Consider the following 243167-nt stretch of genomic DNA (forward strand, 5'->3'; position numbering starts at 1 on the left):
TTTGTTTAGTTTGTATGCTTTGGTTGGCTCCTTTCAGGGGGTAAGCACAGATTTTACCCAAAGATTCTTCTTGTTTCTGCACTTTTTCAAAAGAGTAACGCTACTCTCGGGGCACTCAAGGTTCCACTGAGATTTGAACTCGGATTGCTGGATTCAAAGTGCGCAAACCATTACACCATTGAACCGCAGAATGCTCCCTAGACGGATAACGGTGATCCAAAGCTACAAGTCTTAACATCAATCATCCCTTGCCACAAAAATGGGAAACAAGGATTGCAAACAGTGCAAACAATCTTGAAAAAAGCGAGCCAGCAACTTTCGAAAGTTCAGCCCCTGTCCAATCAACTGTGTTTAATGGCGAGCGAGGGCATCAATCGTTCTACCTTTGAGCTAAATCCCCTGTACCAATGTAGCTATAAAAAAACTGGAAGTCTCTCAATCAATCGACTCTCGCCAATTTATTGCGCACTCAATATACTGCAGTTGATCTGGATGTTGAGGAAAAATTGCAAGATAATGTTATTTGACATAATGCCGATGTATTTGCTTACTTTTTCAAGCACACTTGGCAATTGAACCTCGTTCAGCAGTGCCTTTCATCAGATAGTAAAGCGAGCAGACTTTCCATTGTAAAAAACAACCATGTACTCTCACCATTAGCGACCTTTGAATCCCCTTGCAAATTATGCCTAGAAGTCCAATGCGCTATCCATTGCGCCACAGAGCCCATACATCCTTCCATGATGCTCATTTCCACAAACGCAAAACACGGTATTCATCCAAAATGGGTCTACATCAGTCATTCCTTGCCAACAAACTGAGAATCAAAAAGTGAAAAGAGTGCAGTTAATCTGTGTGTGCAGGGATACTTTTCCATCTCTTATTCCAATTTGTAACAGCAGCGCATTTTCTGTCGTTGTAAATAATTTGCATGCTTGAATGGACAACTGAGTAGTAGTAGGTTTGAGATGGGCCGGTATTTATTTAGCACTGTGGCATCAAGACTGCTCTTCTTTAAGAGAGGCTTAATGACTGCAGTTTTAAGGCTCTTGGGAAAATTCCAGATCCAAGCAACATGTTGACTTTTTCATTGATTGGAGCCAACAGACTGCTCACCATAGACTTTAAAAATCTAGTAGGCAATGCATAAAGGCAGCATGTAGTGGAACTCAGACTTGTGGTGATCTCTTGGAAAGTTTTGTCAGCCACAAATGCAAAATGGGTTAACTCCAGTTGTCTAGTTGGCTGCGTGCTTGTTATCTGCAAATAATGGTATTATTAATGTTCTGAAATGAGTCTTGCAAAGAACACTGCAAACTCATTGCACCTGGAGAAATACAGAAACCATCAGACAAAGTAACATTTACCACACTGTAATTTGAAATATTAACCCGCTTTGTCATTAGCAGGTCCAGAGTGTGCCATTTGCCCTCTGTGGGGCCACTCAGGTGCTGAGTAAGACCAAAGCTTCTGATGACAGCGCCAAGCTCTTTAGAAGAAGACGAGGTTGAGCGGGGCGTGAAGGAAGGAAGGAACAGTCACTCACGTACGGGAAACTCCTACCAAGCAGTGGCCAGCCTATAGCACACTGGGATTCTGTGGTAATTGAACCAAGTTTAGCAGTTCCTTTCATCAGTTAATAACACAAGCAGGCTTTCCTATTTACCAATGTAGATAACAGGGGTTACAACAGTGACTCTGGTGGGTCTCGAACTCACAGCCTTTGAATGCCTTTGCAACTTTTGTCTGATTCCCCTTTTTCACAAAAGCAAAACAGTCATCCGAAAACAGTCTACATCAATCAATCCTTACCATCAAACTGAGAAACAAGGAGTGAAAAGAGTGCATTTACTCTGTTTATTCAGGGATACTTTTCAATCTCTAATTGCAAAATGTAAAAGAGCTCTTTCGGGTGATAAGTTTTTCTGTACATGTAAACAACTGATTTGCTTGAAAGGCTATCATGAAGGCACTGCTGGGATTTGAACCCAGGATGTCCTGTTTACTAGACAGCCACAGCGCCTCTTAAATGCTACTCCACCTGTTTCAGCTAGATATTCAGTGACCAATGTTACCTCGTAGATTTCGCCTTTTTGAGGTGCGTGCAATTTGTGGTGTGCTGCATGGTCTGGAGCTGGAGGTTTGGGAGTTTTTTGGAGTTTTTAATCGTTATTTTGATCATTTTCATTTACTTTTTTCAGTTTTTTTGTTTGTTCCCCTCCCAGTAAACTTACTGGGAGGTGGATTTTTTGTTTTTTTGTGAGCATGGCTCAAAGGACGGACAACACGGCATCGGACACTGGAATGGACACGACAAAGGCAAGACAAAGTTTGAAAGAATCTGTAAATAATAGAAAGAACAAAGAAAGAAGGATGAAATTTATGAAAGAACTCACTGTGGTATTGGAACTAACGGAGGGAGCACAAATCACGCCACTAGCTTTTTTGAAATCAACTCAGGAGGTGTGCGGCTCCATAGTAGCGTGCAGACTCATCTCAAAGGACAAATATGAAGTAACCGTCAGTACCACCAAAGCGAAGGAGCGGCTCCTGGATGGGTACTGCATTGGAGGAGTCAGGGTTCACGCCCGTGACATCTCGGTTGATGAGCTGGTCATGTCCTTCATGGGGCTGCCGGCTTATATCGAGGACGAGGAGATCCTGGCCAAGCTCTACGCCTGGGGGGTCTCTGCGGTCTCCGAGGTGAGGAGGAGAATGTGGCCGGGGACGAACATGGCGGACGGCACCAGGTTTGTACGGGTAAGGTTCACGGACACGGTGCAGTCCTTACCGTATTCTGTCAGGTTTGACACCGCGGGGGGCCCCGAGTACTTCAGGGTAATACACGACAGGCAGGTGCGGGTGTGTAGGGGGTGTCTCCAGCCTGGCCATATTCTGAGGGAGTGCCCTGACTTTCTGTGCCGCAACTGCGGGAGCCAGGGGCATTACGCGCGCGAGTGTGTCGCGCAGTGGGCCCCGAAGTGCAGAGAGTGCCGCATGTTCCGCCACTTATGTCCGTGTGGTGCGGGTGACAGAGAGGAGGACAGAGGGGAGGACAGAGGGGAGGACAGGGAGGACGCCATTGGAGGAGAGAGCAGTGACGTGGCCCAGAACGTGCCCGCAACTGCTCTCTCCGAAGTAGAGGAGGTTTTGGAGGAGGAGGCTGTGGAGGAGTCAGGGGAGCCAGAGGTGTTCGGCTCCTCTTGCTCCTCTGACTCCTCAGACGAGGAGGCGCCCGTCGCACTGGAGATGGTGCTCGGCTCAGCGCTGGCGTCTGGGAAGGTGGGAGCAGGACAAACTGCTCCTCCTGACCAGAGGGAAGGGACTCGTGAGGGTCCAACTCCTAAGCCCGTGGAGGCAGAGGCTGAACCCGGGAGGAGGATGGGTGCGGGACAGGCCCCGCATCTTACCTCCAAAGGGGGGGACATCACCACAGGGCTGGGTGATGATCCCAAGCTCCAGTCGGACGGTGGTAAGAGGGGACAGGTGGAGAAGAAGGAAAAGAAAGGGACAAGACGCAGGAAGCAGGTGGCAGGAGATGGAGAGGGCGCTGCTGCTCAGAGCGGCTCCACCTCCTCCGCCTCCTCCATTCCAGCCACATCAAAAGCGCCAGCAGAAAGCTCCATCAACCCACCATCCTCCACACGCAGCTCTGCCCCACGAGGTGAGCTTGAGACTGTTTTTAATGATGACTTCATGGATTTCTCCACCCGTGAAGTCAGAAAAAGAGTGTGGGAGTCAGATGCGACGGGCGCCAAAAAGAAGTCGAAATAAAAGATGGGTTGTATCCTCCAAAGTCTCCTCTTAATGGCGTTCTCCTTGTCCTCTTGGAACGCAGGCGGCCTGCGGAGCCCAGTGCGGATGCAGAGCGCGTTACACTTTTCCAAGTGGGACGTGCTCTGCATCCAAGAAACGCATTGGGATGTCAGCCACGCGCAACGAGTGCGGAACGTGGGAGTAGGCTCTGTATTTTGGGCCCTGGGCACGGCGTGCTCGCGCGATGTGGCCACGGTGGTGAGGCCTGGTGTCTTAGGCCAACCCACCCTGGTACACGCCGACCCAGAGGGCTCCTTCCTGGTCCTGGACTTCACGGACACAGTGAAGTTCAGACTAATTAATATCTACGCCCCGAACGATGATGGTCTGAGGAGGCAATTCTTCAAAAAAATATTTCGCTTTGCAAACGACAATACAATCATAATCGGTGACTTTAATACAACACTTTGCAAGACAGACATCGGCATTAACAACTCTTTTAAAAACAGCACTGCCAGGACAGCCCTGTTGGAAGAAGCCGCCAGCAGGAACCTGACGGAGGTGTGGCGGTTCGTCCACCCCTTCCTGAAGGATTTCTCCAGGTGGCAGGGCGTCCTGAAGCAGTCCCGCATTGACCTCTGTTTTGCCTCCTCAGACCTGGCACAGAGAGTCAGTGGTGCTTCCTACAAGTGGTCAGGCTTGAGTGATCACTCCACTTTAGATATTTATTTTGGGTTAGTTTCATCACCGAGGAATGGAGGACTGTGGGTCCTAAACAGCTCCATCCTCGGTGATGAAACTTTTTGTAGGAAAATGGACTTTTTGTTTGATGTATTTGACATGGAGCTGGAGCTGATCGACAGCGTGGTCGATTGGTGGCCGACGGCAAAAACACGCATTAAAAAGCTCTGTGTCAATTACAGCAAACACAAGGCGTGGCTGTCGACCAGGAGGGAGACCGCTCTCCGCCAGCGCCTGCAGGTCCTGGACCAGGGCGCAGCTTCCACCACTGGCCCTGTGGATCCAGAGTACCTGGTGGTGCGCGCTGAGCTGGAGCAGCTGGAGGTAAGTAGGTGTCAGGGTGCAATTTTGAGGGCAAAAGCCAGACACACAGTCGAAGGAGAACGCTCGACAGCGTTCTTCTTCGGCTGTGAGAAGGCTACACAGGGAAAGATGCACATAGATAAGTTGATAGAGAAGACAGGTAAGATTGTTTCCGAGGTAAGTGAGGTTTTAGAGACAGCGCAGGATTTCTATAGTAGGCTTTTTAGTTCAGACGGAGTGGCAGAGCAGGCTTTAGACCAGGCTGTAGGTGCTCTGGAGCGCAAACTGAGCAGGGAGGATAGGGAGCTGTGCGACGCGCCTCTGTCTCTCATGGAGATAGAGGCTGCAGTCAAGAGTTTAAATACAGGAAAAAGCCCCGGAGAGGACGGACTAACCTGTGAGTTTTTCAAGCGTTTCGCTTCCAGGTTAGCTCCGATCCTACTCCTATTATATCAGGATTTTGAGAGTGAGTGTAGAGTTGGCGATGGTTTTGCGATGAGTGTCGTCACTCTGCTTTTTAAGAAGGGCGACAGGAGCAGCCTCGCCAACTACAGGCCCATTAGCCTTTTGAACGTAGTCTATAAAATTTTAGCAAAGGTATTAGCAGGTAGGTTAAAGCGTGTGATTGGATCCATCATACACCCCTCGCAGGCCTACAGCGTCCCCGGGAGGGACATCTCAGACATAGTTTTGTCTCTGAGATATCTCCTTCGGCAGATGCACGCGACCGGTGGTATTCACGTTAGTGTAGACTTTAACAAGGCGTTCGACAGAGTTGAGCATTCGTTCCTCTGGACTGTATTAGGTAAGTTAGGTTTCGGCGAACGGTTTGTTAATTGGCTACAGCTCATCTATTCCTTTGCGGTCAGTAAGGTCAAAGTCAACGGGTTTCTAATTGACTCTTTCCCCTTAAAAAGATCAGTCAGGCAGGGCTGTCCCCTCTCGTCGCTCCTCTACAGCATCGCCGCTGAGCCTTTGGCGGCCATGTTGCGGGCGGACGCGGCGGTGAGGGGACTGACCACGCCTGCGGGTAGGGAAGTCAAAATTTTTCAGTACGCAGATGACACGAATCTGATCCTCCGAGACGTGGAGAGCCTGAACGCCTCTCTCCACGTGCTCAATGTTTATGGCCTCGCTTCAGGGGCCAAAATAAATTTCGATAAAACCACGGTTAAATTTTGCGGCAGCGTCACGCCTGTTCCTCTCCCTGTCCAGCTCCGGGAGGCCGGGGACTCCTACAAGGTCCTCGGCGTCCCCCTGGGCAGAGACGAGGAGGCGTGTCGTACTGCACTTTGGTCGCCTTTGTGCGAGAAAATTACAGCGCGCTTGAATTTTTGGAGACGTCGTAATCTGACATTAAAAGGTAAAGTCTTAGTTGTAAATTCTTTGTGCATGTCCATGTTGAACCATGCACTCTCCGTGTACGGCCTGCCGGGGGTCTATGCTAACAAATTAAGGTTAGTGATAAACCACTTTTTGTGGAATCGTGAGAGGGGCTTTATTGCACATAAGGTTATGATAGGTGAGTACGATCAGGGAGGTTTAAAGTTAGCAGATTTAGAGTTAAGGAAGAAGGCCTTCCGGCTGAAAACAATTCGGAAATTTCTAGACGTTGAGGTAGATGCTCCATGGAAAGATTATATAGGTGAGTTTGTTAATAGTCTAGGTAAGTTTGGTGTTTATAATTTGTGTTTGTTGCCCCCTGTTTCGGTCCTGGAAGGCCTCCCCCCCTTCGAGAGGGAACTCTTGGAGGCGTGGAGGACTTTCAGGCCCCTGACTGTGGCGGTTCCAGACAGCGGTGAGGGTCTCGCGCACATGCCCCTCCGTCATAACCCTGACTTGCTCTCCGCTCCCCCCGGGAAGCGTGAGTGCATGATCAGTGGGGCGATGGAGGAGGCTGGGCTGGAATATGTAGGTAAGGTATTTGACGTGAAAGGTAATTTTAGTGTAGATTATATAGGGAAGTGTTTTAGGTTAGCAGGTAAAGTGTTTAGGAAAAAGTATATTAGTGGTATGGTAAGTATTTTTAACAGGAATCTGGTCAGGCATTGGGGAAGCACTTTGGGCCAAATGGGGAGCACGACAGGTAAGTTGAATTTTAATGTATTTGTTAGCACGGGGAGGTTTAGGATTTTCACAGACCTACCCACCCGCATCCTGTATCAGTTGTTGTTGCCGGGAGTGCTCAGGCGTCCCGCCTCGGAACACAAATGGTCATTAACATTCCCCGCACGCACCATTGCAACCATCTGGGCCAACATCTATAATTGGTACACCCCACATAACGTAGGTCATTTTGACTTCAGATTTAGACACAGGATCGTCTTTACATCCGCAGCACTGCACGCATTTCTTCCCGACAGCTACGCTGCGGACTGCCCCGTGTGCCACGGACCCCCCGAGACCCTGGAGCACATGCTGTACACCTGCCCGGCCGTCCGCCCGTTCTGGTCCCGACTGCAGGACCTCCTCGCTCGGAGGCTGTCCTGGAGGCTCCCACTGCCGGCGGCCCTAGGAGGGGACGACCAGGAGCCCTGGCTCCTCCTCTTTGGTCCCGGACAGAGTCGCTCTGTAGCCAACACCCATCTCGCCCGACTAACCCTCTCCATAGCCGGTACACATTATATCTCAACAGGAACATCCATCTCCGTGACAATAAAACAGCAGAACCCTGGCCCATCTTCAAAGGACTCTTGGCCGCACACCTCCGACACCTCCACATGGCAGCAGAGCACCGGTTCATCACCCACCTCGTCCCCCACAACACCCTGATCCACCTCACACCCTCTGGAAACCTGGACATCATCTTCTGACCCCGGCATAACCCCCCCAACCACGGCATCAACCCCAACCACGGCATCACCCCCCATCACTGAAGAATGTTTGGAGAATGATTGTGTGTTTGATTTTCTGTAATTTTTTGTCTCGTCTCCCCCTGCCCTTGTGTATCCCATTCCCCTGCCCTTGTGTGTCATGTCTGTCTGTACATTCATGTAAATATATGTAAATACTTGTTTTGATGTTTTTGATAATAAAAGATAAAAAAAAAAAAAAAAAAAAAAAAACAGTAAACATCCAGGGACGGGACATTGAGAGAATGGACTCATACAAGTACCTGGGTGTTGATCTGAACCACAAACTGGACTGGACTCATAACACAGACGCACTGTACAGGAAGAGACAGAGTCGGCTCTACCTCCTGAGGAGACTCAGGTCTTTTGGAGTGACAGGGCCACTCCTGAAGACCTTCTACGACTCTGTGGTGGCATCAGCCCTCCTGTACGGTGTGGCCTGCTGGAGCAGCAGCATCACAGAGAGGGAGAGGAAGAGGCTGGACAAAGTCATCAAGAAGTCCAGCTCCGTCCTGGGCTGTGCTCTGGACTCGGTGCAGGAGGTGGGGGACATGAGGGTCCTGGCTAGATTCACATCTATGCTGGACCATGAGTGTCATCCCCTGCAGGACACTATGTCCGCTCTGGAGAGCAGCTTCAGTGAGAGACTAATCCACCCTCGCTGTGTGAGGGAAAGGTTTCGTAGGTCTTTCCTTCCTGCTTCTGTCAGACTTTATAACAAACACTGTTAGTCCTGAACACTCGCAATACTGACCTAACCTAATACTGATGTGCAATTCCGTCATATGTGCAATTGCTGTTGGAATCCATGTGCAATTCATGTGCAATTACTGTGAAATTCATGTGCAATCTATGTGCCGTCATGACACATATTCATGTGCAATTACTGTTGTGATCACATGCAATGGTATTTATGTATTTATCTTATTATCTTATCTTATCTTATCTTATCTTATCTTCTTTACCATTAAATTAGCTCTTACCTTCTCAAATCATTCCCATATGGTCTAGCGGTTAGGATTCCTGGCTCTCATCCAGGTGGCCCGGGTTCAACTCGCGGCTTACATTATGTACAAGACTCACTGTGGTTACAATTATATTCAAGCTGGACGGAGGTGAAGAGAGGCATAGAAACATGGCATCAATTAGGGCGCAGCATGCGGAAGTTTGTAATTAACCTTTAGCTTTTCTATGCATCTATAGACTAGCAGGTTTGTTGGTGTTTCTTTTTGGAGCATTTCTAGACAAAGTGGGTCAGCGGTAGAGCGCATACTTTGCTTCATTTGGGATCAGTCATGTTTTCCAGCAATTCTTGACTGGACAAGCATATCTTGATTTTTTTATTGGTCTCAAGCTTTCACTGTAATTTTCCAAAGATGCAGTATTGTGGTGGCCAGGTGGTCAAGCTGATGGGCAAAAAATCCATTGGCATTGCTTCATATTTCTTAGAACCCTGCTGGAAACATACCTTTCTCTTCCCCCTGACCAGCAAAGGATGCCACCTGCTTAACAGTGCTTGATTTGTAAATATATAGGTACAGGAACACTTGTGGACTGGGTGATCAGGCCAAAAAAGTTACTGTAACACACAAAAAGTGACGCACATGTAAGTAAAGTAACAATGGGACAAAGTTTTGTGTCACAACCAGTCAAATTGGAATAAACAAAAAAAAAATGAAGAATTGAATTGCCTATCTGGTCACTGTTTCTGTTGATTCTATTCTATCTGTTCTGTTTTTGTCCATCTATCCGTCTATCATTTTAAGGCATTGATAAGGAAGGGGATGTAGCTCAGTGGTAGAGCGCATGCTTAGCATGTATGAGGTCTTGGGTTCAATCCCCAGCAGGTGACACTGTAGTCTTTGCTAATGGCCAGATTACACTGCAGTGAATTTTAGAGACCTTCACTTAAATATTTCAAATCAGCACATGTGGTGATTCAGTGCAAGCTCCCAGTCCCGCATTACCTTTGAACCTTGTAGCACTTATAAAATTCAAACAATATTATTTCATCCATCCACACTACCTGCAGGAAGGTGAGACAAAGTGGCCCATTCAGGTGGCCTGGGTTCAACTCCTGGCATGGGAACATCGTGGTCAGCCTTTTGGAAGACTTGAATCCACAGTATGAATAAGACACGCTGTGGGTTGTTAAGAGAGACATTGAAAAATCCCATCCATTTAGGATGCAGCGTGCAATATGCAGTAATCAACCTTTAGCTGTTCCATGCAACGTAGCAGCGGTTGTACTTGAAAGCATCCCTTCACAGGGACTGGAACTTAAATCTAGCTCCTTAGAGCACTCAGCCAGATTTTCTGGAGCGGGACAACACAAACTCAGAGCTGCTTGATAGTGCTTCCTACCCCATTAAAAAAAACTGTATTAAAAACCAAGACCTGGCTCTATTTGGCTGAACCAAAAGAAAGATACAAATCCCGAGCTATGTGCTTCTCTCCATGACATGCAGAACCAAGCACATTTAGATATTAAAAATGCTTGCTTAAAAGCTGGTGACCCAACTATGCACTGTTCTTTAACCTCTCAAACATCAATGAGGCTTATGTTACAATTCAATCTGTTACACTTGATCTTTATATTTCTCATATGGTCTAGGGGTTAGAATTTCTAGTTCTCGCCGAGGCAGCCTGGGCGACATTCCCAACTTCCAGTATGGGTATGTCTCGCCAAACCTGAGCTTAGAATGTTTAGTAAAACATGCTGTCTCCATGAATTCATGGAGAGTTAAATCTGGTAATGTAATTGCGCTAGTTTCAGAAAATAATGTGGATAATTTCCGCTTTCTTAAACACAGTTCAAATGTGTATTGTTGTTGTGGCCGAGAGGTTAAGGCGATGGACTTGAAATCCATTGGGGTTTCCCCGCGCAGGTTCGAGTCCTGTCAGCAACGTGTGTTTAGCAGCACAGATTTTGAGGTTTCGTTCTATTCTATAAACCAGCATGTTTGCTGATGTTTAATTTCGGAGCCTCACTTCAGAACGAGGGCATGTATGAAATCCTTGTTTCAATCCCCTGCATCTCCATTCAATATGTTGATGGCACAAAGTGAAAAGTGTTGACTCCAGGTCTCGCTTGGACAATAATCATGACAGACAAGAGATGGTTATGTAGCTCAGTGTTAGAGCACAGTCTTTCGTAGCAAGATCCCAGTTCCACATTCCTTTAAAATTAGATTTCATATTTTGAAGCAATTTGAGTCTATTAGACGTATACAGCCCCATGGGCATTACGCACTGGCCTCTTGAACCAGGGACTGTGGGTTTGAGTCCCATGATCATAACCATTCAGCAGAGTGGCGCAGCGGAAGCGTGCTGGGCCCATAACCCAGAGGTCGATGGATCGATACCATCCTCTGCTAGAATGTTTTTACTTGCATTATTGCCATTGTCAATCCAAATTAACCAAGCTAGTCAGTAATGTGTTGGATGATGGAAGCCGATCTTCAGCGCAAGCTCCCAGTTCCACATTTGCTTTGAATCTAGCAGCACATTTCTTTTATCCATCCTACATTGTTATTTCTTTTTTGGGGAAAAGGATAGCTGAGTAGTGAAAGAAGATGTAGGTCAAAAAAGACCCATGATTAGACATTTTGAAGCAATTTGAGTCTATTATGGGTACATAACCCCATAAGCAATATGCACAGGATACTAGCCTCCAAAATCCGGGATTGTGGATTTCAGGTCCATGGTCTAATAGGCTGAGCCACAAGGAAAATACTAATCACTAGACTTGTTGCACGTGGAATGGGCTTATATCTATTACATACAGAACTGTTCCTTAACTCTCAAGCATCAATGAGGCCTTCTTTATACGTCATAAGGCGCTGGTGCAGCTAGCAGCCCGGTGTAAACGCTCTCTCTTTTTTCTCACACTTATTGTGCTTCATCTCCTATATTTTGTAAATATAGTTAGTACATTTTTTCTATTTTACTGTACGATAGGGACACGCGCTGGAATCGTTTTTAATTCAACTGTTTTTGACTTTTTTCGGCTGGATTTGAGCGTTTTTCATCCGAGCTAGCCCCCCCGCGCCCTCCGGCCGCCGCCAAAGTACGGCGTGTTGTCGGTACACGCTTATATACACGTTTATATGAAAGAGGAACTTCATGAACGATCGGGACACGCACTGGAATCGCTTTAAAATAACTTGTTTTGACTTTATTCGGCTGGATTGAGTGTTTTCGTCGTGTCGTGGCGATGTGTCTTGGCTCTGAGTCCCCCGGCTCCGGCCCCGCCCCCCGGCCGGCGCCGTACCGCGTTTACACAAAGGAGGAACTAATGAAACTGCGGAGAACAGTCGTCTTACCCGGAGATCGTCACGTTATCCCGGCGGACATCCTAAGGAAAACGCAACGAAGCAGACAGGCTGGACGTAAACTCAGAGAGAAGAGAGGGACAAACAGGAAGTCGGTTCCCGCCGTAGTCATGGGTAACGTGAGGTCCCTTCAAAATAAAATGACGGAAATAGCGAGCCTCATGCGGTCCCAGAGGATTTACAGTTTGTGAGAGCACGGGATTGTGTGTCTGACACTCGGACCTGCAGTGTGGGGGCGCCCCAGGGCACTGTCCTCGCGCCCTTTCTCTTCACCCTTTACACTGCAGACTTCAGACATGACACGGACAGCTGTGTCCTGCAGAAGTTCTCTGATGACTCTGCCATTATCGGACTCATCACGGACGAAGATGACGCGGAGTACAGAGGACTGGCGCAGGACTTTGTGGACTGGTGTCAGCGGAACCACCTCATCAACGCGGGGAAGACCAAGGAAATGGTGGTGGATTTCCGCAGACGCCACCCCACTGCCCCCTTACCAGTGAACATCCAGGGACGGGACATTGAGAGAATGGACTCATACAAGTACCTGGGTGTTGATCTGAACCACAAACTGGACTGGACTCATAACACAGACGCACTGTACAGGAAGAGCCAGAGTCGGCTCTACCTCCTGAGGAGACTCAGGTCTTTTGGAGTGACAGGGCCACTCCTGAAGACCTTCTACGACTCTGTGGTGGCATCAGCCCTCCTGTACGGTGTGGCCTGCTGGAGCAGCAGCATCACAGAGAGGGAGCGGAAGAGACTGGACAAAGTCATCGAGAAGTCCAGCTCCGTCCTGGGCTGTGCTCTGGACTCGGTGCAGGAGGTGGGGGACACGAGGGTCCTGGCTAGATTCACATCTATGCTGGACCATGAGTGTCATCCCCTGCAGGACACTATGTCAACTCTGGAGAGCAGCTTCAGTGAGAGACTAATCCACCCTCGCTGTGTGAGGGAAAGGTTTCGTAGGTCTTTCCTTCCTGCTGCTGTCAGACTTTATAACAAACACTGTTAGTCCTGAACACTCGCAATACTGACCTAACCTAATACTGATGTGCAATTCCGTCATATGTGCAATTGCTGTTGGAATCCATGTGCAATTCATGTGCAATTACTGTGAAATTCATGTGCAATCTATGTGCCGTCATGACACATATTCATGTGCAATTACTGTTGTGATCACATGCAATGGTATTTATGTATTTATCTTATTATCTTATCTTATCTCATCTCATCTCATCTCATCTCATCTTATCTTATCTTATCTTTTTTACCATTAAATTAGCTCTTACCTTCTCAAATCCTTCCCATATGGTCTAGCGGTTAGGATTCCTGGCTCTCATTCAGGTGGCCCGGGTTCAACTCCCGGTATGGGAATATCTGGTCTGTCCTTCTGGAATACTTGTAGCCACATTATGTACAAGACTCACCGTGGTTACGAGTACTTTCAAGCTGAACGGAGGTGAAGAGAGGCATAGAAACTTGGCATCAATTTGAGCGCAGCATGCGGAAGTTTGTAATCAACCTTCAGCTTTTCTATGCATCTATAGACTAGCAGGTTGGTTGGTGTTTCTTTTTGGAGCATTTCTAGACAAAGTGGGTCAGCGGTAGAGCGCATACTTTACTTCATTTGGGATCAGTCATGTTTTCCAGCAATTCTTGACTGGACAAGCATATCTTGATTTTTTTATTGGTCTAAAGCTTTCACTGTAATTTTCCAAAGATGCAGTATTGTGGTGGCCAGGTGGTCAAGCTGATGGGCAAAAAATCCATTGGCATTGCTTCATATTTCTTAGAACCCTGCTGGAAACATACCTTTCTCTTCCCCCTGACCAGCAAAGGATGCCACCTGCTTAACAGTGCTTGATTTGTAAATATATAGGTACAGGAACACTTGTGGACTGGGTGATCAGGCCAAAAAAGTTACTGTAACACACAAAAAGTGACGCACATGTAAGTAAAGTAACAATGGGACAAACCTTTGTGTCACAACCAGTCAAATTGGAATAAACAAAAAAAAATGAAGAATTGAATTGCCTATCTGGTCACTGTTTCTGTTGATTCTATTCTATCTGTTCTGTTTTTGTCCATTCTATCATTTTAAGGCATTGATAAGGAAGGGGGTGTAGCTCAGTGGTAGAGCGAATGCTTAGCATGTACGAGGTCTTGGGTTCAATCCCCAGCATCTCCAGGTGACACTGTAGTCTTTGCTAATGGCCAGATTACACTGCAGTGAATTTTAGAGACCTTCACTTAAATATTTCAAATCAGCACATGTGGTGATTCAGTGCAAGCTCCCAGTCCCGCATTACCTTTGAACCTTGTAGCACTTATAAAATTCAAACAATATTATTTCATCCATCCACACTACCTGCAGGAAGGTGAGACAAAGTGGCCCATTCAGGTGGCCTGGGTTCAACTCCTGGCATGGGAACATTGTGGTCAGCCTTTTGGAAGACTTGAATCCACAGTATGAATAAGACACGCTGTGGGTTGTTAAGAGAGACATTGAAAAATCCCATCCATTTAGGATGCAGTGTGCAATATGCAGTAATCAACCTTTAGCTGTTCCATGCAACGTAGCAGCGGTTGTACTTGAAAGCATCCCTTCACAGGGACTGGAACTTAAATCTAGCTCCTTAGAGCACTCAGCCAGATTTTCTGGGGCGGGACAACACAAACTCAGAGCTGCTTGATAGTGCTTCCTACCCCATTAAAAAAAAACTGTATTAAAAATCAAGACCTGGCTCTATTTGGCTGAACCAAAAGAAAGATACAAATCCCGAGCTATGTGCTTCTCTCCATGACATGCAGAACCAAGCACATTTAGATATTAAAAATGCTTGCTTAAAAGCTGGTGACCCAACTATGCACTGTTCTTTAACCTCTCAAACATCAATGAGGCTTATGTTACAATTCAATCTGTTACACTTGATCTTTATATTTCTCATATGGTCTAGGGGTTAGAATTTCTAGTTCTCGCCGAGGCAGCCTGGGCGACATTCCCAACTTCCAGTATGGGTATGTCTCGCCAAACCTGAGCTTAGAATGTTTAGTAAAACATGCTGTCTCCATGAATTCATGGAGAGTTAAATCTGGTAATGTAATTGCGCTAGTTTCAGAAAATAATGTGGATAATTTCCGCTTTCTTAAACACAGTTCAAATGTGTATTGTTGTTGTGGCCGAGAGGTTAAGGCGATGGACTTGAAATCCATTGGGGTTTCCCCGCGCAGGTTCGAGTCCTGTCAGCAACGTGTGTTTAGCAGCACAGATTTTGAGGTTCTATTCTATAAACCAGCATGTTTGCTGATGTTTAATTTCGGAGCCTTTCTTTCAGAACGAGGGCATTTATGAAATCCTTGTTTCAATCCCCTGCATCTCCATTCAATATGTTGATGGCACAAAGTGAAAAGTGTTGACTCCAGGTCTCGCTTGGACAATAATCATGACAGACAAGAGATGGTTATGTAGCTCAGTGTTAGAGCACAGTCTTTCGTAGCAAGATCCCAGTTCCACATTCCTTTAAAATTAGATTTCATATTTTGAAGCGATTTGAGTCTATTAGACGTATACAGCCCCATGGGCATTACGCACTGGCCTCTTGTACCAGGGATTGTGGGTTTGAGTCCCATGATCATAACCATTCAGCAGAGTGGCGCAGCGGAAGCGTGCTGGGCCCATAACCCAGAGGTCGATGGATCGAAACCATCCTCTGCTAGAATGTTTTTTCTTGCATTATTGCCATTGTCAATCCAAATTAACCAAGCTAGTCAGTAATGTGTTGGATGATGGAAGCCGATCTTCAGCGCAAGCTCCCAGTTCCACATTTGCTTTGAATCTAGCAGCACATTTCTTTTATCCATCCTACATTGTTATTTCTTTTTTGGGGAAAAGGATAGCTGAGTAGTGAAAGAAGATGTAGGTCAAAAAAGACCCATGATTAGACATTTTGAAGCAATTTGAGTCTATTATGGGTACATAACCCCATAAGCAATATGCACAGGATACTAGCCTCCAAAATCCGGGATTGTGGATTTCAGGTCCATGGTCTAATAGGCTGAGCCACAAGGAAAATACTAATCACTAGACTTGTTGCACGTGGAATGGGCTTATATCTATTACATACAGAACTGTTCCTTAACTCTCAAGCATCAATGAGGCCTTCTTTATACGCCATAAGGCGCTGGTACAGCTAGCAGCCCGGTGTAAACGCTCTCTCTTTTTTCTCACACTTATTGTGCTTCATCTCCTATATTTTGTAAATATAGTTAGTACATTTTTTCTATTTTACTGTACGATAGGGACACGCGCTGGAATCGTTTTTAATTCAACTGTTTTTGACTTTTTTCAGCTGGATTTGAGCGTTTTTCGTCGTGTTGTTGTGATGTGAGCTAGCTCCGAGCTAGCCCCCCCGCGCCCTCCGGCCGCCGCCAAAGTACGGCGTGTTGTCGGTACACGCTTATATACACGTTTATATGAAAGAGGAACTTCATGAACGATCGGGACACGCACTGGAATCGCTTTAAAATAACTTGTTTTGACTTTATTCGGCTGGATTGAGTGTTTTCGTCGTGTCTTGGCTCTGAGTCCCCCGGCTCCGGCCCCGCCCCCCGGCCGGCGCCGTACCGCGTTTACACAAAGGAGGAACTAATGAAACTGCGGAGAACAGTCGTCTTACCCGGAGATCGTCACGTTATCCCGGCGGACATCCTAAGGAAAACGCAACGAAGCAGACAGGCTGGACGTAAACTCAGAGAGAAGAGAGGGACAAACAGGAAGTCGGTTCCCGCCGTAGTCATGGGTAACGTGAGGTCCCTTCAAAATAAAATGACGGAAATAGCGAGCCTCATGCGGTCCCAGAGGATTTACAGTTTGTGAGAGCACGGGATTGTGTGTCTGACACTCGGACCTGCAGTGTGGGGGCGCCCCAGGGCACTGTCCTCGCGCCCTTTCTCTTCACCCTTTACACTGCAGACTTCAGACATGACACGGACAGCTGTGTCCTGCAGAAGTTCTCTGATGACTCTGCCATCATCGGACTCATCACGGACGAAGATGACGCAGAGTACAGAGGACTGGCGCAGGACTTTGAGGACTGGTCTCAGCGGAACCACCTCATCAAAGCGGGGAAGACCAAGGAAATGGTGGTGGATTTCCGCAGACGCCACCCCACTGCCCCCTTACCAGTGAACATCCAGGGACGGGACATTGAGAGAATGGACTCATACAAGTACCTGGGTGTTGATCTGAACCACAAACTGGACTGGACTCATAACACAGACGCACTGTACAGGAAGAGCCAGAGTCGGCTCTACCTCCTGAGGAGACTCAGGTCTTTTGGAGTGACAGGGCCACTCCTGAAGACCTTCTACGACTCTGTGGTGGCATCAGCCCTCCTGTACGGTGTGGCCTGCTGGAGCAGCAGCATCACAGAGAGGGAGAGGAAGAGACTGGACAAAGTCATCGAGAAGTCCAGCTCCGTCCTGGGCTGTGCTCTGGACTCGGTGCAGGAGGTGGGGGACACGAGGGTCCTGGCTAGATTCACATCTATGCTGGACCATGAGTGTCATCCCCTGCAGGACACTATGTCAACTCTGGAGAGCAGCTTCAGTGAGAGACTAATCCACCCTCGCTGTGTGAGGGAAAGGTTTCGTAGGTCTTTCCTTCCTGCTGCTGTCAGACTTTATAACAAACACTGTTAGTCCTGAACACTCGCAATACTGACCTAACCTAATACTGATGTGCAATTCCGTCATATGTGCAATTGCTGTTGGAATCCATGTGCAATTCATGTGCAATTACTGTGAAATTCATGTGCAATCTATGTGCCGTCATGACACATATTCATGTGCAATTACTGTTGTGATCACATGCAATGGTATTTATGTATTTATCTTATTATCTTATCTTATCTCATCTCATCTCATCTCATCTCATCTTATCTTATCTTATCTTTTTTACCATTAAATTAGCTCTTACCTTCTCAAATCCTTCCCATATGGTCTAGCGGTTAGGATTCCTGGCTCTCATTCAGGTGGCCCGGGTTCAACTCCCGGTATGGGAATATCTGGTCTGTCCTTCTGGAATACTTGTAGCCACATTATGTACAAGACTCACCGTGGTTACGAGTACTTTCAAGCTGAACGGAGGTGAAGAGAGGCATAGAAACTTGGCATCAATTTGAGCGCAGCATGCGGAAGTTTGTAATCAACCTTCAGCTTTTCTATGCATCTATAGACTAGCAGGTTGGTTGGTGTTTCTTTTTGGAGCATTTCTAGACAAAGTGGGTCAGCGGTAGAGCGCATACTTTACTTCATTTGGGATCAGTCATGTTTTCCAGCAATTCTTGACTGGACAAGCATATCTTGATTTTTTTATTGGTCTAAAGCTTTCACTGTAATTTTCCAAAGATGCAGTATTGTGGTGGCCAGGTGGTCAAGCTGATGGGCAAAAAATCCATTGGCATTGCTTCATATTTCTTAGAACCCTGCTGGAAACATACCTTTCTCTTCCCCCTGACCAGCAAAGGATGCCACCTGCTTAACAGTGCTTGATTTGTAAATATATAGGTACAGGAACACTTGTGGACTGGGTGATCAGGCCAAAAAAGTTACTGTAACACACAAAAAGTGACGCACATGTAAGTAAAGTAACAATGGGACAAACCTTTGTGTCACAACCAGTCAAATTGGAATAAACAAAAAAAAATGAAGAATTGAATTGCCTATCTGGTCACTGTTTCTGTTGATTCTATTCTATCTGTTCTGTTTTTGTCCATTCTATCATTTTAAGGCATTGATAAGGAAGGGGGTGTAGCTCAGTGGTAGAGCGAATGCTTAGCATGTACGAGGTCTTGGGTTCAATCCCCAGCATCTCCAGGTGACACTGTAGTCTTTGCTAATGGCCAGATTACACTGCAGTGAATTTTAGAGACCTTCACTTAAATATTTCAAATCAGCACATGTGGTGATTCAGTGCAAGCTCCCAGTCCCGCATTACCTTTGAACCTTGTAGCACTTATAAAATTCAAACAATATTATTTCATCCATCCACACTACCTGCAGGAAGGTGAGACAAAGTGGCCCATTCAGGTGGCCTGGGTTCAACTCCTGGCATGGGAACATTGTGGTCAGCCTTTTGGAAGACTTGAATCCACAGTATGAATAAGACACGCTGTGGGTTGTTAAGAGAGACATTGAAAAATCCCATCCATTTAGGATGCAGTGTGCAATATGCAGTAATCAACCTTTAGCTGTTCCATGCAACGTAGCAGCGGTTGTACTTGAAAGCATCCCTTCACAGGGACTGGAACTTAAATCTAGCTCCTTAGAGCACTCAGCCAGATTTTCTGGGGCGGGACAACACAAACTCAGAGCTGCTTGATAGTGCTTCCTACCCCATTAAAAAAAAACTGTATTAAAAATCAAGACCTGGCTCTATTTGGCTGAACCAAAAGAAAGATACAAATCCCGAGCTATGTGCTTCTCTCCATGACATGCAGAACCAAGCACATTTAGATATTAAAAATGCTTGCTTAAAAGCTGGTGACCCAACTATGCACTGTTCTTTAACCTCTCAAACATCAATGAGGCTTATGTTACAATTCAATCTGTTACACTTGATCTTTATATTTCTCATATGGTCTAGGGGTTAGAATTTCTAGTTCTCGCCGAGGCAGCCTGGGCGACATTCCCAACTTCCAGTATGGGTATGTCTCGCCAAACCTGAGCTTAGAATGTTTAGTAAAACATGCTGTCTCCATGAATTCATGGAGAGTTAAATCTGGTAATGTAATTGCGCTAGTTTCAGAAAATAATGTGGATAATTTCCGCTTTCTTAAACACAGTTCAAATGTGTATTGTTGTTGTGGCCGAGAGGTTAAGGCGATGGACTTGAAATCCATTGGGGTTTCCCCGCGCAGGTTCGAGTCCTGTCAGCAACGTGTGTTTAGCAGCACAGATTTTGAGGTTCTATTCTATAAACCAGCATGTTTGCTGATGTTTAATTTCGGAGCCTTTCTTTCAGAACGAGGGCATTTATGAAATCCTTGTTTCAATCCCCTGCATCTCCATTCAATATGTTGATGGCACAAAGTGAAAAGTGTTGACTCCAGGTCTCGCTTGGACAATAATCATGACAGACAAGAGATGGTTATGTAGCTCAGTGTTAGAGCACAGTCTTTCGTAGCAAGATCCCAGTTCCACATTCCTTTAAAATTAGATTTCATATTTTGAAGCGATTTGAGTCTATTAGACGTATACAGCCCCATGGGCATTACGCACTGGCCTCTTGTACCAGGGATTGTGGGTTTGAGTCCCATGATCATAACCATTCAGCAGAGTGGCGCAGCGGAAGCGTGCTGGGCCCATAACCCAGAGGTCGATGGATCGAAACCATCCTCTGCTAGAATGTTTTTTCTTGCATTATTGCCATTGTCAATCCAAATTAACCAAGCTAGTCAGTAATGTGTTGGATGATGGAAGCCGATCTTCAGCGCAAGCTCCCAGTTCCACATTTGCTTTGAATCTAGCAGCACATTTCTTTTATCCATCCTACATTGTTATTTCTTTTTTGGGGAAAAGGATAGCTGAGTAGTGAAAGAAGATGTAGGTCAAAAAAGACCCATGATTAGACATTTTGAAGCAATTTGAGTCTATTATGGGTACATAACCCCATAAGCAATATGCACAGGATACTAGCCTCCAAAATCCGGGATTGTGGATTTCAGGTCCATGGTCTAATAGGCTGAGCCACAAGGAAAATACTAATCACTAGACTTGTTGCACGTGGAATGGGCTTATATCTATTACATACAGAACTGTTCCTTAACTCTCAAGCATCAATGAGGCCTTCTTTATACGCCATAAGGCGCTGGTACAGCTAGCAGCCCGGTGTAAACGCTCTCTCTTTTTTCTCACACTTATTGTGCTTCATCTCCTATATTTTGTAAATATAGTTAGTACATTTTTTCTATTTTACTGTACGATAGGGACACGCGCTGGAATCGTTTTTAATTCAACTGTTTTTGACTTTTTTCAGCTGGATTTGAGCGTTTTTCGTCGTGTTGTTGTGATGTGAGCTAGCTCCGAGCTAGCCCCCCCGCGCCCTCCGGCCGCCGCCAAAGTACGGCGTGTTGTCGGTACACGCTTATATACACGTTTATATGAAAGAGGAACTTCATGAACGATCGGGACACGCACTGGAATCGCTTTAAAATAACTTGTTTTGACTTTATTCGGCTGGATTGAGTGTTTTCGTCGTGTCTTGGCTCTGAGTCCCCCGGCTCCGGCCCCGCCCCCCGGCCGGCGCCGTACCGCGTTTACACAAAGGAGGAACTAATGAAACTGCGGAGAACAGTCGTCTTACCCGGAGATCGTCACGTTATCCCGGCGGACATCCTAAGGAAAACGCAACGAAGCAGACAGGCTGGACGTAAACTCAGAGAGAAGAGAGGGACAAACAGGAAGTCGGTTCCCGCCGTAGTCATGGGTAACGTGAGGTCCCTTCAAAATAAAATGACGGAAATAGCGAGCCTCATGCGGTCCCAGAGGATTTACAGTTTGTGAGAGCACGGGATTGTGTGTCTGACACTCGGACCTGCAGTGTGGGGGCGCCCCAGGGCACTGTCCTCGCGCCCTTTCTCTTCACCCTTTACACTGCAGACTTCAGACATGACACGGACAGCTGTGTCCTGCAGAAGTTCTCTGATGACTCTGCCATCATCGGACTCATCACGGACGAAGATGACGCAGAGTACAGAGGACTGGCGCAGGACTTTGAGGACTGGTCTCAGCGGAACCACCTCATCAAAGCGGGGAAGACCAAGGAAATGGTGGTGGATTTCCGCAGACGCCACCCCACTGCCCCCTTACCAGTGAACATCCAGGGACGGGACATTGAGAGAATGGACTCATACAAGTACCTGGGTGTTGATCTGAACCACAAACTGGACTGGACTCATAACACAGACGCACTGTACAGGAAGAGACAGAGTCGGCTCTACCTCCTGAGGAGACTCAGGTCTTTTGGAGTGACAGGGCCACTCCTGAAGACCTTCTACGACTCTGTGGTGGCATCAGCCCTCCTGTACGGTGTGGCCTGCTGGAGCAGCAGCATCACAGAGAGGGAGAGGAAGAGGCTGGACAAAGTCATCGAGAAGTCCAGCTCCGTCCTGGGCTGTGCTCTGGACTCGGTGCAGGAGGTGGGGGACATGAGGGTCCTGGCTAGATTCACATCTATGCTGGACCATGAGTGTCATCCCCTGCAGGACACTATGTCCGCTCTGGAGAGCAGCTTCAGTGAGAGACTAATCCACCCTCGCTGTGTGAGGGAAAGGTTTCGTAGGTCTTTCCTTCCTGCTGCTGTCAGACTTTATAACAAACACTGTTAGTCCTGAACACTCGCAATACTGACCTAACCTAATACTGATGTGCAATTCCGTCATATGTGCAATTGCTGTTGGAATCCATGTGCAATTCATGTGCAATTACTGTGAAATTCATGTGCAATCTATGTGCCTTCATGACACATATTCATGTGCAATTACTGTTGTGATCACATGCAATGGTATTTATGTATTTATCTTATTATCTTATCTCATCTCATCTTATCTTATCTTATCTTTTTTACCATTAAATTAGCTCTTACCTTCTCAAATCCTTCCCATATGGTCTAGCGGTTAGGATTCCTGGCTCTCATTCAGGTGGCCCGGGTTCAACTCCAGGTATGGGAATATCTGGTCTGTCCTTCTGGAATACTTGTAGCCACATTATGTACAAGACTCACCGTGGTTACGAGTACATTCAAGCTAGACGGAGGTGAAGAGAGGCATAGAAACTTGGCATCAATTTGGGCGCAGCATGCGGAAGTTTGTAATCAACCTTCAGCTTTTCTATGCATCTATAGACTAGCAGGTTGGTTGGTGTCCCTCTAATTGCAATAAGAAATGAAGAAAAACTCTGGATTCAGAGCGCTAACCGCTATACCGTTGAACCACACCTTTCTACAGGATGTCCTGTTTTGAAAATAAGTATGACATTTGATCATTGGGCTATATCAAAGAGAGCAGCATTGAAGTAGGCAAACTTCTGCTTCATGGTTTCATTGTGTGGTGGTCATCACATCTGCCCTACACGCAGAAGGTCTTGGGTACAACATTCAGCGAAACCAAACATGTTACCAAACATGTTCATGCGAACAATGTTCCAACGAAAGCTTGCTGTTTATGTTTTATAGATCCTTTCCAGGCCATTTATGTCCTGATCTCGCAAAATATCCAATCGACCCAGCATTCCTATTCATTGTATTTTTGAGCAAAGACTAACATTCAGGTACACATGCCGAAACCCGGGATTGAACCAGGAATAACGTAGCGAGAAAATGAACTAGTTCTGTGTGTCCTTTTTTCTTTTCTTTTGATTAAACATAAAACAATACAGGACACGACCAGGGAGCAAAAATCGTAATTAAAAGAACTTAATAGTTACATAAAACATATCATAACATGACATAACATAAAAACAAAATCACATTTAAATGAAAATAGGGGGCCTACTTGGTCCAAGTCAATCAAATTAGTGCTTATCCAAATTAAGCCTGAATGTCACTGTTTTCCATTCATCCAATGTCTAATGTCTGTTACTATGTCAGTCAAGTCTTTGATCGTTGGCGTGGTTGGTGTCGAGCATTTCTTTGTGATGGCCTTTTTCTCTACAGCCAAAAGTATGTTCCAAGGGTATCCATTTATTGTGTCCATGGCAGGAGTGTTGAGGCCCAAGTACATAGTTTTAAATTTGAGTGGGATGGCAAAGTGTGATAAAATGTGAATATATGATTGTATTTCTGTGATGTATTTTATCTGCATAATAGTGATATATTATCTGCATCATTAGTTTAAGAGAAGAACGGGTGTGTGAGAAACTGGATTTGTGAAGGGGTCGTAAAGATGGCCAAAGGATGTTTACCCGAGGGGGGGTGATAACCCAGAGGAGTCTGGGTAATGTTTACCCAAGGCTTGATCTCTACGGAAAAATACCAAGTGCCTTGATGTGAGGCTGACCAATGAGAAATGTGACCCGCCTATTCCAGAATATCTAATAAAACCAACCAGCATGGGAAATAACAGGGTGAGACGCGGGGGTGAGACACAGGAGGATCACGTAAGCTGCTTACAACAGCTTGCGTGATCAGTCCCCGCGTTTTCTCCCATGCATGCCATACAAATGTCTGATCTTTCTGTGTCGTTTCATATTCTAAGTTGAATTGTGTTCTCTATGTGTTAAGGAATAGCATCGGGTGTATGTCTCATTTCTTGACATTTTCTGGTCCTATCGAGCCGGATGACAAGCAGCCCCTTCGCGGAGATTGACGGGTGAATCGGTGAAGTCTGTGCACAGCTGAAAGAAGTCCACTTTTCCCGTGGCCGCCCATCGCACCTCATTCTCCGCCAGGAGAGCGCGTCGTTTCGAAGCAGCAGGAGAACACAGGCGACAAAGAAGGTCAGACAAAATTTTGTGTGTGAAAAAGAGTTAGCCATAAAACGTTTTTATGCATTAGTTTGATATTTACTGGAAAAATATTGTAGGCTTATGGACGAGATAAGTTTCTCACATAAAGCAAGGCAGTTAGGTATTACTGAGGAAATACCCAGTTTCAAATTACTGAGGAAATACGCAGTTTAGGTATTACTGAGGAAATACCCAGTTTAATATTACTGAGGAAATATGTGTGAATGTAAGCGCTGTGCACGAGCGAAGTAAGTAAGAGAGAAGTGTGAATGTGTGAATGAGGATTAATAAGTGATTAACTAACGAGTGTGAGAATCACAATTAATCAAGGGTCACAAGGCGTTATTCTGAGAGATCTAAAATTTGCAGTCACGGGTGAATCTTAAACACCACGTTTATGTCCGGAGGAATCTAATAAGGAATTTTCTCTAGAAGCTTGACATTAACCGTGACTGTAAAGCAAGTAGCATTTCTGTCAGACGACCGAGACCACATAATGCCAGAATTATCACCCCAAACTGTAAAAAGACAAAGGAAAAGTTATAGAGGATTTTGGAGGGAGACTTCCAGCGTGCTCAGATGACGTGGCAGAGAGGGGGAGATAAGGGGGGTCAACAAGACAGGAGAATGGGGAGAAAGCACTCAGAGGACGCTCTGAATGAATGAATTAGGAACTAAACTCAGCTGTTTTAAATTTTAGTCTGTAGAACAAATTTAAGGGTTTTGTTTGATTGACAACAATCAATTATAAAGATTTCATTAAACTTGATAAGAGATGAAGATGAATTCAGATTTTTATAGATGGCCAATATTTTGGGGAATGTGATCACAGACAGGACACTTCCTGTCCCCGACATAGATGACAAAAGTTGTGTTTTTACGGTATCGTGTTTTTTTGAGTGCACAGAACAAACCTACGTTTTGTTTTGTTTTATTTTTGGATTTGACAAAAAATATTTTTTGGACTTAATGCATGACTAGATCAAAGTACAGGACGAAAAGACAGAAGTGTTTTTAAATTTAGAATCAAATGCAGGCACAGGCCTGGTGTGATAATGTGGGTAAATTAATGACTACTGATGTTTTTGGACAGTAGAATGGGCAGTAAGTAAAGTGAAAAGTTATATCAGTAACTTATTTATTTGTATTATCATGAGGAAACCTCGTATTGCGATGTAGACGTAAGTGAGGGAATAAGTTAAATAGTGACGTGCCAATGTCCTCCTTGGAAAGACATGAATGGGTCATTAACTAAAGACAACAGGACACCAAGTCATAAAGATAGTCAGAGATAAGGGGCTATTGACTGGCAAAGAATCTGGAGAGGACTCAGGATGGAGCAGATGTCGTTATCTTTACGTATCACAGTGACAATTAACAGCAACTCCACCTCAGGGGGGGTTGACGTGATGGGTAATAGGAAAAGTTAAAATTAACAGGGAAAGAATTTGACATTCTAAAGTAAATACCTGAAGGATTGTTGAGATTCAATCAAGAATTGAATAGATTTAAATAAGACAATATCATCTAAATTTAGACGCTATAGAAGTTATGAAAACCAGTGATAATAGGACTTAAACATTATAGGACTCAGGACGGAGGCAAGAGATGGTTAGACTGATAAAATGACGTGCCTTATGGATAAGGGGAAGGTTTAGAATCATTTTGATTGTTAATACACATATAGACTTGCTAGAACAAACTAATACACAATGTTTGTAAAGCACCACATGAGCAGGTGTGAGAGATTGAGTTTGAATCTCACCTGAAGCACATATAAAAGATTAGCACATATTACATTAGATGTGTGACTTTATGCAGGCCACACAAACAGAGGAGATGTGAAATTATTAATTATGTGAAGAATTCTAAGTTGTGAACTGACCCTTATGGCCAGCTCAACGGGGGAATTATTGAGATAATTATTATTGTTTGATGTATTTGTAGTTGTATTGCACATACACACACACATACATACATACGCGCGCACACGTGGACAACCAAACATTTAGAGTTTGAAACTTTTAGAGTTTGAAACAAATGGTGGTAAAACAGATTTACAAGTTACAGATCGCAGAGGCAGTGTCGGATTACAGACACACAGGGTGGGGGCCCAGCGCCGTGGAAGGGGGGCTCAGCCAGGGATGTGACCACTGAACTGTGAAAAGTCAAGAGGTGACATTGCGGAGTGGAGTGACAGACGCAATTCCATCTCTTCCTTGATTACATCCTGGATTAGTGAACGTTGTAAACTATCTGGATTATTGAATTTTGGTTAAATGTAGAAGTTTGAGAAATGGGCAAAGCCATATCTCAAAAAGGAGGGCTATTGTACGTGTAAACAAATATTCCGAATCAAAAATTACTAAAAAAAAAATTGTAAACAAGAAAACTGAAATACACTGAATTGTCGAAAAGACTTTATCACCGCAGAGAACGTGTTGGAGATGTGGTGTTTACAGAAACGAGCCAAGTGGACGAGCAAGGTGGACGGAGCCACATCGTGTCGTCCTCACACCGACCATTGGAGGGACGAGAACATGGGTGCTCTCATGGGAAAGTGAGAGAAATGTCTGGACAACACAGCGGCAGATCCTTAACATCGCAGACGCAGGACTTTGTTTGTATTCTTCGTTTCTGTATGCAGAGACGACAGACAGATTCGTGTAGGCAAAGTACTATACTCTGCTACGATGAACGAGAGCCAGAGGCTACGGTGCGCAGAGTACCATACTCTGTGAAAAAGAATCAACGAGTTATCATCATCAAGTGATGACGGTAATATGGGTGCTGAACACCTGTATTATGCACCGGACAATCGGGACAATCGGGACAATCGATCAACATACACAACTGTGTATACCGGGAAATGAAACATACACAGACCTGGAATAGAGGGAAGCAAATAAGTGATCAACTTGAAAGGTTATGAAATGCATGATGTGTAATAATGTACAATGTATAATTGACATGACAGAGGCTGAAGAAACACAATGGCATATTATACAGCCACTGTTGTTTGCACGAACAGAGTGTATTTTTTATCTGCTACAACATAACTACATGTAATGTTAATGAGATTATGAATTGAGATGGGAAATGTACCAGTTCATATGTGTCATAGGTGTGACCGAAGCGAGCAGCGGGAGGAGGTCTCTTAAGAAACCAAGCAAGGACGTATGGTGATGTGGGGACACTTGTGGGACGTTGTGCCTATGTATCGCTTTTGTGATCAGCATCACCCAGAACCATACCGCAGGGTCAAGGGCGAGAGGTTAGTGGACAATCTGGTCCCAGTAGCACCTGATACTACGTATTTGATTCTATTGGGGTGTCCAGAGAGGTCCCTGACGAGTCAAAGTGACTGACCAGAGAGCAGCGGGTTTAAGGGCTTTCCGCTTGTACTTCTATATTTCCCATCACACCGCACAAAATATAGACAAGATAAATTGTCTGTTTGTCAAATTACAGAGATTGACCAATCTGACTCAAAATTTAGGACAGTAATGCTGTAGAAATGTTGTGGGCCGAGAGAAAAGAAGTGTGTTCAATGTTGAGAAATGTGCATAGACTTTTTGAGTGTAAAAGTGTCATTTTAACACCTATATGAAAGACATGTTGAAAACTGAAAAGAGTAATGTGTTTGGCATATGAGACAGTAGACTAATGCTTTGATAAACAGGAGGGAAATGTGATAAAATGTGAATATATGATTATATTTCTGTGATGTATTTTATCTGCATAATAGTGATATATTATCTGCATCATTAGTCTAAGAGAAGAACGGGTGTGTGACAAACTGGATTTGTGAAGGGGTCGTAAAGATGGCCAAAGGATGTTTACCAGAGGGGGGGTGATAACCCAGAGGAGTCTGGGTAATGTTTACCCAAGGCTTGATCTCTACGGAAAAATACCAAGTGCCTTGATGTGAAGCTGACCAATGAGAAATGTGACCCGCCTATTCCAGAATATCTAATAAAACCAACCAGCATGGGAAATAACAGGGTGAGACGCGGGGGTGAGACGCAGGAGGATCACGTAAGCTGCTTACAACAGCTTGCGTGATCAGTCCCCGCGTTTTCTCCCATGCATGCCATACAAATGTCTGATCTTTCTGTGTCGTTTCATATTCTAAGTTGAATTGTGTTCTCTATGTGTTAAGGAATAGCATCGGGTGTATGTCTCATTTCTTGACACAAAGTCAAAAACAGTCTGCAGTGCCCTGTGAATTTCAGTCCATTATTTTTGAGCAACAGCACAGCCCCAAAACACCTGATAGTGGTTTGCCTGCTGGGTTCTCCAGCAGTTAGCATTTCCTTGTGAATAATGGGCACTTTGACATGGTGTGGTGAAAAAAACATATTTTTCCCCTTCAGGCATGTGATTTTGTGGTCTTCCTTAGGGCTGTTCCTACATTTCCACACTCTTGGTCAGACAAAACCAGGTTAACTTCTCGTTCCCATTGGTTTAGAATATACTTAGCAGAACGTTGTCCAGATTACCAATGCATTGAGATCATTTAGAAATGATTCCCCTCGCAAGTTCTGATTGATTGGTTTCAACAAAGATTACTGTCAGAGGATTATAGTGGTCATTTCTTTGTTTAATTTCTTGCTTATAATAAGTCCTATAAAAGTCCTGTCTCTCCAAGTCAAAGGATTCCTTCAACACATCAATGCTTTTCATTTGATTTTCTTTTGCAATGCGGTGAAACGTTTACGCCTTTTGTAATCCAGGCGTTGAATCATAAGCTTGGTCATAAGAAAACCAGCTCCAGATTTTAACAGCTTTGTTTAGTTTGTATGCTTTGGTTGGCTCCTTTCAGGGGGTAAGCACAGATTTTACCCAAAGATTCTTCTTGTTTCTGCACTTTTTCAAAAGAGTAACGCTGCTCTCGGGGCACTCAAGGTTCCACCGAGATTTGAACTCGGATCGCTGGATTCAGAGTCCAGAGTGCTAACCATTACACCATGGAACCGCAGACTGGTCATTGGAAGGATAACTTTCATCCAAATCTATAAGTCTTTACATCAATCATCCCTTGCCAAAAAAATGAGAAACAAGGAGTGCAAACAGTGCAAATAATCTTGATGTGCAGCAATACTTTTCCCTCTCTTAATGCAAAGTGTAGCAGCAGTAAACTTGAGGGGGAAAGGTATGGGTTTGAGGGCTCTTCTTGTGGGCTTTTCTGTCCTTGTAAATATTTTTCATAGACAAAAGAGTAGGCATTTCCTGTTTACTAAACAGGCCCTTTGACCAAGGAAGCCGCAGCGCCATAATGATTTCCTGGTTTCCTTACATAATTAGATACAGTGGTTACTTCTGTGATTGTATTTCTTGCTTGCTCTGGCAAGGTGCGCAGTCGTCCCTGGGTGGGCTCTAACCACCAACCTTTCGGTTAACAGCCGAACGCGCTAGCCGATTGCGCCACAGAGATGCATATCCATAAAAGACTTGTCCCTCTAATTGCAATAAGAAATGAAGAAAAACTCTGGATTCAGAGCGCTAACCGCTATACCGTTGAACCACACCTTTCTACAGGATGTCCTGTTTTGAAAATAAGTATGACATTTGATCATTGGGCTATATCAAAGAGAGCAGCATTGAAGTAGGCAAACTTCTGCTTCATGGTTTCATTGTGTGGTGGTCATCACATCTGCCCTACACGCAGAAGGTCTTGGGTACAACATTCAGCGAAACCAAACATGTTACCAAACATGTTCATGCTAACAATGTTCCAACGAAAGCATGCTGTTTATGTTTTATAGATCCTTTCCAGGCCATTTATGTCCTGATCTCGCAAAATATCCAATAGACCCAGCATTCCTATTCATTGTATTTTTGAGCAAAGACTAACATTCAGGTACACCTGCCGAAACCCCGGATTGAACCAGGGACCTTTAGATATTCAGTCTAACGCTCTCCCAACTGAGCTATTTCGGCTACTTTATCGAATAAATTAGGCAAGGGAGGGAAACGTGTGGCATAACGTAGCGAGAAAATGAACTATTTCTGTGTGTCCTTTTTTCTTTTCTTTTGATTAAACATAAAACAATACAGGACACGACCAGGGAGCAAAAATTGTAATTAAAAGAACTTAATAGTTACATAAAACATAACATAACATAACATAACATAACATAAAATAAAAACAAAATCACCTTTAAATGAAAATAGGGGCCCACTTGGTCCAAGTCAATAAAATTAGTGCTTATCCAAATTAAGCCTGAATGTCACTGTTTTCCATTCATCCAATGTCTAATGTCTGTTACTATGTCAGTCAAGTCTTTGATCGTTGGCGTGGTTGGTGTCGAGCATTTCTTTGTGATGGCCTTTTTCTCTACAGCCAAAAGTATGTTCCAAGGGTATCCATTTATTGTGTCCATGGCAGGAGTGTTGAGGCCCAAGTACATAGTTTTAAATTTGAGTGGGATGGCAAAGTCAAAAACAGTCTGCAGTGCCCTGTGAATTTCAGTCCATTATTTTTGAGCAACAGCACAGCCCCAAAACACCTGATAGTGGTTTGCCTGCTGGGTTCTCCAGCAGTTAGCATTTCCTTGAGAATAATGGGCACTTTGACATGGTGTGGTGAAAAAAACATATTTTTCCCCTTCAGGCATGTGATTTTGTGGTCTTCCTCAGGGCTGTTCCTACATTTCCACACTCTTGGTCAGACAAAACCAGGTTAAGCCTTTAGGCGCCAGAGATTATGGATGAAATAAATGTATAAATAAAAAACTTCCTGAGATACAGAGAACTGAAGCCGGGGCACAGCTCTGGGTCGGCAGTGCCCCTGGAGGCCCGTAGAAGCTCCACACTCCAGTTGATTCTTGGATAAAGTGCACCCAGCCGGTCTCGAACTCGCGTGAGGCGGAGCAGGGTTCACACACCCCGCACACGGCCAGACTTTGCCCGGCCAGGGAGCACCTTCTGCGGGTCGGAGGCTCCGGGTCGGAGCCCCTGGAGCCTGGAGCCCTCACTGGGCCCCGAACTCGGCTGCCGGAGGCAGTGCAGTGCCTCATGGATAAAGGTGCACCCAGCCGGTCTCGAACTCGCGTGAGGCGGAGCAGGGTTCACCACCCCGCACACGGCCAGACTTTGCCCGGCCAGGGAGCACCTTCTGCGGGTCGGAGGCTCCGGGTCGGAGCCCCTGGAGCCTGGAGCCCTCACTGGGCCCCGAACTCGGCTGCCGGAGGCAGTGCAGTGCCTCATGGATAAAGGTGCACCCAGCCGGTCTCGAACTCGCGTGAGGCGGAGCAGGGTTCACCCACCCCGCACACGGCCAGACTTTGCCCGGGGAAGGGCCACTCTGGCTGGGCATGGCCTCCACTGAGCACCCCCTGGAGCCCCCGGAGCACCTCCAGAGCCACCCCCCACTCTCCCCAGATTCTGCCCGGGGAAGGGCCACTCTGGCTGGGCATGGCCTCCACTGAGCACCCCCTGGAGCCCCCGGAGCACCTCCAGAGCCACCCCCCACTCTCCCCAGACTCTGCCCGGGGAAGGGCCACTCTGGCTGGGCATGGCCTCCGCCGAGCACCCCCTGGAACCCCTGGAGCCCCTCCAGAGCCACCCCCCACTCCTCCAGACTCACCCCGGGGAAGGGCCACTCTGGCTGGGCATGGCCCCCACTGAGCACCCCCTGGAACCCCTGGAGCCCCCGGAGCACCTCCAGAGCCACCCCCCACTCTCCCCAGATTCTGCCCGGGGAAGGGCCACTCTGGCTGGGCATGGCCTCCACTGAGCACCCCCTGGAGCCCCCGGAGCACCTCCAGAGCCACCCCCCACTCTCCCCAGACTCTGCCCGGGGAAGGGCCACTCTGGCTGGGCATGGCCTCCGCCGAGCACCCCCTGGAAACCCTGGAGCCCCTCCAGAGCCACCCCCCACTCCTTCAGACTCACCCCGGGGAAGGGCCACTCTGGCTGGGCATGGCCCCCACTGAGCACCCCCTGGAACCCCTGGAGCCCCCGGAGCACCTCCAGAGCCACCCCCCACTCTCCCCAGATTCTGCCCGGGGAAGGGCCACTCTGGCTGGGCATGGCCTCCGCCGAGCACCCCCTGGAACCCCTGGAGCCCCTCCAGAGCCACCCCCCACTCCTCCAGACTCACCCCGGGGAAGGGCCACTCTGGCTGGGCATGGCCTCCGCCGAGCACCCCCTGGAACCCCTGGAGCCCCTCCAGAGCCACCCCCCACTCCTCCAGACTCACCCAGGGGAAGGGCCACTCTGGCTGGGCATGGCCTCCGCCGAGCACCCCCTGGAACCCCTGGAGCCCCTCCAGAGCCACCCCGCATTCCCCCAAACTCAGTCTGGGGACGGGCCACTCGGGCTGGGCATGGCCTCCGCCGAGCACCCCCCTGGAACCCCTGGAGCCCCTCCAGAGCCACCCCGCATTCCCCCAAACTCAGTCTGGGGACGGGCCACTCGGGCTGGGCATGGCCTCCGCCGAGCACCCCCTGGAACCCCTGGAGCCCCTCCAGAGCCACCCCCCACTCCTCCAGACTCACCCCGGGGAAGGGCCACTCTGGCTGGGCATGGCCCCCACTGAGCACCCCCTGGAACCCTTGGAGCCCCCGGAGCACCTCCAGAGCCACCCCCCACTCTCCCCAGATTCTGCCCGGGGAAGGGCCACTCTGGCTGGGCATGGCCTCCGCCGAGCACCCCCTGGAACCCCTGGAGCCCCTCCAGAGCCACCCCGCATTCCCCCAAACTCAGTCTGGGGACGGGCCACTCTTCCCCGGGTTGCAGGCTCTGGGACTCCGGGGATGACCACCGGGGACCAGGCCCTCCCTTCGAACCCGGGGACCCACACTTAAGCACCCCCACACGGGCTACACACCCTTGGTTCAGCCCCCTGGAGGTCCGTGCCCTTGGTACTATACCATGGAAGTCCGTGCCCTTGGTACTCTGACTGGAGTACCAAGGGAACGGCCCAGCACTCACCACAGAGGCTCGCGCCGGCCCCGGCCCACCTTTCGTCCCCGGGTACCCACACTTAAGCACCCCCACACGAGCTACACACCCTTGGTGCAGCCCCCTGGAAGTCCGTGCCCTTGGTACTCTGAGCCACTTTAAAAGATAAAAAGCACCAGGACCCCAAGGCCCTGGCTCCCCTGTCCCCTACACCACACTTGGAGGCAGGGCCCTTGCCCTCCACTGGCTGCCCCCGCGCCCAATGTACTCCATAACCGAAGAAGAGAGGGGGGACCCGGAGGCCGGCCTACTAGGGTAACAGGTTTAATTTAGAGCCGGGGCTCTGGACCACAAATGCCTACAACCCCGCAGTGCGCAGGAGCCTTCGAAGCTGGATGAAACCAGAACGGGGCCCTACGATGGCGGTGACCAGCCACAGTTGATAGCAAAGTGAGCCCTGGACAGGCGCTGCATTTGACAAACTCAGAGACGAGGAAGGGACCGGAGTCGGACCAAATATATCATCTGGCGCTGTGTCCAGCGTGAGGGTGAGCCAGCGCAAATCAGGACCACAAATGCCTACAACCCCGCAGTGCGCAGGAGCCTTCGAAGCTGGATGAAACCAGAACGGGGCCCTACGATGGCGGTGACCAGCCACAGTTGATAGCAAAGTGAGCCCTGGACAGGCGCTGCATTTGACAAACTCAGAGACGAGGAAGGGACCGGAGTCGGACCAAATATATCATCTGGCGCTGTGTCCAGCGTGAGGGTGAGCCAGCGCAAATCAGGACCACAAATGCCTACAACCCCGCAGTGCGCAGGAGCCTTCGAAGCTGGATGAAACCAGAACGGGGCCCTACGATGGCGGTGACCAGCCACAGTTGATAGCAAAGTGAGCCCTGGACAGGCGCTGCATTTGACAAACTCAGAGACGAGGAAGGGACCGGAGTCGGACCAAAAGTATGCGCCGGCCCTGCCCCCCGCCCCGCGCAGAGCCATCGGACACGTTGAGGCTGAAGGGGACTGGCGCAGAGCCCTTGGGCCCAGGGGCAAAGCGCAGCCATCATCCTTCAAGCCGCGCCTCCTGCTGCGCGGGGGTGAGTGACAATGGGCCCGGACTGTGTTCCCACCGGACGCGTTGAGGCTGAAGGGGACTGGCTCAGAGCACCTGGCACAGGGGCTAAGCACAGCCATCATCCTTCAAGCCGCGCGTCCTTCAGTGCGGGGGTGAGTGACGGTCCCATCTCCGGAGACAAGGGGCCAGGCGCGGGGGAAGCCAGTCAGACTGACGCCCCGCGCCTGGTGGGACCTCTGTCTCGGCCTCGCTTCCAACGTGTCCGGCGTGAGGTTAGCCGGAGCAAACCACAGCCGCAAAATGTAAACAAAACCGCAGTGCGCAGGAGCCTTCGAAGCTGGATAAAACCAGAATGGGGCCCTACGATGGCGGGTCATGTGTGCCCGTCGACCAAGCTCCTTGTCTGGTATACATAGAACCATGATTTGTACCATTTTCATGGTTGATTCATGCTCACGCGAGTTCGAGACCGGCTGGGTGCACTTTTATCCATGAGGCACTGCACTGCCTCCGGCAGCCGAGTTCGGGGCCCGGTGAGGGCTCCAGGCTCCAGGGGCTCCGACCCGGAGCCTCCGACCCGCAGAAGGTGCTCCCTGGCCGGGCAAAGTCTGGCCGTGTGCGGGGTGGATGGCCCTGGGTCTGGGCGAAGCTAAGATCACGGAGCGGGTCACCTCCGCGTACAGCCCGTGGTCAGCGTGACACTGTGCTCTGCCCCGAGCAATCAGAGCAAACAGCAAGCTTCTGGAAGTGCCCGCGAGTCTGGTAAAATCAAGCCGAAAATAGACCCTCTCATGCCCGGTCTGAGCGGCGCTTAGAGCGCGGAGGAGCGCGGAGCGCGGGGCTCCATTCAGAGGCTCCGTGATCCGCCTTACAACCAGCTCTCACCTCCACGTACAGCCCGTGGTCAGCGTGACACTGTGCTCTGCCCCGAGCAATCAGAGCAAACAGCAAGCTTCTGGAAGTGCCCGCGAGTCTGGTAAAATCAAGCCGAAAATAGACCCTCTCATGCCCGGTCTGAGCGGCGCTTAGAGCGCGGAGGAGCGCGGAGCGCGGGGCTCCATTCAGAGGCTCCGTGATCCGACGCTCACCTCCGCACCTCCGAACCATGACTTGAGATTACGGCTGTGAAGGAGCCTTGGAAGCTGGATAAAACCAGAACGGGGCCCATCGATCGCGGTTCTCGTGTGTCCGTCAAACGAGCTCCTCCCCCGGTAGCCGCACAACCAGGAAATGTACCTGTTTCGATTGCGAAAAACGTCATTCTCAAAAACCGCCCGCCCGTCCCTCCCAGCATTACCATTTTGCACATCCCGCGTGAGAGCAGCGTAGGAATTTCTCGGGAGCAGCGTGATTTAGCCCGGGACTCTTGAGCTGAACGCTTATTTCCACGAGCCCAAAAAATGACTAAGTCCAACGGTATATAGTGTACTATTGCCGAAAAACGACAGAGTCGCTCGGGTATAGTGTACTATTGCCGAAAAATGACAGAGTCTTTTCAGGTATAGTGTACTATTTCGGTTTTTACTCTAAGTCCCTCAGGGGCATATGGTGCTATACTATGATGGTCAGATCACCTCCAGGCCCCAGGGGAGTGCTTTTCTGGGGGCAAACAGTGCACTGATGATGGGGGATTATTTCATTTTGCTCATTTTGGTGTTTTTTCACATTTTAACCCATTTTCACCCCTTTTGCTCACAACTTCATACTACGGCCCGGAAAAACGACAGAGTCCCTCGGGTATAGTGTACTATTGCCGAAAAACGACAGAGTCTTTTCAGGCATAGTGTACTATTTCGGTTTTTACTCTAAGTCCCTCAGGGGCATATGGTGCTATACTCTGATGGTCAGATCACCTCCAGGCCCCAGGGGAGTGCTTTTCTGGGGGCAAACAGTGCACTGATGATGGGGGATTATTTCATTTTGCTCATTTTGGTGTTTTTTCACATTTTAACCCATTTTCACCCCTTTTGCTCACAACTTCATACTACGGCCCGGAAAAACGACAGAGTCGCTCGGGTATAGTGTACTATTGCCGAAAAATGACAGAGTCTTTTCAGGTATAGTGTACTATTTCGGTTTTTACTCTAAGTCCCTCAGGGGCATATGGTGCTATACTATGATGGTCAGATCACCTCCAGGCCCCAGGGGAGTGCTTTTCTGGGGGCAAACAGTGCACTGATGATGGGGGATTATTTCATTTTGCTCATTTTGGTGTTTTTTCACATTTTAACCCATTTTCACCCCTTTTGCTCACAACTTCATACTACGGCCCGGAAAAACGACAGAGTCGCTTGGGTATAGTGTACTATTGCCGAAAAATGACAGAGTCTTTTCAGGTATAGTGTACTATTTCGGTTTTTACTCTAAGTCCCTCAGGGGCATATGGTGCTATACTCTGATGGTCAGATCACCTCCAGGCCCCAGGGGAGTGCTTTTCTGGGGGCAAACAGTGCACTGATGATGGGGGATTATTTCATTTTGCTCATTTTGGTGTTTTTTCACATTTTAACCCATTTTCACCCCTTTTGCTCACAACTTCATACTACGGCCCGGAAAAACGACAGTCGCTCGGGTATAGTGTACTATTGCCGAAAAATGACAGAGTCTTTTCAGGTATAGTGTACTATTTCGGTTTTTACTCTAAGTCCCTCAGGGGCATATGGTGCTATACTATGATGGTCAGATCACCTCCAGGCCCCAGGGGAGTGCTTTTCTGGGGGCAAACAGTGCACTGATGATGGGGGATTATTTCATTTTGCTCATTTTGGTGTTTTTTCACATTTTAACCCATTTTCACCCCTTTTGCTCACAACTTCATACTACGGCCCGGAAAAACGACAGAGTCGCTTGGGTATAGTGTACTATTGCCGAAAAATGACAGAGTCTTTTCAGGTATAGTGTACTATTTCGGTTTTTACTCTAAGTCCCTCAGGGGCATATGGTGCTATACTCTGATGGTCAGATCACCTCCAGGCCCCAGGGGAGTGCTTTTCTGGGGGCAAACAGTGCACTGATGATGGGGGATTATTTCATTTTGCTCATTTTGGTGTTTTTTCACATTTTAACCCATTTTCACCCCTTTTGCTCACAACTTCATACTACGGCCCGGAAAAACGACAGTCGCTCGGGTATAGTGTACTATTGCCGAAAAATGACAGAGTCTTTTCAGGTATAGTGTACTATTTCGGTTTTTACTCTAAGTCCCTCAGGGGCATATGGTGCTATACTATGATGGTCAGATCACCTCCAGGCCCCAGGGGAGTGCTTTTCTGGGGGCAAACAGTGCACTGATGATGGGGGATTATTTCATTTTGCTCATTTTGGTGTTTTTTCACATTTTAACCCATTTTCACCCCTTTTGCTCACAACTTCATACTACGGCCCGGAAAAACGACAGTCGCTCGGGTATAGTGTACTATTGCCGAAAAATGACAGAGTCTTTTCAGGTATAGTGTACTATTTCGGTTTTTACTCTAAGTCCCTCAGGGGCATATGGTGCTATACTATGATGGTCAGATCACCTCCAGGCCCCAGGGGAGTGCTTTTCTGGGGGCAAACAGTGCACTGATGATGGGGGATTATTTCATTTTGCTCATTTTGGTGTTTTTTCACATTTTAACCCATTTTCACCCCTTTTGCTCACAACTTCATACTACGGCCCGGAAAAACGACAGAGTCGCTCGGGTATAGTGTACTATTGCCGAAAAATGACAGAGTCTTTTCAGGTATAGTGTACTATTTCGGTTTTTACTCTAAGTCCCTCAGGGGCATATGGTGCTATACTATGATGGTCAGATCACCTCCAGGCCCCAGGGGAGTGCTTTTCTGGGGGCAAACAGTGCACTGATGATGGGGGATTATTTCATTTGGCTCATTTTGGTGTTTTTTCACATTTTAACCCATTTTCACCCCTTTTGCTCACAACTTCATACTACGGCCCGGAAAAACGACAGAGTCGCTAGGGTATAGTGTACTATTGCCGAAAAATGACAGAGTCTTTTCAGGTATAGTGTACTATTTCGGTTTTTACTCTAAGTCCCTCAGGGGCATATGGTGCTATACTATGATGGTCAGATCACCTCCAGGCCCCAGGGGAGTGCTTTTCTGGGGGCAAACAGTGCACTGATGATGGGGGATTATTTCATTTTGCTCATTTTGGTGTTTTTTCACATTTTAACCCATTTTCACCCCTTTTGCTCACAACTTCATACTACGGCCCGGAAAAACGACAGAGTCGCTCGGGTATAGTGTACTATTGCCGAAAAATGACAGAGTCTTTTCAGGTATAGTGTACTATTTCGGTTTTTACTCTAAGTCCCTCAGGGGCATATGGTGCTATACTATGATGGTCAGATCACCTCCAGGCCCCAGGGGAGTGCTTTTCTGGGGGCAAACAGTGCACTGATGATGGGGGATTATTTCATTTTGCTCATTTTGGTGTTTTTTCACATTTTAACCCATTTTCACCCCTTTTGCTCACAACTTCATACTACGGCCCGGAAAAACGACAGAGTCGCTCGGGTATAGTGTACTATTGCCGAAAAATGACAGAGTCTTTTCAGGTATAGTGTACTATTTTGGTTTTTACTCTAAGTCCCTCAGGGGCATATGGTGCTATACTATGATGGTCAGATCACCTCCAGGCCCCAGGGGAGTGCTTTTCTAGGGGCAAACAGTGCACTGATGATGGGGGATTATTTCATTTGGCTCATTTTGGTGTTTTTTCACATTTTAACCCATTTTCACCCCTTTTGCTCACAACTTCATACTACGGCCCGGAAAAACGACAGAGTCGCTCGGGTATAGTGTACTATTGCCGAAAAATGACAGAGTCTTTTCAGGTATAGTGTACTATTTCGGTTTTTACTCTAAGTCCCTCAGGGGCATATGGTGCTATACTATGATGGTCAGATCACCTCCAGGCACCAGGGGAGTGCTTTTCTGGGGGCAAACAGTGCACTGATGATGGGGGATTATTTCATTTGGCTCATTTTGGTGTTTTTTCACATTTTAACCCATTTTCACCCCTTTTGCTCACAACTTCATACTACGGCCCGGAAAAACGACAGAGTCGCTCGGGTATAGTGTACTATTGCCGAAAAATGACAGAGTCTTTTCAGGTATAGTGTACTATTTCGGTTTTTACTCTAAGTCCCTCAGGGGCATATGGTGCTATACTATGATGGTCAGATCACCTCCAGGCCCCAGGGGAGTGCTTTTCTGGGGGCAAACAGTGCACTGATGATGGGGGATTATTTCATTTTGCTCATTTTGGTGTTTTTTCACATTTTAACCCATTTTCACCCCTTTTGCTCACAACTTCATACTACGGCCCGGAAAAACGACAGAGTCGCTCGGGTATAGTGTACTATTGCCGAAAAATGACAGAGTCCCTCGGGTATAGTGTACTATTGCCGAAAAACGACAGAGTCCCTCGGGTATAGTGTACTATTGCCGAAAAACGACAGAGTCCCTCGGGTATAGTGTACTATTGCCGAAAAACGACAGAGTCCCTCGGGTATAGTGTACTATTGGCTGGAAGCTCGGTTTTTTTTCTAAGTCCAGCAGGGGTATATGGTACTATATTCTGGTGGTCAGATCACCTCCAGGCCCCAGGGGAGTGCTTTTCTGGGGGCAAACAGTGCACTGATGATGGGGGATTATTTCATTTTGCTCATTTTGGTGTTTTTTCACATTTTAACCCATTTTCACCCCTTTTGCTCACATCTTCAAACTCGGGCCCTGATTACAAGTTCTGACCAAATGATGACAAACACGGTATTTATTATGTATTTTTTTCATTTTTTTTATTTTTCCAACTTATACATCCATCATTGGTGCCAGGCAGGTTGTGGAGAAAGCAGTGAAGAAAGGAGAGAGCCATCACAGAAAAGATGTCCATCCAGGGTCAAGGTACCCTGCACTTTTACATATCCAAATGACAGCATTTAAAGTTTTTTAGCGTATGGTATCTCTCGTTGCATGGAACCGCACAAACGCCACACTGACGGCACCTGTACTTTGTTTGCCGCCTGCCTTTGGTACGAGAGCGGTCAGAGCACACGGCGCAGTCTGGACGTCCCTCTGCTTGACAAAGCCAATGACGCTCTGTGAGTCTCTGTGGCATTTCACCCTCCGGTCTTGAGCGCCTTTCTTGTTTTTTGGAGTGATCAGCCAGTAATGCATCAATAATGTTCTGAATGTAAACCTTTAAAGGTTTGTGTGGGCCTGGAGTGGATTTGGTGTATATGATGTGTGAGTTGACAATACTTATGCTTATAATGGCATTGAATATGCGATGATACCATTTCCGGGACCTGTGTGGAAAGAGGTATGTCTTCATCCTCTGGTCAGCAGTGTCCACTCCACCCATGTAGGCGTTGTACTGGTCGACACATACAGGTCTTTTGATGTCACGGAAGCCAGTGTCATCTGTCTTGGATCGGATCCTCCTCTGAACACAATCATTTCCATAGACTGTGGACAACATGGTGAGACGTTTAGTATCGTGCCAAGCACAAGCCAGGAGTTTTCCCTTTCTGCAAAAAACTGGGTCATCTCCTTTTTTCAGCTGTAAGACACTTTTACCAAGGCATTTTGGCATCCCCAACCTGGTAATCCTTACCGTCCCACACAGTCCAGTTTCCAAATCTGCTAATTCATTTGCAATTACAGGCGAGGTATAGTAACTGTCCATGTAAATCTCGTGTCCTTTGCCCGTAAAGGGAGAAACCAACTCACGGACAACTGCGTGTGTTGCACTGATGTTGCTTGCATTATTTTTGTACTGTCCAGTGTGCATTGACCAGCGCAAAACATACCCTGAACAGCTTTCACTCAGGGCATACACTCTATAGCCATATTTGTCAGGTTTATTCGGAGGGTAACATTTTAGTGAAGATCTCCCCTTGAAAGCTATTGTCATTTCATCTAAAGAAAGCTCCTTGATTGGACTGTAAACTGCTGCAAATTTGGGAATAATCAAATCTATTATTGGGCGGACTTTGAACAGTTTATCGTGCCCGGGCTCGCCTGTTCTCACATAATCATTATTGTTGACAAAATGAAAGAACGAAAGAATGATTTCAAATCTGTTTCTTGACATTACATTTCCAAATCCAGGCGTTTGTGTAAGCCAAAATGTTCCCCAGTAATCCTCGATTTCAGGTTTCTCAACAAGGCCCATGGAGAGATGCAAAGCGAAGAAAGCTTTCATTTCGGTGACTGATACATCATACCACTCAAGAAATCTTGAATGTGGCTTCAGAATCATAGGTGCCATACACTGATGTGCATATCTATTTGTCTCATCAGTAATGAAAGTCCAAAACTGATCGGTCAGAAAGAGTGACAGAATATCAAATGGATTAGCATCCGTCAGATCCATCTCTCCTGTGTAGCCAACTGGGTCTTCAAAAGGTTTGATCCATGCCTCAAATACCTCGACCTCTCTCAGCATGTCCCAGCTCTCATCCACCGGGCAAGTTTTACTGCAGCCACTGGTTCCACTGGTTCCTCACCTCCGTCTGTCCTTTGCACCTGTCCGTTGTTTCGAAGTCCCTTCATCTCCACTTGGAAATCCATCGTCACTCTCGGGGAGATAATACCCTTCAGAGTCAGAATCTGCTGTAAATTGCATGCCACGTGAACTTCCTCCAGCCATTTTTTTCCTTACCGGATCTGCCCTGGATCATACCTGGCTAATAAAGGGAAGTTGCACCGAACCGACCAATGACTGAAGTGATTCATTTTCTACTATTATTTCATTAATTTCCTTGTACGGTAAAGTTGCATTTCTGCGACTTTGGCGCTTAAAGGGTTAACTAAACAGGCCCTTTGACCAAGGAAGCCCCAGCGCCGTAATGATTTCCTGGTTTCCATACATAATTATACAACATAATCCATACAACAGTGGTTACTTCTGGGATTGTATCTCTTGCTTGCTCTGGCAAGGTGAGCAGTCGTCCCTGGGTGGGCTCAAACCACCAACCTTTCGCCTATCAGCAGAACGCGCTAGCCGATTGCGCCACAGAGGCGAGAATCTTAACATACCCATGAAAGGGTTACCCCTCTAATTGCAATTAGAAATGAAGAAAAACTCTGGATTCAGAGCGCTAACCGCTATACCGTTGAACCACACCTTTCTACAGGATGTCCTGTTTTGAAAATAAGTATGACATTTGATCATTGGGCTATATCAAAGAGAGCAGCATTGAAGTAGGCAAACTTCTGCTTCATGGTTTCATTGTGTGGTGGTCATCACATCTGCCCTACACGCAGAAGGTCTTGGGTACAACATTCAGCAAAACCAAACATGTTCCCAAACATGTTCATGCTAACAATGTTCCAACGAAAGCTTGCTGTTTATGTTTTATAGATCCTTTCCAGGCCATTTATGTCCTGATCTCGCAAAATATCCAATAGACCCAGCATTCCTATTCATTGTATTTTTGAGCAAAGACTAACATTCAGGTACACATGCCGAACCCAGGATTGAACCAGGAATAACGTAGCGAGAAAATGAACTAGTTCTGTGTGTCCTTTTTTCTTTTCTTTTGATTAAACATAAAACAATACAGGACACGACCAGGGAGCAAAAATCGTAATTAAAGAACTTAATAGTTACATAAAACATAACATAACATAAAATAAAAACAAAATCACATTTAAATGAAAATAAGGGTCCTACTTGGTCCAAGTCAATCAAATTAGTGCTTATCCAAGTTAAGCCTGAATGTCACTGTTTTCCATTCATCCAATGTCTAATGTCTGTTACTATGTCAGTCAAGTCTTTGATCGTTGGCGTGGTTGGTGTCGAGCATTTCTTTGTGATGGCCTTTTTCTCTACAGCCAAAAGTATGTTCCAAGGGTATCCATTTATTGTGTCCATGGCAGGAGTGTTGAGGCCCAAGTACATAGTTTTAAATTTGAGTGGGATGGAAAAGTCAAAAACAGTCTGCAGTGCCCTGTGAATTTCAGTCCATTATTTTTTAGCAACAGCACAGCCCCAACACACCTGATAGTGGTTTGCCTGCTGGGTTCTCCAGCAGTTAGCATTTCCTTGTGAATAATGGGCACTTTGACATGGTGTGGTGAAAAAAACATATTTTTCCCCTTCAGGCATGTGATTTTGTGGTCTTCCTCAGGGCTGTTCCTACATTTCCACACTCTTGGTCAGACAAAACCAGGTTAACTTCTCGTTCCCATTGGTTTAGAATATACTTAGCAGAACGTTGTCCAGATTACCAATGCATTGAGATCATTTAGAAATGATTCCCCTCGCAAGTTCTGATTGATTGGTTTCAACAAAGATTACTGTCAGAGGATTATAGTGGTCGTTTCTTTGTTTCATTTCTTGCTTATAATAAGTCCTATAAAAGTCCTGTCTCTCCAAGTCAAAGGATTCCTTCAACACATCAATGCTTTTCATTTGAGTTTCTTTTGCAATGCGGTGAAACGTTTACGCCTTTTGTAATCCAGGCGTTGAATCATAAGCTTGGTCATAAGAAAACCAGCTCCAGATTTTAACAGCTTTGTTTAGTTTGTATGCTTTGGTTGGCTCCTTTCAGGGGGTAATCACAGATTTTACCCAAAGATTCTTCTTGTTTCTGCACTTTTTCAAAAGAGTAGCGCTGCTCTCTGGGCACTCAAGGTTCCACTGAGATTTGAACTCGGATCGCTGGATTCAAAGTCCAGAGTGCTAACCATTACACCATGGAACCGCAGACTCCTCCTTGGAAGGATAACGGTCATCCAAAGCTACAAGTCTTACATCAATCATCCCTTGCCAAAAAAATGAGAAACAAGGAGTGAAAACAGTGCAAATAATCTTGATGTGCAGCAATACTTTTCCCTCTCTTAATGCAAAGTGTAGCAGCAGTAAACTTGAGGGAGAAAGGTATGGGTTTGAGGGCTCTTCTTGTGTGCTTCTCTGTCCTTGTAAATATTTTTCATAGACAAAAAGTAGGCATTTCCTGTTTAATAAACAGGCCCTTTGACCAAGGAAGCCGCAGCGCCATAACGATTTCCTGGTTTCCTTACATAATTACATACAGTGGTTACTTCTGGGATTGTATTTCTTGCTTGCTCTGGCAAGGTGAGCAGTCGTCCCTGGATGGGCTCGAACTACCAACCTTTCGGTTAACAGCCGAACGCGCTAGCCGATTGCGCCACAGAGACGAGAATCTAGGCATGTCCATAAAAGACTTGTGCATCTAATTGCAATAAGAAATGAAGAAAAACTCTGGATTCAGAGCGCTAACGGCTATACCGTTGAACCACACCTTTCTACCGGATGTCCTGTTTTGAAAATAAGTATGACATTTGATCATTGGGCTATATCAAAGAGAGCAGCATTGAAGTAGGCAAACTTCTGCTTCATGGTTTCATTGTGTGGTGGTCATCACATCTGCCCTACACGCAGAAGGTCTTGGGTACAACATTCAGCGAAACCAAACATGTTACCAAACATGTTCATGCTAACAATGTTCCAATGAAAGCATGCTGTTTATGTTTTATAGATCCTTTCCAGGCCATTTATGTCCTGATCTCGCAAAATATCCAATAGACCCAGCATTCCTATTCATTGTATTTTTGAGCAAAGACTAACATTCAGGTACACCTGCCGAAACCCGGGATTGAACCAGGGACCTTTAGATATTCAGTCTAACGCTCTCCCAACTGAGCTATTTCGGCTACTTTATCGAATAAATTAGGCAAGGGAGGGAAACGTGTGGCATAACGTAGCGAGAAAATGAACTATTTCTGTGTGTCCTTTTTTCTTTTCTTTCGATTAAACACTCTACACTCTTGGTCAGACAAAACCAGGTTCACTTCTCGTACCCATTGGTTTATCTTCTTTACCATGAAATCAACTCTTACCTTCTCAAAGCCTTCCCATATGGTCTAGCGGTTAGGATTCCTGGCTCTCATCCAGGGGCCAGCCGTGGATAGTGGGCATAGAGCGCCAGCCAATCAGAATGAGCCTGTGTGCCATGTGCCACTGTGATGAAGGCCAACCAATCAGAATGCAGAGATTCGTGTTCGTTCACAAATTCATCTCAAGAAACCAGAGTTCAATTCCTGCTGTGCCCAGAAGAAGAGGAACGTTTCAAAGGATCAAAACTTTAAATGTACAAAGTTTATGAGTTCAAACATTAAATGTATAAAGTTTATGAGTTGGTGTGTCAGTTTGCACTTGTTAAAAGGTCAGATCATGAGAAGGACTCACATGCAGCTGCTGGTACTGATTTGCAATTTTAATAAAATCACAAATTGATCACAAATAGTGATTTCTGCTTCACCTTAAGAGATTTACCCACGTCACACCTTCTGCATAAATAAACTTGGAGTGGGTCAGAAAACTCCAGGTGTTTAGTCCGCAGGGGTCAGAGGTCACACTATCACATCTCTAACACTGCAGCACTGAACTGTACTATTGTGTTCAGTTTATGTTCTGCAGAGAAATAAAACATTGACTCATATTGTTAATGATATGATATCTCAATCATTTAAATAATATTGTTGTATTGTTATATTGGAAAGAAAACACAAAAAAACATGTACTTTTAAGAATATTTATTGACAGGGAAAATACCAGAAATATTAAGTTTAATTTATTTACACTTCAGACAGCATTCATTACTTGACAGTAGTATTTACATTAAATATACAGATATATAGAGTCCAGGGAAGTATGTGTGGATGTGAGGACTGTGCGGGGCCTGCTTCAGCACCAGTTTGCAGAACCTGCACGTTCTCCCTGGGGCAGAACCTTCACGTTCTCCCTGGGGCAGAACCTGCACGTTCTCCCTGGGGCAGGTGACTCCTCTCTCTTCCTCTTCTGTTGCTTCCTTTCCTCCTCTCTCTGTCTTGTGGCCTCCAGCTCCCTCTGGAAGAACTCTGTGTCCACAATGTCCTTAAAGGTGGTGTTTCTTCAGGGCTGCTGCTCAGGGCGTCCTGAGAAAGAGACGGTGATGGTCAGAGCTGTAGGAGACGAGGTGATGGTCGTGGTGACGACAGTTGTCGTGGTGACGACAGGCAGAGTTGTGGTGTTGCCAGAGTGTCTGTGTTTGCTCCAGCTTTTTCGGGCTGATGTTGAGTGAAGATGATGCATTTAATAATTTGATGTGATGATGATGTAATGACAAATATGTAGTTTTGTGGTCGGGTGTAGCGCGCTGTTGGCTGATTGGCTCAGGGGCAGTGGAGGGGGAGGCGGCCTGTTGTGACGACTGCGGCTGAAGCTTCACTGGAGGAGGAACTACAGAACAAAACAGATGAATGTTTTAGTGATAAGCAACACGTGTGCACATGAAATACAACACATGACACACATTTAGAACCACTGCACTGGCTGTGAAACTACAGTCAGCATGAAGTATTCATCTGTTCACTCTGTGATGGTTTGACTGAGACAGACACAGACACACATGGAGCATGAAGCATTCATCTGTTCACTCTGTGATGGTTTGACTGAGACAGACACAGACACACATGGAGCATGAAGCATTCATCTGTTCACTCTGTGATGGTTTGACTGAGACAGACACAGACACACATGGAGCATGAAGCATTCATCTGTTCACTCTGTGATGGTTTGACTGAGACAGACACAGACACACATGGAGCATGAAGCATTCATCTGTTCACTCTGTGATGGTTTGACTGAGACAGACACAGACACACATGGAGCTCACTCACTTTGGGTTGTCTCTTCTCCAGGAGCATCAGATGCAGAATGTGTGGGACGAGCTGCATCTGAAACAACCAAAACACCACAATATAGGTTTATGTTTGTTTAGATTATTCTATTAAAATGTCAGACCTGGAGCTGAAGTACTTCCAGACTCGGGCAGAACAAACCTCAGCTCCTGTGGAAGTGGCACTGGAGGCTTAAGGGGCAGCACATCTGCAGCAGCTGAAGAGAGGAAAGAAATATATGATACGTTTGATCAACTTTGATCTTACAGTGAATAAGCAACAAGTAAAAGCTCTTACATCCTGTGGTTCCTCCAGAACAGTTGCTGTAAGAGAAGAAGAAGAATAATGAGTCATATTTAGCTGTTAGTAACAACGCACACTTACATTTGACCTGTTGTTTATATCATAAGTAAGTTTATATTGCTGTTTTATTTAGCAATGTTAGTGTGAATGAGCAGAAGAAGCTCTCACTCATTCATATTGAACACCAGATAATATGACTTACTCTCATCACAGATGCATGAATTCAGAGCAGGACCTGAACAGGGTCAGGAACAACTGAACTCATGCACAGGACAGAACGTGTCCCAAAGTGTCTTTCATGGCAGGACATCTGTGTGTGAACTTCTGTAAACCTGAGGATGATGGAGCTCAGCAGCGACTGGACACGGCTGGAATAAAAGACAAACCTTTTTAACACATGATAAATCCAAAATGGAGCTTAAGCGTTACAGACACATTACACACATCCACGTGTTGTTTGGACGGAGATGCTGAGCATTGTCCTCTCCAGCGCGTCCTCTTCAGCCACTACTAAAGGAAAAGACATGAAATGAAACAGAAGTGACTGCTCCTCTACACGGTGTGACTCTGTGTGACTCCACACAAACCAAGAACACACGATTTATGTAGTTATACTCACCCAAGGGCTCACGAGGAGAGCTGGTGGGGACACGAGTGGGTGGAAAAGAGGACAGGGCAGAGGAGGACAGGAGAGAGGAGGACAGGACAGAGGAGGACAGGGCAGAGGAGGACAGGACAGAGGAGGACAGGGCAGAGGAGGACAGGACAGAGGAGGACAGGGCAGAGGAGGACAGGACAGAGGAGTACGGGGCAGAGGAGGACGGGGCAGAGGACAGGACAGAGGAGGATGGGGCAGAGGAGGACAGGAGGAATTGTTGAGTCATTCATATGGATTTTGGCTCTTGTTTATAGTCTGTTGCTAGGTAACAGTTGTGGAATGTCCTCCACATTAACATGAAGTGAAGGCATTTCCCCATTGTGGGACAAAGTCTCTCTTACTTGTGATGAATTGTTGAAGCTACAACTACTTTTATGCACAATAAGAGACAACACAACACACAGATCACGTAATATTGCACCTTATATAAAACTGCACAACTGCAAACCTTTAAATGTAATAAAGTTTAACTTCACAGGGCTGAATATCACACAAAACTGACAGAAAAGTCGCGTTTAGTTGTTCAACAGAGACATGGAAGTAGCAGTGACTTTATGTGACTAAAAACACAGTTTCAAAAGTGCAAAACACAAGACGAACTTTACCTGAAAACGTCTTCAAATGCCCGTTATAAATGCCACAAAATACGAGTGTTCTGGGGCAGTAAAATGTCCATAAGAAGGTGAAAACAGGAGCAGATCTAGTGCTAAACTTGTCCAGGTCGCACTGAATGAATGACGTCACTCTGCATTCAAACATGGCGCGCTCTCGCCACAGCGCCGCCGCTGGCCAAAAGTATATTACATCCGTAGTGGTTTAACACTACCATAGGAAATGAATGGGATTCTGTTTAGGGCTGTTTAGCTAAAGAATCCAGGTGGCCCGGGTTCAACTCCCGGTATGGGAATATCTAGTCTGTCCTGCTGGAACACTTGTAGCTGCATTATGTACAAGACTCGCTGTGGTTACGAGTACATTCAAGCTGGACGGAGGTGAAGAGAGGCATAGAAACATGGTATCGATTTGGGCGCAGCATGTGAAAATTTGTAATCAACCTTTAGCTTTTCTATGCATCTATAGACTAGCAGGTTGGTTGGTGTTTCTTTTTGGAGCATTTCTCTTAGACAATTGCCAGATTACACTGCAGTGAATTTTAGAGACCTTCACTGAAATATTTCAAATCAGCACATGTGGTGATTCAGTGCAAGCTCCCAGTCCCGCATTACCTTTGAACCTTGCAGCACTTATAAAATTCAAACAATATTATTTCATCCATCCACACTACCTGCAGGAAGGTGAGACAAAGTGGCCCATTCAGGCAGCCTGGGCGACATTCCCAACTTCCAGTATAGGTATGTCTCGCCAAACCTGAGCTTAGAATGCTTAGTAAAACATGCTGTCTCCATGAATTCATGGAGAGTTAAATCTGGTAATGTAATTGCGCTAGTTTCAGAAAATAATGTGGGTAATTTCCACTTTCTTAAACACAGTTTAAAGGTGTATTGTTGTTGTGGCCGAGAGGTTAAGGCGATGGACTTGAAATCCATTGGGTTCGATTCCTGTCAGCAACGTGTGTTTAGCAGCACAGATTTTGAGATTGCGTTCTATTCTATAAACCAGCATTTTTGGTGATGTTTAATTTCGGAGCCATTCTTTCAGAACGAGGGCATGTATGAAATCCTTGTTTCAATCCCCTGCATCTCCATTCAATATTCTGTTGATGGCACAAAGTGAAAAGTGTTGACTCCAGGTCTTGCTTGGAAAATAATCATGACAGGCAAGAGATGGTTATGTAGCTCAGTGTTAGAGCACAGTCTTTCGTAGCAAGATCCCAGTTCCACATTCCTTTAAAATTAGATTTCATATTTTGAAGCAATTTGAGTCTATTAGACGTATACAGCCCCATGGGCATTACGCACTGGCCTCTTGAACCGGGATTGTGGGTTTGAGTCCCATGATCATAGCCATTCAGCAGAGTGGCGCAGCGGTAGCGTGCTGGGCCCATAACCCAGAGGTCGATGGATCGAAACCATCCTCTGCTAGATTTTTTTTTACTTGCATTATTGCGATTGTCAATCCAAATGAACCAAGCTAGTCAGTAATGTGTTGGATGATGGAAGCCGATCTTCAGCGCAAGCTCCCAGTTCCACATTTGCTTTGAATCTAGCAGCACATTTCTTTTTCCATCCTATATTGTTATTTCTTTTTTGGGGAAAAGGATAGCTGAGTAGTGAAAGAAGATGTAGGTCAAAAAAGACCCATGAATAGACATTTTGAAGCAATTTGAGTCTATTATGGGTACATAACCCCATAAGCAATATGCACAGGATACTAGCCTCCAAAATCCGGGATTGTGGATTTCAGGTCCATGGTCTAATAGGCTGAGCCACAAGGAAAATACTAATCCCTAGACTTGTTGCACGTGGAATGGGCTTATATCTATTACATACAGAACTGTTCCTTAACTCTCAAGCATCAATGAGGCCTTCTTTATACGTCATAAGGCGCTGGTACAGCTAGCAGCCCGGTGTAAACGCTCTCTCTTTTTTCTCACACTTATTGTGCTTTATCTCCTATATTTTGTAAATATAGTTAGTATATTTTTTCTATTTTACTGTAGGATAGGGACACGCGCTGGAATCATTTTTAATTCAACTGTTTTTGACTTTATTCGGCTGGATTGAGTGTTTTCGTCGTGTCGTGGCGATGTGTCTTGGCTCTGAGTCGGCGCCGTACCGCGCTTACACAAAGGAGGAACTAATGAAACTGCGGAGAACAGTCGTCTTACCCGGAGATCTTCACGTTATCCCGGCGGACATCATAAGGAAAACGCAACGAAGCAGACGGGCTGGACGTAAACTCCGAGAGAAGAGAGGGACAAACAGGAAGTCGGTTCCCGCCGTAGTCATGGGTAACGTGAGGTCCCTTCAAAATAAAATGACGGAAATAGCGAGCCTCATGCGGTCCCAGAGGATTTATAGGGACAGCAGTGTCTTGATTTTCACAGAGACCTGGTTAACAGCAGAAATGCCAGACTCTATTGTAGGTTTGGACAATTTTCATCTGCTGCGGGCGGACAGAACGAGAGAATGCGGGAAGAAAAGATATATTATCTGCCCCGGGAGTTCTCACATGTGATTTTGATCGCAGTCTATGTGGCCCCGTCTGCCAATGCTGAATATGCTTGTGAAGCACTGCTCTCCTGCACTTGTAGGCTGCAAACACAGCACCCACAGGCTCTCTCCCTCGTCTCTGGTGACTTTAACCACGCTTCTCCCTCTTCTGTTCTACCAACATACACCCAGTATGTTACCTGCCCCACCAGAAACAATAGAACATTGGACTTGTTTTTTGCCAACACCAAGGAGGCTTATTCCTCTTTCCCCCTCCCTCCCCTGGGCAGCTCGGACCACAACCTTGTACATCTGGGGCCTGTGTATGAACCCATCGTGCCCATGTGGGACAATAAAGGAATATCTTATCTTATCTGATCTGATCTGATCTGATCTGATCTTATCTTATCTTATTGATTGTTTTTGTCCATTCTATCATTTTAGAGCTCATGCTTGGCATGTATGAGGTCCTGGGTTCAATTCCCAGCATCTCCAACCAGCACTCACCTCCGCGTACAGCCCGTTGTCAGCCTGGAAGTGCCCCGGAGTCTGGTAAAATCAAGCCGAAAATAGACCCTCTCATGCCGGGTCTGGGCGGCGCTAAGAGCGGGAGGAGTGCGGGGCTCATTCAGAGGCTCCATGATCCGCCTTACAACCAGCTCTCACCTCCACGTACAGCCCGTGGTCAGCGTGACACTGTGCTCTGCCCCGAGCAATCAGAGCAAACAGCAAGCTTCTGGAAGTGCCCGCGAGTCTGGTAAAATCAAGCCGAAAATAGACCCTCTCATGCCCGGTCTGAGCGGCGCTTAGAGCGCGGAGGAGCGCGGAGCGCGGGGCTCCATTCAGAGGCTCCGTGATCCGACGCTCACCTCCGCACCTCCGAACCATGACTTGAGATTACGGCTGTGAAGGAGCCTTGGAAGCTGGATAAAACCAGAACGGGGCCCATCGATCGCGGTTCTCGTGTGGCCGTCAAACGAGCTCCTCCCCCGGTAGCCGCACAACCAGGAAATGTACCTGTTTCGATTGCGAAAAACGTCATTCTCAAAAACCGCCCGCCCGTCCCTCCCAGCATTACCATTTTGCACATCCCGCGTGAGAGCAGCGTAGGAATTTCTCGGGAGCAGCGTGATTTAGCCCGGGACTCTTGAGCTGAACGCTTATTTCCACGAGCCCAAAAAACGACTAAGTCCAATGGTATATAGTGTACTATTGCCGAAAAACGACAGAGTCTTTAGGTATAGTGTACTATTTCGGTTTTTACTCTAAGTCCCTCAGGGGCATATGGTGCTATACTATGATGGTCAGATCACCTCCAGGCCCCAGGGGAGTGCTTTTCTGGGGGCAAACAGTGCACTGATAATGGGGGATTATTTCATTTGGCTCATTTTGGTGTTTTTTCACATTTTAACCCATTTTCACCCCTTTTGCTCACAACTTCATACTACGGCCCGGAAAAACGACAGAGTCGCTCGGGTATAGTGTACTATTGCCGAAAAATGACAGAGTCTTTTCAGGTATAGTGTACTATTTCGGTTTTTACTCTAAGTCCCTCAGGGGCATATGGTGCTATACTATGATGGTCAGATCACCTCCAGGCCCCAGGGGAGTGCTTTTCTGGGGGCAAACAGTGCACTGATGATGGGGGATTATTTCATTTGGCTCATTTTGGTGTTTTTTCACATTTTAACCCATTTTCACCCCTTTTGCTCACAACTTCATACTACGGCCCGGAAAAACGACAGAGTCGCTCGGATATAGTGTACTATTGCCGAAAAATGACAGAGTCTTTTCAGGTATAGTGTACTATTTCGGTTTTTACTCTAAGTCCCTCAGGGGCATATGGTGCTATACTATGATGGTCAGATCACCTCCAGGCCCCAGGGGAGTGCTTTTCTGGGGGCAAACAGTGCACTGATGATGGGGGATTATTTCATTTGGCTCATTTTGGTGTTTTTTCACATTTTAACCCATTTTCACCCCTTTTGCTCACAACTTCATACTACGGCCCGGAAAAACGACAGAGTCGCTTGGGTATAGTGTACTATTGCCGAAAAATGACAGAGTCTTTTCAGGTATAGTGTACTATTTCGGTTTTTACTCTAAGTCCCTCAGGGGCATATGGTGCTATACTCTGATGGTCAGATCACCTCCAGGCCCCAGGGGAGTGCTTTTCTGGGGGCAAACAGTGCACTGATGATGGGGGATTATTTCATTTTGCTCATTTTGGTGTTTTTTCACATTTTAACCCATTTTCACCCCTTTTGCTCACAACTTCATACTACGGCCCGGAAAAACGACAGTCGCTCGGGTATAGTGTACTATTGCCGAAAAATGACAGAGTCTTTTCAGGTATAGTGTACTATTTCGGTTTTTACTCTAAGTCCCTCAGGGGCATATGGTGCTATACTATGATGGTCAGATCACCTCCAGGCCCCAGGGGAGTGCTTTTCTGGGGGCAAACAGTGCACTGATGATGGGGGATTATTTCATTTTGCTCATTTTGGTGTTTTTTCACATTTTAACCCATTTTCACCCCTTTTGCTCACAACTTCATACTACGGCCCGGAAAAACGACAGTCGCTCGGGTATAGTGTACTATTGCCGAAAAATGACAGAGTCTTTTCAGGTATAGTGTACTATTTCGGTTTTTACTCTAAGTCCCTCAGGGGCATATGGTGCTATACTATGATGGTCAGATCACCTCCAGGCCCCAGGGGAGTGCTTTTCTGGGGGCAAACAGTGCACTGATGATGGGGGATTATTTCATTTTGCTCATTTTGGTGTTTTTTCACATTTTAACCCATTTTCACCCCTTTTGCTCACAACTTCATACTACGGCCCGGAAAAACGACAGAGTCGCTCGGGTATAGTGTACTATTGCCGAAAAATGACAGAGTCTTTTCAGGTATAGTGTACTATTTCGGTTTTTACTCTAAGTCCCTCAGGGGCATATGGTGCTATACTATGATGGTCAGATCACCTCCAGGCCCCAGGGGAGTGCTTTTCTGGGGGCAAACAGTGCACTGATGATGGGGGATTATTTCATTTGGCTCATTTTGGTGTTTTTTCACATTTTAACCCATTTTCACCCCTTTTGCTCACAACTTCATACTACGGCCCGGAAAAACGACAGAGTCGCTCGGGTATAGTGTACTATTGCCGAAAAATGACAGAGTCTTTTCAGGTATAGTGTACTATTTCGGTTTTTACTCTAAGTCCCTCAGGGGCATATGGTGCTATACTATGATGGTCAGATCACCTCCAGGCCCCAGGGGAGTGCTTTTCTGGGGGCAAACAGTGCACTGATGATGGGGGATTATTTCATTTTGCTCATTTTGGTGTTTTTTCACATTTTAACCCATTTTCACCCCTTTTGCTCACAACTTCATACTACGGCCCGGAAAAACGACAGAGTCGCTCGGGTATAGTGTACTATTGCCGAAAAATGACAGAGTCTTTTCAGGTATAGTGTACTATTTCGGTTTTTACTCTAAGTCCCTCAGGGGCATATGGTGCTATACTATGATGGTCAGATCACCTCCAGGCCCCAGGGGAGTGCTTTTCTGGGGGCAAACAGTGCACTGATGATGGGGGATTATTTCATTTTGCTCATTTTGGTGTTTTTTCACATTTTAACCCATTTTCACCCCTTTTGCTCACAACTTCATACTACGGCCCGGAAAAACGACAGAGTCGCTCGGGTATAGTGTACTATTGCCGAAAAATGACAGAGTCTTTTCAGGTATAGTGTACTATTTTGGTTTTTACTCTAAGTCCCTCAGGGGCATATGGTGCTATACTATGATGGTCAGATCACCTCCAGGCCCCAGGGGAGTGCTTTTCTAGGGGCAAACAGTGCACTGATGATGGGGGATTATTTCATTTGGCTCATTTTGGTGTTTTTTCACATTTTAACCCATTTTCACCCCTTTTGCTCACAACTTCATACTACGGCCCGGAAAAACGACAGAGTCGCTCGGGTATAGTGTACTATTGCCGAAAAATGACAGAGTCTTTTCAGGTATAGTGTACTATTTCGGTTTTTACTCTAAGTCCCTCAGGGGCATATGGTGCTATACTATGATGGTCAGATCACCTCCAGGCACCAGGGGAGTGCTTTTCTGGGGGCAAACAGTGCACTGATGATGGGGGATTATTTCATTTGGCTCATTTTGGTGTTTTTTCACATTTTAACCCATTTTCACCCCTTTTGCTCACAACTTCATACTACGGCCCGGAAAAACGACAGAGTCGCTCGGGTATAGTGTACTATTGCCGAAAAATGACAGAGTCTTTTCAGGTATAGTGTACTATTTCGGTTTTTACTCTAAGTCCCTCAGGGGCATATGGTGCTATACTATGATGGTCAGATCACCTCCAGGCCCCAGGGGAGTGCTTTTCTGGGGGCAAACAGTGCACTGATGATGGGGGATTATTTCATTTTGCTCATTTTGGTGTTTTTTCACATTTTAACCCATTTTCACCCCTTTTGCTCACAACTTCATACTACGGCCCGGAAAAACGACAGAGTCGCTCGGGTATAGTGTACTATTGCCGAAAAATGACAGAGTCCCTCGGGTATAGTGTACTATTGCCGAAAAACGACAGAGTCCCTCGGGTATAGTGTACTATTGCCGAAAAACGACAGAGTCCCTCGGGTATAGTGTACTATTGCCGAAAAACGACAGAGTCCCTCGGGTATAGTGTACTATTGGCTGGAAGCTCGGTTTTTTTTCTAAGTCCAGCAGGGGTATATGGTACTATATTCTGGTGGTCAGATCACCTCCAGGCCCCAGGGGAGTGCTTTTCTGGGGGCAAACAGTGCACTGATGATGGGGGATTATTTCATTTTGCTCATTTTGGTGTTTTTTCACATTTTAACCCATTTTCACCCCTTTTGCTCACATCTTCAAACTCGGGCCCTGATTACAAGTTCTGACCAAATGATGACAAACACGGTATTTATTATGTATTTTTTTCATTTTTTTTATTTTTCCAACTTATACATCCATCATTGGTGCCAGGCAGGTTGTGGAGAAAGCAGTGAAGAAAGGAGAGAGCCATCACAGAAAAGATGTCCATCCAGGGTCAAGGTACCCTGCACTTTTACATATCCAAATGACAGCATTTAAAGTTTTTTAGCGTATGGTATCTCTCGTTGCATGGAACCGCACAAACGCCACACTGACGGCACCTGTACTTTGTTTGCCGCCTGCCTTTGGTACGAGAGCGGTCAGAGCACACGGCGCAGTCTGGACGTCCCTCTGCTTGACAAAGCCAATGACGCTCTGTGAGTCTCTGTGGCATTTCACCCTCCGGTCTTGAGCGCCTTTCTTGTTTTTTGGAGTGATCAGCCAGTAATGCATCAATAATGTTCTGAATGTAAACCTTTAAAGGTTTGTGTGGGCCTGGAGTGGATTTGGTGTATATGATGTGTGAGTTGACAATACTTATGCTTATAATGGCATTGAATATGCGATGATACCATTTCCGGGACCTGTGTGGAAAGAGGTATGTCTTCATCCTCTGGTCAGCAGTGTCCACTCCACCCATGTAGGCGTTGTACTGGTCGACACATACAGGTCTTTTGATGTCACGGAAGCCAGTGTCATCTGTCTTGGATCGGATCCTCCTCTGAACACAATCATTTCCATAGACTGTGGACAACATGGTGAGACGTTTAGTATCGTGCCAAGCACAAGCCAGGAGTTTTCCCTTTCTGCAAAAAACTGGGTCATCTCCTTTTTTCAGCTGTAAGACACTTTTACCAAGGCATTTTGGCATCCCCAACCTGGTAATCCTTACCGTCCCACACAGTCCAGTTTCCAAATCTGCTAATTCATTTGCAATTACAGGCGAGGTATAGTAACTGTCCATGTAAATCTCGTGTCCTTTGCCCGTAAAGGGAGAAACCAACTCACGGACAACTGCGTGTGTTGCACTGATGTTGCTTGCATTATTTTTGTACTGTCCAGTGTGCATTGACCAGCGCAAAACATACCCTGAACAGCTTTCACTCAGGGCATACACTCTATAGCCATATTTGTCAGGTTTATTCGGAGGGTAACATTTTAGTGAAGATCTCCCCTTGAAAGCTATTGTCATTTCATCTAAAGAAAGCTCCTTGATTGGACTGTAAACTGCTGCAAATTTGGGAATAATCAAATCTATTATTGGGCGGACTTTGAACAGTTTATCGTGCCCGGGCTCGCCTGTTCTCACATAATCATTATTGTTGACAAAATGAAAGAACGAAAGAATGATTTCAAATCTGTTTCTTGACATTACATTTCCAAATCCAGGCGTTTGTGTAAGCCAAAATGTTCCCCAGTAATCCTCGATTTCAGGTTTCTCAACAAGGCCCATGGAGAGATGCAAAGCGAAGAAAGCTTTCATTTCGGTGACTGATACATGATACCACTCAAGAAATCTTGAATGTGGCTTCAGAATCATAGGTGCCATACACGGATGTGCATATCTATTTGTCTCATCAGTAATGAAAGTCCAAAACTGATCGGTCAGAAAGAGTGACAGAATATCAAATGGATTAGCATCCGTCAGATCCATCTCTCCTGTGTAGCCAACTGGGTCTTCAAAAGGTTTGATCCATGCCTCAAATACCTCGACCTCTCTCAGCATGTCCCAGCTCTCATCCACCGGGCAAGTTTTACTACAGCCACTGGTTCCACTGGTTCCTTGCCTCCGTCTGTCCTTTGCACCTGTCCGTTGTTTCGAAGTCCCTTCATCTCCACTTGGAAATCCATCGTCACTCTCGGGGAGATAATACCCTTCAGAGTCAGAATCTGCTGTAAATTGCATGCCACGTGTACTTCCTCCGGCCATTTTTTTCCTTACCGGATCTGCCCTAGATCATACCTGGCTAATAAGAGGAAGTTGCACCGAACCGACCAATGACTGAAGTGATTCATTTTCTACTATTATTTCATAAATTTCCTTGTACGGTAAAGTCGCATTTCTGCGACTTTGGCGCTTAAAGGGTTTTAATTAAACCAACTTTTAATAACTCCTGCCGACTTGTTGACAGAATTTGGGGTGGAATGACGCAACAATCTTCACATTGTCCCCCTATGTAAAAAACACCCTTGAACGTGTGTTTTAAATCATATCAGATTGATAACCAACCCACAGCAAAGTTACCTAGAGAGATTGTGCACACGCATTTCCATTGGCATCCAGCAAATATCAAATGCTTGGGGTGTATAAGTAGGTTCCTGTTTAAGACATGAACCCACCAGCTGTCCTTACCAAAATAACTCATTTGGCAGAGCGATAGACTGAAGATCTAGAAGTCCCTGGTTCATCCCCAGATTTCTGCATGAGAACATAGAAAGCGCATTTCTTTAAACCTTGTTGAAAGAATTAGAGGACTGAATGAAAGATACAAGATGATAGGTACGCTGTAGCTATTGAACACAATATGAGCTCAACAGATGAAGCTTTTGTTTCAGTATGCAAGAGGGGAACAGTAAAGTCATGGAGCTTTAAAGCACCAACAGCATGCTCAAAGTCAATGAGAGTTTGCATGAAACACACAGCTGGTTTCACTGGGGATCGAACCCAGGACCTTCTGCGTGTAAAGCAGATGTGATGACCTCTACACAATGAAACCACAGAGCATGTGCCTGCATCCTACATGGCTGCTCTCTTTGATTTGCCCTGTTGAGTAAATCTACTATTTGTTTTGCAAGTCTTTTGTGTAACTGTCTTTCACATAGCTCAAATTGGAGCTACATTATAAAGGTGCAGAACTACACGAACATTGATCAAGACTAGGTAATCAGGATCTACTTTTATTTATTAGCCAAAATATGAAAATCATAAGCCATTTTACAAATAATTGCACTATTAAATGCACACAGACATAGCACATGAGGGCAAGGGTAGACACGACTTGGATCAAAATGTTACCTTAGCAAAAAGTAGCTGTATAGAAATGAACTCTGGCAAAAATGATCAGAATGAAAAATACTCACACACAAAGAAAGTACCCATACAAAAATATTCAATTCAAGTGGGAGCGAAGCTAAAACTACAATCCAACTATGAAGCACTTTCTGTGAATTGCAGACAGACAGTGGCTCTGGTTGAGGTCTAATTGGAAATAAAACTTGGAACAAGAGTCATGATTGCTGCAGTACAATTCCTATTTTTGACAAGACAAACCAAATGAGGAACATGAAGAAGCACAAGTGGTGACAATAAAATGGTTCATTTATTTGCCTGCACTGACAACGCAATGGATCCTCTTCACGTGTCTTCATGGCTGCCTCTGGGCTGTTGTGCTGGCTAAGGTGAGTGAATGGCCAATGTATGTACTGTATGCCATTGCCATATGATGCGTCCATCAGTCGGTAGAGCATCAGACTTTTAATCTGAGGGTCCAGGGTTCAAGTCCCTGTTCAGGTGACTCTTCATGTGTGGTTGAAGAACTGTAAAATTTGATGTGGAAAAAAGGTCTTTCCAAGTTTCTTTACAAATGCTTATCTTGTATATCTCCCAAGATTTTTAGTCTCTTTACAGTTATTAAACCAACTTTTAATAACTCCTGCCGAATATTAACCCGCTTTGTCATTAGCAGGTCCAGAGTGTGCCCTTTGCCCTCTGTGGGGCCACTCAGGTGCTGAGTAAGACCAAAGCTTCTGAGGACAGCGCCAAACTCTTTAGAAGAAGACGAGGTTGAGCGGGGCGTGAAGGAAGGAAGGAACAGTCACACACGTACGGGAAACTCCTACCAAGCAGTGGCCAGCCTATAGCACACTGGGATTCTGTGGTAATTGAACCAAGTTTAGCAGTTCCTTTCATCAGTTAATAACACAAGCAGGCTTTCCTATTTACCAATGTAGATAACAGGGGTTAGAACAGTGACTCTGGTGGGTCTTGAACTCACAGCCTTTGAATGCCTTTGCAACTTTTGTCTGATTCCCCTTTTTCACGAAAGCAGAACAGTCATCCGAAAACGGTCTACATCAATCAATCAATCAATCAATCAATCATTCAATCAATCCTTACCATCAAACTGAGAAACAAGGAGTGAAAAGAATGCATTTACTCTGTTTATTCAGGGATACTTTTCAATCTCTAATTGCAAAATGTAAGAGCTCTTTCGGGTGATAAGGTTTTCTGTACATGTAAACAACTGATTTGCTTGAAAGGCTATCATTAACGCACTGCTGGGATTTGAACCCTGGATCTCCTGTTTACTAGACAGGCACTTTGACCATCTAAGCCACAGAGCCTCTTAAATGCTACTTTAACCTGTTTCACCAAGATATTCAGTGACCAATGTTACCTCATAGATTTTGCCTGCGATAGCTCTTTCAATCTTCCCTGGGTGGGCTCGAACCACCAACCTCCAGGTTAACAGCAGAGCGCGCTGGCCAATTGCGCCACAGAGACAAACAGCCCGCCCAATTAAATATTTGTGACTCGACAAGCCGCAATATCTTTTTTTTTAAAGCGAGCCAGCAACATTCGAAAGTTCAGCCCCTGTCCAATCAACTGTGTTTAATGGAGAACGAGGGCATCAATCTTTCTACCTTTGAGCTAAATCCCCTGTACCAATGTAGCTATAAAAAAACTGGAAGTCTTTCAATCAATCGACTCTCGCCAATTTATTGCGCACTCAATATACTGCAGTTAATCTGGATATTGAGGAAAAATTGCAAGATAATGTTATTTGACATAATGCCGATGTATTTGCTTACTTTTTCAAGCACCCTTGGCAATTGAACCTCGTTCAGCAGTGCCTTTCATCAGATAGTAAAGCGAGCAGATTTTCCATTGTAAAAAACTAATATGTTCTCTCACCATTAGCGACTCTGGTGGGACTCAAACCCACAACCTTTAAATGCCCTTGCAAATTATGCCTAGAAGTCCAATGCGCTATCCATTGCGCCACAGAGTCCATACATCCTTCCATGGTGCGTTTCCATAAACGCAAAACACGTTTTTCATCCAAAATGAGTCCACATCAGTCATTCCTTGCCAACAAACTGAGAATCAAAAAGTGAAAAGAGTGCAGTTAATCTGTGTGTGCAGGGATACTTTTCCATCTTATTCCAATTTGTAACAGCAGCGCATTTTCTGTCATTGTAAATAATTTGCATACTTGAATGGACAACTGAGTAGTAGTAGGTTTGAGATGGGCCGGTAATTATTTAGCACTGTGGCATCAAGACTGCTCTTCTTTAAGAGAGGCTTAATGACTGCAGTTTTAAGGATCTTGGGAAAATTCCAGATCCAAGCAACATGTTGACTTTTTGATTGATTGGAGCCAACAGACTGCTCACCATAGACTTTAAAAATCTAGTAGGCAATGCATAAAGGCAGCATGTAGTGGAACTCAGACTTGTGGTGATCTCTTGGAAAGTTTTGTCAGCCACAAATGCAAAATGGGTTAACTCCAGTTGTCTAGCTGGCTGCGTGCTTGTTATCTGCAAATAATGGTATTTTTAATGTTCTGAACTGAGTCTTGCAAAGAAGACTGCAAACTCATTGCACCTGGAGAAATACAGAAACCATCAGACAAAGTAACATTTACCACACTGTAATTTGAAATATTAACCCGCTTTGTCATTAGCAGGTCCAGAGTGTGCCCTTTGCTCTTGGTGGGGCCACTCAGGTGCTGAGTAAGACCAAAGCTTCTGATGACAGCGCCAAACTCTTTAGAAGAAGACGAGGTTGAGCGGGGCGTGAAGGAAGCAAGGAACAGTCACTCACGTACGGGAAACTCCTACCAAGCAGTGGCCAGCCTATAGCACACTGGGATTCTGTGGTAATTGAACCAAGTTTAGCAGTTCCTTTCATCAGTTAACCCTTTAGGCGCCAGAGATTATGGATGAAATAAATGTATAAATAAAAAACTTCCTGAGATACAGAGAACTGAAGCCGGGGCACAGCTCTGGGTCGGCAGTGCCCCTGGAGGCCCGTAGAAGCTCCACACTCCAGTTGATTCTTGGATAAAAGGGCACCCAGCCGGTCTCGAACTCGCGTGAGGCGGAGCAGGGATCATCCACCCCGCACACGGCCAGACTTTGCCCGGCCAGGGAGCACCTTCTGCGGGTCGGAGGCTCCGGGTCGGAGCCCCTGGAGCCTGGAGCCCTCACCGGGCCCCGAACTCGGCTGCCGGAGGCAGTGCAGTGCCTCATGGATAAAAGGGCACCCAGCCGGTCTCGAACTCGCGTGAGGCGGAGCAGGGATCATCCACCCCGCACACGGCCAGACTTTGCCCGGCCAGGGAGCACCTTCTGCGGGTCGGAGGCTCCGGGTCGGAGCCCCTGGAGCCTGGAGCCCTCACCGGGCCCCGAACTCGGCTGCCGGAGGCAGTGCAGTGCCTCATGGATAAAAGGGCACCCAGCCGGTCTCGAACTCGCGTGAGGCGGAGCAGGGATCATCCACCCCGCACACGGCCAGACTTTGCCCGGCCAGGGAGCACCTTCTGCGGGTCGGAGGCTCCGGGTCGGAGCCCCTGGAGCCTGGAGCCCTCACCGGGCCCCGAACTCGGCTGCCGGAGGCAGTGCAGTGCCTAATGGATAAAAGGGCACCCAGCCGGTCTCGAACTCGCGTGAGGCGGAGCAGGGATCATCCACCCCGCACACGGCCAGACTTTGCCCGGCCAGGGAGCACCTTCTGCGGGTCGGAGGCTCCGGGTCGGAGCACCTGGAGCCTGGAGCCCTCACCGGGCCCCGAACTCGGCTGCCGGAGGCAGTGCAGTGCCTCATGGATAAAAGGGCACCCAGCCGGTCTCGAACTCGCGTGAGGCGGAGCAGGGATCATCCACCCCGCACACGGCCAGACTTTGCCCGGCCAGAGAGCACCTTCTGCGGGTCGGAGGCTCCGGGTCGGAGCCCCTGGAGCCTGGAGCCCTCACCGGGCCCCGAACTCGGCTGCCGGAGGCAGTGCAGTGCCTCATGGATAAAAGGGCACCCAGCCGGTCTCGAACTCGCGTGAGGCGGAGCAGGGATCATCCACCCCGCACACGGCCAGACTTTGCCCGGCCAGGGAGCACCTTCTGCGGGTCGGAGGCTCCGGGTCGGAGCCCCTGGAGTCTGGAGCCCTCACCGGGCCCCGAACTCGGCTGCCGGAGGCAGTGCAGTGCCTCATGGATAAAAGGGCACCCAGCCGGTCTCGAACTCGCGTGAGGCGGAGCAGGGATCATCCACCCCGCACACGGCCAGACTTTGCCCGGGGAAGGGCCACTCTGGCTGGGCTTGGCCCCCACTGAGCACCCCCTGGAACCCTTGGAGCCCCCGGAGCACCTCCAGAGCCACCCCCCACTCCTCCAGACTCTGCCCGGGGAAGGGCCACTCTGGCTGGGCATGGCCTCCACTGAGCACCCCCTGGAGCCCCCGGAGCACCTCCAGAGCCACCCCCCACTCTCCCCAGACTATGCCCGGGGAAGGGCCACTCTGGCTGGGCATGGCCTCCGCCGAGCACCCCCTGGAACCCCTGGAGCTCCTCCAGAGCCACCCCCCACTCCTCCAGACTCACCCCGGGGAAGGGCCACTCTGGCTGGGCATGGCCTCCACTGAGCACCCCCTGGAGCCCCCGGAGCACCTCCAGAGCCACCCCCCACTCTCCCCAGATTCTGCCCGGGGAAGGGCCACTCTGGCTGGGCATGGCCTCCGCTGAGCACCCCCTGGAGCCCCCGGAGCACCTCCAGAGCCACCCCCCACTCTCCCCAGACTCACCCCGGGGAAGGGCCACTCTGGCTGGGCATGGCCTCCGCTGAGCACCCCCTGGAACCCCTGGAGCCCCTGGAGCCCCCGGAGCACCTCCAGAGCCACCCCCCACTCCTCCAGACTCTGCCCGGGGAAGGGACACTCTGGCTGGGCATGGCCTCCACTGAGCACCCCCTGGAGCCCCCGGAGCACCTCCAGAGCCACCCCCCACTCTCCCCAGACTATGCCCGGGGAAGGGCCACTCTGGCTGGGCATGGCCTCCGCCGCGCACCCCCTGGAGCCCCCGGAGCACCTCCAGAGCCACCCCCCACTCCTCCAGACTCTGCCCAAAGAAGGGACACTCTGGCTGGGCATGGCCTCCACTGAGCACCCCCTGGAGCCCCCGGAGCACCTCCAGAGCCACCCCCCACTCTCCCCAGACTATGCCCGGGGAAGGGCCACTCTGGCTGGGCATGGCCTCCGCCGAGCACCCCCTGGAACCCCTCCAGAGCCACCCCCCACTCCTCCAGACTTTGCCCGGGGAAGGGCCACTCTGGCTGGGCATGGCCCCCACTGAGCACCCCCTGGAACCCCTGGAGCCCCCGGAGCACCTCCAGAGCCACCCCCCACTCCTCCAGACTCTGCCCGGGGAAGGGCCACTCTGGCTGGGCATGGCCTCCACTGAGCACCCCCTGGAGCCCCCGGAGCACCTCCAGAGCCACCCCCCACTCTCCCCAGACTATGCCCGGGGAAGGGCCACTCTGGCTGGGCATGGCCTCCACTGAGCACCCCCTGGAGCCCCCGGAGCACCTCCAGAGCCACCCCCCACTCTCCCCAGACTATGCCCGGGGAAGGGCCACTCTGGCTGGGCATGGCCTCCGCCGAGCACCCCCTGGAACCCCTGGAGCCCCTCCAGAGCCACCCCCCACTCCTCCAGACTCACCCCGGGGAAGGGCCACTCTGGCTGGGCATGGCCTCCACTGAGCACCCCCTGGAGCCCCCGGAGCACCTCCAGAGCCACCCCCCACTCTCCCCAGACTATGCGCGGGGAAGGGCCACTCTGGCTGGGCATGGCCTCCGCCGAGCACCCCCTGGAACCCCTGGAGCTCCTCCAGAGCCACCCCCCACTCTCCCCAGACTCACCCCGGGGAAGGGCCACTCTGGCTGGGCATGGTCTCCACCAAGCACCCCCTGGAGCCCCCGGAGCACCTCCAGAGCCACCCCCCACTCCTCCAGACTCACCCCGGGGAAGGGACACTCTGGCTGGGCATGGCCTCCGCCGAGCACCCCCTGGAGCCCCCGGAGCACCCCCAGAGCCACCCCCCACTCTCCCCAGACTCACCCCGGGGAAGGGACACTCTGGCTGGGCATGGCCTCCACTGAGCACCCCCTGGAACCCCTGGAGCTCCTCCAGAGCCACCCCCCACTCCTCCAAACTCACCCCGGGGAAGGGCCACTCTGGCTGGGCATGGCCTCCACTGAGCACCCCCTGGAGCCCCCGGAGCACCTCCAGAGCCACCCCCCACTCTCCCCAGACTCACCCCGGGGAAGGGCCACTCTGGCTGGGCATGGCCTCCGCTGAGCACCCCCTGGAGCCCCTGGAGCCCCCGGAGACCCTCCAGAGCCACCCCCCACTCCTCCAGACTCACCCCGGGGAAGGGACACTCTGGCTGGGCATGGCCTCCGCCGAGCAGCCCCTGGAGCCCCCGGAGACCCTCCAGAGCCACCCCCCACTCTCCCCAGACTCACCCCGGGGAAGGTCCACTCTGGCTGGGCATGGCCTCCGCCGAGCACCCCCTGGAGCCCCCGGAGCACCCCCAGAGCCACCCCCCCCACTCTCCCCAGACTCTGCCCGGGGAAGGGCCACTCTGGCTGGGCATGGCCTCCACCAAGCACCCCCTGGAGCCCCCCGGAGCACCTCCAGAGCCACCCCCCACTCCTCCAGACTCACCCCGGGGAAGGGACACTCTGGCTGGGCATGGCCTCCACTGAGCACCCCCTGGAGCCCCCGGAGCACCTCCAGAGCCACCCCCCACTCTCCCCAGACTATGCCCGGGGAAGGGCCACTCTGGCTGGGCATGGCCTCCGCCGAGCACCCCCTGGAGCCCCCGGAGCACCTCCACAGCCACCCCCCACTCCTCCAGACTCTGCCCGGGGAAGGGACACTCTGGCTGGGCATGGCCTCCACTGAGCACCCCCTGGAGCCCCCGGAGCACCTCCAAAGCCACCCCCCACTCTCCCCAGACTATGCCCGGGGAAGGGCCACTCTGGCTGGGCATGGCCTCCACTGAGCACCCCCTGGAGCCCCCGGAGCACCTCCAGAGCCACCCCCCACTCTCCCCAGACTATGCCCGGGGAAGGGCCACTCTGGCTGGGCATGGCCTCCGCCGAGCACCCCCTGGAACCCCTGGAGCTCCTCCAGAGCCACCCCCCACTCCTCCAGACTCACCCCGGGGAAGGGCCACTCTGGCTGGGCATGGCCTCCACTGAGCACCCCCTGGAGCCCCCGGAGCACCTCCAGAGCCACCCCCTTCACTCTCCCCAGACTATGCCCGGGGAAGGGCCACTCTGGCTGGGCATGGCCTCCGCCGAGCACCCCCTTGATCCCCTCCAGAGCCACCCCCCACTCCTCCAGACTTTGCCCGGGGAAGGGCCACTCTGGCTGGGCATGGCCCCCACTGAGCACCCCCTGGAACCCCTGGAGCCCCCGGAGCACCTCCAGAGCCACCCCCCACTCCTCCAGACTCTGCCCGGGGAAGGGCAACTCTGGCTGGGCATGGCCTCCACTGAGCACCCCCTGGAGCCCCCGGAGCACCTCCAGAGCCACCCCCCACTCTCCCCAGACTATGCCCGGGGAAGGGCCACTCTGGCTGGGCATGGCCTCCACTGAGCACCCCCTGGAGCCCCCGGAGCACCTCCAGAGCCACCCCCCACTCTCCCCAGACTATGCCCGGGGAAGGGCCACTCTGGCTGGGCATGGCCTCCGCCGAGCACCCCCTGGAACCCCTGGAGCCCCTCCAAAGCCACCCCCCACTCCTCCAGACTCACCCCGGGGAAGGGCCACTCTGGCTGGGCATGGCCTCCACTGAGCACCCCCTGGAGCCCCCGGAGCACCTCCAGAGCCACCCCCCACTCTCCCCAGACTATGCCCGGGGAAGGGCCACTCTGGCTGTGCATGGCCTCCGCCGAGCACCCCCTGGAACCCCTGGAGCTCCTCCAGAGCCACCCCCCACTCTCCCCAGACTCACCCCGGGGAAGGGCCACTCTGGCTGGGCATGGTCTCCACCAAGCACCCCCTGGAGCCCCCGGAGCACCTCCAGAGCCACCCCCCACTCCTCCAGACTCACCGCGGGGAAGGGACACTCTGGCTGGGCATGGCCTCCGCCGAGCACCCCCTGGAGCCCCCGGAGCACCCCCAGAGCCACCCCCCACTCTCCCCAGACTCACCCCGGGGAAGGGACACTCTGGCTGGGCATGGCCTCCACTGAGCACCCCCTGGAACCCCTGGAGCCCCGGGAGCACCTCCAGAGCCACCCCCCACTCTCCCCAGACTCTGCCCGGGGAAGGGCCACTCTGGCTGGGCATGGCCTCCGCCGAGCACCCCCTGGAACCCCCGGAGCACCTCCAGAGCCACCCCCCACTCCTCCAGACTCACCCCGGGGAAGGGCAACTCTGGCTGGGCATGGCCCCCACTGAGCACCCCCTGGAACCCCTGGAGCCCCTGGAGCACCTCCAGGGCCACCCCCCCACTCCACCAGACTCAGCCCCGACCCGGGCACACTCTTCCCCGGGTCCTGGGCTCCGGGACTCCGGGGATGACCACCGGGGACCAGGCTCTCCCTCCGAACCCGGGGACCCACCCTTAAGCACCCCCTCGCGGGCTAAACCCCTTAGGGGCAGCCGCCTGGAAGCCCGTGCCCTTGGTACTCTGACATGGAAGCCCGTGCCCTTGGTACTCTTAACCACACTTTGAAATTTTTCGAGTATAGTGTACTATTTCGGTTTTTACTCTAAGTCCCTCAGGGGCATAGTGTACTATACTATGATGGTCAGATCACCTCCAGGCCCCAGGGGAGTGCTTTTCTGGGGTCAAACAGTGCACTGATGATGGGGGATTATTTCATTTTGCTCATTTTGGTGTTTTTTCACATTTTAATCTATTTTCACCCCTTTTGCTCACAACTTCATACTACGGCCCGGAAAAACGACAGAGTCCCTCGGGTATAGTGTACTATTGCCGAAAAATGACAGAGTCTTTTCGGGAATAGTGTACTATTTCGGTTTTTACTCTAAGTCCCTCAGGGGCATATGGTGCTATACTCTGAAGGTCAGATCACCTCCAGGCCCCAGGGGAGTGCTTTTCTGGGGTCAAACAGTGCACTGATGATGGGGGATTATTTCATTTAGCTCATTTTGGTGTTTTTTCACATTTTAACCCATTTTCACCCCTTTTGCTCACAACTTCATACTACGGCCCGGGAAAACGACAGAGTCGATGGGCATAGTGTACTATTGCCGAAAAACGACAGAGTCCCTCGGGTATAGTGTACTATTGCCGAAAAACGACAGAGTCCCTCGGGTATAGTGTACTATTGCCGAAAAACGACAGAGTCCCTCGGGTATAGTGTACTATTGCCGAAAAACGACAGAGTCCCTCGGGTATAGTGTACTATTGGCTGGAAGCTCGGTTTTTTTTCTAAGTCCAGCAGGGGTATATGGTACTATATTCTGGTGGTCAGATCACCTCCAGGCCCCAGGGGAGTGCTTTTCTGGGGGCAAACTGTGCACTGATGATGGGGGATTATTTCATTTTGCTCATTTTGGTGTTTTTTCACATTTTAACCCATTTTCACCCCTTTTGCTCACATCTTCAAACTCGGGCCCTGATTACAAGTTCTGACCAAATGATGACAAACACGGTATTTATTATGTATTTTTTTCATTTTTTTTATTTTTCCAACTTATACATCCATCATTGGTGCCAGGCAGGTTGTGGAGAAAGCAGTGAAGAAAGGAGAGAGCCATCACAGAAAAGATGTCCATCCAGGGTCAAGGTACCCTGCACTTTTACATATCCAAATGACAGCATTTAAAGTTTTTTAGCGTATGGTATCTCTCGTTGCATGGAACCGCACAGAGGCCAACGCCACACTGACGGCACCTGTACTTTGTTTGCCGCCTGCCTTTGGTACGAGAGCGGTCAGAGCACACGGCGCAGTCTGGACGTCCCTCTGCTTGACAAAGCCAATGACGCTCTGTGAGTCTCTGTGGCATTTCACCCTCCGGTCTTGAGCGCCTTTCTTGTTTTTTGGAGTGATCAGCCAGTAATGCATCAATAATGTTCTGAATGTAAACCTTTAAAGGTTTGTGTGGGCCTGGAGTGGATTTGGTGTATATGATGTGTGAGTTGACAATACTTATGCTTATAATGGCATTGAATATGCGATGATACCATTTCCGGGACCTGTGTGGAAAGAGGTATGTCTTCATCCTCTGGTCAGCAGTGTCCACTCCACCCATGTAGGCGTTGTACTGGTCGACACATACAGGTCTTTTGATGTCACGGAAGCCAGTGTCATCTGTCTTGGATCGGATCCTCCTCTGAACACAATCATTTCCATGGACTGTGGACAACATGGTGAGACGTTTAGTATCGTGCCAAGCACAAGCCAGGAGTTTTCCCTTTCTGCAAAAAACTGGGTCATCTCCTTTTTTCAGCTGTAAGACACTTTTACCAAGGCATTTTGGCATCCCCAACCTGGTAATCCTTACCGTCCCACACAGTCCAGTTTCCAAATCTGCTAATTCATTTGCAATTACAGGCGAGGTATAGTAACTGTCCATGTAAATCTCGTGTCCTTTGCCCGTAAAGGGAGAAACCAACTCACGGACAACTGCGTGTGTTGCACTGATGTTGCTTGCATTATTTTTGTACTGTCCAGTGTGCATTGACCAGCGCAAAACATACCCTGAACAGCTTTCACTCAGGGCATACACTCTATAGCCATATTTGTCAGGTTTATTCGGAGAGTAACATTTTAGTGAAGATCTCCCCTTGAAAGCTATTGTCATTTCATCTAAAGAAAGCTCCTTGATTGGACTGTAAACTGCTGCAAATTTGGGAATAATCAAATCTATTATTGGGCGGACTTTGAACAGTTTATCGTGCCCGGGCTCGCCTGTTCTCACATAATCATTATTGTTGACAAAATGAAAGAACGAAAGAATGATTTCAAATCTGTTTCTTGACATTACATTTCCAAATCCAGGCGTTTGTGTAAGCCAAAATGTTCCCCAGTAATCCTCGATTTCAGGTTTCTCAACAAGGCCCATGGAGAGATGCAAAGCGAAGAAAGCTTTCATTTCGGTGACTGATACATCATACCACTCAAGAAATCTTGAATGTGGCTTCAGAATCATAGGTGCCATACACTGATGTGCATATCTATTTGTCTCATCAGTAATGAAAGTCCAAAACTGATCGGTCAGAAAGAGTGACAGAATATCAAATGGATTAGCATCCGTCAGATCCATCTCTCCTGTGTAGCCAACTGGGTCTTCAAAAGGTTTGATCCATGCCTCAAATACCTCGACCTCTCTCAGCATGTCCCAGCTCTCATCCACCGGGCAAGTTTTACTACAGCCACTGGTTCCACTGGTTCCTTGCCTCCGTCTGTCCTTTGCACCTGTCCGTTGTTTCGAAGTCCCTTCATCTCCACTTGGAAATCCATCGTCACTCTCGGGGAGATAATACCCTTCAGAGTCAGAATCTGCTGTAAATTGCATGCCACGTGTACTTCCTCCAGCCACTTTTTTCCTTACCGGATCTGCCCTGGATCATACCTGGCTAATAAGAGGAAGTTGCACCGAACCGACCAATGACTGAAGTTATTCATTTTCTACTATTATTTCATAAATTTCCTTGTACGGTAAAGTCGCATTTCTGCGACTTTGGCGCTTAAAGGGTTAGTTTGTGTGAACTGTGAGTATACAGAATCAGATCCGTTATTACAGTAGCACAAATGACCGTACCTATACTTTGGTAAAAAAACACATCAAACTGCTGTCTCTTTTTAAAGGAGTTTGATGTGGTTGTTGTTACATCAAACTACTGCGTCCTTTAAAAGTCCACATCAAGCTAATGCTTTTTTTTAAAGTCCATTGCAATTGAGATGTCAGTCGAGAGCCGTAACAGCAGTAGTGCATCCAAGAAAGCTGTGTATTGAATGGATATAGAACCTTTAGTGAAGCAGGAGCCAACAGGCTATTCACATCCTTGTGTAGGGTCTCAAACTACAGGTATTCAGTTTACGATTAAGGAAGATTTCTTAGCAGAAACGAGACAAGACGGGGCACCAGGGTAAAACCCAAAAAGCTAAGATACGGTCCTTAATCACGCTCGTTAAAAGGTTTGAAGGGTGTTTCACGATTCAGGGACTTACGCATAGTCTAATCAAACAAACAATAGTCAATAACTCTTTCGTGTAGTTTATTTATCAAAAGGGCAATCAAAAAGGGCACCGGAGCAGAAATGCGCACAGGTAAATCACAGGTGATGTTATATCAGATTTAACAGCAGATTTCATGCAGATAATGTTAAACCAGGGTTTTGCCTTTGATAATCAAACGTGTCTATGCTAATCTATATCAAAAAGAGGGAAAGTGAGAAGCTAAGGGAGGAGGAACAGCTGAGTTCTACCCAAATCCCGCCACAAAAGAACCGCACACTGAAGTCGGCTTACGATTTTGTAGAACTCGGTCCGGCTGGTCCTTGTCCGCGGACGAGATCCGTGGCGAGGCAGCGGCGTGGAGCGGTGTGGCGGGCGAAGGCAGTGGCGTGCCGCGATATCCGTGATGCGGGGCGGCAGCGGTGGCGCGAGGCGGCGCGAGGAGCGGTGTGGCGGGCGAAGGCAGTGGCGTGCCGCGATGTCCGTGACGCGGGGCGGCAGCGGTGGCGCGAGGTGGCGCGTGGCGATGTCCGGGAGTTCCTTAGCGGTAGAACGCTTTAGCTGCGTGTTAGCTCCTCACGCGGCCTTTACTCAGATGAGAACGTAGCGCTGATCCACGTAAACGGCGTAGATTACTTAAAAAATAGTAGAAGCGAAGTAGAAAAGAAAGTCTCTGTCAGGTTTAGCGCTTAAGCTTAGTTCCAGGTGTTTCCAGGTGTTTTCAGAGTTCAGGGGGGCGATGAGGCTGGCCTAGTCTTGTCGACCCACGTGGCGGACGCTTTGTTGAGACAAAGGAAAAGTAAACAGGCTCGTCCGTGGAGACGGCTTCAAAGAGATAGACAAAGGCTTGAACAAAAAAAAAGGAAGAAGAGAGCAAGAAGAGAAGAGAGGAGAAGAGAGCGTTCCAAGCTCGGAGGGTCTTTTTGTCACCTAGTGCCGCAGGGCACGCTGGGAGCGAAAGGGGCGGGCGCTACTGCGACGACACGTTAAACACTTTTGGCAGTTTGTGCACATTATTCCTTGAGGTAGATACATTTTACATCTTCTTTCACCTGTGATGGGCACTCGAGTTAAAGCATTGGGAATATAAAACCTTAAACAGTGGAAAAATACGTAACACAAGGTGAAACATGAGGTGTACGGAGTTGATTCGGACAAACATTCATGGCATAATCACATAAAACATAGTTTTCATCGGGGCGTCCTCCTGTAAGACTGTGGGGGAGAAGGTCTGTTATCGCCAAAGTCACAGCGGCTCCCTGCGGTGAGGGAGAGAGGGAGAAAGAAAACCCCCCAATGTTCAAAGAGAGTTTTTCTGTTATCTGGCCGTGGAATATCCATCTCCATTCCCCTACACTTGCAATGAGGTCAAATATAGGACAAACCCATTGTCAGGAGTGGGATTAGAACCCATTCCTCCACTTGTAGACCAAATTTGCTTACGCTTAGGTAGGAGTTTACCTTGACCCTGACACCTTGGACATTTCAGCGATGCTGACATTGAGCTCTCTTATCTCGAAGATAACGTTCCAAAAATCAGTACAAAGTAAATGCTTTGGCAACCTTACACTAGATGAAGTCTTTCCAATTATGTACAGTCCATATAAAGAGATGACTTTAACAGGTGATGAGAATTGAGTGAAATAGTTCAAATCTCATTGTTACAGAGGGTTTAATTCTTCTTCTTTCGGTTCCAACAGAAGAAAATTTATGACCAAGATTTCACGGGTTGTAATGGCGAGCAGTCCATAAAGCTTAAAATTAACTCCGCCCAACGTGGGGCTCGAACCCACGACCCTGAGATTAAGAGTCTCATGCTCTACCGACTGAGCTAGCCAGGCTGGCTGTCCAAAAGGCAAAAAAAGGTCATAATGAAAACCCAGAATTTTTCAGTACTAAGTGGTAAATTAATCTGTCACTTTAATTTCTCAGTGAGTGGTCACAATTACAGTATAAGACATATGATACAGTTCACTCTGAATGTACTCAATGCTTTGACAGTACAGCATCTACGTAGTAGATTGGCCATCACATCACAATTCATCATTGGAAGTAACACTTCATTTGAAATCTTAAGCCAATACGAAAATTTTTCATCCATTGTCACACATATGTACTTGTAAATTAGGGTGTAAAAATGGCTTCCTTTCCAAAGGAAATATTTTTTTTTTTGTCAGGAGTGGGATTTGAACCCACGCCTCCATTCAGAGACCAGAATCCCCTGTGGCGAGGAAGGAGTTTACCTTGAGTCTGGCGCCTTAGACCGCTCGGCCATCCTGACACTTTATTTATGTGAACTGTGAGTATACAGAATCAGATCCGTTATTACAGTAGCACAAATGACCGTACCTATACTTTGGTAAAAAAACACATCAAACTGCTGTCTCTTTTTAAAGGAGTTTGATGTGGTTGTTGTCACATCAAACTACTGCGTCCTTTAAAAGTCCACATCAAGCTAATGCTTCGTTTTAAAGTCTATTGCAATTGAGATGTCAGTCGAGAGCCGTAACAGCAGTAGTGCATCCAAGAAAGCTGTGTATTGAATGGATATAGAACCTTTAGTGAAGCAGGAGCCAACAGGCTATTCACATCCTTGTGTAGGGTCTCAAACTACAGGTATTCAGTTTACGATTAAGGAAGATTTCTTAGCAGAAACGAGACAAGACGGGGCACCAGGGTAAAACCCAAAAAGCTAAGATACGGTCCTTAATCGCGCTCGTTAAAAGGTCTGAAGGGTGTTTCACGATTCAGGGACTTACGCATAGTCTAATCAAACAAACAATAGTCAATAACTCTTTCGTGTAGTTTATTTATCAAAAGGGCAATCAAAAAGGGCACCGGAGCAGAAATGCGCACAGGTAAATCACAGGTGATGTTATATCAGATTTAACAGCAGATTTCATGCAGATAATGTTAAACCAGGGTTTTGCCTTTGATAATCAAACGTGTCTATGCTAATCTATATCAAAAAGAGGGAAAGTGAGAAGCTAAGGGAGGAGGAACAGCTGAGTTCTACCCAAATCACGCCACAAAAGAACCGCACACTGAAGTCGGCTTACGATTTTGTAGAACTCGGTCCGGCTGGTCCTTGTCCGCGGACGAGATCCGTGGCGAGGCAGCGGCGTGGAGCGGTGTGGCGGGCGAAGGCAGTGGCGTGCCGCGATATCCGTGACGCGGGGCGGCAGCGGTGGCGCGAGGCGGCGCGTGGAGCGGTGTGGCGGGCGAAGGCAGTGGCGTGCCGCGATGTCCGTGACGCGGGGCGGCAGCGGTGGCGCGAGGTGGCGCGTGGCGATGTCCGGGAGTTCCTTAGCGGTAGAACGCTTTAGCTGCGTGTTAGCTCCTCACGCGGCCTTTACTCAGATGAGAACGTAGCGCTGATCCACGTAAACGGCGTAGATTACTTCAAAAATAGTAGAAGCGAAGTAGAAAAGAAAGTCTCTGTCCGGTTTAGCGCTTAAGCTTAGTTCCAGGTGTTTCCAGGTGTTTTCAGAGTTCAGGGGGGCGATGAGGCTGGCCTAGTCTTGTCGACCCACGTGGCGGACGCTTTGTTGAGACAAAGGAAAAGTAAACAGGCTCGTCCGTGGAGACGGCTTCAAAGAGATAGACAAAGGCTTGAACAAAAAAAAAGGAAGAAGAGAGCAAGAAGAGAAGAGAGGAGAAGAGAGCGTTCCAAGCTCGGAGCGTCTTTTTGTCACCTAGCGCCGCAGGGCACGCTGGGAGCGAAAGGGGCGGGCGCTACTGCGACGACACGTTAAACACTTTTGGCAGTTTGTGCACATTATTCCTTGAGGTAGATACATTTTACATCTTCTTTCACCTGTGATGGGCACTCGAGTTAAAGCATTGGGAATATAAAACCTTAAACAGTGGAAAAATACGTAACACAAGGTGAAACATGAGGTGTACGGAGTTGATTCGGACAAACATTCATGGCATAATCACATAAAACATAGTTTTCATCGGGGCGTCCTCCTGTAAGACTGTGGGGGAGAAGGTCTGTTATCGCCAAAGTCACAGCGGCTCCCTGCGGTGAGGGAGAGAGGGAGAAAGAAAACCCCCCAATGTTCAAAGAGAGATTTTCTGTTATCTGGCCGTGGAATGTCCATCTCCATTCCCCTACACTTGCAATGAGGTCAAATATAGGACAAACCCATTGTCAGGAGTGGGATTAGAACCCATTCCTCCACTTGTAGACCAAATTTGCTTACGCTTAGGTAGGAGTTTACCTTGACCCTGACACCTTGGACATTTCAGCGATGCTGACATTGAGCTCCCTTATCTCGAAGATAACGTTCCAAAAATCAGTACAAAGTAAATGCTTTGGCAACCTTACACTAGATGAAGTCTTTCCATTTATGTAGAGTACATATAAAGAGATGACTTTAACAGGTGATGAGAATTGAGTGAAATAGTTGCAATCTCATTGTTACAGAGGGTTTAATTCTTCTTCTTTCGGTTCAAACAGAAGAAAATTTATGACCAAGATTTCAAGGGTTGTAATGGCAAGCAGTCCACTTTTTGATTCTCAGTTTGTTGGCAAGGAATGACTGATGTGGACCCATTTTGGATGAAAACCGTGTTTTGCGTTTGTGGAAATGAGCATCATGGAAGGATGTATGGGCTCTGTGGCGCAATGAGTCGCTAATGGTGAGAGAACATATTTGTTTTTTACAATGGAAAGTCTGCTCGCTTTACTATCTGATGAAAGGCACTGCTGAACGAGGTTCAATTGCCAAGTGTGCTTGAAAAAGTAAGCAAATACATCGGCATTATGTCAAATAACATTATCTTGCAATTTTTCCTCAATATCCAGATTAACTGCAGTATATTGAGTGCGCAATAAATTGGCGAGAGTCGATTGATTGAAAAACTTCCAGTTTTTTTATAGCTACATTGGTACAGGGGATTTAGCTTAAAGGTAGAAAGATTGATGCCCTCGCTCTCCATTAAACACAGTTGATTGGACAGGGGCTGAACTTTCGAATGTTGCTGGCTCGCTTTAAAAAAAAAAAAAGATATTGCGGCTTGTAGAGTCGCAATTATTATACCATGTGGGCTGTATGACTCTGTGGCGCAATTGGGCAGCGCGCTCTGCTGTTAACCGGGAGGTTGGTGGTTCGAGCCCACCCAGGGACGATTGCAAGAGCAATTGCAGGCAAAGTCTACGAGGTGAAATTGGTCAATGAATATCGACTAACAGGTTCGAGTAGCATTTTTGAAACGCAGGGTAAACTCCCAATGGATATGGAGTCCGTCGCCTTAACCGCTCGGCCACAACGATACGCTGATACACCGCCCCCTGTAAGTATTATCATTAGTAAGCCATGCCACCTCCCCGGCTTGACCTGCAGGTGTCGCAATTGCGCACGCGCCCGTTTTACTCTCTCTCTCTTTCTCTCTCTCTTTCTCTCTCTCTCTTTCTCTCTCTCTCTCTCTCTCTCTTTCTCTTTCTCTCTCTTTCACTCTACTTCTTCATCGTAAGGACATAATTTTTTTTTTTTTTTTTCATCCTTATTATTTAAAATAAAATAAAAATTGACACAATAGCATTTAAAAAAATATCTATATATTATTTTTCTCTTTTCGGCGTTGTCGCATTCTTTATTCAAAATAGTAGCGTGGCGGCGGCGGCGACCGACCGACCGACCGACACCCCTTTTACAAGCGAGCAACGCCATTATAGGCTTTCACCAGGATGGCCGAGCGGTTAAGGCTTCGGACTCAAGATCCGACGGGCGGTGGCCCTCGTGGGTTCGGATCCCATTCCTGGTATAAGCTTCTTGGACAAATATAAAAAATAAAAAAAACACAACACAGGAAATTTTTGGCGGCGGCAAGGCAACGGCGGCAACGGCAGCGATCGTAAGGTCGACAGATACTTAGGTCCGAGCGCAGCGCGGGCAGTAGCTGGGGGCGCACTCGCCACACACGTGTACGAGGCACCCTCGGTACACGTTCGTCGTTTTAGTGTCCTTGCTCCTGGGGCATATTCGGCACCACTTCCTCTTCGCGGGTACAGCAGCGGGTTCTCTTCCTCCTCCTCCTCCCCCCCTCTCTCCCCTCTCCTCTCCCCTCTCTTCTCCCCTCTCCCGAGATGTCCCCGATGACGCCAGGTCATCCCCCCCCTCCCCCTCCCCCTCCCTTCCTCCTCCCTCCCGCGTATACGAGGCGCGACGAGCGCGCTCCCCAGCTGCTCCATGAACAGCCTGCGTCTGTGGCGTTTGCCGACCATCCACATCAGGTTCAGCTCCCGCCACAGGACGAAAGCATTGTACGCGGACACGTCGATCATGTTGTGGAACAGGACGAGGGCCCACCGGCAGGTTTTCCTCCTGCAGCTGTAGGTACCTGTCACCTTGTCCAGGTTGTCCACGCCTCCCTTGGTGCGATTGTAATGCAGCACGGCCGCCGGTTTGCTCGGAGGAGGAGGCTCGCCGCCGCCGCGATTGCCGTCTCCGTAGGTGGCGCCGCACCGTGGTGAGGATCTGCAAGTTCTTGCTCTTCTTCGCCAGGTAGGAGACCAAGGCGACCGAGGGGACTCCGTTCGTTGCCGTAGCCGTTGGAAGAGGTCCCCGGCGCGGTCTCGCCCAACGTGAACACGAGACGGAAGACGCGATCGCCCTGCGCTTCGTGTCGACCAGTTCCCGCGGGAACTCGCTCCTGTTGGCGCGCAGCGTCCCCAGCAGGGTGAGGCCGTCCCTCTCGAAGAATAGCCTGCGGGCGAGCTCGTACGAGGTGAAGAAGTTGTCGCACGTGACGTTGCGCCCCCCCCGGCCCCCCTTCCCAGTCCCTCGGTGAGATCGAGCACGACCCGCGTGGCCAGGTTCTTCTCCGGAGGCGCGCGCTTATCGGATTTCCCGGTGTAGACCTGCATCTTCCAGGCGTAACTGGACAGCGAGTCGCACGCGACCCACAGCTTGATTCCGTACTTCGCCGGCTTTGAGGGAAGGGGCAGCGACCTGTCAAAGAAGAAAGAAGAACGAAGAAAGAAGAAGAAAGAAGAAGGAAGAAGAAGAAGAAGAAGAAGAAGAAGAAGAAGAAGAAGAAGAAGAAGAAGAAGAAGAAGAAGAAGAAGAAGAAGAAGAAGAAGGGGAAAAAAAATAAAAAAAAATAATGAAGGAAAAACAAGAACACAAGAACAACAAATATTATTTAATTTGAATTTACTTTTCATGATTTATTGATTTATTAATTTATTAATTTATTAATTTATTGATTTATTGATTTATTGATTTATTGATTTATTGATTATTATTATTTTCTCTTTTTTTTTCTCCATTTGTTTAAATAAAAAAAATCACCTCTAAACGAAACCAGCCTCTCGTCTACGGTGACCTTGGATCCCGGATTGTACATGAGCGGCAGTCGCTTGCACCACAAGTCCCACAGCTCCCTGATGGGCGCCAACTTGTCTACTCCTACTTCTCCTCCTCCTCGCCTTGCCTCTCAAGCGACGGCTTGGAGGTCCACGAGATTTCCCCGCGTTTAGAGAGCATAAGGTGTTCGTCGTCGCCGCCGCCGCCGCCGCCTTCTTCTTCTTCTTCTTCTTCTTCTTCTTCTTCTTCTTCTTCTTCTTCTTCTTCCCCTCGCAAGTTCTGATTGATTGGCTTCAACAAAGATTACTGTCAGAGGATTATAGTGGTCATTTCTTTGTTTCATTTCTTGCTTATAATAAGTCCTATAAAAGTCCTGTCTCTCCAAGTCAAAGGATTCCTTCAACACATCAATGCTTTTCATTTGAGTTTCTTTTGCAATGCGGTGAAACGTTTACGCCTTTTGTAATCCAGGCGTTGAATCATAAGCTTGGTCATAAGAAAACCAGCTCCAGATTTTAACAGCTTTGTTTAGTTTGTATGCTTTGGTTGGCTCCTTTCAGGGGGTAAGCACAGATTTTACCCAAAGATTCTTCATGTTTCTGCACTTTTTCAAAAGAGTAACGCTACTCTCGGGGCACTCAAGGTTCCACTGAGATTTGAACTCGGATCGCTGGATTCAAAGTGTGCTAACCATTACACCATGGAACCGCAAAATGCTCCCTGGACGGATAACGGTGATCCAAAGCTACAAGTCTTTACATCAATCATCCCTTGCCAAAAAAATGAGAAACAAGGAGTGCAAACAGTGCAAACAATCTTGATGTGCAGCAATACTTTTCCCTCTCTTAATGCAAAGTGTAGCAGCAGTAAACTTGAGGGAGAAAGGTATGGGTTTGAGGGCTCTTCTTGTGGGCTTTACTCTCCTTGTAAATATTTTTCATAGACAAAAGAGTAGGCATTTCCTGTTTACTAAACAGGCCCTTTGACCAAGGAAGCCCCAGCGCCGTAATGATTTCCTGGTTTCCTTACATAATTACATACAGTGGTTACTTCTGGGATTGTATTTCTTGCTTGCTCTGGCAAGGTGAGCAGTCGTCCCTGGGTGGGCTCGAACCACCAACTTTTCGCCTACCAGCAGAACGCGCTAGCCGATTGCGCCACAGAGGCGAGAATCTTGACATACCCATAAAAGGTTTAACCCTCTAATTGCAATTAAAAATGAAGAAAAACTCTGGATTCAGAGCGCTAGCCGCTATACCGTTGAACCACACCTTTCTACAGGATGTCCTGTTTTGAAAATAAGTATGACATTTGATCATTGGGCTATATCAAAGAGAGCAGCATTGAAGTAGGCAAACTTCTGCTTCATGGTTTCATTGTGTGGTGGTCATCACATCTGCCCTACACGCAGAAGGTCTTGGGTACAACATTCAGCGAAACCAAACATGTTACCAAACATGTTCATGCTAACAATGTTCCAATGAAAGCTTGCTGTTTATGTTTTATAGATCCTTTCCATGCCATTTATGTCCTGATCTCGCAAAATATCCAATAGACCCAGCATTCCTATTCATTGTATTTTTGAGCAAAGACTAACATTCAGGTACACATGCCCAAACCCGGGATTGAACCAGGGACCTTTAGATCTTCAGTCTAACGCTCTCCCAACTATTTCGGCTACTTTTTCAAAAATTTAGGCAAGGGAGCGAAACGTGTGGCATAACGTAGCGAGAAAATGAACTAGTTCTGTGTGTCCTTTTTTCTTTTCTTTTGATTAAAAATAAAAACAATACAGGACACGACCAGGGAGCAAAAATCGAAATAAAAAGAACATAAATAGCACTAAACATAAAATAAAAACAAAATCACATTTAAATGAAAATAGGGGTCCTACTTGGTCCAAAGTCGATCAAATTAGTGCTTATCCAAATTAAGCCTGAATGTCACTGTTTTCCATTCATCCAATGTCTAATGTCTGTTACTATGTCAGTCAAGTCTTTGATCGTTGGCGTGGTTGGTGTCGAGCATTTCTTTGTGATGGCCTTTTTCTCTACAGCCAAAAGTATGTTCCAAGGGTATCCATTTATTGTGTCCATGGCAGGAGTGTTGAGGCCCAAGTACATAGTTTTTAATTTGAGTGGGATGGAAAAGTCAAAAACAGTCTGCAGTGCCCTTTGAATTTCAGTCCATTATTTTTGAGCAACAGCACAGCCCCAAAACACCTGATAGTGGTTTGCCTGCTGGGTTCTCCAGCAGTTAGCATTTCCTTGTGAATAATGGACACTTTGACATGGTGTGGTGAAAAAAACATATTTTTCCCCTTCAGGCATGTGATTTTGTGGTCTTCCTCAGGGCTGTTCCTACATTTCCACACTCTTGGTCAGACAAAACCAGGTTAACTTCTCGTTCCCATTGGTTTAGAATATACTCAGCAGAACGTTGTCCAGATTACCAATGCATTGAGATCATTTAGAAATGATTCCCCTCGCAAGTTCTGATTGATTGGTTTCAACAAAGATTACTGTCAGAGGATTATAGTGGTCATTTCTTTGTTTCATTTCTTGCTTATAATAAGTCCTATAAAAGTCCTGTCTCTCCAAGTCAAAGGATTCCTTCAACACATCAATGCTTTTCATTTGATTTTCTTTTGCAATGCGGTGAAACGTTTACGCCTTTTGTAATCCAGGCGTTGAATCATAAGCTTGGTCATAAGAAAACCAGCTCCAGATTTTAACAGCTTTGTTTAGTTTGTATGCTTTGGTTGGCTCCTTTCAGGGGGTAAGCACAGATTTTACCCAAAGATTCTTCATGTTTCTGCACTTTTTCAAAAGAGTAACGCTACTCTCGGGGCACTCAAGGTTCCACTGAGATTTGAACTCGGATTGCTGGATTCAAAGTGCGCAAACCATTACACCATTGAACCGCAGAATGCTCCCTAGACGGATAACGGTGATCCAAAGCTACAAGTCTTAACATCAATCATCCCTTGCCACAAAAATGGGAAACAAGGATTGCAAACAGTGCAAACAATCTTGAAAAAAGCGAGCCAGCAACTTTCGAAAGTTCAGCCCCTGTCCAATCAACTGTGTTTAATGGCGAGCGAGGGCATCAATCGTTCTACCTTTGAGCTAAATCCCCTGTACCAATGTAGCTATAAAAAAACTGGAAGTCTCTCAATCAATCGACTCTCGCCAATTTATTGCGCACTCAATATACTGCAGTTGATCTGGATGTTGAGGAAAAATTGCAAGATAATGTTATTTGACATAATGCCGATGTATTTGCTTACTTTTTCAAGCACACTTGGCAATTGAACCTCGTTCAGCAGTGCCTTTCATCAGATAGTAAAGCGAGCAGACTTTCCATTGTAAAAAACAACCATGTACTCTCACCATTAGCGACCTTTGAATCCCCTTGCAAATTATGCCTAGAAGTCCAATGCGCTATCCATTGCGCCACAGAGCCCATACATCCTTCCATGATGCTCATTTCCACAAACGCAAAACACGGTATTCATCCAAAATGGGTCTACATCAGTCATTCCTTGCCAACAAACTGAGAATCAAAAAGTGAAAAGAGTGCAGTTAATCTGTGTGTGCAGGGATACTTTTCCATCTCTTATTCCAATTTGTAACAGCAGCGCATTTTCTGTCGTTGTAAATAATTTGCATGCTTGAATGGACAACTGAGTAGTAGTAGGTTTGAGATGGGCCGGTATTTATTTAGCACTGTGGCATCAAGACTGCTCTTCTTTAAGAGAGGCTTAATGACTGCAGTTTTAAGGCTCTTGGGAAAATTCCAGATCCAAGCAACATGTTGACTTTTTCATTGATTGGAGCCAACAGACCGCTCACCATAGACTTTAAAAATCTAGTAGGCAATGCATAAAGGCAGCATGTAGTGGAACTCAGACTTGTGGTGATCTCTTGGAAAGTTTTGTCAGCCACAAATGCAAAATGGGTTAACTCCAGTTGTCTAGTTGGCTGCGTGCTTGTTATCTGCAAATAATGGTATTATTAATGTTCTGAAATGAGTCTTGCAAAGAACACTGCAAACTCATTGCACCTGGAGAAATACAGAAACCATCAGACAAAGTAACATTTACCACACTGTAATTTGAAATATTAACCCGCTTTGTCATTAGCAGGTCCAGAGTGTGCCATTTGCCCTCTGTGGGGCCACTCAGGTGCTGAGTAAGACCAAAGCTTCTGATGACAGCGCCAAGCTCTTTAGAAGAAGACGAGGTTGAGCGGGGCGTGAAGGAAGGAAGGAACAGTCACTCACGTACGGGAAACTCCTACCAAGCAGTGGCCAGCCTATAGCACACTGGGATTCTGTGGTAATTGAACCAAGTTTAGCAGTTCCTTTCATCAGTTAATAACACAAGCAGGCTTTCCTATTTACCAATGTAGATAACAGGGGTTACAACAGTGACTCTGGTGGGTCTCGAACTCACAGCCTTTGAATGCCTTTGCAACTTTTGTCTGATTCCCCTTTTTCACAAAAGCAAAACAGTCATCCGAAAACAGTCTACATCAATCAATCCTTACCATCAAACTGAGAAACAAGGAGTGAAAAGAGTGCATTTACTCTGTTTATTCAGGGATACTTTTCAATCTCTAATTGCAAAATGTAAAAGAGCTCTTTCGGGTGATAAGTTTTTCTGTACATGTAAACAACTGATTTGCTTGAAAGGCTATCATGAAGGCACTGCTGGGATTTGAACCCAGGATGTCCTGTTTACTAGACAGCCACAGCGCCTCTTAAATGCTACTCCACCTGTTTCAGCTAGATATTCAGTGACCAATGTTACCTCGTAGATTTCGCCTTTTTGAGGTGCGTGCAATTTGTGGTGTGCTGCATGGTCTGGAGCTGGAGGTTTGGGAGTTTTTTGGAGTTTTTAATCGTTATTTTGATCATTTTCATTTACTTTTTTCAGTTTTTTTGTTTGTTCCCCTCCCAGTAAACTTACTGGGAGGTGGATTTTTTGTTTTTTTGTGAGCATGGCTCAAAGGACGGACAACACGGCATCGGACACTGGAATGGACACGACAAAGGCAAGACAAAGTTTGAAAGAATCAGTAAATAATAGAAAGAACAAAGAAAGAAGGATGACATTTATGAAAGAACTCACTGTGGTATTGGAACTAACGGAGGGAGCACAAATCACGCCACTAGCTTTTTTGAAATCAACTCAGGAGGTGTGCGGCTCCATAGTAGCGTGCAGACTCATCTCAAAGGACAAATATGAAGTAACCGTCAGTACCACCAAAGCGAAGGAGCGGCTCCTGGATGGGTACTGCATTGGAGGAGTCAGGGTTCACGCCCGTGACATCTCGGTTGATGAGCTGGTCATGTCCTTCATGGGGCTGCCGGCTTATATCGAGGACGAGGAGATCCTGGCCAAGCTCTACGCCTGGGGGGTCTCTGCGGTCTCCGAGGTGAGGAGGAGAATGTGGCCGGGGACGAACATGGCGGACGGCACCAGGTTTGTACGGGTAAGGTTCACGGACACGGTGCAGTCCTTACCGTATTCTGTCAGGTTTGACACCGCGGGGGGCCCCGAGTACTTCAGGGTAATACACGACAGGCAGGTGCGGGTGTGTAGGGGGTGTCTCCAGCCTGGCCATATTCTGAGGGAGTGCCCTGACTTTCTGTGCCGCAACTGCGGGAGCCAGGGGCATTACGCGCGCGAGTGTGTCGCGCAGTGGGCCCCGAAGTGCAGAGAGTGCCGCATGTTCCGCCACTTATGTCCGTGTGGTGCGGGTGACAGAGAGGAGGACAGAGGGGAGGACAGAGGGGAGGACAGGGAGGACGCCATTGGAGGAGAGAGCAGTGACGTGGCCCAGAACGTGCCCGCAACTGCTCTCTCCGAAGTAGAGGAGGTTTTGGAGGAGGAGGCTGTGGAGGAGTCAGGGGAGCCAGAGGTGTTCGGCTCCTCTTGCTCCTCTGACTCCTCAGACGAGGAGGCGCCCGTCGCACTGGAGATGGTGCTCGGCTCAGCGCTGGCGTCTGGGAAGGTGGGAGCAGGACAAACTGCTCCTCCTGACCAGAGGGAAGGGACTCGTGAGGGTCCAACTCCTAAGCCCGTGGAGGCAGAGGCTGAACCCGGGAGGAGGATGGGTGCGGGACAGGCCCCGCATCTTACCTCCAAAGGGGGGGACATCACCACAGGGCTGGGTGATGATCCCAAGCTCCAGTCGGACGGTGGTAAGAGGGGACAGGTGGAGAAGAAGGAAAAGAAAGGGACAAGACGCAGGAAGCAGGTGGCAGGAGATGGAGAGGGCGCTGCTGCTCAGAGCGGCTCCACCTCCTCCGCCTCCTCCATTCCAGCCACATCAAAAGCGCCAGCAGAAAGCTCCATCAACCCACCATCCTCCACACGCAGCTCTGCCCCACGAGGTGAGCTTGAGACTGTTTTTAATGATGACTTCATGGATTTCTCCACCCGTGAAGTCAGAAAAAGAGTGTGGGAGTCAGATGCGACGGGCGCCAAAAAGAAGTCGAAATAAAAGATGGGTTGTATCCTCCAAAGTCTCCTCTTAATGGCGTTCTCCTTGTCCTCTTGGAACGCAGGCGGCCTGCGGAGCCCAGTGCGGATGCAGAGCGCGTTACACTTTTCCAAGTGGGACGTGCTCTGCATCCAAGAAACGCATTGGGATGTCAGCCACGCGCAACGAGTGCGGAACGTGGGAGTAGGCTCTGTATTTTGGGCCCTGGGCACGGCGTGCTCGCGCGATGTGGCCACGGTGGTGAGGCCTGGTGTCTTAGGCCAACCCACCCTGGTACACGCCGACCCAGAGGGCTCCTTCCTGGTCCTGGACTTCACGGACACAGTGAAGTTCAGACTAATTAATATCTACGCCCCGAACGATGATGGTCTGAGGAGGCAATTCTTCAAAAAAATATTTCGCTTTGCAAACGACAATACAATCATAATCGGTGACTTTAATACAACACTTTGCAAGACAGACATCGGCATTAACAACTCTTTTAAAAACAGCACTGCCAGGACAGCCCTGTTGGAAGAAGCCGCCAGCAGGAACCTGACGGAGGTGTGGCGGTTCGTCCACCCCTTCCTGAAGGATTTCTCCAGGTGGCAGGGCGTCCTGAAGCAGTCCCGCATTGACCTCTGTTTTGCCTCCTCAGACCTGGCACAGAGAGTCAGTGGTGCTTCCTACAAGTGGTCAGGCTTGAGTGATCACTCCACTTTAGATATTTATTTTGGGTTAGTTTCATCACCGAGGAATGGAGGACTGTGGGTCCTAAACAGCTCCATCCTCGGTGATGAAACTTTTTGTAGGAAAATGGACTTTTTGTTTGATGTATTTGACATGGAGCTGGAGCTGATCGACAGCGTGGTCGATTGGTGGCCGACGGCAAAAACACGCATTAAAAAGCTCTGTGTCAATTACAGCAAACACAAGGCGTGGCTGTCGACCAGGAGGGAGACCGCTCTCCGCCAGCGCCTGCAGGTCCTGGACCAGGGCGCAGCTTCCACCACTGGCCCTGTGGATCCAGAGTACCTGGTGGTGCGCGCTGAGCTGGAGCAGCTGGAGGTAAGTAGGTGTCAGGGTGCAATTTTGAGGGCAAAAGCCAGACACACAGTCGAAGGAGAACGCTCAACAGCGTTCTTCTTCGGCTGTGAGAAGGCTACACAGGGAAAGATGCACATAGATAAGTTGATAGAGAAGACAGGTAAGATTGTTTCCGAGGTAAGTGAGGTTTTAGAGACAGCGCAGGATTTCTATAGTAGGCTTTTTAGTTCAGACGGAGTGGCAGAGCAGGCTTTAGACCAGGCTGTAGGTGCTCTGGAGCGCAAACTGAGCAGGGAGGATAGGGAGCTGTGCGACGCGCCTCTGTCTCTCATGGAGATAGAGGCTGCAGTCAAGAGTTTAAATACAGGAAAAAGCCCCGGAGAGGACGGACTAACCTGTGAGTTTTTCAAGCGTTTCGCTTCCAGGTTAGCTCCGATCCTACTCCTATTATATCAGGATTTTGAGAGTGAGTGTAGAGTTGGCGATGGTTTTGCGATGAGTGTCGTCACTCTGCTTTTTAAGAAGGGCGACAGGAGCAGCCTCGCCAACTACAGGCCCATTAGCCTTTTGAACGTAGTCTATAAAATTTTAGCAAAGGTATTAGCAGGTAGGTTAAAGCGTGTGATTGGATCCATCATACACCCCTCGCAGGCCTACAGCGTCCCCGGGAGGGACATCTCAGACATAGTTTTGTCTCTGAGATATCTCCTTCGGCAGATGCACGCGACCGGTGGTATTCACGTTAGTGTAGACTTTGACAAGGCGTTCGACAGAGTTGAGCATTCGTTCCTCTGGACTGTATTAGGTAAGTTAGGTTTCGGCGAACGGTTTGTTAATTGGCTACAGCTCATCTATTCCTTTGCGGTCAGTAAGGTCAAAGTCAACGGGTTTCTAATTGACTCTTTCCCCTTAAAAAGATCAGTCAGGCAGGGCTGTCCCCTCTCGTCGCTCCTCTACAGCATCGCCGCTGAGCCTTTGGCGGCCATGTTGCGGGCGGACGCGGCGGTGAGGGGACTGACCACGCCTGCGGGTAGGGAAGTCAAAATTTTTCAGTACGCAGATGACACGAATCTGATCCTCCGAGACGTGGAGAGCCTGAACGCCTCTCTCCACGTGCTCAATGTTTATGGCCTCGCTTCAGGGGCCAAAATAAATTTCGATAAAACCACGGTTAAATTTTGCGGCAGCGTCACGCCTGTTCCTCTCCCTGTCCAGCTCCGGGAGGCCGGGGACTCCTACAAGGTCCTCGGCGTCCCCCTGGGCAGAGACGAGGAGGCGTGTCGTACTGCACTTTGGTCGCCTTTGTGCGAGAAAATTACAGCGCGCTTGAATTTTTGGAGACGTCGTAATCTGACATTAAAAGGTAAAGTCTTAGTTGTAAATTCTTTGTGCATGTCCATGTTGAACCATGCACTCTCCGTGTACGGCCTGCCGGGGGTCTATGCTAACAAATTAAGGTTAGTGATAAACCACTTTTTGTGGAATCGTGAGAGGGGCTTTATTGCACATAAGGTTATGATAGGTGAGTACGATCAGGGAGGTTTAAAGTTAGCAGATTTAGAGTTAAGGAAGAAGGCCTTCCGGCTGAAAACAATTCGGAAATTTCTAGACGTTGAGGTAGATGCTCCATGGAAGGATTATATAGGTGAGTTTGTTAATAGTCTAGGTAAGTTTGGTGTTTATAATTTGTGTTTGTTGCCCCCTGTTTCGGTCCTGGAAGGCCTCCCCCCCTTCGAGAGGGAAATCTTGGAGGCGTGGAGGACTTTCAGGCCCCTGACTGTGGCGGTTCCAGACAGCGGTGAGGGTCTCGCGCACATGCCCCTCCGTCATAACCCTGACTTGCTCTCCGCTCCCCCCGGGAAGCGTGAGTGCATGATCAGTGGGGCGATGGAGGAGGCTGGGCTGGAATATGTAGGTAAGGTATTTGACGTGAAAGGTAATTTTAGTGTAGATTATATAGGGAAGTGTTTTAGGTTAGCAGGTAAAGTGTTTAGGAAAAAGTATATTAGTGGTATGGTAAGTATTTTTAACAGGAATCTGGTCAGGCATTGGGGAAGCACTTTGGGCCAAATGGGGAGCACGACAGGTAAGTTGAATTTTAATGTATTTGTTAGCACGGGGAGGTTTAGGATTTTCACAGACCTACCCACCCGCATCCTGTATCAGTTGTTGTTGCCGGGAGTGCTCAGGCGTCCCGCCTCGGAACACAAATGGTCATTAACATTCCCCGCACGCACCATTGCAACCATCTGGGCCAACATCTATAATTGGTACACCCCACATAACGTAGGTCATTTTGACTTCAGATTTAGACACAGGATCGTCTTTACATCCGCAGCACTGCACGCATTTCTTCCCGACAGCTACGCTGCGGACTGCCCCGTGTGCCACGGACCCCCCGAGACCCTGGAGCACATGCTGTACACCTGCCCGGCCGTCCGCCCGTTCTGGTCCCGACTGCAGGACCTCCTCGCTCGGAGGCTGTCCTGGAGGCTCCCACTGCCGGCGGCCCTAGGAGGGGACGACCAGGAGCCCTGGCTCCTCCTCTTTGGTCCCGGACAGAGTCGCTCTGTAGCCAACACCCATCTCGCCCGACTAACCCTCTCCATAGCCGGTACACATTATATCTCAACAGGAACATCCATCTCCGTGACAATAAAACAGCAGAACCCTGGCCCATCTTCAAAGGACTCTTGGCCGCACACCTCCGACACCTCCACATGGCAGCAGAGCACCGGTTCATCACCCACCTCGTCCCCCACAACACCCTGATCCACCTCACACCCTCTGGAAACCTGGACATCATCTTCTGACCCCGGCATAACCCCCCCAACCACGGCATCAACCCCAACCACGGCATCACCCCCCATCACTGAAGAATGTTTGGAGAATGATTGTGTGTTTGATTTTCTGTAATTTTTTGTCTCGTCTCCCCCTGCCCTTGTGTATCCCATTCCCCTGCCCTTGTGTGTCATGTCTGTCTGTACATTCATGTAAATATATGTAAATACTTGTTTTGATGTTTTTGATAATAAAAGATTAAAAAAAAAAAAAAAAAAAAAAACAGTAAACATCCAGGGACGGGACATTGAGAGAATGGACTCATACAAGTACCTGGGTGTTGATCTGAACCACAAACTGGACTGGACTCATAACACAGACGCACTGTACAGGAAGAGACAGAGTCGGCTCTACCTCCTGAGGAGACTCAGGTCTTTTGGAGTGACAGGGCCACTCCTGAAGACCTTCTACGACTCTGTGGTGGCATCAGCCCTCCTGTACGGTGTGGCCTGCTGGAGCAGCAGCATCACAGAGAGGGAGAGGAAGAGGCTGGACAAAGTCATCAAGAAGTCCAGCTCCGTCCTGGGCTGTGCTCTGGACTCGGTGCAGGAGGTGGGGGACATGAGGGTCCTGGCTAGATTCACATCTATGCTGGACCATGAGTGTCATCCCCTGCAGGACACTATGTCCGCTCTGGAGAGCAGCTTCAGTGAGAGACTAATCCACCCTCGCTGTGTGAGGGAAAGGTTTCGTAGGTCTTTCCTTCCTGCTTCTGTCAGACTTTATAACAAACACTGTTAGTCCTGAACACTCGCAATACTGACCTAACCTAATACTGATGTGCAATTCCGTCATATGTGCAATTGCTGTTGGAATCCATGTGCAATTCATGTGCAATTACTGTGAAATTTATGTGCAATCTATGTGCCGTCATGACACATATTCATGTGCAATTACTGTTGTGATCACATGCAATGGTATTTATGTATTTATCTTATTATCTTATCTTATCTTATCTTATCTTATCTTATCTTCTTTACCATTAAATTAGCTCTTACCTTCTCAAATCATTCCCATATGGTCTAGCGGTTAGGATTCCTGGCTCTCATCCAGGTGGCCCGGGTTCAACTCCCGGCTTACATTATGTACAAGACTCACTGTGGTTACAATTACATTCAAGCTGGACGGAGGTGAAGAGAGGCATAGAAACATGGCATCAATTAGGGCGCAGCATGCGGAAGTTTGTAATTAACCTTTAGCTTTTCTATGCATCTATAGACTAGCAGGTTGGTTGGTGTTTCTTTTTGGAGCATTTCTAGACAAAGTGGGTCAGCGGTAGAGCGCATACTTTGCTTCATTTGGGATCAGTCATGTTTTCCAGCAATTCTTGACTGGACAAGCATATCTTGATTTTTTTATTGGTCTCAAGCTTTCACTGTAATTTTCCAAAGATGCAGTATTGTGGTGGCCAGGTGGTCAAGCTGATGGGCAAAAAATCCATTGGCATTGCTTCATATTTCTTAGAACCCTGCTGGAAACATACCTTTCTCTTCCCCCTGACCAGCAAAGGATGCCACATGCTTAACAGTGCTTGATTTGTAAATATATAGGTACAGGAACACTTGTGGACTGGGTGATCAGGCCAAAAAAGTTACTGTAACACACAAAAAGTGACGCACATGTAAGTAAAGTAACAATGGGACAAACCTTTGTGTCACAACCAGTCAAATTGGAATAAACAAAAAAAAATGAAGAATTGAATTGCCTATCTGGTCACTGTTTCTGTTGATTCTATTCTATCTGTTCTGTTTTTGTCCATCTATCCGTCTATCATTTTAGGGCATTGATAAGGAAGGGGATGTAGCTCAGTGGTAGAGCGCATGCTTAGCATGTATGAGGTCTTGGGTTCAATCCCCAGCAGGTGACACTGTAGTCTTTGCTAATGGCCAGATTACACTGCAGTGAATTTTAGAGACCTTCACTTAAATATTTCAAATCAGCACATGTGGTGATTCAGTGCAAGCTCCCAGTCCCGCATTACCTTTGAACCTTGTAGCACTTATAAAATTCAAACAATATTATTTCATCCATCCACACTACCTGCAGGAAGGTGAGACAAAGTGGCCCATTCAGGTGGCCTGGGTTCAACTCCTGGCATGGGAACATTGTGGTCAGCCTTTTGGAAGACTTGAATCCACAGTATGAATAAGACACGCTGTGGGTTGTTAAGAGAGACATTGAAAAATCCCATCCATTTAGGATGCAGTGTGCAATATGCAGTAATCAACCTTTAGCTGTTCCATGCAACGTAGCAGCGGTTGTACTTGAAAGCATCCCTTCACAGGGACTGGAACTTAAATCTAGCTCCTTAGAGCACTCAGCCAGATTTTCTGGGGCGGGACAACACAAACTCAGAGCTGCTTGATAGTGCTTCCTACCCCATTAAAAAAAAACTGTATTAAAAATCAAGACCTGGCTCTATTTGGCTGAACCAAAAGAAAGATACAAATCCCGAGCTATGTGCTTCTCTCCATGACATGCAGAACCAAGCACATTTAGATATTAAAAATGCTTGCTTAAAAGCTGGTGACCCAACTATGCACTGTTCTTTAACCTCTCAAACATCAATGAGGCTTATGTTACAATTCAATCTGTTACACTTGATCTTTATATTTCTCATATGGTCTAGGGGTTAGAATTTCTAGTTCTCGCCGAGGCAGCCTGGGCAACATTCCCAACTTCCAGTATGGGTATGTCTCGCCAAACCTGAGCTTAGAATGTTTAGTAAAACATGCTGTCTCCATGAATTCATGGAGAGTTAAATCTGGTAATGTAATTGCGCTAGTTTCAGAAAATAATGTGGATAATTTCCACTTTCTTAAACACAGTTTTGATGTATATTGTTGTTGTGGCCGAGAGGTTAAGACGATGGACTTGAAATCCATTGGGGTTTCCCCGCGCAGGTTCGAGTCCTGTCAGCAACGTGTGTTTAGCAGCACAGATTTTGAGGTTCTATTCTATAAACCAGCATGTTTGCTGATGTTTAATTTCGGAGCCTTTCTTTCAGAACGAGGGCATTTATGAAATCCTTGTTTCAATCCCCTGCATCTCCATTCAATATGTTGATGGCACAAAGTGAAAAGTGTTGACTCCAGGTCTCGCTTGGACAATAATCATGACAGACAAGAGATGGTTATGTAGCTCAGTGTTAGAGCACAGTCTTTCGTAGCAAGATCCCAGTTCCACATTCCTTTAAAATTAGATTTCATATTTTGAAGCGATTTGAGTCTATTAGACGTATACAGCCCCATGGGCATTACGCACTGGCCTCTTGAACCAGGGATTGTGGGTTTGAGTCCCATGATCATAACCATTCAGCAGAGTGGCGCAGCGGAAGCGTGCTGGGCCCATAACCCAGAGGTCGATGGATCGAAACCATCCTCTGCTAGAATGTTTTTTCTTGCATTATTGCCATTGTCAATCCAAATTAACCAAGCTAGTCAGTAATGTGTTGGATGATGGAAGCCGATCTTCAGCGCAAGCTCCCAGTTCCACATTTGCTTTGAATCTAGCAGCACATTTCTTTTATCCATCCTACATTGTTATTTCTTTTTTGGGGAAAAGGATAGCTGAGTAGTGAAAGAAGATGTAGGTCAAAAAAGACCCATGATTAGACATTTTGAAGCAATTTGAGTCTATTATGGGTACATAACCCCATAAGCAATATGCACAGGATACTAGCCTCCAAAATCCGGGATTGTGGATTTCAGGTCCATGGTCTAATAGGCTGAGCCACAAGGAAAATACTAATCACTAGACTTGTTGCACGTGGAATGGGCTTATATCTATTACATACAGAACTGTTCCTTAACTCTCAAGCATCAATGAGGCCTTCTTTATACGCCATAAGGCGCTGGTACAGCTAGCAGCCCGGTGTAAACGCTCTCTCTTTTTTCTCACACTTATTGTGCTTCATCTCCTATATTTTGTAAATATAGTTAGTACATTTTTTCTATTTTACTGTACGATAGGGACACGCGCTGGAATCGTTTTTAATTCAACTGTTTTTGACTTTTTTCAGCTGGATTTGAGCGTTTTTCGTCGTGTTGTTGTGATGTGAGCTAGCTCCGAGCTAGCCCCCCCGCGCCCTCCGGCCGCCGCCAAAGTACGGCGTGTTGTCGGTACACGCTTATATACACGTTTATATGAAAGAGGAACTTCATGAACGATCGGGACACGCACTGGAATCGCTTTAAAATAACTTGTTTTGACTTTATTCGGCTGGATTGAGTGTTTTCGTCGTGTCTTGGCTCTGAGTCCCCCGGCTCCGGCCCCGCCCCCCGGCCGGCGCCGTACCGCGTTTACACAAAGGAGGAACTAATGAAACTGCGGAGAACAGTCGTCTTACCCGGAGATCGTCACGTTATCCCGGCGGACATCCTAAGGAAAACGCAACGAAGCAGACAGGCTGGACGTAAACTCAGAGAGAAGAGAGGGACAAACAGGAAGTCGGTTCCCGCCGTAGTCATGGGTAACGTGAGGTCCCTTCAAAATAAAATGACGGAAATAGCGAGCCTCATGCGGTCCCAGAGGATTTACAGTTTGTGAGAGCACGGGATTGTGTGTCTGACACTCGGACCTGCAGTGTGGGGGCGCCCCAGGGCACTGTCCTCGCGCCCTTTCTCTTCACCCTTTACACTGCAGACTTCAGACATGACACGGACAGCTGTGTCCTGCAGAAGTTCTCTGATGACTCTGCCATCATCGGACTCATCACGGACGAAGATGACGCAGAGTACAGAGGACTGGCGCAGGACTTTGAGGACTGGTGTCAGCGGAACCACCTCATCAAAGCGGGGAAGACCAAGGAAATGGTGGTGGATTTCCGCAGACGCCACCCCACTGCCCCCTTACCAGTGAACATCCAGGGACGGGACATTGAGAGAATGGACTCATACAAGTACCTGGGTGTTGATCTGAACCACAAACTGGACTGGACTCATAACACAGACGCACTGTACAGGAAGAGACAGAGTCGGCTCTACCTCCTGAGGAGACTCAGGTCTTTTGGAGTGACAGGGCCACTCCTGAAGACCTTCTACGACTCTGTGGTGGCATCAGCCCTCCTGTACGGTGTGGCCTGCTGGAGCAGCAGCATCACAGAGAGGGAGAGGAAGAGGCTGGACAAAGTCATCGAGAAGTCCAGCTCCGTCCTGGGCTGTGCTCTGGACTCGGTGCAGGAGGTGGGGGACATGAGGGTCCTGGCTAGATTCACATCTATGCTGGACCATGAGTGTCATCCCCTGCAGGACACTATGTCCGCTCTGGAGAGCAGCTTCAGTGAGAGACTAATCCACCCTCGCTGTGTGAGGGAAAGGTTTCGTAGGTCTTTCCTTCCTGCTGCTGTCAGACTTTATAACAAACACTGTTAGTCCTGAACACTCGCAATACTGACCTAACCTAATACTGATGTGCAATTCCGTCATATGTGCAATTGCTGTTGGAATCCATGTGCAATTCATGTGCAATTACTGTGAAATTCATGTGCAATCTATGTGCCTTCATGACACATATTCATGTGCAATTACTGTTGTGATCACATGCAATGGTATTTATGTATTTATCTTATTATCTTATCTCATCTCATCTTATCTTATCTTATCTTTTTTACCATTAAATTAGCTCTTACCTTCTCAAATCCTTCCCATATGGTCTAGCGGTTAGGATTCCTGGCTCTCATTCAGGTGGCCCGGGTTCAACTCCAGGTATGGGAATATCTGGTCTGTCCTTCTGGAATACTTGTAGCCACATTATGTACAAGACTCACCGTGGTTACGAGTACATTCAAGCTAGACGGAGGTGAAGAGAGGCATAGAAACTTGGCATCAATTTGGGCGCAGCATGCGGAAGTTTGTAATCAACCTTCAGCTTTTCTATGCATCTATAGACTAGCAGGTTGGTTGGTGTCCCTCTAATTGCAATAAGAAATGAAGAAAAACTCTGGATTCAGAGCGCTAACCGCTATACCGTTGAACCACACCTTTCTACAGGATGTCCTGTTTTGAAAATAAGTATGACATTTGATCATTGGGCTATATCAAAGAGAGCAGCATTGAAGTAGGCAAACTTCTGCTTCATGGTTTCATTGTGTGGTGGTCATCACATCTGCCCTACACGCAGAAGGTCTTGGGTACAACATTCAGCGAAACCAAACATGTTACCAAACATGTTCATGCGAACAATGTTCCAACGAAAGCTTGCTGTTTATGTTTTATAGATCCTTTCCAGGCCATTTATGTCCTGATCTCGCAAAATATCCAATCGACCCAGCATTCCTATTCATTGTATTTTTGAGCAAAGACTAACATTCAGGTACACATGCCGAAACCCGGGATTGAACCAGGAATAACGTAGCGAGAAAATGAACTAGTTCTGTGTGTCCTTTTTTCTTTTCTTTTGATTAAACATAAAACAATACAGGACACGACCAGGGAGCAAAAATCGTAATTAAAAGAACTTAATAGTTACATAAAACATATCATAACATGACATAACATAAAAACAAAATCACATTTAAATGAAAATAGGGGGCCTACTTGGTCCAAGTCAATCAAATTAGTGCTTATCCAAATTAAGCCTGAATGTCACTGTTTTCCATTCATCCAATGTCTAATGTCTGTTACTATGTCAGTCAAGTCTTTGATCGTTGGCGTGGTTGGTGTCGAGCATTTCTTTGTGATGGCCTTTTTCTCTACAGCCAAAAGTATGTTCCAAGGGTATCCATTTATTGTGTCCATGGCAGGAGTGTTGAGGCCCAAGTACATAGTTTTAAATTTGAGTGGGATGGCAAAGTGTGATAAAATGTGAATATATGATTGTATTTCTGTGATGTATTTTATCTGCATAATAGTGATATATTATCTGCATCATTAGTCTAAGAGAAGAACGGGTGTGTGAGAAACTGGATTTGTGAAGGGGTCGTAAAGATGGCCAAAGGATGTTTACCCGAGGGGGGGTGATAACCCAGAGGAGTCTGGGTAATGTTTACCCAAGGCTTGATCTCTACGGAAAAATACCAAGTGCCTTGATGTGAGGCTGACCAATGAGAAATGTGACCCGCCTATTCCAGAATATCTAATAAAACCAACCAGCATGGGAAATAACAGGGTGAGACGCGGGGGTGAGACACAGGAGGATCACGTAAGCTGCTTACAACAGCTTGCGTGATCAGTCCCCGCGTTTTCTCCCATGCATGCCATACAAATGTCTGATCTTTCTGTGTCGTTTCATATTCTAAGTTGAATTGTGTTCTCTATGTGTTAAGGAATAGCATCGGGTGTATGTCTCATTTCTTGACATTTTCTGGTCCTATCGAGCCGGATGACAAGCAGCCCCTTCGCGGAGATTGACGGGTGAATCGGTGAAGTCTGTGCACAGCTGAAAGAAGTCCACTTTTCCCGTGGCCGCCCATCGCACCTCATTCTCCGCCAGGAGAGCGCGTCGTTTCGAAGCAGCAGGAGAACACAGGCGACAAAGAAGGTCAGACAAAATTTTGTGTGTGAAAAAGAGTTAGCCATAAAACGTTTTTATGCATTAGTTTGATATTTACTGGAAAAATATTGTAGGCTTATGGACGAGATAAGTTTCTCACATAAAGCAAGGCAGTTAGGTATTACTGAGGAAATACCCAGTTTCAAATTACTGAGGAAATACGCAGTTTAGGTATTACTGAGGAAATACCCAGTTTAATATTACTGAGGAAATATGTGTGAATGTAAGCGCTGTGCACGAGCGAAGTAAGTAAGAGAGAAGTGTGAATGTGTGAATGAGGATTAATAAGTGATTAACTAACGAGTGTGAGAATCACAATTAATCAAGGGTCACAAGGCGTTATTCTGAGAGATCTAAAATTTGCAGTCACGGGTGAATCTTAAACACCACGTTTATGTCCGGAGGAATCTAATAAGGAATTTTCTCTAGAAGCTTGACATTAACCGTGACTGTAAAGCAAGTAGCATTTCTCTCAGACGACCGAGACCACATAATGCCAGAATTATCACCCCAAACTGTAAAAAGACAAAGGAAAAGTTATAGAGGATTTTGGAGGGAGACTTCCAGCGTGCTCAGATGACGTGGCAGAGAGGGGGAGATAAGGGGGGTCAACAAGACAGGAGAATGGGGAGAAAGCACTCAGAGGACGCTCTGAATGAATGAATTAGGAACTAAACTCAGCTGTTTTAAATTTTAGTCTGTAGAACAAATTTAAGGGTTTTGTTTGATTGACAACAATCAATTATAAAGATTTCATTAAACTTGATAAGAGATGAAGATGAATTCAGATTTTTATAGATGGCCAATATTTTGGGGAATGTGATCACAGACAGGACACTTCCTGTCCCCGACATAGATGACAAAAGTTGTGTTTTTACGGTATCGTGTTTTTTTGAGTGCACAGAACAAACCTACGTTTTGTTTTGTTTTATTTTTGGATTTGACAAAAAATATTTTTTGGACTTAATGCATGACTAGATCAAAGTACAGGACGAAAAGACAGAAGTGTTTTTAAATTTAGAATCAAATGCAGGCACAGGCCTGGTGTGATAATGTGGGTAAATTAATGACTACTGATGTTTTTGGACAGTAGAATGGGCAGTAAGTAAAGTGAAAAGTTATATCAGTAACTTATTTATTTGTATTATCATGAGGAAACCTCGTATTGCGATGTAGACGTAAGTGAGGGAATAAGTTAAATAGTGACGTGCCAATGTCCTCCTTGGAAAGACATGAATGGGTCATTAACTAAAGACAACAGGACACCAAGTCATAAAGATAGTCAGAGATAAGGGGCTATTGACTGGCAAAGAATCTGGAGAGGACTCAGGATGGAGCAGATGTCGTTATCTTTACGTATCACAGTGACAATTAACAGCAACTCCACCTCAGGGGGGGTTGACGTGATGGGTAATAGGAAAAGTTAAAATTAACAGGGAAAGAATTTGACATTCTAAAGTAAATACCTGAAGGATTGTTGAGATTCAATCAAGAATTGAATAGATTTAAATAAGACAATATCATCTAAATTTAGACGCTATAGAAGTTATGAAAACCAGTGATAATAGGACTTAAACATTATAGGACTCAGGACGGAGGCAAGAGATGGTTAGACTGATAAAATGACGTGCCTTATGGATAAGGGGAAGGTTTAGAATCATTTTGATTGTTAATACACATATAGACTTGCTAGAACAAACTAATACACAATGTTTGTAAAGCACCACATGAGCAGGTGTGAGAGATTGAGTTTGAATCTCACCTGAAGCACATATAAAAGATTAGCACATATTACATTAGATGTGTGACTTTATGCAGGCCACACAAACAGAGGAGATGTGAAATTATTAATTATGTGAAGAATTCTAAGTTGTGAACTGACCCTTATGGCCAGCTCAACGGGGGAATTATTGAGATAATTATTATTGTTTGATGTATTTGTAGTTGTATTGCACATACACACACACATACATACATACGCGCGCACACGTGGACAACCAAACATTTAGAGTTTGAAACTTTTAGAGTTTGAAACAAATGGTGGTAAAACAGATTTACAAGTTACAGATCGCAGAGGCAGTGTCGGATTACAGACACACAGGGTGGGGGCCCAGCGCCGTGGAAGGGGGGCTCAGCCAGGGATGTGACCACTGAACTGTGAAAAGTCAAGAGGTGACATTGCGGAGTGGAGTGACAGACGCAATTCCATCTCTTCCTTGATTACATCCTGGATTAGTGAACGTTGTAAACTATCTGGATTATTGAATTTTGGTTAAATGTAGAAGTTTGAGAAATGGGCAAAGCCATATCTCAAAAAGGAGGGCTATTGTACGTGTAAACAAATATTCCGAATCAAAAATTACTAAAAAAAAAATTGTAAACAAGAAAACTGAAATACACTGAATTGTCGAAAAGACTTTATCACCGCAGAGAACGTGTTGGAGATGTGGTGTTTACAGAAACGAGCCAAGTGGACGAGCAAGGTGGACGGAGCCACATCGTGTCGTCCTCACACCGACCATTGGAGGGACGAGAACATGGGTGCTCTCATGGGAAAGTGAGAGAAATGTCTGGACAACACAGCGGCAGATCCTTAACATCGCAGACGCAGGACTTTGTTTGTATTCTTCGTTTCTGTATGCAGAGACGACAGACAGATTCGTGTAGGCAAAGTACTATACTCTGCTACGATGAACGAGAGCCAGAGGCTACGGTGCGCAGAGTACCATACTCTGTGAAAAAGAATCAACGAGTTATCATCATCAAGTGATGACGGTAATATGGGTGCTGAACACCTGTATTATGCACCGGACAATCGGGACAATCGGGACAATCGATCAACATACACAACTGTGTATACCGGGAAATGAAACATACACAGACCTGGAATAGAGGGAAGCAAATAAGTGATCAACTTGAAAGGTTATGAAATGCATGATGTGTAATAATGTACAATGTATAATTGACATGACAGAGGCTGAAGAAACACAATGGCATATTATACAGCCACTGTTGTTTGCACGAACAGAGTGTATTTTTTATCTGCTACAACATAACTACATGTAATGTTAATGAGATTATGAATTGAGATGGGAAATGTACCAGTTCATATGTGTCATAGGTGTGACCGAAGCGAGCAGCGGGAGGAGGTCTCTTAAGAAACCAAGCAAGGACGTATGGTGATGTGGGGACACTTGTGGGACGTTGTGCCTATGTATCGCTTTTGTGATCAGCATCACCCAGAACCATACCGCAGGGTCAAGGGCGAGAGGTTAGTGGACAATCTGGTCCCAGTAGCACCTGATACTACGTATTTGATTCTATTGGGGTGTCCAGAGAGGTCCCTGACGAGTCAAAGTGACTGACCAGAGAGCAGCGGGTTTAAGGGCTTTCCGCTTGTACTTCTATATTTCCCATCACACCGCACAAAATATAGACAAGATAAATTGTCTGTTTGTCAAATTACAGAGATTGACCAATCTGACTCAAAATTTAGGACAGTAATGCTGTAGAAATGTTGTGGGCCGAGAGAAAAGAAGTGTGTTCAATGTTGAGAAATGTGCATAGACTTTTTGAGTGTAAAAGTGTCATTTTAACACCTATATGAAAGACATGTTGAAAACTGAAAAGAGTAATGTGTTTGGCATATGAGACAGTAGACTAATGCTTTGATAAACAGGAGGGAAATGTGATAAAATGTGAATATATGATTATATTTCTGTGATGTATTTTATCTGCATAATAGTGATATATTATCTGCATCATTAGTCTAAGAGAAGAACGGGTGTGTGACAAACTGGATTTGTGAAGGGGTCGTAAAGATGGCCAAAGGATGTTTACCAGAGGGGGGGTGATAACCCAGAGGAGTCTGGGTAATGTTTACCCAAGGCTTGATCTCTACGGAAAAATACCAAGTGCCTTGATGTGAAGCTGACCAATGAGAAATGTGACCCGCCTATTCCAGAATATCTAATAAAACCAACCAGCATGGGAAATAACAGGGTGAGACGCGGGGGTGAGACGCAGGAGGATCACGTAAGCTGCTTACAACAGCTTGCGTGATCAGTCCCCGCGTTTTCTCCCATGCATGCCATACAAATGTCTGATCTTTCTGTGTCGTTTCATATTCTAAGTTGAATTGTGTTCTCTATGTGTTAAGGAATAGCATCGGGTGTATGTCTCATTTCTTGACACAAAGTCAAAAACAGTCTGCAGTGCCCTGTGAATTTCAGTCCATTATTTTTGAGCAACAGCACAGCCCCAAAACACCTGATAGTGGTTTGCCTGCTGGGTTCTCCAGCAGTTAGCATTTCCTTGTGAATAATGGGCACTTTGACATGGTGTGGTGAAAAAACATATTTTTCCCCTTCAGGCATGTGATTTTGTGGTCTTCCTTAGGGCTGTTCCTACATTTCCACACTCTTGGTCAGACAAAACCAGGTTAACTTCTCGTTCCCATTGGTTTAGAATATACTTAGCAGAACGTTGTCCAGATTACCAATGCATTGAGATCATTTAGAAATGATTCCCCTCGCAAGTTCTGATTGATTGGTTTCAACAAAGATTACTGTCAGAGGATTATAGTGGTCATTTCTTTGTTTCATTTCTTGCTTATAATAAGTCCTATAAAAGTCCTGTCTCTCCAAGTCAAAGGATTCCTTCAACACATCAATGCTTTTCATTTGAGTTTCTTTTGCAATGCGGTGAAACGTTTACGCCTTTTGTAATCCAGGCGTTGAATCATAAGCTTGGTCATAAGAAAACCAACACCAGATTTTAACAGCTTTGTTTAGTTTGTATGCTTTGGTTGGCTCCTTTCAGGGGGTAAGCACAGATTTTACCCAAAGATTCTTCTTGTTTCTGCACTTTTTCAAAAGAGTAACGCTGCTCTCGGGGCACTCAAGGTTCCACCGAGATTTGAACTCGGATCGCTGGATTCAGAGTCCAGAGTGCTAACCATTACACCATGGAACCGCAGACTGGTCATTGGAAGGATAACTTTCATCCAAATCTATAAGTCTTTACATCAATCATCCCTTGCCAAAAAAATGAGAAACAAGGAGTGCAAACAGTGCAAATAATCTTGATGTGCAGCAATACTTTTCCCTCTCTTAATGCAAAGTGTAGCAGCAGTAAACTTGAGGGGGAAAGGTATGGGTTTGAGGGCTCTTCTTGTGGGCTTTTCTGTCCTTGTAAATATTTTTCATAGACAAAAGAGTAGGCATTTCCTGTTTACTAAACAGGCCCTTTGACCAAGGAAGCCGCAGCGCCATAATGATTTCCTGGTTTCCTTACATAATTAGATACAGTGGTTACTTCTGTGATTGTATTTCTTGCTTGCTCTGGCAAGGTGCGCAGTCGTCCCTGGGTGGGCTCCAACCACCAACCTTTCGGTTAACAGCCGAACGCGCTAGCCGATTGCGCCACAGAGATGCATATCCATAAAAGACTTGTCCCTCTAATTGCAATAAGAAATGAAGAAAAACTCTGGATTCAGAGCGCTAACGGCTATACCGTTGAACCACACCTTTCTACCGGATGTCCTGTTTTGAAAATAAGTATGACATTTGATCATTGGGCTATATCAAAGAGAGCAGCATTGAAGTAGGCAAACTTCTGCTTCATGGTTTCATTGTGTGGTGGTCATCACATCTGCCCTACACGCAGAAGGTCTTGGGTACAACATTCAGCAAAACCAAACATGTTACCAAACATGTTCATGCTAACAATGTTCCAACGAAAGCTTGCTGTTTATGTTTTATAGATCCTTTCCAGGCCATTTATGTCCTGATCTCGCAAAATATCCAATAGACCCAGCATTCCTATTCATTGTATTTTTGAGCAAAGACTAACATTCAGGTACACATGCCGAACCCAGGATTGAACCAGGAATAACGTAGCGAGAAAATGAACTAGTTCTGTGTGTCCTTTTTTCTTTTCTTTTGATTAAACATAAAACAATACAGGACACGACCAGGGAGCAAAAATCGTAATTAAAGAACTTAATAGTTACATAAAACATAACATAACATAAAATAAAAACAAAATCACATTTAAATGAAAATAAGGGTCCTACTTGGTCCAAGTCAATCAAATTAGTGCTTATCCAAGTTAAGCCTGAATGTCACTGTTTTCCATTCATCCAATGTCTAATGTCTGTTACTATGTCAGTCAAGTCTTTGATCGTTGGCGTGGTTGGTGTCGAGCATTTCTTTGTGATGGCCTTTTTCTCTACAGCCAAAAGTATGTTCCAAGGGTATCCATTTATTGTGTCCATGGCAGGAGTGTTGAGGCCCAAGTACATAGTTTTAAATTTGAGTGGGATGGAAAAGTCAAAAACAGTCTGCAGTGCCCTGTGAATTTCAGTCCATTAGTTTTTAGCAACAGCACAGCCCCAACACACCTGATAGTGGTTTGCCTGCTGGGTTCTCCAGCAGTTAGCATTTCCTTGTGAATAATGGGCACTTTGACATGGTGTGGTGAAAAAAACATATTTTTCCCCTTCAGGCATGTGATTTTGTGGTCTTCCTCAGGGCTGTTCCTACATTTCCACACTCTTGGTCAGACAAAACCAGGTTAACTTCTCGTTCCCATTGGTTTAGAATATACTTAGCAGAACGTTGTCCAGATTACCAATGCATTGAGATCATTTAGAAATGATTCCCCTCGCAAGTTCTGATTGATTGCTTTCAACAAAGATTACTGTCAGAGGATTATAGTGGTCGTTTCTTTGTTTCATTTCTTGCTTATAATAAGTCCTATAAAAGTCCTGTCTCTCCAAGTCAAAGGATTCCTTCAACACATCAATGCTTTTCATTTGATTTTCTTTTGCAATGCGGTGAAACGTTTACGCCTTTTGTAATCCAGGCGTTGAATCATAAGTTTGGTCATAAGAAAACCAGCTCCAGATTTTAACAGCTTTGTTTAGTTTGTATGCTTTGGTTGGCTCCTTTCAGGGGGTAAGCACAGATTTTACCCAAAGATTCTTCTTGTTTCTGCACTTTTTCAAAAGAGTAGCGCTGCTCTCGGGGTACTCAAGGTTCCACCGAGATTTGAACTCAGATCGCTGGATTCAGAGTCCAGAGTGCTAACCATTACACCATGGAACCGCAGACTCCTCCTTGGAAGGATAACGGTCATCCAAAGCTACAAGTCTTACATCAATCATCCCTTGCCAAAAAAATGAGAAACAAGGAGTGAAAACAGTGCAAATAATCTTGATGTGCAGCAATACTTTTCCCTCTCTTGATGCAAAGTGTAGCAGCAGTAAACTTGAGGGAGAAAGGTATGGGTTTGAGGGCTCTTCTTGTGGGCTTTTCTGTCCTTGTAAATATTTTTCATAGACAAAAGAGTAGGCATTTCCTGTTTAATAAACAGGCCCTTTGACCAAGGAAGCCGCAGCGCCATAACGATTTCCTGGTTTCCTTACATAATTACATACAGTGGTTACTTCTGGGATTATATTTCTTGCTTGCTCTGGCAAGGTGAGCAGTCGTCCCTGGGTGGGCTTGAACCACCAACCTTTCGGTTAACAGCCGAACGCGCTAGCCGATTGCGCCACAGAGACGAGAATCTAGGCATATCCATAAAAGACTTGTGCATCTAATTGAAATAAGAAATGAAGAAAAACTCTGGATTCAGAGCGCTAACGGCTATACCGTTGAACCACACCTTTCTACAGGATGTCCTGTTTTGAAAATAAGTATGACATTTGATCATTGGGCTATATCAAAGAGAGCAGCATTGAAGTAGGCAAACTTCTGCTTCATGGTTTCATTGTGTGGTGGTCATCACATCTGCCCTACACGCAGAAGGTCTTGGGTACAACATTCAGCGAAACCAAACATGTTACCAAACATGTTCATGCTAACAATGTTCCAACGAAAGCTTGCTGTTTATGTTTTATAGATCCTTTCCAGGCCATTTATGTCCTGATCTCGCAAAATATCCAATAGACCCAGCATTCCTATTCATTGTATTTTTGAGCAAAGACTAACATTCATGTACACCTGCCGAAACCCAGGATTGAACCAGGAATAACGTAGCGAGAAAATGAACTAGTTCTGTGTTTCCTTTTTTCTTTTCTTTTGATTAAACATAAAACAATACAGGACACGACCAGGGAGCAAAAATCGTAATTAAAATAACTTAATAGTTACATAAAACATAACATAACATAAAATAAAATAAAAACAAAATCACATTTAAATGAAAATAAGGGTCCTACTTGGTCCAAGTCAATCAAATTAGTGCTTATCCAAATTAAGCCTGAATGTCACTGTTTTCCATTCATCCAATGTCTAATGTCTGTTACTATGTCAGTCAAGTCTTTGATCTTTGGCGTGGTTGGTGTCGAGCATTTCTTTGTGATGGCCTTTTTCTCTACAGCCAAAAGTATGTTCCAAGGGTATCCATTTATTGTGTCCATGGCAGGAGTGTTGAGGCCCAAGTACATAGTTTTAAATTTGAGTGGGATGGAAAAGTCAAAAACAGTCTGCAGTGCCCTGTGAATTTCAGTCCATTATTTTTGAGCAACAGCACAGCCCCAAAACACCTGATAGTGGTTTGCCTGCTGGGTTCTCCAGCAGTTAGCATTTCCTTGTGAATAATGGGCACTTTGACATGGTGTGGTGAAAAAAACATATTTTTCCCCTTCAGGCATGTGATTTTGTGGTCTTCCTCAGGGCTGTTCCTACATTTCCACACTCTTGGTCAGACAAAACCAGGTTCACTTCTCGTTCCCATTGGTTTAGAATATACTTAGCAGAACGTTGTCCAGATTACCAATGCATTGAGATCATTTAGAAATGATTCCCCTCGCAAGTTCTGATTGATTGGTTTCAACAAAGATTACTGTCAGAGGATTATAGTGGTCGTTTCTTTGTTTCATTTCTTGCTTATAATAAGTCCTATAAAAGTCCTGTCTCTCCAAGTCAAAGGATTCCTTCAACACATCAATGCTTTTCATTTGATTTTCTTTTGCAATGCAGTGAAACGTTTAAGCCTTTTGTAATCCAGGCGTTGAATCATAAGCTTGGTCATAAGAAAACCAGCTCCAGATTTTAACAGCTTTGTTTAGTTTGTATGCTTTGGTTGGCTCCTTTCAGGGGGTAAGCACAGATTTTACCCAAAGATTCTTCTTGTTTCTGCACTTTTTCAAAAGAGTAGCGCTGCTCTCGGGGCACTCAAGGTTCCACCGAGATTTAAACTCGGATCGCTGGATTCAGAGTCCAGAGTGCTAACCATTACACCATGGAACCGGAGGCTCCTCCTTGGAGTCTTTACATCAATCATCCCTTGCCTAAAAAATGAGAAACAAGGAGTGCAAACAGTGCAAATAATCTTGATGTGCAGCAATACTTTTCCCTCTCTTAATGCAAAGTGTAGCAGCAGTAAACTTGAGGGAGAAAGGTATGGGTTTGAGGGCTCTTCTTGTGGGCTTTTCTGTCCTTGTAAATATTTTTCATAGACAAAAGAGTAGGCATTTCCTGTTTACTAAACAGGCCCTTTGACCAAGGAAGCCGCAGCGCCATAACGATTTCCTGATTTCCTTATATAATTACATACAGTGATTACTTCTGGGATTGTATTTCTTGCTTGCTCTGGCAAGGTGAGCAGTCATCCCTGGGTGGGCTCGAACCACGAACCTTTCGGTTAACAGCCGTACGCGCTAGCCGATTGCGCCACAGAGACGAGAATCTAGGTGTATCCATAAAAGACTTGTGCCTCTAATTGCAATAAGAAATGAAGAAAAACTCTGGATTCAGAGCGCTAACCGCTATACCGTTGAACCACACCTTTCTACAGGATATCCTGTTTTGAAAATAAGTATGACATTTGATCATTGGGCTATATCAAAGAGAGCAGCATTGAAGTAGGCAAACTTCTGCTTCATGGTTTCATTGTGTGGTGGTCATCACATCTGCCCTACACGCAGAAGGTCTTGGGTACAACATTCAGCAAAACCAAACATGTTACCAAACATGTTCATGCTAACAATGTTCCAACGAAAGCATGCTGTTTATGTTTTATAGATCCTTTCCAGGCCATTTATGTCCTGATCTCGCAAAATATCCAATAGACCCAGCATTCCTATTCATTGTATTTTTGAGCAAAGACTAACATTCAGGTACACCTGCCGAAACCCGGGATTGAACCAGGGACCTTTAGATATTCAGTCTAACGCTCTCCCAACTGAGCTATTTCGGCTACTTTATCGAATAAATTAGGCAAGGGAGGGAAACGTGTGGCATAACGTAGCGAGAAAATGAACTATTTCTGTGTGTCCTTTTTTCTTTTCTTTCGATTAAACACTCTACACTCTTGGTCAGACAAAACCAGGTTCACTTCTCGTTCCCATTGGTTTATCTTCTTTACCATGAAATCAACTCTTACCCTCTCAAAGCCTTCCCATATGGTCTAGCGGTTAGGATTCCTGGCTCTCATCCAGGGGCCAGCCGTGGATAGTGGGCATAGAGCGCCAGCCAATCAGAATGAGCCTGTGTGCCATGTGCCACTGTGATGAAGGCCAACCAATCAGAATGCAGAGATTCGTGTTCGTTCACAAATTCATCTCAAGAAACCAGAGTTCAATTCCTGCTGTGCCCAGAAGAAGAGGAACGTTTCAAAGGATCAAAACTTTAAATGTACAAAGTTTATGAGTTCAAACATTAAATGTATAAAGTTTATGAGTTGGTGTGTCAGTTTGCACTTGTTAAAAGGTCAGATCATGAGAAGGACTCACATGCAGCTGCTGGTACTGATTTGCAATTTTAATAAAATCACAAATTGATCACAAATAGTGATTTCTGCTTCACCTTAAGAGATTTACCCACGTCACACCTTCTGCATAAATAAACTTGGAGTGGGTCAGAAAACTCCAGGTGTTTAGTCCGCAGGGGTCAGAGGTCACACTATCACATCTCTAACACTGCAGCACTGAACTGTACTATTGTGTTCAGTTTATGTTCTGCAGAGAAATAAAACATTGACTCATATTGTTAATGATATGATATCTCAATCATTTAAATAATATTGTTGTATTGTTAGATTGGAAAGAAAACACAAAAAAACATGTACTTTTAAGAATATTTATTGACAGGGAAAATACCAGAAATATTAAGTTTAATTTATTTACACTTCAGACAGCATTCATTACTTGACAGTAGTATTTACATTAAATATACAGATATATAGAGTCCAGGGAAGTATGTGTGGATGTGAGGACTGTGCAGGGCCTGCTTCAGCACCAGTTTGCAGAACCTGCACGTTCTCCCTGGGGCAGAACCTTCACGTTCTCCCTGGGGCAGAACCTGCACGTTCTCCCTGGGGCAGGTGACTCCTCTCTCTTCCTCTTCTGTTGCTTCCTTTCCTCCTCTCTCTGTCTTGTGGCCTCCAGCTCCCTCTGGAAGAACTCTGTGTCCACAATGTCCTTAAAGGTGGTGTTTCTTCAGGGCTGCTGCTCAGGGCGTCCTGAGAAAGAGACGGTGATGGTCAGAGCTGTAGGAGACGAGGTGATGGTCGTGGTGACGACAGTTGTCGTGGTGACGACAGGCAGAGTTGTGGTGCTGCCAGAGTGTCTGTGTTTGCTCCAGCTTTTTCGGGCTGATGTTGAGTGAAGATGATGCATTTAATAATTTGATGTGATGATGATGTAATGACAAATATGTAGTTTTGTGGTCGGGTGTAGCGCGCTGTTGGCTGATTGGCTCAGGGGCAGTGGAGGGGGAGGCGGCCTGTTGTGACGACTGCGGCTGAAGCTTCACTGGAGGAGGAACTACAGAACAAAACAGATGAATGTTTTAGTGATAAGCAACACGTGTGCACATGAAATACAACACATGACACACATTTAGAACCACTGCACTGGCTGTGAAACTACAGTCAGCATGAAGTATTCATCTGTTCACTCTGTGATGGTTTGACTGAGACAGACACAGACACACATGGAGCATGAAGCATTCATCTGTTCACTCTGTGATGGTTTGACTGAGACAGACACAGACACACATGGAGCTCACTCACTTTGGGTTGTCTCTTCTCCAGGAGCATCAGATGCAGAATGTGTGGGACGAGCTGCATCTGAAACAACCAAAACACCACAATATAGGTTTATGTTTGTTTAGATTATTCTATTAAAATGTCAGACCTGGAGCTGAAGTACTTCCAGACTCGGGCAGAACAAACCTCAGCTCCTGTGGAAGTGGCACTGGAGGCTTAAGGGGCAGCACATCTGCAGCAGCTGAAGAGAGGAAAGAAATATATGATACGTTTGATCAACTTTGATCTTACAGTGAATAAGCAACAAGTAAAAGCTCTTACATCCTGTGGTTCCTCCAGAACAGTTGCTGTAAGAGAAGAAGAAGAATAATGAGTCATATTTAGCTGTTAGTAACAACGCACACTTACATTTGACCTGTTGTTTATATCATAAGTAAGTTTATATTGCTGTTTTATTTAGCAATGTTAGTGTGAATGAGCAGAAGAAGCTCTCACTCATTCATATTGAACACCAGATAATATGACTTACTCTCATCACAGATGCATGAATTCAGAGCAGGACCTGAACAGGGTCAGGAACAACTGAACTCATGCACAGGACAGAACGTGTCCCAAAGTGTCTTTCATGGCAGGACATCTGTGTGTGAACTTCTGTAAACCTGAGGATGATGGAGCTCAGCAGCGACTGGACACGGCTGGAATAAAAGACAAACCTTTTTAACACATGATAAATCCAAAATGGAGCTTAAGCGTTACAGACACATTACACACATCCACGTGTTGTTTGGACGGAGATGCTGAGCATTGTCCTCTCCAGCGCGTCCTCTTCAGCCACTACTAAAGGAAAAGACATGAAATGAAACAGAAGTGACTGCTCCTCTACACGGTGTGACTCTGTGTGACTCCACACAAACCAAAAACACACGATTTATGTAGTTATACTCACCCAAGGGCTCACGAGGAGAGCTGGTGGGGACACGAGTGGGTGGAAAAGAGGACAGGGCAGAGGAGGACAGGAGAGAGGAGGACAGGACAGAGGAGGACAGGGCAGAGGAGGACAGGAGAGAGGAGGACAGGACAGAGGAGGACAGGGCAGAGGAGGACAGGACAGAGGAGTACGGGGCAGAGGAGGACGGGGCAGAGGACAGGACAGAGGAGGATGGGGCAGAGGAGGACAGGAGGAATTGTTGAGTCATTCATATGGATTTTGGCTCTTGTTTATAGTCTGTTGCTAGGTAACAGTTGTGTAATGTCCTCCACATTAACATGAAGTGAAGGCATTTCCCCATTGTGGGACAAAGTCTCTCTTACTTGTGATGAATTGTTGAAGCTACAACTACTTTTATGCACAATAAGAGACAACACAACACACAGATCACGTAATATTGCACCTTATATAAAACTGCACAACTGCAAACCTTTAAATGTAATAAAGTTTAACTTCACAGGGCTGAATATCACACAAAACTGACAGAAAAGTCGCGTTTAGTTGTTCAACAGAGACATGGAAGTAGCAGTGACTTTATGTGACTAAAAACACAGTTTCAAAAGTGCAAAACACAAGACGAACTTTACCTGAAAACGTCTTCAAATGCCCGTTATAAATGCCACAAAATACGAGTGTTCTGGGGCAGTAAAATGTCCATAAGAAGGTGAAAACAGGAGCAGATCTAGTGCTAAACTTGTCCAGGTCGCACTGAATGAATGACGTCACTCTGCATTCAAACATGGCGCGCTCTCGCCACAGCGCCGCCGCTGGCCAAAAGTATATTACATCCGTAGTGGTTTAACACTACCATAGGAAATGAATGGGATTCTGTTTAGGGCTGTTTAGCTAAAGAATCCAGGTGGCCCGGGTTCAACTCCCGGTATGGGAATATCTAGTCTGTCCTGCTGGAACACTTGTAGCTGCATTATGTACAAGACTCGCTGGGGTTACGAGTACATTCAAGCTGGACGGAGGTGAAGAGAGGCATAGAAACATGGTATCGATTTGGGCGCAGCATGTGAAAATTTGTAATCAACCTTTAGCTTTTCTATGCATCTATAGACTAGCAGGTTGGTTGGTGTTTCTTTTTGGAGCATTTCTCTTAGACAATTGCCAGATTACACTGCAGTGAATTTTAGAGACCTTCACTGAAATATTTCAAATCAGCACATGTGGTGATTCAGTGCAAGCTCCCAGTCCCGCATTACCTTTGAACCTTGCAGCACTTATAAAATTCAAACAATATTATTTCATCCATCCACACTACCTGCAGGAAGGTGAGACAAAGTGGCCCATTCAGGCAGCCTGGGCGACATTCCCAACTTCCAGTATAGGTATGTCTCGCCAAACCTGAGCTTAGAATGCTTAGTAAAACATGCTGTCTCCATGAATTCATGGAGAGTTAAATCTGGTAATGTAATTGCGCTAGTTTCAGAAAATAATGTGGGTAATTTCCACTTTCTTAAACACAGTTTAAAGGTGTATTGTTGTTGTGGCCGAGAGGTTAAGGCGATGGACTTGAAATCCATTGGGGTTTCCCCGCGCAGGTTCGATTCCTGTCAGCAACGTGTGTTTAGCAGCACAGATTTTGAGATTGCGTTCTATTCTATAAACCAGCATGTTTGGTGATGTTTAATTTCGGAGCCATTCTTTCAGAACGAGGGCATGTATGAAATCCTTGTTTCAATCCCCTGCATCTCCATTCAATATTCTGTTGATGGCACAAAGTGAAAAGTGTTGACTCCAGGTCTTGTTTGGAAAATAATCATGACAGACAAGAGATGGTTATGTAGCTCAGTGTTAGAGCACAGTCTTTCGTAGCAAGATCCCAGTTCCACATTCCTTTAAAATTAGATTTCATATTTTGAAGCAATTTGAGTCTATTAGACGTATACAGCCCCATGGGCATTACGCACTGGCCTCTTGAACCGGGATTGTGGGTTTGAGTCCCATGATCATAGCCATTCAGCAGAGTGGCGCAGCGGTAGCGTGCTGGGCCCATAACCCAGAGGTCGATGGATCGAAACCATCCTCTGCTAGATTTTTTTTTACTTGCATTATTGCGATTGTCAATCCAAATGAACCAAGCTAGTCAGTAATGTGTTGGATGATGGAAGCCGATCTTCAGCGCAAGCTCCCAGTTCCACATTTGCTTTGAATCTAGCAGCACATTTCTTTTTTCCATCCTATATTGTTATTTCTTTTTTGGGGAAAAGGATAGCTGAGTAGTGAAAGAAGATGTAGGTCAAAAAAGACCCATGAATAGACATTTTGAAGCAATTTGAGTCTATTATGGGTACATAACCCCATAAGCAATATGCACAGGATACTAGCCTCCAAAATCCGGGATTGTGGATTTCAGGTCCATGGTCTAATAGGCTGAGCCACAAGGAAAATACTAATCCCTAGACTTGTTGCACGTGGAATGGGCTTATATCTATTACATACAGAACTGTTCCTTAACTCTCAAGCATCAATGAGGCCTTCTTTATACGTCATAAGGCGCTGGTACAGCTAGCAGCCCGGTGTAAACGCTCTCTCTTTTTTCTCACACTTATTGTGCTTTATCTCCTATATTTTGTAAATATAGTTAGTATATTTTTTCTATTTTACTGTAGGATAGGGACACGCGCTGGAATCATTTTTAATTCAACTGTTTTTGACTTTATTCGGCTGGATTGAGTGTTTTCGTCGTGTCGTGGCGATGTGTCTTGGCTCTGAGTCGGCGCCGTACCGCGCTTACACAAAGGAGGAACTAATGAAACTGCGGAGAACAGTCGTCTTACCCGGAGATCTTCACGTTATCCCGGCGGACATCATAAGGAAAACGCAACGAAGCAGACGGGCTGGACGTAAACTCCGAGAGAAGAGAGGGACAAACAGGAAGTCGGTTCCCGCCGTAGTCATGGGTAACGTGAGGTCCCTTCAAAATAAAATGACGGAAATAGCGAGCCTCATGCGGTCCCAGAGGATTTATAGGGACAGCAGTGTCTTGATTTTCACAGAGACCTGGTTAACAGCAGAAATGCCAGACTCTATTGTAGGTTTGGACAATTTTCATCTGCTGCGGGCGGACAGAACGAGAGAATGCGGGAAGAAAAGATATATTATCTGCCCCGGGAGTTCTCACATGTGATTTTGATCGCAGTCTATGTGGCCCCGTCTGCCAATGCTGAATATGCTTGTGAAGCACTGCTCTCCTGCACTTGTAGGCTGCAAACACAGCACCCACAGGCTCTCTCCCTCGTCTCTGGTGACTTTAACCACGCTTCTCCCTCTTCTGTTCTACCAACATACACCCAGTATGTTACCTGCCCCACCAGAAACAATAGAACATTGGACTTGTTTTTTGCCAACACCAAGGAGGCTTATTCCTCTTTCCCCCTCCCTCCCCTGGGCAGCTCGGACCACAACCTTGTACATCTGGGGCCTGTGTATGAACCCATCGTGCCCATGTGGGACAATAAAGGAATATCTTATCTTATCTGATCTGATCTGATCTGATCTTATCTTATCTTATTGATTGTTTTTGTCCATTCTATCATTTTAGAGCTCATGCTTAGCATGTATGAGGTCCTGGGTTCAATTCCCAGCATCTCCAACCAGCACTCACCTCCGCGTACAGCCCGTTGTCAGCCTGGAAGTGCCCCGGAGTCTGGTAAAATCAAGCCGAAAATAGACCCTCTCATGCCGGGTCTGGGCGGCGCTAAGAGCGGGAGGAGTGCGGGGCTCATTCAGAGGCTCCATGATCCGCCTTACAACCAGCTCTCACCTCCACGTACAGCCCGTGGTCAGCGTGACACTGTGCTCTGCCCCGAGCAATCAGAGCAAACAGCAAGCTTCTGGAAGTGCCCGCGAGTCTGGTAAAATCAAGCCGAAAATAGACCCTCTCATGCCCGGTCTGAGCGGCGCTTAGAGCGCGGAGGAGCGCGGAGCGCGGGGCTCCATTCAGAGGCTCCGTGATCCGACGCTCACCTCCGCACCTCCGAACCATGACTTGAGATTACGGCTGTGAAGGAGCCTTGGAAGCTGGATAAAACCAGAACGGGGCCCATCGATCGCGGTTCTCGTGTGTCCGTCAAACGAGCTCCTCCCCCGGTAGCCGCACAACCAGGAAATGTACCTGTTTCGATTGCGAAAAACGTCATTCTCAAAAACCGCCCGCCCGTCCCTCCCAGCATTACCATTTTGCACATCCCGCGTGAGAGCAGCGTAGGAATTTCTCGGGAGCAGCGTGATTTAGCCCGGGACTCTTGAGCTGAACGCTTATTTCCACGAGCCCAAAAAACGACTAAGTCCAATGGTATATAGTGTACTATTGCCGAAAAACGACAGAGTCTTTAGGTATAGTGTACTATTTCGGTTTTTACTCTAAGTCCCTCAGGGGCATATGGTGCTATACTATGATGGTCAGATCACCTCCAGGCCCCAGGGGAGTGCTTTTCTGGGGGCAAACAGTGCACTGATAATGGGGGATTATTTCATTTTGCTCATTTTGGTGTTTTTTCACATTTTAACCCATTTTCACCCCTTTTGCTCACAACTTCATACTACGGCCCGGAAAAACGACAGAGTCGCTCGGGTATAGTGTACTATTGCCGAAAAATGACAGAGTCTTTTCAGGTATAGTGTACTATTTCGGTTTTTACTCTAAGTCCCTCAGGGGCATATGGTGCTATACTATGATGGTCAGATCACCTCCAGGCCCCAGGGGAGTGCTTTTCTGGGGGCAAACAGTGCACTGATGATGGGGGATTATTTCATTTTGCTCATTTTGGTGTTTTTTCACATTTTAACCCATTTTCACCCCTTTTGCTCACAACTTCATACTACGGCCCGGAAAAACGACAGAGTCGCTCGGGTATAGTGTACTATTGCCGAAAAATGACAGAGTCTTTTCAGGTATAGTGTACTATTTCGGTTTTTACTCTAAGTCCCTCAGGGGCATATGGTGCTATACTATGATGGTCAGATCACCTCCAGGCCCCAGGGGAGTGCTTTTCTGGGGGCAAACAGTGCACTGATGATGGGGGATTATTTCATTTTGCTCATTTTGGTGTTTTTTCACATTTTAACCCATTTTCACCCCTTTTGCTCACAACTTCATACTACGGCCCGGAAAAACGACAGAGTCGCTTGGGTATAGTGTACTATTGCCGAAAAATGACAGAGTCTTTTCAGGTATAGTGTACTATTTCGGTTTTTACTCTAAGTCCCTCAGGGGCATATGGTGCTATACTCTGATGGTCAGATCACCTCCAGGCCCCAGGGGAGTGCTTTTCTGGGGGCAAACAGTGCACTGATGATGGGGGATTATTTCATTTTGCTCATTTTGGTGTTTTTTCACATTTTAACCCATTTTCACCCCTTTTGCTCACAACTTCATACTACGGCCCGGAAAAACGACAGAGTCGCTCGGGTATAGTGTACTATTGCCGAAAAATGACAGAGTCTTTTCAGGTATAGTGTACTATTTCGGTTTTTACTCTAAGTCCCTCAGGGGCATATGGTGCTATACTATGATGGTCAGATCACCTCCAGGCCCCAGGGGAGTGCTTTTCTGGGGGCAAACAGTGCACTGATGATGGGGGATTATTTCATTTTGCTCATTTTGGTGTTTTTTCACATTTTAACCCATTTTCACCCCTTTTGCTCACAACTTCATACTACGGCCCGGAAAAACGACAGTCGCTCGGGTATAGTGTACTATTGCCGAAAAATGACAGAGTCTTTTCAGGTATAGTGTACTATTTCGGTTTTTACTCTAAGTCCCTCAGGGGCATATGGTGCTATACTATGATGGTCAGATCACCTCCAGGCCCCAGGGGAGTGCTTTTCTGGGGGCAAACAGTGCACTGATGATGGGGGATTATTTCATTTGGCTCATTTTGGTGTTTTTTCACATTTTAACCCATTTTCACCCCTTTTGCTCACAACTTCATACTACGGCCCGGAAAAACGACAGAGTCGCTTGGGTATAGTGTACTATTGCCGAAAAATGACAGAGTCTTTTCAGGTATAGTGTACTATTTCGGTTTTTACTCTAAGTCCCTCAGGGGCATATGGTGCTATACTATGATGGTCAGATCACCTCCAGGCCCCAGGGGAGTGCTTTTCTGGGGTCAAACAGTGCACTGATGATGGGGGATTATTTCATTTTGCTCATTTTGGTGTTTTTTCACATTTTAACCCATTTTCACCCCTTTTGCTCACAACTTCATACTACGGCCCGGAAAAACGACAGAGTCGCTCGGGTATAGTGTACTATTGCCGAAAAATGACAGAGTCTTTTCAGGTATAGTGTACTATTTCGGTTTTTACTCTAAGTCCCTCAGGGGCATATGGTGCTATACTATGATGGTCAGATCACCTCCAGGCCCCAGGGGAGTGCTTTTCTGGGGGCAAACAGTGCACTGATGATGGGGGATTATTTCATTTGGCTCATTTTGGTGTTTTTTCACATTTTAACCCATTTTCACCCCTTTTGCTCACAACTTCATACTACGGCCCGGAAAAACGACAGAGTCGCTCGGGTATAGTGTACTATTGCCGAAAAATGACAGAGTCTTTTCAGGTATAGTGTACTATTTCGGTTTTTACTCTAAGTCCCTCAGGGGCATATGGTGCTATACTATGATGGTCAGATCACCTCCAGGCCCCAGGGGAGTGCTTTTCTGGGGGCAAACAGTGCACTGATGATGGGGGATTATTTCATTTGGCTCATTTTGGTGTTTTTTCACATTTTAACCCATTTTCACCCCTTTTGCTCACAACTTCATACTACGGCCCGGAAAAACGACAGAGTCGCTCGGGTATAGTGTACTATTGCCGAAAAATGACAGAGTCTTTTCAGGTATAGTGTACTATTTTGGTTTTTACTCTAAGTCCCTCAGGGGCATATGGTGCTATACTATGATGGTCAGATCACCTCCAGGCCCCAGGGGAGTGCTTTTCTAGGGGCAAACAGTGCACTGATGATGGGGGATTATTTCATTTGGCTCATTTTGGTGTTTTTTCACATTTTAACCCATTTTCACCCCTTTTGCTCACAACTTCATACTACGGCCCGGAAAAACGACAGAGTCGCTCGGGTATAGTGTACTATTGCCGAAAAATGACAGAGTCTTTTCAGGTATAGTGTACTATTTCGGTTTTTACTCTAAGTCCCTCAGGGGCATATGGTGCTATACTATGATGGTCAGATCACCTCCAGGCCCCAGGGGAGTGCTTTTCTGGGGGCAAACAGTGCACTGATGATGGGGGATTATTTCATTTTGCTCATTTTGGTGTTTTTTCACATTTTAACCCATTTTCACCCCTTTTGCTCACAACTTCATACTACGGCCCGGAAAAACGACAGAGTCGCTCGGGTATAGTGTACTATTGCCGAAAAATGACAGAGTCTTTTCAGGTATAGTGTACTATTTCGGTTTTTACTCTAAGTCCCTCAGGGGCATATGGTGCTATACTATGATGGTCAGATCACCTCCAGGCCCCAGGGGAGTGCTTTTCTGGGGGCAAACAGTGCACTGATGATGGGGGATTATTTCATTTGGCTCATTTTGGTGTTTTTTCACATTTTAACCCATTTTCACCCCTTTTGCTCACAACTTCATACTACGGCCCGGAAAAACGACAGAGTCGCTCGGGTATAGTGTACTATTGCCGAAAAATGACAGAGTCTTTTCAGGTATAGTGTACTATTTTGGTTTTTACTCTAAGTCCCTCAGGGGCATATGGTGCTATACTATGATGGTCAGATCACCTCCAGGCCCCAGGGGAGTGCTTTTCTAGGGGCAAACAGTGCACTGATGATGGGGGATTATTTCATTTGGCTCATTTTGGTGTTTTTTCACATTTTAACCCATTTTCACCCCTTTTGCTCACAACTTCATACTACGGCCCGGAAAAACGACAGAGTCGCTCGGGTATAGTGTACTATTGCCGAAAAATGACAGAGTCTTTTCAGGTATAGTGTACTATTTCGGTTTTTACTCTAAGTCCCTCAGGGGCATATGGTGCTATACTATGATGGTCAGATCACCTCCAGGCCCCAGGGGAGTGCTTTTCTGGGGGCAAACAGTGCACTGATGATGGGGGATTATTTCATTTTGCTCATTTTGGTGTTTTTTCACATTTTAACCCATTTTCACCCCTTTTGCTCACAACTTCATACTACGGCCCGGAAAAACGACAGAGTCGCTCGGGTATAGTGTACTATTGCCGAAAAATGACAGAGTCTTTTCAGGTATAGTGTACTATTTCGGTTTTTACTCTAAGTCCCTCAGGGGCATATGGTGCTATACTATGATGGTCAGATCACCTCCAGGCCCCAGGGGAGTGCTTTTCTGGGGGCAAACAGTGCACTGATGATGGGGGATTATTTCATTTTGCTCATTTTGGTGTTTTTTCACATTTTAACCCATTTTCACCCCTTTTGCTCACAACTTCATACTACGGCCCGGAAAAACGACAGTCGCTCGGGTATAGTGTACTATTGCCGAAAAATGACAGAGTCTTTTCAGGTATAGTGTACTATTTCGGTTTTTACTCTAAGTCCCTCAGGGGCATATGGTGCTATACTATGATGGTCAGATCACCTCCAGGCCCCAGGGGAGTGCTTTTCTGGGGGCAAACAGTGCACTGATGATGGGGGATTATTTCATTTGGCTCATTTTGGTGTTTTTTCACATTTTAACCCATTTTCACCCCTTTTGCTCACAACTTCATACTACGGCCCGGAAAAACGACAGAGTCGCTCGGGTATAGTGTACTATTGCCGAAAAATGACAGAGTCTTTTCAGGTATAGTGTACTATTTCGGTTTTTACTCTAAGTCCCTCAGGGGCATATGGTGCTATACTATGATGGTCAGATCACCTCCAGGCCCCAGGGGAGTGCTTTTCTGGGGGCAAACAGTGCACTGATGATGGGGGATTATTTCATTTGGCTCATTTTGGTGTTTTTTCACATTTTAACCCATTTTCACCCCTTTTGCTCACAACTTCATACTACGGCCCGGAAAAACGACAGAGTCGCTCGGGTATAGTGTACTATTGCCGAAAAATGACAGAGTCTTTTCAGGTATAGTGTACTATTTTGGTTTTTACTCTAAGTCCCTCAGGGGCATATGGTGCTATACTATGATGGTCAGATCACCTCCAGGCCCCAGGGGAGTGCTTTTCTAGGGGCAAACAGTGCACTGATGATGGGGGATTATTTCATTTGGCTCATTTTGGTGTTTTTTCACATTTTAACCCATTTTCACCCCTTTTGCTCACAACTTCATACTACGGCCCGGAAAAACGACAGAGTCGCTCGGGTATAGTGTACTATTGCCGAAAAATGACAGAGTCTTTTCAGGTATAGTGTACTATTTCGGTTTTTACTCTAAGTCCCTCAGGGGCATATGGTGCTATACTATGATGGTCAGATCACCTCCAGGCCCCAGGGGAGTGCTTTTCTGGGGGCAAACAGTGCACTGATGATGGGGGATTATTTCATTTTGCTCATTTTGGTGTTTTTTCACATTTTAACCCATTTTCACCCCTTTTGCTCACAACTTCATACTACGGCCCGGAAAAACGACAGAGTCGCTCGGGTATAGTGTACTATTGCCGAAAAATGACAGAGTCTTTTCAGGTATAGTGTACTATTTCGGTTTTTACTCTAAGTCCCTCAGGGGCATATGGTGCTATACTATGATGGTCAGATCACCTCCAGGCCCCAGGGGAGTGCTTTTCTGGGGGCAAACAGTGCACTGATGATGGGGGATTATTTCATTTAGCTCATTTTGGTGTTTTTTCACATTTTAACCCATTTTCACCCCTTTTGCTCACAACTTCATACTACGGCCCGGAAAAACGACAGAGTCGCTCGGGTATAGTGTACTATTGCCGAAAAATGACAGAGTCTTTTCAGGTATAGTGTACTATTTCGGTTTTTACTCTAAGTCCCTCAGGGGCATATGGTGCTATACTCTGATGGTCAGATCACCTCCAGGCCCCAGGGGAGTGCTTTTCTGGGGGCAAACAGTGCACTGATGATGGGGGATTATTTCATTTTGCTCATTTTGGTGTTTTTTCACATTTTAACCCATTTTCACCCCTTTTGCTCACAACTTCATACTACGGCCCGGAAAAACGACAGAGTCGCTCGGGTATAGTGTACTATTGCCGAAAAATGACAGAGTCTTTTCAGGTATAGTGTACTATTTCGGTTTTTACTCTAAGTCCCTCAGGGGCATATGGTGCTATACTATGATGGTCAGATCACCTCCAGGCCCCAGGGGAGTGCTTTTCTGGGGGCAAACAGTGCACTGATGATGGGGGATTATTTCATTTTGCTCATTTTGGTGTTTTTTCACATTTTAACCCATTTTCACCCCTTTTGCTCACAACTTCATACTACGGCCCGGAAAAACGACAGTCGCTCGGGTATAGTGTACTATTGCCGAAAAATGACAGAGTCTTTTCAGGTATAGTGTACTATTTCGGTTTTTACTCTAAGTCCCTCAGGGGCATATGGTGCTATACTATGATGGTCAGATCACCTCCAGGCCCCAGGGGAGTGCTTTTCTGGGGGCAAACAGTGCACTGATGATGGGGGATTATTTCATTTGGCTCATTTTGGTGTTTTTTCACATTTTAACCCATTTTCACCCCTTTTGCTCACAACTTCATACTACGGCCCGGAAAAACGACAGAGTCGCTTGGGTATAGTGTACTATTGCCGAAAAATGACAGAGTCTTTTCAGGTATAGTGTACTATTTCGGTTTTTACTCTAAGTCCCTCAGGGGCATATGGTGCTATACTATGATGGTCAGATCACCTCCAGGCCCCAGGGGAGTGCTTTTCTGGGGTCAAACAGTGCACTGATGATGGGGGATTATTTCATTTTGCTCATTTTGGTGTTTTTTCACATTTTAACCCATTTTCACCCCTTTTGCTCACAACTTCATACTACGGCCCGGAAAAACGACAGAGTCGCTCGGGTATAGTGTACTATTGCCGAAAAATGACAGAGTCTTTTCAGGTATAGTGTACTATTTCGGTTTTTACTCTAAGTCCCTCAGGGGCATATGGTGCTATACTATGATGGTCAGATCACCTCCAGGCCCCAGGGGAGTGCTTTTCTGGGGTCAAACAGTGCACTGATGATGGGGGATTATTTCATTTTGCTCATTTTGGTGTTTTTTTCACATTTTAACCCATTTTCACCCCTTTTGCTCACAACTTCATACTACGGCCCGGGAAAACGACAGAGTCGATGGGCATAGTGTACTATTGCCGAAAAATGACAGAGTCTTTTCGGGAATAGTGTACTATTTCGGTTTTTACTCTAAGTCCCTCAGGGGCATATGGTGCTATACTCTGATGGTCAGATCACCTCCAGGCCCCAGGGGAGTGCTTTTCTGGGGTCAAACAGTGCACTGATGATGGGGGATTATTTCATTTTGCTCATTTTGGTGTTTTTTCACATTTTAACCCATTTTCACCCATTTTGCTCACCCCGCACTCTGCCGCATATGAGGCCGGGGAAGGGCCACTCTGGCTGGGCATGGCCTCCGCTGAGCACCCCCTGGAACCCCTGGAGCCCCCGGAGCACCTCCAGAGCCACCCCCCACTCCTCCAGACTCTGCCCGGGGAAGGGCCACTCTGGCTGGGCATGGCCTCCACTGAGCACCCCCTGGAGCCCCCGGAGCACCTCCAGAGCCACCCCCCACTCTCCCCAGACTATGCCCGGGGAAGGGCCACTCTGGCTGGGCATGGCCTCCGCCGAGCACCCCCTGGAACCCCTGGAGCTCCTCCAGAGCCACCCCCCACTCCTCCAGACTCACCCCGGGGAAGGGCCACTCTGGCTGGGCATGGCCTCCACTGAGCACCCCCTGGAGCCCCCGGAGCACCTCCAGAGCCACCCCCCACTCTCCCCAGATTCTGCCCGGAGAAGGGCCACTCTGGCTGGGCATGGCCTCCGCTGAGCACCCCCTGGAGCCCCCGGAGCACCTCCAGAGCCACCCCCCACTCTCCCCAGACTCACCCCAGGGAAGGGCCACTCTGGCTGGGCATGGCCTCCGCTGAGCACCCCCTGGAACCCCTGGAGCCCCCGGAGCACCTCCAGAGCCACCCCCCACTCCTCCAGACTCTGCCCGGGGAAGGGACACTCTGGCTGGGCATGGCCTCCACTGAGCACCCCCTGGAGCCCCCGGAGCACCTCCAGAGCCACCCCCCACTCTCCCCAGACTATCCCCGGGGAAGGGCCACTCTGGCTGGGCATGGCCTCCGCCGAGCACCCCCTGGAGCCCCCGGAGCACCTCCAGAGCCACCCCCCACCCCTCCAGACTCTGCCCGGGGAAGGGACACTCTGGCTGGGCATGGCCTCCACTGAGCACCCCCTGGAGCCCCCGGAGCACCTCCAGAGCCACCCCCCACTCTCCCCAGACTATGCCCGGGGAAGGGCCACTCTGGCTGGGCATGGCCTCCACTGAGCACCCCCTGGAGCCCCCGGAGACCCTCCAGAGCCACCCCCCACTCTCCCCAGACTCACCCCGGGGAAGGTCCACTCTGGCTGGGCATGGCCTCCGCCGAGCACCCCCTGGAGCCCCCGGAGCACCCCCAGGGCCACCCCCCCACTCCACCAGACTCAGCCCCGACCCGGGCACACTCTTCCCCGGGTCCTGGGCTCCGGGACTCCGGGGATGACCACCGGGGACCAGGCTCTCCCTCCGAACCCGGGGACCCACCCTTAAGCACCCCCTCGCGGGCTAAACCCCTTAGGGGCAGCCGCCTGGAAGCCCGTGCCCTTGGTACTCTTAACCACACTTTGAAATTTTTCGAGTATAGTGTACTATTTCAGTTTTTACTCTAAGTCCCTCAGGGGCATAGTGTACTATACTATGATGGTCAGATCACCTCCAGGCCCCAGGGGAGTGCTTTTCTGGGGTCAAACAGTGCACTGATGATGGGGGATTATTTCATTTTGCTCATTTTGGTGTTTTTTCACATTTTAACCCATTTTCACCCCTTTTGCTCACAACTTCGTACTACGGCCCGGAAAAACGACAGAGTCGATGGGTATAGTGTACTATTGCCGAAAAATGACAGAGTCTTTTCGGGTATAGTGTACTATTTCGGTTTTTACTCTAAGTCCCTCAGGGGCATAGGGTGCTATACTATGATGGTCAGATCACCTCCAGGCCCCAGGGGAGTGCTTTTCTGGGGTCAAACAGTGCACTGATGATGGGGGATTATTTCATTTTGCTCATTTTGGTGTTTTTTCACATTTTAACCCATTTTCACCCATTTTGCTCACCCCGCACTCTGCCGCATATGAGGCCGGGGAAGGGCCACTCTGGCTGGGCATGGCCTCCGCTGAGCACCCCCTGGAGCCCCTGGAGCCCCCGGAGACCCTCCAGAGCCACCCCCCACTCCTCCAGACTCACCCCGGGGAAGGGACACTCTGGCTGGGCATGGCCTCCGCCGAGCAGCCCCTGGAGCCCCCGGAGACCCTCCAGAGCCACCCCCCACTCTCCCCAGACTCACCCCGGGGAAGGTCCACTCTGGCTGGGCATGGCCTCCACCAAGCACCCCCTGGAGCCCCCCGGAGCACCTCCAGAGCCACCCCCCACTCCTCCAGACTCACCCCGGGGAAGGGACACTCTACCTGGGCATGGCCTCCACTGAGCACCCCCTGGAGCCCCCGGAGCACCTCCAGAGCCACCCCCCACTCTCCCCAGACTATGCCCGGGGAAGGGCCACTCTGGCTGGGCATGGCCTCCGCCGAGCACCCCCTGGAGCCCCCGGAGCACCTCCAGAGCCACCCCCCACTCCTCCAGACTCTGCCCGGGGAAGGGACACTCTGGCTGGGCATGGCCTCCACTGAGCACCCCCTGGAGCCCCCGGAGACCCTCCAGAGCCACCCCCCACTCTCCCCAGACTATGCCCGGGGAAGGGCCACTCTGGCTGGGCATGGCCTCCACTGAGCACCCCCTGGAGCCCCCGGAGCACCTCCAGAGCCACCCCCCACTCTCCCCAGACTATGCCCGGGGAAGGGCCACTCTGGCTGGGCATGGCCTCCGCCGAGCACCCCCTGGAACCCCTGGAGCTCCTCCAGAGCCACCCCCCACTCCTCCAGACTCACCCCGGGGAAGGGCCACTCTGGCTGGGCATGGCCTCCACTGAGCACCCCCTGGAGCCCCCGGAGCACCTCCAGAGCCACCCCCCACTCTCCCCAGACTATGCCCGGGGAAGGGCCACTCTGGCTGGGCATGGCCCCCACTGAGCACCCCCTGGAACCCCTGGAGCCCCCGGAGCACCTCCAGAGCCACCCCCCACTCCTCCAGACTCTGCCCGGGGAAGGGCCACTCTGGCTGGGCATGGCCTCCACTGAGCACCCCCTGGAGCCCCCGGAGCACCTCCAGAGCCACCCCCCACTCTCCCCAGACTATGCCCGGGGAAGGGCCACTCTGGCTGGTCATGGCCTCCACTGAGCACCCCCTGGAGCCCCCGGAGCACCTCCAGAGCCACCCCCCACTCTCCCCAGACTATGCCCGGGGAAGGGCCACTCTGGCTGGGCATGGCCTCCGCCGAGCACCCCCTGGAACCCCTGGAGCCCCTCCAGAGCCACCCCCCACTCCTCCAGACTCACCCCGGGGAAGGGCCACTCTGGCTGGGCATGGCCTCCACTGAGCACCCCCTGGAGCCCCCGGAGCACCTCCAGAGCCACCCCCCACTCTCCCCAGACTATGCCCGGGGAAGGGCCACTCTGGCTGGGCATGGCCTCCGCCGAGCACCCCCTGGAACCCCTGGAGCTCCTCCAGAGCCACCCCCCACTCTCCCCAGACTCACCCCGGGGAAGGGCCACTCTGGCTGGGCATGGTCTCCACCAAGCACCCCCTGGAGCCCCCGGAGCACCTCCAGAGCCACCCCCCACTCCTCCAGACTCACCCCGGGGAAGGGACACTCTGGCTGGGCATGGCCTCGGCCGAGCACCCCCTGGAGCCCCCGGAGCACCCCCAGAGCCACCCCCCACTCTCCCCAGACTCACCCCGGGGAAGGGACACTCTGGCTGGGCATGGCCTCCACTGAGCACCCCCTGGAGCCCCCGGAGCACCTCCAGAGCCACCCCCCACTCTCCCCAGACTATGCCCGGGGAAGGGCCACTCTGGCTGGGCATGGCCTCCGCCGAGCACCCCCTGGAGCCCCCGGAGCACCTCCAGAGCCACCCCCCACTCCTCCAGACTCACCCCGGGGAAGGTCCACTCTGGCTGGGCATGGCCTCCGCCGAGCACCCCCTGGAGCCCCCGGAGCACCCCCAGGGCCACCCCCCCACTCCACCAGACTCAGCCCCGACCCGGGCACACTCTTCCCCGGGTCCTGGGCTCCGGGACTCCGGGGATGACCACCGGGGACCAGGCTCTCCCTCCGAACCCGGGGACCCACCCTTAAGCACCCCCTCGCGGGCTAAACCCCTTAGGGGCAGCCGCCTGGAAGCCCGTGCCCTTGGTACTCTTAACCACACTTTGAAATTTTTCGAGTATAGTGTACTATTTCAGTTTTTACTCTAAGTCCCTCAGGGGCATAGTGTACTATACTATGATGGTCAGATCACCTCCAGGCCCCAGGGGAGTGCTTTTCTGGGGTCAAACAGTGCACTGATGATGGGGGATTATTTCATTTTGCTCATTTTGGTGTTTTTTCACATTTTAACCCATTTTCACCCCTTTTGCTCACAACTTCGTACTACGGCCCGGAAAAACGACAGAGTCGATGGGTATAGTGTACTATTGCCGAAAAATGACAGAGTCTTTTCGGGTATAGTGTACTATTTCGGTTTTTACTCTAAGTCCCTCAGGGGCATAGGGTGCTATACTATGATGGTCAGATCACCTCCAGGCCCCAGGGGAGTGCTTTTCTGGGGTCAAACAGTGCACTGATGATGGGGGATTATTTCATTTTGCTCATTTTGGTGTTTTTTCACATTTTAACCCATTTTCACCCATTTTGCTCACCCCGCACTCTGCCGCATATGAGGCCGGGGAAGGGCCACTCTGGCTGGGCATGGCCTCCGCTGAGCACCCCCTGGAGCCCCTGGAGCCCCCGGAGACCCTCCAGAGCCACCCCCCACTCCTCCAGACTCACCCCGGGGAAGGGACACTCTGGCTGGGCATGGCCTCCGCCGAGCAGCCCCTGGAGCCCCCGGAGACCCTCCAGAGCCACCCCCCACTCTCCCCAGACTCACCCCGGGGAAGGTCCACTCTGGCTGGGCATGGCCTCCACCAAGCACCCCCTGGAGCCCCCCGGAGCACCTCCAGAGCCACCCCCCACTCCTCCAGACTCACCCCGGGGAAGGGACACTCTACCTGGGCATGGCCTCCACTGAGCACCCCCTGGAGCCCCCGGAGCACCTCCAGAGCCACCCCCCACTCTCCCCAGACTATGCCCGGGGAAGGGCCACTCTGGCTGGGCATGGCCTCCGCCGAGCACCCCCTGGAGCCCCCGGAGCACCTCCAGAGCCACCCCCCACTCCTCCAGACTCTGCCCGGGGAAGGGACACTCTGGCTGGGCATGGCCTCCACTGAGCACCCCCTGGAGCCCCCGGAGACCCTCCAGAGCCACCCCCCACTCTCCCCAGACTATGCCCGGGGAAGGGCCACTCTGGCTGGGCATGGCCTCCACTGAGCACCCCCTGGAGCCCCCGGAGCACCTCCAGAGCCACCCCCCACTCTCCCCAGACTATGCCCGGGGAAGGGCCACTCTGGCTGGGCATGGCCTCCGCCGAGCACCCCCTGGAACCCCTGGAGCTCCTCCAGAGCCACCCCCCACTCCTCCAGACTCACCCCGGGGAAGGGCCACTCTGGCTGGGCATGGCCTCCACTGAGCACCCCCTGGAGCCCCCGGAGCACCTCCAGAGCCACCCCCCACTCTCCCCAGACTATGCCCGGGGAAGGGCCACTCTGGCTGGGCATGGCCCCCACTGAGCACCCCCTGGAACCCCTGGAGCCCCCGGAGCACCTCCAGAGCCACCCCCCACTCCTCCAGACTGCCCGGGGAAGGGCCACTCTGGCTGGGCATGGCCTCCACTGAGCACCCCCTGGAGCCCCCGGAGCACCTCCAGAGCCACCCCCCACTCTCCCCAGACTATGCCCGGGGAAGGGCCACTCTGGCTGGTCATGGCCTCCACTGAGCACCCCCTGGAGCCCCCGGAGCACCTCCAGAGCCACCCCCCACTCTCCCCAGACTATGCCCGGGGAAGGGCCACTCTGGCTGGGCATGGCCTCCGCCGAGCACCCCCTGGAACCCCTGGAGCCCCTCCAGAGCCACCCCCCACTCCTCCAGACTCACCCCGGGGAAGGGCCACTCTGGCTGGGCATGGCCTCCACTGAGCACCCCCTGGAGCCCCCGGAGCACCTCCAGAGCCACCCCCCACTCTCCCCAGACTATGCCCGGGGAAGGGCCACTCTGGCTGGGCATGGCCTCCGCCGAGCACCCCCTGGAACCCCTGGAGCTCCTCCAGAGCCACCCCCCACTCTCCCCAGACTCACCCCGGGGAAGGGCCACTCTGGCTGGGCATGGTCTCCACCAAGCACCCCCTGGAGCCCCCGGAGCACCTCCAGAGCCACCCCCCACTCCTCCAGACTCACCCCGGGGAAGGGACACTCTGGCTGGGCATGGCCTCGGCCGAGCACCCCCTGGAGCCCCCGGAGCACCCCCAGAGCCACCCCCCACTCTCCCCAGACTCACCCCGGGGAAGGGACACTCTGGCTGGGCATGGCCTCCACTGAGCACCCCCTGGAGCCCCCGGAGCACCTCCAGAGCCACCCCCCACTCTCCCCAGACTATGCCCGGGGAAGGGCCACTCTGGCTGGGCATGGCCTCCGCCGAGCACCCCCTGGAGCCCCCGGAGCACCTCCAGAGCCACCCCCCACTCCTCCAGACTCTGCCCGGGGAAGGGACACTCTGGCTGGGCATGGCCTCCACTGAGCACCCCCTGGAGCCCCCGGAGCACCTCCAGAGCCACCCCCCACTCTCCCCAGACTATGCCCGGGGAAGGGCCACTCTGGCTGCGCATGGCCTCCACTGAGCACCCCCTGGACCCCCCGGAGACCCTCCAGAGCCACCCCCCACTCTCCCCAGACTCACCCCGGGGAAGGTCCACTCTGGCTGGGCATGGCCTCCGCCGAGCACCCCCTGGAGCCCCCGGAGCACCCCCAGAGCCACCCCCCACTCTCCCCAGACTCACCCCGGGGAAGGGACACTCTGGCTGGGCATGGCCTCCACTGAGCACCCCCTGGAACCCCTGGAGCCCCGGGAGCACCTCCAGAGCCACCCCCCACTCTCCCCAGACTCTGCCCGGGGAAGGGCCACTCTGGCTGGGCATGGCCTCCGCCGAGCACCCCCTGGAACCCCCGGAGCACCTCCAGAGCCACCCCCCACTCCTCCAGACTCACCCCGGGGAAGGGCAACTCTGGCTGGGCATGGCCCCCACTGAGCACCCCCTGGAACCCCTGGAGCCCCCGGAGCACCTCCAGAGCCACCCCCCACTCCTCCAGACTCTGCCCGGGGAAGGGACACTCTGGCTGGGCATGGCCTCCACTGAGCACCCCCTGGAGCCCCCGGAGCACCTCCAGAGCCACCCCCCACTCTCCCCAGACTATGCCCGGGGAAGGGCCACTCTGGCTGGGCATGGCCTCCGCCGAGCACCCCCTGGAGCCCCCGGAGCACCTCCAGAGCCACCCCCCACTCCTCCAGACTCTGCCCGGGGAAGGGACACTCTGGCTGGGCATGGCCTCCACTGAGCACCCCCTGGAGCCCCCGGAGCACCTCCAGAGCCACCCCCCACTCTCCCCAGACTATGCCCGGGGAAGGGCCACTCTGGCTGGGCATGGCCTCCACTGAGCACCCCCTGGAGCCCCCGGAGACCCTCCAGAGCCACCCCCCACTCTCCCCAGACTCACCCCGGGGAAGGTCCACTCTGGCTGGGCATGGCCTCCGCCGAGCACCCCCTGGAGACCCCGGAGCACCCCCAGGGCCACCCCCCCACTCCACCAGACTCAGCCCCGACCCGGGCACACTCTTCCCCGGGTCCTGGGCTCCGGGACTCCGGGGATGACCACCGGGGACCAGGCTCTCCCTCCGAACCCGGGGACCCACCCTTAAGCACCCCCTCGCGGGCTAAACCCCTTAGGGGCAGCCGCCTGGAAGCCCGTGCCCTTGGTACTCTGACATGGAAGCCCGTGCCCTTGGTACTCTTAACCACACTTTGAAATTTTTCGAGTATAGTGTACTATTTCGGTTTTTACTCTAAGTCCCTCAGGGGCATAGTGTACTATACTATGATGGTCAGATCACCTCCAGGCCCCAGGGGAGTGCTTTTCTGGGGTCAAACAGTGCACTGATGATGGGAGATTATTTCATTTTGCTCATTTTGGTGTTTTTTCACATTTTAACCCATTTTCACCCCTTTTGCTCACAACCTCGTACTACGGCCCGGAAAAACGACAGAGTCGATGGGTATAGTGTACTATTGCCGAAAAATGACAGAGTCTTTTCGGGTATAGTGTACTATTTCGGTTTTTACTCTAAGTCCCTCAGGGGCATAGGGTGCTATACTATGATGGTCAGATCACCTCCAGGCCCCAGGGGAGTGCTTTTCTGGGGTCAAACATTGCACTGATGATGGGGGATTATTTCATTTTGCTCATTTTGGTGTTTTTTCACATTTTAACCCATTTTCACCCCTTTTGCTCACAACTTCATACTACGGCCCGGGAAAACGACAGAGTCGATGGGCATAGTGTACTATTGCCGAAAAACGACAGAGTCCCTCGGGTATAGTGTACTATTGCCGAAAAACGACAGAGTCCCTCGGGTATAGTGTACTATTGCCGAAAAACGACAGAGTCCCTCGGGTATAGTGTACTATTGCCGAAAAACGACAGAGTCCCTCGGGTATAGTGTACTATTGCCGAAAAACGACAGAGTCCCTCGGGTATAGTGTACTATTGGCTGGAAGCTCGGTTTTTTTTCTAAGTCCAGCAGGGGTATATGGTACTATATTCTGGTGGTCAGATCACCTCCAGGCCCCAGGGGAGTGCTTTTCTGGGGGCAAACTGTGCACTGATGATGGGGGATTATTTCATTTTGCTCATTTTGGTGTTTTTTCACATTTTAACCCATTTTCACCCCTTTTGCTCACATCTTCAAACTCGGGCCCTGATTACAAGTTCTGACCAAATGATGACAAACACGGTATTTATTATGTATTTTTTTCATTTTTTTATTTTTCCAACTTATACATCCATCATTGGTGCCAGGCAGGTTGTGGAGAAAGCAGTGAAGAAAGGAGAGAGCCATCACAGAAAAGATGTCCATCCAGGGTCAAGGTACCCTGCACTTTTACATATCCAAATGACAGCATTTAAAGTTTTTTAGCGTATGGTATCTCTCGTTGCATGGAACCGCACAGAGAGACGCCACACTGACGGCACCTGTACTTTGTTTGCCGCCTGCCTTTGGTACGAGAGCGGTCAGAGCACACGGCGCAGTCTGGACGTCCCTCTGCTTGACAAAGCCAATGACGCTCTGTGAGTCTCTGTGGCATTTCACCCTCCGGTCTTGAGCGCCTCTCTTGTTTTTTGGAGTGATCAGCCAGTAATGCATCAATAATGTTCTGAATGTAAACCTTTAAAGGTTTGTGTGGGCCTGGAGTGGATTTGGTGTATATGATGTGTGAGTTGACAATACTTATGCTTATAATGGCATTGAATATGCGATGATACCATTTCCGGGACCTGTGTGGAAAGAGGTATGTCTTCATCCTCTGGTCAGCAGTGTCCACTCCACCCATGTAGGCGTTGTACTGGTCGACACATACAGGTCTTTTGATGTCACGGAAGCCAGTGTCATCTGTCTTGGATCGGATCCTCCTCTGAACACAATCATTTCCATGGACTGTGGACAACATGGTGAGACGTTTAGTATCGTGCCAAGCACAAGCCAGGAGTTTTCCCTTTCTGCAAAAAACTGGGTCATCTCCTTTTTTCAGCTGTAAGACACTTTTACCAAGGCATTTTGGCATCCCCAACCTGGTAATCCTTACCGTCCCACACAGTCCAGTTTCCAAATCTGCTAATTCATTTGCAATTACAGGCGAGGTATAGTAACTGTCCATGTAAATCTCGTGTCCTTTGCCCGTAAAGGGAGAAACCAACTCACGGACAACTGCGTGTGTTGCACTGATGTTGCTTGCATTATTTTTGTACTGTCCAGTGTGCATTGACCAGCGCAAAACATACCCTGAAAAGCTTTCACTCAGGGCATACACTCTATAGCCATATGTGTCAGGTTTATTCGGAGAGTAACATTTTAGTGAAGATCTCCCCTTAAAAGCTATTGTCATTTCATCTAAAGAAAGCTCCTTGATTGGACTGTAAACTGCTGCAAATTTGGGAATAATCAAATCTATTATTGGGCGGACTTTGAACAGTTTATCGTGCCCGGGCTCGCCTGTTCTCACATAATCATTATTGTTGACAAAATGAAAGAACGAAAGAATGATTTCAAATCTGTTTCTTGACATTACATTTCCAAATCCAGGCGTTTGTGTAAGCCAAAATGTTCCCCAGTAATCCTCGATTTCAGGTTTCTCAACAAGGCCCATGGAGAGATGCAAAGCGAAGAAAGCTTTCATTTCGGTGACTGATACATCATACCACTCAAGAAATCTTGAATGTGGCTTCAGAATCATAGGTGCCATACACTGATGTGCATATCTATTTGTCTCATCAGTAATGAAAGTCCAAAACTGATCGGTCAGAAAGAGTGACAGAATATCAAATGGATTAGCATCCGTCAGATCCATCTCTCCTGTGTAGCCAACTGGGTCTTCAAAAGGTTTGATCCATGCCTCAAATACCTCGACCTCTCTCAGCATGTCCCAGCTCTCATCCACCGGGCAAGTTTTACTGCAGCCACTGGTTCCACTGGTTCCTCGCCTCCGTCTGTCCTTTGCACCTGTCCGTTGTTTCGAAGTCCCTTCATCTCCACTTGGAAATCCATCGTCACTCTCGGGGAGATAATTTCCTTCAGAGTCAGAATCTGCTGTAAATTGCATGCCACGTGTACTTCCTCCAGCCATTTTTTTCCTTACCGGATCTGCCCTAGATCATACCTGGCTAATAAGAGGAAGTTGCACCGAACCGACCAATGACTGAAGTTATTCATTTTCTACTATTATTTCATAAATTTCCTTGTACGGTAAAGTCGCATTTCTGCGACTTTGGCGCTTAAAGGGTTAGTTTGTGTGAACTGTGAGTATACAGAATCAGATCCGTTATTACAGTAGCACAAATGACCGTACCTATACTTTGGTAAAAAAACACATCAAACTGCTGTCTCTTTTTAAAGGAGTTTGATGTGGTTGTTGTCACATCAAACTACTGCGTCCTTTAAAAGTCCACATCAAGCTAATGCTTCGTTTTAAAGTCTATTGCAATTGAGATGTCAGTCGAGAGCCGTAACAGCAGTAGTGCATCCAAGAAAGCTGTGTATTGAATGGATATAGAACCTTTAGTGAAGCAGGAGCCAACAGGCTATTCACATCCTTGTGTAGGGTCTCAAACTACAGGTATTCAGTTTACGATTAAGGAAGATTTCTTAGCAGAAACGAGACAAGACGGGGCACCAGGGTAAAACCCAAAAAGCTAAGATACGGTCCTTAATCGCGCTCGTTAAAAGGTCTGAAGGGTGTTTCACGATTCAGGGACTTACGCATAGTCTAATCAAACAAACAATAGTCAATAACTCTTTCGTGTAGTTTATTTATCAAAAGGGCAATCAAAAAGGGCACCGGAGCAGAAATGCGCACAGGTAAATCACAGGTGATGTTATATCAGATTTAACAGCAGATTTCATGCAGATAATGTTAAACCAGGGTTTTGCCTTTGATAATCAAACGTGTCTATGCTAATCTATATCAAAAAGAGGGAAAGTGAGAAGCTAAGGGAGGAGGAACAGCTGAGTTCTACCCAAATCACGCCACAAAAGAACCGCACACTGAAGTCGGCTTACGATTTTGTAGAACTCGGTCCGGCTGGTCCTTGTCCGCGGACGAGATCCGTGGCGAGGCAGCGGCGTGGAGCGGTGTGGCGGGCGAAGGCAGTGGCGTGCCGCGATATCCGTGACGCGGGGCGGCAGCGGTGGCGCGAGGCGGCGCGTGGAGCGGTGTGGCGGGCGAAGGCAGTGGCGTGCCGCGATGTCCGTGACGCGGGGCGGCAGCGGTGGCGCGAGGTGGCGCGTGGCGATGTCCGGGAGTTCCTTAGCGGTAGAACGCTTTAGCTGCGTGTTAGCTCCTCACGCGGCCTTTACGCAGATGAGAACGTAGCGCTGATCCACGTACACGGGGTAGATTACTTCAAAAATAGTAGAAGCGAAGTAGAAAAGAAAGTCTCTGTCCGGTTTAGCGCTTAAGCTTAGTTCCAGGTGTTTCCAGGTGTTTTCAGAGTTCAGGGGGGCGATGAGGCTGGCCTAGTCTTGTCGACCCACGTGGCGGACGCTTTGTTGAGACAAAGGAAAAGTAAACAGGCTGGTCCGTGGAGACGGCTTCAAAGAGATAGACAAAGGCTTGAACAAAAAAAAAGGAAGAAGAGAGCAAGAAGAGAAGAGAGGAGAAGAGAGCGTTCCAAGCTCGGAGCGTCTTTTTGTCACCTAGCGCCGCAGGGCACGCTGGGAGCGAAAGGGGCGGGCGCTACTGCGACGACACGTTAAACACTTTTGGCAGTTTGTGCACATTATTCCTTGAGGTAGATACATTTTACATCTTCTTTCACCTGTGATGGGCACTCGAGTTAAAGCATTGGGAATATAAAACCTTAAACAGTGGAAAAATACGTAACACAAGGTGAAACATGAGGTGTACGGAGTTGATTCGGACAAACATTCATGGCATAATCACATAAAACATAGTTTTCATCGGGGCGTCCTCCTGTAAGACTGTGGGGGAGAAGGTCTGTTATCGCCAAAGTCACAGCGGCTCCCTGCGGTGAGGGAGAGAGGGAGAAAGAAAACCCCCCAATGTTCAAAGAGAGTTTTTCTGTTATCTGGCCGTGGAATATCCATCTCCATTCCCCTACACTTGCAATGAGGTCAAATATAGGACAAACCCATTGTCAGGAGTGGGATTAGAACCCATTCCTCCACTTGTAGACCAAATTTGCTTACGCTTAGGTAGGAGTTTACCTTGACCCTGACACCTTGGACATTTCAGCGATGCTGACATTGAGCTCCCTTATCTCGAAGATAACGTTCCAAAAATCAGTACAAAGTAAATGCTTTGGCAACCTTACACTAGATGAAGTCTTTCCAATTATGTACAGTCCATATAAAGAGATGACTTTAACAGGTGATGAGAATTGAGTGAAATAGTTCAAATCTCATTGTTACAGAGGGTTTAATTCTTCTTCTTTCGGTTCCAACAGAAGAAAATTTATGACCAAGATTTCACCGGTTGTAATGGCGAGCAGTCCATAAAGCTTAAAATCAACTCCGCCCAACGTGGGGCTCGAATCCACGACCCTGAGATTAAGAGTCTCATGCTCTACCGACTGAGCTAGCCAGGCTGGCTGCCCAAAAGGCAAAAAAAGGTCATAATGAAAACCCAGAATTTTTCAGTACTAAGTGGTAAATTAATCTGTCACTTTAATTTCTCAGTGAGTGGTCACAATTACAGTATAAGACATATGATACAGTTCACTCTGAATGTACTCAATGCTTTGACAGTACAGCATCTACGTAGTAGATTGGCCATCACATCACAATTCATCATTGGAAGTAACACTTCATTTGAAATCTTAAGCCAATACGACAATTTTTCATCCATTGTCACACATATGTGCTTGTAAATTAGGGTGTAAAAATGGCTTCCTTTCCAAAGGAAATATTTTTTTTTTGTCAGGAGTGGGATTTGAACCCACGCCTCCATTCAGAGACCAGAATCCCCTGTGGCGAGGAAGGAGTTTACCTTGAGTCTGGCGCCTTAGACCGCTCGGCCATCCTGACACTTTATTTATGTGAACTGTGAGTATACAGAATCAGATCCGTTATTACAGTAGCACAAATGACCGTACCTATACTTTGGTAAAAAAACACATCAAACTGCTGTCTCTTTTTAAAGGAGTTTGATGTGGTTGTTGTCACATCAAACTACTGCGTCCTTTAAAAGTCCACATCAAGCTAATGCTTCGTTTTAAAGTCTATTGCAATTGAGATGTCAGTCGAGAGCCGTAACAGCAGTAGTGCATCCAAGAAAGCTGTGTATTGAATGGATATAGAACCTTTAGTGAAGCAGGAGCCAACAGGCTATTCACATCCTTGTGTAGGGTCTCAAACTACAGGTATTCAGTTTACGATTAAGGAAGATTTCTTAGCAGAAACGAGACAAGACGGGGCACCAGGGTAAAACCCAAAAAGCTAAGATACGGTCCTTAATCGCGCTCGTTAAAAGGTCTGAAGGGTGTTTCACGATTCAGGGACTTACGCATAGTCTAATCAAACAAACAATAGTCAATAACTCTTTCGTGTAGTTTATTTATCAAAAGGGCAATCAAAAAGGGCACCGGAGCAGAAATGCGCACAGGTAAATCACAGGTGATGTTATATCAGATTTAACAGCAGATTTCATGCAGATAATGTTAAACCAGGGTTTTGCCTTTGATAATCAAACGTGTCTATGCTAATCTATATCAAAAAGAGGGAAAGTGAGAAGCTAAGGGAGGAGGAACAGCTGAGTTCTACCCAAATCACGCCACAAAAGAACCGCACACTGAAGTCGGCTTACGATTTTGTAGAACTCGGTCCGGCTGGTCCTTGTCCGCGGACGAGATCCGTGGCGAGGCAGCGGCGTGGAGCGGTGTGGCGGGCGAAGGCAGTGGCGTGCCGCGATATCCGTGACGCGGGGCGGCAGCGGTGGCGCGAGACGGCGCGTGGAGCGGTGTGGCGGGCGAAGGCAGTGGCGTGCCGCGATGTCCGTGACGCGGGGCGGCAGCGGTGGCGCGAGGTGGCGCGTGGCGATGTCCGGGAGTTCCTTAGCGGTAGAACGCTTTAGCTGCGTGTTAGCTCCTCACGCGGCCTTTACTCAGATGAGAACGTAGCGCTGATCCACGTAAACGGCGTAGATTACTTCAAAAATAGTAGAAGCGAAGTAGAAAAGAAAGTCTCTGTCCGGTTTAGCGCTTAAGCTTAGTTCCAGGTGTTTCCAGGTGTTTTCAGAGTTCAGGGGGGCGATGAGGCTGGCCTAGTCTTGTCGACCCACGTGGCGGACGCTTTGTTGAGACAAAGGAAAAATAAACAGGCTCGTCCGTGGAGACGGCTTCAAAGAGATAGACAAAGGCTTGAACAAAAAAAAAGGAAGAAGAGAGCAAGAAGAGAAGAGAGGAGAAGAGAGCGTTCCAAGCTCGGAGCGTCTTTTTGTCACCTAGCGCCGCAGGGCACGCTGGGAGCGAAAGGGGCGGGCGCTACTGCGACGACACGTTAAACACTTTTGGCAGTTTGTGCACATTATTCCTTGAGGTAGATACATTTTACATCTTCTTTCACCTGTGATGGGCACTCGAGTTAAAGCATTGGGAATATAAAACCTTAAACAGTGGAAAAATACGTAACACAAGGTGAAACATGAGGTGTACGGAGTTGATTCGGACAAACATTCATGGCATAATCACATAAAACATAGTTTTCATCAGGGCGTCCTCCTGTAAGACTGTGGGGGAGAAGGTCTGTTATCGCCAAAGTCACAGCGGCTCCCTGCGGTGAGGGAGAGAGGGAGAAAGAAAACCCCCCAATGTTCAAAGAGAGTTTTTCTGTTATCTGGCCGTGGAATGTCCATCTCCATTCCCCTACACTTGCAATGAGGTCAAATATAGGACAAACCCATTGTCAGGAGTGGGATTAGAACCCATTCCTCCACTTGTAGACCAAATTTGCTTACGCTTAGGTAGGAGTTTACCTTGACCCTGACACCTTGGACATTTCAGCGATGCTGACATTGAGCTCCCTTATCTCGAAGATAACGTTCCAAAAATCAGTACAAAGTAAATGCTTTGGCAACCTTACACTAGATGAAGTCTTTCCAATTATGTACAGTCCATATAAAGAGATGACTTTAACAGGTGATGAGAATTGAGTGAAATAGTTCAAATCTCATTGTTACAGAGGGTTTAATTCTTCTTCTTTCGGTTCCAACAGAAGAAAATTTATGACCAAGATTTCACGGGTTGTAATGGCGAGCAGTCCATAAAGCTTAAAATTAACTCCGCCCAACGTGGGGCTCGAACCCATGACCCTGAGATTAAGAGTCTCATGCTCTACCGACTGAGCTAGCCAGGCTGGCTGCCCAAAAGGCAAAAAAAGGTCATAATGAAAACCCAGAATTTTTCAGTACTAAGTCTGGTAAATTAATCTGTCACTTTAATTTCTCAGTGAGTGGTCACAATTACAGTATAAGACATATGATACAGTTCACTCTGAATGTACTCAATGCTTTGACAGTACAGCATCTACGTAGTAGATTGGCCATCACATCACAATTCATCATTGGAAGTAACACTTCATTTGAAATCTTAAGCCAATACGACAATTTTTCATCCATTGTCACACATATGTGCTTGTAAATTAGGGTGTAAAAATGGCTTCCTTTCCAAAGGAAATATTTTTTTTTTGTCAGGAGTGGGATTTGAACCCACGCCTCCATTCAGAGACCAGAATCCCCTGTGGCGAGGAAGGAGTTTACCTTGAGTCTGGCGCCTTAGACCGCTCGGCCATCCTGACACTTTATTTATGTGAACTGTGAGTATACAGAATCATATCCGTTATTACAGTAGCACAAATGACCGTACCTATACTTTGGTAAAAAAACACATCAAACTGCTGTCTCTTTTTAAAGGAGTTTGATGTGGTTGTTGTCACATCAAACTACTGCGTCCTTTAAAAGTCCACATCAAGCTAATGCTTCGTTTTAAAGTCTATTGCAATTGAGATGTCAGTCGAGAGCCGTAACAGCAGTAGTGCATCCAAGAAAGCTGTGTATTGAATGGATATAGAACCTTTAGTGAAGCAGGAGCCAACAGGCTATTCACATCCTTGTGTAGGGTCTCAAACTACAGGTATTCAGTTTACGATTAAGGAAGATTTCTTAGCAGAAACGAGACAAGACGGGGCACCAGGGTAAAACCCAAAAAGCTAAGATACGGTCCTTAATCGCGCTCGTTAAAAGGTCTGAAGGGTGTTTCACGATTCAGGGACTTACGCATAGTCTAATCAAACAAACAATAGTCAATAACTCTTTCGTGTAGTTTATTTATCAAAAGGGCAATCAAAAAGGGCACCGGAGCAGAAATGCGCACAGGTAAATCACAGGTGATGTTATATCAGATTTAACAGCAGATTTCATGCAGATAATGTTAAACCAGGGTTTTGCCTTTGATAATCAAACGTGTCTATGCTAATCTATATCAAAAAGAGGGAAAGTGAGAAGCTAAGGGAGGAGGAACAGCTGAGTTCTACCCAAATCACGCCACAAAAGAACCGCACACTGAAGTCGGCTTACGATTTTGTAGAACTCGGTCCGGCTGGTCCTTGTCCGCGGACGAGATCCGTGGCGAGGCAGCGGCGTGGAGCGGTGTGGCGGGCGAAGGCAGTGGCGTGCCGCGATATCCGTGACGCGGGGCGGCAGCGGTGGCGCGAGGCGGCGCGTGGAGCGGTGTGGCGGGCGAAGGCAGTGGCGTGCCGCGATGTCCGTGACGCGGGGCGGCAGCGGTGGCGCGAGGTGGCGCGTGGCGATGTCCGGGAGTTCCTTAGCGGTAGAACGCTTTAGCTGCGTGTTAGCTCCTCACGCGGCCTTTACTCAGATGAGAACGTAGCGCTGATCCACGTAAACGGCGTAGATTACTTCAAAAATAGTAGAAGCGAAGTAGAAAAGAAAGTCTCTGTCCGGTTTAGCGCTTAAGCTTAGTTCCAGGTGTTTCCAGGTGTTTTCAGAGTTCAGGGGGGCGATGAGGCTGGCCTAGTCTTGTCGACCCACGTGGCGGACGCTTTGTTGAGACAAAGGAAAAATAAACAGGCTCGTCCGTGGAGACGGCTTCAAAGAGATAGACAAAGGCTTGAACAAAAAAAAAGGAAGAAGAGAGCAAGAAGAGAAGAGAGGAGAAGAGAGCGTTCCAAGCTCGGAGCGTCTTTTTGTCACCTAGCGCCGCAGGGCACGCTGGGAGCGAAAGGGGCGGGCGCTACTGCGACGACACGTTAAACACTTTTGGCAGTTTGTGCACATTATTCCTTGAGGTAGATACATTTTACATCTTCTTTCACCTGTGATGGGCACTCGAGTTAAAGCATTGGGAATATAAAACCTTAAACAGTGGAAAAATACGTAACACAAGGTGAAACATGAGGTGTACGGAGTTGATTCGGACAAACATTCATGGCATAATCACATAAAACATAGTTTTCATCAGGGCGTCCTCCTGTAAGACTGTGGGGGAGAAGGTCTGTTATCGCCAAAGTCACAGCGGCTCCCTGCGGTGAGGGAGAGAGGGAGAAAGAAAACCCCCCAATGTTCAAAGAGAGTTTTTCTGTTATCTGGCCGTGGAATGTCCATCTCCATTCCCCTACACTTGCAATGAGGTCAAATATAGGACAAACCCATTGTCAGGAGTGGGATTAGAACCCATTCCTCCACTTGTAGACCAAATTTGCTTACGCTTAGGTAGGAGTTTACCTTGACCCTGACACCTTGGACATTTCAGCGATGCTGACATTGAGCTCCCTTATCTCGAAGATAACGTTCCAAAAATCAGTACAAAGTAAATGCTTTGGCAACCTTACACTAGATGAAGTCTTTCCAATTATGTACAGTCCATATAAAGAGATGACTTTAACAGGTGATGAGAATTGAGTGAAATAGTTCAAATCTCATTGTTACAGAGGGTTTAATTCTTCTTCTTTCGGTTCCAACAGAAGAAAATTTATGACCAAGATTTCACGGGTTGTAATGGCAAGCAGTCCATAAAGCTTAAAATCAACTCCGCCCAACGTGGGGCTCGAACCCACGACCCTGAGATTAAGAGTCTCATGCTCTACCGACTGAGCTAGCCAGGCTGGCTGCCCAAAAGGCAAAAAAGGTCATAATGAAAACCCAGAATTTTTCAGTACTAAGTCTGGTAAATTAATCTGTCACTTTAATTTCTCAGTGAGTGGTCACAATTACAGTATAAGACATATGATACAGTTCACTCTGAATGTACTCAATGCTTTGACAGTACAGCATCTACGTAGTAGATTGGCCATCACATCACAATTCATCATTGGAAGTAACACTTCATTTGAAATCTTAAGCCAATACGACAATTTTTCATCCATTGTCACACATATGTACTTGTAAATTAGGGTGTAAAAATGGCTTCCTTTCCAAAGGAAATATTTTTTTTTTGTCAGGAGTGGGATTTGAACCCACGCCTCCATTCAGAGACCAGAATCCCCTGTGGCGAGGAAGGAGTTTACCTTGAGTCTGGCGCCTTAGACCGCTCGGCCATCCTGACACTTTATTTAAGTGAACTGTGAGTATACAGAATCATATCCGTTATTACAGTAGCACAAATGACCGTACCTATACTTTGGTAAAAAAACACATCAAACTGCTGTCTCTTTTTAAAGGAGTTTGATGTGGTTGTTGTCACATCAAACTACTGCGTCCTTTAAAAGTCCACATCAAGCTAATGCTTCGTTTTAAAGTCTATTGCAATTGAGATGTCAGTCGAGAGCCGTAACAGCAGTAGTGCATCCAAGAAAGCTGTGTATTGAATGGATATAGAACCTTTAGTGAAGCAGGAGCCAACAGGCTATTCACATCCTTGTGTAGGGTCTCAATCTACAGGTATTCAGTTTACGATTAAGGAAGATTTCTTAGCAGAAACGAGACAAGACGGGGCACCAGGGTAAAACCCAAAAAGCTAAGATACGGTCCTTAATCGCGCTCGTTAAAAGGTCTGAAGGGTGTTTCACGATTCAGGGACTTACGCATAGTCTAATCAAACAAACAATAGTCAATAACTCTTTCGTGTAGTTTATTTATCAAAAGGGCAATCAAAAAGGGCACCGGAGCAGAAATGCGCACAGGTAAATCACAGGTGATGTTATATCAGATTTAACAGCAGATTTCATGCAGATAATGTTAAACCAGGGTTTTGCCTTTGATAATCAAACGTGTCTATGCTAATCTATATCAAAAAGAGGGAAAGTGAGAAGCTAAGGGAGGAGGAACAGCTGAGTTCTACCCAAATCACGCCACAAAAGAACCGCACACTGAAGTCGGCTTACGATTTTGTAGAACTCGGTCCGGCTGGTCCTTGTCCGCGGACGAGATCCGTGGCGAGGCAGCGGCATGGAGCGGTGTGGCGGGCGAAGGCAGTGGCGTGCCGCGATATCCGTGACGCGGGGCGGCAGCGGTGGCGCGAGGCGGCGCGTGGAGCGGTGTGGCGGGCGAAGGCAGTGGCGTGCCGCGATGTCCGTGACGCGGGGCGGCAGCGGTGGCGCGAGGTGGCGCGTGGCGATGTCCGGGAGTTCCTTAGCGGTAGAACGCTTTAGCTGCGTGTTAGCTCCTCACGCGGCCTTTACTCAGATGAGAACGTAGCGCTGATCCACGTAAACGGCGTAGATTACTTCAAAAATAGTAGAAGCGAAGTAGAAAAGAAAGTCTCTGTCCGGTTTAGCGCTTAAGCTTAGTTCCAGGTGTTTCCAGGTGTTTTCAGAGTTCAGGGGGGCGATGAGGCTGGCCTAGTCTTGTCGACCCACGTGGCGGACGCTTTGTTGAGACAAAGGAAAAGTAAACAGGCTCGTCCGTGGAGACGGCTTCAAAGAGATAGACAAAGGCTTGAACAAAAAAAAAGGAAGAAGAGAGCAAGAAGAGAAGAGAGGAGAAGAGAGCGTTCCAAGCTCGGAGCGTCTTTTTGTCACCTAGCGCCGCAGGGCATGCTGGGAGCGAAAGGGGCGGGCGCTACTGCGACGACACATTAAACACTTTTGGCAGTTTGTGCACATTATTCCTTGAGGTAGATACATTTTACATCTTCTTTCACCTGTGATGGGCACTCGAGTTAAAGCATTGGGAATATAAAACCTTAAACAGTGGAAAAATACGTAACACAAGGTGAAACATGAGGTGTACGGAGTTGATTCGGACAAACATTCATGGCATAATCACATAAAACATAGTTTTCATCGGGGCGTCCTCCTGTAAGACTGTGGGGGAGAAGGTCTGTTATCGCCAAAGTCACAGCGGCTCCCTGCGGTGAGGGAGAGAGGGAGAAAGAAAACCCCCCAATGTTCAAAGAGAGTTTTTCTGTTATCTGGCCGTGGAATGTCCATCTCCATTCCCCTACACTTGCAATGAGGTCAAATATAGGACAAACCCATTGTCAGGAGTGGGATTAGAACCCATTCCTCCACTTGTAGACCAAATTTGCTTACGCTTAGGTAGGAGTTTACCTTGACCCTGACACCTTGGACATTTCAGCGATGCTGACATTGAGCTCCCTTATCTCGAAGATAACGTTCCAAAAATCAGTACAAAGTAAATGCTTTGGCAACCTTACACTAGATGAAGTCTTTCCAATTATGTACAGTCCATATAAAGAGATGACTTTAACAGGTGATGAGAATTGAGTGAAATAGTTCAAATCTCATTGTTACAGAGGGTTTAATTCTTCTTCTTTCGGTTCCAACAGAAGAAAATTTATGACCAAGATTTCACGGGTTGTAATGGCGAGCAGTCCATAAAGCTTAAAATTAACTCCGCCCAACGTGGGGCTCGAACCCACGACCCTGAGATTAAGAGTCTCATGCTCTACCGACTGAGCTAGCCAGGCTGGCTGCCCAAAAGGCAAAAAAAGGTCATAATGAAAACCCAGAATTTTTCAGTACTAAGTCTGGTAAATTAATCTGTCACTTTAATTTCTCAGTGAGTGGTCACAATTACAGTATAAGACATATGATACAGTTCACTCTGAATGTACTCAATGCTTTGACAGTACAGCATCTACGTAGTAGATTGGCCATCACATCACAATTCATCATTGGAAGTAACACTTCATTTGAAATCTTAAGCCAATACGACAATTTTTCATCCATTGTCACACATGTGCTTGTAAATTAGGGTGTAAAAATGGCTTCCTTTCCAAAGGAAATATTTTTTTTTTGTCAGGAGTGGGATTTGAACCCACGCCTCCATTCAGAGACCAGAATCCCCTGTGGCGAGGAAGGAGTTTACCTTGAGTCTGGCGCCTTAGACCGCTCGGCCATCCTGACACTTTATTTATGTGAACTGTGAGTATACAGAATCAGATCCGTTATTACAGTAGCACAAATGACCGTACCTATACTTTGGTAAAAAAACACATCAAACTGCTGTCTCTTTTTAAAGGAGTTTGATGTGGTTGTTGTCACATCAAACTACTGCGTCCTTTAAAAGTCCACATCAAGCTAATGCTTCGTTTTAAAGTCTATTGCAATTGAGATGTCAGTCGAGAGCCGTAACAGCAGTAGTGCATCCAAGAAAGCTGTGTATTGAATGGATATAGAACCTTTAGTGAAGCAGGAGCCAACAGGCTATTCACATCCTTGTGTAGGGTCTCAAACTACAGGTATTCAGTTTACGATTAAGGAAGATTTCTTAGCAGAAACGAGACAAGACGGGGCACCAGGGTAAAACCCAAAAAGCTAAGATACGGTCCTTAATCGCGCTCGTTAAAAGGTCTGAAGGGTGTTTCACGATTCAGGGACTTACGCATAGTCTAATCAAACAAACAATAGTCAATAACTCTTTCGTGTAGTTTATTTATCAAAAGGGCAATCAAAAAGGGCACCGGAGCAGAAATGCGCACAGGTAAATCACAGGTGATGTTATATCAGATTTAACAGCAGATTTCATGCAGATAATGTTAAACCAGGGTTTTGCCTTTGATAATCAAACGTGTCTATGCTAATCTATATCAAAAAGAGGGAAAGTGAGAAGCTAAGGGAGGAGGAACAGCTGAGTTCTACCCAAATCACGCCACAAAAGAACCGCACACTGAAGTCTGCTTACGATTTTGTAGAACTCGGTCCGGCTGGTCCTTGTCCGCGGACGAGATCCGTGGCGAGGCAGCGGCGTGGAGCGGTGTGGCGGGCGAAGGCAGTGGCGTGCCGCGATATCCGTGACGCGGGGCGGCAGCGGTGGCGCGAGGCGGCGCGTGGAGCGGTGTGGCGGGCGAAGGCAGTGGCGTGCCGCGATGTCCGTGACGCGGGGCGGCAGCGGTGGCGCGAGGTGGCGCGTGGCGATGTCCGGGAGTTCCTTAGCGGTAGAACGCTTTAGCTGCGTGTTAGCTCCTCACGCGGCCTTTACTCAGATGAGAACGTAGCGCTGATCCACGTACACGGGGTAGATTACTTCAAAAATAGTAGAAGCGAAGTAGAAAAGAAAGTCTCTGTCCGGTTTAGCGCTTAAGCTTAGTTCCAGGTGTTTCCAGGTGTTTTCAGAGTTCAGGGGGGCGATGAGGCTGGCCTAGTCTTGTCGACCCACGTGGCGGACGCTTTGTTGAGACAAAGGAAAAGTAAACAGGCTGGTCCGTGGAGACGGCTTCAAAGAGATAGACAAAGGCTTGAACAAAAAAAAAGGAAGAAGAGAGCAAGAAGAGAAGAGAGGAGAAGAGAGCGTTCCAAGCTCGGAGCGTCTTTTTGTCACCTAGCGCCGCAGGGCACGCTGGGAGCGAAAGGGGCGGGCGCTACTGCGACGACACGTTAAACACTTTTGGCAGTTTGTGCACATTATTCCTTGAGGTAGATACATTTTACATCTTCTTTCACCTGTGATGGGCACTCGAGTTAAAGCATTGGGAATATAAAACCTTAAACAGTGGAAAAATACGTAACACAAGGTGAAACATGAGGTGTACGGAGTTGATTCGGACAAACATTCATGGCATAATCACATAAAACATAGTTTTCATCGGGGCGTCCTCCTGTAAGACTGTGGGGGAGAAGGTCTGTTATCGCCAAAGTCACAGCGGCTCCCTGCGGTGAGGGAGAGAGGGAGAAAGAAACCCCCCCAATGTTCAAAGAGAGATTTTCTGTTATCTGGCCGTGGAATGTCCATCTCCATTCCCCTACACTTGCAATGAGTTCAAATATAGGACAAACCCATTGTCAGGAGTGGGATTAGAACCCATTCCTCCACTTGTAGACCAAATTTGCTTACGCTTAGGTAGGAGTTTACCTTGACCCTGACACCTTGGACATTTCAGCGATGCTGACATTGAGCTCCCTTATCTCGAAGATAACGTTCCAAAAATCAGTACAAAGTAAATGCTTTGGCAACCTTACACTAGATGAAGTCTTTCCAATTATGTACAGTCCATATAAAGAGATGACTTTAACAGGTGATGAGAATTGAGTGAAATAGTTGAAATCTCATTGTTACAGAGGGATTAATTCTTCTTCTTTCGGTTCCAACAGAAGAAAATTTATGACCAAGATTTCACGGGTTGTAATGGCAAGCAGTCCATAAAGCTTCAAATCAACTCCGCCCGACGTGGGGCTCGAACCCACGACCCCGAGATTAAGAGTCTCATGCTCTACCGACTGAGCTAGCCAGGCTGGCTGTCCAAAAGGCAAAAAAAGGTCATAATGAAAACCCAGAATTTTTCAGTACTAAGTCTGGTAAATTAATCTGTCACTTTAATTTCTCAGTGAGTGGTCACAATTACAGTATAAGACATATGATACAGTTCACTCTGAATGTACTCAATGCTTTGACAGTACAGCATCTACGTAGTAGATTGGCCATCACATCACAATTCATCATTGGAAGTAACACTTCATTTGAAATCTTAAGCCAATACGACAATTTTTCATCCATTGTCACACATTTGTGCTTGTAAATTAGGGTGTAAAAATGGCTTCCTTTCCAAAGGAAATATTTTTTTTTTGTCAGGAGTGGGATTTGAACCCACGCCTCCATTCAGAGACCAGAATCCCCTGTGGCGAGGAAGGATTTTACCTTGAGTCTGGCGCCTTAGACCGCTCGGCCATCCTGACACTTTATTTACGTGAACTGTGAGTATACAGAATCATATCCGTTATTACAGTAGCACAAATGACCGTACCTATACTTTGGTAAAAAAACACATCAAACTGCTGTCTCTTTTTAAAGGAGTTTGATGTGGTTGTTGTCACATCAAACTACTGCGTCCTTTAAAAGTCCACATCAAGCTAATGCTTCGTTTTAAAGTCTATTGCAATTGAGATGTCAGTCGAGAGCCGTAACAGCAGTAGTGCATCCAAGAAAGCTGTGTAGTGAATGGATATAGAACCTTTAGTGAAGCAGGAGCCAACAGGCTATTCACATCCTTGTGTAGGGTCTCAAACTACAGGTATTCAGTTTACGATTAAGGAAGATTTCTTAGCAGAAACGAGACAAGACGGGGCACCAGGGTAAAACCCAAAAAGCTAAGATACGGTCCTTAATCGCGCTCGTTAAAAGGTCTGAAGGGTGTTTCACGATTCAGGGACTTACGCATAGTCTAATCAAACAAACAATAGTCAATAACTCTTTCGTGTAGTTTATTTATCAAAAGGGCAATCAAAAAGGGCACCAGAGCAGAAATGCGCACAGGTAAATCACAGGTGATGTTATATCAGATTTAACAGCAGATTTCATGCAGATAATGTTAAACCAGGGTTTTGCCTTTGATAATCAAACGTGTCTATGCTAATCTATATCAAAAAGAGGGAAAGTGAGAAGCTAAGGGAGGAGGAACAGCTGAGTTCTACCCAAATCACGCCACAAAAGAACCGCACACTGAAGTCGGCTTACGATTTTGTAGAACTCGGTCCGGCTGGTCCTTGTCCGCGGACGAGATCCGTGGCGAGGCAGCGGCGTGGAGCGGTGTGGCGGGCGAAGGCAGTGGCGTGCCGCGATATCCGTGACGCGGGGCGGCAGCGGTGGCGCGAGGCGGCGCGTGGAGCGGTGTGGCGGGCGAAGGCAGTGGCGTGCCGCGATGTCCGTGACGCGGGGCGGCAGCGGTGGCGCGAGATGGCGCGTGGCGATGTCCGGGAGTTCCTTAGCGGTAGAACGCTTTAGCTGCGTGTTAGCTCCTCACGCGGCCTTTACTCAGATGAGAACGTAGCGCTGATCCACGTAAACGGCGTAGATTACTTCAAAAATAGTAGAAGCGAAGTAGAAAAGAAAGTCTCTGTCCGGTTTAGCGCTTAAGCTTAGTTCCAGGTGTTTCCAGGTGTTTTCAGAGTTCAGGGGGGCGATGAGGCTGGCCTAGTCTTGTCGACCCACGTGGCGGACGCTTTGTTGAGACAAAGGAAAAATAAACAGGCTCGTCCGTGGAGACGGCTTCAAAGAGATAGACAAAGGCTTGAACAAAAAAAAAGGAAGAAGAGAGCAAGAAGAGAAGAGAGGAGAAGAGAGCGTTCCAAGCTCGGAGCGTCTTTTTGTCACCTAGCGCCGCAGGGCACGCTGGGAGCGAAAGGGGCGGGCGCTACTGCGACGACACGTTAAACACTTTTGGCAGTTTGTGCACATTATTCCTTGAGGTAGATACATTTTACATCTTCTTTCACCTGTGATGGGCACTCGAGTTAAAGCATTGGGAATATAAAACCTTAAACAGTGGAAAAATACGTAACACAAGGTGAAACATGAGGTGTACGGAGTTGATTCGGACAAACATTCATGGCATAATCACATAAAACATAGTTTTCATCGGGGCGTCCTCCTGTAAGACTGTGGGGGAGAAGGTCTGTTATCGCCAAAGTCACAGCGGCTCCCTGCGGTGAGGGAGAGAGGGAGAAAGAAACCCCCCCAATGTTCAAAGAGAGATTTTCTGTTATCTGGCCGTGGAATGTCCATCTCCATTCCCCTACACTTGCAATGAGGTCAAATATAGGACAAACCCATTGTCAGGAGTGGGATTAGAACCCATTCCTCCACTTGTAGACCAAATTTGCTTACGCTTAGGTAGGAGTTTACCTTGACCCTGACACCTTGGACATTTCAGCGATGCTGACATTGAGCTCCCTTATCTCGAAGATAACGTTCCAAAAATCAGTACAAAGTAAATGCTTTGGCAACCTTACACTAGATGAAGTCTTTCCATTTATGTAGAGTACATATAAAGAGATGACTTTAACAGGTGATGAGAATTGAGTGAAATAGTTGCAATCTCATTGTTACAGAGGGTTTAATTCTTCTTCTTTCGGTTCAAACAGAAGAAAATTTATGACCAAGATTTCAAGGGTTGTAATGGCAAGCAGTCCACTTTTTGATTCTCAGTTTGTTGGCAAGGAATGACTGATGTGGACCCATTTTGGATGAAAACCGTGTTTTGCGTTTGTGGAAATGAGCATCATGGAAGGATGTATGGGCTCTGTGGCGCAATGAGTCGCTAATGGTGAGAGAACATATTTGTTTTTTACAATGGAAAGTCTGCTCGCTTTACTATCTGATGAAAGGCACTGCTGAACGAGGTTCAATTGCCAAGTGTGCTTGAAAAAGTAAGCAAATACATCGGCATTATGTCAAATAACATTATCTTGCAATTTTTCCTCAATATCCAGATTAACTGCAGTATATTGAGTGCGCAATAAATTGGCGAGAGTCGATTGATTGAAAAACTTCCAGTTTTTTTATAGCTACATTGGTACAGGGGATTTAGCTTAAAGGTAGAAAGATTGATGCCCTCGCTCTCCATTAAACACAGTTGATTGGACAGGGGCTGAACTTTCGAATGTTGCTGGCTCGCTTTAAAAAAAAAAAAAGATATTGCGGCTTGTAGAGTCGCAATTATTATACCATGTGGGCTGTATGACTCTGTGGCGCAATTGGGCAGCGCGCTCTGCTGTTAACCGGGAGGTTGGTGGTTCGAGCCCACCCAGGGACGATTGGAAGAGCAATTGCAGGCAAAGTCTACGAGGTAAAATTGGTCAATGAATATCGACTAACATGTTCGAGTAGCATTTTTGAAACGCAGGGTAAACTCCCAATGGATATGGAGTCCGTCGCCTTAACCGCTCGGCCACAACGATACGCTGATACACCGCCCCCTGTAAGTATTATCATTAGTAAGCCATGCCACCTCCCCGGCTTGACCTGCAGGTGTCGCAATTGCGCACGCGCCCGTTTTACTCGCTCTCTCTTTCTCTCTCTCTCTTTCTCTCTCTCTCTCTCTCTCTCTTTCTCTTTCTCTCTCTTTCACTCTACTTCTTCATCGTAAGGACATAATTTTTTTTTTTTTTTTCATCCTTATTATTTAAAATAAAATAAAAATTGACACAATAGCATTTAAAAAAATATCTATATATTATTTTTCTCTTTTCGGCGTTGTCGCATTCTTTATTCAAAATAGTAGCGTGGCGGCGGCGGCGACCGACCGACCGACCGACACCCCTTTTACAAGCGAGCAACGCCATTATAGGCTTTCACCAGGATGGCCGAGCGGTTAAGGCTTCGGACTCAAGATCCGACGGGCGGTGGCCCTCGTGGGTTCGGATCCCATTCCTGGTATAAGCTTCTTGGACAAATATAAAAAATAAAAAAAACACAACACAGGAAATTTTTGGCGGCGGCAAGGCAACGGCGGCAACGGCAGCGATCGTAAGGTCGACAGATACTTAGGTCCGAGCGCAGCGCGGGCAGTAGCTGGGGGCGCACTCGCCACACACGTGTACGAGGCACCCTCGGTACACGTTCGTCGTTTTAGTGTCCTTGCTCCTGGGGCATATTCGGCACCACTTCCTCTTCGCGGGTACAGCAGCGGGTTCTCTTCCTCCTCCTCCTCCCCCCCTCTCTCCCCTCTCCTCTCCCCTCTCTTCTCCCCTCTCCCGAGATGTCCCCGATGACGCCAGGTCATCCCCCCCCCTCCCCCTCCCCCTCCCTTCCTCCTCCCTCCCGCGTATACGAGGCGCGACGAGCGCGCTCCCCAGCTGCTCCATGAACAGCCTGCGTCTGTGGCGTTTGCCGACCATCCACATCAGGTTCAGCTCCCGCCACAGGACGAAAGCATTGTACGCGGACACGTCGATCATGTTGTGGAACAGGACGAGGGCCCACCGGCAGGTTTTCCTCCTGCAGCTGTAGGTACCTGTCACCTTGTCCAGGTTGTCCACGCCTCCCTTGGTGCGATTGTAATGCAGCACGGCCGCCGGTTTGCTCGGAGGAGGAGGCTCGCCGCCGCCGCGATTGCCGTCTCCGTAGGTGGCGCCGCACCGTGGTGAGGATCTGCAAGTTCTTGCTCTTCTTCGCCAGGTAGGAGACCAAGGCGACCGAGGGGACTCCGTTCGTTGCCGTAGCCGTTGGAAGAGGTCCCCGGCGCGGTCTCGCCCAACGTGAACACGAGACGGAAGACGCGATCGCCCTGCGCTTCGTGTCGACCAGTTCCCGCGGGAACTCGCTCCTGTTGGCGCGCAGCGTCCCCAGCAGGGTGAGGCCGTCCCTCTCGAAGAATAGCCTGCGGGCGAGCTCGTACGAGGTGAAGAAGTTGTCGCACGTGACGTTGCGCCCCCCCCGGCCCCCCTTCCCAGTCCCTCGGTGAGATCGAGCACGACCCGCGTGGCCAGGTTCTTCTCCGGAGGCGCGCGCTTATCGGATTTCCCGGTGTAGACCTGCATCTTCCAGGCGTAACTGGACAGCGAGTCGCACGCGACCCACAGCTTGATTCCGTACTTCGCCGGCTTTGAGGGAAGGGGCAGCGACCTGTCAAAGAAGAAAGAAGAACGAAGAAAGAAGAAGAAAGAAGAAGGAAGAAGGAAGAAGAAGAAGAAGAAGAAGAAGAAGAAGAAGAAGAAGAAGAAGAAGAAGAAGAAGAAGAAGAAGAAGAAGAAGAAGAAGAAGAAGAAGGGGAAAAAAAATAAAAAAAAATAATGAAGGAAAAACAAGAACACAAGAACAACAAATATTATTTAATTTGAATTTACTTTTCATGATTTATTAATTTATTAATTTATTAATTTATTAATTTATTAATTTATTAATTTATTAATTTATTAATTTATTGATTTATTGATTTATTGATTATTATTATTTTCTCTTTTTTTTTCTCCATTTGTTTAAATAAAAAAAAATCACCTCTAAACGAAACCAGCCTCTCGTCTACGGTGACCTTGGATCCCGGATTGTACATGAGCGGCAGTCGCTTGCACCACAAGTCCCACAGCTCCCTGATGGGCGCCAACTTGTCTACTCCTACTTCTCCTCCTCCTCGCCTTGCCTCTCAAGCGACGGCTTGGAGGTCCACGAGATTTCCCCGCGTTTAGAGAGCATAAGGTGTTCGTCGTCGCCGCCGCCGCCGCCGCCTTCTTCTTCTTCTTCTTCTTCTTCTTCTTCTTCTTCTTCTTCTTCTTCTTCTTCTTCTTCTTCTTCTTCTTCTTCTTCTTCTTCTTCTTCTTCTTCTTCTTCTTCTTCTTCTTCTTCTTCCCCTCGCAAGTTCTGATTGATTGGTTTCAACAAAGATTACTGTCAGAGGATTATAGTGGTCATTTCTTTGTTTCATTTCTTGCTTATAATAAGTCCTATAAAAGTCCTGTCTCTCCAAGTCAAAGGATTCCTTCAACACATCAATGCTTTTCATTTGAGTTTCTTTTGCAATGCGGTGAAACGTTTACGCCTTTTGTAATCCAGGCGTTGAATCATAAGCTTGGTCATAAGAAAACCAGCTCCAGATTTTAACAGCTTTGTTTAGTTTGTATGCTTTGGTTGGCTCCTTTCAGGGGGTAAGCACAGATTTTACCCAAAGATTCTTCATGTTTCTGCACTTTTTCAAAAGAGTAACGCTACTCTCGGGGCACTCAAGGTTCCACTGAGATTTGAACTCGGATCGCTGGATTCAAAGTGTGCTAACCATTACACCATGGAACCGCAAAATGCTCCCTGGACGGATAACGGTGATCCAAAGCTACAAGTCTTTACATCAATCATCCCTTGCCAAAAAAATGAGAAACAAGGAGTGCAAACAGTGCAAACAATCTTGATGTGCAGCAATACTTTTCCCTCTCTTAATGCAAAGTGTAGCAGCAGTAAACTTGAGGGAGAAAGGTATGGGTTTGAGGGCTCTTCTTGTGGGCTTTACTCTCCTTGTAAATATTTTTCATAGACAAAAGAGTAGGCATTTCCTGTTTACTAAACAGGCCCTTTGACCAAGGAAGCCCCAGCGCCGTAATGATTTCCTGGTTTCCTTACATAATTACATACAGTGGTTACTTCTGGGATTGTATTTCTTGCTTGCTCTGGCAAGGTGAGCAGTCGTCCCTGGGTGGGCTCGAACCACCAACTTTTCGCCTACCAGCAGAACGCGCTAGCCGATTGCGCCACAGAGGCGAGAATCTTGACATACCCATAAAAGGTTTAACCCTCTAATTGCAATTAAAAATGAAGAAAAACTCTGGATTCAGAGCGCTAGCCGCTATACCGTTGAACCACACCTTTCTACAGGATGTCCTGTTTTGAAAATAAGTATGACATTTGATCATTGGGCTATATCAAAGAGAGCAGCATTGAAGTAGGCAAACTTCTGCTTCATAGTTTCATTGTGTGGTGGTCATCACATCTGCCCTACACGCAGAAGGTCTTGGGTACAACATTCAGCGAAACCAAACATGTTACCAAACATGTTCATGCTAACAATGTTCCAATGAAAGCTTGCTGTTTATGTTTTATAGATCCTTTCCATGCCATTTATGTCCTGATCTCGCAAAATATCCAATAGACCCAGCATTCCTATTCATTGTATTTTTGAGCAAAGACTAACATTCAGGTACACATGCCGAAACCCGGGATTGAACCAGGGACCTTTAGATCTTCAGTCTAACGCTCTCCCAACTATTTCGGCTACTTTTTCAAAAATTTAGGCAAGGGAGCGAAACGTGTGGCATAACGTAGCGAGAAAATGAACTAGTTCTGTGTGTCCTTTTTTCTTTTCTTTTGATTAAAAATAAAAACAATACAGGACACGACCAGGGAGCAAAAATCGAAATAAAAAGAACATAAATAGCACTAAACATAAAATAAAAACAAAATCACATTTAAATGAAAATAGGGGTCCTACTTGGTCCAAAGTCGATCAAATTAGTGCTTATCCAAATTAAGCCTGAATGTCACTGTTTTCCATTCATCCAATGTCTAATGTCTGTTACTATGTCAGTCAAGTCTTTGATCGTTGGCGTGGTTGGTGTCGAGCATTTCTTTGTGATGGCCTTTTTCTCTACAGCCAAAAGTATGTTCCAAGGGTATCCATTTATTGTGTCCATGGCAGGAGTGTTGAGGCCCAAGTACATAGTTTTAAATTTGAGTGGGATGGAAAAGTCAAAAACAGTCTGCAGTGCCCTTTGAATTTCAGTCCATTATTTTTGAGCAACAGCACAGCCCCAAAACACCTGATAGTGGTTTGCCTGCTGGGTTCTCCAGCAGTTAGCATTTCCTTGTGAATAATGGACACTTTGACATGGTGTGGTGAAAAAAACATATTTTTCCCCTTCAGGCATGTGATTTTGTGGTCTTCCTCAGGGCTGTTCCTACATTTCCACACTCTTGGTCAGACAAAACCAGGTTAACTTCTCGTTCCCATTGGTTTAGAATATACTCAGCAGAACGTTGTCCAGATTACCAATGCATTGAGATCATTTAGAAATGATTCCCCTCGCAAGTTCTGATTGATTGGTTTCAACAAAGATTACTGTCAGAGGATTATAGTGGTCATTTCTTTGTTTCATTTCTTGCTTATAATAAGTCCTATAAAAGTCCTGTCTCTCCAAGTCAAAGGATTCCTTCAACACATCAATGCTTTTCATTTGATTTTCTTTTGCAATGCGGTGAAACGTTTACGCCTTTTGTAATCCAGGCGTTGAATCATAAGCTTGGTCATAAGAAAACCAGCTCCAGATTTTAACAGCTTTGTTTAGTTTGTATGCTTTGGTTGGCTCCTTTCAGGGGGTAAGCACAGATTTTACCCAAAGATTCTTCATGTTTCTGCACTTTTTCAAAAGAGTAACGCTACTCTCGGGGCACTCAAGGTTCCACTGAGATTTGAACTCGGATTGCTGGATTCAAAGTGCGCAAACCATTACACCATTGAACCGCAGAATGCTCCCTAGACGGATAACGGTGATCCAAAGCTACAAGTCTTAACATCAATCATCCCTTGCCACAAAAATGGGAAACAAGGATTGCAAACAGTGCAAACAATCTTGAAAAAAGCGAGCCAGCAACTTTCGAAAGTTCAGCCCCTGTCCAATCAACTGTGTTTAATGGCGAGCGAGGGCATCAATCGTTCTACCTTTGAGCTAAATCCCCTGTACCAATGTAGCTATAAAAAAACTGGAAGTCTCTCAATCAATCGACTCTCGCCAATTTATTGCGCACTCAATATACTGCAGTTGATCTGGATGTTGAGGAAAAATTGCAAGATAATGTTATTTGACATAATGCCGATGTATTTGCTTACTTTTTCAAGCACACTTGGCAATTGAACCTCGTTCAGCAGTGCCTTTCATCAGATAGTAAAGCGAGCAGACTTTCCATTGTAAAAAACAACCATGTACTCTCACCATTAGCGACCTTTGAATCCCCTTGCAAATTATGCCTAGAAGTCCAATGCGCTATCCATTGCGCCACAGAGCCCATACATCCTTCCATGATGCTCATTTCCACAAACGCAAAACACGGTATTCATCCAAAATGGGTCTACATCAGTCATTCCTTGCCAACAAACTGAGAATCAAAAAGTGAAAAGAGTGCAGTTAATCTGTGTGTGCAGGGATACTTTTCCATCTCTTATTCCAATTTGTAACAGCAGCGCATTTTCTGTCGTTGTAAATAATTTGCATGCTTGAATGGACAACTGAGTAGTAGTAGGTTTGAGATGGGCCGGTATTTATTTAGCACTGTGGCATCAAGACTGCTCTTCTTTAAGAGAGGCTTAATGACTGCAGTTTTAAGGCTCTTGGGAAAATTCCAGATCCAAGCAACATGTTGACTTTTTCATTGATTGGAGCCAACAGACTGCTCACCATAGACTTTAAAAATCTAGTCGGCAATGCATAAAGGCAGCATGTAGTGGAACTCAGACTTGTGGTGATCTCTTGGAAAGTTTTGTCAGCCACAAATGCAAAATGGGTTAACTCCAGTTGTCTAGTTGGCTGCGTGCTTGTTATCTGCAAATAATGGTATTATTAATGTTCTGAAATGAGTCTTGCAAAGAACACTGCAAACTCATTGCACCTGGAGAAATACAGAAACCATCAGACAAAGTAACATTTACCACACTGTAATTTGAAATATTAACCCGCTTTGTCATTAGCAGGTCCAGAGTGTGCCATTTGCCCTCTGTGGGGCCACTCAGGTGCTGAGTAAGACCAAAGCTTCTGATGACAGCGCCAAGCTCTTTAGAAGAAGACGAGGTTGAGCGGGGCGTGAAGGAAGGAAGGAACAGTCACTCACGTACGGGAAACTCCTACCAAGCAGTGGCCAGCCTATAGCACACTGGGATTCTGTGGTAATTGAACCAAGTTTAGCAGTTCCTTTCATCAGTTAATAACACAAGCAGGCTTTCCTATTTACCAATGTAGATAACAGGGGTTACAACAGTGACTCTGGTGGGTCTCGAACTCACAGCCTTTGAATGCCTTTGCAACTTTTGTCTGATTCCCCTTTTTCACAAAAGCAAAACAGTCATCCGAAAACAGTCTACATCAATCAATCCTTACCATCAAACTGAGAAACAAGGAGTGAAAAGAGTGCATTTACTCTGTTTATTCAGGGATACTTTTCAATCTCTAATTGCAAAATGTAAAAGAGCTCTTTCGGGTGATAAGTTTTTCTGTACATGTAAACAACTGATTTGCTTGAAAGGCTATCATGAAGGCACTGCTGGGATTTGAACCCAGGATGTCCTGTTTACTAGACAGCCACAGCGCCTCTTAAATGCTACTCCACCTGTTTCAGCTAGATATTCAGTGACCAATGTTACCTCGTAGATTTCGCCTTTTTGAGGTGCGTGCAATTTGTGGTGTGCTGCATGGTCTGGAGCTGGAGGTTTGGGAGTTTTTTGGAGTTTTTAATCGTTATTTTGATCATTTTCATTTACTTTTTTCAGTTTTTTTGTTTGTTCCCCTCCCAGTAAACTTACTGGGAGGTGGATTTTTTGTTTTTTTGTGAGCATGGCTCAAAGGACGGACAACACGGCATCGGACACTGGAATGGACACGACAAAGGCAAGACAAAGTTTGAAAGAATCAGTAAATAATAGAAAGAACAAAGAAAGAAGGATGAAATTTATGAAAGAACTCACTGTGGTATTGGAACTAACGGAGGGAGCACAAATCACGCCACTAGCTTTTTTGAAATCAACTCAGGAGGTGTGCGGCTCCATAGTAGCGTGCAGACTCATCTCAAAGGACAAATATGAAGTAACCGTCAGTACCACCAAAGCGAAGGAGCGGCTCCTGGATGGGTACTGCATTGGAGGAGTCAGGGTTCACGCCCGTGACATCTCGGTTGATGAGCTGGTCATGTCCTTCATGGGGCTGCCGGCTTATATCGAGGACGAGGAGATCCTGGCCAAGCTCTACGCCTGGGGGGTCTCTGCGGTCTCCGAGGTGAGGAGGAGAATGTGGCCGGGGACGAACATGGCGGACGGCACCAGGTTTGTACGGGTAAGGTTCACGGACACGGTGCAGTCCTTACCGTATTCTGTCAGGTTTGACACCGCGGGGGGCCCCGAGTACTTCAGGGTAATACACGACAGGCAGGTGCGGGTGTGTAGGGGGTGTCTCCAGCCTGGCCATATTCTGAGGGAGTGCCCTGACTTTCTGTGCCGCAACTGCGGGAGCCAGGGGCATTACGCGCGCGAGTGTGTCGCGCAGTGGGCCCCGAAGTGCAGAGAGTGCCGCATGTTCCGCCACTTATGTCCGTGTGGTGCGGGTGACAGAGAGGAGGACAGAGGGGAGGACAGAGGGGAGGACAGGGAGGACGCCATTGGAGGAGAGAGCAGTGACGTGGCCCAGAACGTGCCCGCAACTGCTCTCTCCGAAGTAGAGGAGGTTTTGGAGGAGGAGGCTGTGGAGGAGTCAGGGGAGCCAGAGGTGTTCGGCTCCTCTTGCTCCTCTGACTCCTCAGACGAGGAGGCGCCCGTCGCACTGGAGATGGTGCTCGGCTCAGCGCTGGCGTCTGGGAAGGTGGGAGCAGGACAAACTGCTCCTCCTGACCAGAGGGAAGGGACTCGTGAGGGTCCAACTCCTAAGCCCGTGGAGGCAGAGGCTGAACCCGGGAGGAGGATGGGTGCGGGACAGGCCCCGCATCTTACCTCCAAAGGGGGGGACATCACCACAGGGCTGGGTGATGATCCCAAGCTCCAGTCGGACGGTGGTAAGAGGGGACAGGTGGAGAAGAAGGAAAAGAAAGGGACAAGACGCAGGAAGCAGGTGGCAGGAGATGGAGAGGGCGCTGCTGCTCAGAGCGGCTCCACCTCCTCCGCCTCCTCCATTCCAGCCACATCAAAAGCGCCAGCAGAAAGCTCCATCAACCCACCATCCTCCACACGCAGCTCTGCCCCACGAGGTGAGCTTGAGACTGTTTTTAATGATGACTTCATGGATTTCTCCACCCGTGAAGTCAGAAAAAGAGTGTGGGAGTCAGATGCGACGGGCGCCAAAAAGAAGTCGAAATAAAAGATGGGTTGTATCCTCCAAAGTCTCCTCTTAATGGCGTTCTCCTTGTCCTCTTGGAACGCAGGCGGCCTGCGGAGCCCAGTGCGGATGCAGAGCGCGTTACACTTTTCCAAGTGGGACGTGCTCTGCATCCAAGAAACGCATTGGGATGTCAGCCACGCGCAACGAGTGCGGAACGTGGGAGTAGGCTCTGTATTTTGGGCCCTGGGCACGGCGTGCTCGCGCGATGTGGCCACGGTGGTGAGGCCTGGTGTCTTAGGCCAACCCACCCTGGTACACGCCGACCCAGAGGGCTCCTTCCTGGTCCTGGACTTCACGGACACAGTGAAGTTCAGACTAATTAATATCTACGCCCCGAACGATGATGGTCTGAGGAGGCAATTCTTCAAAAAAATATTTCGCTTTGCAAACGACAATACAATCATAATCGGTGACTTTAATACAACACTTTGCAAGACAGACATCGGCATTAACAACTCTTTTAAAAACAGCACTGCCAGGACAGCCCTGTTGGAAGAAGCCGCCAGCAGGAACCTGACGGAGGTGTGGCGGTTCGTCCACCCCTTCCTGAAGGATTTCTCCAGGTGGCAGGGCGTCCTGAAGCAGTCCCGCATTGACCTCTGTTTTGCCTCCTCAGACCTGGCACAGAGAGTCAGTGGTGCTTCCTACAAGTGGTCAGGCTTGAGTGATCACTCCACTTTAGATATTTATTTTGGGTTAGTTTCATCACCGAGGAATGGAGGACTGTGGGTCCTAAACAGCTCCATCCTCGGTGATGAAACTTTTTGTAGGAAAATGGACTTTTTGTTTGATGTATTTGACATGGAGCTGGAGCTGATCGACAGCGTGGTCGATTGGTGGCCGACGGCAAAAACACGCATTAAAAAGCTCTGTGTCAATTACAGCAAACACAAGGCGTGGCTGTCGACCAGGAGGGAGACCGCTCTCCGCCAGCGCCTGCAGGTCCTGGACCAGGGCGCAGCTTCCACCACTGGCCCTGTGGATCCAGAGTACCTGGTGGTGCGCGCTGAGCTGGAGCAGCTGGAGGTAAGTAGGTGTCAGGGTGCAATTTTGAGGGCAAAAGCCAGACACACAGTCGAAGGAGAACGCTCGACAGCGTTCTTCTTCGGCTGTGAGAAGGCTACACAGGGAAAGATGCACATAGATAAGTTGATAGAGAAGACAGGTAAGATTGTTTCCGAGGTAAGTGAGGTTTTAGAGACAGCGCAGGATTTCTATAGTAGGCTTTTTAGTTCAGACGGAGTGGCAGAGCAGGCTTTAGACCAGGCTGTAGGTGCTCTGGAGCGCAAACTGAGCAGGGAGGATAGGGAGCTGTGCGACGCGCCTCTGTCTCTCATGGAGATAGAGGCTGCAGTCAAGAGTTTAAATACAGGAAAAAGCCCCGGAGAGGACGGACTAACCTGTGAGTTTTTCAAGCGTTTCGCTTCCAGGTTAGCTCCGATCCTACTCCTATTATATCAGGATTTTGAGAGTGAGTGTAGAGTTGGCGATGGTTTTGCGATGAGTGTCGTCACTCTGCTTTTTAAGAAGGGCGACAGGAGCAGCCTCGCCAACTACAGGCCCATTAGCCTTTTGAACGTAGTCTATAAAATTTTAGCAAAGGTATTAGCAGGTAGGTTAAAGCGTGTGATTGGATCCATCATACACCCCTCGCAGGCCTACAGCGTCCCCGGGAGGGACATCTCAGACATAGTTTTGTCTCTGAGATATCTCCTTCGGCAGATGCACGCGACCGGTGGTATTCACGTTAGTGTAGACTTTAACAAGGCGTTCGACAGAGTTGAGCATTCGTTCCTCTGGACTGTATTAGGTAAGTTAGGTTTCGGCGAACGGTTTGTTAATTGGCTACAGCTCATCTATTCCTTTGCGGTCAGTAAGGTCAAAGTCAACGGGTTTCTAATTGACTCTTTCCCCTTAAAAAGATCAGTCAGGCAGGGCTGTCCCCTCTCGTCGCTCCTCTACAGCATCGCCGCTGAGCCTTTGGCGGCCATGTTGCGGGCGGACGCGGCGGTGAGGGGACTGACCACGCCTGCGGGTAGGGAAGTCAAAATTTTTCAGTACGCAGATGACACGAATCTGATCCTCCGAGACGTGGAGAGCCTGAACGCCTCTCTCCACGTGCTCAATGTTTATGGCCTCGCTTCAGGGGCCAAAATAAATTTCGATAAAACCACGGTTAAATTTTGCGGCAGCGTCACGCCTGTTCCTCTCCCTGTCCAGCTCCGGGAGGCCGGGGACTCCTACAAGGTCCTCGGCGTCCCCCTGGGCAGAGACGAGGAGGCGTGTCGTACTGCACTTTGGTCGCCTTTGTGCGAGAAAATTACAGCGCGCTTGAATTTTTGGAGACGTCGTAATCTGACATTAAAAGGTAAAGTCTTAGTTGTAAATTCTTTGTGCATGTCCATGTTGAACCATGCACTCTCCGTGTACGGCCTGCCGGGGGTCTATGCTAACAAATTAAGGTTAGTGATAAACCACTTTTTGTGGAATCGTGAGAGGGGCTTTATTGCACATAAGGTTATGATAGGTGAGTACGATCAGGGAGGTTTAAAGTTAGCAGATTTAGAGTTAAGGAAGAAGGCCTTCCGGCTGAAAACAATTCGGAAATTTCTAGACGTTGAGGTAGATGCTCCATGGAAGGATTATATAGGTGAGTTTGTTAATAGTCTAGGTAAGTTTGGTGTTTATAATTTGTGTTTGTTGCCCCCTGTTTCGGTCCTGGAAGGCCTCCCCCCCTTCGAGAGGGAACTCTTGGAGGCGTGGAGGACTTTCAGGCCCCTGACTGTGGCGGTTCCAGACAGCGGTGAGGGTCTCGCGCACATGCCCCTCCGTCATAACCCTGACTTGCTCTCCGCTCCCCCCGGGAAGCGTGAGTGCACGATCAGTGGGGCGATGGAGGAGGCTGGGCTGGAATATGTAGGTAAGGTATTTGACGTGAAAGGTAATTTTAGTGTAGATTATATAGGGAAGTGTTTTAGGTTAGCAGGTAAAGTGTTTAGGAAAAAGTATATTAGTGGTATGGTAAGTATTTTTAACAGGAATCTGGTCAGGCATTGGGGAAGCACTTTGGGCCAAATGGGGAGCACGACAGGTAAGTTGAATTTTAATGTATTTGTTAGCACGGGGAGGTTTAGGATTTTCACAGACCTACCCACCCGCATCCTGTATCAGTTGTTGTTGCCGGGAGTGCTCAGGCGTCCCGCCTCGGAACACAAATGGTCATTAACATTCCCCGCACGCACCATTGCAACCATCTGGGCCAACATCTATAATTGGTACACCCCACATAACGTAGGTCATTTTGACTTCAGATTTAGACACAGGATCGTCTTTACATCCGCAGCACTGCACGCATTTCTTCCCGACAGCTACGCTGCGGACTGCCCCGTGTGCCACGGACCCCCCGAGACCCTGGAGCACATGCTGTACACCTGCCCGGCCGTCCGCCCGTTCTGGTCCCGACTGCAGGACCTCCTCGCTCGGAGGCTGTCCTGGAGGCTCCCACTGCCGGCGGCCCTAGGAGGGGACGACCAGGAGCCCTGGCTCTTCCTCTTTGGTCCCGGACAGAGTCGCTCTGTAGCCAACACCCATCTCGCCCGACTAACCCTCTCCATAGCCGGTACACATTATATCTCAACAGGAACATCCATCTCCGTGACAATAAAACAGCAGAACCCTGGCCCATCTTCAAAGGACTCTTGGCCGCACACCTCCGACACCTCCACATGGCAGCAGAGCACCGGTTCATCACCCACCTCGTCCCCCACAACACCCTGATCCACCTCACACCCTCTGGAAACCTGGACATCATCTTCTGACCCCGGCATAACCCCCCCAACCACGGCATCAACCCCAACCACGGCATCACCCCCCATCACTGAAGAATGTTTGGAGAATGATTGTGTGTTTGATTTTCTGTAATTTTTTGTCTCGTCTCCCCCTGCCCTTGTGTATCCCATTCCCCTGCCCTTGTGTGTCATGTCTGTCTGTACATTCATGTAAATATATGTAAATACTTGTTTTGATGTTTTTGATAATAAAAGATAAAAAAAAAACAAAAAAAAAAAAACAGTAAACATCCAGGGACGGGACATTGAGAGAATGGACTCATACAAGTACCTGGGTGTTGATCTGAACCACAAACTGGACTGGACTCATAACACAGACTCACTGTACAGGAAGAGACAGAGTCGGCTCTACCTCCTGAGGAGACTCAGGTCTTTTGGAGTGACAGGGCCACTCCTGAAGACCTTCTACGACTCTGTGGTGGCATCAGCCCTCCTGTACGGTGTGGCCTGCTGGAGCAGCAGCATCACAGAGAGGGAGAGGAAGAGGCTGGACAAAGTCATCAAGAAGTCCAGCTCCGTCCTGGGCTGTGCTCTGGACTCGGTGCAGGAGGTGGGGGACATGAGGGTCCTGGCTAGATTCACATCTATGCTGGACCATGAGTGTCATCCCCTGCAGGACACTATGTCCGCTCTGGAGAGCAGCTTCAGTGAGAGACTAATCCACCCTCGCTGTGTGAGGGAAAGGTTTCGTAGGTCTTTCCTTCCTGCTTCTGTCAGACTTTATAACAAACACTGTTAGTCCTGAACACTCGCAATACTGACCTAACCTAATACTGATGTGCAATTCCGTCATATGTGCAATTGCTGTTGGAATCCATGTGCAATTCATGTGCAATTACTGTGAAATTCATGTGCAATCTATGTGCCGTCATGACACATATTCATGTGCAATTACTGTTGTGATCACATGCAATGGTATTTATGTATTTATCTTATTATCTTATCTTATCTTATCTTATCTTATCTTATCTTATTTACCATTAAATTAGCTCTTACCTTCTCAAATCCTTCCCATATGGTCTAGCGGTTTTGGATTCCTGGCTCTCATCCAGGTGGCCCGGGTTCAACTCCCGGCTTACATTATGTACAAGACTCACTGTGGTTACAATTACATTCAAGCTGGACGGAGGTGAAGAGAGGCATAGAAACATGGCATCAATTAGGGCGCAGCATGCGGAAGTTTGTAATTAACCTTTAGCTTTTCTATGCATCTATAGACTAGCAGGTTGGTTGGTGTTTCTTTTTGGAGCATTTCTAGACAAAGTGGGTCAGCGGTAGAGCGCATACTTTGCTTCATTTGGGATCAGTCATGTTTTCCAGCAATTCTTGACTGGACAAGCATATCTTGATTTTTTTATTGGTCTCAAGCTTTCACTGTAATTTTCCAAAGATGCAGTATTGTGGTGGCCAGGTGGTCAAGCTGATGGGCAAAAAATCCATTGGCATTGCTTCATATTTCTTAGAACCCTGCTGGAAACATACCTTTCTCTTCCCCCTGACCAGCAAAGGATGCCACATGCTTAACAGTGCTTGATTTGTAAATATATAGGTACAGGAACACTTGTGGACTGGGTGATCAGGCCAAAAAAGTTACTGTAACACACAAAAAGTGACGCACATGTAAGTAAAGTAACAATGGGACAAACCTTTGTGTCACAACCAGTCAAATTGGAATAAACAAAAAAAAAATGAAGAATTGAATTGCCTATCTGGTCACTGTTTCTGTTGATTCTATTCTATCTGTTCTGTTTTTGTCCATCTATCCGTCTATCATTTTAAGGCATTGATAAGGAAGGGGATGTAGCTCAGTGGTAGAGCGCATGCTTAGCATGTATGAGGTCTTGGGTTCAATCCCCAGCAGGTGACACTGTAGTCTTTGCTAATGGCCAGATTACACTGCAGTGAATTTTAGAGACCTTGACTTAAATATTTCAAATCAGCACATGTGGTGATTCAGTGCAAGCTCCCAGTCCCGCATTACCTTTGAACCTTGTAGCACTTATAAAATTCAAACAATATTATTTCATCCATCCACACTACCTGCAGGAAGGTGAGACAAAGTGGCCCATTCAGGTGGCCTGGGTTCAACTCCTGGCATGGGAACATCGTGGTCAGCCTTTTGGAAGACTTGAATCCACAGTATGAATAAGACACGCTGTGGGTTGTTAAGAGAGACATTGAAAAATCCCATCCATTTAGGATGCAGCGTGCAATATGCAGTAATCAACCTTTAGCTGTTCCATGCAACGTAGCAGCGGTTGTACTTGAAAGCATCCCTTCACAGGGACTGGAACTTAAATCTAGCTCCTTAGAGCACTCAGCCAGATTTTCTGGAGCGGGACAACACAAACTCAGAGCTGCTTGATAGTGCTTCCTACCCCATTAAAAAAAACTGTATTAAAAACCAAGACCTGGCTCTATTTGGCTGAACCAAAAGAAAGATACAAATCCCGAGCTATGTGCTTCTCTCCATGACATGCAGAACCAAGCACATTTAGATATTAAAAATGCTTGCTTAAAAGCTGGTGACCCAACTATGCACTGTTCTTTAACCTCTCAAACATCAATGAGGCTTATGTTACAATTCAATCTGTTACACTTGATCTTTATATTTCTCATATGGTCTAGGGATTAGAATTTCTAGTTCTCGCCGAGGCAGCCTGGGCAACATTCCCAACTTCCAGTATGGGTATGTCTCGCCAAACCTGAGCTTAGAATGTTTAGTAAAACATGCTGTCTCCATGAATTCATGGAGAGTTAAATCTGGTAATGTAATTGCGCTAGTTTCAGAAAATAATGTGGATAATTTCCGCTTTCTTAAACACAGTTCAAATGTGTATTGTTGTTGTGGCCGAGAGGTTAAGGCGATGGACTTGAAATCCATTGGGGTTTCCCCGCGCAGGTTCGAGTCCTGTCAGCAACGTGTGTTTAGCAGCACAGATTTTGAGGTTTCGTTCTATTCTATAAACCAGCATGTTTGCTGATGTTTAATTTCGGAGCCTCACTTCAGAACGAGGGCATGTATGAAATCCTTGTTTCAATCCCCTGCATCTCCATTCAATATGTTGATGGCACAAAGTGAAAAGTGTTGACTCCAGGTCTCGCTTGGACAATAATCATGACAGACAAGAGATGGTTATGTAGCTCAGTGTTAGAGCACAGTCTTTCGTAGCAAGATCCCAGTTCCACATTCCTTTAAAATTAGATTTCATATTTTGAAGCAATTTGAGTCTATTAGACGTATACAGCCCCATGGGCATTACGCACTGGCCTCTTGAACCAGGGACTGTGGGTTTGAGTCCCATGATCATAACCATTCAGCAGAGTGGCGCAGCGGAAGCGTGCTGGGCCCATAACCCAGAGGTCGATGGATCGATACCATCCTCTGCTAGAATGTTTTTACTTGCATTATTGCCATTGTCAATCCAAATTAACCAAGCTAGTCAGTAATGTGTTGGATGATGGAAGCCGATCTTCAGCGCAAGCTCCCAGTTCCACATTTGCTTTGAATCTAGCAGCACATTTCTTTTATCCATCCTACATTGTTATTTCTTTTTTGGGGAAAAGGATAGCTGAGTAGTGAAAGAAGATGTAGGTCAAAAAAGACCCATGATTAGACATTTTGAAGCAATTTGAGTCTATTATGGGTACATAACCCCATAAGCAATATGCACAGGATACTAGCCTCCAAAATCCGGGATTGTGGATTTCAGGTCCATGGTCTAATAGGCTGAGCCACAAGGAAAATACTAATCACTAGACTTGTTGCACGTGGAATGGGCTTATATCTATTACATACAGAACTGTTCCTTAACTCTCAAGCATCAATGAGGCCTTCTTTATACGTCATAAGGCGCTGGTGCAGCTAGCAGCCCGGTGTAAACGCTCTCTCTTTTTTCTCACACTTATTGTGCTTCATCTCCTATATTTTGTAAATATAGTTAGTACATTTTTTCTATTTTACTGTACGATAGGGACACGCGCTGGAATCGTTTTTAATTCAACTGTTTTTGACTTTTTTCGGCTGGATTTGAGCGTTTTTCATCCGAGCTAGCCCCCCCGCGCCCTCCGGCCGCCGCCAAAGTACGGCGTGTTGTCGGTACACGCTTATATACACGTTTATATGAAAGAGGAACTTCATGAACGATCGGGACACGCACTGGAATCGCTTTAAAATAACTTGTTTTGACTTTATTCGGCTGGATTGAGTGTTTTCGTCGTGTCGTGGCGATGTGTCTTGGCTCTGAGTCCCCCGGCTCCGGCCCCGCCCCCCGGCCGGCGCCGTACCGCGTTTACACAAAGGAGGAACTAATGAAACTGCGGAGAACAGTCGTCTTACCCGGAGATCGTCACGTTATCCCGGCGGACATCCTAAGGAAAACGCAACGAAGCAGACAGGCTGGACGTAAACTCAGAGAGAAGAGAGGGACAAACAGGAAGTCGGTTCCCGCCGTAGTCATGGGTAACGTGAGGTCCCTTCAAAATAAAATGACGGAAATAGCGAGCCTCATGCGGTCCCAGAGGATTTACAGTTTGTGAGAGCACGGGATTGTGTGTCTGACACTCGGACCTGCAGTGTGGGGGCGCCCCAGGGCACTGTCCTCGCGCCCTTTCTCTTCACCCTTTACACTGCAGACTTCAGACATGACACGGACAGCTGTGTCCTGCAGAAGTTCTCTGATGACTCTGCCATTATCGGACTCATCACGGACGAAGATGACGCGGAGTACAGAGGACTGGCGCAGGACTTTGTGGACTGGTGTCAGCGGAACCACCTCCTCATCAACGCGGGGAAGACCAAGGAAATGGTGGTGGATTTCCGCAGACGCCACCCCACTGCCCCCTTACCAGTGAACATCCAGGGACGGGACATTGAGAGAATGGACTCATACAAGTACCTGGGTGTTGATCTGAACCACAAACTGGACTGGACTCATAACACAGACGCACTGTACCGGAAGAGCCAGAGTCGGCTCTACCTCCTGAGGAGACTCAGGTCTTTTGGAGTGACAGGGCCACTCCTGAAGACCTTCTACGACTCTGTGGTGGCATCAGCCCTCCTGTACGGTGTGGCCTGCTGGAGCAGCAGCATCACAGAGAGGGAGAGGAAGAGGCTGGACAAAGTCATCGAGAAGTCCAGCTCCGTCCTGGGCTGTGCTCTGGACTCGGTGCAGGAGGTGGGGGACACGAGGGTCCTGGCTAGATTCACATCTATGCTGGACCATGAGTGTCATCCCCTGCAGGACACTATGTCAACTCTGGAGAGCAGCTTCAGTGAGAGACTAATCCACCCTCGCTGTGTGAGGGAAAGGTTTCGTAGGTCTTTCCTTCCTGCTGCTGTCAGACTTTATAACAAACACTGTTAGTCCTGAACACTCGCAATACTGACCTAACCTAATACTGATGTGCAATTCCGTCATATGTGCAATTGCTGTTGGAATCCATGTGCAATTCATGTGCAATTACTGTGAAATTCATGTGCAATCTATGTGCCTTCATGACACATATTCATGTGCAATTACTGTTGTGATCACATGCAATGGTATTTATGTATTTATCTTATTATCTTATCTTATCTCATCTCATCTCATCTCATCTCATCTCATCTTATCTTATCTTATCTTTTTTACCATTAAATTAGCTCTTACCTTCTCAAATCCTTCCCATATGGTCTAGCGGTTAGGATTCCTGGCTCTCATTCAGGTGGCCCGGGTTCAACTCCCGGTATGGGAATATCTGGTCTGTCCTTCTGGAATACTTGTAGCCACATTATGTACAAGACTCACCGTGGTTACGAGTACTTTCAAGCTGGACGGAGGTGAAGAGAGGCATAGAAACTTGGCATCAATTTGGGCGCAGCATGCGGAAGTTTGTAATCAACCTTCAGCTTTTCTATGCATCTATAGACTAGCAGGTTGGTTGGTGTTTCTTTTTGGAGCATTTCTAGACAAAGTGGGTCAGCGGTAGAGCGCATACTTTACTTCATTTGGGATCAGTCATGTTTTCCAGCAATTCTTGACTGGACAAGCATATCTTGATTTTTTTATTGGTCTAAAGCTTTCACTGTAATTTTCCAAAGATGCAGTATTGTGGTGGCCAGGTGGTCAAGCTGATGGGCAAAAAATCCATTGGCATTGCTTCATATTTCTTAGAACCCTGCTGGAAACATACCTTTCTCTTCCCCCTGACCAGCAAAGGATGCCACCTGCTTAACAGTGCTTGATTTGTAAATATATAGGTACAGGAACACTTGTGGACTGGGTGATCAGGCCAAAAAAGTTACTGTAACACACAAAAAGTGACGCACATGTAAGTAAAGTAACAATGGGACAAACCTTTGTGTCACAACCAGTCAAATTGGAATAAACAAAAAAAAATGAAGAATTGAATTGCCTATCTGGTCACTGTTTCTGTTGATTCTATTCTATCTGTTCTGTTTTTGTCCATTCTATCATTTTAAGGCATTGATAAGGAAGGGGGTGTAGCTCAGTGGTAGAGCGAATGCTTAGCATGTACGAGGTCTTGGGTTCAATCCCCAGCATCTCCAGGTGACACTGTAGTCTTTGCTAATGGCCAGATTACACTGCAGTGAATTTTAGAGACCTTCACTTAAATATTTCAAATCAGCACATGTGGTGATTCAGTGCAAGCTCCCAGTCCCGCATTACCTTTGAACCTTGTAGCACTTATAAAATTCAAACAATATTATTTCATCCATCCACACTACCTGCAGGAAGGTGAGACAAAGTGGCCCATTCAGGTGGCCTGGGTTCAACTCCTGGCATGGGAACATTGTGGTCAGCCTTTTGGAAGACTTGAATCCACAGTATGAATAAGACACGCTGTGGGTTGTTAAGAGAGACATTGAAAAATCCCATCCATTTAGGATGCAGCGTGCAATATGCAGTAATCAACCTTTAGCTGTTCCATGCAACGTAGCAGCGGTTGTACTTGAAAGCATCCCTTCACAGGGACTGGAACTTAAATCTAGCTCCTTAGAGCACTCAGCCAGATTTTCTGGGGCGGGACAACACAAACTCAGAGCTGCTTGATAGTGCTTCCTACCCCATTAAAAAAAAACTGTATTAAAAATCAAGACCTGGCTCTATTTGGCTGAACCAAAAGAAAGATACAAATCCCGAGCTATGTGCTTCTCTCCATGACATGCAGAACCAAGCACATTTAGATATTAAAAATGCTTGCTTAAAAGCTGGTGACCCAACTATGCACTGTTCTTTAACCTCTCAAACATCAATGAGGCTTATGTTACAATTCAATCTGTTACACTTGATCTTTATATTTCTCATATGGTCTAGGGGTTAGAATTTCTAGTTCTCGCCGAGGCAGCCTGGGCAACATTCCCAACTTCCAGTATGGGTATGTCTCGCCAAACCTGAGCTTAGAATGTTTAGTAAAACATGCTGTCTCCATGAATTCATGGAGAGTTAAATCTGGTAATGTAATTGCGCTAGTTTCAGAAAATAATGTGGATAATTTCCACTTTCTTAAACACAGTTTTGATGTATATTGTTGTTGTGGCCGAGAGGTTAAGGCGATGGACTTGAAATCCATTGGGGTTTCCCCGCGCAGGTTCGAGTCCTGTCAGCAACGTGTGTTTAGCAGCACAGATTTTGAGGTTCTATTCTATAAACCAGCATGTTTGCTGATGTTTAATTTCGGAGCCTTTCTTTCAGAACGAGGGCATTTATGAAATCCTTGTTTCAATCCCCTGCATCTCCATTCAATATGTTGATGGCACAAAGTGAAAAGTGTTGACTCCAGGTCTCGCTTGGACAATAATCATGACAGACAAGAGATGGTTATGTAGCTCAGTGTTAGAGCACAGTCTTTCGTAGCAAGATCCCAGTTCCACATTCCTTTAAAATTAGATTTCATATTTTGAAGCGATTTGAGTCTATTAGACGTATACAGCCCCATGGGCATTACGCACTGGCCTCTTGAACCAGGGATTGTGGGTTTGAGTCCCATGATCATAACCATTCAGCAGAGTGGCGCAGCGGAAGCGTGCTGGGCCCATAACCCAGAGGTCGATGGATCGAAACCATCCTCTGCTAGAATTTTTTTTCTTGCATTATTGCCATTGTCAATCCAAATTAACCAAGCTAGTCAGTAATGTGTTGGATGATGGAAGCCGATCTTCAGCGCAAGCTCCCAGTTCCACATTTGCTTTGAATCTAGCAGCACATTTCTTTTATCCATCCTACATTGTTATTTCTTTTTTGGGGAAAAGGATAGCTGAGTAGTGAAAGAAGATGTAGGTCAAAAAAGACCCATGATTAGACATTTTGAAGCAATTTGAGTCTATTATGGGTACATAACCCCATAAGCAATATGCACAGGATACTAGCCTCCAAAATCCGGGATTGTGGATTTCAGGTCCATGGTCTAATAGGCTGAGCCACAAGGAAAATACTAATCACTAGACTTGTTGCACGTGGAATGGGCTTATATCTATTACATACAGAACTGTTCCTTAACTCTCAAGCATCAATGAGGCCTTCTTTATACGCCATAAGGCGCTGGTACAGCTAGCAGCCCGGTGTAAACGCTCTCTCTTTTTTCTCACACTTATTGTGCTTCATCTCCTATATTTTGTAAATATAGTTAGTACATTTTTTCTATTTTACTGTACGATAGGGACACGCGCTGGAATCGTTTTTAATTCAACTGTTTTTTACTTTTTTCAGCTGGATTTGAGCGTTTTTCGTCGTGTTGTTGTGATGTGAGCTAGCTCCGAGCTAGCCCCCCCGCGCCCTCCGGCCGCCGCCAAAGTACGGCGTGTTGTCGGTACACGCTTATATACACGTTTATATGAAAGAGGAACTTCATGAACGATCGGGACACGCACTGGAATCGCTTTAAAATAACTTGTTTTGACTTTATTCGGCTGGATTGAGTGTTTTCATCGTGTCTTGGCTCTGAGTCCCCCGGCTCCGGCCCCGCCCCCCGGCCGGCGCCGTACCGCGTTTACACAAAGGAGGAACTAATGAAACTGCGGAGAACAGTCGTCTTACCCGGAGATCGTCACGTTATCCCGGCGGACATCCTAAGGAAAACGCAACGAAGCAGACAGGCTGGACGTAAACTCAGAGAGAAGAGAGGGACAAACAGGAAGTCGGTTCCCGCCGTAGTCATGGGTAACGTGAGGTCCCTTCAAAATAAAATGACGGAAATAGCGAGCCTCATGCGGTCCCAGAGGATTTACAGTTTGTGAGAGCACGGGATTGTGTGTCTGACACTCGGACCTGCAGTGTGGGGGCGCCCCAGGGCACTGTCCTCGCGCCCTTTCTCTTCACCCTTTACACTGCAGACTTCAGACATGACACGGACAGCTGTGTCCTGCAGAAGTTCTCTGATGACTCTGCCATCATCGGACTCATCACGGACGAAGATGACGCAGAGTACAGAGGACTGGCGCAGGACTTTGTGGACTGGTGTCAGCGGAACCACCTCATCAAAGCGGGGAAGACCAAGGAAATGGTGGTGGATTTCCGCAGACGCCACCCCACTGCCCCCTTACCAGTGAACATCCAGGGACGGGACATTGAGAGAATGGACTCATACAAGTACCTGGGTGTTGATCTGAACCACAAACTGGACTGGACTCATAACACAGACGCACTGTACAGGAAGAGACAGAGTCGGCTCTACCTCCTGAGGAGACTCAGGTCTTTTGGAGTGACAGGGCCACTCCTGAAGACCTTCTACGACTCTGTGGTGGCATCAGCCCTCCTGTACGGTGTGGCCTGCTGGAGCAGCAGCATCACAGAGAGGGAGAGGAAGAGGCTGGACAAAGTCATCGAGAAGTCCAGCTCCGTCCTGGGCTGTGCTCTGGACTCGGTGCAGGAGGTGGGGGACATGAGGGTCCTGGCTAGATTCACATCTATGCTGGACCATGAGTGTCATCCCCTGCAGGACACTATGTCCGCTCTGGAGAGCAGCTTCAGTGAGAGACTAATCCACCCTCGCTGTGTGAGGGAAAGGTTTCGTAGGTCTTTCCTTCCTGCTGCTGTCAGACTTTATAACAAACACTGTTAGTCCTGAACACTCGCAATACTGACCTAACCTAATACTGATGTGCAATTCCGTCATATGTGCAATTGCTGTTGGAATCCATGTGCAATTCATGTGCAATTACTGTGAAATTCATGTGCAATCTATGTGCCTTCATGACACATATTCATGTGCAATTACTGTTGTGATCACATGCAATGGTATTTATGTATTTATCTTATTATCTTATCTCATCTCATCTCATCTCATCTCATCTCATCTTATCTTATCTTATCTTATCTTATCTTTTTTACCATTAAATTAGCTCTTACCTTCTCAAATCCTTCCCATATGGTCTAGCGGTTAGGATTCCTGGCTCTCATTCAGGTGGCCCGGGTTCAACTCCAGGTATGGGAATATCTGGTCTGTCCTTCTGGAATACTTGTAGCCACATTATGTACAAGACTCACCGTGGTTACGAGTACATTCAAGCTAGACGGAGGTGAAGAGAGGCATAGAAACTTGGCATCAATTTGGGCGCAGCATGCGGAAGTTTGTAATCAACCTTCAGCTTTTCTATGCATCTATAGACTAGCAGGTTGGTTGGTGTCCCTCTAATTGCAATAAGAAATGAAGAAAAACTCTGGATTCAGAGCGCTAACCGCTATACCGTTGAACCACACCTTTCTACAGGATGTCCTGTTTTGAAAATAAGTATGACATTTGATCATTGGGCTATATCAAAGAGAGCAGCATTGAAGTAGGCAAACTTCTGCTTCATGGTTTCATTGTGTGGTGGTCATCACATCTGCCCTACACGCAGAAGGTCTTGGGTACAACATTCAGCGAAACCAAACATGTTACCAAACATGTTCATGCGAACAATGTTCCAACGAAAGCTTGCTGTTTATGTTTTATAGATCCTTTCCAGGCCATTTATGTCCTGATCTCGCAAAATATCCAATCGACCCAGCATTCCTATTCATTGTATTTTTGAGCAAAGACTAACATTCAGGTACACATGCCGAAACCCGGGATTGAACCAGGAATAACGTAGCGAGAAAATGAACTAGTTCTGTGTGTCCTTTTTTCTTTTCTTTTGATTAAACATAAAACAATACAGGACACGACCAGGGAGCAAAAATCGTAATTAAAAGAACTTAATAGTTACATAAAACATATCATAACATGACATAACATAAAAACAAAATCACATTTAAATGAAAATAGGGGGCCTACTTGGTCCAAGTCAATCAAATTAGTGCTTATCCAAATTAAGCCTGAATGTCACTGTTTTCCATTCATCCAATGTCTAATGTCTGTTACTATGTCAGTCAAGTCTTTGATCGTTGGCGTGGTTGGTGTCGAGCATTTCTTTGTGATGGCCTTTTTCTCTACAGCCAAAAGTATGTTCCAAGGGTATCCATTTATTGTGTCCATGGCAGGAGTGTTGAGGCCCAAGTACATAGTTTTAAATTTGAGTGGGATGGCAAAGTCAAAAACAGTCTGCAGTGCCCTGTGAATTTCAGTCCATTATTTTTGAGCAACAGCACAGCCCCAACACACCTGATAGTGGTTTGCCTGCTGGGTTCTCCAGCAGTTAGCATTTCCTTGTGAATAATGGGCACTTTGACATGGTGTGGTGAAAAAAACATATTTTTCCCCTTCAGGCATGTGATTTTGTGGTCTTCCTCAGGGCTGTTCCTACATTTCCACACTCTTGGTCAGACAAAACCAGGTTAACTTCTCGTTCCCATTGGTTTAGAATATACTTAGCAGAACGTTGTCCAGATTACCAATGCATTGAGATCATTTAGAAATGATTCCCCTCGCAAGTTCTGATTGATTGGTTTCAACAAAGATTACTGTCAGAGGATTATAGTGGTCATTTCTTTGTTTCATTTCTTGCTTATAATAAGTCCTATAAAAGTCCTGTCTCTCCAAGTCAAAGGATTCCTTCAACACATCAATGCTTTTCATTTGATTTTCTTTTGCAATGCAGTGAAACGTTTAAGCCTTTTGTAATCCAGGCGTTGAATCATAAGCTTGGTCATAAGAAAACCAGCTCCAGATTTTAACAGCTTTGTTTAGTTTGTATGCTTTGGTTGGCTCCTTTCAGGGGGTAAGCACAGATTTTACCCAAAGATTCTTCTTGTTTCTGCACTTTTTCAAAAGAGTAGCGCTGCTCTCGGGGCACTCAAGGTTCCACCGAGATTTGAACTCGGATCGCTGGATTCAGAGTCCAGAGTGCTAACCATTACACCATGGAACCGCAGACTGCTCCTTGGAAGGATAACGGTCATCCAAAGCTACAAGTCTTACATCAATCATCCCTTGCCAAAAAAATGAGAAACAAGGAGTGAAAACAGTGCAAATAATCTTGATGTGCAGCAATACTTTTCCCTCTCTTAATGCAAAGTGTAGCAGCAGTAAACTTGAGGGAGAAAGGTATGGGTTTGAGGGCTCTTCTTGTGGGCTTTTCTGTCCTTGTAAATATTTTTCATAGACAAAAGAGTAGGCATTTCCTGTTTACTAAAAAGGCCCTTTGACCAAGGAAGCCGCAGCGCCATAACGATTTCCTGGTTTCCTTACATAATTACATACAGTGGTTACTTCTGGGATTGTATTTCTTGCTTGCTCTGGCAAGGTGAGCAATCGTCCCTGGGTGGGCTCGAACCACCAACCTTTCGGTTTACAGCCGAACGCGCTAGCCGATTGCGCCACAGAGACGAGAATCCAGGTTTATCCATAAAAGACTTGTGGCTCTAATTGCAATAAGAAATGAAGAAAAACTCTGGATTCAGAGCGCTAACGGCTATACCGTTGAACCACACCTTTCTACCGGATGTCCTGTTTTGAAAATAAGTATGACATTTGATCATTGGGCTATATCAAAGAGAGCAGCATTGAAGTAGGCAAACTTCTGCTTCATGGTTTCATTGTGTGGTGGTCATCACATCTGCCCTACACGCAGAAGGTCTTGGGTACAACATTCAGCAAAACCAAACATGTTACCAAACATGTTCATGCTAACAATGTTCCAACGAAAGCTTGCTGTTTATGTTTTATAGATCCTTTCCAGGCCATTTATGTCCTGATCTCGCAAAATATCCAATAGACCCAGCATTCCTATTCATTGTATTTTTGAGCAAAGACTAACATTCAGGTACACATGCCGAACCCAGGATTGAACCAGGAATAACGTAGCGAGAAAATGAACTAGTTCTGTGTGTCCTTTTTTCTTTTCTTTTGATTAAACATAAAACAATACAGGACACGACCAGGGAGCAAAAATCGTAATTAAAGAACTTAATAGTTACATAAAACATAACATAACATAAAATAAAAACAAAATCACATTTAAATGAAAATAAGGGTCCTACTTGGTCCAAGTCAATCAAATTAGTGCTTATCCAAGTTAAGCCTGAATGTCACTGTTTTCCATTCATCCAATGTCTAATGTCTGTTACTATGTCAGTCAAGTCTTTGATCGTTGGCGTGGTTGGTGTCGAGCATTTCTTTGTGATGGCCTTTTTCTCTACAGCCAAAAGTATGTTCCAAGGGTATCCATTTATTGTGTCCATGGCAGGAGTGTTGAGGCCCAAGTACATAGTTTTAAATTTGAGTGGGATGGAAAAGTCAAAAACAGTCTGCAGTGCCCTGTGAATTTCAGTCCATTATTTTTGAGCAACAGCACAGCCCCAAAACACCTGATAGTGGTTTGCCTGCTGGGTTCTCCAGCAGTTAGCATTTCCTTGTGAATAATGGGCACTTTGACATGGTGTGGTGAAAAAAGACATATTTTTCCCCTTCAGGCATGTGATTTTGTGGTCTTCCTCAGGGCTGTTCCTACATTTCCACACTCTTGGTCAGACAAAACCAGGTTCACTTCTCGTTCCCATTGGTTTAGAATATACTTAGCAGAAAGTTGTCCAGATTACCAATGCATTGAGATCATTTAGAAATGATTCCCCTCGCAAGTTCTGATTGATTGGTTTCAACAAAGATTACTGTCAGAGGATTATAGTGGTCATTTCTTTGTTTCATTTCTTGCTTATAATAAGTCCTATAAAAGTCCTGTCTCTCCAAGTCAAAGGATTCCTTCAACACATCAATGCTTTTCATTTGATTTCCTTTTGCAATGCGGTGAAACGTTTACGCCTTTTGTAATCCAGGCGTTGAATCATAAGCTTGGTCATAAGAAAACCAGCTCCAGATTTTAACAGCTTTGTTTAGTTTGTATGCTTTGGTTGGCTCCTTTCAGGGGGTAAGCACAGATTTTACCCAAAGATTCTTCTTGTTTCTGCACTTTTTCAAAAGAGTAGCGCTGCTCTCGGGGAACTCAAGGTTCCACCGAGATTTAAACTCGGATCGCTGGATTCAGAGTCCAGAGTGCTAACCATTACACCATGGAACCGCAGACTCCTCCTTGGAAGGATAACGGTCATCCAAAGCGACAAGTCTTTACGTTAATCATCCCTTGCCAAAAAAATGAGAAACAAGGAGTGAAAACAGTGCAATTAATCTTGATGTGCAGCAATACTTTTCCCTCTCTTAATGCAAAGTGTAGCAGCAGTAAACTTGAGGGAGAAAGGTATGGGTTTGAGGGCTCTTCTTGTGGGCTTTTCTGTCCTTGTAAATATTTTTCATAGACAAAAGAGTAGGCATTTCCTGTTTACTAAAAAGGCCCTTTGACCAAGGAAGCCGCAGCGCCATAACGATTTCCTGGTTTCCTTACATAATTACATACAGTGGTTACTTCTGGGATTGTATTTCTTGCTTGCTCTGGCAAGGTGAGCAATCGTCCCTGGGTGGGCTCGAACCACCAACCTTTCGGTTTACAGCCGAACGCGCTAGCCGATTGCGCCACAGAGACGAGAATCCAGGTTTATCCATAAAAGACTTGTGGCTCTAATTGCAATAAGAAATGAAGAAAAACTCTGGATTCAGAGCGCTAACGGCTATACCGTTGAACCACACCTTTCTACCGGATGTCCTGTTTTGAAAATAAGTATGACATTTGATCATTGGGCTATATCAAAGAGAGCAGCATTGAAGTAGGCAAACTTCTGCTTCATGGTTTCATTGTGTGGTGGTCATCACATCTGCCCTACACGCAGAAGGTCTTGGGTACAACATTCAGCAAAACCAAACATGTTACCAAACATGTTCATGCTAACAATGTTCCAACGAAAGCTTGCTGTTTATGTTTTATAGATCCTTTCCAGGCCATTTATGTCCTGATCTCGCAAAATATCCAATAGACCCAGCATTCCTATTCATTGTATTTTTGAGCAAAGACTAACATTCAGGTACACATGCCGAACCCAGGATTGAACCAGGAATAACGTAGCGAGAAAATGAACTAGTTCTGTGTGTCCTTTTTTCTTTTCTTTTGATTAAACATAAAACAATACAGGACACGACCAGGGAGCAAAAATCGTAATTAAAGAACTTAATAGTTACATAAAACATAACATAACATAAAATAAAAACAAAATCACATTTAAATGAAAATAAGGGTCCTACTTGGTCCAAGTCAATCAAATTAGTGCTTATCCAAGTTAAGCCTGAATGTCACTGTTTTCCATTCATCCAATGTCTAATGTCTGTTACTACGTCAGTCAAGTCTTTGATCGTTGGCGTGGTTGGTGTCGAGCATTTCTTTGTGATGGCCTTTTTCTCTACAGCCAAAAGTATGTTCCAAGGGTATCCATTTATTGTGTCCATGGCAGGAGTGTTGAGGCCCAAGTACATAGTTTTAAATTTGAGTGGGATGGAAAAGTCAAAAACAGTCTGCAGTGCCCTGTGAATTTCAGTCCATTATTTTTGAGCAACAGCACAGCCCCAAAACACCTGATAGTGGTTTGCCTGCTGGGTTCTCCAGCAGTTAGCATTTCCTTGTGAATAATGGGCACTTTGACATGGTGTGGTGAAAAAAGACATATTTTTCCCCTTCAGGCATGTGATTTTGTGGTCTTCCTCAGGGCTGTTCCTACATTTCCACACTCTTGGTCAGACAAAACCAGGTTCACTTCTCGTTCCCATTGGTTTAGAATATACTTAGCAGAAAGTTGTCCAGATTACCAATGCATTGAGATCATTTAGAAATGATTCCCCTCGCAAGTTCTGATTGATTGGTTTCAACAAAGATTACTGTCAGAGGATTATAGTGGTCATTTCTTTGTTTCATTTCTTGCTTATAATAAGTCCTATAAAAGTCCTGTCTCTCCAAGTCAAAGGATTCCTTCAACACATCAATGCTTTTCATTTGATTTCCTTTTGCAATGCGGTGAAACGTTTACGCCTTTTGTAATCCAGGCGTTGAATCATAAGCTTGGTCATAAGAAAACCAGCTCCAGATTTTAACAGCTTTGTTTAGTTTGTATGCTTTGGTTGGCTCCTTTCAGGGGGTAAGCACAGATTTTACCCAAAGATTCTTCTTGTTTCTGCACTTTTTCAAAAGAGTAGCGCTGCTCTCGGGGAACTCAAGGTTCCACCGAGATTTAAACTCGGATCGCTGGATTCAGAGTCCAGAGTGCTAACCATTACACCATGGAACCGCAGACTCCTCCTTGGAAGGATAACGGTCATCCAAAGCGACAAGTCTTTACGTTAATCATCCCTTGCCAAAAAAATGAGAAACAAGGAGTGAAAACAGTGCAATTAATCTTGATGTGCAGCAATACTTTTCCCTCTCTTAATGCAAAGTGTAGCAGCAGTAAACTTGAGGGAGAAAGGTATGGGTTTGAGGGCTCTTCTTGTGGGCTTTTCTGTCCTTGTAAATATTTTTCATAGACAAAAGAGTAGGCATTTCCTGTTTACTAAAAAGGCCCTTTGACCAAGGAAGCCGCAGCGCCATAACGATTTCCTGGTTTCCTTACATAATTACATACAGTGGTTACTTCTGGGATTGTATTTCTTGCTTGCTCTGGCAAGGTGAGCAATCGTCCCTGGGTGGGCTCGAACCACCAACCTTTCGGTTTACAGCCGAACGCGCTAGCCGATTGCGCCACAGAGACGAGAATCCAGGTTTATCCATAAAAGACTTGTGGCTCTAATTGCAATAAGAAATGAAGAAAAACTCTGGATTCAGAGCGCTAACGGCTATACCGTTGAACCACACCTTTCTACCGGATGTCCTGTTTTGAAAATAAGTATGACATTTGATCATTGGGCTATATCAAAGAGAGCAGCATTGAAGTAGGCAAACTTCTGCTTCATGGTTTCATTGTGTGGTGGTCATCACATCTGCCCTACACGCAGAAGGTCTTGGGTACAACATTCAGCAAAACCAAACATGTTACCAAACATGTTCATGCTAACAATGTTCCAACGAAAGCTTGCTGTTTATGTTTTATAGATCCTTTCCAGGCCATTTATGTCCTGATCTCGCAAAATATCCAATAGACCCAGCATTCCTATTCATTGTATTTTTGAGCAAAGACTAACATTCAGGTACACATGCCGAACCCAGGATTGAACCAGGAATAACGTAGCGAGAAAATGAACTAGTTCTGTGTGTCCTTTTTTCTTTTCTTTTGATTAAACATAAAACAATACAGGACACGACCAGGGAGCAAAAATCGTAATTAAAGAACTTAATAGTTACATAAAACATAACATAACATAAAATAAAAACAAAATCACATTTAAATGAAAATAAGGGTCCTACTTGGTCCAAGTCAATCAAATTAGTGCTTATCCAAGTTAAGCCTGAATGTCACTGTTTTCCATTCATCCAATGTCTAATGTCTGTTACTATGTCAGTCAAGTCTTTGATCGTTGGCGTGGTTGGTGTCGAGCATTTCTTTGTGATGGCCTTTTTCTCTACAGCCAAAAGTATGTTCCAAGGGTATCCATTTATTGTGTCCATGGCAGGAGTGTTGAGGCCCAAGTACATAGTTTTAAATTTGAGTGGGATGGAAAAGTCAAAAACAGTCTGCAGTGCCCTGTGAATTTCAGTCCATTAGTTTTTAGCAACAGCACAGCCCCAACACACCTGATAGTGGTTTGCCTGCTGGGTTCTCCAGCAGTTAGCATTTCCTTGTGAATAATGGGCACTTTGACATGGTGTGGTGAAAAAAACATATTTTTCCCCTTCAGGCATGTGATTTTGTGGTCTTCCTCAGGGCTGTTCCTACATTTCCACACTCTTGGTCAGACAAAACCAGGTTAACTTCTCGTTCCCATTGGTTTAGAATATACTTAGCAGAACGTTGTCCAGATTACCAATGCATTGAGATCATTTAGAAATGATTCCCCTCGCAAGTTCTGATTGATTGCTTTCAACAAAGATTACTGTCAGAGGATTATAGTGGTCGTTTCTTTGTTTCATTTCTTGCTTATAATAAGTCCTATAAAAGTCCTGTCTCTCCAAGTCAAAGGATTCCTTCAACACATCAATGCTTTTCATTTGATTTTCTTTTGCAATGCGGTGAAACGTTTACGCCTTTTGTAATCCAGGCGTTGAATCATAAGCTTGGTCATAAGAAAACCAGCTCCAGATTTTAACAGCTTTGTTTAGTTTGTATGCTTTGGTTGGCTCCTTTCAGGGGGTAATCACAGATTTTACCCAAAGATTCTTCTTGTTTCTGCACTTTTTCAAAAGAGTAGCGCTGCTCTCTGGGCACTCAAGGTTCCACTGAGATTTGAACTCGGATCGCTGGATTCAAAGTCCAGAGTGCTAACCATTACACCATGGAACCGCAGACTCCTCCTTGGAAGGATAACGGTCATCCAAAGCTACAAGTCTTACATCAATCATCCCTTGCCAAAAAAATGAGAAACAAGGAGTGAAAACAGTGCAAATAATCTTGATGTGCAGCAATACTTTTCCCTCTCTTGATGCAAAGTGTAGCAGCAGTAAACTTGAGGGAGAAAGGTATGGGTTTGAGGGCTCTTCTTGTGGGCTTTTCTGTCCTTGTAAATATTTTTCATAGACAAAAGAGTAGGCATTTCCTGTTTACTAAAAAGGCCCTTTGACCAAGAAAGCCGCAGCGCCATAACGCTTTCCTGGTTTCCTTACATAATTACATACAGTGGTTACTTCTGGGATTGTATTTCTTGCTTGCTCCGGCAAGGTGAGCAGTCGTCCCTGGGTGGGCCCGAACCACCGACCTTTCGATTAAAAGCCGAACGCACTAGCCGATTGCGCCACAGAGACGAGAATCTGGACATATCCATAAAAGAATTGTGCCTCTAATTGCAATAAGAAATGAAGAAAAACTCTGGATTCAGAGCGCTAACGGCTATACCGTTGAACCACACCTTTCTACAGGATGTCCTGTTTTGAAAATAAGTATGACATTTGATCATTGGGCTATATCAAAGAGAGCAGCATTGAAGTAGGCAAACTTCTGCTTCATGGTTTCATTGTGTGGTGGTCATCACATCTGCCCTACACGCAGAAGGTCTTGGGTACAACATTCAGCGAAACCAAACATGTTACCAAACATGTTCATGCTAACAATGTTCCAACGAAAGCTTGCTGTTTATGTTTTATAGATCCTTTCCAGGCCATTTATGTCCTGATCTCGCAAAATATCCAATAGACCCAGCATTCCTATTCATTGTATTTTTGAGCAAAGACTAACATTCATGTACACCTGCCGAAACCCAGGATTGAACCAGGAATAACGTAGCGAGAAAATGAACTAGTTCTGTGTTTCCTTTTTTCTTTTCTTTTGATTAAACATAAAACAATACAGGACACGACCAGGGAGCAAAAATCGTAATTAAAATAACTTAATAGTTACATAAAACATAACATAACATAAAATAAAATAAAAACAAAATCACATTTAAATGAAAATAGGGGTCCTACTTGGTCCAAGTCAATCAAATTAGTGCTTATCCAAGTTAAGCCTGAATGTCACTGTTTTCCATTCATCCAATGTCTAATGTCTGTTACTATGTCAGTCAAGTCTTTGATCGTTGGCGTGGTTGGTGTCGAGCATTTCTTTGTGATGGCCTTTTTCTCTACAGCCAAAAGTATGTTCCAAGGGTATCCATTTATTGTGTCCATGGCAGGAGTGTTGAGGCCCAAGTACATAGTTTTAAATTTGAGTGGGATGGAAAAGTCAAAAACAGTCTGCAGTGCCCTGTGAATTTCAGTCCATTATTTTTGAGCAACAGCACAGCCCCAAAACACCTGATAGTGGTTTGCCTGCTGGGTTCTCCAGCAGTTAGCATTTCCTTGTGAATAATGGGCACTTTGACATGGTGTGGTGAAAAAAGACATATTTTTCCCCTTCAGGCATGTGATTTTGTGGTCTTCCTCAGGGCTGTTCCTACATTTCCACACTCTTGGTCAGACAAAACCAGGTTCACTTCTCGTTCCCATTGGTTTAGAATATACTTAGCAGAAAGTTGTCCAGATTACCAATGCATTGAGATCATTTAGAAATGATTCCCCTCGCAAGTTCTGATTGATTGGTTTCAACAAAGATTACTGTCAGAGGATTATAGTGGTCGTTTCTTTGTTTCATTTCTTGCTTATAATAAGTCCTATAAAAGTCCTGTCTCTCCAAGTCAAAGGATTCCTTCAACACATCAATGCTTTTCATTTGATTTTCTTTTGCAATGCGGTGAAACGTTTACGCCTTTTGTAATCCAGGCGTTGAATCATAAGCTTGGTCATAAGAAAACCAGCTCCAGATTTTAACAGCTTTGTTTAGTTTGTATGCTTTGGTTGGCTCCTTTCAGGGGGTAAGCACAGATTTTACCCAAAGATTCTTCTTGTTTCTGCACTTTTTCGAAAGAGTAGCGCTGATCTCGGGGTACTCAAGGTTCCACCGAGATTTGAACTCGGATCGCTGGATTCAGAGTCCAGAGTGCTAACCATTACACCATGGAACCGCAGACTCCTCCTTGGAAGGATAACGGTCATCCAAAGCTACAAGTCTTACATCAATCATCCCTTGCCAAAAAAATGAGAAACAAGGAGTGAAAACAGTGCAAATAATCTTGATGTGCAGCAATACTTTTCCCTCTCTTGATGCAAAGTGTAGCAGCAGTAAACTTGAGGGAGAAAGGTATGGGTTTGAGGGCTCTTCTTGTGGGCTTTTCTGTCCTTGTAAATATTTTTCATAGACAAAAGAGTAGGCATTTCCTGTTTACTAAAAAGGCCCTTTGACCAAGAAAGCCGCAGCGCCATAACGCTTTCCTGGTTTCCTTACATAATTACATACAGTGGTTACTTCTGGGATTGTATTTCTTGCTTGCTCCGGCAAGGTGAGCAGTCGTCCCTGGGTGGGCCCGAACCACCAACCTTTCGATTAAAAGCCGAACGCACTAGCCGATTGCGCCACAGAGACGAGAATCTGGACATATCCATAAAAGAATTGTGCCTCTAATTGCAATAAGAAATGAAGAAAAACTCTGGATTCAGAGCGCTAACGGCTATACCGTTGAACCACACCTTTCTACAGGATGTCCTGTTTTGAAAATAAGTATGACATTTGATCATTGGGCTATATCAAAGAGAGCAGCATTGAAGTAGGCAAACTTCTGCTTCATGGTTTCATTGTGTGGTGGTCATCACATCTGCCCTACACGCAGAAGGTCTTGGGTACAACATTCAGCGAAACCAAACATGTTACCAAACATGTTCATGCTAACAATGTTCCAACGAAAGCTTGCTGTTTATGTTTTATAGATCCTTTCCAGGCCATTTATGTCCTGATCTCGCAAAATATCCAATAGACCCAGCATTCCTATTCATTGTATTTTTGAGCAAAGACTAACATTCATGTACACCTGCCGAAACCCAGGATTGAACCAGGAATAACGTAGCGAGAAAATGAACTAGTTCTGTGTTTCCTTTTTTCTTTTCTTTTGATTAAACATAAAACAATACAGGACACGACCAGGGAGCAAAAATCGTAATTAAAATAACTTAATAGTTACATAAAACATAACATAACATAAAATAAAATAAAAACAAAATCACATTTAAATGAAAATAGGGGTCCTACTTGGTCCAAGTCAATCAAATTAGTGCTTATCCAAGTTAAGCCTGAATGTCACTGTTTTCCATTCATCCAATGTCTAATGTCTGTTACTATGTCAGTCAAGTCTTTGATCGTTGGCGTGGTTGGTGTCGAGCATTTCTTTGTGATGGCCTTTTTCTCTACAGCCAAAAGTATGTTCCAAGGGTATCCATTTATTGTGTCCATGGCAGGAGTGTTGAGGCCCAAGTACATAGTTTTAAATTTGAGTGGGATGGAAAAGTCAAAAACAGTCTGCAGTGCCCTGTGAATTTCAGTCCATTATTTTTGAGCAACAGCACAGCCCCAAAACACCTGATAGTGGTTTGCCTGCTGGGTTCTCCAGCAGTTAGCATTTCCTTGTGAATAATGGGCACTTTGACATGGTGTGGTGAAAAAAGACATATTTTTCCCCTTCAGGCATGTGATTTTGTGGTCTTCCTCAGGGCTGTTCCTACATTTCCACACTCTTGGTCAGACAAAACCAGGTTCACTTCTCGTTCCCATTGGTTTAGAATATACTTAGCAGAAAGTTGTCCAGATTACCAATGCATTGAGATCATTTAGAAATGATTCCCCTCGCAAGTTCTGATTGATTGGTTTCAACAAAGATTACTGTCAGAGGATTATAGTGGTCGTTTCTTTGTTTCATTTCTTGCTTATAATAAGTCCTATAAAAGTCCTGTCTCTCCAAGTCAAAGGATTCCTTCAACACATCAATGCTTTTCATTTGATTTTCTTTTGCAATGCGGTGAAACGTTTACGCCTTTTGTAATCCAGGCGTTGAATCATAAGCTTGGTCATAAGAAAACCAGCTCCAGATTTTAACAGCTTTGTTTAGTTTGTATGCTTTGGTTGGCTCCTTTCAGGGGGTAAGCACAGATTTTACCCAAAGATTCTTCTTGTTTCTGCACTTTTTCGAAAGAGTAGCGCTGATCTCGGGGTACTCAAGGTTCCACCGAGATTTGAACTCGGATCGCTGGATTCAGAGTCCAGAGTGCTAACCATTACACCATGGAACCGCAGACTCCTCCTTGGAAGGATAACGGTCATCCAAAGCTACAAGTCTTACATCAATCATCCCTTGCCAAAAAAATGAGAAACAAGGAGTGAAAACAGTGCAAATAATCTTGATGTGCAGCAATACTTTTCCCTCTCTTAATGCAAAGTGTAGCAGCAGTAAACTTGAGGGAGAAAGGTATGGGTTTGAGGGCTCTTCTTGTGGGCTTTTCTGTCCTTGTAAATATTTTTCATAGACAAAAGAGTAGGCATTTCCTGTTTACTAAAAAGGCCCTTTGACCAAGGAAGCCGTAGCGCCATAACGATTTCCTGGTTTCCTTACATAATTACATACAGTGGTTACTTCTGGGATTGTATTTCTTGCTTGCTCTGGCAAGGTGAGCAATCGTCCCTGGGTGGGCTCGAACCACCAACCTTTCGGTTTACAGCCGAACGCGCTAGCCGATTGCGCCACAGAGACGAGAATCCAGGTTTATCCATAAAAGACTTGTGGCTCTAATTGCAATAAGAAATGAAGAAAAACTCTGGATTCAGAGCGCTAACGGCTATACCGTTGAACCACACCTTTCTACCGGATGTCCTGTTTTGAAAATAAGTATGACATTTGATCATTGGGCTATATCAAAGAGAGCAGCATTGAAGTAGGCAAACTTCTGCTTCATGGTTTCATTGTGTGGTGGTCATCACATCTGCCCTACACGCAGAAGGTCTTGGGTACAACATTCAGCGAAACCAAACATGTTACCAAACATGTTCATGCTAACAATGTTCCAACGAAAGCTTGCTGTTTATGTTTTATAGATCCTTTCCAGGCCATTTATGTCCTGATCTCGCAAAATATCCAATAGACCCAGCATTCCTATTCATTGTATTTTTGAGCAAAGACTAACATTCAGGTACACATGCCGAAACCCGGGATTGAACCAGGAATAACGTAGCGAGAAAATGAACTAGTTCTGTGTGTCCTTCTTTCTTTTCTTTTGATTAAACATAAAACAATACAGGACACGACCAGGAAGCAAAAATCGTAATTAAAAGAACTTAATAGTTACATAAAACATAACATAACATAAAATAAAATAAAAACAAAATCACATTTAAATGAAAATAAGGGTCCTACTTGGTCCAAGTCAATCAAATTAGTGCTTATCCAAGTTAAGCCTGAATGTCACTGTTTTCCATTCATCCAATGTCTAATGTCTGTTACTATGTCAGTCAAGTCTTTGATCGTTGGCGTGGTTGGTGTCGAGCATTTCTTTGTGATGGCCTTTTTCTCTACAGCCAAAAGTATGTTCCAAGGGTATCCATTTATTGTGTCCATGGCAGGAGTGTTGAGGCCCAAGTACATAGTTTTAAATTTGAGTGGGATGGAAAAGTCAAAAACAGTCTGCAGTGCCCTGTGAATTTCAGTCCATTAGTTTTTAGCAACAGCACAGCCCCAACACACCTGATAGTGGTTTGCCTGCTGGGTTCTCCAGCAGTTAGCATTTCCTTGTGAATAATGGGCACTTTGACATGGTGTGGTGAAAAAAACATATTTTTCCCCTTCAGGCATGTGATTTTGTGGTCTTCCTCAGGGCTGTTCCTACATTTCCACACTCTTGGTCAGACAAAACCAGGTTCACTTCTCGTTCCCATTGGTTTAGAATATACTTAGCAGAACGTTGTCCAGATTACCAATGCATTGAGATCATTTAGAAATGATTCCCCTTGCAAGTTCTGATTGATTGGTTTCAACAAAGATTACTGTCAGAGGATTATAGTGGTCGTTTCTTTGTTTCATTTCTTGCTTATAATAAGTCCTATAAAAGTCCTGTCTCTCCAAGTCAAAGGATTCCTTCAACACATCAATGCTTTTCATTTGATTTTCTTTTGCAATGCGGTGAAACGTTTACGCCTTTTGTAATCCAGGCGTTGAATCATAAGTTTGGTCATAAGAAAACCAGCTCCAGATTTTAACAGCTTTGTTTAGTTTGTATGCTTTGGTTGGCTCCTTTCAGGGGGTAAGCACAGATTTTACCCAAAGATTCTTCTTGTTTCTGCACTTTTTCAAAAGAGTAGCGCTGCTCTCGGGGTACTCAAGGTTCCACCGAGATTTGAACTCAGATCGCTGGATTCAGAGTCCAGAGTGCTAACCATTACACCATGGAACCGCAGACTGCTCCTTGGAAGGATAACGGTCATCCAAAGCTACAAGTCTTACATCAATCATCCCTTGCCAAAAAAATGAGAAACAAGGAGTGAAAACAGTGCAAATAATCTTGATGTGCAGCAATACTTTTCCCTCTCTTGATGCAAAGTGTAGCAGCAGTAAACTTGAGGGAGAAAGGTATGGGTTTGAGGGCTCTTCTTGTGGGCTTTTCTGTCCTTGTAAATATTTTTCATAGACAAAAGAGTAGGCATTTCCTGTTTAATAAACAGGCCCTTTGACCAAGGAAGCCGCAGCGCCATAACGATTTCCTGGTTTCCTTACATAATTACATACAGTGGTTACTTCTGGGATTGTATTTCTTGCTTGCTCTGGCAAGGTGAGCAGTCGTCCCTGGATGGGCTTGAACCACCAACCTTTCGGTTAACAGCCGAACGCGCTAGCCGATTGCGCCACAGAGACGAGAATCTAGGCATATCCATAAAAGACTTGTGCATCTAATTGAAATAAGAAATGAAGAAAAACTCTGGATTCAGAGCGCTAACGGCTATACCGTTGAACCACACCTTTCTACAGGATGTCCTGTTTTGAAAATAAGTATGACATTTGATCATTGGGCTATATCAAAGAGAGCAGCATTGAAGTAGGCAAACTTCTGCTTCATGGTTTCATTGTGTGGTGGTCATCACATCTGCCCTACACGCAGAAGGTCTTGGGTACAACATTCAGCGAAACCAAACATGTTACCAAACATGTTCATGCTAACAATGTTCCAACGAAAGCTTGCTGTTTATGTTTTATAGATCCTTTCCAGGCCATTTATGTCCTGATCTCGCAAAATATCCAATAGACCCAGCATTCCTATTCATTGTATTTTTGAGCAAAGACTAACATTCATGTACACCTGCCGAAACCCAGGATTGAACCAGGAATAACGTAGCGAGAAAATGAACTAGTTCTGTGTTTCCTTTTTTCTTTTCTTTTGATTAAACATAAAACAATACAGGACACGACCAGGGAGCAAAAATCGTAATTAAAATAACTTAATAGTTACATAAAACATAACATAACATAAAATAAAATAAAAACAAAATCACATTTAAATGAAAATAAGGGTCCTACTTGGTCCAAGTCAATCAAATTAGTGCTTATCCAAATTAAGCCTGAATGTCACTGTTTTCCATTCATCCAATGTCTAATGTCTGTTACTATGTCAGTCAAGTCTTTGATCGTTGGCGTGGTTGGTGTCGAGCATTTCTTTGTGATGGCCTTTTTCTCTACAGCCAAAAGTATGTTCCAAGGGTATCCATTTATTGTGTCCATGGCAGGAGTGTTGAGGCCCAAGTACATAGTTTTAAATTTGAGTGGGATGGAAAAGTCAAAAACAGTCTGCAGTGCCCTGTGAATTTCAGTCCATTATTTTTGAGCAACAGCACAGCCCCAAAACACCTGATAGTGGTTTGCCTGCTGGGTTCTCCAGCAGTTAGCATTTCCTTGTGAATAATGGGCACTTTGACATGGTGTGGTGAAAAAAACATATTTTTCCCCTTCAGGCATGTGATTTTGTGGTCTTCCTCAGGGCTGTTCCTACATTTCCACACTCTTGGTCAGACAAAACCAGGTTCACTTCTCGTTCCCATTGGTTTAGAATATACTTAGCAGAACGTTGTCCAGATTACCAATGCATTGAGATCATTTAGAAATGATTCCCCTCGCAAGTTCTGATTGATTGGTTTCAACAAAGATTACTGTCAGAGGATTATAGTGGTCGTTTCTTTGTTTCATTTCTTGCTTATAATAAGTCCTATAAAAGTCCTGTCTCTCCAAGTCAAAGGATTCCTTCAACACATCAATGCTTTTCATTTGATTTTCTTTTGCAATGCGGTGAAACGTTTACGCCTTTTGTAATCCAGGCGTTGAATCATAAGCTTGGTCATAAGAAAACCAGCTCCAGATTTTAACAGCTTTGTTTAGTTTGTATGCTTTGGTTGGCTCCTTTCAGGGGGTAAGCACAGATTTTACCCAAAGATTCTTCTTGTTTCTGCACTTTTTCAAAAGAGTAGCGCTGCTCTCGGGGCACTCAAGGTTCCACCGAGATTTAAACTCGGATCGCTGGATTCAGAGTCCAGAGTGCTAACCATTACACCATGGAACCGCAGACTCCTCCTTGGAGTCTTTACATCAATCATCCCTTGCCTAAAAAATGAGAAACAAGGAGTGCAAACAGTGCAAATAATCTTGATGTGCAGCAATACTTTTCCCTCTCTTAATGCAAAGTGTAGCAGCAGTAAACTTGAGGGAGAAAGGTATGGGTTTGAGGGCTCTTCTTGTGGGCTTTTCTGTCCTTGTAAATATTTTTCATAGACAAAAGAGTAGGCATTTCCTGTTTACTAAACAGGCCCTTTGACCAAGGAAGCCCCAGCGCCATAACGATTTCCTGGTTTCCTTACATAATTACATACAGTGGTTACTTCTGGGATTGTATTTCTTGCTTGCTCTGGCAAGGTGAGCAGTCGTCCCTGGGTGGGCTCTAACCACCAACCTTTCGGTTAACAGCCGAACGCGCTAGCCGATTGCGCCACAGAGACGAGAATCTAGGCATATCCATAAAAGACTTGTGCATCTAATTGAAATAAGAAATGAAGAAAAACTCTGGATTCAGAGCGCTAACGGCTATACCGTTGAACCACACCTTTCTACAGGATGTCCTGTTTTGAAAATAAATATGACATTTGATCATTGGGCTATATCAAAGAGAGCAGCATTGAAGTAGGCAAACTTCTGCTTCATGGTTTCATTGTGTGGTGGTCATCAAATCTGCCCTACACGCAGAAGGTCTTGGGTACAACATTCAGCGAAACCAAACATGTTCCCAAACATGTTCATGCTAACAATGTTCCAACGAAAGCATGCTGTTTATGTTTTATAGATCCTTTCCAGGCCATTTATGTCCTGATCTCGCAAAATATCCAATAGACCCAGCATTCCTATTCATTGTATTTTTGAGCAAAGACTAACATTCAGGTACACATGCCGAAACCCGGAATTGAACCAGGAATAACGTAGCGAGAAAATGAACTAGTTCTGTGTGTCCTTTTTTCTTTTCTTTTGATTAAACATAAAACAATACAGGACACGACCAGGGAGCAAAAATCGTAATTAAAAGAACTTAATAGTTACATAAAACATAACATAAAATAAAATAAAAACAAAATCACATTTAAATGAAAATAAGGGTCCTACTTGGTCCAAGTCAATCAAATTAGTGCTTATCCAAGTTAAGCCTGAATGTCACTGTTTTCCATTCATCCAATGTCTAATGTCTGTTACTATGTCAGTCAAGTCTTTGATCGTTGGCGTGGTTGGTGTCGAGCATTTCTTTGTGATGGCCTTTTTCTCTACAGCCAAAAGTATGTTCCAAGGGTATCCATTTATTGTGTCCATGGCAGGAGTGTTGAGGCCCAAGTACATAGTTTTAAATTTGAGTGGGATGGAAAAGTCAAAAACAGTCTGCAGTGCCCTGTGAATTTCAGTCCATTATTTTTTAGCAACAGCACAGCCCCAACACACCTGATAGTGGTTTGCCTGCTGGGTTCTCCAGCAGTTAGCATTTCCTTGTGAATAATGGACACTTTGACATGGTGTGGTGAAAAAAACATATTTTTCCCCTTCAGGCATGTGATTTTGTGGTCTTCCTTAGGGCTGTTCCTACATTTCCACACTCTTGGTCAGACAAAACCAGGTTCACTTCTCGTTCCCATTGGTTTAGAATATACTTAGCAGAACGTTGTCCAGATTACCAATGCATTGAGATCATTTAGAAATGATTCCCCTCACAAGTTCTGATTGATTGGTTTCAACAAAGATTACTGTCAGAGGATTATAGTGGTCATTTCTTTGTTTCATTTCTTGCTTATAATAAGTCCTATAAAAGTCCTGTCTCTCCAAGTCAAAGGATTCCTTCAACACATCAATGCTTTTCATTTGATTTTCTTTTGCAATGCGGTGAAACGTTTACGCCTTTTGTAATCCAGGCGTTGAATCATAAGCTTGGTCATAAGAAAACCAGCTCCAGATTTTAACAGCTTTGTTTAGTTTGTATGCTTTGGTTGGCTCCTTTCAGGGGGTAAGCACAGATTTTACCCAAAGATTCTTCTTGTTTCTGCACTTTTTCAAAAGAGTAGCGCTGCTCTCGGGGTACTCAAGGTTCCACCGAGATTTGAACTCAGATCGCTGGATTCAGAGTCCAGAGTGCTAACCATTACACCATGGAACCGCAGACTCCTCATTGGAGTCTTTACATCAATCATCCCTTGCCAAAAAAATGAGAAACAAGGAGTGCAAACAGTGCAAATAATCTTGATGTGCAGCAATACTTTTCCCTCTCTTAATGCAAAGTGTAGCAGCAGTAAACTTGAGGGAGAAAGGTATGGGTTTGAGGGCTCTTCTTGTGGGCTTTTCTGTCCTTGTAAATATTTTTCATAGACAAAAGAGTAGGCATTTCCTGTTTACTAAACAGGCCCTTTGACCAAGGAAGCCCCAGTGCCATAATGATTTCCTGGTTTCCTTACATAATTACATACAGTGGTTACTTCTGGGATTGTATTTCTTGCTTGCTCTGGCAAGGTGAGCAGTCGTCCCTGGGTGGGCTCGAACCACTAACCTTTCGGTTAAGGGCCGAATGCGCTAGCCGATTGCGCCACAGAGACGAGAATCTAGGCATATCCATAAAAGACTTGTCCCTCTAATTGCAATAAGAAATGAAGAAAAACTCTGGATTCAGAGCGCTAACCGCTATACCGTTTAACCACACCTTTCTACAGGATGTCCTGTTTTGAAAATAAGTATGACATTTGATCATTGGGCTATATCAAAGAGAGCAGCATTGAAGTAGGCAAACTTCTGCTTCATGGTTTCATTGTGTGGTGGTCATCACATCTGCCCTACACGCAGAAGGTCTTGGGTACAACATTCAGCGAAACCAAACATGTTACCAAACATGTTCATGCTAACAATGTTCCAACGAAAGCTTGCTGTTTATGTTTTATAGATCCTTTCCAGGCCATTTATGTCCTGATCTCGCAAAATATCCAATAGACCCAGCATTCCTATTCATTGTATTTTTGAGCAAAGACTAACATTCAGGTACACATGCCGAAACCCAGGATTGAACCAGGAATAACGTAGCGAGAAAATGAACTATTTCTGTGTGTCCTTTTTTCTTTTCTTTCGATTAAACACTCTACACTCTTGGTCAGACAAAACCAGGTTCACTTCTTATTCCCATTGGTTTATCTTCTTTACCATGAAATCAACTCTTACCTTCTCAAAGCCTTCCCATATGGTCTAGCGGTTAGGATTCCTGGCTCTCATCCAGGGGCCAGCCGTGGATAGTGGGCATAGAGCGCCAGCCAATCAGAATGAGCCTGTGTGCCATGTGCCACTGTGATGAAGGCCAACCAATCAGAATGCAGAGATTCGTGTTCGTTCACAAATTCATCTCAAGAAACCAGAGTTCAATTCCTGCTGTGCCCAGAAGAAGAGGAACGTTTCAAAGGATCAAAACTTTAAATGTACAAAGTTTATGAGTTCAAACATTAAATGTATAAAGTTTATGAGTTGGTGTGTCAGTTTGCACTTGTTAAAAGGTCAGATCATGAGAAGGACTCACATGCAGCTGCTGGTACTGATTTGCAATTTTAATAAAATCACAAATTGATCACAAATAGTGATTTCTGCTTCACCTTAAGAGATTTACCCACGTCACACCTTCTGCATAAATAAACTTGGAGTGGGTCAGAAAACTCCAGGTGTTTAGTCCGCAGGGGTCAGAGGTCACACTATCACATCTCTAACACTGCAGCACTGAACTGTACTATTGTGTTCAGTTTATGTTCTGCAGAGAAATAAAACATTGACTCATATTGTTAATGATATGATATCTCAATCATTTAAATAATATTGTTGTATTGTTATATTGGAAAGAAAACACAAAAAAACATGTACTTTTAAGAATATTTATTGACAGGGAAAATACCAGAAATATTAAGTTTAATTTATTTACACTTCAGACAGCATTCATTACTTGACAGTAGTATTTACATTAAATATACAGATATATAGAGTCCAGGGAAGTATGTGTGGATGTGAGGACTGTGCGGGGCCTGCTTCAGCACCAGTTTGCAGAACCTGCACGTTCTCCCTGGGGCAGAACCTTCACGTTCTCCCTGGGGCAGAACCTGCACGTTCTCCCTGGGGCAGGTGACTCCTCTCTCTTCCTCTTCTGTTGCTTCCTTTCCTCCTCTCTCTGTCTTGTGGCCTCCAGCTCCCTCTGGAAGAACTCTGTGTCCACAATGTCCTTAAAGGTGGTGTTTCTTCAGGGCTGCTGCTCAGGGCGTCCTGAGAAAGAGACGGTGATGGTCAGAGCTGTAGGAGACGAGGTGATGGTCGTGGTGACGACAGTTGTCGTGGTGACGACAGGCAGAGTTGTGGTGCTGCCAGAGTGTCTGTGTTTGCTCCAGCTTTTTCGGGCTGATGTTGAGTGAAGATGATGCATTTAATAATTTGATGTGATGATGATGTAATGACAAATATGTAGTTTTGTGGTCGGGTGTAGCGCGCTGTTGGCTGATTGGCTCAGGGGCAGTGGAGGGGGAGGCGGCCTGTTGTGACGACTGCGGCTGAAGCTTCACTGGAGGAGGAACTACAGAACAAAACAGATGAATGTTTTAGTGATAAGCAACACGTGTGCACATGAAATACAACACATGACACACATTTAGAACCACTGCACTGGCTGTGAAACTACAGTCAGCATGAAGTATTCATCTGTTCACTCTGTGATGGTTTGACTGAGACAGACACAGACACACATGGAGCATGAAGCATTCATCTGTTCACTCTGTGATGGTTTGACTGAGACAGACACAGACACACATGGAGCATGAAGCATTCATCTGTTCACTCTGTGATGGTTTGACTGAGACAGACACAGACACACATGGAGCATGAAGCATTCATCTGTTCACTCTGTGATGGTTTGACTGAGACAGACACAGACACACATGGAGCATGAAGCATTCATCTGTTCACTCTGTGATGGTTTGACTGAGACAGACACAGACACACATGGAGCATGAAGCATTCATCTGTTCACTCTGTGATGGTTTGACTGAGACAGACACAGACACACATGGAGCTCACTCACTTTGGGTTGTCTCTTCTCCAGGAGCATCAGATGCAGAATGTGTGGGACGAGCTGCATCTGAAACAACCAAAACACCACAATATAGGTTTATGTTTGTTTAGATTATTCTATTAAAATGTCAGACCTGGAGCTGAAGTACTTCCAGACTCGGGCAGAACAAACCTCAGCTCCTGTGGAAGTGGCACTGGAGGCTTAAGGGGCAGCACATCTGCAGCAGCTGAAGAGAGGAAAGAAATATATGATACGTTTGATCAACTTTGATCTTACAGTGAATAAGCAACAAGTAAAAGCTCTTACATCCTGTGGTTCCTCCAGAACAGTTGCTGTAAGAGAAGAAGAAGAATAATGAGTCATATTTAGCTGTTAGTAACAACGCACACTTACATTTGACCTGTTGTTTATATCATAAGTAAGTTTATATTGCTGTTTTATTTAGCAATGTTAGTGTGAATGAGCAGAAGAAGCTCTCACTCATTCATATTGAACACCAGATAATATGACTTACTCTCATCACAGATGCATGAATTCAGAGCAGGACCTGAACAGGGTCAGGAACAACTGAACTCATGCACAGGACAGAACGTGTCCCAAAGTGTCTTTCATGGCAGGACATCTGTGTGTGAACTTCTGTAAACCTGAGGATGATGGAGCTCAGCAGGGACTGGACACGGCTGGAATAAAAGACAAACCTTTTTAACACATGATAAATCCAAAATGGAGCTTAAGCGTTACAGACACATTACACACATCCACGTGTTGTTTGGACGGAGATGCTGAGCATTGTCCTCTCCAGCGCGTCCTCTTCAGCCACTACTAAAGGAAAAGACATGAAATGAAACAGAAGTGACTGCTCCTCTACACGGTGTGACTCTGTGTGACTCCACACAAACCAAGAACACACGATTTATGTAGTTATACTCACCCAAGGGCTCACGAGGAGAGCTGGTGGGGACACGAGTGGGTGGAAAAGAGGACAGGGCAGAGGAGGACAGGAGAGAGGAGGACAGGACAGAGGAGGACAGGGCAGAGGAGGACAGGACAGAGGAGGACAGGGCAGAGGAGGACAGGACAGAGGAGGACAGGGCAGAGGAGGACGGGGCAGAGGACAGGACAGAGGAGGATGGGGCAGAGGAGGACAGGAGGAATTGTTGAGTCATTCATATGGATTTTGGCTCTTGTTTATAGTCTGTTGCTAGGTAACAGTTGTGGAATGTCCTCCACATTAACATGAAGTGAAGGCATTTCCCCATTGTGGGACAAAGTCTCTCTTACTTGTGATGAATTGTTGAAGCTACAACTACTTTTATGCACAATAAGAGACAACACAACACACAGATCACGTAATATTGCACCTTATATAAAACTGCACAACTGCAAACCTTTAAATGTAATAAAGTTTAACTTCACAGGGCTGAATATCACACAAAACTGACAGAAAAGTCGCGTTTAGTTGTTCAACAGAGACATGGAAGTAGCAGTGACTTTATGTGACTAAAAACACAGTTTCAAAAGTGCAAAACACAAGACGAACTTTACCTGAAAACGTCTTCAAATGCCCGTTATAAATGCCACAAAATACGAGTGTTCTGGGGCAGTAAAATGTCCATAAGAAGGTGAAAACAGGAGCAGATCTAGTGCTAAACTTGTCCAGGTCGCACTGAATGAATGACGTCACTCTGCATTCAAACATGGCGCGCTCTCGCCACAGCGCCGCCGCTGGCCAAAAGTATATTACATCCGTAGTGGTTTAACACTACCATAGGAAATGAATGGGATTCTGTTTAGGGCTGTTTAGCTAAAGAATCCAGGTGGCCCGGGTTCAACTCCCGGTATGGGAATATCTAGTCTGTCCTGCTGGAACACTTGTAGCTGCATTATGTACAAGACTCGCTGTGGTTACGAGTACATTCAAGCTGGACGGAGGTGAAGAGAGGCATAGAAACATGGTATCGATTTGGGCGCAGCATGTGAAAATTTGTAATCAACCTTTAGCTTTTCTATGCATCTATAGACTAGCAGGTTGGTTGGTGTTTCTTTTTGGAGCATTTCTCTTAGACAATTGCCAGATTACACTGCAGTGAATTTTAGAGACCTTCACTGAAATATTTCAAATCAGCACATGTGGTGATTCAGTGCAAGCTCCCAGTCCCGCATTACCTTTGAACCTTGCAGCACTTATAAAATTCAAACAATATTATTTCATCCATCCACACTACCTGCAGGAAGGTGAGACAAAGTGGCCCATTCAGGCAGCCTGGGCGACATTCCCAACTTCCAGTATAGGTATGTCTCGCCAAACCTGAGCTTAGAATGCTTAGTAAAACATGCTGTCTCCATGAATTCATGGAGAGTTAAATCTGGTAATGTAATTGCGCTAGTTTCAGAAAATAATGTGGGTAATTTCCACTTTCTTAAACACAGTTTAAAGGTGTATTGTTGTTGTGGCCGAGAGGTTAAGGCGATGGACTTGAAATCCATTGGGTTCGATTCCTGTCAGCAACGTGTGTTTAGCAGCACAGATTTTGAGATTGCGTTCTATTCTATAAACCAGCATGTTTGGTGATGTTTAATTTCGGAGCCATTCTTTCAGAACGAGGGCATGTATGAAATCCTTGTTTCAATCCCCTGCATCTCCATTCAATATTCTGTTGATGGCACAAAGTGAAAAGTGTTGACTCCAGGTCTTGCTTGGAAAATAATCATGACAGGCAAGAGATGGTTATGTAGCTCAGTGTTAGAGCACAGTCTTTCGTAGCAAGATCCCAGTTCCACATTCCTTTAAAATTAGATTTCATATTTTGAAGCAATTTGAGTCTATTAGACGTATACAGCACCATGGGCATTACGCACTGGCCTCTTGAACCGGGATTGTGGGTTTGAGTCCCATGATCATAGCCATTCAGCAGAGTGGCGCAGCGGTAGCGTGCTGGGCCCATAACCCAGAGGTCGATGGATCGAAACCATCCTCTGCTAGATTTTTTTTTACTTGCATTATTGCGATTGTCAATCCAAATGAACCAAGCTAGTCAGTAATGTGTTGGATGATGGAAGCCGATCTTCAGCGCAAGCTCCCAGTTCCACATTTGCTTTGAATCTAGCAGCACATTTCTTTTTTCCATCCTATATTGTTATTTCTTTTTTGGGGAAAAGGATAGCTGAGTAGTGAAAGAAGATGTAGGTCAAAAAAGACCCATGAATAGACATTTTGAAGCAATTTGAGTCTATTATGGGTACATAACCCCATAAGCAATATGCACAGGATACTAGCCTCCAAAATCCGGGATTGTGGATTTCAGGTCCATGGTCTAATAGGCTGAGCCACAAGGAAAATACTAATCCCTAGACTTGTTGCACGTGGAATGGGCTTATATCTATTACATACAGAACTGTTCCTTAACTCTCAAGCATCAATGAGGCCTTCTTTATACGTCATAAGGCGCTGGTACAGCTAGCAGCCCGGTGTAAACGCTCTCTCTTTTTTCTCACACTTATTGTGCTTTATCTCCTATATTTTGTAAATATAGTTAGTATATTTTTTCTTATTTACTGTAGGATAGGGACACGCGCTGGAATCATTTTTAATTCAACTGTTTTTGACTTTATTCGGCTGGATTGAGTGTTTTCGTCGTGTCGTGGCGATGTGTCTTGGCTCTGAGTCGGCGCCGTACCGCGCTTACACAAAGGAGGAACTAATGAAACTGCGGAGAACAGTCGTCTTACCCGGAGATCTTCACGTTATCCCGGCGGACATCATAAGGAAAACGCAACGAAGCAGACGGGCTGGACGTAAACTCCGAGAGAAGAGAGGGACAAACAGGAAGTCGGTTCCCGCCGTAGTCATGGGTAACGTGAGGTCCCTTCAAAATAAAATGACGGAAATAGCGAGCCTCATGCGGTCCCAGAGGATTTATAGGGACAGCAGTGTCTTGATTTTCACAGAGACCTGGTTAACAGCAGAAATGCCAGACTCTATTGTAGGTTTGGACAATTTTCATCTGCTGCGGGCGGACAGAACGAGAGAATGCGGGAAGAAAAGATATATTATCTGCCCCGGGAGTTCTCACATGTGATTTTGATCGCAGTCTATGTGGCCCCGTCTGCCAATGCTGAATATGCTTGTGAAGCACTGCTCTCCTGCACTTGTAGGCTGCAAACACAGCACCCACAGGCTCTCTCCCTCGTCTCTGGTGACTTTAACCACGCTTCTCCCTCTTCTGTTCTACCAACATACACCCAGTATGTTACCTGCCCCACCAGAAACAATAGAACATTGGACTTGTTTTTTGCCAACACCAAGGAGGCTTATTCCTCTTTCCCCCTCCCTCCCCTGGGCAGCTCGGACCACAACCTTGTACATCTGGGGCCTGTGTATGAACCCATCGTGCCCATGTGGGACAATAAAGGAATATCTTATCTTATCTGATCTGATCTGATCTGATCTGATCTGATCTTATCTTATCTTATTGATTGTTTTTGTCCATTCTATCATTTTAGAGCTCATGCTTAGCATGTATGAGGTCCTGGGTTCAATTCCCAGCATCTCCAACCAGCACTCACCTCCGCGTACAGCCCGTTGTCAGCCTGGAAGTGCCCCGGAGTCTGGTAAAATCAAGCCGAAAATAGACCCTCTCATGCCGGGTCTGGGCGGCGCTAAGAGCGGGAGGAGTGCGGGGCTCATTCAGAGGCTCCATGATCCGCCTTACAACCAGCTCTCACCTCCACGTACAGCCCGTGGTCAGCGTGACACTGTGCTCTGCCCCGAGCAATCAGAGCAAACAGCAAGCTTCTGGAAGTGCCCGCGAGTCTGGTAAAATCAAGCCGAAAATAGACCCTCTCATGCCCGGTCTGAGCGGCGCTTAGAGCGCGGAGGAGCGCGGAGCGCGGGGCTCCATTCAGAGGCTCCGTGATCCGACGCTCACCTCCGCACCTCCGAACCATGACTTGAGATTACGGCTGTGAAGGAGCCTTGGAAGCTGGATAAAACCAGAACGGGGCCCATCGATCGCGGTTCTCGTGTGGCCGTCAAACGAGCTCCTCCCCCGGTAGCCGCACAACCAGGAAATGTACCTGTTTCGATTGCGAAAAACGTCATTCTCAAAAACCGCCCGCCCGTCCCTCCCAGCATTACCATTTTGCACATCCCGCGTGAGAGCAGCGTAGGAATTTCTCGGGAGCAGCGTGATTTAGCCCGGGACTCTTGAGCTGAACGCTTATTTCCACGAGCCCAAAAAACGACTAAGTCCAATGGTATATAGTGTACTATTGCCGAAAAACGACAGAGTCTTTAGGTATAGTGTACTATTTCGGTTTTTACTCTAAGTCCCTCAGGGGCATATGGTGCTATACTATGATGGTCAGATCACCTCCAGGCCCCAGGGGAGTGCTTTTCTGGGGGCAAACAGTGCACTGATAATGGGGGATTATTTCATTTGGCTCATTTTGGTGTTTTTTCACATTTTAACCCATTTTCACCCCTTTTGCTCACAACTTCATACTACGGCCCGGAAAAACGACAGAGTCGCTCGGGTATAGTGTACTATTGCCGAAAAATGACAGAGTCTTTTCAGGTATAGTGTACTATTTCGGTTTTTACTCTAAGTCCCTCAGGGGCATATGGTGCTATACTATGATGGTCAGATCACCTCCAGGCCCCAGGGGAGTGCTTTTCTGGGGGCAAACAGTGCACTGATGATGGGGGATTATTTCATTTGGCTCATTTTGGTGTTTTTTCACATTTTAACCCATTTTCACCCCTTTTGCTCACAACTTCATACTACGGCCCGGAAAAACGACAGAGTCGCTCGGGTATAGTGTACTATTGCCGAAAAATGACAGAGTCTTTTCAGGTATAGTGTACTATTTCGGTTTTTACTCTAAGTCCCTCAGGGGCATATGGTGCTATACTATGATGGTCAGATCACCTCCAGGCCCCAGGGGAGTGCTTTTCTAGGGGCAAACAGTGCACTGATGATGGGGGATTATTTCATTTGGCTCATTTTGGTGTTTTTTCACATTTTAACCCATTTTCACCCCTTTTGCTCACAACTTCATACTACGGCCCGGAAAAACGACAGAGTCGCTCGGGTATAGTGTACTATTGCCGAAAAATGACAGAGTCTTTTCAGGTATAGTGTACTATTTCGGTTTTTACTCTAAGTCCCTCAGGGGCATATGGTGCTATACTATGATGGTCAGATCACCTCCAGGCCCCAGGGGAGTGCTTTTCTGGGGGCAAACAGTGCACTGATGATGGGGGATTATTTCATTTTGCTCATTTTGGTGTTTTTTCACATTTTAACCCATTTTCACCCCTTTTGCTCACAACTTCATACTACGGCCCGGAAAAACGACAGAGTCGCTTGGGTATAGTGTACTATTGCCGAAAAATGAGAGTCTTTTCAGGTATAGTGTACTATTTCGGTTTTTACTCTAAGTCCCTCAGGGGCATATGGTGCTATACTCTGATGGTCAGATCACCTCCAGGCCCCAGGGGAGTGCTTTTCTGGGGGCAAACAGTGCACTGATGATGGGGGATTATTTCATTTTGCTCATTTTGGTGTTTTTTCACATTTTAACCCATTTTCACCCCTTTTGCTCACAACTTCATACTACGGCCCGGAAAAACGACAGAGTCGCTCGGGTATAGTGTACTATTGCCGAAAAATGACAGTCTTTTCAGGTATAGTGTACTATTTCGGTTTTTACTCTAAGTCCCTCAGGGGCATATGGTGCTATACTATGATGGTCAGATCACCTCCAGGCCCCAGGGGAGTGCTTTTCTGGGGGCAAACAGTGCACTGATGATGGGGGATTATTTCATTTTGCTCATTTTGGTGTTTTTTCACATTTTAACCCATTTTCACCCCTTTTGCTCACAACTTCATACTACGGCCCGGAAAAACGACAGTCGCTCGGGTATAGTGTACTATTGCCAAAAAATGACAGAGTCTTTTCAGGTATAGTGTACTATTTCGGTTTTTACTCTAAGTCCCTCAGGGGCATATGGTGCTATACTATGATGGTCAGATCACCTCCAGGCCCCAGGGGAGTGCTTTTCTGGGGGCAAACAGTGCACTGATGATGGGGGATTATTTCATTTGGCTCATTTTGGTGTTTTTTCACATTTTAACCCATTTTCACCCCTTTTGCTCACAACTTCATACTACGGCCCGGAAAAACGACAGAGTCGCTCGGGTATAGTGTACTATTGCCGAAAAATGACAGAGTCTTTTCAGGTATAGTGTACTATTTCGGTTTTTACTCTAAGTCCCTCAGGGGCATATGGTGCTATACTATGATGGTCAGATCACCTCCAGGCCCCAGGGGAGTGCTTTTCTAGGGGCAAACAGTGCACTGATGATGGGGGATTATTTCATTTGGCTCATTTTGGTGTTTTTTCACATTTTAACCCATTTTCACCCCTTTTGCTCACAACTTCATACTACGGCCCGGAAAAACGACAGAGTCGCTCGGGTATAGTGTACTATTGCCGAAAAATGACAGAGTCTTTTCAGGTATAGTGTACTATTTCGGTTTTTACTCTAAGTCCCTCAGGGGCATATGGTGCTATACTATGATGGTCAGATCACCTCCAGGCCCCAGGGGAGTGCTTTTCTGGGGGCAAACAGTGCACTGATGATGGGGGATTATTTCATTTTGCTCATTTTGGTGTTTTTTCACATTTTAACCCATTTTCACCCCTTTTGCTCACAACTTCATACTACGGCCCGGAAAAACGACAGAGTCGCTTGGGTATAGTGTACTATTGCCGAAAAATGAGAGTCTTTTCAGGTATAGTGTACTATTTCGGTTTTTACTCTAAGTCCCTCAGGGGCATATGGTGCTATACTCTGATGGTCAGATCACCTCCAGGCCCCAGGGGAGTGCTTTTCTGGGGGCAAACAGTGCACTGATGATGGGGGATTATTTCATTTTGCTCATTTTGGTGTTTTTTCACATTTTAACCCATTTTCACCCCTTTTGCTCACAACTTCATACTACGGCCCGGAAAAACGACAGAGTCGCTCGGGTATAGTGTACTATTGCCGAAAAATGACAGTCTTTTCAGGTATAGTGTACTATTTCGGTTTTTACTCTAAGTCCCTCAGGGGCATATGGTGCTATACTATGATGGTCAGATCACCTCCAGGCCCCAGGGGAGTGCTTTTCTGGGGGCAAACAGTGCACTGATGATGGGGGATTATTTCATTTTGCTCATTTTGGTGTTTTTTCACATTTTAACCCATTTTCACCCCTTTTGCTCACAACTTCATACTACGGCCCGGAAAAGCGACAGTCGCTCGGGTATAGTGTACTATTGCCAAAAAATGACAGAGTCTTTTCAGGTATAGTGTACTATTTCGGTTTTTACTCTAAGTCCCTCAGGGGCATATGGTGCTATACTATGATGGTCAGATCACCTCCAGGCCCCAGGGGAGTGCTTTTCTGGGGGCAAACAGTGCACTGATGATGGGGGATTATTTCATTTGGCTCATTTTGGTGTTTTTTCACATTTTAACCCATTTTCACCCCTTTTGCTCACAACTTCATACTACGGCCCGGAAAAACGACAGAGTCGCTCGGGTATAGTGTACTATTGCCGAAAAATGACAGAGTCTTTTCAGGTATAGTGTACTATTTTGGTTTTTACTCTAAGTCCCTCAGGGGCATATGGTGCTATACTATGATGGTCAGATCACCTCCAGGCCCCAGGGGAGTGCTTTTCTAGGGGCAAACAAGTCACTGATGATGGGGGATTATTTCATTTGGCTCATTTTGGTGTTTTTTCACATTTTAACCCATTTTCACCCCTTTTGCTCACAACTTCATACTACGGCCCGGAAAAACGACAGAGTCGCTCGGGTATAGTGTACTATTGCCGAAAAATGACAGAGTCTTTTCAGGTATAGTGTACTATTTCGGTTTTTACTCTAAGTCCCTCAGGGGCATATGGTGCTATACTATGATGGTCAGATCACCTCCAGGCCCCAGGGGAGTGCTTTTCTGGGGGCAAACAGTGCACTGATGATGGGGGATTATTTCATTTTGCTCATTTTGGTGTTTTTTCACATTTTAACCCATTTTCACCCCTTTTGCTCACAACTTCATACTACGGCCCGGAAAAACGACAGAGTCGCTCGGGTATAGTGTACTATTGCCGAAAAATGACAGAGTCTTTTCAGGTATAGTGTACTATTTCGGTTTTTACTCTAAGTCCCTCAGGGGCATATGGTGCTATACTATGATGGTCAGATCACCTCCAGGCCCCAGGGGAGTGCTTTTCTGGGGGCAAACAGTGCACTGATGATGGGGGATTATTTCATTTTGCTCATTTTGGTGTTTTTTCACATTTTAACCCATTTTCACCCCTTTTGCTCACAACTTCATACTACGGCCCGGAAAAACGACAGAGTCGCTCGGGTATAGTGTACTATTGCCGAAAAATGACAGAGTCCCTCGGGTATAGTGTACTATTGCCGAAAAACGACAGAGTCCCTCGGGTATAGTGTACTATTGCCGAAAAACGACAGAGTCCCTCGGGTATAGTGTACTATTGCCGAAAAACGACAGAGTCCCTCGGGTATAGTGTACTATTGCCGAAAAACGACAGAGTCCCTCGGGTATAGTGTACTATTGGCTGGAAGCTCGGTTTTTTTTCTAAGTCCAGCAGGGGTATATGGTACTATATTCTGGTGGTCAGATCACCTCCAGGCCCCAGGGGAGTGCTTTTCTGGGCGCAAACAGTGCACTGATGATGGGGGATTATTTCATTTTGCTCATTTTGGTGTTTTTTCACATTTTAACCCATTTTCACCCCTTTTGCTCACATCTTCAAACTCGGGCCCTGATTACAAGTTCTGACCAAATGATGACAAACACGGTATTTATTATGTATTTTTTTCATTTTTTTTATTTTTCCAACTTATACATCCATCATTGGTGCCAGGCAGGTTGTGGAGAAAGCAGTGAAGAAAGGAGAGAGCCATCACAGAAAAGATGTCCATCCAGGGTCAAGGTACCCTGCACTTTTACATATCCAAATGACAGCATTTAAAGTTTTTTAGCGTATGGTATCTCTCGTTGCATGGAACCGCACAAACGCCACACTGACGGCACCTGTACTTTGTTTGCCGCCTGCCTTTGGTACGAGAGCGGTCAGAGCACACGGCGCAGTCTGGACGTCCCTCTGCTTGACAAAGCCAATGACGCTCTGTGAGTCTCTGTGGCATTTCACCCTCCGGTCTTGAGCGCCTCTCTTGTTTTTTGGAGTGATCAGCCAGTAATGCATCAATAATGTTCTGAATGTAAACCTTTAAAGGTTTGTGTGGGCCTGGAGTGGATTTGGTGTATATGATGAGTGAGTTGACAATACTTATGCTTATAATGGCATTGAATATGCGATGATACCATTTCCGGGACCTGTGTGGAAAGAGGTATGTCTTCATCCTCTGGTCAGCAGTGTCCACTCCACCCATGTAGGCGTTGTACTGGTCGACACATACAGGTCTTTTGATGTCACGGAAGCCAGTGTCATCTGTCTTGGATCGGATCCTCCTCTGAACACAATCATTTCCATAGACTGTGGACAACATGGTGAGACGTTTAGTATCGTGCCAAGCACAAGCCAGGAGTTTTCCCTTTCTGCAAAAAACTGGGTCATCTCCTTTTTTCAGCTGTAAGACACTTTTACCAAGGCATTTTGGCATCCCCAACCTGGTAATCCTTACCGTCCCACACAGTCCAGTTTCCAAATCTGCTAATTCATTTGCAATTACAGGCGAGGTATAGTAACTGTCCATGTAAATCTCGTGTCCTTTGCCCGTAAAGGGAGAAACCAACTCACGGACAACTGCGTGTGTTGCACTGATGTTGCTTGCATTATTTTTGTACTGTCCAGTGTGCATTGACCAGCGCAAAACATACCCTGAACAGCTTTCACTCAGGGCATACACTCTATAGCCATATTTGTCAGGTTTATTCGGAGAGTAACATTTTAGTGAAGATCTCCCCTTGAAAGCTATTGTCATTTCATCTAAAGAAAGCTCCTTGATTGGACTGTAAACTGCTGCAAATTTGGGAATAATCAAATCTATTATTGGGCGGACTTTGAACAGTTTATCGTGCCCGGGCTCGCCTGTTCTCACATAATCATTATTGTTGACAAAATGAAAGAACGAAAGAATGATTTCAAATCTGTTTCTTGACATTACATTTCCAAATCCAGGCGTTTGTGTAAGCCAAAATGTTCCCCAGTAATCCTCGATTTCAGGTTTCTCAACAAGGCCCATGGAGAGATGCAAAGCGAAGAAAGCTTTCATTTCGGTGACTGATACATCATACCACTCAAGAAATCTTGAATGTGGCTTCAGAATCATAGGTGCCATACACGGATGTGCATATCTATTTGTCTCATCAGTAATGAAAGTCCAAAACTGATCGGTCAGAAAGAGTGACAGAATATCAAATGGATTAGCATCCGTCAGATCCATCTCTCCTGTGTAGCCAACTGGGTCTTCAAAAGGTTTGATCCATGCCTCAAATACCTCGACCTCTCTCAGCATGTCCCAGCTCTCATCCACCGGGCAAGTTTTACTGCAGCCACTGGTTCCACTGGTTCCTCACCTCCGTCTGTCCTTTGCACCTGTCCGTTGTTTCGAAGTCCCTTCATCTCCACTTGGAAATCCATCGTCACTCTCGGGGAGATAATTTCCTTCAGAGTCAGAATCTGCTGTAAATTGCATGCCACGTGTACTTCCTCCGGCCATTTTTTTCCTTACCGGATCTGCCCTAGATCATACCTGGCTAATAAGAGGAAGTTGCACCGAACCGACCAATGACTGAAGTGATTCATTTTCTACTATTATTTCATAAATTTCCTTGTACGGTAAAGTCGCATTTCTGCGACTTTGGCGCTTAAAGGGTTTTAATTAAACCAACTTTTAATAACTCCTGCCGACTTGTTGACAGAATTTGGGGTGGAATGACGCAACAATCTTCACATTGTCCCCCTATGTAAAAAACACCCTTGAACGTGTGTTTTAAATCATATCAGATTGATAACCAACCCACAGCAAAGTTACCTAGAGAGATTGTGCACACGCATTTCCATTGGCATCCAGCAAATATCAAATGCTTGGGGTGTATAAGTAGGTTCCTGTTTAAGACATGAACCCACCAGCTGTCCTTACCAAAATAACTCATTTGGCAGAGCGATAGACTGAAGATCTAGAAGTCCCTGGTTCATCCCCAGATTTCTGCATGAGAACATAGAAAGCGCATTTCTTTAAACCTTGTTGAAAGAATTAGAGGACTGAATGAAAGATACAAGATGATAGGTACGCTGTAGCTATTGAACACAATATGAGCTCAACAGATGAAGCTTTTATTTCAGTATGCAAGAGGGGCACAGTAAAGTCATGGAGCTTTAAAGCACCAACAGCATGCTCAAAGTCAATGAGAGTTTGCATGAAACACACAGCTGGTTTCACTGGGGATCGAACCCAGGACCTTCTGCGTGTAAAGCAGATGTGATGACCTCTACACAATGAAACCACAGAGCATGTGCCTGCATTCTACATGGCTGCTCTCTTTGATTTGCCCTGTTGAGTAAATCTACTATTTGTTTTGCAAGTCTTTTGTGTAACTGTCTTTCACATAGCTCAAATTGGAGCTACATTATAAAGGTGCAGAACTACACGAACATTGATCAAGACTAGGTAATCAGGATCTACTTTTATTTATTAGCCAAAATATGAAAATCATAAGCCATTTTACAAATAATTGCACTATTAAATGCACACAGACATAGCACATGAGGGCAAGGGTAGACACGACTTGGATCAAAATGTTACCTTAGCAAAAAGTAGCTGTATAGAAATGAACTCTGGCAAAAATGATCAGAATGAAAAATACTCACACACAAAGAAAGTACCCATACAAAAATATTCAATTCAAGTGGGGGCGAAGCTAAAACTACAATCCAACTATGAAGCACTTTCTGTGAATTGCAGACAGACAGTGGCTCTGGTTGAGGTCTAATTGGAAATAAAACTTGGAACAAGAGTCATGATTGCTGCAGTACAATTCCTATTTTTGACAAGACAAACCAAATGAGGAACATGAAGAAGCACAAGTGGTGACAATAAAATGGTTCATTTATTTGCCTGCACTGACAACGCAATGGATCCTCTTCACGTGTCTTCATGGCTGCCTCTGGGCTGTTGTGCTGGCTAAGGTGAGAGAATGGCCAATGTATGTACTGTATGCCATTGCCATATGATGCGTCCATCAGTCGGTAGAGCATCAGACTTTTAATCTGAGGGTCCAGGGTTCAAGTCCCTGTTCAGGTGACTCTTCATGTGTGGTTGAAGAACTGTAAAATTTGATGTGGAAAAAAGGTCTTTCCAAGTTTCTTTACAAATGCTTATCTTGTATATCTCCCAAGATTTTTAGTCTCTTTACAGTTATTAAACCAACTTTTAATAACTCCTGCCGAATATTAACCCGCTTTGTCATTAGCAGGTCCAGAGTGTGCCCTTTGCCCTCTGTGGGGCCACTCAGGTGCTGAGTAAGACCAAAGCTTCTGAGGACAGCGCCAAACTCTTTAGAAGAAGACGAGGTTGAGCGGGGCGTGAAGGAAGGAAGGAACAGTCACACACGTACGGGAAACTCCTACCAAGCAGTGGCCAGCCTATAGCACACTGGGATTCTGTGGTAATTGAACCAAGTTTAGCAGTTCCTTTCATCAGTTAATAACACAAGCAGGCTTTCCTATTTACCAATGTAGATAACAGGGGTTAGAACAGTGACTCTGGTGGGTCTTGAACTCACAGCCTTTGAATGCCTTTGCAACTTTTGTCTGATTCCCCTTTTTCACGAAAGCAGAACAGTCATCCGAAAACGGTCTACATCAATCAATCAATCAATCAATCAATCATTCAATCAATCCTTACCATCAAACTGAGAAACAAGGAGTGAAAAGAATGCATTTACTCTGTTTATTCAGGGATACTTTTCAATCTCTAATTGCAAAATGTAAGAGCTCTTTCGGGTGATAAGGTTTTCTGTACATGTAAACAACTGATTTGCTTGAAAGGCTATCATTAACGCACTGCTGGGATTTGAACCCTGGATCTCCTGTTTACCAGACAGGCACTTTGACCATCTAAGCCACAGATCCTCTTAAATGCTACTTTAACCTGTTTCACCAAGATATTCAGTGACCAATGTTACCTCATAGATTTTGCCTGCGATAGCTCTTTCAATCTTCTCTGGGTGGGCTCGAACCACCAACCTCCAGGTTAACAGCAGAGCGCGCTGGCCAATTGCGCCACAGAGACAAACAGCCCGCCCAATTAAATATTTGCGACTCGACAAGCCGCAATATCTTTTTTTTTAAAGCGAGCCAGCAACAGTCGAAAGTTCAGCCCCTGTCCAATCAACTGTGTTTAATGGAGAGCGAGGGCATCAATCTTTCTACCTTTGAGCTAAATCCCCTGTACCAATGTAGCTATAAAAAAACTGGAAGTCTTTCAATCAATCGACTCTCGCCAATTTATTGCGCACTCAATATACTGCAGTTGATCTGGATATTGAGGAAAAATTGCAAGATAATGTTATTTGACATAATGCCGATGTATTTGCTTACTTTTTCAAGCACCCTTGGCAATTGAACCTCGTTCAGCAGTGCCTTTCATCAGATAGTAAAGCGAGCAGATTTTCCATTGTAAAAAACTAATATGTTCTCTCACCATTAGCGCCTCTGGTGGGACTCAAACCCACAACCTTTGAATGCCCTTGCAAATTATGCCTGGAAGTCCAATGCGCTATCCATTGCGCCACAGAGTCCATACTTCCTTCCATGGTGCGTTTCCACAAACGCAAAACACGTTTTTCATCCAAAATGAGTCCACATCAGTCATTCCTTGCCAACAAACTGAGAATCAAAAAGTGAAAAGAGTGCAGTTAATCTGTGTGTGCAGGGATACTTTTCCATCTTATTCCAATTTGTAACAGCAGCGCATTTTCTGTCGTTGTAAATAATTTGCATACTTGAATGGACAACTGAGTAGTAGTAGGTTTGAGATGGGCCGGTAATTATTTAGCACTGTGGCATCAAGACTGCTCTTCTTTAAGAGAGGCTTAATGACTGCAGTTTTAAGGATCTTGGGAAAATTCCAGATCCAAGCAACATGTTGACTTTTTGATTGATTGGAGCCAACAGACTGCTCACCATAGACTCTAAAAATCTAGTCGGCAATGCATAAAGACAGCATGTAGTGGAATTCAGACTTGTGGTGATCTCTTGGACACTTTTGTCAGCCACAAATGCAAAATGGGTTAACTCCAGTTGTCTAGCTGGCTGCGTGCTTGTTATCTGCAAATAATGGTATTTTCAATGTTCTGAACTGAGTCTTGCAAAGAAGACTGCAAACTCATTGCACCTGGAGAAATACAGAAACCATCAGACAAAGTAACATTTACCACACTGGAATTTGAAATATTAACCCGCTTTGTCATTAGCAGGTCCAGAGTGTGCCCTTTGCCCTTGGTGGGGCCACTCAGGTGCTGAGTAAGACCAAAGCTTCTGAGGACAGTGCCAAACTCTTTAGAAGGAGACGAGGTTGAGCGGGGCGTGAAGGAAGGAAGGAACAGTCACTCACGTACGGGAAACTCCTACCAAGCAGTGGCCAGCCTATAGCACACTGGGATTCTGTGGTAATTGAACCAAGTTTAGCAGTTCCTTTCATCAGTTAATAACACAAGCAGGCTTTCCTATTTACCAATGTAGATAACAGGGGTTACAACAGTAACTTTGGTGGGTCTCGAACTCACAGCCTTTGAATGCCTTTGCAACTTTTGTCTGATTCCCCTTTTTCACAAAAGCAAAACAGTCATCCGAAAACGGTCTACATCAATCAATCAATCAATCAATCAATCATTCAATCAACCCTTACCATCAAACTGAGAAACAAGGAGTGAAAAGAGTGCATTTACTCTGTTTATTCAGGGATACTTTTCAATCTCTAATTGCAAAATGTAAGAGCTCTTTCGGGTGATAAGGTTTTCTGTACATGTAAACAACTGATTTGCTTGAAAGGCTATCATTAAGGCACTGCTGGGATTTGAACCCTGGATCTCCTGTTTACTAGACAGGCACTTTGACCATCTAAGCCACAGAGCCTCTTAAATGCTACTTTAACCTGTTTCACCAAGATATTCAGTGACCAATGTTACCTCATAGATTTTGCCTGCGATAGCTCTTTCAATCTTCCCTGGGTGGGCTCGAACCACCAACCTCCAGGTTAACAGCAGAGCGCGCTGGCCAATTGCGCCACAGAGACAAACAGCCCGCCCAATTAAATATTTGTGACTCGACAAGCCGCAATATCTTTTTTTTTAAAGCGAGCCAGCAACATTCGAAAGTTCAGCCCCTGTCCAATCAACTGTGTTTAATGGAGAACGAGGGCATCAATCTTTCTACCTTTGAGCTAAATCCCCTGTACCAATGTAGCTATAAAAAAACTGGAAGTCTTTCAATCAATCGACTCTCGCCAATTTATTGAGCACTCAATATACTGCAGTTAATCTGGATATTGAGGAAAAATTGCAAGATAATGTTATTTGACATAATGCCGATGTATTTGCTTACTTTTTCAAGCACCCTTGGCAATTGAACCTCGTTCAGCAGTGCCTTTCATCAGATAGTAAAGCGAGCAGATTTTCCATTGTAAAAAACTAATATGTTCTCTCACCATTAGCAACTCTGGTGGGACTCAAACCCACAACCTTTGAATGCCCTTGCAAATTATGCCTAGAAGTCCAATGCGCTATCCATTGCGCCACAGAGTCCATACATCCTTCCATGGTGCGTTTCCACAAACGCAAAACACGTTTTTCATCCAAAATGAGTCCACATCAGTCATTCCTTGCCAACAAACTGAGAATCAAAAAGTGAAAAGAGTGCAGTTAATCTGTGTGTGCAGGGATACTTTTCCATCTTATTCCAATTTGTAACAGCAGCGCATTTTCTGTCGTTGTAAATAATTTGCATACTTGAATGGACAACTGAGTAGTAGTAGGTTTGAGATGGGCCGGTAATTATTTAGCACTGTGGCATCAAGACTGCTCTTCTTTAAGAGAGGCTTAATGACTGCAGTTTTAAGGATCTTAGGAAAATTCCAGATCCAAGCAACATGTTGACTTTTTGATTGATTGGAGCCAACAGACTGCTCACCATAGACTCTAAAAATCTAGTCGGCAATGCATAAAGACAGCATGTAGTGGAATTCAGACTTGTGGTGATCTCTTGGACACTTTTGTCAGCCACAAATGCAAAATGGGTTAACTCCAGTTGTCTAGCTGGCTGCGTGCTTGTTTTCTGCAAATAATGGTATTTTCAATGTTCTGAACTGAGTCTTGCAAAGAAGACTGCAAACTCATTGCACCTGGAGAAATACAGAAACCATCAGAAAAAGTAACATTTACCACACTGGAATTTGAAATATTAACCCGCTTTGTCATTAGCAGGTCCAGAGTGTGCCCTTTGCCCTTGGTGGGGCCACTCAGGTGCTGAGTAAGACCAAAGCTTCTGAGGAAAGTGCCAAACTCTTTAGAAGAAGACGAGGTTGAGCGGGGCGTGAAGGAAGGAAGGAACAGTCACTCACGTACGGGAAACTCCTACCAAGCAGTGGCCAGCCTATAGCACACTGGGATTCTGTGGTAATTGAACCAAGTTTAGCAGTTCCTTTCATCAGTTAATAACACAAGCATGCTTTCCTATTTACCAATGTAGATAACAGGGGTTACAACAGTAACTTTGGTGGGTCTCGAACTCACAGCCTTTGAATGCCTTTGCAACTTTTGTCTGATTCCCCTTTTTCACAAAAGCAAAACAGTCATCCGAAAACGGTCTACATCAATCAATCAATCAATCAATCAATCAATCAATCATTCAATCAACCCTTACCATCAAACTGAGAAACAAGGAGTGAAAAGAGTGCATTTACTCTGTTTATTCAGGGATACTTTTCAATCTCTAATTGCAAAATGTAAGAGCTCTTTCGGGTGATAAGGTTTTCTGTACATGTAAACAACTGATTTGCTTGAAAGGCTATCATTAAGGCACTGCTGGGATTTGAACCCTGGATCTCCTGTTTACTAGACAGGCACTTTGACCATCTAAGCCACAGAGCCTCTTAAATGCTACTTTAACCTGTTTCACCAAGATATTCAGTGACCTATGTTGCCTCATAGATTTTGCCTGCGATAGCTCTTTCAATCTTCCCTGGGTGGGCTCGAACCACCAACCTCCAGGTTAACAGCAGAGCGCGCTGGCCAATTGCGCCACAGAGACAAACAGCCCGCCCAATTAAATATTTGTGACTCGACAAGCCGCAATATCTTTTTTTTTAAAGCGAGCCAGCAACATTCGAAAGTTCAGCCCCTGTCCAATCAACTGTGTTTAATGGAGAACGAGGGCATCAATCTTTCTACCTTTGAGCTAAATCCCCTGTACCAATGTAGCTATAAAAAAACTGGAAGTCTTTCAATCAATCGACTCTCGCCAATTTATTGCGCACTCAATATACTGCAGTTAATCTGGATATTGAGGAAAAATTGCAAGATAATGTTATTTGACATAATGCCGATGTATTTGCTTACTTTTTCAAGCACCCTTGGCAATTGAACCTCGTTCAGCAGTGCCTTTCATCAGATAGTAAAGCGAGCAGATTTTCCATTGTAAAAAACTAATATGTTCTCTCACCATTAGCGACTCTGGTGGGACTCAAACCCACAACCTTTAAATGCCCTTGCAAATTATGCCTAGAAGTCCAATGCGCTATCCATTGCGCCACAGAGTCCATACATCCTTCCATGGTGCGTTTCCACAAACGCAAAACACGTTTTTCATCCAAAATGAGTCCACATCAGTCATTCCTTGCCAACAAACTGAGAATCAAAAAGTGAAAAGAGTGCAGTTAATCTGTGTGTGCAGGGATACTTTTCCATCTTATTCCAATTTGTAACAGCAGCGCATTTTCTGTCGTTGTAAATAATTTGCATACTTGAATGGACAACTGAGTAGTAGTAGGTTTGAGATGGGCCGGTAATTATTTAGCACTGTGGCATCAAGACTGCTCTTCTTTAAGAGAGGCTTAATGACTGCAGTTTTAAGGATCTTGGGAAAATTCCAGATCCAAGCAACATGTTGACTTTTTGATTGATTGGAGCCAACAGACTGCTCACCATAGACTTTAAAAATCTAGTCGGCAATGCATAAAGACAGCATGTAGTGGAATTCAGACTTGTGGTGATCTCTTGGAAAGTTTTGTCAGCCACAAATGCAAAATGGGTTAACTCCAGTTGTCTAGCTGGCTGCGTGCTTGTTTTCTGCAAATAATGGTATTTTCAATGTTCTGAACTGAGTCTTGCAAAGAAGACTGCAAACTCATTGCACCTGGAGAAATACAGAAACCATCAGAAAAAGTAACATTTACCACACTGGAATTTGAAATATTAACCCGCTTTGTCATTAGCAGGTCCAGAGTGTGCCCTTTGCCCTTGGTGGGGCCACTCAGGTGCTGAGTAAGACCAAAGCTTCTGAGGAAAGTGCCAAACTCTTTAGAAGAAGACGAGGTTGAGCGGGGCGTGAAGGAAGGAAGGAACAGTCACTCACGTACGGGAAACTCCTACCAAGCAGTGGCCAGCCTATAGCACACTGGGATTCTGTGGTAATTGAACCAAGTTTAGCAGTTCCTTTCATCAGTTAATAACACAAGCATGCTTTCCTATTTACCAATGTAGATAACAGGGGTTACAACAGTAACTTTGGTGGGTCTCGAACTCACAGCCTTTGAATGCCTTTGCAACTTTTGTCTGATTCCCCTTTTTCACAAAAGCAAAACAATCATCCGAAAACGGTCTACATCAATCAATCAATCAATCAATCAATCAATCATTCAATCAACCCTTACCATCAAACTGAGAAACAAGGAGTGAAAAGAGTGCATTTACTCTGTTTATTCAGGGATACTTTTCAATCTCTAATTGCAAAATGTAAGAGCTCTTTCGGGTGATAAGGTTTTCTGTACATGTAAACAACTGATTTGCTTGAAAGGCTATCATTAAGGCACTGCTGGGATTTGAACCCTGGATCTCCTGTTTACTAGACAGGCACTTTGACCATCTAAGCCACAGAGCCTCTTAAATGCTACTTTAACCTGTTTCACCAAGATATTCAGTGACCAATGTTGCCTCATAGATTTTGCCTGCGATAGCTCTTTCAATCTTCCCTGGGTGGGCTCGAACCACCAACCTCCAGGTTAACAGCAGAGCGCGCTGGCCAATTGCGCCACAGAGACAAACAGCCCGCCCAATTAAATATTTGTGACTCGACAAGCCGCAATATCTTTTTTTTTAAAGCGAGCCAGCAACATTCGAAAGTTCAGCCCCTGTCCAATCAACTGTGTTTAATGGAGAACGAGGGCATCAATCTTTCTACCTTTGAGCTAAATCCCCTGTACCAATGTAGCTATAAAAAAACTGGAAGTCTTTCAATCAATCGACTCTCGCCAATTTATTGCGCACTCAATATACTGCAGTTAATCTGGATATTGAGGAAAAATTGCAAGATAATGTTATTTGACATAATGCCGATGTATTTGCTTACTTTTTCAAGCACCCTTGGCAATTGAACCTCGTTCAGCAGTGCCTTTCATCAGATAGTAAAGCGAGCAGATTTTCCATTGTAAAAAACTAATATGTTCTCTCACCATTAGCGACTCTGGTGGGACTCAAACCCACAACCTTTAAATGCCCTTGCAAATTATGCCTAGAAGTCCAATGCGCTATCCATTGCGCCACAGAGTCCATACATCCTTCCATGGTGCGTTTCCACAAACGCAAAACACGTTTTTCATCCAAAATGAGTCCACATCAGTCATTCCTTGCCAACAAACTGAGAATCAAAAAGTGAAAAGAGTGCAGTTAATCTGTGTGTGCAGGGATACTTTTCCATCTTATTCCAATTTGTAACAGCAGCGCATTTTCTGTCGTTGTAAATAATTTGCATACTTGAATGGACAACTGAGTAGTAGTAGGTTTGAGATGGGCCGGTAATTATTTAGCACTGTGGCATCAAGACTGCTCTTCTTTAAGAGAGGCTTAATGACTGCAGTTTTAAGGATCTTGGGAAAATTCCAGATCCAAGCAACATGTTGACTTTTTGATTGATTGGAGCCAACAGACTGCTCACCATAGACTTTAAAAATCTAGTCGGCAATGCATAAAGACAGCATGTAGTGGAATTCAGACTTGTGGTGATCTCTTGGAAAGTTTTGTCAGCCACAAATGCAAAATGGGTTAACTCCAGTTGTCTAGCTGGCTGCGTGCTTGTTATCTGCAAATAATGGTATTTTTTAATGTTCTGAACTGAGTCTTGCAAAGAAGACTGCAAACTCATTGCACCTGGAGAAATACAGAAACCATCAGACAAAGTAACATTTACCACACTGTAATTTGAAATATTAACCCGCTTTGTCATTAGCAGGTCCAGAGTGTGCCCTTTGCTCTTGGTGGGGCCACTCAGGTGCTGAGTAAGACCAAAGCTTCTGAGGACAGCGCCAAACTCTTTAGAAGAAGACGAGGTTGAGCGGGGCGTGAAGGAAGCAAGGAACAGTCACTCACGTACGGGAAACTCCTACCAAGCAGTGGCCAGCCTATAGCACACTGGGATTCTGTGGTAATTGAACCAAGTTTAGCAGTTCCTTTCATCAGTTAACCCTTTAGGCGCCAGAGATTATGGATGAAATAAATGTATAAATAAAAAACTTCCTGAGATACAGAGAACTGAAGCCGGGGCACAGCTCTGGGTCGGCAGTGCCCCTGGAGGCCCGTAGAAGCTCCACACTCCAGTTGATTCTTGGATAAAAGGGCACCCAGCCGGTCTCGAACTCGCGTGAGGCGGAGCAGGGATCATCCACCCCGCACACGGCCAGACTTTGCCCGGCCAGGGAGCACCTTCTGCGGGTCGGAGGCTCCGGGTCGGAGCCCCTGGAGCCTGGAGCCCTCACCGGGCCCCGAACTCGGCTGCCGGAGGCAGTGCAGTGCCTCATGGATAAAAGGGCACCCAGCCGGTCTCGAACTCGCGTGAGGCGGAGCAGGGATCATCCACCCCGCACACGGCCAGACTTTGCCCGGCCAGGGAGCACCTTCTGCGGGTCGGAGGCTCCGGGTCGGAGCCCCTGGAGCCTGGAGCCCTCACCGGGCCCCGAACTCGGCTGCCGGAGGCAGTGCAGTGCCTCATGGATAAAAGGGCACCCAGCCGGTCTCGAACTCGCGTGAGGCGGAGCAGGGATCATCCACCCCGCACACGGCCAGACTTTGCCCGGCCAGGGAGCACCTTCTGCGGGTCGGAGGCTCCGGGTCGGAGCCCCTGGAGCCTGGAGCCCTCACCGGGCCCCGAACTCGGCTGCCGGAGGCAGTGCAGTGCCTAATGGATAAAAGGGCACCCAGCCGGTCTCGAACTCGCGTGAGGCGGAGCAGGGATCATCCACCCCGCACACGGCCAGACTTTGCCCGGCCAGGGAGCACCTTCTGCGGGTCGGAGGCTCCGGGTCGGAGCACCTGGAGCCTGGAGCCCTCACCGGGCCCCGAACTCGGCTGCCGGAGGCAGTGCAGTGCCTCATGGATAAAAGGGCACCCAGCCGGTCTCGAACTCGCGTGAGGCGGAGCAGGGATCATCCACCCCGCACACGGCCAGACTTTGCCCGGCCAGAGAGCACCTTCTGCGGGTCGGAGGCTCCGGGTCGGAGCCCCTGGAGCCTGGAGCCCTCACCGGGCCCCGAACTCGGCTGCCGGAGGCAGTGCAGTGCCTCATGGATAAAAGGGCACCCAGCCGGTCTCGAACTCGCGTGAGGCGGAGCAGGGATCATCCACCCCGCACACGGCCAGACTTTGCCCGGCCAGGGAGCACCTTCTGCGGGTCGGAGGCTCCGGGTCGGAGCCCCTGGAGCCTGGAGCCCTCACCGGGCCCCGAACTCGGCTGCCGGAGGCAGTGCAGTGCCTCATGGATAAAAGGGCACCCAGCCGGTCTCGAACTCGCGTGAGGCGGAGCAGGGATCATCCACCCCGCACACGGCCAGACTTTGCCCGGCCAGGGAGCACCTTCTGCGGGTCGGAGGCTCCGGGTCGGAGCCCCTGGAGTCTGGAGCCCTCACCGGGCCCCGAACTCGGCTGCCGGAGGCAGTGCAGTGCCTCATGGATAAAAGGGCACCCAGCCGGTCTCGAACTCGCGTGAGGCGGAGCAGGGATCATCCACCCCGCACACGGCCAGACTTTGCCCGGGGAAGGGCCACTCTGGCTGGGCATGGCCCCCACTGAGCACCCCCTGGAACCCTTGGAGCCCCCGGAGCACCTCCAGAGCCACCCCCCACTCCTCCAGACTCTGCCCGGGGAAGGGCCACTCTGGCTGGGCATGGCCTCCACTGAGCACCCCCTGGAGCCCCCGGAGCACCTCCAGAGCCACCCCCCACTCTCCCCAGACTATGCCCGGGGAAGGGCCACTCTGGCTGGGCATGGCCTCCGCCGAGCACCCCCTGGAACCCCTGGAGCTCCTCCAGAGCCACCCCCCACTCCTCCAGACTCACCCCGGGGAAGGGCCACTCTGGCTGGGCATGGCCTCCACTGAGCACCCCCTGGAGCCCCCGGAGCACCTCCAGAGCCACCCCCCACTCTCCCCAGATTCTGCCCGGGGAAGGGCCACTCTGGCTGGGCATGGCCTCCGCTGAGCACCCCCTGGAGCCCCCGGAGCACCTCCAGAGCCACCCCCCACTCTCCCCAGACTCACCCCGGGGAAGGGCCACTCTGGCTGGGCATGGCCTCCGCTGAGCACCCCCTGGAACCCCTGGAGCCCCCGGAGCACCTCCAGAGCCACCCCCCACTCCTCCAGACTCTGCCCGGGGAAGGGACACTCTGGCTGGGCATGGCCTCCACTGAGCACCCCCTGGAGCCCCCGGAGCACCTCCAGAGCCACCCCCCACTCTCCCCAGACTATGCCCGGGGAAGGGCCACTCTGGCTGGGCATGGCCTCCGCCGCGCACCCCCTGGAGCCCCCGGAGCACCTCCAGAGCCACCCCCCACTCCTCCAGACTCTGCCCGGGGAAGGGACACTCTGGCTGGGCATGGCCTCCACTGAGCACCCCCTGGAGCCCCCGGAGCACCTCCAGAGCCACCCCCCACTCTCCCCAGACTATGCCCGGGGAAGGGCCACTCTGGCTGGGCATGGCCTCCGCCGAGCACCCCCTGGAACCCCTCCAGAGCCACCCCCCACTCCTCCAGACTTTGCCCGGGGAAGGGCCACTCTGGCTGGGCATGGCCCCCACTGAGCACCCCCTGGAACCCCTGGAGCCCCCGGAGCACCTCCAGAGCCACCCCCCACTCCTCCAGACTCTGCCCGGGGAAGGGCCACTCTGGCTGGGCATGGCCTCCACTGAGCACCCCCTGGAGCCCCCGGAGCACCTCCAGAGCCACCCCCCACTCTCCCCAGACTATGCCCGGGGAAGGGCCACTCTGGCTGGGCATGGCCTCCACTGAGCACCCCCTGGAGCCCCCGGAGCACCTCCAGAGCCACCCCCCACTCTCCCCAGACTATGCCCGGGGAAGGGCCACTCTGGCTGGGCATGGCCTCCGCCGAGCACCCCCTGGAACCCCTGGAGCCCCTCCAGAGCCACCCCCCACTCCTCCAGACTCACCCCGGGGAAGGGCCACTCTGGCTGGGCATGGCCTCCACTGAGCACCCCCTGGAGCCCCCGGAGCACCTCCAGAGCCACCCCCCACTCTCCCCAGACTATGCGCGGGGAAGGGCCACTCTGGCTGGGCATGGCCTCCGCCGAGCACCCCCTGGAACCCCTGGAGCTCCTCCAGAGCCACCCCCCACTCTCCCCAGACTCACCCCGGGGAAGGGTCACTCTGGCTGGGCATGGTCTCCACCAAGCACCCCCTGGAGCCCCCGGAGCACCTCCAGAGCCACCCCCCACTCCTCCAGACTCACCCCGGGGAAGGGACACTCTGGCTGGGCATGGCCTCCGCCGAGCACCCCCTGGAGCCCCCGGAGCACCCCCAGAGCCACCCCCCACTCTCCCCAGACTCACCCCGGGGAAGGGACACTCTGGCTGGGCATGGCCTCCACTGAGCACCCCCTGGAACCCCTGGAGCCCCGGGAGCACCTCCAGAGCCACCCCCCACTCTCCCCAGACTCTGCCCGGGGAAGGGCCACTCTGGCTGGGCATGGCCTCCGCCGAGCACCCCCTGGAACCCCCGGAGCACCTCCAGAGCCACCCCCCACTCCTCCAGACTCACCCCGGGGAAGGGCAACTCTGGCTGGGCATGGCCCCCACTGAGCACCCCCTGGAGCCCCCTGAGCACCTCCAGAGCCACCCCCCACTCTCCCCAGACTATGCCCGGGGAAGGGCCACTCTGGCTGGGCATGGCCTCCGCCGAGCACCCCCTGGAACCCCTGGAGCTCCTCCAGAGCCACCCCCCACTCCTCCAAACTCACCCCGGGGAAGGGCTAATCTGGCTGGGCATGGCCTCCACTGAGCACCCCCTGGAGCCCCCGGAGCACCTCCAGAGCCACCCCCCACTCTCCCCAGACTCACCCCGGGGAAGGGCCACTCTGGCTGGGCATGGCCTCCGCTGAGCACCCCCTGGAGCCCCTGGAGCCCCCGGAGACCCTCCAGAGCCACCCCCCACTCCTCCAGACTCACCCCGGGGAAGGGACACTCTGGCTGGGCATGGCCTCCGCCGAGCAGCCCCTGGAGCCCCCGGAGACCCTCCAGAGCCACCCCCCACTCTCCCCAGACTCACCCCGGGGAAGGTCCACTCTGGCTGGGCATGGCCTCCGCCGAGCACCCCCTGGAGCCCCCGGAGCACCCCCAGAGCCACCCCCCCACTCTCCCCAGACTCTGCCCGGGGAAGGGCCACTCTGCCTGGGCATGGCCTCCACCAAGCACCCCCTGGAGCCCCCCGGAGCACCTCCAGAGCCACCCCCCACTCCTCCAGACTCACCCCGGGGAAGGGACACTCTGGCTGGGCATGGCCTCCACTGAGCACCCCCTGGAGCCCCCGGAGCACCTCCAGAGCCACCCCCCACTCTCCCCAGACTATGCCCGGGTAAGGGCCACTCTGGCTGGGCATGGCCTCCGCCGAGCACCCCCTGGAGCCCCCGGAGCACCTCCACAGCCACCCCCCACTCCTCCAGACTCTGCCCGGGGAAGGGACACTCTGGCTGGGCATGGCCTCCACTGAGCACCCCCTGGAGCCCCCGGAGCACCTCCAAAGCCACCCCCCACTCTCCCCAGACTATGCCCGGGGAAGGGCCACTCTGGCTGGGCATGGCCTCCACTGAGCACCCCCTGGAGCCCCCGGAGCACCTCCAGAGCCACCCCCCACTCTCCCCAGACTATGCCCGGGGAAGGGCCACTCTGGCTGGGCATGGCCTCCGCCGAGCACCCCCTGGAACCCCTGGAGCTCCTCCAGAGCCACCCCCCACTCCTCCAGACTCACCCCGGGGAAGGGCCACTCTGGCTGGGCATGGCCTCCACTGAGCACCCCCTGGAGCCCCCGGAGCACCTCCAGAGCCACCCCCTTCACTCTCCCCAGACTATGCCCGGGGAAGGGCCACTCTGGCTGGGCATGGCCTCCGCCGAGCACCCCCTGGATCCCCTCCAGAGCCACCCCCCACTCCTCCAGACTTTGCCCGGGGAAGGGCCACTCTGGCTGGGCATGGCCCCCACTGAGCACCCCCTGGAACCCCTGGAGCCCCCGGAGCACCTCCAGAGCCACCCCCCACTCCTCCAGACTCTGCCCGGGGAAGGGCAACTCTGGCTGGGCATGGCCTCCACTGAGCACCCCCTGGAGCCCCCGGAGCACCTCCAGAGCCACCCCCCACTCTCCCCAGACTATGCCCGGGGAAGGGCCACTCTGGCTGGGCATGGCCTCCACTGAGCACCCCCTGGAGCCCCCGGAGCACCTCCAGAGCCACCCCCCACTCTCCCCAGACTATGCCCGGGGAAGGGCCACTCTGGCTGGGCATGGCCTCCGCCGAGCACCCCCTGGAACCCCTGGAGCCCCTCCAAAGCCACCCCCCACTCCTCCAGACTCACCCCGGGGAAGGGCCACTCTGGCTGGGCATGGCCTCCACTGAGCACCCCCTGGAGCCCCCGGAGCACCTCCAGAGCCACCCCCCACTCTCCCCAGACTATGCCCGGGGAAGGGCCACTCTGGCTGTGCATGGCCTCCGCCGAGCACCCCCTGGAACCCCTGGAGCTCCTCCAGAGCCACCCCCCACTCTCCCCAGACTGACCCCGGGGAAGGGCCACTCTGGCTGGGCATGGTCTCCACCAAGCACCCCCTGGAGCCCCCGGAGCACCTCCAGAGCCACCCCCCACTCCTCCAGACTCACCGCGGGGAAGGGACACTCTGGCTGGGCATGGCCTCCGCCGAGCACCCCCTGGAGCCCCCGGAGCACCCCCAGAGCCACCCCCCACTCTCCCCAGACTCACCCCGGGGAAGGGACACTCTGGCTGGGCATGGCCTCCACTGAGCACCCCCTGGAACCCCTGGAGCCCCGGGAGCACCTCCAGAGCCACCCCCCACTCTCCCCAGACTCTGCCCGGGGAAGGGCCACTCTGGCTGGGCATGGCCTCCGCCGAGCACCCCCTGGAACCCCCGGAGCACCTCCAGAGCCACCCCCCACTCCTCCAGACTCACCCCGGGGAAGGGCAACTCTGGCTGGGCATGGCCCCCACTGAGCACCCCCTGGAACCCCTGGAGCCCCTGGAGCACCTCCAGGGCCACCCCCCCACTCCACCAGACTCAGCCCCGACCCGGGCACACTCTTCCCCGGGTCCTGGGCTCCGGGACTCCGGGGATGACCACCGGGGACCAGGCTCTCCCTCCGAACCCGGGGACCCACCCTTAAGCACCCCCTCGCGGGCTAAACCCCTTAGGGGCAGCCGCCTGGAAGCCCGTGCCCTTGGTACTCTGACATGGAAGCCCGTGCCCTTGGTACTCTTAACCACACTTTGAAATTTTTCGAGTATAGTGTACTATTTCGGTTTTTACTCTAAGTCCCTCAGGGGCATAGTGTACTATACTATGATGGTCAGATCACCTCCAGGCCCCAGGGGAGTGCTTTTCTGGGGTCAAACAGTGCACTGATGATGGGGGATTATTTCATTTAGCTCATTTTGGTGTTTTTTCACATTTTAACCCATTTTCACCCCTTTTGCTCACAACTTCGTACTACGGCCCGGAAAAACGACAAAGTCGATGGGTATAGTGTACTATTGCCGAAAAACGACAGAGTCCCTCGGGTATAGTGTACTATTGCCGAAAAACGACAGAGTCCCTCGGGTATAGTGTACTATTGCCGAAAAACGACAGAGTCCCTCGGGTATAGTGTACTATTGCCGAAAAACGACAGAGTCCCTCGGGTATAGTGTACTATTGGCTGGAAGCTCGGTTTTTTTTCTAAGTCCAGCAGGGGTATATGGTACTATATTCTGGTGGTCAGATCACCTCCAGGCCCCAGGGGAGTGCTTTTCTGGGGGCAAACTGTGCACTGATGATGGGGGATTATTTCATTTTGCTCATTTTGGTGTTTTTTCACATTTTAACCCATTTTCACCCCTTTTGCTCACATCTTCAAACTCGGGCCCTGATTACAAGTTCTGACCAAATGATGACAAACACGGTATTTATTATGTATTTTTTTCATTTTTTTTATTTTTCCAACTTATACATCCATCATTGGTGCCAGGCAGGTTGTGGAGAAAGCAGTGAAGAAAGGAGAGAGCCATCACAGAAAAGATGTCCATCCAGGGTCAAGGTACCCTGCACTTTTACATATCCAAATGACAGCATTTAAAGTTTTTTAGCGTATGGTATCTCTCGTTGCATGGAACCGCACAGAGGCCAACGCCACACTGACGGCACCTGTACTTTGTTTGCCGCCTGCCTTTGGTACGAGAGCGGTCAGAGCACACGGCGCAGTCTGGACGTCCCTCTGCTTGACAAAGCCAATGACGCTCTGTGAGTCTCTGTGGCATTTCACCCTCCGGTCTTGAGCGCCTTTCTTGTTTTTTGGAGTGATCAGCCAGTAATGCATCAATAATGTTCTGAATGTAAACCTTTAAAGGTTTGTGTGGGCCTGGAGTGGATTTGGTGTATATGATGTGTGAGTTGACAATACTTATGCTTATAATGGCATTGAATATGCGATGATACCATTTCCGGGACCTGTGTGGAAAGAGGTATGTCTTCATCCTCTGGTCAGCAGTGTCCACTCCACCCATGTAGGCGTTGTACTGGTCGACACATACAGGTCTTTTGATGTCACGGAAGCCAGTGTCATCTGTCTTGGATCGGATCCTCCTCTGAACACAATCATTTCCATGGACTGTGGACAACATGGTGAGACGTTTAGTATCGTGCCAAGCACAAGCCAGGAGTTTTCCCTTTCTGCAAAAAACTGGGTCATCTCCTTTTTTCAGCTGTAAGACACTTTTACCAAGGCATTTTGGCATCCCCAACCTGGTAATCCTTACCGTCCCACACAGTCCAGTTTCCAAATCTGCTAATTCATTTGCAATTACAGGCGAGGTATAGTAACTGTCCATGTAAATCTCGTGTCCTTTGCCCGTAAAGGGAGAAACCAACTCACGGACAACTGCGTGTGTTGCACTGATGTTGCTTGCATTATTTTTGTACTGTCCAGTGTGCATTGACCAGCGCAAAACATACCCTGAACAGCTTTCACTCAGGGCATACACTCTATAGCCATATTTGTCAGGTTTATTCGGAGAGTAACATTTTAGTGAAGATCTCCCCTTGAAAGCTATTGTCATTTCATCTAAAGAAAGCTCCTTGATTGGACTGTAAACTGCTGCAAATTTGGGAATAATCAAATCTATTATTGGGCGGACTTTGAACAGTTTATCGTGCCCGGGCTCGCCTGTTCTCACATAATCATTATTGTTGACAAAATGAAAGAACGAAAGAATGATTTCAAATCTGTTTCTTGACATTACATTTCCAAATCCAGGCGTTTGTGTAAGCCAAAATGTTCCCCAGTAATCCTCGATTTCAGGTTTCTCAACAAGGCCCATGGAGAGATGCAAAGCGAAGAAAGCTTTCATTTCGGTGACTGATACATCATACCACTCAAGAAATCTTGAATGTGGCTTCAGAATCATAGGTGCCATACACTGATGTGCATATCTATTTGTCTCATCAGTAATGAAAGTCCAAAACTGATCGGTCAGAAAGAGTGACAGAATATCAAATGGATTAGCATCCGTCAGATCCATCTCTCCTGTGTAGCCAACTGGGTCTTCAAAAGGTTTGATCCATGCCTCAAATACCTCGACCTCTCTCAGCATGTCCCAGCTCTCATCCACCGGGCAAGTTTTACTACAGCCACTGGTTCCACTGGTTCCTTGCCTCCGTCTGTCCTTTGCACCTGTCCGTTGTTTCGAAGTCCCTTCATCTCCACTTGGAAATCCATCGTCACTCTCGGGGAGATAATACCCTTCAGAGTCAGAATCTGCTGTAAATTGCATGCCACGTGTACTTCCTCCAGCCACTTTTTTCCTTACCGGATCTGCCCTGGATCATACCTGGCTAATAAGAGGAAGTTGCACCGAACCGACCAATGACTGAAGTTATTCATTTTCTACTATTATTTCATAAATTTCCTTGTACGGTAAAGTCGCATTTCTGCGACTTTGGCGCTTAAAGGGTTAGTTTGTGTGAACTGTGAGTATACAGAATCAGATCCGTTATTACAGTAGCACAAATGACCGTACCTATACTTTGGTAAAAAAACACATCAAACTGCTGTCTCTTTTTAAAGGAGTTTGATGTGGTTGTTGTTACATCAAACTACTGCGTCCTTTAAAAGTCCACATCAAGCTAATGCTTTTTTTTAAAGTCTATTGCAATTGAGATGTCAGTCGAGAGCCGTAACAGCAGTAGTGCATCCAAGAAAGCTGTGTATTGAATGGATATAGAACCTTTAGTGAAGCAGGAGCCAACAGGCTATTCACATCCTTGTGTAGGGTCTCAAACTACAGGTATTCAGTTTACGATTAAGGAAGATTTCTTAGCAGAAACGAGACAAGACGGGGCACCAGGGTAAAACCCAAAAAGCTAAGATACGGTCCTTAATCACGCTCGTTAAAAGGTTTGAAGGGTGTTTCACGATTCAGGGACTTACGCATAGTCTAATCAAACAAACAATAGTCAATAACTCTTTCGTGTAGTTTATTTATCAAAAGGGCAATCAAAAAGGGCACCGGAGCAGAAATGCGCACAGGTAAATCACAGGTGATGTTATATCAGATTTAAAGGCAGAATTCATGCAGATAATGTTAAACCAGGGTTTTGCCTTTGATAATCAAACGTGTCTATGCTAATCTATATCAAAAAGAGGGAAAGTGAGAAGCTAAGGGAGGAGGAACAGCTGAGTTCTACCCAAATCACGCCACAAAAGAACCGCACACTGAAGTCGGCTTACGATTTTGTAGAACTCGGTCCGGCTGGTCCTTGTCCGCGGACGAGATCCGTGGCGAGGCAGCGGCGTGGAGCGGTGTGGCGGGCGAAGGCAGTGGCGTGCCGCGATATCCGTGATGCGGGGCGGCAGCGGTGGCGCGAGGCGGCGCGTGGAGCGGTGTGGCGGGCGAAGGCAGTGGCGTGCCGCGATGTCCGTGACGCGGGGCGGCAGCGGTGGCGCGAGGTGGCGCGTGGCGATGTCCGGGAGTTCCTTAGCGGTAGAACGCTTTAGCTGCGTGTTAGCTCCTCACGCGGCCTTTACTCAGATGAGAACGTAGCGCTGATCCACGTAAACGGCGTAGATTACTTCAAAAATAGTAGAAGCGAAGTAGAAAAGAAAGTCTCTGTCCGGTTTAGCGCTTAAGCTTAGTTCCAGGTGTTTCCAGGTGTTTTCAGAGTTCAGGGGGGCGATGAGGCTGGCCTAGTCTTGTCGACCCACGTGGCGGACGCTTTGTTGAGACAAAGGAAAAATAAACAGGCTCGTCCGTGGAGACGGCTTCAAAGAGATAGACAAAGGCTTGAACAAAAAAAAAGGAAGAAGAGAGCAAGAAGAGAAGAGAGGAGAAGAGAGCGTTCCAAGCTCGGAGCGTCTTTTTGTCACCTAGCGCCGCAGGGCACGCTGGGAGCGAAAGGGGCGGGCGCTACTGCGACGACACGTTAAACACTTTTGGCAGTTTGTGCACATTATTCCTTGAGGTAGATACATTTTACATCTTCTTTCACCTGTGATGGGCACTCGAGTTAAAGCATTGGGAATATAAAACCTTAAACAGTGGAAAAATACGTAACACAAGGTGAAACATGAGGTGTACGGAGTTGATTCGGACAAACATTCATGGCATAATCACATAAAACATAGTTTTCATCAGGGCGTCCTCCTGTAAGACTGTGGGGGAGAAGGTCTGTTATCGCCAAAGTCACAGCGGCTCCCTGCGGTGAGGGAGAGAGGGAGAAAGAAAACCCCCCAATGTTCAAAGAGAGTTTTTCTGTTATCTGGCCGTGGAATGTCCATCTCCATTCCCCTACACTTGCAATGAGGTCAAATATAGGACAAACCCATTGTCAGGAGTGGGATTAGAACCCATTCCTCCACTTGTAGACCAAATTTGCTTACGCTTAGGTAGGAGTTTACCTTGACCCTGACACCTTGGACATTTCAGCGATGCTGACATTGAGCTCCCTTATCTCGAAGATAACGTTCCAAAAATCAGTACAAAGTAAATGCTTTGGCACCCTTACACTAGATGAAGTCTTTCCAATTATGTACAGTCCATATAAAGAGATGACTTTAACAGGTGATGAGAATTGAGTGAAATAGTTCAAATCTCATTGTTACAGAGGGTTTAATTCTTCTTCTTTCGGTTCCAACAGAAGAAAATTTATGACCAAGATTTCACGGGTTGTAATGGCAAGCAGTCCATAAAGCTTAAAATCAACTCCGCCCAACGTGGGGCTCGAACCCACGACCCTGAGATTAAGAGTCTCATGCTCTACCGACTGAGCTAGCCAGGCTGGCTGCCCAAAAGGCAAAAAAGGTCATAATGAAAACCCAGAATTTTTCAGTACTAAGTCTGGTAAATTAATCTGTCACTTTAATTTCTCAGTGAGTGGTCACAATTACAGTATAAGACATATGATACAGTTCACTCTGAATGTACTCAATGCTTTGACAGTACAGCATCTACGTAGTAGATTGGCCATCACATCACAATTCATCATTGGAAGTAACACTTCATTTGAAATCTTAAGCCAATACGACAATTTTTCATCCATTGTCACACATGTGCTTGTAAATTAGGGTGTAAAAATGGCTTCCTTTCCAAAGGAAATATTTTTTTTTTGTCAGGAGTGGGATTTGAACCCACACCTCCATTCAGAGACCAGAATCCCCTGTGGCGAGGAAGGAGTTTACCTTGAGTCTGGCGCCTTAGACCGCTCGGCCATGCTGACACTTTATTTATGTGAACTGTGAGTATACAGAATCAGATCCGTTATTACAGTAGCACAAATGACCGTACCTATACTTTGGTAAAAAAACACATCAAACTGCTGTCTCTTTTTAAAGGAGTTTGATGTGGTTGTTGTCACATCAAACTACTGCGTCCTTTAAAAGTCCACATCAAGCTAATGCTTCGTTTTAAAGTCTATTGCAATTGAGATGTCAGTCGAGAGCCGTAACAGCAGTAGTGCATCCAAGAAAGCTGTGTATTGAATGGATATAGAACCTTTAGTGAAGCAGGAGCCAACAGGCTATTCACATCCTTGTGTAGGGTCTCAAACTACAGGTATTCAGTTTACGATTAAGGAAGATTTCTTAGCAGAAACGAGACAAGACGGGGCACCAGGGTAAAACCCAAAAAGCTAAGATACGGTCCTTAATCGCGCTCGTTAAAAGGTCTGAAGGGTGTTTCACGATTCAGGGACTTACGCATAGTCTAATCAAACAAACAATAGTCAATAACTCTTTCGTGTAGTTTATTTATCAAAAGGGCAATCAAAAAGGGCACCGGAGCAGAAATGCGCACAGGTAAATCACAGGTGATGTTATATCAGATTTAACAGCAGATTTCATGCAGATAATGTTAAACCAGGGTTTTGCCTTTGATAATCAAACGTGTCTATGCTAATCTATATCAAAAAGAGGGAAAGTGAGAAGCTAAGGGAGGAGGAACAGCTGAGTTCTACCCAAATCACGCCACAAAAGAACCGCACACTGAAGTCGGCTTACGATTTTGTAGAACTCGGTCCGGCTGGTCCTTGTCCGCGGACGAGATCCGTGGCGAGGCAGCGGCGTGGAGCGGTGTGGCGGGCGAAGGCAGTGGCGTGCCGCGATATCCGTGACGCGGGGCGGCAGCGGTGGCGCGAGGCGGCGCGTGGAGCGGTGTGGCGGGCGAAGGCAGTGGCGTGCCGCGATGTCCGTGACGCGGGGCGGCAGCGGTGGCGCGAGGTGGCGCGTGGCGATGTCCGGGAGTTCCTTAGCGGTAGAACGCTTTAGCTGCGTGTTAGCTCCTCACGCGGCCTTTACTCAGATGAGAACGTAGCGCTGATCCACGTAAACGGCGTAGATTACTTCAAAAATAGTAGAAGCGAAGTAGAAAAGAAAGTCTCTGTCCGGTTTAGCGCTTAAGCTTAGTTCCAGGTGTTTCCAGGTGTTTTCAGAGTTCAGGGGGGCGATGAGGCTGGCCTAGTCTTGTCGACCCACGTGGCGGACGCTTTGTTGAGACAAAGGAAAAGTAAACAGGCTCGTCCGTGGAGACGGCTTCAAAGAGATAGACAAAGGCTTGAACAAAAAAAAAGGAAGAAGAGAGCAAGAAGAGAAGAGAGGAGAAGAGAGCGTTCCAAGCTCGGAGCGTCTTTTTGTCACCTAGCGCCGCAGGGCACGCTGGGAGCGAAAGGGGCGGGCGCTACTGCGACGACACGTTAAACACTTTTGGCAGTTTGTGCACATTATTCCTTGAGGTAGATACATTTTACATCTTCTTTCACCTGTGATGGGCACTCGAGTTAAAGCATTGGGAATATAAAACCTTAAACAGTGGAAAAATACGTAACACAAGGTGAAACATGAGGTGTACGGAGTTGATTCGGACAAACATTCATGGCATAATCACATAAAACATAGTTTTCATCGGGGCGTCCTCCTGTAAGACTGTGGGGGAGAAGGTCTGTTATCGCCAAAGTCACAGCGGCTCCCTGCGGTGAGGGAGAGAGGGAGAAAGAAAACCCCCCAATGTTCAAAGAGAGATTTTCTGTTATCTGGCCGTGGAATGTCCATCTCCATTCCCCTACACTTGCAATGAGGTCAAATATAGGACAAACCCATTGTCAGGAGTGGGATTAGAACCCATTCCTCCACTTGTAGACCAAATTTGCTTACGCTTAGGTAGGAGTTTACCTTGACCCTGACACCTTGGACATTTCAGCGATGCTGACATTGAGCTCCCTTATCTCGAAGATAACGTTCCAAAAATCAGTACAAAGTAAATGCTTTGGCAACCTTACACTAGATGAAGTCTTTCCATTTATGTAGAGTACATATAAAGAGATGACTTTAACAGGTGATGAGAATTGAGTGAAATAGTTCAAATCTCATTGTTACAGAGGGTTTAATTCTTCTTCTTTCGGTTCCAACAGAAGAAAATTTATGACCAAGATTTCACGGGTTGTAATGGCGAGCAGTCCATAAAGCTTAAAATCAACTCCGCCCAACGTGGGGCTCGAACCCACGACCCTGAGATTAAGAGTCTCATGCTCTACCGACTGAGCTAGCCAGGCTGGCTGCCCACAGGGCAAAAAAAGGTCATAATGAAAACCCAGAATTTTTCAGTACTAAGTCTGGTAAATTAATCTGTCACTTTAATTTCTCAGTGAGTGGTCACAATTACAGTATAAGACATATGATACAGTTCACTCTGAATGTACTCAATGCTTTGACAGTACAGCATCTACGTAGTAGATTGGCCATCACATCACAATTCATCATTGGAAGTAACACTTCATTTGAAATCTTAAGCCAATACGACAATTTTTCATCCATTGTCACACATGTGCTTGTAAATTAGGGTGTAAAAATGGCTTCCTTTCCAAAGGAAATATTTTTTTTTTGTCAGGAGTGGGATTTGAACCCACACCTCCATTCAGAGACCAGAATCCCCTGTGGCGAGGAAGGAGTTTACCTTGAGTCTGGCGCCTTAGACCGCTCGGCCATCCTGACACTTTATTTATGTGAACTGTGAGTATACAGAATCAGATCCGTTATTACAGTAGCACAAATGACCGTACCTATACTTTGGTAAAAAAAACACATCAAACTGCTGTCTCTTTTTAAAGGAGTTTGATGTGGTTGTTGTCACATCAAACTACTGCGTCCTTTAAAAGTCCACATCAAGCTAATGCTTCGTTTTAAAGTCTATTGCAATTGAGATGTCAGTCGAGAGCCGTAACAGCAGTAGTGCATCCAAGAAAGCTGTGTATTGAATGGATATAGAACCTTTAGTGAAGCAGGAGCCAACAGGCTATTCACATCCTTGTGTAGGGTCTCAAACTACAGGTATTCAGTTTACGATTAAGGAAGATTTCTTAGCAGAAACGAGACAAGACGGGGCACCAGGGTAAAACCCAAAAAGCTAAGATACGGTCCTTAATCGCGCTCGTTAAAAGGTCTGAAGGGTGTTTCACGATTCAGGGACTTACGCATAGTCTAATCAAACAAACAATAGTCAATAACTCTTTCGTGTAGTTTATTTATCAAAAGGGCAATCAAAAAGGGCACCGGAGCAGAAATGCGCACAGGTAAATCACAGGTGATGTTATATCAGATTTAACAGCAGATTTCATGCAGATAATGTTAAACCAGGGTTTTGCCTTTGATAATCAAACGTGTCTATGCTAATCTATATCAAAAAGAGGGAAAGTGAGAAGCTAAGGGAGGAGGAACAGCTGAGTTCTACCCAAATCACGCCACAAAAGAACCGCACACTGAAGTCGGCTTACGATTTTGTAGAACTCGGTCCGGCTGGTCCTTGTCCGCGGACGAGATCCGTGGCGAGGCAGCGGCGTGGAGCGGTGTGGCGGGCGAAGGCAGTGGCGTGCCGCGATATCCGTGACGCGGGGCGGCAGCGGTGGCGCGAGGCGGCGCGTGGAGCGGTGTGGCGGGCGAAGGCAGTGGCGTGCCGCGATGTCCGTGACGCGGAGCGGCAGCGGTGGCGCGAGGTGGCGCGTGGCGATGTCCGGGAGTTCCTTAGCGGTAGAACGCTTTAGCTGCGTGTTAGCTCCTCACGCGGCCTTTACTCAGATGAGAACGTAGCGCTGATCCACGTAAACGGCGTAGATTACTTCAAAAATAGTAGAAGCGAAGTAGAAAAGAAAGTCTCTGTCCGGTTTAGCGCTTAAGCTTAGTTCCAGGTGTTTCCAGGTGTTTTCAGAGTTCAGGGGGGCGATGAGGCTGGCCTAGTCTTGTCGACCCACGTGGCGGACGCTTTGTTGAGACAAAGGAAAAGTAAACAGGCTCGTCCGTGGAGACGGCTTCAAAGAGATAGACAAAGGCTTGAACAAAAAAAAAGGAAGAAGAGAGCAAGAAGAGAAGAGAGGAGAAGAGAGCGTTCCAAGCTCGGAGCGTCTTTTTGTCACCTAGCGCCGCAGGGCACGCTGGGAGCGAAAGGGGCGGGCGCTACTGCGACGACACGTTAAACACTTTTGGCAGTTTGTGCACATTATTCCTTGAGGTAGATACATTTTACATCTTCTTTCACCTGTGATGGGCACTCGAGTTAAAGCATTGGGAATATAAAACCTTAAACAGTGGAAAAATACGTAACACAAGGTGAAACATGAGGTGTACGGAGTTGATTCGGACAAACATTCATGGCATAATCACATAAAACATAGTTTTCATCGGGGCGTCCTCCTGTAAGACTGTGGGGGAGAAGGTCTGTTATCGCCAAAGTCACAGCGGCTCCCTGCGGTGAGGGAGAGAGGGAGAAAGAAAACCCCCCAATGTTCAAAGAGAGATTTTCTGTTATCTGGCCGTGGAATGTCCATCTCCATTCCCCTACACTTGCAATGAGGTCAAATATAGGACAAACCCATTGTCAGGAGTGGGATTAGAACCCATTCCTCCACTTGTAGACCAAATTTGCTTACGCTTAGGTAGGAGTTTACCTTGACCCTGACACCTTGGACATTTCAGCGATGCTGACATTGAGCTCCCTTATCTCGAAGATAACGTTCCAAAAATCAGTACAAAGTAAATGCTTTGGCAACCTTACACTAGATGAAGTCTTTCCATTTATGTAGAGTACATATAAAGAGATGACTTTAACAGGTGATGAGAATTGAGTGAAATAGTTGCAATCTCATTGTTACAGAGGGTTTAATTCTTCTTCTTTCGGTTCAAACAGAAGAAATTTTTTGACCAAGATTTCAAGGGTTGTAATGGCAAGCAGTCCACTTTTTGATTCTCAGTTTGTTGGCAAGGAATGACTGATGTGGACCCATTTTGGATGAAAACCGTGTTTTGCGTTTGTGGAAATGAGCATCATGGAAGGATGTATGGGCTCTGTGGCGCAATGAGTCGCTAATGGTGAGAGAACATATTTGTTTTTTACAATGGAAAGTCTGCTCGCTTTACTATCTGATGAAAGGCACTGCTGAACGAGGTTCAATTGCCAAGTGTGCTTGAAAAAGTAAGCAAATACATCGGCATTATGTCAAATAACATTATCTTGCAATTTTTCCTCAATATCCAGATTAACTGCAGTATATTGAGTGCGCAATAAATTGGCGAGAGTCGATTGATTGAAAAACTTCCAGTTTTTTTATAGCTACATTGGTACAGGGGATTTAGCTTAAAGGTAGAAAGATTGATGCCCTCGCTCTCCATTAAACACAGTTGATTGGACAGGGGCTGAACTTTCGAATGTTGCTGGCTCGCTTTAAAAAAAAAAAAAGATATTGCGGCTTGTAGAGTCGCAATTATTATACCATGTGGGCTGTATGACTCTACTTCTGGGATTGTATTTCTTGCTTGCTCTGGCAAGGTGAGCAGTCGTCCCTGGGTGGGCTCGAACCACCAACTTTTCGCCTACCAGCAGAACGCGCTAGCCGATTGCGCCACAGAGGCGAGAATCTTGACATACCCATAAAAGGTTTAACCCTCTAATTGCAATTAAAAATGAAGAAAAACTCTGGATTCAGAGCGCTAGCCGCTATACCGTTGAACCACACCTTTCTACAGGATGTCCTGTTTTGAAAATAAGTATGACATTTGATCATTGGGCTATATCAAAGAGAGCAGCATTGAAGTAGGCAAACTTCTGCTTCATGGTTTCATTGTGTGGTGGTCATCACATCTGCCCTACACGCAGAAGGTCTTGGGTACAACATTCAGCGAAACCAAACATGTTACCAAACATGTTCATGCTAACAATGTTCCAATGAAAGCTTGCTGTTTATGTTTTATAGATCCTTTCCATGCCATTTATGTCCTGATCTCGCAAAATATCCAATAGACCCAGCATTCCTATTCATTGTATTTTTGAGCAAAGACTAACATTCAGGTACACATGCCCAAACCCGGGATTGAACCAGGGACCTTTAGATCTTCAGTCTAACGCTCTCCCAACTATTTCGGCTACTTTTTCAAAAATTTAGGCAAGGGAGCGAAACGTGTGGCATAACGTAGCGAGAAAATGAACTAGTTCTGTGTGTCCTTTTTTCTTTTCTTTTGATTAAAAATAAAAACAATACAGGACACGACCAGGGAGCAAAAATCGAAATAAAAAGAACATAAATAGCACTAAACATAAAATAAAAACAAAATCACATTTAAATGAAAATAGGGGTCCTACTTGGTCCAAAGTCGATCAAATTAGTGCTTATCCAAATTAAGCCTGAATGTCACTGTTTTCCATTCATCCAATGTCTAATGTCTGTTACTATGTCAGTCAAGTCTTTGATCGTTGGCGTGGTTGGTGTCGAGCATTTCTTTGTGATGGCCTTTTTCTCTACAGCCAAAAGTATGTTCCAAGGGTATCCATTTATTGTGTCCATGGCAGGAGTGTTGAGGCCCAAGTACATAGTTTTAAATTTGAGTGGGATGGAAAAGTCAAAAACAGTCTGCAGTGCCCTTTGAATTTCAGTCCATTATTTTTGAGCAACAGCACAGCCCCAAAACACCTGATAGTGGTTTGCCTGCTGGGTTCTCCAGCAGTTAGCATTTCCTTGTGAATAATGGACACTTTGACATGGTGTGGTGAAAAAAACATATTTTTCCCCTTCAGGCATGTGATTTTGTGGTCTTCCTCAGGGCTGTTCCTACATTTCCACACTCTTGGTCAGACAAAACCAGGTTAACTTCTCGTTCCCATTGGTTTAGAATATACTCAGCAGAACGTTGTCCAGATTACCAATGCATTGAGATCATTTAGAAATGATTCCCCTCGCAAGTTCTGATTGATTGGTTTCAACAAAGATTACTGTCAGAGGATTATAGTGGTCATTTCTTTGTTTCATTTCTTGCTTATAATAAGTCCTATAAAAGTCCTGTCTCTCCAAGTCAAAGGATTCCTTCAACACATCAATGCTTTTCATTTGATTTTCTTTTGCAATGCGGTGAAACGTTTACGCCTTTTGTAATCCAGGCGTTGAATCATAAGCTTGGTCATAAGAAAACCAGCTCCAGATTTTAACAGCTTTGTTTAGTTTGTATGCTTTGGTTGGCTCCTTTCAGGGGGTAAGCACAGATTTTACCCAAAGATTCTTCATGTTTCTGCACTTTTTCAAAAGAGTAACGCTACTCTCGGGGCACTCAAGGTTCCACTGAGATTTGAACTCGGATTGCTGGATTCAAAGTGCGCAAACCATTACACCATTGAACCGCAGAATGCTCCCTAGACGGATAACGGTGATCCAAAGCTACAAGTCTTAACATCAATCATCCCTTGCCACAAAAATGGGAAACAAGGATTGCAAACAGTGCAAACAATCTTGAAAAAAGCGAGCCAGCAACTTTCGAAAGTTCAGCCCCTGTCCAATCAACTGTGTTTAATGGCGAGCGAGGGCATCAATCGTTCTACCTTTGAGCTAAATCCCCTGTACCAATGTAGCTATAAAAAAACTGGAAGTCTCTCAATCAATCGACTCTCGCCAATTTATTGCGCACTCAATATACTGCAGTTGATCTGGATGTTGAGGAAAAATTGCAAGATAATGTTATTTGACATAATGCCGATGTATTTGCTTACTTTTTCAAGCACACTTGGCAATTGAACCTCGTTCAGCAGTGCCTTTCATCAGATAGTAAAGCGAGCAGACTTTCCATTGTAAAAAACAACCATGTACTCTCACCATTAGCGACCTTTGAATCCCCTTGCAAATTATGCCTAGAAGTCCAATGCGCTATCCATTGCGCCACAGAGCCCATACATCCTTCCATGATGCTCATTTCCACAAACGCAAAACACAGTATTCATCCAAAATGGGTCTACATCAGTCATTCCTTGCCAACAAACTGAGAATCAAAAAGTGAAAAGAGTGCAGTTAATCTGTGTGTGCAGGGATACTTTTCCATCTCTTATTCCAATTTGTAACAGCAGCGCATTTTCTGTCGTTGTAAATAATTTGCATGCTTGAATGGACAACTGAGTAGTAGTAGGTTTGAGATGGGCCGGTATTTATTTAGCACTGTGGCATCAAGACTGCTCTTCTTTAAGAGAGGCTTAATGACTGCAGTTTTAAGGCTCTTGGGAAAATTCCAGATCCAAGCAACATGTTGACTTTTTCATTGATTGGAGCCAACAGACTGCTCACCATAGACTTTAAAAATCTAGTAGGCAATGCATAAAGGCAGCATGTAGTGGAACTCAGACTTGTGGTGATCTCTTGGAAAGTTTTGTCAGCCACAAATGCAAAATGGGTTAACTCCAGTTGTCTAGTTGGCTGCGTGCTTGTTATCTGCAAATAATGGTAATATTAATGTTCTGAAATGAGTCTTGCAAAGAACACTGCAAACTCATTGCACCTGGAGAAATACAGAAACCATCAGACAAAGTAACATTTACCACACTGTAATTTGAAATATTAACCCGCTTTGTCATTAGCAGGTCCAGAGTGTGCCATTTGCCCTCTGTGGGGCCACTCAGGTGCTGAGTAAGACCAAAGCTTCTGATGACAGCGCCAAGCTCTTTAGAAGAAGACGAGGTTGAGCGGGGCGTGAAGGAAGGAAGGAACAGTCACTCACGTACGGGAAACTCCTACCAAGCAGTGGCCAGCCTATAGCACACTGGGATTCTGTGGTAATTGAACCAAGTTTAGCAGTTCCTTTCATCAGTTAATAACACAAGCAGGCTTTCCTATTTACCAATGTAGATAACAGGGGTTACAACAGTGACTCTGGTGGGTCTCGAACTCACAGCCTTTGAATGCCTTTGCAACTTTTGTCTGATTCCCCTTTTTCACAAAAGCAAAACAGTCATCCGAAAACAGTCTACATCAATCAATCCTTACCATCAAACTGAGAAACAAGGAGTGAAAAGAGTGCATTTACTCTGTTTATTCAGGGATACTTTTCAATCTCTAATTGCAAAATGTAAAAGAGCTCTTTCGGGTGATAAGTTTTTCTGTACATGTAAACAACTGATTTGCTTGAAAGGCTATCATGAAGGCACTGCTGGGATTTGAACCCAGGATGTCCTGTTTACTAGACAGCCACAGCGCCTCTTAAATGCTACTCCACCTGTTTCAGCTAGATATTCAGTGACCAATGTTACCTCGTAGATTTCGCCTTTTTGAGGTGCGTGCAATTTGTGGTGTGCTGCATGGTCTGGAGCTGGAGGTTTGGGAGTTTTTTGGAGTTTTTAATCGTTATTTTGATCATTTTCATTTACTTTTTTCAGTTTTTTTGTTTGTTCCCCTCCCAGTAAACTTACTGGGAGGTGGATTTTTTGTTTTTTTGTGAGCATGGCTCAAAGGACGGACAACACGGCATCGGACACTGGAATGGACACGACAAAGGCAAGACAAAGTTTGAAAGAATCAGTAAATAATAGAAAGAACAAAGAAAGAAGGATGAAATTTATGAAAGAACTCACTGTGGTATTGGAACTAACGGAGGGAGCACAAATCACGCCACTAGCTTTTTTGAAATCAACTCAGGAGGTGTGCGGCTCCATAGTAGCGTGCAGACTCATCTCAAAGGACAAATATGAAGTAACCGTCAGTACCACCAAAGCGAAGGAGCGGCTCCTGGATGGGTACTGCATTGGAGGAGTCAGGGTTCACGCCCGTGACATCTCGGTTGATGAGCTGGTCATGTCCTTCATGGGGCTGCCGGCTTATATCGAGGACGAGGAGATCCTGGCCAAGCTCTACGCCTGGGGGGTCTCTGCGGTCTCCGAGGTGAGGAGGAGAATGTGGCCGGGGACGAACATGGCGGACGGCACCAGGTTTGTACGGGTAAGGTTCACGGACACGGTGCAGTCCTTACCGTATTCTGTCAGGTTTGACACCGCGGGGGGCCCCGAGTACTTCAGGGTAATACACGACAGGCAGGTGCGGGTGTGTAGGGGGTGTCTCCAGCCTGGCCATATTCTGAGGGAGTGCCCTGACTTTCTGTGCCGCAACTGCGGGAGCCAGGGGCATTACGCGCGCGAGTGTGTCGCGCAGTGGGCCCCGAAGTGCAGAGAGTGCCGCATGTTCCGCCACTTATGTCCGTGTGGTGCGGGTGACAGAGAGGAGGACAGAGGGGAGGACAGAGGGGAGGACAGGGAGGACGCCATTGGAGGAGAGAGCAGTGACGTGGCCCAGAACGTGCCCGCAACTGCTCTCTCCGAAGTAGAGGAGGTTTTGGAGGAGGAGGCTGTGGAGGAGTCAGGGGAGCCAGAGGTGTTCGGCTCCTCTTGCTCCTCTGACTCCTCAGACGAGGAGGCGCCCGTCGCACTGGAGATGGTGCTCGGCTCAGCGCTGGCGTCTGGGAAGGTGGGAGCAGGACAAACTGCTCCTCCTGACCAGAGGGAAGGGACTCGTGAGGGTCCAACTCCTAAGCCCGTGGAGGCAGAGGCTGAACCCGGGAGGAGGATGGGTGCGGGACAGGCCCCGCATCTTACCTCCAAAGGGGGGGACATCACCACAGGGCTGGGTGATGATCCCAAGCTCCAGTCGGACGGTGGTAAGAGGGGACAGGTGGAGAAGAAGGAAAAGAAAGGGACAAGACGCAGGAAGCAGGTGGCAGGAGATGGAGAGGGCGCTGCTGCTCAGAGCGGCTCCACCTCCTCCGCCTCCTCCATTCCAGCCACATCAAAAGCGCCAGCAGAAAGCTCCATCAACCCACCATCCTCCACACGCAGCTCTGCCCCACGAGGTGAGCTCGAGACTGTTTTTAATGATGACTTCATGGATTTCTCCACCCGTGAAGTCAGAAAAAGAGTGTGGGAGTCAGATGCGACGGGCGCCAAAAAGAAGTCGAAATAAAAGATGGGTTGTATCCTCCAAAGTCTCCTCTTAATGGCGTTCTCCTTGTCCTCTTGGAACGCAGGCGGCCTGCGGAGCCCAGTGCGGATGCAGAGCGCGTTACACTTTTCCAAGTGGGACGTGCTCTGCATCCAAGAAACGCATTGGGATGTCAGCCACGCGCAACGAGTGCGGAACGTGGGAGTAGGCTCTGTATTTTGGGCCCTGGGCACGGCGTGCTCGCGCGATGTGGCCACGGTGGTGAGGCCTGGTGTCTTAGGCCAACCCACCCTGGTACACGCCGACCCAGAGGGCTCCTTCCTGGTCCTGGACTTCACGGACACAGTGAAGTTCAGACTAATTAATATCTACGCCCCGAACGATGATGGTCTGAGGAGGCAATTCTTCAAAAAAATATTTCGCTTTGCAAACGACAATACAATCATAATCGGTGACTTTAATACAACACTTTGCAAGACAGACATCGGCATTAACAACTCTTTTAAAAACAGCACTGCCAGGACAGCCCTGTTGGAAGAAGCCGCCAGCAGGAACCTGACGGAGGTGTGGCGGTTCGTCCACCCCTTCCTGAAGGATTTCTCCAGGTGGCAGGGCGTCCTGAAGCAGTCCCGCATTGACCTCTGTTTTGCCTCCTCAGACCTGGCACAGAGAGTCAGCGGTGCTTCCTACAAGTGGTCAGGCTTGAGTGATCACTCCACTTTAGATATTTATTTTGGGTTAGTTTCATCACCGAGGAATGGAGGACTGTGGGTCCTAAACAGCTCCATCCTCGGTGATGAAACTTTTTGTAGGAAAATGGACTTTTTGTTTGATGTATTTGACATGGAGCTGGAGCTGATCGACAGCGTGGTCGATTGGTGGCCGACGGCAAAAACACGCATTAAAAAGCTCTGTGTCAATTACAGCAAACACAAGGCGTGGCTGTCGACCAGGAGGGAGACCGCTCTCCGCCAGCGCCTGCAGGTCCTGGACCAGGGCGCAGCTTCCACCACTGGCCGTGTGGATCCAGAGTACCTGGTGGTGCGCGCTGAGCTGGAGCAGCTGGAGGTAAGTAGGTGTCAGGGTGCAATTTTGAGGGCAAAAGCCAGACACACAGTCGAAGGAGAACGCTCGACAGCGTTCTTCTTCGGCTGTGAGAAGGCTACACAGGGAAAGATGCACATAGATAAGTTGATAGAGAAGACAGGTAAGATTGTTTCCGAGGTAAGTGAGGTTTTAGAGACAGCGCAGGATTTCTATAGTAGGCTTTTTAGTTCAGACGGAGTGGCAGAGCAGGCTTTAGACCAGGCTGTAGGTGCTCTGGAGCGCAAACTGAGCAGGGAGGATAGGGAGCTGTGCGACGCGCCTCTGTCTCTCATGGAGATAGAGGCTGCAGTCAAGAGTTTAAATACAGGAAAAAGCCCCGGAGAGGACGGACTAACCTGTGAGTTTTTCAAGCGTTTCGCTTCCAGGTTAGCTCCGATCCTACTCCTATTATATCAGGATTTTGAGAGTGAGTGTAGAGTTGGCGATGGTTTTGCGATGAGTGTCGTCACTCTGCTTTTTAAGAAGGGCGACAGGAGCAGCCTCGCCAACTACAGGCCCATTAGCCTTTTGAACGTAGTCTATAAAATTTTAGCAAAGGTATTAGCAGGTAGGTTAAAGCGTGTGATTGGATCCATCATACACCCCTCGCAGGCCTACAGCGTCCCCGGGAGGGACATCTCAGACATAGTTTTGTCTCTGAGATATCTCCTTCGGCAGATGCACGCGACCGGTGGTATTCACGTTAGTGTAGACTTTAACAAGGCGTTCGACAGAGTTGAGCATTCGTTCCTCTGGACTGTATTAGGTAAGTTAGGTTTCGGCGAACGGTTTGTTAATTGGCTACAGCTCATCTATTCCTTTGCGGTCAGTAAGGTCAAAGTCAACGGGTTTCTAATTGACTCTTTCCCCTTAAAAAGATCAGTCAGGCAGGGCTGTCCCCTCTCGTCGCTCCTCTACAGCATCGCCGCTGAGCCTTTGGCGGCCATGTTGCGGGCGGACGCGGCGGTGAGGGGACTGACCACGCCTGCGGGTAGGGAAGTCAAAATTTTTCAGTACGCAGATGACACGAATCTGATCCTCCGAGACGTGGAGAGCCTGAACGCCTCTCTCCACGTGCTCAATGTTTATGGCCTCGCTTCAGGGGCCAAAATAAATTTCGATAAAACCACGGTTAAATTTTGCGGCAGCGTCACGCCTGTTCCTCTCCCTGTCCAGCTCCGGGAGGCCGGGGACTCCTACAAGGTCCTCGGCGTCCCCCTGGGCAGAGACGAGGAGGCGTGTCGTACTGCACTTTGGTCGCCTTTGTGCGAGAAAATTACAGCGCGCTTGAATTTTTGGAGACGTCGTAATCTGACATTAAAAGGTAAAGTCTTAGTTGTAAATTCTTTGTGCATGTCCATGTTGAACCATGCACTCTCCGTGTACGGCCTGCCGGGGGTCTATGCTAACAAATTAAGGTTAGTGATAAACCACTTTTTGTGGAATCGTGAGAGGGGCTTTATTGCACATAAGGTTATGATAGGTGAGTACGATCAGGGAGGTTTAAAGTTAGCAGATTTAGAGTTAAGGAAGAAGGCCTTCCGGCTGAAAACAATTCGGAAATTTCTAGACGTTGAGGTAGATGCTCCATGGAAGGATTATATAGGTGAGTTTGTTAATAGTCTAGGTAAGTTTGGTGTTTATAATTTGTGTTTGTTGCCCCCTGTTTCGGTCCTGGAAGGCCTCCCCCCCTTCGAGAGGGAACTCTTGGAGGCGTGGAGGACTTTCAGGCCCCTGACTGTGGCGGTTCCAGACAGCGGTGAGGGTCTCGCGCACATGCCCCTCCGTCATAACCCTGACTTGCTCTCCGCTCCCCCCGGGAAGCGTGAGTGCATGATCAGTGGGGCGATGGAGGAGGCTGGGCTGGAATATGTAGGTAAGGTATTTGACGTGAAAGGTAATTTTAGTGTAGATTATATAGGGAAGTGTTTTAGGTTAGCAGGTAAAGTGTTTAGGAAAAAGTATATTAGTGGTATGGTAAGTATTTTTAACAGGAATCTGGTCAGGCATTGGGGAAGCACTTTGGGCCAAATGGGGAGCACGACAGGTAAGTTGAATTTTAATGTATTTGTTAGCACGGGGAGGTTTAGGATTTTCACAGACCTACCCACCCGCATCCTGTATCAGTTGTTGTTGCCGGGAGTGCTCAGGCGTCCCGCCTCGGAACACAAATGGTCATTAACATTCCCCGCACGCACCATTGCAACCATCTGGGCCAACATCTATAATTGGTACACCCCACATAACGTAGGTCATTTTGACTTCAGATTTAGACACAGGATCGTCTTTACATCCGCAGCACTGCACGCATTTCTTCCCGACAGCTACGCTGCGGACTGCCCCGTGTGCCACGGACCCCCCGAGACCCTGGAGCACATGCTGTACACCTGCCCGGCCGTCCGCCCGTTCTGGTCCCGACTGCAGGACCTCCTCGCTCGGAGGCTGTCCTGGAGGCTCCCACTGCCGGCGGCCCTAGGAGGGGACGACCAGGAGCCCTGGCTCCTCCTCTTTGGTCCCGGACAGAGTCGCTCTGTAGCCAACACCCATCTCGCCCGACTAACCCTCTCCATAGCCGGTACACATTATATCTCAACAGGAACATCCATCTCCGTGACAATAAAACAGCAGAACCCTGGCCCATCTTCAAAGGACTCTTGGCCGCACACCTCCGACACCTCCACATGGCAGCAGAGCACCGGTTCATCACCCACCTCGTCCCCCACAACACCCTGATCCACCTCACACCCTCTGGAAACCTGGACATCATCTTCTGACCCCGGCATAACCCCCCCAACCACGGCATCAACCCCAACCACGGCATCACCCCCCATCACTGAAGAATGTTTGGAGAATGATTGTGTGTTTGATTTTCTGTAATTTTTTGTCTCGTCTCCCCCTGCCCTTGTGTATCCCATTCCCCTGCCCTTGTGTGTCATGTCTGTCTGTACATTCATGTAAATATATGTAAATACTTGTTTTGATGTTTTTGATAATAAAAGATAAAAAAAAAAAAAAAAAAAAAAACAGTAAACATCCAGGGACGGGACATTGAGAGAATGGACTCATACAAGTACCTGGGTGTTGATCTGAACCACAAACTGGACTCATAACACAGACGCACTGTACAGGAAGAGACAGAGTCGGCTCTACCTCCTGAGGAGACTCAGGTCTTTTGGAGTGACAGGGCCACTCCTGAAGACCTTCTACGACTCTGTGGTGGCATCAGCCCTCCTGTACGGTGTGGCCTGCTGGAGCAGCAGCATCACAGAGAGGGAGAGGAAGAGGCTGGACAAAGTCATCAAGAAGTCCAGCTCCGTCCTGGGCTGTGCTCTGGACTCGGTGCAGGAGGTGGGGGACATGAGGGTCCTGGCTAGATTCACATCTATGCTGGACCATGAGTGTCATCCCCTGCAGGACACTATGTCCGCTCTGGAGAGCAGCTTCAGTGAGAGACTAATCCACCCTCGCTGTGTGAGGGAAAGGTTTCGTAGGTCTTTCCTTCCTGCTTCTGTCAGACTTTATAACAAACACTGTTAGTCCTGAACACTCGCAATACTGACCTAACCTAATACTGATGTGCAATTCCGTCATATGTGCAATTGCTGTTGGAATCCATGTGCAATTCATGTGCAATTACTGTGAAATTCATGTGCAATCTATGTGCCGTCATGACACATATTCATGTGCAATTACTGTTGTGATCACATGCAATGGTATTTATGTATTTATCTTATTATCTTATCTTATCTTATCTTATCTTATCTTCTTTACCATTAAATTAGCTCTTACCTTCTCAAATCCTTCCCATATGGTCTAGCGGTTAGGATTCCTGGCTCTCATCCAGGTGGCCCGGGTTCAACTCCCGGCCTACATTATGTACAAGACTCACTGTGGTTACAATTACATTCAAGCTGGACGGAGGTGAAGAGAGGCATAGAAACATGGCATCAATTAGGGCGCAGCATGC

At 47.0% G+C, this 243167-nt stretch overlaps 71 non-coding genes across 71 annotated transcripts; 25 read left to right on the top strand and 46 right to left on the bottom strand.

Annotated features, from left to right (window-relative positions):
• Positions 1–10479: 10479 nt before the first annotated feature.
• trnas-uga (transfer RNA serine (anticodon UGA)) lies at positions 10480–10561 on the top strand. The gene has a single exon. It is a non-coding gene; the product is annotated as a tRNA-Ser (tRNA).
• Positions 10562–13291: 2730 nt separating this feature from the next.
• Positions 13292–13363, top strand: trnae-cuc (transfer RNA glutamic acid (anticodon CUC)). Its single transcript has one exon. It is a non-coding gene; the product is annotated as a tRNA-Glu (tRNA).
• A 742-nt stretch (positions 13364–14105) lies between these two features.
• trnaa-agc (transfer RNA alanine (anticodon AGC)) lies at positions 14106–14177 on the top strand. Its single transcript has one exon. It is a non-coding gene; the product is annotated as a tRNA-Ala (tRNA).
• A 982-nt stretch (positions 14178–15159) lies between these two features.
• trnas-uga (transfer RNA serine (anticodon UGA)) lies at positions 15160–15241 on the top strand. Its single transcript has one exon. It is a non-coding gene; the product is annotated as a tRNA-Ser (tRNA).
• Positions 15242–15633: 392 nt separating this feature from the next.
• On the top strand, positions 15634–15705 carry trnam-cau (transfer RNA methionine (anticodon CAU)). Its single transcript has one exon. It is a non-coding gene; the product is annotated as a tRNA-Met (tRNA).
• Positions 15706–17979: 2274 nt separating this feature from the next.
• trnae-cuc (transfer RNA glutamic acid (anticodon CUC)) lies at positions 17980–18051 on the top strand. The gene has a single exon. It is a non-coding gene; the product is annotated as a tRNA-Glu (tRNA).
• A 742-nt stretch (positions 18052–18793) lies between these two features.
• trnaa-agc (transfer RNA alanine (anticodon AGC)) lies at positions 18794–18865 on the top strand. Its single transcript has one exon. It is a non-coding gene; the product is annotated as a tRNA-Ala (tRNA).
• A 982-nt stretch (positions 18866–19847) lies between these two features.
• trnas-uga (transfer RNA serine (anticodon UGA)) lies at positions 19848–19929 on the top strand. Its single transcript has one exon. It is a non-coding gene; the product is annotated as a tRNA-Ser (tRNA).
• Positions 19930–20321: 392 nt separating this feature from the next.
• On the top strand, positions 20322–20393 carry trnam-cau (transfer RNA methionine (anticodon CAU)). Its single transcript has one exon. It is a non-coding gene; the product is annotated as a tRNA-Met (tRNA).
• Positions 20394–22647: 2254 nt separating this feature from the next.
• trnae-cuc (transfer RNA glutamic acid (anticodon CUC)) lies at positions 22648–22719 on the top strand. Its single transcript has one exon. It is a non-coding gene; the product is annotated as a tRNA-Glu (tRNA).
• Positions 22720–29399: 6680 nt separating this feature from the next.
• trnaq-cug (transfer RNA glutamine (anticodon CUG)) lies at positions 29400–29471 on the bottom strand. Its single transcript has one exon. It is a non-coding gene; the product is annotated as a tRNA-Gln (tRNA).
• An 892-nt stretch (positions 29472–30363) lies between these two features.
• On the bottom strand, positions 30364–30436 carry trnaf-gaa (transfer RNA phenylalanine (anticodon GAA)). The gene has a single exon. It is a non-coding gene; the product is annotated as a tRNA-Phe (tRNA).
• Positions 30437–44128: 13692 nt separating this feature from the next.
• On the bottom strand, positions 44129–44200 carry trnaq-uug (transfer RNA glutamine (anticodon UUG)). The gene has a single exon. It is a non-coding gene; the product is annotated as a tRNA-Gln (tRNA).
• A 900-nt stretch (positions 44201–45100) lies between these two features.
• trnaf-gaa (transfer RNA phenylalanine (anticodon GAA)) lies at positions 45101–45173 on the bottom strand. Its single transcript has one exon. It is a non-coding gene; the product is annotated as a tRNA-Phe (tRNA).
• Positions 45174–50111: 4938 nt separating this feature from the next.
• trnam-cau (transfer RNA methionine (anticodon CAU)) lies at positions 50112–50183 on the top strand. Its single transcript has one exon. It is a non-coding gene; the product is annotated as a tRNA-Met (tRNA).
• Positions 50184–58814: 8631 nt separating this feature from the next.
• trnav-uac (transfer RNA valine (anticodon UAC)) lies at positions 58815–58887 on the bottom strand. The gene has a single exon. It is a non-coding gene; the product is annotated as a tRNA-Val (tRNA).
• A 2204-nt stretch (positions 58888–61091) lies between these two features.
• Positions 61092–61182, bottom strand: trnar-ucu (transfer RNA arginine (anticodon UCU)). Its single transcript is given in 2 exon segments — positions 61092–61127; positions 61146–61182. It is a non-coding gene; the product is annotated as a tRNA-Arg (tRNA).
• An 11971-nt stretch (positions 61183–73153) lies between these two features.
• Positions 73154–73226, bottom strand: trnak-cuu (transfer RNA lysine (anticodon CUU)). The gene has a single exon. It is a non-coding gene; the product is annotated as a tRNA-Lys (tRNA).
• A 330-nt stretch (positions 73227–73556) lies between these two features.
• On the bottom strand, positions 73557–73666 carry trnal-caa (transfer RNA leucine (anticodon CAA)). The gene is made up of 2 exons: positions 73629–73666; positions 73557–73602 (listed from the first exon to the last, which is right to left on the bottom strand). It is a non-coding gene; the product is annotated as a tRNA-Leu (tRNA).
• A 3408-nt stretch (positions 73667–77074) lies between these two features.
• trnal-caa (transfer RNA leucine (anticodon CAA)) lies at positions 77075–77157 on the top strand. The gene has a single exon. It is a non-coding gene; the product is annotated as a tRNA-Leu (tRNA).
• Positions 77158–91922: 14765 nt separating this feature from the next.
• trnas-uga (transfer RNA serine (anticodon UGA)) lies at positions 91923–92004 on the top strand. The gene has a single exon. It is a non-coding gene; the product is annotated as a tRNA-Ser (tRNA).
• A 392-nt stretch (positions 92005–92396) lies between these two features.
• On the top strand, positions 92397–92468 carry trnam-cau (transfer RNA methionine (anticodon CAU)). Its single transcript has one exon. It is a non-coding gene; the product is annotated as a tRNA-Met (tRNA).
• Positions 92469–94722: 2254 nt separating this feature from the next.
• trnae-cuc (transfer RNA glutamic acid (anticodon CUC)) lies at positions 94723–94794 on the top strand. The gene has a single exon. It is a non-coding gene; the product is annotated as a tRNA-Glu (tRNA).
• Positions 94795–101473: 6679 nt separating this feature from the next.
• On the bottom strand, positions 101474–101545 carry trnaq-cug (transfer RNA glutamine (anticodon CUG)). Its single transcript has one exon. It is a non-coding gene; the product is annotated as a tRNA-Gln (tRNA).
• A 2063-nt stretch (positions 101546–103608) lies between these two features.
• trnaq-cug (transfer RNA glutamine (anticodon CUG)) lies at positions 103609–103680 on the bottom strand. Its single transcript has one exon. It is a non-coding gene; the product is annotated as a tRNA-Gln (tRNA).
• Positions 103681–104064: 384 nt separating this feature from the next.
• On the bottom strand, positions 104065–104138 carry trnan-guu (transfer RNA asparagine (anticodon GUU)). The gene has a single exon. It is a non-coding gene; the product is annotated as a tRNA-Asn (tRNA).
• Positions 104139–105759: 1621 nt separating this feature from the next.
• On the bottom strand, positions 105760–105831 carry trnaq-cug (transfer RNA glutamine (anticodon CUG)). Its single transcript has one exon. It is a non-coding gene; the product is annotated as a tRNA-Gln (tRNA).
• Positions 105832–106707: 876 nt separating this feature from the next.
• On the bottom strand, positions 106708–106780 carry trnaf-gaa (transfer RNA phenylalanine (anticodon GAA)). The gene has a single exon. It is a non-coding gene; the product is annotated as a tRNA-Phe (tRNA).
• A 4265-nt stretch (positions 106781–111045) lies between these two features.
• On the top strand, positions 111046–111127 carry trnas-uga (transfer RNA serine (anticodon UGA)). Its single transcript has one exon. It is a non-coding gene; the product is annotated as a tRNA-Ser (tRNA).
• A 399-nt stretch (positions 111128–111526) lies between these two features.
• trnam-cau (transfer RNA methionine (anticodon CAU)) lies at positions 111527–111598 on the top strand. The gene has a single exon. It is a non-coding gene; the product is annotated as a tRNA-Met (tRNA).
• A 22504-nt stretch (positions 111599–134102) lies between these two features.
• On the bottom strand, positions 134103–134175 carry trnak-cuu (transfer RNA lysine (anticodon CUU)). The gene has a single exon. It is a non-coding gene; the product is annotated as a tRNA-Lys (tRNA).
• A 329-nt stretch (positions 134176–134504) lies between these two features.
• Positions 134505–134614, bottom strand: trnal-caa (transfer RNA leucine (anticodon CAA)). Its single transcript has 2 exons — positions 134577–134614; positions 134505–134550 (listed from the first exon to the last, which is right to left on the bottom strand). It is a non-coding gene; the product is annotated as a tRNA-Leu (tRNA).
• A 2252-nt stretch (positions 134615–136866) lies between these two features.
• On the bottom strand, positions 136867–136939 carry trnak-cuu (transfer RNA lysine (anticodon CUU)). The gene has a single exon. It is a non-coding gene; the product is annotated as a tRNA-Lys (tRNA).
• Positions 136940–137270: 331 nt separating this feature from the next.
• On the bottom strand, positions 137271–137380 carry trnal-caa (transfer RNA leucine (anticodon CAA)). The gene is made up of 2 exons: positions 137343–137380; positions 137271–137316 (listed from the first exon to the last, which is right to left on the bottom strand). It is a non-coding gene; the product is annotated as a tRNA-Leu (tRNA).
• A 2252-nt stretch (positions 137381–139632) lies between these two features.
• Positions 139633–139705, bottom strand: trnak-cuu (transfer RNA lysine (anticodon CUU)). The gene has a single exon. It is a non-coding gene; the product is annotated as a tRNA-Lys (tRNA).
• A 330-nt stretch (positions 139706–140035) lies between these two features.
• Positions 140036–140145, bottom strand: trnal-caa (transfer RNA leucine (anticodon CAA)). Its single transcript has 2 exons — positions 140108–140145; positions 140036–140081 (listed from the first exon to the last, which is right to left on the bottom strand). It is a non-coding gene; the product is annotated as a tRNA-Leu (tRNA).
• A 2252-nt stretch (positions 140146–142397) lies between these two features.
• On the bottom strand, positions 142398–142470 carry trnak-cuu (transfer RNA lysine (anticodon CUU)). Its single transcript has one exon. It is a non-coding gene; the product is annotated as a tRNA-Lys (tRNA).
• Positions 142471–142799: 329 nt separating this feature from the next.
• trnal-caa (transfer RNA leucine (anticodon CAA)) lies at positions 142800–142909 on the bottom strand. Its single transcript has 2 exons — positions 142872–142909; positions 142800–142845 (listed from the first exon to the last, which is right to left on the bottom strand). It is a non-coding gene; the product is annotated as a tRNA-Leu (tRNA).
• A 2252-nt stretch (positions 142910–145161) lies between these two features.
• trnak-cuu (transfer RNA lysine (anticodon CUU)) lies at positions 145162–145234 on the bottom strand. The gene has a single exon. It is a non-coding gene; the product is annotated as a tRNA-Lys (tRNA).
• Positions 145235–145565: 331 nt separating this feature from the next.
• trnal-caa (transfer RNA leucine (anticodon CAA)) lies at positions 145566–145675 on the bottom strand. Its single transcript has 2 exons — positions 145638–145675; positions 145566–145611 (listed from the first exon to the last, which is right to left on the bottom strand). It is a non-coding gene; the product is annotated as a tRNA-Leu (tRNA).
• Positions 145676–149070: 3395 nt separating this feature from the next.
• trnal-caa (transfer RNA leucine (anticodon CAA)) lies at positions 149071–149153 on the top strand. The gene has a single exon. It is a non-coding gene; the product is annotated as a tRNA-Leu (tRNA).
• A 14863-nt stretch (positions 149154–164016) lies between these two features.
• trnas-uga (transfer RNA serine (anticodon UGA)) lies at positions 164017–164098 on the top strand. Its single transcript has one exon. It is a non-coding gene; the product is annotated as a tRNA-Ser (tRNA).
• Positions 164099–166836: 2738 nt separating this feature from the next.
• On the top strand, positions 166837–166908 carry trnae-cuc (transfer RNA glutamic acid (anticodon CUC)). Its single transcript has one exon. It is a non-coding gene; the product is annotated as a tRNA-Glu (tRNA).
• Positions 166909–167650: 742 nt separating this feature from the next.
• trnaa-agc (transfer RNA alanine (anticodon AGC)) lies at positions 167651–167722 on the top strand. The gene has a single exon. It is a non-coding gene; the product is annotated as a tRNA-Ala (tRNA).
• A 982-nt stretch (positions 167723–168704) lies between these two features.
• On the top strand, positions 168705–168786 carry trnas-uga (transfer RNA serine (anticodon UGA)). The gene has a single exon. It is a non-coding gene; the product is annotated as a tRNA-Ser (tRNA).
• Positions 168787–169178: 392 nt separating this feature from the next.
• Positions 169179–169250, top strand: trnam-cau (transfer RNA methionine (anticodon CAU)). The gene has a single exon. It is a non-coding gene; the product is annotated as a tRNA-Met (tRNA).
• A 2284-nt stretch (positions 169251–171534) lies between these two features.
• trnae-cuc (transfer RNA glutamic acid (anticodon CUC)) lies at positions 171535–171606 on the top strand. Its single transcript has one exon. It is a non-coding gene; the product is annotated as a tRNA-Glu (tRNA).
• A 1783-nt stretch (positions 171607–173389) lies between these two features.
• trnaq-cug (transfer RNA glutamine (anticodon CUG)) lies at positions 173390–173461 on the bottom strand. The gene has a single exon. It is a non-coding gene; the product is annotated as a tRNA-Gln (tRNA).
• Positions 173462–173845: 384 nt separating this feature from the next.
• Positions 173846–173919, bottom strand: trnay-gua (transfer RNA tyrosine (anticodon GUA)). Its single transcript has one exon. It is a non-coding gene; the product is annotated as a tRNA-Tyr (tRNA).
• A 1615-nt stretch (positions 173920–175534) lies between these two features.
• trnaq-cug (transfer RNA glutamine (anticodon CUG)) lies at positions 175535–175606 on the bottom strand. Its single transcript has one exon. It is a non-coding gene; the product is annotated as a tRNA-Gln (tRNA).
• Positions 175607–175991: 385 nt separating this feature from the next.
• Positions 175992–176065, bottom strand: trnay-gua (transfer RNA tyrosine (anticodon GUA)). The gene has a single exon. It is a non-coding gene; the product is annotated as a tRNA-Tyr (tRNA).
• Positions 176066–177680: 1615 nt separating this feature from the next.
• Positions 177681–177752, bottom strand: trnaq-cug (transfer RNA glutamine (anticodon CUG)). Its single transcript has one exon. It is a non-coding gene; the product is annotated as a tRNA-Gln (tRNA).
• Positions 177753–178137: 385 nt separating this feature from the next.
• trnay-gua (transfer RNA tyrosine (anticodon GUA)) lies at positions 178138–178211 on the bottom strand. Its single transcript has one exon. It is a non-coding gene; the product is annotated as a tRNA-Tyr (tRNA).
• A 1614-nt stretch (positions 178212–179825) lies between these two features.
• trnaq-uug (transfer RNA glutamine (anticodon UUG)) lies at positions 179826–179897 on the bottom strand. Its single transcript has one exon. It is a non-coding gene; the product is annotated as a tRNA-Gln (tRNA).
• A 2080-nt stretch (positions 179898–181977) lies between these two features.
• On the bottom strand, positions 181978–182049 carry trnaq-cug (transfer RNA glutamine (anticodon CUG)). Its single transcript has one exon. It is a non-coding gene; the product is annotated as a tRNA-Gln (tRNA).
• A 2080-nt stretch (positions 182050–184129) lies between these two features.
• On the bottom strand, positions 184130–184201 carry trnaq-cug (transfer RNA glutamine (anticodon CUG)). Its single transcript has one exon. It is a non-coding gene; the product is annotated as a tRNA-Gln (tRNA).
• Positions 184202–184585: 384 nt separating this feature from the next.
• On the bottom strand, positions 184586–184659 carry trnay-gua (transfer RNA tyrosine (anticodon GUA)). The gene has a single exon. It is a non-coding gene; the product is annotated as a tRNA-Tyr (tRNA).
• A 1621-nt stretch (positions 184660–186280) lies between these two features.
• On the bottom strand, positions 186281–186352 carry trnaq-cug (transfer RNA glutamine (anticodon CUG)). The gene has a single exon. It is a non-coding gene; the product is annotated as a tRNA-Gln (tRNA).
• A 2079-nt stretch (positions 186353–188431) lies between these two features.
• trnaq-cug (transfer RNA glutamine (anticodon CUG)) lies at positions 188432–188503 on the bottom strand. Its single transcript has one exon. It is a non-coding gene; the product is annotated as a tRNA-Gln (tRNA).
• A 2049-nt stretch (positions 188504–190552) lies between these two features.
• trnaq-cug (transfer RNA glutamine (anticodon CUG)) lies at positions 190553–190624 on the bottom strand. Its single transcript has one exon. It is a non-coding gene; the product is annotated as a tRNA-Gln (tRNA).
• A 359-nt stretch (positions 190625–190983) lies between these two features.
• On the bottom strand, positions 190984–191057 carry trnak-cuu (transfer RNA lysine (anticodon CUU)). Its single transcript has one exon. It is a non-coding gene; the product is annotated as a tRNA-Lys (tRNA).
• Positions 191058–196456: 5399 nt separating this feature from the next.
• trnam-cau (transfer RNA methionine (anticodon CAU)) lies at positions 196457–196528 on the top strand. Its single transcript has one exon. It is a non-coding gene; the product is annotated as a tRNA-Met (tRNA).
• A 9506-nt stretch (positions 196529–206034) lies between these two features.
• Positions 206035–206107, bottom strand: trnav-uac (transfer RNA valine (anticodon UAC)). Its single transcript has one exon. It is a non-coding gene; the product is annotated as a tRNA-Val (tRNA).
• A 3557-nt stretch (positions 206108–209664) lies between these two features.
• On the bottom strand, positions 209665–209738 carry trnat-agu (transfer RNA threonine (anticodon AGU)). Its single transcript has one exon. It is a non-coding gene; the product is annotated as a tRNA-Thr (tRNA).
• Positions 209739–210315: 577 nt separating this feature from the next.
• Positions 210316–210406, bottom strand: trnar-ucu (transfer RNA arginine (anticodon UCU)). The gene is given in 2 exon segments: positions 210316–210351; positions 210370–210406. It is a non-coding gene; the product is annotated as a tRNA-Arg (tRNA).
• A 1921-nt stretch (positions 210407–212327) lies between these two features.
• On the bottom strand, positions 212328–212418 carry trnar-ucu (transfer RNA arginine (anticodon UCU)). Its single transcript is given in 2 exon segments — positions 212328–212363; positions 212382–212418. It is a non-coding gene; the product is annotated as a tRNA-Arg (tRNA).
• Positions 212419–214335: 1917 nt separating this feature from the next.
• trnar-ucu (transfer RNA arginine (anticodon UCU)) lies at positions 214336–214426 on the bottom strand. Its single transcript is given in 2 exon segments — positions 214336–214371; positions 214390–214426. It is a non-coding gene; the product is annotated as a tRNA-Arg (tRNA).
• A 12182-nt stretch (positions 214427–226608) lies between these two features.
• Positions 226609–226681, bottom strand: trnak-cuu (transfer RNA lysine (anticodon CUU)). Its single transcript has one exon. It is a non-coding gene; the product is annotated as a tRNA-Lys (tRNA).
• A 328-nt stretch (positions 226682–227009) lies between these two features.
• On the bottom strand, positions 227010–227119 carry trnal-caa (transfer RNA leucine (anticodon CAA)). Its single transcript has 2 exons — positions 227082–227119; positions 227010–227055 (listed from the first exon to the last, which is right to left on the bottom strand). It is a non-coding gene; the product is annotated as a tRNA-Leu (tRNA).
• A 2252-nt stretch (positions 227120–229371) lies between these two features.
• Positions 229372–229444, bottom strand: trnak-cuu (transfer RNA lysine (anticodon CUU)). The gene has a single exon. It is a non-coding gene; the product is annotated as a tRNA-Lys (tRNA).
• Positions 229445–229773: 329 nt separating this feature from the next.
• Positions 229774–229883, bottom strand: trnal-caa (transfer RNA leucine (anticodon CAA)). Its single transcript has 2 exons — positions 229846–229883; positions 229774–229819 (listed from the first exon to the last, which is right to left on the bottom strand). It is a non-coding gene; the product is annotated as a tRNA-Leu (tRNA).
• Positions 229884–243167: the final 13284 nt, after the last annotated feature.

The sequence above is a fragment of the Eucyclogobius newberryi genome, unplaced genomic scaffold, assembly GCF_026437365.1.
Source record: "Eucyclogobius newberryi isolate DKJ021-1_F unplaced genomic scaffold, fEucNew1.0.hap1 SCAF_55, whole genome shotgun sequence".
Lineage (NCBI taxonomy): Eukaryota > Metazoa > Chordata > Actinopteri > Gobiiformes > Gobiidae > Eucyclogobius > Eucyclogobius newberryi.